Source organism: Patagioenas fasciata, chromosome 1 (genome assembly GCF_037038585.1).
Source record: "Patagioenas fasciata isolate bPatFas1 chromosome 1, bPatFas1.hap1, whole genome shotgun sequence".
In the NCBI taxonomy this organism is placed as follows: domain Eukaryota; kingdom Metazoa; phylum Chordata; class Aves; order Columbiformes; family Columbidae; genus Patagioenas; species Patagioenas fasciata.
The window spans coordinates 134,013,577-134,301,934 of NC_092520.1; the positions used below are offsets into that span (position 1 = coordinate 134,013,577).

The 288,358-nt window shown below is 40.4% G+C and overlaps 2 protein-coding genes across 9 annotated transcripts; one reads left to right on the plus strand and one right to left on the minus strand.

The window, feature by feature from the left end:
- The first annotated feature begins 9,210 nt into the window (after window positions 1-9,210).
- Window positions 9,211-223,620, plus strand: CALD1 (caldesmon 1). 8 transcript variants are annotated; one of them, XM_065847738.2, is made up of 16 exons: window positions 9,211-9,440; window positions 14,785-14,886; window positions 120,125-120,236; window positions 190,883-191,026; window positions 192,593-193,724; window positions 194,365-194,448; window positions 199,772-199,920; window positions 204,034-204,217; window positions 205,786-205,926; window positions 215,492-215,535; window positions 215,629-215,707; window positions 217,080-217,217; window positions 218,143-218,238; window positions 220,430-220,510; window positions 220,833-220,866; window positions 221,934-223,620. In XM_065847738.2, exons 3-16 carry the CDS (start codon window positions 120,166-120,168, stop codon window positions 221,963-221,965), a joined length of 2,409 nt encoding a protein of 802 aa, XP_065703810.2. In that variant the 5' UTR covers window positions 9,211-9,440; window positions 14,785-14,886; window positions 120,125-120,165; the 3' UTR covers window positions 221,966-223,620. The 8 variants fall into 8 exon arrangements, 7 of the variants coding, with proteins under 7 accessions (XP_065703810.2, XP_065703793.2, XP_065703819.2 ...); XM_065847721.2 differs by lacking the exon at window positions 14,785-14,886; XM_065847747.2 differs by lacking the exon at window positions 14,785-14,886 and having other exon boundaries at window positions 221,937-223,620.
- A 1,769-nt stretch (window positions 223,621-225,389) lies between these two features.
- On the minus strand, window positions 225,390-234,316 carry LOC136106955 (aldo-keto reductase family 1 member B1-like). Its single transcript, XM_065847697.2, is given in 11 exon segments — window positions 225,390-225,795; window positions 226,134-226,216; window positions 227,118-227,201; window positions 228,244-228,325; window positions 228,527-228,633; window positions 230,326-230,448; window positions 231,319-231,396; window positions 232,095-232,211; window positions 233,263-233,366; window positions 233,369-233,426; window positions 234,222-234,316. Coding segments are annotated over 11 exon segments (948 nt in total). The 5' UTR covers window positions 234,291-234,316; the 3' UTR covers window positions 225,390-225,752.
- Window positions 234,317-288,358: the final 54,042 nt, after the last annotated feature.

Below are 288,358 nucleotides of genomic sequence, written 5' to 3' on the forward strand. Positions count from 1 at the left end.
GACCCCTGCCTAGAGAATTAAACCAAGCACTTTCAGTTTCACCATCTGATCAAAGGGCAGGCCAAAGTAGATCTGATATGATGTGCTAAAAGCAGAAAGCTACATTCTACACCAACTTCAATTTTGCCGTAAAGTACGGCTACGCCACATGCACAGCAAAGCACAGCAATTTAATCTCTTGCAAGCACAGTCATTTTGAAGTGCAGAGGAACTGGAGACTGGAACTGTAAGAAACATATGAGCTGTTATTCCTCTTTCCTGTACACTTCTGTAGTTACCTCATCATGTGTTATGCTAGTGATTTAGCTTATATAGACAAATAGCATAGCTGTCTGCAGTTAAAAGCCCCAGCTGCCCCCTGATAATTTCCCCTTGGGAAATTCTGCCATGCTACTTTGTCAATACAGATGATTGAGACATACTGGGAATATTGGAGGATAAGAAATGTAATTTCAAAACACATAGCATGGAGGCTTCTGTACTGGTCCTATTTAAAAAAAAAAAATAATTATTATTATTTTTTAATTTAAATGAAGCTGCTGCAGGAAACTGCCTGTCAGAGGACATTATCCAAAGCTCTTAAGAGGAAGTTGGGTGTGTCTAGATTAGGAGAGGAGCAAATGTTATGCTGGTTAGTCAGCAAAAAAACCGCTATCCCTCTCTTTCCATGCGAGAGGGGGCAGGGAAAGACATCCCACTATGTCTGCTATTGCACTAAACGCTGCACCTTTCAGAGAAACTTCTGCTGGGATTCATGTTTTCCTAGGATTGCTGGTGTGAAGTCCTGCCTGTGCATGACTGTAGTGTACCTGGAGATCCCAACCAGCACAGATCTCTCCCACAACCTGTCACTGTGGAGTAAGCAGAAGGACCACCTCATGGGGACCCAAATCCTGACTAAGATTATTGTGCAATGTTGCAATAAAAATGGTCATCCTTTCAGTGATGTTTCAACTTTGGGACAAGATGGCTTGCCAGAATGTGCTGTTAGATGAATGTTAGGGACTTTGTGCACTCCCTGTATCCAGTTCTCAGATTTGTGCCACGATATTATGTAAGTCATATAGCTAATGTTTCTTCATTTGCTTCCTCTTCTGCTTCTTAATTCTTCAATTTCTTTTGAGGCAGATATTGCAGTTCCTCTTTGCTCTACTGGATAAACCGAAGGTGGAGGGTTTGGCTTAGCAAAATGCCTGGGACTGCCAACAAGGCTCTGTCTGCCATGCCTGCTCCTCTTTCATGTAGATTGTCACTGGCGATGATAGAAATTTGGCTTTTCCAAGGAAGTGGTAAAGGCTTGTTCTGTCCAGAGGGACTGCATGGCCGGAAGACTGAGGAAGGGATGTATTCTGACTGACTTATAGCTCCTTCCACAGAACCATCATGTCACTCTACTACAGCCACAGTTTGCTCTAGTGGGCTTCTGACTCTGCTATTGCATCGCACAAGCTGACAGGGTGTCACACAGGGCACTAGAGATCTCATTTTAAACAACTTTGCTCACTAGTGATAGCATCACTGGCACAGAACACTTGTGCTAAGAGCATGGCAAAAAGATGCGCCTCTGTGTTTAAGAGTATGAAAATGGGGACTTCCTTCATCTGCTTAGTGCTGTGTCAGCTGAGGTATCAAACAAGTCTTCCAGACTTTTGCCATGCACCCTGCTGCCTTTGGTCTCTTTCACCTACAGTGCCATAGCTTCTTGCCTGACAAACATAGTTCTTCCTCACCTTCTTTCAGCTCTCCAACTTGCCCTGCTCTTTTGCTGTGAGTGAAGCTACATACTGGTAGCCTCATGTGAGCTGCCTAGCACAGCCAGTCTTTCAGTGGGAGGTCTCTTCTCTTGATAGGGCTTGGACCAAGATGGGGAGCTTCTAGGCTCCTTTATTGGCTCTGCCAGACATGGCCTGCATGATGTTATACAAGTCACTAAGAACCAGGTCTACGTTGGACTGAAGTGCTTAAAAAGTAGGGTACTTATTTGTGTAAATATGAACTGAATGTGGGGATCTAAGTTGGATCTACATGGATCTCTCTGTACCATTTGTCCCATCTTTAAAAAGGGAGCAGTACTCCTTGCTTTCTGTCCTTCTGTTTTTTACTTGTTTGGAACTGAAGCTCATTACCACACAAAAACAAACCCTGGGGTTCTCTCTATGAACTGTGCATGCACTGTGGCCTGAACTGGTTAGAGCTTCTTGTGTCTGGGGGAGATATAAGGATATATATGACAATGAGATATAGCATGAGTAGGCTGGAAAATGGTGACTGTATTCAAGCTCTTCCCCTTAAGCATGTGCTGTATGGATAAAATGGGGACAGTAACAGACATACTGTTAAAAGAAGATAAAAGTGGAATCACGTATCCTTGACAGCAGCCTACCAACTATCTTCCTTTAGTTGGTTTTGTTGAGCAAGCACATCCTTCATTTGCCTGAGGTGTCTTTCTCCATGCCTTGTCATCCCTAGGTACACGGCCATGGAGAAGCAGCTGCAAGGGTTGAATTCTGTTACAAACAGTCAGAGCTGCACAGGAGACCTAAGTGAAGGCCAAAGATATTGTTTGCAAACGTGGACATGTGTGGGACTCAAATGGACTTCACCCACTGAAGTTCTGTTTTTCACCTGAGTCCAAGTTAATGACTGAGACTGAACATTTGCTCATTGCTTTAGCCAAACTGCTGAAGCTGAATAGTTTACTAGCATCAGAGCACAAAGGAGTCTGGTTCTCACGTTGCCATAACAATAGTATGCATCAGAGAATAGTGATTTGATTAGGCTGACGCTTGGTTTACCCTAGTCTAAGTGAGAGGAAAATCAAGGCCAAGGAATATGCCTCACCCTCAAAATGCTCGTATCAAAAACTGTGCAATTTGTATCTTGGTTGCAAAAGTAATGATGGCACCATCTTTTCTACCTGGAACACAATACTCAAAAGAAGGCCAAATTTACAAGGAAGGAGCATGTACACTATAATAGTTTTGAGCAAATGCACTGATTTTTCTCAACCCAAGGCAGATTGAAAATGTGCACAGTTTTTCTGAGCTCTACTAATCTCATTGTGCGTATTTTTCTATGACAGAAAATTGACAACAAAGCTGTTTGGAAAAAGATATACAGCAGCTGTTCATATTTTGTACTCTGTGTGAGAGAAGTGGGTATGTCCTTTGGGAGAAGGGGTGTCCCTGAAGACAGAGTTCCTTATCATGTGTTAGCCTGCAGAAAAAGTCCTACTTTCCAAAGCAATCCAAAAGAGCTCTTTTTTTCTTTTCTGCTAATGAGTAAAGGTGTTGTGAAGTCTCTGTTCTTCGGGGGGCACTGTGTACTTGTAGCTAGGCTTAGTTTTGTAGTGGAAAAATGCAGGTATTCTGTTTTCTTTGGAATATGGACTGCTATAGTGTTTGGTTTTGCTTTTAGTAAGGTAAAGTCACTGGGTGCATGATTTATTCTTTCTTACTATGGGTAAAGTGTCTCTTTTCCAGCAGGTGTGGGATCCCTTTTTTGTTTCAGTTATCCTTTTCAGCATGTAAATGTGCTTTGCATGTACTTAACTGACTAAACCAAGACAAAATAAAGTACAACATGTAGCAGAAGTGGGCAGATATTTTTACACCAAAATGAATGGCAATGATACATAATTATACATCTACTTTTAAATTTCTTTAATCTGAGGTGAGGGAAACACTGGCCTGATCCCTACCATCAGGGTGCTAGGTAATCTCTCTTCCCAACAGCAGGGGAATATTTTCCTTCCCAGTATATACTTGCAAACTGAAACCAGTATCATCTTATGCCCTGCATTCCTTGCTTGGTTATTGTGGTGTGGACTGATGCATGGCATGCTTCTTGATTTCTTTTTTTCATTTGTGGCTTTTGTTAGCATCCAGAAGACCTACCGTGCCTTTCAGGAATGAAAGGGAACACCATCCTTGCCATTCATGGGGGATTTGTGGTACTCTGAGAGGCAGGCTTGGTGCCTTGAGTTTCCTACTTGTCAGTGCAGCTCTTCCGGATGTGCTAAACATCCATTATGTGAACAGCCTGTTGGAGGGCTCTACCTCTTCCACTGAATATGCACGAGACCTAGGGAGACAGAGGCTGGCATCTGTGTTAAAACAGACATACATTCCTCCAGGTAACTGCTTTTTAGTCCTTGTTACTCTGTCTAAGCAGCACTAGCTTTTTATTTCCAGCTGACTGACATTGTACTGCACACAGCCCTGCATTCAAAGAGATGCTTGTATTCCTCTGCTCTCTTTTGTGGTAGCTTTTACACCCTATTTGAGTGCACTGACAGCTTTGAAATCCTACAGATTGTGCTGTTCCAGGCCAAAACATATTGCCTCAAGTAACGTGTAAAATTTTCCTAAGAAGTTACCTCTGCCTCTCTTATATAGAAGAAGTTTGTCTGTACCCAGGAGGTAATCATAAGGATGACCAAATCTGCTCATGCTGTGTGGGCATCTCCCTCATGCACTTCGATGCAATCCCCCAGACAGACCTGCCAGCTGGGTGGCTTGCTCACAAATCTCAGCTTACTCACCTTTATGTCAGACATGCATGTCTGTGAGCACCTCCCAACTGGGCTGTATCCTCTGTATATAAGATTAGTCTGATTTCAGATGAGCTGTGGAAATGGCATAGCCATCACATCAATTAGAAATCATCTGCTGGGGCAGGGGTAACCCACACTGTGCTCTGTTTGTTGTGAGGAGGTATGAGAAAATGTGCAGAGCTAAACCATGCTTTCCACTCTATCCTGGAGCAAGAGAGGAGATATGAGCTAGCAGAGGGTCCATGGCACATTTCCTGCCTGCTAGTCTCTTCTACTAAGAGAGGAAAAAAGCGAAGTCTGCTGGAGAGGATGCCCCTACCTATTGTCCTGCATCTGACCAGGGTACAGAGGGCAGTGAGTGTAAGTGTAAGCTGGTGTCCTGTTCCCTCAGCAGCTCCTAGTGCTGACTTTTCTATGGGTGTGCTTTTCATCCAACCCAGTTCCTCAGCCAGTTGTGTCCTCTGGGAAGCAACGAAGGCTTAGTCCTTCTTCCTTCCTGTTCATGCAAACAACACAGGTCTTACCCTCCCTGGTATATGTAACAGGACTTCCAAGAACAGTTCCTCTCATCTTCCTCTCTTCCACTTAGAGAGTACTTATATTCTGGAGGGGCTGAAAGTGAAGAATGATACAGTTGTGACTGATATTTCAGGGGTCCTTCAAGATATTAAACGATGCATTGAATATGTGAGGAGCAGAAGTCTGTTTAATGTTGCCAGGGAAAGGATCCCTACTTCTCTTCTCAAGACCTAGTCTTTTGATCTCCTTTAGCTCCGTAGAGGATTTACAGAGTAGGACCAAGACTCTGCCCCTGCCATATGCAGCCACGTGACCCTCCAGGGATATATTTTGTCATTGGGAGTGTTAAAGCTCCCTTCCCTCCCTGTCCTTCTCAGAGACAAAGAATGTCAAACAACAAAGAGTTGCACTACATAGCTGTGAAGAGTCCTGTGAAGAGAACCCAAACATGATGTATAAAAGTGCTACTGGTTGGGTCCAAGGGCATTCGCTAGTGTGAGAGCGATGATCAGCTGTAGCTGTGGTTGCCAGGATGGTGACCCTTGCTGCTGACAGGATTATAACCCTTTGTATCTGTGACCCATGCCAGCACTCCAGCATGTCACACCTTTGTTACTAGTACCAGGATTGGAAATAGAGACCTATTTCTTGCCAGCAAGGCTGAGTGACACACCTTTATAACCCTGGTGCAGGAGGAAGCCTGCCTCTCTGTGTCTGTCTCTGCCTAGGGAGTAGGATTGGTTACTACTAGCACAGACCTTGCCACTGTGATCATCGTAAGCAGAGCATCCCATGTTAGCTACATGACGGGAGCTCTTTTCTGAAGATTTCTATATTTATGCTGTGAGCACTAGAACAAGTTGACCCAGTTAGCTGCCCAGACCACCAAAAAATTAGGTACTGGGGATGTGAGGCAATGACCAAATTGGTTTGGTACAGATGGGAAGAATGGTCCTCCCGATCGCGTATTTGATATTCTGTATGCATCTTGGTATACTGTGGGAATGTGCAGGGGTGGGGAACATATTTTCTCTTTGTTTCTGAAATGACAGCTGAAGATATTGCAGTGACAGTGGTGACTAGTTCAGTGACAGTAGCTCAGTGTAACTCAGTAATTGCCACGTGCACCATGTCAAATAAAGAGGAGAAAAATAATTTCAGGAAGCTCAGTAATAAAAAGCTACTTAATTTTGAAAAGAAAAAAGTTATTCCTTCCCAAATACCCAAAAGACTCTTTCCAGGCAGGGAACACAGCTCTGCTATTGCAGCTGCTTTGGGAAGGAAGCACTTGGAGAACTGGAAAAGCAATAATCAAAGTGGTCCCTTTGGCCACTGCTGCCTGCTGAATCTTGAGGGCTTTATGGTGACAAAATGCAAGTTATTCAGAGTGGCTGTACACAGCAACCAGACCTGTCTCCCAGGGAATGATTTATAGTGCACTTTCTAGACCGCAGACTTACCTCAGCTTTAGATTGTAAATTTTGTAGGAAAAATTGATAAACTTTCAAGAGCCACAGTCTAAACAGAGATTTCCAGGTACTTCTAACGTGATTCTTCTGAGGGAGTGACTGTAGGCTTAGGTATCCCAGAACACACTAACAACCGAGCACGTACAAGAACTTTGGCTCTTATCACAAGCAGACCCACCCTTGCCCTTAGTTATTGAGCTCAAGAGCTTAGCAATGAGCACTTGCAGGGCCCTTACTTACCTTGATAATGAATCAATATTGAAATTGTGCTTGGGTTTGGGCTTCAATTTCTGCATATACTATTTTTTCTGTCTTATATGTGCAATCATAAACCAGGATTTGGGTTATTCAGCTCCCAAAAAGGTTTTTAGCTCTGTGCTACAACACAAAGAGTCTCTGAAGCTGTGGCGATAGTGGCAGCCCTACTGATGAGGGTAATGACTACCATGATAGTTCCTAAATTCCTACTATTTTGGATTTAGTAATAACTATGTATTTACAGCAAGCCTTTACAGATGGTTCTTAGTCATAGGATGCAAAGGGGCACCCACTAAAAAAATTAACTCTGCATTTTTCATATCTCCAGGAAAACTATGGTATCTGTGCCAGTTCATTGTCTTCAAAGCTTCAGGTCATAGAATTAAAAAGTTTCTCTAAGTGAAATTCAGCTCAGCAAGAAGGACATTATTTCCCAGAAGAAAAATAGGTCTCTCTTTTTTTTTTTTTTTTTCCAGAATTTTAATAGAAAAGTGACTTGGAACACAAAGATTTGGATGCTTTGACAAGGGAGCATCAAACTCATGGTTTCTTTCAAAAAAATCAGTTGCTTTCAGCTTTACGTATTGTATACCTGCCAGTTCCCTCTTGCAGTGGACACTGAGATTACAGGGGTCGATGGCTGAGCTGGAACAAGAACCTCAGGGTAATTCTAACATTCAGTTCTTCTGATCCAACCATCTCTTAATCCTGTTTACTCCTCAGTCTGGATTATTCGATATTTTACATTCTGAAAATCTAGGAGGTGGTATGATCCAGTACAGATTTGTCATTTATTTCTAAATATTGTCATTAATGCTTTTTATTTGTTCATTGATAGATAGGATAATATTTTCTATAGTTAATGGGATGACTGAGAACAAAAATATTGTTCTGCCTTGTCTAAGAAATACTGCAAAACAAAGTTACATATATGCTGTATGTATTAGTTTTGATACTTAAAACCAGCACAGCCATATCACAGGAGACGTCTAGCATTAGATGAAGTTCCCAAAAGGTTGTTAAAATAAACAAAGGTGCTTTCCAAAAACAAATCACCACTTTTTTACTTCATCTAGTTAAGTTGAGAAATTTAAAATGACACTAGAATAATTATGATTGCTTGCTGTAAATCTGCATAGATTTGGATCAATTAGAATTTTTGTGTGTGTGTTATAAAATTAGTTTACTGTCTGTGGACCCAATCCTTCTTGCATTACACATGTGACTAAATCTGTGGGGCCCAGTGACCAGAAAAAAGACGCAGAAAGGCATTAAAATAGTTTACCCATTCTGCTGCAAAGTTATCTTACACATATTTTCCCCCTAACTGGTTTTGTGTATCTTATTGTCAAATGTGAATCTGCATAATATCTTCTGGTCTGCAATCCTGTCCTCTTAGAGCAGTCACCAGTTCTTCTACAGCCTTGCTTAGTGGCTGGTATATGGATGTGTTAGCATCTAGGTACTGCTCTGTTTTCCAAAGCAATAATTTTCATATTTATTTTCAAATTTTCTTAATTAGTTTATATGGCTCATTTTTTTCTAGCATGTCTGTGTCCTTTTGTTTTTGTAAGCTGTGTGCATAATTTCGAAAGCTATCAATAGTGTGCGATCACTAAAGCAAAATAAAAACGCAAGCAAAAATTATAAAAATTAATCTACATTTACTTTATGGTATTGAAGTGCAGTGAAAGGTATTGGTCACAATATGTACTCATAAGGCTATGCTTACAGTAAATGAACTAGTTTTAATGTCTAGATAAACAACTATATACCTACAAACTAAACCTATCTACCCAAATATTCAAACTTGTCAAGGATCTTTGTCAAAGTTTTGAATCCCTTTCAAAAATTACTTTTCAGAACACAGATATTCTGTATGTAATTCCTGTTCTACTATTTGAAATGGGCTGCAAAGCCTGCCAACTCATTTTTCATGTGCGTTTCCCACTGGTGTCTCTCTGCAGAATCAAGCTTGCACAGCAGAGTGTTTGTGTTCCCTTTTACATGTGGTCCTCGTTAAAAAAAATACAGTGAAGTTTAGCTATGGTGAAATCATTTATTTGATTTTTTTTTTTCTTAGCTGGTGTAAAAAGTAAATATGTTTACTGTGTCGCTTTCCGTTCAGTGTATTTCCTTTTTTAAGCTCCATTTGTGTTCAATAGGACAGCCTCTTTCTCCAAGATTAACATTTCTTATGATTGTTCCTGACAGAGGATTTACTTTCAGAGGCCCTGCTAAGGATAACCAAAAAAGGGCATGTAGCAAGACAGTTTTGGCAGCTTGCACAAATTTTCGGAGCTTTTTAGGTCTTGGTTTTCTGATGAGTGGCTTCCTGAGCATGCCTAGGGAATGACAGGCATCTCTGCAGGCAGGCTGAACCCACCTTGGCTTGTGCGTAGTCATTGGCTGTCTATTAGAATAAATTGAGGACAATGCATACTGCTGCCTGCCAATTGTAAACATAAGGGATATGTATTCACTTAGCATTGACTTTTGGGAGGGGCCAAGGAAAAGCTGTAGTTTTATTGAATAGGGCTGTGTGTGAGGCTGCTGGTGTGCCTTTCTTGCTGCGCTCCTGCCCAAGCAGCCAGTTACTCATTTCCTTCCTACTAGTTGAAAACTTTTCAGCTGCAGAGGTAAGAGTTTAAGATATGTATTTGTTTGGGAGTGAGCTGGTCTGACTGCGTTTGCATTATGACTAGAGGTTAAGCAGCACGCGAAATCTAACAAGCCATGGAAATAGTGTGAAAGTGTCGGATGCTGTTTTTCCTCCCCTCCTGTCTCTATGACACACCCAATCCCCCCCCGTCTCCTTTCCAGATGCTTGCAGTGAACTAAGGGAGATTTCTCTGCTGGGTGGGTGGAGGGGATGCATGCTCACCCATCCCAGTGGACCCTAATGTGGAGGCGCAGGGACAAGGCTCTGGTTGAAGGGTAGGATCTGTGCCGGTCCCACTCTGTGTGAGATCCCGCAGCACGCTTGTTCATGGAGCAATAACCCATCTGTCCTTTTGTTTTGTTTTGTTTTTCTTTTTTTCTTTTTTTTTTTTTTAAGGAAAAAAAAAGAACAAAAAGGAAAAGGAATTACAATGAAAATGGTTTTAGTGTGGTAATGGCTAGCGAATTGCTTTTAATTTTGCAACTTAATACTTGGACTTTCAGGGCAGCCTGACAGTAAAGGCAGTCTCCCAGCATAACTGATACAGATACAGTAAAGCTCTGGTTAATGTCACTGATCTGATGCTTGCTGAAGCAGATGTCTGTCATGGAAGCCTTTCATAGAAGTATTGTTGATGATAGAAGGCATCCGTTTTTGTCTTCAGCCTTCAACATGGGCAGCAGCATATTGCCAGAATGTTTTTTTGTTTGTTTTTTTTTTTTTTTTGTGAAGTTGTCTTTCCTGTTAAAAGCAGGAGAAAAATGCACTTGGGTGGGACTGCAGCTCTTAAAAAGTCTGGGTCTGTGTTTGTGTCAGTCAGGGCGCTGCTGGGCAGACCCAGCAAGCAGATTCCCCTTCCCAGCTCCTTTGACATGCTCGGACAGTTTGAAAGCATTGTGCAAGGCTGGCTGCTGATAGTATGATCTCCTGCATAGCAGGGAATTTCTCAGAGAAAGAGCTGAGAAAAAGAAGGGAAGGATGAAGTTAGCTGCAGATGGATACTTGGGAGCAGCAGTCACAGATCTAACTAGTAACCTCTGGCCAGACTTTCAGCAATAGAATTCATTTTTCTTAGGCATCATACATTGTTCAGAAGAATGGTCAAGATAATTGTTTTAAAAATACTTTTTTGTGAAGTATTTGTTTTCAGAGGAGTATTTATTTTCAGAAAATGCATTTTTAATGCAATTCCACCTAGGTGAGGAGGCTTCCCTTGCTAAAAGGCATACAGGAGAATAATTTGTGAAAATAACACATTCCCTCCTTGGCAGCAGCTCAAAGAAAATAAGGAGACAGAGTGTTCCTTTTGTGAGAACTATCCATTTATTATAATTTGTCTATTTTAGGTACCATACTGTGAATTATTGTGCCTGTATGGTTTGCTGTCAAAGAGCCTTGGGACCCTGCATCCATTCTTTCTCTGTGTCATTAAATGTAGCAGTAGGTTCTCTGTGAGCACATGCATCTGCAAAAAAGTTTTATACATTTTTCTCCTGTGATGGAGAGAGAGAATGGAGTCCTAAAACTGCATACGCCAAAACCAATGAAATGGACTGCTTTAACATAAATTACAAATGGAGTGATGTTTCAAGGAAGTAAGTGGTCCATTTGCTTAATTAATTTGCCTTTAAGGTAAAGTGTGTTTTAACTATTCTCAACACATTTGGGAGGCTTTCTGACAGGCAGGTGTCTTAGTCAATAAAACCTATACACATGAATGTAATACCTAAATCATGATGGCAGAGGAGAAACGCCACATAAGATGCCTGTGAACAACAGGCTAAATTGAAATAACTTCTGTTTCCTGAAAACTCCTCTTTGTTGCAGCATGCAATGACAAGAAGATCAATTCCACAGCCTTCATTGACAGGACTAGTCTTGGTGAAATTAATACCATCATTAGCAGATGCAGAATCTGACATAAGGGGAGTCCTGTGTATTCTGAATATGCTTTGACAGTGAGTGAGGTAAGCATGAGTTAGGAGAATAAGGGATTTTCCACAATTGCTACTTCCTATGCTCACAGCATTGTTCTGACACAGAGCAGCCTGAGAAAGGGATAACTTCCCTTGTGCTTTTGTTTCTGGCCCAACACAGATACACAATGCAATAATGACACTGAAAGCTAGGTGATTTGAAAGGAAAAGGGGGCTGTATGTTGCTCTGGCTGATGTTGGAGGGAAAATAGGAGTGCATTAAGATGAGAAAATTTATTGTTCCTCAAAGTCACATGGGGTCACACATGGCATGGAGGTGTGCTGGTCAGCATCTGTCTGGATGCACACAAGTTTAGGGCACCATGCTACTGATTCCAGGTGGTGAGGCTAGAAAGACAGAGCAATCCTTTTTTTGCTGGGTGCCAGCTCAGAGGTAGTTTCTGTCATACAAAGAGAAAGATGCCAGGGAGAGTCTATCAAGAAGTACTCCTTGTTTCACCCTTCTCTGCCTGCAGCTGGAGTGCCCCTGCCTATGGGGGTGATCTTTTCACTGCAGAAAAGTGTGAGCCTATGGGTCTTCCTTCCTGCAGGACAAATAGCACTTCAATGTCCTCGGGCTGTTTAAGATACTCTCAGTTGCCTGCATGAATCTCACACACACACAGAATCACAGAATGGTAGGGATTGGAAGGGACCTGGAAAGAGACCTATTCTGTTGGATACAAAGTTAAAATTTGTATAAAAGTTCAGTGGAGTTGTTAACCCCTATCTGCCAAGGGTACAGCTTGGTGCATCTGGTTGCTTCGTGTGAACAAAGAGGGACAGGGAACCCTACGTGTATAAGAAAGAGAGGTCCAAGAGAGCAGCATCAGCTGTCCATCTGCAGTGCTTGTCTGGACTCTTCTGGGTATCAGAGAAAGCACCAAAAAAGGTAACAGGGCAGAATGGGAAGTGCAATCTTGTGAACCTTTCATTGCCTTTCAGAGGAGCTTTATACAGAGTTTGCAGGATTGGGCTCCAGGTGTACAAAGCCTGAGGCAGACAGTCCTGTGACTGCAAAGAGTGGGAGTCTATCTTCAAAGCAAGTTTTCATTCTTCAAAAATTGTCTCTTCTTAGTAACTACCCCCTGGCAGCTTATAGCAAGAAAGCTGCTTCCCTGCTAGAATGCTCACCCTCAGAAATGTGCATGTGCAGAGGCCAGCTTGCTGGTTTTATTCATAGCTCCTGGGTGGTTTAAAGCCCCATGACCTGGTAAGAATGGGTTTTGGGGACATCTATACTGGTATCAAGACATCTACCTACATGGTGACACTTTACTCTTTTGGCACTGGTGTTTGCTGGGAAGCTGTAGCTGTTGCATGTCTCCAAATGGTTTGTCAAGGATTTGACTAGAACTGAAATTTGACTCAGAGACATCTGAAGATCAGACTAGATCTGACCTTTCTGGATGAAACACTGAGGTCACAAGACAGTTTAACTATGTAACAATTTCTTTTTGCCTTTCCTGATGCTTTTGTATGGTTCAGCTAACCCAGCAGGAAAGGATGTTCAGTGCACCGTAATTTGGTATCCCTCCCACCTCCAGGGGAACTTACTCCTATTTTTCTTGAAATTTATTTAAGCAAAAAGTTTAGGGTACATAACACTGTTGCGTAACTGCTAGCCCTGGTTAGCGGTATGCTTTACATCCTGCATAACAAAGTGTTTATTTTCATGTGTTTTATTTCTTTGGAACTGTGCTTAGTGCTGACAAATGGTACGGGGCTGGCAGCCTGCCTGCCAAGCAGATACCAGCACTAGCAAGAGGGTGCCTACTGCATCCTCTCCCCAAGCATCACTAGCTGGCCCTGTGGGGAAGGCAGCCTTTCCTGTGGTCCTAAGTACCTGGTGAGTCATTTGTTGACTGTGTGTCTGTTTCTGTATCTTCAAGTGAAAGATAACCTGTACCTTTTCATGTTTAGTCCATGGGACTGCTGAGGCTTAATTCATTAGTGTTTATAAAGAATTTGTAATACCAAAATGGCAAGTTTAAGCACTGGCTAAACTCTTGGTTTTGACTGATTTCCAAGCACCATTCTTTCTTTGTTCACACAGACATGTATTCCATGAGAAAGTAAGTTTTTCTAGACTGTGAGTATAAAACCACTGAAGCCCAGTGACAGAGGCGGAAGATGGGCCAAGCTCAGCAGTGACACTGAGGTGACATATCTGGAGGGAATTTCTTGGGTGCTTGCAGATTTAACAGCTCTTTCTTGCACCCGAGACAGAGCCTTCCTGTGAAGCTGTTGTACCAAAGATGTGGGATGACAGCTTTTACTTACAGATTTGCCATAGTGTCATCAGCTTGGAAGACAAACTACTAAGCAAGCTGCTAAACCTTATTTACTTGTCCAGTTTCATGTTGATGAGAGCATTTTAAATTGTAATGCCTGGGGCCAGCCCAGGCTGCAGTGGGGGAAATATTACGGAAAGATTTCAGGCAATGGAAACAACATTACATGTTTCCACACCCTCTTGTGTACAGAATACAAATAAAGAGCATTTCCCACGAGACTTACTGTGGAGGGTGTGAAGCAAAATGGAACCCACCCGTTTGCACATTTTCTGGTTTATGTCCTTAAATGGCAAAAAAAATCTTTGGAATTTAGCTCATAGAAGGCTTATAAATAGATCTGTGGAGATAAAGTTTTGCTGTAAATGCTCTGGTTTTGGATCTATTCAGAAGAGTAACTCTGTAGGCCAGCAAATATGAAAAGGGGGGGGTTACTGGGGGTATTGCTAAATGCACAAAGACTATTTCATTGCACATAGGCATGCACATACGTATGTGTGTGTGTGTCCATGCTCCTCTTCACCTGCACTGACCCTCCCATTCTCCCTGCAACTATGTGGAGATCTGAGAGGCCTGGAAATCACTGTGTGCACTTTTAAAATTTAAGTAACTTAGGATGAGGGAGAACTAGTGTTCAAGATTAATCAAATTGTTAAGGGAGCCTGAACCTATGACAGCTCTGTAAACAAAGGTCCTGTGATTTGCTGGCAGCTTGTTTTATGTCCTTCTCTGAAGCAGCTGGCTCTGTCTAGGAAGAAGCTGTGCAGGGCTGGATGAACCCTTGCTGAGCGATCACAGGAGCAGTGGTTCCTGTGCTCCTTCAGAAGTCAAGGTTCAGTCCTGCAGACTTGTGCCAGTTAGATTCCAGTCATCATCAAAGGGAGCTCTGCCCAAGTGAAGGAGTCTCCCTCTGATCAGGCCCTTGTTTGTTTCTCATTTGCAAGGCTTTGATGTTCCCTGTTCTCTTTCTGACTGCCACAGGGCATGTTACTACCCTTCCCCCCCCCGCCTCCCCCCCCCCCCCCCCCAGCTTCATTCTTTTCTTTGACAGTGTGCTCCCTAATGGTGAAATGGTCCTCCTCCCTGCCCCTACTGTTTTTTGGAACCACAGTGTTCACACTGGTAAAGTCTCTCTCTCATCCCAGGAGCAAAGGTAGGACTTTTTTTTAAATTCCTCATCGTTATACTGCTTATTTGATAGTTCAGATAGATAATCACCTTCTAATACCTGCAATTGTTCCAAGGACAATTTTCTGCTCAGCCTTCTGGGATCGGCTGCAGATGGAGCAAAGGCTGAGGACTTTCTGTCTGCATCTTCCTAATGACCTAGTGATAATCTACTTTCTCTGGAAGCCATTGAGCCAGGGGAAAATTCGGCTTTTTTCAGACCTAGTTAAAGCTTGTAGGTTTGGAAACGAAAGTCCTAGAACTTGGCTGCTATGTGTAGAAATGGGAGTGGGCTGGATTAGCTCTGAGATTTGGAAAAGAGTTTGGTCAGCTCTCATTTACCTGCATCGGTTAACGTAGTGGTGCTGCTGGAGGCCTCTAGTCAGCATCCTTCATGGGAGGCTTTGGACTGCTGCACCCCTGAGTCTTCAGATAGGAGAGAATTTGTTTCATTTTATGGCTTTGGAAACAGCTTACTCCCATATGCAGAGCCACACCCCTGCTATGAAAATGAGGGGTTTCATTCAGATGTCTGATAAGCCACAGCTGTTCCTTTGCCACTTCAAACTAAACCTGGATTATAAAGACTGAAGTGCAGCATTTTAATTGCTGTAAATATGAATAAGAGTGTTTAGGCAATCCAGATGATACTGAGCCAAGCATTTCTGTGTCTAATGTATATTACACAGAAAAAAAGTTGGCCAGCTGAGAATTTTGCTACCACTATCCCCAGTAACTTAAAACATAATTTGTTTTCTGCTGCATTGGTGAAAATGAGGGACAACTTTTAACCTGGGCATCAGCTGGCCTGAATCTGATCTTGTTTTCAGCAGCTGTACAGTGATGTAAACTTAAACTATATTGTTAGTTTAAAAAAAAAATATTTGGTCTGATCTCAGTTGTCTTAGTGCATATCTGTTTGATTTTCTTGAGTTGCTCAGAATTCACAGTGAGCTGCTTGCTGTCAGAAGTCGTCCCTTTTTCTTTGGCTTTCTGCACATCTCCTAAAGAATGACGGCAGCAGGAAATTGGATCAAAATCCCAGTAATGAACATTCACTGGGTAATGATATTTCATACAAGAGAGGGCAGTGCAAACCCAGAAAGCCACTGCTCATTTTCTCCTTGGTGATTAAAAGGCCCTGCCATATATGGGAAAGGTCTGAGCTTCATTCACTCCAACCACAATAGTAAATGGCTTATTCACTGGACACAGTGTGCATTCAAAGAGCAATGCCTTATGACAATAAAAAGGAAAAGTAACAACTTTGGCTTGCAGTTTGTTTGCAGTTTTCTACACTGTGTGTTATTAAAAGCTCTGTAACTATCTTTTTTTTTATTCCTTTATTTAGATCCATGTGAACTGCAGTAAGTTTCGTTTGCAACTTAACCCTCCCCCATAAAACCAGACACGCCAGCCTATTTCCTCTCCTCCTCCCTACACAACCCAAACAAGAAAAAGACGTTTCCTCTACCAGTATATATAAATGTACCTCCTCTGTCTTCAGTGCATCTATTGTGGATTTATATGCCTAAAGGCCGGGACTAGCAGCAAAATCTTATTCTCAACAGGTATAAAGCACTATCTTTAACAAAAGCAATGATTTAATGCCAGTATTTCAGACACAGTGGTAGGACCACATGAGTAAAACAAATAGGAAATGCATGTGTGCATGTATGGATAGGGACGAATTTTGGAGGAGGAGCGGAGCAATGTGCTTTGGAGTTGCAGAAGGGGTCCCCAGTGCTCCATGCACCTTTCAGGGTTTTTCTTTCCACCGCATCAGTTTCTTCAGTGAATTCCTACACAGACAACATTAGTCATAGGAGCACAGTTGTGTTTACATTCTTGCTTTTCAGTGTATTTTCTTTAGGGATTAGTACTCTCTCTGCCATTAAAATGATGTCGATAGTCAGTCTAGTTCCATTTTATTTCATAAGGAAACAGACAGTTAAGTGACTGCAGCAATGGATCTACATAGGATTCTCTCTCTGGAGGCTTTCTGGAGTTTTTATTGTTTGATTTTTTTTTTTTTTTACATTGACTACCTTAGAAATATGATGTTTGTGTCATATTGGTAGGTTTGGAGATTATGTCTGGGGTCCTATCCCTATATAATTTTGATGAAAACCCCCATTTTTGGGGCCAGAAGGGATGATTGATCAGTCTGATCTGCCAAACTACATGCTTCATTGCACACCATCCAGTCACTCATGCTTGGAGGCCACTTGTGCTGATATGGTTAAAATTGACGTTGTAGCCAGCCACAGGACAGACTGGCTGGATTTGAAGCAAGTATTCTGCTTCTCCAAAATGTTGTTGTGCCTCCCAGGAAGGACCACAGCTCTGTGACAGAGGCGTGGTTCCGCTTCTACTCTCACATACATCTAGGTATCTCTGCAGTTTTCAACAAGTGTAACTGGTAATATGAATTTTTGCCCATGTCAAGGAAGTAGAGGTTCTTGCAGGTGACCTGCCATGGGGTGATAAGAGATTCACCTGGCAGTTTAGGCTAGCTGTTAACTGGCGGCATTCAAGTGGCTTGGCTTCTCAATACCAGAAAGTTGCTTTTTGACACATAGTGCTGCTTCTGTTTCTAGTGTTAAGGAAAACTGACCTTTCTGTTGGATAGTCCTTTATGTCTGATACCTCTCTTCAGTAAGAAGAGGCATGTTTGGGGGTTTTTAATTATTATTTTTGCTAAAGGTGAAACTGCCTCACTTAACTGCATCTGAAAGGTCAGAACCTTTTAAGTCAAAGAGAGGCAAGATGTAAGTTAGGCCTATTTTGAGATACTGCTGTTTTTCATCTCTGGACAGTAGTACTTCTGAGGAGATGTCATTTGACAGTTATCATGAAGTGATGCTAAGACATGCCCAAAAGCAACACTGTCATGTTGTGACAGCTGGATAATGCAATAGTAACGTGAATATTTCCATTTTCTAGCTCTCAGAAGGATCAGGGATAGTCAATTGGGAGACCAAAACAACTGGATATCTAAACTTCTTCATATTTCTTCATTCAGGATTTAAATTGTGAGAAACCTTGTACTATATCAGCTGCTTAAATAACATCTGTATCCTCTGGAAAAAGTCCTTGAATAATAAGCACATTGAATGCAATAAGTATTATTGAATGGTTGAAAAATAATTTCATTTCTTCTGTTTCTACCATCTTCAGTCTTCCTGAGCCCAAATGGAAGACATGAGACTGCTTTGTTTTTCTTTTTCCTCTTAAAAGAGGAAAGTGTAAATGATGCATGCTTTGGAGTAGTTTTTCCACCGCTTTTCGCTCCTTTAAGTGATTTGTGGCCAGTCTTGGTGTTTGTGCAATTTTATTCTGGCTACCTGTAAAGAAGCTTTGCAGAAGTTCATGTTGTTTAACTCCCCTTCTCTGTACTGGCCACAGCTGGAAGTTCCCCTTCCCTTTGTTTGTTGGGGTTCTTCAGTAAAGGCTGTCAAAATTCATCATTTTACAAGATAAGTTTTGTGATTTGTGTTAAAGTTTTTTAGAACAACACCCTTCCTTGTGCCGCTTGTGTCAGTAAAGATGTTTATTGCTTCACCTGTGAGACGAAAAAATTGGTTGTCATTCTTGGGCCATCTGCTCTAACAACCTAATTGTTTTTCCAAAACAGGCAGCATTTTTTTTCCTGTTCACTACCTTCTATAATAGATGTGAGCTCCTTTCTTGGAGTTAATATATAGCAAAAGTAATATTAACGAGAGTGGAGGGAGTAGTGGTCTATTTGCCTTCTGTATCATAGCATCTGATAAAGATCAGGTCATCTCTGGAATTCGCTATATGTGTAGGAAATATGTTTAGTTATAAATGAACAGATTGAAGTAGTGACAAACTATGAATCTGACTGATGTGACAAAATACAGTTATACTGTTCTGAAAGCCTGGACTCTGGTGTGATGAACTGGAAAAAATGTCATAATCCAAGTATGTTATTTCTGTCTGCCCTGTCACTCTTCAGGGCAATGGAAAGGCACTGATGGAAAGGCTGTTGGCATCAGCAGGCATGGAACTGGTTTCATCGATCTTTGTTCAGTGCTTCCAGGTCACTGAGGCTGAATATAAACATTTACATTCAAGGCTTTTCCCTGATTTAGAATTAAATACCAGAAGCTATAAGCCTAAAAAAACCTGAACCAACAAAACACAACAAAACAAAACAAAAAACAACAAAAAGCCCCTCCCAAAACTAAAAATGAAAAACTAGAAAAGACATATTAGGTCATCTTGTCTCTTTCCTCTAGGCAGTGCGTGATGATTCCCTAAAGTGTATTCACACATGTTTTGTCCATAAACACCTCTGTTTATTAGCAAAATAAAATAAGCTGAAGTTTTTCAGTGAGGATTGGGATAATTTGCTGCACTTTCTAGTTTTTAGCAAGGGGAAATAGCTATCATTCTAAAATGTGTTTCTTGGCCCATGGATATTGCTCATGTGAATTCAAGTAAAAAAACTCTAATGAATGGAAACTTGTAGAAAAGTTAGTGGCAGCTGGTTTTATTATGCACCCATGGCTTGGACATGATCTCATGTCAGTTTAATACCGGTGTTACCTCACTGATTTTGATGGATCTGCTTTCCATTTGCAGAGGAGTAAATGGAGCCAAAGTCAGACAGAGACCTAGGGACACTCTCTGGGTGAGGATTTTAATTTAGGGAATGTGCTTTACATACACATAAAATATATGGGCATATCTGTATGTTGCAGTAAATGTGTCAGGCCATCTAGGAGAAGGGGCCAAATTCTGCGTTGAATAGCACCAGTGTAAATCCAAAATGAACTGTAGGGGTAACATGCCAGGGAGAGCCAAAAAAGTATATCGTTTTTCTAAGTGCTGGGGTGAGTTTTTTTCATATTGGACTTTCGATGTTTCCTTGATGAGATGGTTTGGAAATATGACAGAAGAAGAGTGGTCTGCAGGGAGCTTCAGGGTATTTTTAGTTCTGAATTTCAACCATATCAAATTAAAAGAGAGGTGGTGTTGACTATTGTGAAGCCAGCTCAGACAAAAGCATCACATGTGCAGTTATTCTCCCTTGAAACTATCGAAGCAAGCAATGAAATCAGAACCATGTATTTCTGGAATCAAACCTCTCCTCAGAATTTTGCAGTATTACATCCTCCTTCAAGCTTAGTCTTCAGCTTCACTGAATCTTGCAAAATTGTAGGAAGGCTGCTGTACTCTTGTGAAAATGTAGCTTTGGTCTCAATAAGGGAGAAGAGCTTTAAAAGTTCTTAAAGTTTAGCAGAGATGTTACTTTACAAGTAGGATTTTTGAGTACTACAGCAACAGCCTGCAACTGTGAGGTAGATAGGCTTTGCCATTGCTCTGTGTATGAGGAAACACAGTTAAGACGTGGCAGGTATTAATAGTGAAGAAAGGCCAGGGAGACAGGTTTTGTCATCTTGGTTTCTTGCTTCTTGCATTTTGGTGGTCCCGCTCACTGCTTTCCTGTACGGCAGCTTCTGAGGTACAGGCATGTCTGGAATCAAGGTCTGCAGCCTGCGCAGTGTGAGCTTTGAAATGTTGTGATCTACTGTTAGATTTTAACACAACTCCCTTGATTTTAGCAGGACTTCCCACCAATGTAAAGGCTGGTTTAGGATGCTTTTTGCTTTGCTCAGTCTTTGAAGTGGTGATATTTACAGATGCATGGCATAAAGGTTCAATGTAATGTAGTTTGCAGTGGGATGCTGTGCACTCCCAGGGATGGAGGGAAAACATTTTAAGACTGCATAGTTATGTAGTGTTAACCTTCATTTTTACTTGAGGTCTTGAAGGAAAGCAGAATGATGGTAATTAAGCTTGATCTGTAGGCCAAAATTGAGGGAGAGAAGGCAGTGAGTTAAGGGGAATGTTTTAAATGGCCCTATCTTGTTGAAAGGGAGGTCTTATGGAGAAGGGTTACAAGTCTCTTCTCAGTCTGTTATAGGGTTCTTACTGTTCACTGTCATCCGAGCCAAAGCTAATTATATTGTCCACAGAGAAAGTGCAGCAGAAGAAGGTGTCCCTGTGGTTCATACAGCTGCTAATTGTTCCCAGCGGTGATGCAGAAATGTGTTCTTACAGAACTGGTTTGAGATCACCAACTTGCTTCACATACGATAATATTCTGCCATCAGACAGAAATTACTTCTGCTACCTGTAATGCTTTGCCAGATTCACAGTGGTTAGCATGAATTAGAGGCCCTTTTTCTCAGATGATTTGTGATGAGATTTTTAATTCTCTCTGGATCTTCCTCCTAAGCAAATTAAGTGCTGCTGAGAGAGAGAAACTCCAGTGGGAAAGCTCTTGTTTGAATGCAGCACTGAAAAGTTTTCTCCTGTTTGCTTCCAGCATGTTTCTGTCCTAAAAAAACCTCAATCATATTCCTACTTTAATGCTTTTTTTAGCTAAACATAGCTTACCAAATTCAACCTGACCTATATATGCTAAATAATATTGTGCACATTGTAGGTCCATTAACAGATAAAAATGGCCAAGGTCATGTGGAGAGTCAGTGAAAGAGGCAGGGGCAGAAACAAGGATGTCTGTCTCCTACAGCAAGATGCACAGGTCTAAACTACGCTGTCATTCCAGGGCATAATATTCATAGGCCTATTATTTACTTTTTTTCGCATAGCTCCTGGAACTACCATATTGACTGCAAAGGAAGAGATAAGTAAGCAGGGCAAATTTTGCATTTGAAGAACTATTAAAATGTGAATGCAGTTCAAATACACTTAGAGGTGTGAGAGGAGAAAAAAAAAAAAGCCCAAGATATTAAATACAGTGTTATCAGCTGAGCATTCTTCTATATGATGTGGACCTAAATAGATGTTGTCTAGTGACCTGAATGTTATAGGATGTGACGCCTTTTAATATATGCTGAATTTCTCCATTGCTATTTAGTTAAGTATAAGGTAATTATGGAGTGTTATGGTATGTTCAAAGAAGCCTGGCCACCCTAAGTCAGTTTTACTTTTGATCAGTAAAAGTACACGGTAAGAGATGCTCAGCCAGTTTTCTCTTGCTGGATACTTGCTGGTGCTGGGAATACTAAGATGGTCTACTCCATGGATTTACATTAGTATCACACTTATTGCATTGGACTGCTTTTAAGAAATTAAATTATTTATAATTTCCTGAAGGTATTCTCAGCAAATAGGCAATAGACTCTGTAGGCAGTGCATCTGTCATGCTAGTTTTAGAAAACAGAGGTGGCACAAAGTTATTTGGTGCTACTATCTCTCTGAAGTATCAGAAAGAAAAGCTTTATGTACCACATGTGACTTTGCATTTATACAGGTGCAACTGGCTTCAACTGAAGGGCCATTTTGATGGGACATGGAATGTCTCATTTATATCATTGCTATAAATTACATTTTGACATTTACATGACTTGTAGAAAACAGACACACTCCACTTGTGTTGGCGTTCTTGTTGTGTGCATAAAAGAAGACCTGTCCTCCTTACACATATGCATTTGCTGTAAGAACATAATGCCCCTATTCAGTATTTATAAAGAAGGTGCTACACAGCTTGGCTGTTTGATGAAGAGAGGCAGTTGCAGAATTCCACGCAGCTGAAATCATTGATTTTTGCAAATGGAATCGTTTATACATTTTTTCTTCATTAAAAAGAAATGCAATTAGTGTTTCACAATGTTTATATGGATAGCATCAGCTGAATCTTGTTCCAGTCTGTTGCATGCTGTTGTAACGTGACCTACAATGTACCTTATGCAAAAAATTGGACTTGGGATGCCCACTGTTAAGTGCAAATTCCCAATGCAAGTATGAAGGTTTGTCAAGCTCAATTAAGCTCCTTAGGTGATATCAGAAACGGTTTTGCTGGTTTGTTTATTTTTTGCGAGGGATAGGGATGGAGGAGACTGAATAGAAGATGGTACACTGCAAATCTGAAGGACTAGATCTTGAATTAGGCTGTTGTATTAAGTCTACAGACCTAAGTCAAGTCACTGCCCAATTTTCACTTTTCAATTTAGTGATCCTTAGAAACTCTTCTGGCTGTGTTCTCAGCAGATTTCTTCTTAACAAGGCAAGGGCATCAATTCAAAACTTTCCAGTGTGCCAGCAGTACCAAGAATGCTATTCCACATGGTTTCCTCTTTTACCCTTCTGCTTTGTTTTGTATGTGTTTTGCTTCACCTTAGCTTTCTTGATCAGATATTACTTCTGGTTTAATAGTATCACAGCTTTATAAAACCTCAGGACAATTTACTTAAGTAGCTTGGAAGTAGTTGTACTGTAGCATTTTACTGATTATTGCATTTGAAACCTGTGCAATCTCAGGCCAGATTTACCTCTCTTGAAGCTTATTTCATTTCTAACCGCTTGTCATACTACAGAATGCATTTCTGGAAGTGATGCAAAAAGACCAATTGTTTCCATTGTCCCTTGAGATTAAAAGAAGCTATTGTGATAACTAGAGTACTAGAGAAAGAGTTTACTAGATAAAAATGCATGTTCTGAAAATCCCCAGCACATTACTCAGCGATGATCCATACAGCCAGTGAAATACATTATTGGAGGTGATGCACATCAGAAGTGGTAGATACTCTCCTATTTATGCTCTGAGGCATGGTATTTCCAACAGCTTTTGGAAGCAGTCATTCCTATTTTGGGGTATCCCATACACATGCATAATCTGAATTGCTCCAATGCAGTGCTTTTAGAACTTCTAGTTGCCATAGCTTGGACTGGGAATTACTCTCCTAAAAGAGCAATTCTTCGGTTGTTGGGGGGGTTTTCATCAATGCCTATTCAATTCTGTTTCATAATTTCTTCTCGTATTAATAGCTGTTACAGACCCTGCAAAGAAACATATACCTTGTTTTGGCTTTTTCTCATCTGAATGTGGTCAGTGATTTTACAGTGTCTGATTTACAGTTGTGCTTGTCACTGATGACTGAGGGACACAGGACCTGAAATTTCATTTTGAATGCTGCTTTGCCATTAAGCAAAGAGTTCAGTCACTGCTGTATTGCCATAAGTACCAGATTTTGTAGGAACCTCAGGTGTTGACTCAGAATGTCATGGCTTGTACATAAAATCATGTGGATTGAAAAAAGCTTCATTTAAGGGAGCCCAGGGATTTAGACATTTAGGTAATTGCTGTCTATCGTAGCCTTGTTAATGTGAAGAGGAAAGACAGAAGGGAATATGAAGTCCTTTGAGCTAGCAGATAAAAAATACAGATCCTGTAGTACGTACAATCTTTTATTTTTAAAAATGTATGTGTGGTTAACAGCTTTAAGCACTGGATGCTGTCTTTGATTATATCAGTGCTGAACTTTATCTTCAAAATTGAAACCTCTGATTTTCTAGTACATCAGTAAGTGAAACCTAAGTACCTGTAATCTGTGAAAATAAATGTAATTACTTTAGCAAATGTATTACAGCTGGCCAGGTTTAATGTTAAGATACCTGTTTCTCATAGCTGACTAGTGTCAGAAGACAGAGGTGACGGCTTGATCTGTGCTATGTCGACAGAGTGGAGGAGAAAAATTATTGCCTTACATTCTTCTGTGTGCACATTAAAATGAATTAAACTGAGTTGCAATTCTGACCTTCGACACTTCTTCCCACTATTTTCCTCTGTTTAAAGCGTCTTGGTGAGAGTAGTTTTTTTAAATATCAAAAGTTCTGGTAAAACTGTAGCTAAGTGGACTGCTTCAAAATTGAACACTTGATAAAATCTTCAAGAACACCGAAGACATCTGAAAGCTGTCACTGATCTATTTCAAGGAGGTAGTGTGCTGGAGCTAGGACTCTGTTGTGGTCCATTTCTGTTACTGGTTTGGTTGTGCTTTAGCAGACTTTTTGACCTTGTCTTTTTTATTTGTCTCTAAAACCAGTATTTCACATTTCTGTAGTAGCACAGGGATAAAGGGCTGACTGCAGCAAAGCACTTTGGTGTCCATCAGTGATTGCTATGGTGGTCATGATAAGCTCATGAAAGACTGTGGAAGATCTCTCTCTGGTCAGACCACTGGCATGAAGTGCTGCTTGTATGGGTATAGCTCTCTTCATTATTCTCCAGATTCTCCTCAACAAACTTTGGTGTTATTTCTTATTGTGGGTAGGACTTTATTCATCTGTTACAAAAGTGTGCTTCTTTCCTGATCCTTTGGAAATGTCAACAGCTAGAAATCCTGTTTCTCACAGGAATGTTGTGATTTGACACTTTGTTAGTGTCTACAAAGTGTTTAGAGGTCCTTTCATTAAAGGTGCCCTGGAAGTGATAGGTGCATTGTGATATTGTTAACTAAAGTGACGCACAGAAGAACTAGTGGCTAGATAAGGCTATCATCAACTGCTAAGCCTTCTGTTCCTGCTCTTTGATCTTGCAGGTTTCTAATTCCTCCTGCAGGTTTTAAATTCCCCTTTGCAAAGAATGTGTGTTGCTGAAGTGAAGTGGTCCAACTGATTTTGGATCACCAATCCAAACCATTATTAGGTTTACAATTTCAGTCTTAACCTAGAGCACTGGGTTTTTTTGAATTGCACTCTGGGAGGCTTAACAACATTTAGAAATTACTGCTTTGAGTACAGGACATGACTACTAATAAAAGAACTAGTAGCTAGTCCATCAGTCAAAGTACTCCCCCACACCTCAGAAAAACAATGTCAGATTTGAAACAGTCAGGCATCTTGGTGTTGCGGCCAGCCCAGCTGAGGTGTGATGGCCACAGAAAGAGAAGGCTCAGGGAGGCTTCAGCTGTAATCACAGCATTTGTACTCCTGTGGACAGATATGTAAGCATCCCTCAGCATTGCCTCAGGAGGAGGACGCATCATTCCTCGTGTGTGCTCCGTATTGAGACGTGGGTGCAAGAGTAGCAACCAGTTCATCTCCTACCCCTGTGGTTCTGCTCCCTGAGGAGGCTTTTTGTGGCAGTGGCATAAGGAATGACACTCTGTAGGGGTGTCCAAGCTTGTCCTGAAGCCACATGGGCTCCTCTGTCTCTGTTTCAGTGGTGCATAAGTTGCTACCTCTCTGTCTTTGTTCCAGTGTTGTCTCTGGGACCAGATGAACTTGGCTTCTGGTGCATTTGAAATGAGGCATATGGCTTGTCCCTCTTTGGGCTACTTGGTTGGGAGTTAGCAGAAGGAAAGTACACATGGGACCTTTGAGAGGTGGCCTCATTCTTGTACTCACATATCTTGGTCTTTCCAAGATTTGTTTTCCTCCTATGAGATGTTACTGGGAGTGTTTTGTGCAGCTAGTAGCAACTCTGTATTTTGATCTTAACCCCCTTGCCTCTGATACAGCCTCTGGAAAGAAAAGCTGTAGTGAAGGGCTAAGCTTTGTGGTTGTGTTTCTTAGGTTTGCTTTGGATTGTCTATTTTTTTAATAGAAAAATTGTAGTTTTTGAATGACCTGCAGACATTATGTGGGCAAAATTCCTACTTTGAATGGTTTCCAAGATGCTCTGCATTGTATATGGCTCCTAATGCCAAGCTGATATTTCTTTTGTTTGCTTGCAAAAGAAAATGAATACATCATGATGGGCAATGCATGGCACATAAGTGAAGCTACACAAACAACTGAGGATTTTTGTGTTCTTGTATCTGTCCATGAATAATATTTAGAAAACAAGTCCTTCGAAAACCTTAAGGAATTTTGGCTGCCTTTCAGAAATGGTAGAGTTAAGTCAATAAAATGCTCAGTAGAGATTGTATGTCCCCAAACATATTTTATCTTGACAGGTTATATACTACTGAGAACTGGAGCCATGACTTGAAGCCAAGTTAGGAAAAGAACACTTCTGTTACAGCACTGAATTTGAAGGGAATCTGAGGAGGGGAAGGGAGGGAATAATGTATGCTCTGAGAACATGAAATGCAGAAAGCTTCTCTAAGTTGAGTTCCTGTGTTGTATAAATCATTGTAACTCCACTGGCATCAGTAGGTCTTTACTCTTGGGCATCTGGTTTGTTTTTTATTTTACACAAACCGAATTGGTCTGATGCATGAAAGAATGGGGTTTGATACTGGTTATACTGATGGGTAGTAGCTTGGAGTCTAAGTATTAAAGTTTTTCTAATTGGTATCATTTGCCTTAAAAAAAAAAAAATTAAAAAATGGGCAAACAAGGTAATGTCTAGACTCCAAGACCTCTGCCTGAACCAAATGCATACACTTTTTTTTTTTTTTTTTCTCTGCACTGATGTGGCTTTATTGCAGTTTGCTCACCAAATAGCTTGCTTTTATGGAAGAATATGACTGGAAAAATAAGCATTCTGGGTAGGAGGCAGGGAGTTATTAGAGTTATGTGGCATTAGAACAGATATTTTATTACCCCTTCGGTGCTTCCATCTGAAAGGAACATGAAGAATTAATTCAAATACGAGGGAGGGCAGAATCTACCTTTTGGTAATGCCTGTTGAATTAAACTCAGTATGTCAAGTCACACTACTGAATGATTATAACTCTTTCGGTGTATAGAGACAGAGCAAATTTGTAATTTGAAGGCCAGCTCTTCTTTCCCAGCGAGAGATGTAATGTAAAGGGTGTAGTCTGACACTAGGTGTTGTGTTCATTGATAGGAAGGTGTTCACTCATCTCTTTTTTCAGGATGTGGAATTCCCTTTACAGGTACTACAGGGAAATTATATGCAGGCAGGACAGAATGTGTTTGGGCTACAACAGCTTACTGTCAAGGGCAGGGAAGAGTAACTCTGAAGTGAATTTGGTCCTTTTACCCACCTAGCAGAAAATTAAATGTTTTTGTGTTAAAATATTGAAAGAATTAGAGGGGATTTAAATTCACATCCTAGTCATCCTATATGAACATTAGTAAGACTTCTTAAGAAGGGAGTTTAAAAATTCTGACTTTAAGAGACGTTATTCTCATGGAACTGTTTGGTGCTTTGGGAAATTTTTAGCGTTTTAGATCTTTTAAGAAGACACAGTGGACCACTAGTGGCCGGTGACTTAGCCTTTTGCCTGTCCTCTCAGAAGCCTGACTTCTAAAAGGCCTTGAGCACATTTACTACAAGTAGAAGCTGTGCTGTGAATGTTTATCAAACTGAATATCTTAAAAATAAGTATGACCATAACTCACACAGCAGCATGTACTGGCTCAAAATCTTCTAGGGTTACATGGAAAAGTTTTTATTCAAAAATTAATTAAATGGTCTTTATACATGTAGATTGAATTTGTTTTCCTTCATAGAAATACCTTGAGAAGATGTGGGTTTGTGCTGCTACTATTAAACCAGATAATTTTTACTGTTATACTTCTTTGATCATAAAAATAAGTTGAAGGCATGTTTATTTTTTCCTCCTTAGATGTTATCTCCTTGAGGTACTGAACAGTGGTTTGAAGCTGATAAGGGATGCAGTTGAAAATGTGGCTGTTCGCTGTAGCATGGAGGCAGCTGTTAAGAATTAAAAACCTTTGAGGCCAGCACTTCAGCTGGTATAAGATGCCAACAGATTTTGGTGGCTTTGCAATTTAAGTTCAGTGTTTGGTAAAAATCCCTGTGTTTTCAGTTCTCTCATGTTTTCGTTTAAAGTTGTCTGATCATCTACATTTTTGAAGGAACTTGGTCGCTTAGGAAATCCACTGGGAAAAAGGCCATAGGTTAGAAGTGCCTTCTCTTGCATAGCTGCAAGTTTCCCATCAAGTGACCTGAAGAATTGTTAAAGTGCATGTCTTTTCAGCTTTCCCTAAAAGTCTTCCTTTATTCACTTAGGTTCAGTCAAATATATGACGGGGTGTGTGTTGGGGGGAAGTTTGCACATAAAATGAGACTGACCACTGTTAAATTACTTTTCCCCTATGCAAGAAGAGAAAGCAACACGTATGACTTGGAAATGTATCTGAATTAAGTATCACACATACCCATTTGTTTTGGTGGGATGGGAAGGCATCCAAAGCTAGTGCTATCATTACTTACAGGGAGATTGTAACAGGATGCAAAGCTGTTAGCTTCCACCATCCTTCCTAAACTCAGCTGGTGCTGTGTGGCATGTTGCACACTCTCTGTGTCATGAGGTAAGTACCAGACTTGCTGCTAGTTACATGATTGTAGAAACTTCAGCTAAAGCAGGATCAATCCCTTAAGTTCCAGTAGTGCCAGTTATAAAGCACAGCATGTTCAGTAAAGTGGAAGTTATTTTTTTGCTTTATGGAGAAGTTCTAAGTTTGAAATAAAAGAGCTCTCAATACCCAAAGACCTTATTGAATCTTTTTTTTTTTTCCCCCCACCTTCTTCTGATGACTCTGGATCTTGAAAAATATGTCATAATTAATGCATCAAATATTTAATAACTAACATATATTAAAACATACCAGGAGCTTGCAACTACATACTCCTTTTGTATTGTGTTCCTGACCCCTACTTGTGTGGCTCATTTTTAGAGAGGTATCTTCTGAATGAGAATACATGATCTGGGGGACTGAATGGCACGGTATGATGCAGAATCGAAAGGTCAGATCCAGCTGATGTCAGAGAAATTACCAAAAGTTGTTACCATCTGACAGCTCCACAGTGCTTTGAGGCATGCAAAGCAATATATTCCAGCAATGTTCAGGAAATGCTTTTCAATTAAGTTCTTGGGACACATTCTTCCACTACACCCATTTATAGTCATTCAAATCACTAGTAAATTGTAGCTCAGAATTTAGTTTTGTTCAGGGAAGCGTAATGAAATCTGCATTGTTTAGCCTCTGGCATAACTTTTTCTAAATAGATGACTTCACCTTCAGGTCCATCTATCCAGCACCTTTCATCAGCACTGAATTCACTCAGTTTTCATGCTGCAGTAACCTCTGAAGCATGCATGTTCAATGAGGTTATTTTCGACATTGTTCTGAAAGAGTGAAACCTGTAGTGCTATGAAACAGTAATATAAAGTCAGGCAGGTCCCCCAGAGAGAAAATAGTTAATTATAATACATGTACTTAAACAGACATGGCTATGGTTGCATGGGACATGACTGGCTGCTTTTCTTTTGAAGCAACTTCCTGTTTTTTCTTTTCACAATGTCATTTGGAGTAATTCCTCTAAAAGCAGAACTGTCCATTGTTGGACTAAATTTTGCACTCAACTAAAGCGTCAAAATAACATGTGAGGCTTTAATTCCTTCACATTTTTTCTTCTCCCTAGTTCTTGAGAAATTGCATGATGGTGACTGGCAAGGTAAAAAAAATCTAAAGTAAAAAGTCTGCAGTGAATTATTGATATATGATTGCCACAGATTTTTAAAAATTAAAACTGCCACTATGAACCAGCTGAATGTAGTGCTATTATTCCTGAAAGTATGACTAAAATAATGAACTAGTTAAATTGAAGTGGCATTTTGGGTGTGGAGTCAGAAGTTACACCTCAGCAAAAGCAGACATTATTTTTTTGCTTTCACTGGTAGAAATCCAGGTGCATGTTTTGAAACTCAGGTTACTTTGGACCTGTACTTAAATAAGCAATGGCAGAATATTGGTCCAGATGGTGATGATTAAATCGCCCGTCTCTTCATTTCTCTTATATTCGTCCAGTTTATCCTGCCTTTGAAATCTTGGCCACCCAAGAAAGTTTCTGAATGCTGTGATCTGACATATTCTCTTAAAACAATACCTGCAAAGTTATTTTAGATTGCTGATTCCTTGCCACTCTTCCTAGGGTTTTTAGGTTTTCATTTTTTCTGCAACGTTTCTTGATGTTGGCAAGCCCAAGGCAGTAATAAGAAGAAGCAGCTAGTCTTTTGTTCAGTACTTGGTTGTCCTGTATTCTTAGATTTCCCACATGGCAGAACATGCTAGAGTTAAGGTGCTCTGATGCTCAGCATAATCATTCATATCCTATTTATTAAAAAATATAATTTAATGGAAGCTTGTAAGAAATGCTGGATGTGCTATGGTGAAATGAAATTCATTTCTGTCTAGAAGAAGATAGTCTAAACAGAAGCTTTTATTAGACTGCCCTCCTGCATGGAAAGAACCCAACTACAAGGAAGAATGAAGGGATGTGTTCAGACTTCATACTACTGCAATGATTGACCTTTTCTATGCAGCCTGTCAGTAGGGCTGCTCTTCTATAACAAAAGTAGTTGTTTTCCTGGTCAAGTAGAAAACTCAGGATCGTGTCTAAGGAAATCGTGTTCCATCAGTGTAAAGCATCAGCAGATGTCAGGAGGTAGATTAGAAAAAATAAATTTGGAAGCCTTTCCAGCTATTTAGCCATTGACTGTTATTGTAAAAAGGCTAGAGATACTCAAAATACACATTCTGTTGGGTTCTCTTTCCAAATCCGAAAAAAAAAACAGTCTGTCTAAAGCCTCTTTAATGTAAAATGATTCCCAAGGGAATAGAGAGCTTCTGGTTCTTTTTCATTAACTAACAAGTTAGCATTGAAATGGGAAGTACCTATAAATATCTACTCAGCAAATATGCTGCACATTTATATAGTGAAGAGTGTAGAGGTTAAGAGTATCCAGTTGGCACTGGGAATGCTCCAAGTTCTCCAGGCTTACAGTTTCATTATTGAATTTGAAAACTTAGGGAAAAAATATAAGTACTTATCAAATATTTGCATTTATCCACCCTCCTGCAAAGCCCTTGCAAGAATGATAATGGTGGTGGTAATGGAAATTCTGTGGTCTGCCCTGTCTCAAACCTACAAGTTTGGGGGTTTGCTTAGTTGTTACTTATTAGATTTCCAAAATAATGCATCAGAAAAAGAAAAATAGTTAACACATTGGAACTAGGAGAGAGGCAATTTCCTTACCATGTCCCCTACTGAAAAGGGTTTCTACAGAGTGGGGGGAAAGTGGGCCTTGGAAGCTTTGTACATAAAATCAATGGTGGGATATATTCCAAGGTAAACAAAATATACTGGGGATCTACTTCTGTAACCCGTAACTCCCATAAACACTCTTTTCTGATATGAAAAGTACCACAGCTCCAGTGGGATTATTCAAGTGAAATAGGTTAGCAGGGGAGGTTTGGCTCTTTCTGACAGTAGTTCTGTTTGGTAATCTTAAAACAGGTTGTCCCTCTGGAATTCAGATGTGATTTTGGGGAACATGTATCAGACATGCTAGTCTTTCTTGAACAGTTATTATGATAGCACTCCAGATCTGGAAACCTCAGGAAAAAGCAAAATGAGGAGCAAAAGTTAAGGAGAACTACTACTGGGAGATACTACAGCTGCTACTGCTTAATATTTAGACAAAAAACACAGATGATACCAGGATTGGGATGGTGGGGGGGATAGTGAACAGTGATGAAGATAAGGCAGCTGTACAGTGCAATCTGTATCACTCAGTAAAGTGGGTCTATTCAGATGAATTGTTGTAATGCAGCCAAAAGCAAAATTATATAACCAGGAACCAAAAAAAACAGAATGAGGGATTGCATCTTCCATGTGTGAACAATACAGAAGACTCTAATAAAAATAAAATCTTGGTACCTCCTTGGGGAGAGATATTGGCTACTAACAGGCTCTATGATTATAACAGAGAAAATCCTGTCTAATAACTGTAATCTGAAGCCAGACATGTAAATTAGATATGTATTTTTACACTCAGGGTGATGAACCACTGAAAGAATAAGGTGTGGCTGATTCTTCATCTATTGCTGCCATTAACAAAACATGACATCTGCTTTGTGCTGCAGTGCCCCACATTTTTTTGTCTTCTTTCAGTTCAGTAGCCCCCTCAAGTGTGCTATTTAAAAACTGATTTTGGCCCTATGTGTGCGCTGGGGTCATGAGTCTTAACAGTCAAGTTAAAATCTTTCTGATCATGCCTGGAGTGTGAACGTGCTGTAACAAGATTGTTGAAAGACAACAAACACACAAAATACAGTGCATGGAAGATATATATATATATATATTTATATATTTGTTCTTACAGAAGAAACATGAAGCCTGATATTGTTCTGTTGCAAAATGCTTAGAGGTCCTGTGCGTTAAAGAACCAGAGACTGGGAGTGACAGCAAAGTATTCATTAGAAGTACCTACGGAATGAGTGCTTTCATGAAAATTTTTAGACTGGAATTTGTTGTAGGTTTAACTGTCACATTAAAGACTCACTAATGTAAATTAGAGAAAGATAACATGATGTGAGATGTGCTGCTCTGCTGCATCTCTGCAATGAGAGTAAGCCATTTTAATGACTAACAACAATCTAATCTCTAATTATGAAATGCTTCAGTAGACAGTAGGTACCTCAGTGACATGATAGAAAAAGAAAGCGTTATTTACTACTAACTTTTAATCTATAGCTTATACAGAATTAATTCACTTTGAGCCATCCGTGCCTTTCATATTAATTTTGCTTTTTAGAATTTTAGGAATAAAGTATGCACTTGCAAAATTGTATGCATTTTGCACTATAGACTCAATTATTGACTGCTGATTAAGAGCATAATGTGGGCATGACTTAAAAAACAGAAAACCAAAACCCTTTCCTTTTAGAATCTTTATGGACTGCCTAACTTTTCTGCAGAAATCAGGGCAGATACATTTTTTGGTAGTTTTTTTCATGTGTTATATGGTCAGAAAATGGGGGGTGGGTGGAAGGAAGGCTAATTGTGCTGTTAGGTATATAATCCCAAGTAAATGGGAAGTTTGCAGAGCAAAGCAGCTATTGGGGAGGATCAACAAAGTTTCTGGTGTGTATTTTTTTCATTTTGCATACATAAGCCTGAGGAGGGCTGAGAGAAATGTGAGACATGGCAGTGGAATTTTGCAAGAGACTGTTGAATTTGGGAGAGGAAAGTTGAGGAAAGAATGAAGATAGCATTAGATCTGCAAGTTCGAGAGAGAGGAAGAAGGGCAAAGACGACAGCAGTGATAGAAAAGATGGGCAGAAACAAAACAGATGGGTGCAGTTTTAAAAGAATCAGTCCGAAAAGATTCTGTGTGAAAGAGGATAGAAAGGAACAAACAGAAGCTGAGCAGGTGATTGAAATGATACAGTCATGGAGCTGAGATCAATGCCAGCTCTGGGCACTACTGGAGGTGACAAACTGTAAAGCTGTTGTATTTCTCTTTAGGGGTGATGTTATTTAGTATGTTGCAGCCTAGCAGTAGTAATTTTGTTAGCTGTGGCACTGTTGCATCTGGTGTAAAATGTATTTTTCATGTTTAGTATGGATATTTCACATATCTGATAGTAAAAATTATTCTGAGTGGAAAAAAAAAAAAAAAAGCCCACCATATTTTAACAGACAAAAAGAAAGTCATAACATTTTCCAGAACTGGGGAAAAAATAGTGCAAGACACTTACATGGTGTCAGAGGTGTGTTTTTATATAAATTCCTCTCCCTCTACTACATAAGTTTTTGGTGATTATACACACTATCTTCCAATTAATCATCAGTCTTTTGGTAATTGAAGTTTCTCTCCTATACTATTCTGCAATCTCCAGTTGATTGCCAGAATGTTATGCCTACATACTTTGGCAGGAGTGGAGTCAATCAGATTTTTTTAAGTCCAGGACAGCCTTTCCCAGTGGAGTGAGTCAATATTTGAATGTCAGGACTCCCTTTGGTATCAGCTATTCAATTATAACTTCAGTGTGGCATAGCGGGCTTGCATTAAAATTTCGTCTCCAGTTCCTTGCACACACAAGAAGTTGGAACAGTTAGGCTTTGAGTGAGAGAAGCTGGATATCATCAGTCTTGTCCTTTTGTGTCCTTAGCATAACAGAGCTGATCCACTGTTCAGTGTTATCTGTTGCTGCATGCTTGGTGGATGTAGGTAGCATTAAGACTTACTATTATCTTCGACAGCTCTGGATGTAGTTCTAGTGTTTGTGCAAGCTCAGAAAAAAATGTTAATGATAACATTCTTTCTACAAAATGATAGGTATTCCAGCTTTTTCTTTCCTTGAAAAGCACTAAAAGACGAACAGGATAAAATGTTTAATCTCTGTGAATCTGGCCCAGATCAGAATGTGGATCTGCCATCACATCAGACTTTGTCAGTTTTCATCAAAGTGGTTTTTGGTTACATTGAGGCAGATGATCCCACGTGTAATGTAGAATTTGTCATCTTCTTTGTACCTTCAGAATTTTTGCTTCTATTCTTTGCCCAAGAGTTCGAGGCTTGACTTCTTGATCGGACTTCGCAACGTATTTTTAAATTGTTCTCTTGTGACTTGAAGCTATACTTTTAAATGAGTGTCTGTGTAGGCTTCTCTGTTGCATCTTTCATCACCTTTTCTTGATGTCTTCCTGTAAATGTCAAACGCTTCATCAGTTTTCTGACTTCTTGTACCTGCATGCAGGTCTGGTGACCTGGGGTGTTCTACAAGTCTGCATAATTCCTTGTCAACACCAGTTGTGCTTTAGACTGGGCCTGTTCCTATGTAACACAGACAGGCTAGGAGTGATTTTAACAGGCTCCTTATTCCATGGAATCCCTCTGCCCAAATGCGTCTTGTGTGTTTCACCTGCTGTTGGATCTGACAGTACCAGTGTTCCAGGAAAAAAGGAAAGGGGAATACTAGCCCTTTGTGACTGTTAGTTGGATAACATTTCCAAATAAGTTTCTGGCAGCTTCAAGTGTGATATTGTCTTGACATCTTTGCAAGATCTATTGCTCTGTTGAAACTTGCAATGCATTCAGGTTTGTTTTGCCATCTTGCTGTGAAATGTCTTTTAATAAGCATTTTTTTCAAGATGATTCATCTTGAATTCATTGTGTTTGTCCTCCTCCACATTCTTTCAGTAGGCCATCGCACAATGATTGGCAGGACTACCTGAGCAGTAGCAGTGTGATAAGATCTACCTGATCAGCACTGCTTGGGCTTATGTGGCCACTCTTGGCATTTAATGCAAAGTGTCACTGTCTGTGTGCTCTTTTTGAATCTTAGGTAGCTGCAAACTTTAACTAGATATTACTCTGTGGTACTCTGTCAAATTCTCATTCTCGTCATATATTGTCAAGTAATATATACATTTTTGTTGCCATATTTCAGGTTACGTGTCTGGGTCTATGTGTTATATTGCATTATAGTATATCTTACAGATAGATTGTATCATGTATATCTTTCCAAGATTTGTAGTCTGGTGGAAACAGTATCACAATGTGAATTGGTTGGTGGTTTGTTAGGTTGCATGTAATGAATTTAGACTGGTCATGTGAGGTAGTGTTCTTCTCTATAGATTTTCAGTCAGGTTTGGCAGTGTTATCTCAAGTTGAAGTAGTGGGCAAATATTTGTTGGACATGTGGTAAGTGACTGATGCTGTGGTATCTCCCATTTTTAATGTACATTTAACTATAAGGGATGAAATGGACAGAGTATTAAATGTAAAAGACATGATTTCCCTCCACAGTGGTGGTTTTCAGTTCACATTGGAACTCTACTTGATGTGAACTGGAGTTAAGCCTGGATTAAAATTTAGACGCTAACTGCAGTCCACATGTGTGGAAAAAAATAGAGAAATAAATTCCTTCTTGATAGCTGTTTTTTGCAGAAATGCTTTTTTTTTTGTTGTTGTTGAAGTGCTGCATGCATTTTACAAAGTTCATGTACCTCTGCAGTTTATTTTAAGAGATCTGAATTTATTTGGTGTGGATTTATTTCAATTATCTAATCAGAAGCACACACTTAACTTCTTAGGCTGTCAAAGGTATTCAGGAATGTATGACAAACTTCAAAGGAATGCATAAGATCTTGCTACACATCTTACCATACATTTTTATAGAAAAGAGTTAATTAAATTTTCTCTTTCTGCCCAGAAATTACTTTTGGGCTAAATTAAGTATGTGGGGTTTTAAGGCTTTTGAGTGTTCTCTTTTTCTGCTTTAGCTTTGTGACTGATTAAAGAGCCAAATGCTTATCTGGATCAAAGAACTAATAAGCAAAGGGGCACCCTTAGGCCAGTTATCAGCTGAAAACTATCTTAACCGTCACATATCCAAGTTTTAAAGCACATTTTCAACTGAGTTGATGAAGCAACAGCAACTATGTGTAATACTGTTTACTTGCAAAGAAACTTCGACGGGGAGAGAAGTACTGTTTCCTAGTGCATGTTTCTACAGATATGGGTTTGTTGGGGAACAAAACGATTGTAGCACCCTTGCGAGTCCTGCATGGTGTGGCATGTGGTCCCAGTCAGATGAGACACCAGTTTCCTTGTTACAGAACAGCCTTCTTCTCTGCCTCCAAATTGGGAATGCAGCTTATTCTTGAGTTAACTCCTGTGGACACTTAATTTATGTTCACTCTCCAGGAGGGAAGAAGAAAAAGAGCTCTAGTTATCTAAATATACAACATTCAAGTATGTTTGCAGGGGTAATATTTCAAGTTATTAGCCTCAGCAATTTAGATAAGAACATGTACTTTCCTACAAAAGACAAGGCACATGTCTTAATACCTGACACAGAGTAACTCTGTGTGATAAAGTACCTAGATAGCTCACCAAAGGGGTGAATTAGAAACGCCTGGGAAGATATATGGTATCATTAGTAAAACATACAGATTTTATGTGTGATATTAAAATCTCTAAGGTGGCAGCAGCAGAATTGTACTACTAAAGCTGCATAAATGTTTTGCTTCCCTCCAGATGCAACAACAAAGAAATCTCAGAGAAAGTGTTATCTAATGTTATCTATCTACCTGCGATTTGGCAAACCTACCACTCCCTTCAAGTTTTCCTGTGTATCCTCTGGCGAATGACCGGGATTCAAATTTTTGAAATCTGTGGCTGACGACCATAATGATTGTGGCATTTGGGGTGTGACTGAATACAAGAATTGGGCTGCCCTTTCTTGACAGTTAGGGATCTCAGTACCTGAGAATGTTAACACTGTGCTAGGTGGCTTTGTGGAACACTTCATCTCCAATGGCTGCATGATCAGGGGAATGAGAGTGCTGCTGCATCGTCTCTGGCTGAGTTCTTTGCTGTTTTATAGTGAATACTGCTGCTGTGGATTACTCATGTTCTTTTTGTCATGCCTGGTCACGTTCTCTCTTGTAACCACATAGTGTAGGTCAGCAGTGGTGCATCCTCGTTGAGCCATGACCCAATCCTGTACCTCCTGCCAACAACTTATTTTTGAAAAGATATATTTTCTACAATGTAGAGAAGGAGTTAGTGGTCTGTGACTGTAGTTCCCATTTGTTGAGAGCCAACGTGAAAGTCAGCAGCCAGTCTGTACTGTCTTTAAAGCAGAGAACTAAGAAAAACTGTCATGATGCCTTGAATATGGAAACTTTGAGGAATAGCTTAGTTGCCAAGTAGAGAAAGGAGGTTTCTCTTGAGCAGATCATCAGTGTGTAGTAAACTGAGATGCAATTATCTATTGAAATTGTTTTTTTTTTTCCCTCTTTTAATCAACAGTTAGCATTTATATAGAAATAGGGTTTTGTTGTTTTCAAGGTAAGGCAGTTTAAATACAACATACTGGTCATTTGGGGAAAGTAGGTGCTACAGTGGGTGTGCAGCATATTGCAGAGCTTTGTTGAAACAGCTGGTAAATGCACCCAGAAAACTGGAGATCAGAAGTTACAGCTGACCAGTCCCTTTCAAGCAAATGGTTAGTTTGCTGAGGGTAAAAAACCTAAAAATAATAATAAAATGCTACTTATAATAAGAAAGAATAATCTTCTGGCATTCAAACACTGAGTTATTTTACATTTGGTGAAATGTCATTAATAATACATTACCTGTAAAAGCGTTTGTCATCTAAAATGCCTCAAAGATCTTTACAAAAGTGAGTTTTGTACCAAACCTCATTGAAAGTGTCATTCAGATTACACAGAAGAGACTGAGACATAGTTAGTCTGAGGATATTGTCTTAATTTAGACACAAAATGGAAAAGGAAAAGCTAGAAACCTAATTTAGGACTAGTAGGCTGGTTAAATGACAACCTTTTTTTTTTTTTTTTAGCTGGGGAAAAAAAACCCACAACACTCTAATATAGGCATCTTTTGCATACAGAAGGGATACAGAGAAATTGACAAATATCAGAAATGCTGACTTTGCACAATTCTGATGTGTTTTTCATTTTTTATGAGGAAAGTTGACCAGAAACAGCTCCATGGTACACAACCCTTTTTTGCTTAGGGATTTGTAAGTTCCATTTTGTTGTTTATGGCATTTTTTTTTTTTAATCTTATAGTCTAAAATGGAACGAAACCTCACTTTTATGATGTGTAAGCTTATATTTTACATTTATTTTCTTAACTTCCAATGTAAAGAATCCCTCCAAGGAGCTGTAGCTGGGTTAACAGAGCAGGAGTCTGAGGCTCCATGGAGTATGGAAGACCTTTATCTGCGTTCCATAGCATGGATGGTCCTGGTTTCTTTACAGAAACAAAAATGTAAGGGTGTAATTTGGCAGCACTTGCTCTCAGTAGTCGCAAGATGAAGGGTCTGATGGAAGGTCTTCAGTGAGTTTTGGATGAGATTGTGAAATAGTTTACCTATGAAATATTACAGAATTTAAATTTAAAAAACAGATTTTATTTGAGACCAAGCCTTTTATGTAAAAAAAACCATCACCACCTTCCAAAATGTGGTTGAAATAAATGTTCATGATTACTTTAAAAGCAAGAAATGAAACTATTCTAGTCATTTCTTAGAAAAGTGAAAGTTAGCATGTAAGAAAGAAATGCTGAGTTTTTAGCCCTGTTGAAATTGATGATGAAGCTTCTCTCCTATCCAGTCTCCTAGTCCATTCTCAGATTTGGCAGTCTCACTGATTTTTGGTTGTTGACTGTTTTTAGCAATGATCTCTGACCGTAATATGCTAACTTACTGTATGTCTCGTACCCTAGGCTACTAGAAGTCTGTAAATCCTTTACAAATGTTTAGTGCATAAAGACAGAACATTTCATTTCACATCCTAGTATGTCTATTGCACTTCAGATTTATTCCAATTGAATGCAGTGTCAATCAGTGCATCAGACAGTAATTCTAGTACATAACCATTTCAGACCTACTTATTCTGCCTTGTCACTATTGGCAGATTTGGGAAATTGTGATGATTTAATAAAAATCAAAAAGTGTGTCCTTTAAACATCTAAAGATGAGGTCTATTGTGTTCTCCTTTCTGTTGTCCTCACATCCATGCACCTTTTTCTAGATCAGAAATTTGTTTCTGTGCTTGGGTTGTTTCCTCTTTTATATGTATTTATAACAAACCAAATAACAAAACACTGTGTACTATACTTATCTGACATTCAGAGAAGATAGGAATTGAATTCCGTGGGAGCTTGAGCAGCAGGATTTAGTGCACCATTTAGTGCACAGCAAACTTGGCTGTGTGATTCCCCCACTGCCCAGTAATGAGGAGTATTTCCACTGGGTGGAAGCATCTTATTTGGTCTAAATTTCATCAGCATTATCAGGGCCCTAATGAACTCACTCACTGGAGAGAGTTTAGAGAAGGGCAGCAAAGCTGGTGAGGGGCCTGGAGCACAAGTTTGATGAGGAGCGGCTGAGGGAACTGGGGCTGTTTGGCCTGGAGAAAAGGAGACCTTATTGCTGTCTGCAACTACCTGAAAGGAGGTTGTAGCATGGAGGGTGTTGGTCTCTTCTCCCAAGTAGCAAGTGATAGGACAACAGGAAATGGCCTCAACTTGTGCCAGGGGAGGTTTAGATTAGATATTAGGAAAAATTTCTTCATGGAAAGGGTTGTTGGGCATTGGAATAGGCTGCCCAGGGAAGTGGTTGAGTGACCATCCCTGGAGGGGTTTAAAAGATCCATAGATGAGTTTCTTAGGGACATGGTTTAGTGACAGTGTTAGGTTAATAATTGGGCTCAAGGATCTTCAGGGTCTCTTCCGACCAAAATCTTTCTACGAAAGAAGGTGCTGTGAGCTCAGGTCTGTCTGATGCTAGCAATCTGGATCACTGGATGACCCATGAGCAACATCATTCTATTCAATGGAGGAGACTCTCAGCAGCTCATTCGTTGTTTGTTTTTTGTTTTTTTTTTTAATGCTGGTTCTCAAAGGTCAGGCTTGGATTATTTATTATTTGACACAGATCTGACAACATAGTCTCTTCCTGCATTTTAAAGCAGAAGTGTTTCTTTGAATACATTGCAGAAATACTGAGAAAAAATGTTTTTGGAACAATGTTTTGCTTTCTTTTTCTGGTCTTGGCATAAAAATATGAAACTGAACAACTTTAATTACAATTATTTGTTGGGGAACTGACAAAACAGCAATTTGTTTGAGATATTATGTCAAACTGTCTTTCAGTCTCAAAGCAAGTGTTGTTATGATGAATGTCTTTGGGTTTAGAGAATTTCCTGTAGACTGATGCCAATTTATCTCACTTTGGACTCTGGTAGGTCATCTTTCCTGGACTCGGGTTGTCTACCTGCAGAGAATAAACCATTATTCTCAATAACTTTCAACCCTGTGTAGCCATAAGATGTTGAATAGCTTTCTTATTATTTATTTATAAAGACATCTTTTAAGGATACTTTCCTTCTATAGTGTGAAATAGCATTAAGATCAAGCTGTCAGGCATTGCTTTTTCTGTGTTGATCTCGAAGTTCTTCGTGAAGTAGCTTGGCACTGTTTTCCCTTTTGTCAGTCTGAGAAACTGAAGCCCAAAAAAGGAAAGTGACTCCTGCAACAGCACCAGGTCTGGAGGTGATGCCAGCCAAGTATTTTGTCCACTATGTCATGCTGTGCTCTAAAGGAAACTAATCTTGCAGGCTAACTGTTGGAACGATAAAGGACTCAGCACTCCGATTCAATGTGAATCACGCCAAAGCCATTTATTACAGAAACATGTCTCCTTATATACGCAACTATTCTCTAATCACGAATCCACGCTCCAAGCATGGATTCGCTAAAGGAGTATCATGGGCAGTCCACACGCTGGAGCCCCACCGATGATAGGTCCGACGACTCACGCCATGCTGAGGCCCCGTTAATGAAGAAACGCCCCTCTTTTTCACAGCAGATTCTGTTCTCAGCTTCTTGAAGTGGCCTTGAGATTCCTTTGGGCCTGACTAATTCAACAACATATCTCCTTCTAACGAAACCCCTTCACAATTCCCCCTTTTTGTTCTTGAACTAGTCAGGCCCCTTAAACAGCATGCTGAATCGTCTTTGAAATACACTGCAACATAGGACACGTGATTAAAAACATAATTACAATTACATATAATGTAGCTAAACCTTACTTAATAAGATTAAACAACTATCTGCTTATACTCAAACCTTCATATCATATATAAAACCTTAATTCTACTTATGACAACCTTACCAACGCACTATTTTAGAATAGTCAGACAACTTAATACAATATATTCTCTTAAATTCTTAAAAGATCTATAACTGCGCAGTTTATAGAGTAACGTACTTAATACCATCAGCATATGCTAATTATTGACTTAATATCTTAAAACTTATATTAACCTATTCATATGCTAATTATTGAATTAATATCTTAAAACTTATATTAACCTATTTAAAAGATCTATAGCTTAATCTTAATATCTCTTTTAAAACCTTACCAGTTGCTAAATTAGGTTACCATGGTAGAAATATCTTATACTTTTACCTTATCTATGCATAGATTATCTAATTGTAATATCACCCTTTTGGAACTCTTACTATCTGTTCAAATTAGCATTCTCTATGGAAGGTACCTTATCTGTTTACTAATAAGCTTTTAGACCACTGGATCTAAGAGCATCTATAACACTGAATAAGAATTCATGGTTTACATTTGAGACAATTCTCACAACTTATCTCCCTCCTGTCCTTCTGCATCTGTTGAATCTTTGTTGTCTTTATTCAGCCATGGCTTGATCCATTTCGCAGGAATCCATTTTGATCCTTGGTCTGTAATGACACAAGCATAACCCTTTCCCCAAGTTATTAATTGGAAAGGACCCTCCCATTCACCAGTAACTCCATTGCGTATTTTGACCTGACACTGATTTTCTCTAAGGTCTGTCAAGTGTCCTTTTAAGCTTGTTCCATGACGAATCATAGGTGGAATGTCGAACCCTTGCGGAAGGCGTAAAAAGTTCAAGACATATAATGCTTTGCTTAGTCTGTCATGTGGAGTAGTACAGTCAGTTCCCCCTTTTTGTTTGTCAAGCTGATGCTTGAGAGTTCGATTCATCCTTTCTACCAAGGCCTGACCAGTAGGAGAATTTGGTATCCCTGTAATGTGCTTAACACCCCACAATTGAAAAAAGGTGGCAGTAGCTTTGGCGATATAACCAGGTGCGTTGTCTGTCTTGACCTGTGCAGGAACTCCCAAAGCTGCAAAAGCAGAACGTAAATGTCGTTGCACATGTGAACTAGTTTCACCAGTCTGAGCAGTGGCCCATATGGCGAAAGAATATGTATCAATAGACATATGCACATACTTCAGCCTGCCAAATTCAGGGACATGTGTGACGTCCATTTGCCACAATTCCAAGGCTCCTAATCCTCTTGGATTGACTCCTGCACCCAGCCCTACTGAGATGCGCTGACAATCTGCACAACTTTTAACAGTACCTCGGGCTTCACTTTCGGACAATGAAAATTGCCGCTGTAAGACCTGAGCAGACTGATGGAGGAAACTATGAGAGTGTACTGCTTGCCCAAACCTATCTATTGGAGGTGGAACCGAGGCAGGAGATACAAGAAAATCAGCTCGGCGGTTTCCTTCAGCTAAATCGTCTTGAATTGTCAGATGACTACGGATATGTGTTATGAAGTATCGGTGTTGTCTCTCTTCGACCAACAACCATAGTTGCTTGAACAAAGACATCAGTTGTGCATCCTGAACCTCTTTGAGCAATGATCTTTCAATGCGAGCTACCACACCTACCACATACAAAGAATCACAAACAATATTCACTGGGCTATGAGCAAATCTGATAAACACTTCTATTACAGCCCTGAGTTCCAAATGCTGAGTTGATCCTTTCAGGTCAGTTAGTATCACATTGTGCCATTTTCCATCTGTTTTCCATGTAATTGCTGCTTTCTGCATTTTACCCCCTGCGTCAGTGAACACTGTGGGTCCTTTAACAGGAAATTCTGAGAGAAGAGGGGGACCCTCCTCCATTGATCCCATATTCAAAACTGACATTAACTTGTGTGGAGGGGAAAATGTCTTAATTAAAACTTGAGAATTTAATAATGCAATCTGAAAAGGTAAGGAGTTCTGCAAAGCCCACTGTAAATATTCTGAAACGAGGGGAACAATGATATATGCAGGCTCAGCCCCTGAAATTTCGACTATTCTCTGCCTACCTTTCATTATAAGCTGAGCAAAGACCTCAACCCTGGTTGTAATGGTTTGTTTGAGTTGAAAATGCAAAAACACCCAGTCTAAGATCTTTAACGGCTCCTTACCAGTTGTCCATTGCATTATGAGAGCAAAAGGATAGTTAGTATTGTTTACAATTAGTAGTCCAATTACATAATCTGGGTTCCACCTATGGCTGAAAGCTTTTACAAGTTTGGACATAATCTTTTTCAGAGCAGCATCCGCCTCAGCAGTAAGCATTCTAGGAGAGCTAATGTCACTATCCCCTTTTAGCAGTTTTACAATTGGAGCTAAATCCTCATTAGTGATCCCACAAATGCTCCGGACCCAATTCAGATCACCCACTAGTTTCTGCACATCATTTAAGGATTGAATGACAGGCCGACATACTATTTTCTGAGGTTTCACTGTGGACTGAGAAATTTCCCAACCAAGATATTTCCACGCTGGTTGAATTTGTACCTTTTCTGGAGCAATTAGCAATGCTCTATGCTGCAATGTATCAGATACTTCATTTATCAACAAATCAGTCGAAAAAGTTTCCCCAGCTATTAATATGTCATCCATGTAGTGGTAAATCACTAACTCAGGATGAGATTTTCTGACTGATTGCAAGGCCCAAGCTACATAAATTTGACACATAGTTGGGGAATTTTTCATTCCCTGTGGCAAAACTACCCATTGATACCTTTTCGCAGGTTCAGCCTTATTTACAGAATTTATGGAAAATGCAAAACGTTTACAGTCATCAGGATGCAAAGCAATGGTGAAAAAACAATCTTTCAAGTCAATTATTAAGATCTGCCAGTTTTCTGGAATCATGACAGGGGATGGTAATCCCGGCTGTAATGCTCCCATGTCTTCCATGGTATCATTAATTTTTCGAAGATCATGTAACAACCTCCATTTCTTTGATTTTTTCTGAATAGTAAACACAGGAGTATTCCAGGGACTTGTAGACGTCTCTAAATGCCCTTTTTCAAGCTGTTCCTGTACTAGCTCTTCGACATGGGCGAGTTTTTCTTTACTGAGTGGCCATTGATTTACCCATACTGGATCATCATTTTTCCACTGTAATTTAAGTACTGGTCGCCCATCATCAATGGCCGCTTCTAGAAATGCTGTTGTTTTGTCACCAGAGTTGCTCCTAGTTGTCCTAACACATCCCGTCCTAATAGAGAAACAGGGATAGACATCACATTCATGCAGTAAAGAACTAAATTACTCATGTTCTTCTGTATTATCACAAAATGCACATTTTGAGTCAACGGAATCTCATGATTTAACAGACTGTGAACTTATCGTACCATGTAACAAAGACCTATCAAAATTGCAACATTCTTAAACAGATACCCACAAAGAAAACAGGTTAATAAGGAAAGCATCTTGCAGACTTTAACAAGTTTTCTGACCTGTGTGTTATCAGTTAAGTCTCTCTCAGCTTGTTGAAGTTCAAATCGCCCTGCCTGTAAAACTGTCTGAAAAGATTTAATGATTTCTTGTCCGAGTGCTTTTCTATGTTTTAAAACACCTCCCAATACCGATTTTTCAGGAACACAACTGAAAACAATCATTCCTGACCCCATCTTGCAAGTAAAAACCTTGGCGGGGGGGGGGGGGGGGGCGGGGGGGAAGCACAGGGCTGCTTGCAGCCTGAGTGGGAAGAGCAGGCAGAAGGTTTTATGGCGCACTTAAAAACAACTAGTGAAACTATTAACTCACATTCCTGACAAGCTGCTTGATTTTCAGAGAGACGGTACACAGGAACACATAATATGTACTGTAAAACTCGCAAATAACATGCTGATAGCAAACATTAGCATTTTCTACTGCTAATTTCAACACCAGTGCTTCCTTAACTTCTAAGTTTTCAATCTGCTTATTGATGGTCTCTTGAAGGTGGTCAATAAATTGCATGTAATTCTCATTGGGACCCTGATTAACAGTTGCAAATGATTTGGCTGCTTTGTTGGTTTCAGGCACCTCTCTCATAGCTTGATATTGCTGACTGTTGGATTCACTCGCTAATAGCTGATCTGATCTTTCACACAGTTCTTTTGCCCAGTTCTTATCCGGCGGCTCCTTCTGTTCTCTTGTAGGAGTTAGAAGGATAGAAAGCGGTGAAGGCGGACACAAATCAGTAAAAGAATTGATATTACACTTATTTACGACTTTAGCATTCTCAACTTTCACCAGTCATTTTGACAAATTATCTGACTCCAGTTCTTTGGACTTCTTGGTCTCTCCAGGGTCGTGTGATGGTACAGGAGGCCATCCACTCGGTAATTTTCCTCCCTCCGCCCCAGACTGTTGTATCATTGGGGGTGCCGAAGGCACAACAGGGGATGGAGTAAAGAGGGTATTGAAAACACGAACTGGGTAAACTTCACAGTTATTTTTAGAGTTCTTATCAGGCTGTAACGCCGCAAAAATTCCAGTAACCGCAGCCCGCTCAGCCTTAAATTCTTTTAAGGTGGAAATTATAAGCTTCCATGTAGTCGCTAATGATTTAGCTTCTTTATCTCCGTCGCTAACCTTATCCCATAATTTCTGCCCTATATCGTCCCAAAGTTCAATTTTAAAAGCTTTCTCAGCTTCTGTCGGGTAGCCGTTAGTTCTACAGCAAACCAACAGTCTACGTATGTTACTTTCTTCATATTTAAGTCCTCTCATAGAGAGAATATGCAGGAGGATCTTAACTATAGCTTCTTCCTCTGAGGATATATTCTGCCCCATAACTTCACTCTTCCCTCCTCCTGCTCCCAGCCGCTCACCTTTCCCGGGGCCTTCTTCAACAAAATTTATCCGCGGAACGTCCGTACGTCTCCGCCCGGCTCTCAGTCCAGCTGAGCCGCCTCCGGCTGGGCCGCTCCAGGCCTTTCCCCGACCTTAGTGAGACGCCGTTCGGAGTATCACGTCGGGGTCACCATTTGTTGGAACGATAAAGGACTCAGCACTCCGATTCAATGTGAATCACGCCAAAGCCATTTATTACAGAAACATGTCTCCTTATATACGCAACTATTCTCTAATCACGAATCCACGCTCCAAGCATGGATTCGCTAAAGGAGTATCATGGGCAGTCCACACGCTGGAGCCCCACCGATGCTAGGTCCGACGACTCACACCATGCTGAGGCCCTGTTAAAGAAGAAACGCCCCTCTTTCTCACAGCAGATTCTGTTCTCAGCTTCTTGAAGTGGCCTTGAGATTCCTTTGGGCCTGACTAATTCAACAACATATCTCCTTCTAACGAAACCCCTTCACAGCTAACTACTAGCAAACATGTTACTAAAACTGTTAAAATATTATTTATCAAGGAGATGGACATGATATGAAAACAGGAAAGGTACTTTTTACAATAGTCCATGACATCACAGAGCCATAGCAAATGACATAAATTCTGAAAAATCCAGCAAATGGCGGAATTAGATTAACTTTTTATGGGGTTGGAGTAATAGCATAACTGATGTTCTGTCACATGACATTGCAGTATGCATAAGTGAGCCAGACAACTATGCTGTTTTAACCCACATTTGACATTCCTGTCAGTAAATCTGCACAAAGGGCTCCATATCCATATCTTCTGTGGTACTATCATTAAAACTCCTTTTTTTTTCCTTTTTTTTTTTTTTGTTTTGTTTTGTTACTGCCTTAGAATTTCATTATGAACCATTAGTGAAGTGATGTAATACTAGACCTATGGAATCTTAAAAGTGTCTTAAAATCCGTGAAATAGACTTCTACCAAATAAAAAAGGCAGTACCAGGAAAAAAAAAAAAAGGCACTGCATCTTTTTCAAATGGCTCATTCATTTTTTCCCCAAACATGTTATTTTTTCCCCAAACATGTTTCAACTAAAATGTCTCAGAATAAACGTGCTTTAGTAGATCTGTTTGCCAATAAATGTTGTCTCTCTTTTCTTCGCTCCCCTATTCCAAAGACACTATTTGCTGGTTCATTTAAATACAAAATATCTGTTATATGCTGCCTTCTTTTGCATGAAGAGTGTTTGAGCTGCTTCTCGTTGCTGTAGGAGCCTGCCTTTGGATTTTTCCTGGAATTGTGGGATTCTGTGCGACAGACTTTCTCACCTTTAGATTGTGAGAGCTCCCAATGTTTTGTTAATAAGTTATGTGAACTGTACCAGTCTGAAACAAACACAGTGAAATTTGCATCTTTGAGAATCTCCCCAGTTCATAAAGGAGGGTATGATTTACATTGTAGCCACTGGTAAAAATCAATAAAAGCCTTAAACTCTCAAAATGTACCTTTAACTATATGGGAAGTGATTCAGGGAGGTTCTAGATCCTTTGTGAAACATATAGCTGGCACAGAATCATGCTTCCATCATAAATTGAAGGCTGTGCTTCAAAAGCAGCAGACCTTCAGCAGCTGAACAGGAAAAGAATTGCCTGCTTTTCATTTTTAGTCTATAGAAAGGCATGTGCCTGTGTTTTCTGGAAGTGCTACAGAAGCTATCCTGCTGGAGTTGGTGTTTAGCATTAGTGTTTTAGCTCACTAGAGGTTGAAAAGCAAGATGGGGGATACTCCCAGGAGTGCAGGATGCTTGGTGGGATGTCACAGGGTGTCATCTCCCTGTAGGGAGATGCTGGCCCACAGTCCTTCCTGTGCAAGGATGTGCCAAAGAATGGACCATTGAGCAAAGGAGTGTGTCCCGAATGCCGATTCTTGGCTGTTAGGATTGACCAGGAGCTATGCTTAGGAAAAATTACTCATTGCTGGCTCCCCCACTGCAATGTGTGGTCATGAGTTGAGGGCCACAGTGGTCTCAGCCAGACTGTGAGTTAATACTCTGTCTTCAGTATGCTCATTGCCATATCTTCTTGTCTAGCTGTTCTCCTCATCCTGGAGCAACAAGTTGCAAGGCTTTGCCATCAGTTTGCTGCCTTATCTTGGGATGCGCTTTTATCTTTAGACGTGTGGCTTTGACAGCTTTGTGACAGTGTTATGCCTTTATATTGCTGACACAGCCTTTAGTCCCATCCAGCTCTTAGCCTGTCCTAAAGCTATGCTGTCAACACAACACTTCTTAATTTTAAGTATTTGATGCTCAGTGCATTCCCCATTTGTAGAACTATAATTGTCCTACTGATGCCTGTAAGACGACCTTTGTTTCAAAAGCCTTGCATTTTTATGAACAAAGGTTAAATTTCAGCACTGTAGCAAAGTCTCAGACTAGGCAAAATGTTGTTTGTATTTTATTCCTTACATCAGACAAATCGAAACTCCAGAGAATTAAGTAAAGAAAATGAAGGGTGAAGTAACAACTATGAGTTTTATAATATAGACTACCAATGGTCAGTTTAAATGTACAGGGAGCACTCATTTGGTCTGCCAGTGTGTACCAAAGCAGGAATAACCCCAGGAGGTGAGCTGGAGTATGGGTGGGGTGTCCAGCATGGTGCGTCTGGGTGTTAGAGACCCTTCAGAGCAGATGATGCTTTAGATTCCACTCTTCCTTCTTGAGCCTGATGACAAGCTTGTCAAATACAGCTTTGCACATCTAAATAACAGAACCAAACAAAACCTCCCTCCCACAAACCCTTGTCTCTTTGCAGTTTTCTTTGAGCTGTAAATTCACTGCTGATATTGGCTTAGGAATTGGTTGGCTGCCAAATACAGTTGTCCCACAAAGATGAACAGAATCTCTCTTTCAGTCTCCTATAAAGAAAAACATGAAACAACAATGTCAGGAGAAAAAATGTGTAGAATAGGACATGAACTTCTTCAGAGTAAATACATGCAAGACTTAGAGGATTCTCAAAAAAAGCCATTTTTTTCTAAAATGTCATTGTTTCTGTTGATGATTGATACCAGAATTGACAGAGTCAGAAGGATAGAAGGGTGGGTAGTGGGAGTTTTAACCAAAAATGTCTGATCAGAGGTTTTAAAACAGGGTTCTACCTACACATGCAGTATTTGTGCATATGCTGTATGCTGTGTTTTTGTAGGTTGACAAGAAAACAACACATAACCTGTCAGAAATTCAGCTTCAGAAAAAAAAAAAAAAAAAAAGAAAAAACTGTACTTTGAGCAAGGTTATGACTAACTGCACTTTTTCACATCAGTGGTGAAAATATTGGGAAAATACTGTGCTACTCTAGTACAAGTAACAGGCAAAACTGCTCTAGGTCTCTGCTGTTAGAGGAGAAATTAAAGGACTTATTTTAACAGGCAAGATAAAAGGATAAAAGTGTAAAAGAAGTTACCTTGTTGTGGCAGGCAGAATTATTGTTTTGCTGTTTTAACTGTATCCCTTTAACCAGTCTCATATATATATACATATATATAATTATTTTTTATATATATATAAAACTTATTCTTTTACGTATATATATAATGCTTGTGAAAAGTGACATCTTAAGAGAGATTTTCAAAAGCACCTGAGAAGTCTATAAGCTGCAACCTATTCCACATTTCTGTCACATTTCTGTCTTCAGCCTGGTCATCTGGTGGATTTGGGAATTTTCATGTGAAGATGACTAGCCTATTAAGCATTTCAGATATGGTTGTGTGTATGTGTGATTTTGGACTGTGGGTTGCTTCCTGTTAGGACTGTCTGTGACTGGTGGTAGTTTTCATGTTGTCTCTTGAGGTGATCATAGGTGGAAGATGGTGTTGCTGGTTGCACTGAAAGGTATTTCTGCCATTTGTCTCCTCTAAAATGTCTACAGCCCAGATCCACTTGGGTTGTAATGTCTTTTGATCTCAGTAGTTGAATTAAACCAGGCCAAGTAATCCCTGGGAACTTCTGCAGCCAGAATTGTTGGAAAGCAGGGTAATTCAGCATATATAATGCTTTCCTTTGAATCAGTGCCATGCCTGATATGGCTTCAATGAGTTGCTTGGCTGTTGTTCACACCTCCTGCTTTGATAGCCCTCAGCCACGGCTCCAAAAATGTTCAGAAATCAAAGTTTGATTTCTATAAGTATTTAAATGTTTGTGCCATGTTGGGGGGAGTTGTCCTCAGCATTTTGACCAAACAAAACTTCAAAGGGTATGGAATTTTATGTGTGTGGTAATGAAGTAAGGCATTTGCCTTCCTTATTTGATTTATAGGAAAGAGAATCAAGCCCCCTCCAGGAGAATGGAAGTAGGTGGCCCTTGGTGCCGTTGTTTTTGTTTGTTAATGCAGGCTCTACCATCGAAGTGTTTCCACATTTAATATCACAGAACATACCCACTAGAATGACCCTGCTATGAGAGACTGCTGTGCCTCAACCCAATTTCCAGTCGATGTGTAACATCCTGACACTATTACTTATTGATGCGGGAAGAGACCAGTGCATATGCCCCCATCTTTGTGAAACACGATGTGTGCAAAGACCACCAAAGACCACCAAGCTCATCATCCTCGGAGCTCAAGTCTGATTCTACAGCTTTTGTGCTCACATCACCTGAGTTGACCTCATATCAAATAAGCAGCAGCATAACTGTAAATGAGATCTCATGTTCATTCATATTACCGAAATGACCTAAACCATTAAAAAGTTGTGCTCTAAGGTGGTCTGGACTTCAGGTTTTAAAGACTAGCTCAGAAAACTAAGAAACTTTTTGTAGTATACCATTACTTTTAATTTGAGGAAGGGGAGAGATAGACAATGTGTACTTGGTTGTTTTCTTGACCTGCAAAGAATCATGGTGCTATACCATGTTTACATAAAGCTTGCTCCAGTATGCAAGAGTAACCCATAGAATCCAGCTTGTTTATTGTAGTGGTAAAGCTAAATTGAAGGGAAACTATTTATCCAGAATATTAGACTGATGCCTTGTGATCTAAACTGTAATTACTTTCTTTTCCAAAAATGATCATTTTCCCCTTCCTACAGAGAACAGAATTTCATCTTGGAAAAGAGAAATGGAAAAACATGCTGTAGTTTGCTTATAAAAATGTAAATTATCTGATTCTCTGTTTAAAAGTAGTTATCTCTAGCTATTAAAATTCTGAAAGAAATATAGTACTGACAACTTGAAGAGGAAGAGAAAGCTTATATTTCCACAACTCTTTGGATTTGGTACCCATACCTCCATTTCCCCAACCTGGCAATCAATATATATTCATCAGAAAATATAATGATGAGATGATCTATAGGAAAGACAAAAGAAATAAAAACATATATCCATTTGTATAACACTTTGGTCTCCTTTATGAAAGTGCAAGATAATTAAGTCTCAGCTTTTCTTTACGTGTAGCATCCGGAGATTGCTTGAGTATGAACAAAACAGATCAGTTTTCTACAGTCTTCTTAGTTGTTAATGTCCCTTGATTTTGGTATTTTGCAAGCCATATGACATAAAACAATATAAAACCATATCAACAGAGGATAAAACACTCCTCTGGCTCAAATCCTGCCAAGTCATTCACATTCATTCATTTCCTAGTCACATTCCGTATATGTTTCATTATTGCTTTCTCTTAGGAGAGAATTCAGGTTTTGATAGCTTTGAGGACACAAATGCACACTTTGTACATTGAAAATGTCATTGCAACTAGGAAATAAATGTTGTAAAATATGCTAATGAATTTTGTTTCACTGAGGAATTCTTGAAGACGTGTGGCATAATGGATTTTTTTTTTTTTTCCTTTGGTACTGTGCTTTGGACTATAGTATAAAACTAGTCCATAAAAGAAAAACATGTCCTTTGTCAGGTATATGTGTGTGCATGTATGTTTTGGCTCTGCCTCAACAAATGTGTGCCTAGCTTCAAGTATGTGCATAATCTTGTTTGGTTAGTGAGGAGCATGCTTAAGTACCTTGGGAATGAAGAATTACTTAAGAATTACTTCATGTTAAGGTATCACAGGAAACAAGGCTAAACGAAAGCCTTTAGAATGGAAATGAGATGTTCTTCTGATTAAGACTGATGTCCACCTTTGATGGAGCTTTATCTCTGAAATGTCTCAGCAGTTAGGAAGTTACAGAATTTAATGCTGTTTATTATAATGCACCTTTGAATTTTTGTTTTTGTGCTGGTTTGACTAAAAATGGGTTAATTTTCTTCATGGAGTTAGAAACCTTTCTTTTCCATAGCTAGCATGCTCGTTATTTGGACTTGTTTGCAAACAAGAAGATAACACCCCAGCACAGAGCTAATGTTTTAATTGCTCTGCCCACAGGTGTGAGGCAGCGAGGCAGAGGATGAGGCAGAGCTTGACTGACATCCAGACTGATGAATTAGAGTACTCCATCCCATTAGCATCATGCTTCGTATTTCAGAGTTGACAGTTGGGACCTTAATTTTTTTCTTTCCTCTTCCTCTTCCTCTTCCTCTTCCTCTTCCTCTTCCTCTTCCTCTTCCTCTTCCTCTTCCTCTTCCTCTTCCTCTTCCTCTTCCTCTTCCTCTTCCTCTTCCTCTTCCTCTTCCTCTTCCTCTTCCTCTTCCTCTTCCTCTCTTGCTCTGGGGCACAGCCAGGAGAGTTTAGATTGGGAGTTTTAGTCTGGCTTTTTACCATTTTGCAGTAGCCTCTGAGCCTTTCTGTCTTTCTTCTCTTTTCTCTCTCTGGGATCGGCTGTGGGACCAGGTGCCATTTCCTGGGACTGGCTGCTCAGCGTGTTCATGAGGAGTTGCCTTGAGTATCTTTTTTTTCTATTATCTTTATATATATATATACACACTAGTAGTGTATCAGTATTTTGTTATTTTATTGAACTGTGTTTATCTTGATCCAAGTTTATCCCTTCCCTTATTCTCTCCCCTGGTGGGGGGGGGGGGGGGGGGTAATGTAGGGGAGAGGGTGAGTTAGTGGCTATTGTGGTTGTTTGCTAGCTCAGGTTAAACCACGACAGTTTTCCTCATCATATATAAATGATTTTTTTTCATGGCTACAGTAAGGTATGTAGAGTGAACAGTGTAAAAGCTGAACTCCTACTTGAAAGAACTGGATCACCTCATGTAGCTACATGACTCCTGCATGACACGTTAGTAACTGGATTTTATTAATGACTGGAGTAGTTTTGCGTTTTATTGATGTAAGGATAGATCTAGATTTTTTTTCTCTGGATTAGAACATTCAACTGCTGTTGACTTTACTGGGAGTTTTACTGAGGCTGAGATAGTCTGGAAACCTGGCCTCTGCAATGCTCAGAGGGAATCTGTATTCCTTGCACCAGATCTCCTGGATTTGGCACACTTCAGAAAAAGTGGATCTCTTCAGCACTTATTGCAATGAAGTCTTATGAAGGTCAAGAGTAGAGTTTCCTGTAGGAACTACCACTTTGGATGGACACAGCTGCGATTTTTCATCTTGGTAGTTCATAAGTAAACAAAGATGCGTCTTGGTTTTGTAAAACAACAGGGTACAAGTTGTGTTTAGCCATGGTGGAGCACAACACTGTGTGTTTTGTGGAGAGTTTGACTCCTCCATCATCCCATCACATGCTCTCCTTATAAGACCTCGTTTGGCAGGCAGTATAAAATTAAAACAAATCCTTCCAAATTCCCTAACATAAGGAACTCCTTTCCGCTAAACTGCTGCCTAGGAATTTACAAGAATGGTGGAAAAATATAGTGTCATTTGCAAAAGCATGATCTATTTTCTTCCAGAGCTTTGTCAAATCTCCTGCTCAAGATAGTCTAATGGATACTCGTAAACACATCTGTCAATTGTGTTGTTTAGGTGGAGAATAGGGAAGGTAAATTGTGTATTTGTCTAATTAAAGGCTGATTGTGAAGCCAGTTCATTTTTGAGAGGTCTTTCTTCACCTGGTTTAACAGATAAATATAATGTCTCTGGACTTTGTGATAATAACCTTTTGTCTTTTGAGTATACAGACATTTGAAAGTTTTGTCTTTTTGCTGACTCTGTAGACAAATGGGGATGGGATCCCCCAGAGCAATTTCCCAGCTGGATTACATCATTCCAAGGGGGATAACTGAGTCTATTCCCCAAGGAAGTTCTTCCAGTTCTCCTGCTGAGACATTGCTTGGAGGCAGTTTCCTGTCTCACGGACACTACTCAAGCTGTTATAATTTATCCTGGCTATTACTTGGAGGTGGCTGTTCTATCACCGTAACAATCACAAAATGGCTAAGTACACACAAAAGCAGATGAACAACCTGCCACCAAAAACTGTGCAAATGCACTTTTAGCTATGTTGAAATAGCCAAACAATTTTGCATCTTTGACTGGAGGCAGCCAGCAATCAAGGAACTGTGCTGATCTACAGCCAAAACAAACAGCGAATTCCCTTAGATATTTTTTGTGAAGTGAATCATGGGGGCATAATCAGGTTTGGCTCCATATTAATCATTGCAGTTTGACTATTAAAATCCTCTGCTCTGTGGCTGATGCTTCCCAGTCTGTTCTCAGGATTGCATTACACTGTGACTGGGTTACGGTCATGGCAGGAGGATCAGGTGAATGGAGCAGCTTCCCCTGCAAGTAGGAACAATTCTTTTTCCTTAATGGGACTTCAGATGTGTAGTGTAGATTCTGCCACAATTGCCATTTCTTGCTTGGGATTTTCTTCTTCACAAAGGAGTTACTAGAAAAAGGAACTGTAAGTTAGCTTAGTCAGTGGCGCAACAGTACCTGGTAATTGCAGCAATGATCAAGATCTGGTCTTCTGCTTTCTAGATCGTCTTTACTATAAAGCTCTTCTGCCTTTGTTGCCCTCTTTCTTCCCATGCATAAACAAATCTGTCTTTCCAGTGCCTGTGATAACCCTTTGGTTACTCAAAGAAACCCTTGGGTCCTGAAGAGGCAGCATCTTCCAGGCTCAGGGGCATCATAACTGGCGAGATATGCTATTAATGTATATATAATTTTTTTTTATTATTTTTTTTTTAAGTAATTTTATGTTCAGCTGCGACAATTGCTATCATGAGCAGCACTTTAGTATTGGCTTAGTTTTCTTGGAATTCAAGGTCTGTAATGGAAAGAGGCCATTCTGTGCTGATTAGTATTGAGTGTAATTTAACATGTTGGAAATATACTTTCCTTGGATGAACTGATTGTCAGAAATTCGTTGTGTATTTGGGAGTCTTCTATCTTGATGTTTCCTTTTGTTATCATTTTATGTGCTAAGCATAGCAAGTATGTGCATACTTATCTAGTTTTCTGAAACACCAGAGAAGTTCTTCCGTATTGTGACTCACATGCTCCCTGGATGCTACCTGAATGGGAAAGGAGCATTTCTGCCCTTTACAAGGCCGAACTCCCATTTGTCTTTATCGTTAAACCTGCACGTGGTCATTTTTGCACATGCACACAGGCACATGCACACATACACACATACATCAGCTGTACATACAGGTTACAGACTGAGGTGATTATTTCAGCTTGAGAGCCATACTAGTCTTTCTACTAGTAAAAGTGTATGAATATGGAGACTATTATATGTCATTAAGATAATAATGTTGCTGATTCTGTTAGCAAAGTCAGTGACTCTCTATTCCCTCGGTGTTCTGGTTTTAGTTTGATAGGGACATGTAAAACAATTCTGCTTGCCAGATGGGTGGAAATTTGCCTTTCAAAAGATTGTTGCTTCAGCACTTGATAGGAGTCTTGCTAAGCAATGGTAATACTAAGTGTTCCCAGGCACTTGTTTTACTATTGATATTTAGCAAAATTGTTCCAAGTGAGGGAACTCCATCATTCTGACTACACAAGTGGAAGCTATGATGGGACATATAAAATAGTAATACAACGAAGAGTAATAATAGTGAAGACTAAGGAAAACAATTAAAAGGGACTTAAAACTTCAGTGAAGAAGCCAACCTCGATGAAGTGGTGAGGAAGGGACTTGCTTTGAATGGTTACCCTGTTTGTTGAATGCCTCTCTGAAATGACTGCTATCAAGGGCTGTGTCTCAAACGGGGGATACTACAGATCTGATCTTGACTTTTCCCATGAGGGTAATGTTTTGTAAGCATTCCAAGAAATTGTGGTCATATACACGGCAGAACTGTTGGATGTGTGTTTGTGCTAAGTTTAGGGAAAAGCAGAGGAAGCCTTGCCTTTGAGTTATGTTGCCTGTCTCATGCCATTTTTCTAGTCAGCCTTTTGTGATGACTGGTGTTCATCATGCAAATGCAAGAGTCCCAAGCAGGGCAGAGACCTGAAAGCATGCTGAATTTGTGTGGTCAGCTGTAGCTTGTCTGCTTTTCTGGACTCTGAGTATCACAGCTTCTGTCACAAGATGAGGGAGAGGCAGGGCTGGGCTAAAGCCAGGAGAAATAAAACAAGAGTAATAGTTGGTTGGACAGTATTGGCTTCCAAACACTTTTTAATTTGCACATAGACATGTCAAGGCTCCAGTTTCAGTCCTTGGGTATAATTAATCCTTAAACAGTGGAAAACAATGCAATATGCAACTGATGAGCTGTCCTGACAAAGGCATGTCAGAGTGGAATTATTTTTTGAGGCTGTTAACTATGCTGATTAACAGAGTTGGTTAATCCTGTAAGGATAATGTTTTGGGTAAGTTCCCAGCCTCCAAATGCCTGCAGGCAGACTTGTCCATATTTGTGGTATATTTGAGGTCTATCATTCCTCCTTTGGACCATATATCTTAAGAGGAAATTTTAATGGAATGAAACATTGTTGCAGAGTAACATCCTTCTCTGAAGAACTTTCCAAATAAATGTTAAAGCCAAAGGTCTTGTTTTTTCAGGGCAAAATATGTGAATCCTCTAATATTTACTCAGTTATAAATAGCAATGGACAAAGTTCTAAGGATGGGTTCCTGGGAGATTGTATCAGAGGCTTTTATTCCCCAAACTGTGCAAAGGCAATGATTGTCTAATTGTTGCATCCTTTTTGACACAGAGCACAGTGCTCTGCTCAAGTGTATCTTATTTCTATTCAATCCAAACAAGAACACAAATGCATCTTATTTCTAATAACAGATGAGAATTTGGTTCTAAGGAAATCTTAATTCCAGATGGTTTTAGTTCTCCAGCCACAGCAGCAGTGATACAGATTATATTAGCATTAGAACTGTGCAGGTGATGGGAGAAAGTGCAATCCAGTAGGAGGAAGCACTTGACCGGGATGCTGTGGAATGAACAGCTGGGCTTGAACAGGTAACTGCACTAATTTATTATTTTCTTACCCCATCCGTAAACAGAAGGAAAGATGACAGTGGCTGTTTGAAAATATTGTTGTGTTACTTTCAGTTAAACCCAAAATCTGGCAACGTCATTGCTAATTAATAGATTAATATAAGCTAATTCCATTAGTAGATTTGTTTGCCTCCTGCAGTGAAATCCATCCTCTTCCAGTGCAGGTCTTATAAAGCTCAGCGTGCATTTTATGCATTGCCAAAAAGCTAACGTAAAACTTGAGTGATTCATGAGCCTTGCTAAAGAGGCTGAAGAGCAGATCCTTTTATTGCCTTGATGCTTCCGAACAGAGCTACAGTATTTGAGGTACATTTATGTCCTTATGGTTCTTCCCGGAAACACAGGTCAGTCCTGATGCATGTGAGGCATCTGCCTTGTTCATGTATATCACTAGGATAATAACACTTAGGTATAAAATTCAAAAAAATAAGAAAACACACAGCATAAATTCTTAGAAGAGGAGTGCAATTGCTGATTTGTGTTCTAATTTTCTGTATCAAGAATGAATGTATGGTAACTAAACTGACTGGGAAATGTGTTTGATAGTAAATGCATTAGGTAAGACCTCAAATAGCAAAAATATAGTATATTTCAAGCACTGATGTGGTTTTGTATGGATGTATGTTTTTCTGTTAGTACTTACTGGAGAGCAAAAATCAAAATTGGCCTCTAATGGTTATTAATTCCAAAATCTTGCAATGTAGCATTTTTTTTTTCTATCCAAGACTTTAACTACCCTACTTTAACTAACATATATCCCATTATAAACTGTTGTGTGCTATCCACACTCAGAAAACTACAATTAATACCCAGTTTTTTTTTTTTTTTTTTTTTTTTTTTTGTTTCTTTTTAAGTCACAAGGATTAAAGGACAAAATTGCTACTTTTTTTGGTGGTTGTTAGTACTATCATACGTGCGACAGTGATTCCAACCAAGGGCATGTGACAGTAATGGAATTTGATGTACAATCAGTTTTAGGGAACAGCCTGTGCCTTGTAAATATAATCCGTAAAAGGCTTCCAAACTTCCTGAAACCAGTCCCTTCTGTTTCCAAGTCTGCATATGGTCTCATGGGAAATGACCTGGGAGAGGCTGGCTAATCCTTTTTGCATAATAAAGGTAACATTGTTTTTTTAATGCCTACAGTAACTTGTTTCACTGATATAAGCTCAACAATCCACTTTTCCTCTGTTGCCAAATCCCTGTTATCAGACTTTTCAATTATTATTTCAGTGGTGTTAAAGAGTAAGTGAAAGGACTGAAGAGTGACTTAAAAGACTGGCCTTGATAATGTCATTAGTTTGTTTTGTCACTCTTTCTTGTCTTAATTATTTTAAAAATCTTAAACCACTTGCTGCTCAGTGAAGTTTAGAAGGTGGAAATACAAATACAAAACATAAGTAATCTGCACCTTGCCAGTTTTCATAAATGGCAGCAGTAGCAAGGCAGTGAACAAAATACCTGTCCTGCATATGGATTTGATGTTGTAAAACATCTCATATGTACATTAGCAGTAGATACAAAAAGTGTGTTCTTGTATTGGGACCTTTTAAAACCTTCTCTTTCTGGGATGTTTACATAAATGCAGAGTGCCTCATATACTACATGTTCTTTTATATCCTCGGGATACCCAGGGTTTCCTCAATATGTCTGGCCCAAGAAGGGAAACACTCCAAGGGGTGTCTATCTCCGAAAGCCTTGTATGGCAGCTAGTGTTAATCTCCTTTGGCAGGGAACAGAGAACAAAAATATCTGGGTTTTGTAACTGTGCAGAAGTACAATTATGGTCTAGTTCATGTGAATAGGTAGTAACTGCACCAATCTGAAATTACAGTGAGCCTACGCAGAGGGTTCTGTGGCACTCAGCTTACTGCGGAGTTGTTAAGTTTGGCACTCAACTCTGTGCTCCAACCAAACATTTTCTTAACCATATTAGGTCATATGGAAATTGGCCAACCAGCAGTAGGCTTTTGATGTACTTATTGTTTGTTCAGATACTTTATGGAGCAGACAGCCACTGCTTCTCTTAAGAACTAGCAGGTTTAATAAAATAAGACAAATAGAACCCTTTAAAAATTGCCATTAAAGTTTGGCAGGAAAAAGAGAGCATTTCCTAAGACAAAGAAACCCAAAGTTGACATTCATATGGCACAAGTTTGTGGTTCCCTTGTTGCTTGGTCGTTCTATAGATGGGATCCCAGTAAAAGCCCAGTAGTTAAATATTATGCTGTTATTCAGGTGGAGAAGAGGAGTACAATGAACCTGACTGTCTAAGGCACGAGCATACTCATTCCCCTTGGCAAACTCATCCAAGGCGTGGGAGACCCCAGCAGCAGGGCAGGGTGAACATGTGGATCGGTAACTCTCTAAACTGTTGCAACAGGGTTTGATTGAGTTTGACAGACGGAGCCTTCTGTGCCTTGATGAACTGTCAACAGGGTCTGCTTATGTATCTGTCCTGTTTCCTGGAGAAAACAAAGAGGAGAAGCTGAAAATACTGAATATTGAGTTGTTTAGTTTCTATTGGAAATTATCCCAAAGCCAAATAGAATAGGATCTGGCATTTATTTTCATGATTTTTCTTCAGGATGGTTAGATGAGAAACAGGAGCCACTGGTGAATGCCCCATTTTGGACATTGTTCATCAGTACATGCGGGCTGATCTCCTTGTTTCAGGGAGTTCCTAGTCAGAGCCGTAGTTTATGCCTGGGGTAGTGCCAAAGCAATGGGCCTGACGTCTCTGTTTCTTCAGGGTTAAAGAGGTCTGAACTTTCCCCAACCAAGGATAGAATATTCCACTAGGAAAATTTCAAATGTTGTTTTCAATGTAAAATTTCAGAATAGAGTGTTTTCAGGATGTAGCTGACAATTTGTGTTCCTTAAGGATGAAAAGTTGAGAAACAGTAGTGTTGGTTAAGTACATTGTCAAGTCTACCACATACTCTAGTAGATTTTGCTACTAAAATTACTTTTTTGATCAATACATTTTTTCATAATTTTTAATTTACTGCTACTCCCTGCAGCTGTAAACCTGTTTCACTAAAATGACTATTTGCCCTTGCTAATGCTTTTTTAATATTTGGAGACAGTTGTCACATCAACTTCTTAGGATTCAGTCAGTCAATGCATCCTTAGTTCTTTTAATCTCTCTTTGTAAATCAATCCCTCTCTGTTTGCTTAACATTTTTATGGCTCTCTCATGATCTTCCTCTGGGTTGCTGTTGTCATTCAGGAAATGAGTTCTCCAGAGCTAAGTAAAGTATGCCAGGTGTGATCACCACAGAGCTGTGTTATGACTATTACCTTTCTGCCCTGTGAGGTTATCTTTGTATTTCCTTTAATATCGCTTGGACTCTTACTGCTACCACATCATGCATTATTTGGTGTGTACTCCTGAGAAATGGGATTAAACAAGACCAACTTTAAACCCTTTGAGCCTTTTGATTACAAATTTTGAAATCATGCTTGTGGTTTGTAGCTAAAGGCAGCACTGGAGCCAGGGATCTGGAATCATCTTGTGAGTTCTGACCCTGCTTTTTGCTGATGATGCGTATGAAGTCATGTGACTTCTTGACCACTGTGTCTGTATGTGTTAGAGGACGATAACACCATAGTAACTGCATTTGGTAAGGTTGCTGTAAGGGTTGGTTGAAGTCTGTACTTGATCTGAAAAAATATAAAGAGGTGGAAATGTAAAATACTTGGTCAAAAGGTTGCAGCAAACCACATTACATGACCTGCAAGCTTATGTTGTCCAGGTTTGTGGAAACTGAGGAGGACCATCATTAAACATTCTGTTTGTTCACAGTCATTTGTCAATAATCATTTGTCACCTTGTTTCCTAAAAGAAGAGGGGAACTAAATGAAATGAAAAGAGTGAATTTTATCTTAAGTGTAACCTCTGCAAAGTTCACTAGAGACCTATTGAGAATACGGTTTTAGAATGTCAAAATTTCCTTTGTTGTTTTGCCCAACTGTTGTTTTTTATTTTGAGAGACCTGCACAAGCAAGCACACAATCAGCTGAAAATGCTGGAGAAGGAGGTGAGCCTGTCTTTTGTTTAGGTGTGTTGATATCAGTGCAAAATGAATTATGAAAATCATAAAAAATCATCAAAATTCTAAAAACAATGTAGCAGAGCTAAGGGTTGAGCATGGAGAGAATAAAATATTATTTTTATGTGTACTCTGAACTCGTGCAAATGACAACACATCACAAATGCTTCTCAACCCAAGGCTGGTAATCCACTCCCTGGAACAGCAAATGGATTTATCCATATTAAAAGAAAACTGTGTCATATCCTGCTGCATGAACTTGATGCAGCTGGAAGCAGGTTTGTCCATCTCTCCTCTGCCCATCATCTTTGTGAGATAGAAAGCTGATGAAGTTTTCGCTGTAGAAACATCCAGTTGATGTTAATTTGTGAGGAGCTGGTGTTCATTTGCAGTATGTACCTGGTGAAGGGTTCCTGGAGTAGTCTAACAAACCTGAGAGCCAGGCTGACTCATGGGCAGTCTTCTTAATCAGGACTAGCACTGCTTACATGAGTTGAGAAATTCATAGTAATGTTCCCTGAGGTTTATAAATGCATCCATGATGTATAGTTTTTAGTAAGCTAAGTTTATATTTGGAAGTGAATGCTCTGAGGTGGCTGAAGATAAACAAAGTTGACAAAATGTTTTCTTAGCAATAGTCGATGTTTTCACTGTATGTAGCTGCTTATAGAGTTTGGTGATTGCAAGGCTACAAAACCAGTTGTGTGAAAGTTACTGCCCAAATGAAGGCTTTTGCCATAGACTGAAGTCATGGATGAGGACTGAAAGGTGCACAAAGGGTTTGAAAAGTGCAAGGAGGATGTGCAAAGGCACATGAGCTCTTGGGGCAGGAGGGAGGAGGTTCTAGGTGACTACTTGTGTTCTGCATTCCCAAAACACATCAGACTAAGACAAAATTGATGGAAATGCAGCCTGAGTGCTAAATTCACTCAAGGGAAATGGGGAAAGAGTAGACAGAAAAACACTTCCATTGGTTCCCATTTTAGGTTCAGTAGAGAAAAGAGCTCTGCTGTGGGGTGTAGTTCCGTTCTTGCAAGAAGAATTTCTATGGAATTTTGGCCTTAGGTAGACTTCCCAAGAACAGCTACTGTCCAGAAGATATTCTAGCTAAAATCTTCTGAGAGCTGTTTGAAAATGTTGGCACTGTTTCATCTGAACTGTGATCCAACTTTAACTATGAGAGGAAAATAAGAGGGTTCTGATTTGGATCTAAATGATTCCTCTCTACACTATCCAACTTGCACATAAAATGAACAGAGGAACAACCCAACCAATCAACTTCCCAAATGACCACTTATAAAGAATAAGAAAGCAAAAAACTTGCACAGAATTTATATTTTACTAGACTAAGGCATAATTTTAACCACAGAAAATTATGAGCAGAGGACTACGCATCTCCTTAGCAGTGAGAGGGGAGACTGGGGCAGGGTAACATGACACAGAAATGAAAGTGACCTACACTACACTTGCTGAAAACGTAGCCTGTGTTTTGGCTGGCTTCTAGCAGCCTTAGCAGAAAGTGTTCCTGCCATAGTATTGTTGTTGTCGGCATCACAACTAATTCAGTTATTACTGGCATCTATATGCAGACCTTTCCTTGGTTTAATCCTAACCCACCAGGACTGATCTAGTGGACTGATCTGTGAGCAGGGACAGGAATTCCCCAAGATGTCTTGCTTTTTTGTATCTTAGTTTTCCTGTTGAGAATAACCTGACATGGCAAAACCAGATTAGGCAACAGATGCTTGATGAAGAGGAATATTTGTATGTCAGTGATGATATACAGCTCTGTTCATTTGAGTATTTTGTGAAGAGCAACTCCTGCCTGAGGTTTTTCCAACATTAAGTAGACAAAAATAAGCATGTGCAGAGAGGGAGCAGAAATGCAGACAGACTTGTCATAGAGTCTGTTTAGAAGAAGGCTGGGTTTGGAGCCTGTTCCCCAAAAAGGTCTTCTGACAGCAGGCTCAGTAAACCCACTTTGGCCTAAATATTAACTATCTGGATATAGGCAGTTTTGATTCAAGCTGGGCCCTTTAAAGCCAAATGTCTTTGGGAAACAATTCAGCTCTATGAAATGAATATGCCTACAACAGCAGGAGGGTGAGGTGGCTGGGCTCACCGAGAATTCAGGTCTTTCCCAAGCCTGAGCATGACTCTGGATGAGCCAGCTACAGCCTGGACCCAAGCTTCAAAGTCTTCAATGAACTTCTAAATAACCTAGTAGGAGATTTTTGGATTTGATTTGTTTTCCTAAAGGTGAGCCAGCAGTTATGAAGCTGAGATGCAAATTTGTTCTGTAACCAGCTTCCAGTTTTATGAGTATAAAAGGCAGCTGGTTTTAAACACTGATTGATTGTGGCCCACCTGTGTTCTTCTTGGGACAGAATTATGATGTTCCTTTGAATGATTTTGTTTTGTATGCCTCCTTCCATATGCCTGCGTTATGTAACAGAGTGAGCTGAACAGTTACAACTAAATTGAGTTGTCGTTTGGGGACAAAAGTCTTCCTATTGCTGGTTTTTTTCCTCCCCTCTCCTATCTGTTTCAGAATTCTAGTTAATATCTTGCCAAGATTTTGATGAAGTGGCTTGGATATAAAGGAAGGTTTTGTTTTATGGTTCTTAATAAAGTGTGTAGATGTGCCTGTGAAGTTAAAGATAAGGAGATCTCATGCTCCAGAGTGTAAGCTGAATGCTGAGGAATTCAGAAAAAGAATTCACCTGTCTTATCCTGCTTGTTATTTCATGATTTCATAGGTGAATTGTGGATTTGTTTCATCTTATTCCAAATATCTCATAGCCACCGTTGGAGGCAGACTGCTGATCTTGGTGGAGTAGGAGCTACAGCTGGTATCACTGATGTTATGCTTATTCTCCGAACAAAAATAACAGATTGGAGGTCTATAATAATAGGAAAAGGAATTTTATAAACAAATTAAATATGTGGGGAAATTCAAGTGAAAATAATAGTGGTTAGGGAGCGAGTTTCAAGAACTGGAAATACACAGTGAAAGGTAAAGCTCGTAACTGTCCATTGTATCACATTAAAATCTATCTTTATATGTTCAGGTTTAGATTTCTTTGCTTTAAGGAAAAGAAATTGAATGAATGGATTGTAAAACTGTATGCTTGGCAAAAAAAAAAAAATTCTTCATCTTGAGTTCATTATACTTATACAACCATCCCAATATGCCTTTAGATTGGGGGGTTGTATGTTGATTAGATTGTTATGTATGGTTAATGGTGTGTCCATAGTTAGAGCATCTTGGGTTCTGGTTTTGTTACATCTGTCCTCAATTTTTCATATCTTTTGGCTACGAAGATGTACTGACTTGCCAGTTGAATCCTTAGAAATCTTTCTCTGAAAGTGCTTCTGTGAAGAAGGTAATGACTTCCTCCTTCCCATGCTCTTTTGATGTGCTCCAGCTTACTGCTGTTCTCGTTCAAGACTCACATATAGCATTTATGTTAAAACTGGCAGGTGGTATTACAAAATATAGAAGATAGACTGAAAAAAATGTTGGCAAGTAATCCAGTCTGTTCTCTTGGCCCAAACCAGAGGTTGCTACTTGAATAATTTGAGTGGTGTATTCTGTTCTGTAAGTGTCCTGTGTCAAGATGAGCAGTTTGCCTCAGTTGATCTGTAACAGTGCTTAATTATCCTTTTCTTTATGTTATTCTCCCTAGTGTCTTAATTGGTAGGGAAATCGTTACTGTCAACACAGAAAGTCAGTCTCCATTTCTCTGTCTTAAGCACATTATATCTTGCCCTGCCCTCAGTGGACATGAAGAGTTTATACTTCTTTTCTCCTTCAATAGGTGTAAGGAAAGCTACCATGCCTTTTAGGCCCAGCAGACCTCAATCCTTCCAACCTCTTCATGGAGGCCACTTTTCCTAGATCTCTGAAAGCTTTTGTTGCCCTCTTCTGGACCCTTTTCCAATTGGTCTACATCTTTCCTGAAGTGATGTATACCTGCAGATAGACTTACAGCTCCAGCCAGGAACTGACCAGTACTCAAGAGGAAAGCAATGATGTTTATAATCACTGTGTTTCCAACAATATGACATTGTTCCTGGAGTGTGATTCACTATCAGCCCTGGGGGTTGAGATTATTTTAAGAATTGAGGATTGCTGCCTCAGTTAGTAAATCACTATCTAGTGTTTGTGAAAGCAGTTAGTAAATCACTGTCATGATTTTTTGAGATATTTAGTCTGCAAGTTTAGTATTCTCAAAGCTGAAAATTACCTAGTTTTACACGTTCTGATACTAGTCAATAGTGCCTTCAGTTGCTATCCCCAACTTTTATCTAAATTTTTAAGCTATTATTATCAAAAATACATGTCAATGAAGAATCTTGATCTTTTTGATCAATGGCTTGGGCTGCCTAATGTATTCAGGCATATCATGACCAAATAGTTTCACATGATAGGTCAGGCTGAGAGAACAAAATAGGATGAAATAGAGAGGCAAGCCCCAGAGTAATGAGGAAAATGGAAATGCATGCATGAAATGCTTCAATGGGTGATTAGGACAGCAATTAGAGAAACAATTTACGATGGCTCTGGAGCCAAGTTTCTTTAGCACCTATGGGTGTGCTTCATATTAATTTTTAATATCTCGTTTGAGGAATAGTGAGAAAGAGACAATGCAATGACAAAAGAGAAAACATGTTTTGTTGAAAGTGGAGCCCTGTGGAAGATGTCGTGTTATGTGGAAGCCATGCTCCTTTCATACAAGATGAACAGCTTAAGGCAAGGTGGTTGCTCCTCTCATCCTCTTTGCTACCCTATGACTGGAAGATTTTGGTGTCTTTGAATTGAATTTACCATAGCAGTGGGAGAAGCATCCAGGTCTCCTCAAGCTTGGCCTCCTGGAGGTTTCCTAGACACTCAGATGATTGATAATGAAGACGACAGCTCTTATACATCTACCCTTCAAGCACTGTAAACACCCATTAAATTATTGCTGTATGGCATCAATAGTATATTTTAATGTTATTTTTCTTTATATAGTGTATGTCTACTCTTTAATCTGGTTCAGATGACTAAAACATACACATAAAAATGGAAAAAGGGAGAATCATATTAGAGATCTTATGAATGATAATAATGAGACCTTAGATATCAGTGTCCCTGTTTTGTAACAGGGTCTTGAACTTTTTAGGTATATCTGTTAGATCAGGACCTCACAGTGTTAACACAAGTGATTGCTTTTGTCATACCAGAAGTGTTGTCTCTGCTCTGCAATAATAATGATGCTAGGAAAAACAAGATAAGTTGTTTAATGATATTTAGGTAAGGTTGACATTAGATTTGAATGTCATGGCTCCTGTAGATGTGCCTCAGCCACAGGATTTTCCTGTCTCTAAATACAAATAAAGTGAGGTCAGCTAAAACACATAACCAGTTAAAAAACCTCTGCAGTGGAGTACAGCTTGGCAAATAGAGCTGAATTACATCTGAGAGGACCAAGTTTCTCCTCTCGCTGTTTTGGACCTTTTCCATTTTGCATGAGGGAGGGCTTGAATAGGTTGTGTTAATTACCTGGGATTTGAAGCCATAATGTGTCTCAAAGAGAAGCAGCTTGAAGCTGGTTTTGGCATGTTGTGTTACTGAGCTCTTCATTTCTAGGTGTATTGTACAGTGCTGGTGTGATTTATCCTGAAGTTTATGTTACAGTCAGGCAATCTTTTGGTTAGTATGTTGGATGCTGCATATTTCATGGCTGATTTAGCTGGATTTGCAGAGCTTTCCATAAACTATGCAGTTCTAGAAAGAAATTTATGGGTTTGAATGAGTAACCAGTTACATAGGGCAAATGGTACTGTCTCCAATTACTGTATGAAAGGAAGTTAGGGTTTACCACTAATTGCAGATTAAAATTAATATTTGCAAAGGAGACATGTATGATTTATTTATAAGTGTTTTCTGTTTCCATAATGAAATTTCCTTTGGGTTTAAGTACAGTCATTTGGAGGAAAAAGCAGAGGTCTGTGGCTCATTAGTTTCTGGTGGCTGTCAGAAGTCATTAATCAATTGCCCCTTTTACCAACATAGGTCCTAATTGAGCAAAGCATTTAGGCACATGCTTAACTGTAAGCATGTGTTTCAAAGCACGTCACCTAAATCAGGGCTTTAATGTGGTTCAGACTTGCTGCATTTCTTTCCAAGTCTAAGGTTACCCTGAAATGACAGGAGTAGCTAATGCATCAGTTAAGGTGCTGTATACCTTCCTCACCTGTCTTTCTAAGAAGTGACATGCAAGGAGAAGAAATGGGTCAATATTTACCTCTGCCCCCTTTCCCTCATTATCTTGAAATCCTACCTCAAGTGGAGGCTTCCGTACTGAATAGTAGGGCATACGAAATTGTAGGAAGTCAGGAGAAAGGAGAGTGAAATGAAGAGAAGGCAGTTTCCATTTGATTGTTTTGAACTCTGATCTCTGTTTTTGATAAATCCCACTTGACTGTGTGGAGGAAAGCAGAAAGCAGCAGAGCTGTGTTCTGATGTGGTCAGATGAATCCTGGTATGATGGATCTCGTAAGTCTAGGTAGAAGTGTACCCATACTTCTTAATCTACAGAGGAGATGTAGAGTGAAAGGAACTTGAATTTAATTCTTCCAAGCATTTCTACTATTGTGAAAACTACAGTGGGACTTTGAGCAGTGATGAAAGATCAAGACTGAGGGTTATGTTTTCAGTCCCAGTCTTGTCCACTTTGATGCAAAAATGATCTAATCTGACCGCAACTGTCCTGCAGAGAAATTCCCTGGCCAAAAAGCAGCATCCCAACTGGCACATAACTGGCCCTTCTGTCTCCCTTTCCCATTTTTACTCCACCAAGAGAATCCAAGGGACCTGAGGGTGGTTTTTTTCCTTACATTTATTCATACATGACTCATAATTTCACAAAGATGATTGAGAGCTTTCAAATTACTGCAGCTACTAGAACAATATGATTTTTATGTATCAACAGGAGGTTGGATGCCTTGAGAGTAAGGGTAACTAGTCTTGCAGTTTCATCAGTTTGGTTTTTTTTTTTGGTATGGGAGAAAGTGTAGCACTTATGCACTTCTTTTCCCCATGTTCTATGAAAGTCAAAGGTCCCCTGCAGTAACAGCCATGTGTCACACAAAGACCTCAATTCATTACAAACTTTGCAGTAGGGATGCTGCCTGTCGAATCATCAGCATCACTTTTTGATCAACTTAGGTTTCCTTTGGATTTCCTCCTCTCAAATGTTGCAGCCACTCAAACCTGTTTTGTTTCTGAAATTTGACATCATCTCAGCCTGGAGTTGTATGTGGGAAAGAAAATTACGTACTTGATTCATGTTTCCATTTTCTTTCCTTTCTGTATTTGACAGCAACAAGAATGCATTATACAACATTGCACATGAATCTCTGCTATGTATCTTACACAGATGGAAATGACAACTGAGCTTTGCCTTTCAGACTGAAGGAAAGCATCTATTGCTCATAATGGACCTTGAGACTGCAACATGCAGGTGGTAGATTAGTGTGGAAAATTTTGCATGCTTCCTTTGACTTTCTATCAGTATTTCCTATATCCCAGAGAAAAGAAACCAAAACAGGAGTTAGCATGTGATGCCTCTGCTCTGTGGTTTAATGAGCACTGTGCATTTGGTTATTGCAGATCTGTCAGGAGGAGAAGCTGTGGGCTCAGTACAAAACTGTGCACAGGGCAAGTCAGTCCTTTAGTCTACATGTGTGTACAACTTTGAAGCAGTCACTTTTAGCTACTTGAGAATCTTTGCTCTGAAGAAAACTGCACATCTGAGGAAAGGGATCATTAATATTAAACTGATTAATTATTTGTCAAGATAAATGATCCAGTCCTGACAGATGGTGAGCAACTATAGGTGGCCCTGGAAAGTGTGAATCCTTAGCCATCCATAGCAGACACTCAGCAACAGAAGAGATGTGATCTCAGATAATTAAATAAAATGCCTGTATTTGCTTGGAAGCCATGAAGTTTAACAACACCAACAACAAAGGAAGACATGGACAGGAAACAAAAGGAAAAATAGTAGGATATGTGTGATTAATACAGATTTAACTTTGCTGTCTGTGATGATGGTATGCAGTGATGAAGTGAATGTGTTCTGTGATTTATTTTCTTCTACTCTAAAGTCATGGAGCTCTAAAAATGACTAATGAACCTCCTTCCAAGGTTCATATCTATGACCTAATTCGTATGTCCAGGAATCTTGTCTTCCCCTTAGCTGCAGCAGAAAGTTAAGGGTTGCTCATCCAAAGAGTGTTGCAAGCCAAAGCAGAGACCCTGGACAAGATCCAGCACAAATAGCTGCATTCCAGTGAAAACAGGAATCAGATGTATAGTGCAGATGATAGTCTAATTGGCGGATGCTATTTACCATATGTTAATTGCAAGATGTATTTTAAATTATGCTGTTGATTAAAGCAATAATTAGAGCAGTTCCACGTAAGATGCTGAGTTGTTAAAAATAATTGTCTGATAGAAGTATTTCTATCAGGTTACAATTGAAACATGTTCTTTAGAATAAAACTTTGTTAATGTGCATTGTTCAAAACCTAACTGATATGAACTGGAATACATAAGACTAGTTTCCACAGATAAGTTATTATGTAAGGAATTGGCCTGTTGTACTTTTTATACTATGGAAGATAGTATGACTTGAACATTTGCGCACTGCATTTTTGTGCTACATATGTTGTAAGATATATCAGTGTACAGTTATGATGAAACTCTACTGTAACTACAGAATCGCAGAACAGCTGAGGTTGCAAGGGACCTCTGGAGATTTTGTAATCCATCCCTTCTCTGCTCAAAGCAGGGTCAGCTATAGTAGGTTCCCCATCCAGTTGGGTTTCAAATACCTCTGAGGATGGAGACTCCATGACCTCCCTTTGTCGAACTTCATAAGGTTCTTGTTGAACCTTTTCTTCAGCTTGTCGAGGTCCCTCTGAATTAGCAGCACAACCATCTCATGTATCAGCCACTTCTTCCAGTTTTATATGACCTGTAAATTTGCTGAGGGTGGACTCTTCCACCATCCATGTGATTAATGATAATGTTACACAGTATTGGTCCCAGTGTTGGTGCTGGTGTACACCACTAGTGGTTGGTCTCGCATCAGGTTTCATAACACTGATCTCAAACCTCTGGGCCTGACAATTCTTCCAGTTTTCAATCCATTTCTTTGTGTGTCCATGTGGATGTTATACGCGATGAGACAAGTGTCAAAAGCCTCACTAAATTTGAGATAAACAACACCACTGCTGTCCTGATCTCAAAATAATTTTATAAGAATAGACTAATTTGACCATGCTTTGAATGCTATGTAAACTTTAAATGTAAATTAGTGTAATTTGGAGTAAAAATTAGGTTATCTAAACCTGATTCTTTGTTCAAGGTGATACTTTTTTCAAAGAAATTTTCAAAAATACAAGGTTCATGAATCCTACTAAAACTTATGAGGACTTTGGGACTCAACTGTGTTATATGCCTTCAGAAATCCGTATTCCGTGTCTCTCTAGAAACATGCATGTTGGCCAAGCCAAGTACTTGTCTGGCAGAACTCATTTTGGAGCTTGAGAGCAAGGCAAGGTTGGCTGCAACCTTGAAAAATCTCCTCCATGGCTCTGTGATCAAAGCTTCTCCATTAAGACCACTATATTTCCAGGTTTATTTTATAAAGGGCTGGTAAGTTATCACTGGAAGCTACAGTCAAGTTACTGATCTGAACAATGTGTCTTACAGATACCAGTGGGAAATAGCATTGCTTATTATTTGTGGTGACTAAAAACCCCACTAACATGCTGATTTCTGTTTAAAAATATATTCTATTCCATTATAACCTGCTAATGACTAGAATCCTGATAATTCCTAGTAGCTTGTTTATTCATGTTTAATATTAGCACTATCTGTGTTTTGCTTTCTGTGACATTACCATGCATCCAGAACAAAACTCTTGACATTGAGAGTTTGTCTCTATTTACTCTGGTACAGTAGGTTGGACTTGATCTTAAAGGTCTTTTCCAACTGGAATGATTCTATGATTCTTTGAATGGTTACCCTGGTTTTGGTTTCCTTTAAAATGTCTAATTACATGTTGCAGCCATCTGTAGGCATAAACAGGGACAGTTCTCTTAGTTACTAGGAGTGAATATTATAACACATAGAGCACCATCATACCCTCCCGTGGGGGTGCTAGTATATAAATGGAGTTTGGGTTATGTCTTGTAGATAAATTTGACTTACAATTTGGAGGCTGAAAATCAGTCTTTGGACTCTGCAAAGAGTGTGACAAGGATGGAGCCCCTTAAGTTGTTCTGTCTGCGTGGTGTTGGATATTTCATAGTAGAGGAAAGAACGGGGGAAAACGGTTGCAAGGAAAGGATCGAAATGGTGTGCTCACTCTTCAGAGCAATACAGCGGGCACATTGCTGCAGTTCCTTTCTGGTACAGAGTGGTCCCAATATTTCTTCTTCTGGGAGATCAGGTGCAGCTATGGCCACAGTAGTTTGTATAGTTGAGGCTGAGCTGTGCATCAGCTGTGTCTCACTGCTCACAGTTTTGAAATTACTTCTGTTCATGTAGCTGGGGGCATATAAAGATATCCCAAAGGTAACAGAGCTAATAATCTGATTGCAGTAATGAGTATGACGGGGAGGTAGCAGAAAGTGCAAAGGCAGAAATTTCACATTACTTTTCTTTAAGCATATAGCCTTACTTTCAAAAATGTACTGAAAACCCTACTGTTGGCACATGCTTGTGGATATGAGTGTTTGTCACGTGTCACTATACTTCCCTTGTACCACAGTTCTGAGGTTTCCAATTGCATTTACACTTGAATGAAGATGACTTTCTGTCTATGTTCTACAGTCCAGTAGTCACCCAGTCCCATGTCATTATAACAAGTTTTTAAGTTGTACCAGCAAACATGAAGAAAAAAAAAGCTCCTTTTTCTCAAAAACAAACAAACAGACCAACAAAAAAACCAAAACCAACTCCCCGCCCCCCCAACCCACGAAACAAACAAAGCAAAACCACAACCAAATCCAAAACATCACCCAAAAAACAACAAACAGTACTTCCCACAATCTAGTGAACAGTGTTTTGCTTTGAGACATTGACTTATATCCATTCTCTCAAAGTGAAAGGAACTTCAGGTAGGGGAAATCACCATATTGAAGGAGAGGCTACTTTGACATAATTTTCAAAGTGTTCAGTCTTCCAGTCACACTCTAAGCTCTCAAACTAAAATAACTATGTCTACCCAGGGATTTGCAAGAGCTTAGCTGCATCTGTTCAGAATTGTACTTCTCATTGAAGTCGTGCAGCTTTCTTTTCCTGGAAGAAGCTGTTTTCATGTCAACCAAGGGCTGCAGTTGTAAAGACAAGATTGAACTGACAGATTTTTATGAGGTTGTTTTTGTTTGTTTGTTTGTTTGTTTGTTTTGTTGTTGTTTTGTTTTTGCGTTTTGTTTTGGTTTGGTTTTTTTCCTGCTCTAGCAATAAAATTTACTTTACGTGGTCAATAATTACTTGGCTGTGGACATATGTCCTGGTTTTGGCTGGGATAGAGGTAATTTTCTTCCTAGTGGCTGGTACAGTGCTGTGTTTTAGATTTAGAATGAGAATAAAGTTGATAATTCACTGATCATTTAGCTATTGTTAAGCAGTCAAGGACTTAGGAGCTTCTCACACCATACCAGGTGCACAAGAAGCTGGGAGGGGGCACAACCAGGACAGCTGACTCAAACTAGCCAAAGGGATATTCCGTACCATATGACATCATACTCAGTATGTATTTCGGGGAAAGCTGGCCAGGGCAACCACTGATCAGAGACAGGCTGAGCATTGATCAGCAGGTGATGAGCAATTGCATTGTGCATCACTCATTTTATACATTAATATTAATACCAATATTAGTAGTAATAATAATATTGTTATAATTTTTGTTCTTATGATTATTATTATTTTCCTTTCTGTGTTATTAAACTGTCTTTATGTTAACCCATCTTTCCTTTTTTTTTTTCTGGATTCTCTCCCCCATCCCACTGAGAGTGGGGAGCAAGTGAACAGCTGTGTGCGGTGTTTAGCTGCCTGACAGGTTAAAATACAACATGTTACCAGGGAGGTGATGTGCAGGGCACCAGAAGAGAGAAAAAAAATGCTATAACTGCTATGTTAGACCAAACAGTCTTTGCATTGTGTCAGGTATTCAAAAATGATGACAAATCAATCCACTGACAAATGTGCACCTCTGAGACTGGAGTAATTTTTATGAGTGTTTGTCCCAAAGCTGGGAGAGATTGGTTTGTAGTTGGTTGGTCTGCTCATGAGTCCTAGGCCATGGACACTTCATGGAAGAAGTGCAAATAGCTCAAGAAGACTTGAGATTTCATGACAGAGTGTAGATGTATGTGTTACATACCACTTCTGAATGCACTCGGGAAATATTTCCTCCTTGAAAGAATGAAAAATAGATAAGTAGATAATTTTAATATTTGTGTCCTGATCTCAAGTATCCCAGAGAGGCAAGAACCCTCAAGACTGTTGCACATAAGTAGAAACTTTGATTATAGCCAGTCTTTCTGCTTGTTCATGAATGTCCATCTGAAATTGTATTAGATCTATCTTGACATAAGAATGTTGCACTGTTCGGGGGCTGATAAATCACAGTCTGTACATTAACTATATAGAGACATATATGTTCTTGACACATGTTCGGTCAATTACCAAGCACAGATGATCCTACTTGCAGTTCTATTAGGGCACTAAAGATATTGATGCTGTTTTGTATACACTAGAACAAGGCAGAACTTGGGGCTTGTCTGAAGCTTTCTCTCTTTTCTCCTTCCTCCTTCTCCCATTATTTTGAGTGGTTTGGATGTCATTTATGGATGTACAAAGAGGCCCTTTAATCTGTGTAAAGTTTGTGCTTTAGTTCTGGCTCAAACAAGGAAGCTGACAGAAGCAGAATGGCTATTTCTAGAGAAGACAGCAGTTTATCATTTCTGCCACATTTGCCACTTCCCTCTCTCCCTTTTCAGAGCATACCACTGAAAGAATTTGACAGAAACCAGGTTTGTGTTTCTAGGAAATGAAGCACTTGTTTCTTTCAGAGGAAGTTGCTTTTTTTTTTTTTCTGTATAGAAAACCTAATGAATAAAAGAAAAGTTGGTCCACTGTTTGACACACTGGAAGGCCTTCATGTAAGGTTCTCATTCACAAAACATGTCTGTAACTGTACAAGTTATTTATTTTCCCTTTGTTACAATCAGTCTATTGTAAAATGAAAACAGAAATTACTTCTTTCTTCATAGGTTTGTTGTGAGATTGAAAACTCTGAATCACTCAGTATTGCAGTGGAAATAATACGTACACCATAGACTGAAACAAAAACTTTACTGCTGTTGATGTTGACTAAAACTGATTAGAGATAACATTTGTGCTTGTGTATTGCAAGAAACCATACAAACTTAGCCAGGGGAAGAGATAATGTGTTACCTGAAGCCTTCTCTGTGTGGAGTTTCAACAATCTTCCTCTCATGCTGGGATGCAACTCTTTTGATTTCCCATAGATATGCAGGGGGCCATGTTGTGTATGGAATCTGTGATTTGCTACTAGAAGGATCACTAAAGCTACTGTCCCACTATGGCACCCTGGTTGGAAAATGCAAAGTATCCAAATATTAACTGGGAGTCAGTTTGTGCCTAACTGGGCTGACACAGCTGTCACTGCCTCCACAGGCGCTCTGTCAGCTTTGTAGAACAGTGAAAGACTTAATTCTATGAGACTGATAATCCAACATCACTTAGAAAAGCTCATAATTACTTATCTGGTTGCCCTCCTCCCCTTCAAATTCAGCCTAGAAACAAGTTATTGGTCAAATACAGAAGTGGAAGCATAGTTTTCATAGTCTTGCTGCCAAATGATTGAATTTGACACTGTTGCACAGTAGGCTAATTTCTACCGCATGGAACTGGCATTCCAGGCATTGCACTGCAATAGTGAGGTCTATGGGAAAAAGTTGAGGAGCACTGTCTGGACAAATTATGTCGGCTAGTCCAAATTCCAGCTGAGGAATCCCTAGATGATAGTTATTTAGAGGTTTCTGCTCTCTAGTGGGTGGAAGTCAAAATTAGAAAAATATCTGAGATGATGAATGGCTTGGAGGAAAGCAATCTAAGTGTTTTGATGAATGCTGTTTTGAATATCAAACTCAGAGCTACAACACTAGCCATCTAACTTCTCAAAGCCTCATACTATTTTATTATTATTATTATTATTATTATTATTATTATTATCTATTTTTCATTTGTTTCTGGAAAGACAGGTAGAATGAGCCACTCCGCATGAAGTATTTTTTATCATATGTCTTTTTGTGCAAGTCCTCCTATCCAAGAGTAAATCAAGACAGATTCCTTCTCTGATGACGTGTGGGCCTCTTTTCTAGATGCAAAATCAAGCAGTTCAGACCATGTCTTTTTGGTGTTTGTAGAGGGGACGAGCACCACTGAGTATGCCATAAATTGTGAAAGAATGTGATAATGTCTTGAATGTGACACCATGCAGCTGCAGCAAGCCTCAAACTGAAGCTGGAGGAGCCATAAGAGTTGCTTTGGGCATCTAATGTAATGGACCTAGCTCAAGCCTGCTGCTAATCTTGCACCTCCTAACCAGTTCTTAGGTTGATCTCATTCCCTCTGTGCCAACCGTTCTCCCTATCTTTATCTTCTTTTATGCTTTTGTATCACTGTCACTCTTCCTATGTTTTTAACATCCTCTTTCCCATTGCTTTAATTTCTACATCCCCTTTTGTTCCCTGTGTTGTAATTTTTTAATTTAAAGTCCAGGGCAGATTTATTTTGATAGCAACTCCTTCTGTCAGCTTCTTTCACCTGTCCAGCAGTGGTAATGTTATTTCTAGTCTGTGTAAAGTAGATGCAAATTGTGATAGGTAGCGTGGTCTAATAGGTTTAAAAACATTGAGACTGTAGAGACCAAAGACAGTCTCTGTGGTCCTAACTTCATATGATTGTCATTTATTCTGATGGTGTAGGCCTCTGCCATTTCAGCTAAAATAGTTGCTCTCTGAACTGAGAGAAGTCATAACTTGGTATCCATTGAATGGGTGAAACTAGGCATCATATCACATATGAATTACTTCATTCCTAGATTTTCAACAAAACCAGGAAAGGAAGAGAGAGCATATTCAAAGGGGAATGTTCTTTGAACTGTGGTTCTGTGTATTACATGGTAGGAGAACTTAGTGGAGTGGGAAACTATTTTTTAGTTTTGTATATTTTTACAACTTAAAGATCAAGGAAATCCTGAGGCTAACAAGAGGGTTGTGTTTTAAAATAAGAGATACACAAAATTTAAGTGTCAATCTTTTTGAATTTCACGTAGGGAATGAATCCTGATGTCTGTATGATACTTCGCTCTTTATTAGTTTAATGTGACTCTTATAGAAAGGTTGCTTTGGACAAATGGTGTCAAGACATAAAATCAGTAAACTCTCCCTGAGTGTTGTTAACAATGGGAGCTGACAATAGACAAGAGCAACTAGTTTCCCATGAGAAACAAAGAAATATCAAAGGACTGTAAGTAGCATTCCATTTTCTGTTTGCCAGATGAAGATGGGACATGTGGATAGTCTGAAATATTTTGCCTGTTTTTTTTTTCAGTGTCCTAGCTTCTTCGTCTGAGATTTAGAAGACAAAACAGTGCTATTATTATATGACAAGAGGCTTCCAGCCTTTTAAGACACAGCAGAATCCTCAAATTATTCTTGACTGATACGACTGCTCTTCTGAATAAAGGGCTGATGGCATTTCTAAACTCTTTCCTGCTAGAGAGGATCTCTTATCTTCCATTTATACTTTTGAGTTTCGCTCTGGCTTCCCTGTCCTCAGTATTTGTGTGACTGTGTGTACCTCCTTGCCACTATACAGGCAATGGAACAAACCTCCCTAAGTTTTGCTTTGTTTTGGTCTTTAGACGAAGCTGATGCAGATCTTGAAGAAAAGCAAAAATAACATGGGAAGGATAGTAGAATCCTCTTCAGTAGTCAGAATTAGAAAGTTCGTATTTTGTTAGTCAAATAGTCACTCTATCTAGAAAAAAGAATTTAACTGTGGAAGCCTCTCTGATTTCTGTGTTTTTATGTAACCCTTAGACTCAAGCAGCAACTGACCATCTGAAAGATAAAACCATCCATCTAATCATGTTTAATTCAACTAACTTCTATTCTTAAATGGAAATTGGTGTCGCATGTTTAGGTTCTTCCAGTGCAAAGCTATTCTCCACCCCTGCCCGCTCCGCCCCCTTTATTTTCTAATGCTGAATCCAATTTTGTGTTTCCACAAAAGAGAATTAATGTTCATAGAATTAGTTGCAGCTCTGCTTCAATGCTTAATTACCCAGAAAAGTAAGTATCTGTTGTGTACTGTTGGTCACTAAGCTGTTGAATTATTTACATATGGCTGGGATGAGGAATAACTTTGAATTCCAACGGCTTTTTAATAATTTTTTTTTTTTTAATATGGTTGGAGCAACAATGACTTGAACTCTCACTAACTGCAGCAACATTTCTTTGTGAGCCAATGTCCATGAGACAAAACAAATACATTACTTTGCTTATTGTGGTTTTCTTTCCTCTTCCAAAAAATATGCAGAGCATAAATTAAAACGTTTTGCAACCGAGTATCCCTTTTTTCCTGTGCTTACTGTTGCATTGCAAATAATATGCATTCTGCTATTCAGTTAGCTAACCTTATATTCTATGGTCGACCACAGATTTTCTCTGGAGTCAATGGAAGATTCAGATACTGGAGGAATCTGAATGTGAGTCAGCAGATACTGACCAGAACTGGGTTAAAAATTATTTCTGTCCTTATGTTTTCTTGAATTCAGAATCTTTCTTCAAATGCAATTGGATGCATAGAAAGACCTCATAAGGTAGAAAAGCAGACAGAGAGACACTTTCAGTCTAATCCATTCACTACATCTCCTTGCAAGATTGAAGGTTTAAATACCACTCTGTGGAGTTGGGATGGAGGTTGCGTCTGTCTCTTGTGAAAATGTGTGTACATTGATCATCCAACAGGGCACCATTCCTGTTCAGGACTCTGCTTTTAGAGCTGCAGATAGCAGAAAGCTACTCTGAAGTCAGGTCTAATAAAAGCACACAGAAATGTATAAGAGAGATGAATGAAAAACATAGGGGAGAGAGGCTATTGAGGTAGTCAGCCTTTAAAAGTAGTTAACCTCTGAGTCCTTGGAATGTATGAAAAGCCTGAACAGAGTCTTTGGATTTTTTGGTTTTTCTCTCCTAGTGACTTCATGCTCCTGTTTGTGAAGTGAGGACTGCAAAGGAACAGTGTAAGAAAGACTTTAGAAGGGTCTTGGACACAAACAAATTCCATAAAAAACAGGACAAACTCCTATCTAGACATAAATGAAAGCTGTTCTTGTATTTAATTAAACTTCAAGGATTAATGTGGGCCTGCTGAAACCTTCATTAAAAGGGCTGTCTAAAGAAGGCCTTTATCATTTACACACGTGCAGTCTCAGGCAGTATGACTATCCATGAGGTGAGCAGTGAAGATGAAATAATTAACCATATTGAAATGACAGCCTCTGACTATTTTTAATCAAGGAGGTATTCATGTGAGAGAAAGAGAATGCTTTAAAAATGGGTGGTTTTTTGTGGTACTGCATACTGACCTGAATTTTATGACCATGGTTTTTGTGCAAAATCTATAAATACTTTTTGTTTGGGGGGACAATGAGGGGAAGAGAGGGGAGGGAGGTTAGGAGGGAAATGAGAAATAAGTAAAACAAAATTCCTTTTTTTTTCTCTTTTTAAATGGAATGTTAACCAATCCTTTGGCAACAAAGCCCATGCTTATTTTTAATTAAAAAATAACATAGCTGGGTTGACTTCAGTTTTCCCAGCTGCTATTCTTCCATCACAACAGCTCTCTGACCTCTTTTCCCTTGCTGATTTCTTTCATCATTTGCACTTAGCTTGTATGTGTTACATGGGTTTTATGTAGTATTTCCTACCATTGCAAGGAAGGCTAACAGTCTAAACAAGTAGCTGGGGCTCAGTCATCTAGACTCTCATCTATATTACCTGATCATGCCCTCTTCTTTTTTGGAAAAGTAATAGGTGTGACCAGGATAACTTTTTAATGTGCATATTCCTTGCTGTTTATATGGCTGCCAGGTGAGGAGAGATTTAAACTGCATATTGAATTTATGAGTTGTAGTTCACTAAAATAAATGGAGTGGATTTGGCAAAGCTCAGGTATCACTGAGCACACAGGTAGTGTTTGAAGGTTGACAAGCGGCCTTGGTGGTTTTTCTTTAGAGGATCTATTGCAAACGGTCAGTTTTTGTGTTTGCACATTAGGTGAAAAGTTAGAAAATAGATATGCTTGCCATGCCTTCTCCAGCAACTTAATTTTCTCTGTTCATGGGGTAGAAAAGGAAGAACTCAGGGTGATGATCCATTTCTCAGCATGTCATGACAGAGCTGATTACTTATGTAGTGGAGAAGATGGTGTCCATCTGTAACAATCCATTTGGTTTCTTGAGTAGATTAAAATTTAAATTATGTGGACATTTAGAGGTCCTTGAGTATATGGGAGTATCCGTACTTTCTGCAGGCATTTTTAAGATAATTAAAGTTGAGATAGTAATGCTGTAGCATTAAAGGTTCACGTAGCAGTCATCCGTACCATACATTGCCAGCAGCAGTGGAGCTGACACCATCAAAGCTACAACTATTCCCAGACAGAAAGGTAGTAACTAGAATAAAAGTAGTGGTTTGTTGGGTCACTGGAACCAGACCACGGAAGAAGATATAACTATATGTATTAATCACCAATAATGTTACTACTGGTACAGTCTTTGCAATGCATGATTTGAAAGCTTTCCATATATAAGACAGCCACTTTAAAACACAGTTATTTGTACTGGTTATTCCTGAATAAGTGGCAGCATTCTGCTGTACTATGATATTTTTCCTCCATGCAAGTTTAGCTCTGCTCACCTCGCCTCAGTTAGAAGCTAGGAAGGCAAGGACAAATGCATATGAACTATTACAGTATGAATAAATAGCATTATCCAAGTATTTTTAAGGTCCAAGAAGGATTTGAGAGATATTTGAGATTTCTGAAAAAATTTCTATGATGACTCTTATTTTATCTTGACTAGTTTGCTCTTTCTTTGTTGTATACTTCTTGAGAAATGCATAAAGAGGTAAAATATTAATAGGATAGTATATGCCAGCCTGGGCTAAGGTAGACCTATTGTAATACATGGAATGGTTGACATCTGTTTTGATATTACTGTGAGCCTTATGATGTTTATTCTGAGAGTTCTTAAGAAACTATTCAAGACTTTCCATTAATATATGATTTCTGTCTCATAGTGTTTGTAAATATTTTCCTTTCACAGGTGACACAATTTGCTTTTATGATGAACTATGGGATCAGGACAACGAACTAAGAGGCAGTGGGTGTCAGGAGGCTAGCAATAAGGAGAAAGAGGAAGCAGGGCAATAGGATCTGAGGCAAGAAATCGTTGAAGTCTAGTGTAGAAAGAATGTAACCAAGAGCGAGAATAAAAGAAGCTCAAGAACAGTACAATGGAGGAGGCACGATGGATATGAAAGCGGAAGAGAGGGGGAAATACGGGACAAGACAGTGAAGATACGATGCAAATAAACTGCCTGAAAATTACTGGGAAAAAATAACTGTATCTGAATTATTTAGTTATCCTGTCTGAGGGAGGCGATTGAAAGGGATGGAGTAAGCCGGAAGAATCACCTTTTTTCTTTTCTTCTTCCATTTCACAGTTTCTGGGAAATGGTTCAGCAAACTAGTGGGTGCTTTCTGTGTGAATTTGGATGCTGTAGTCCTCTCCTTGCTTTTGCAATGGAGCAACATTTTCTTATCCCCAGTTTCTTGTTTTGGCATGTGATGCTTTACCCCTTCTAAAAGATCGTACTTAAAGACTGACAATAATCAAATAAAATGCAATGCTTGTCGTTAATTTAATCATTTTTCCTAAATCCTTACAAGAGATTAGAGCAGTGAAATTCTGTTTTGGGCTGAGAATCATTAGGAGAATACTAGAAGATTATCTTAGTCAGAAAGTGGTATGAATTGGAAAACTTAAAGGTATTCAGTACAAACCTCAAGTAAATCCCAAAGCAAAGAAAGTGAAATTAAATGTTCCCCTACATGAAGTTTGGAAGCATTTATTCTTAGAGTCTCATTTTGGCTCATTACAGAAACATTCTCCAAGGACTAACCTAGACAATTTGAATCAAAACTTCTATACCCATGGGAGGTTGCACTCCAGGGACTTTCAGCTATCCCATCTACATGGAAAAATACATTTGAAGGAAAGCCACAGAAGAGGTTCACATGAACCTTCCCTACTGAGGGAATGCCTTCATTTGCACAGAAATCTTTTCTAAATGGCTTTATTTTTATGTGAGCTGTGAGCTCTAGGATCCACTTTTAGTGCTGGCACTAATCCTGTCAATCAGAATTCTTCTCAGAAACACCATTAATTAAACTTCTCTGGAAAGGACATGGCTCACAGAATTTTCCCTGCAGCTCTCTCTCTCCTGAAACCCATCTCAGCAGTGTGTTTATGTTCAATAACTAAAGAAGACATAGCAGAGCAGAAAATCAGAACTTTCACAAGAGACAACACATTTGTCATTACAGACTTAGCTTAGCTTCCCTACTCTGCTTGTTTTGAGCAAATTCTTTCATTTGTCATGTTGAACGATGCTAGCAGCTGTCCAAATATGCTTTAAAGCATGGAATTTCCATTTGCTGTCTGTTGCAAGGGACTATTTTCTGAATTATTATGCAGTATTCTTTAAGGATTACTAATAATTTGGATTAGAGCGCTAAGCTTTCTGTAGCCCTTTTCATTGCAAGGCATTTTGGACTTCTTATTAGCAGTAGTTTTCCTCAGTAGCACATTCTGCAGCAGACATGCCTGTGTCCACTGCCAGTGGTAGAGGGGAGCTTATGTTCAATCTCCAGATGGTCAAAAAGGGATATGACAGGCTTTGGTTTTTTAAATTTTGTAATATTTACTCTTCTAAATCAGAATTTAAAATGGAAAAATCCTCCTTCAATCATCTTTTTGTTGCTGTGCCTGTTGCTGCTCTATTGGGGAGATTTACATTGAGAACACATGGCTATTCTGGAACAGGCTTGGCCTCTTCCTACTGCCACTGATGTCCATGTGAGAACAGAAGACCCTGCAGGGAGCAAGTGAAGAATACAACGCTCTGTTTATTCCTGTGGGCAGTAACTGCTGATCAAAGCAGGAAGAGATGAGGAATCTGGTTTTCTGCTAATGTGAGTGCCACTACTGTGTGGTTAGCAAATGGTTTCTTCTTAGTAACATGAAAATGGCCAAAGAAGGAAGCAAGTGCTATATTTGTGTGGCTGAAGATGATGTTCCAGCCCACATCTGCTCAGATGCACACATGGTTTTCTTATTTTTTAGCCTCTGCTTTCAAGAATAACCACAGAAATGCCTTGCAATCTACTTCCAGTCAGTATGAGCTGTATCTAGTACTCATTTTGGATGTGTTTAGCCTCAGGAAGCAGTTCTCTTTCTTCCTGTCTCATGCTAAGACACTCAGAATGAAAGCCTGTACGTAGGCCAGTCATATCCAAAACTTGTTCACTTCTATTGAGGCAGTATTATTATGTGTGTGAGAGAAGTGACTACTCTCCAAAATATGAGGGTGCTCTACTTCTGAGTTTAGTGTAAGGATAACTGGCATTTTAAGGTGGTGTAGAAGAAAAATGCAATTTTCTGAAGCATTGTTGGTCAGATGAGTTGCTGTTTAAAAGGATATTAGCAGCTTAGCTGAAGGGAAAATACAGATCTTTCTCCTTCACAGACTTTCTCCCCTAATGTGCATGGTTGTTGCATTATTTTAAAGACTAATCATGATTATAAGATCTGATTCAAATTTGTAATTAAGAACATCCATTGAGCAGCTTAGTCTAGGGGATGGTGTGTACTCAGGGTGCCCCTGAGTCCCGCTCTGGAAAACCATTCTGTCTACTGGCACACCCATGGCATTTGGAGTTGATTGAAAGTGAGGTCCAGTGGGCCTCCAAGAAGTTAAACTTCAAAGAATAGGTGGATGTCGGAGAAGGATTTCACAGAATCACAGAATGTTAGGGACTGGAAGGGACCTCAAAAGATCATCTAGTCCAATCCCCACATTGGAGCAGGAACACCCAGATGAGGTTACACAGAAATGTATCCAGGCAGGTTTTGAATGTCTCCGGAGAAGGAGACTCCATAACCCCACTGGGCAGCCTGTTCCAGTGTTCTGTCACCCTCACTGAGAAGAAGTTTCTTCTCAAATTTAAGTGGAACCTCTTGTGTTCCAGTTTGAATCCATTACCCCTTGTCTTACCATTGGTTGTCACTGAAAAGACCCTGACTCCATCCTCGTGACACTCACCCTTTATATATTGATAAACATTAATGAGGTCACCCCTCAGTCTCCTCTTCTGCAAGCTCGAGAGCCCCAGCTCCCTCAGTCTTTCCTCATAAGGGAGGTGCTCCACTCCCTTAATCATCTTGTTTGCCCTGCGCTGGACTCTCTCCAACAGTTCCCTGTCCTTGAATTGAGGGGCCCAGAACTGGATACAATATTCCAGGTGTGGTCTCACCAGGGCAGAGTAGAGGAGAAGGAGAACCCCTCTCAACCTACTAACCACCCTCTTCTAATCCACCCCAGCATACCATTGGCCCTTTTGGCCACAAAGGCACAGTGCTGGCTCATGGTCATCTTGCAGTCCACCAGGACCCCAAGGTCCCTTTCCCCTACACTGCTAACAGGTTGTTCCCCAACTTATACTGGAACCTGGGGTTGTTCCTACCCAGATGTAAGACTCTACACTTGCCCTTGTTATATTTCATTAAATTTTTCCCCATCCAACTCTCCAGCCTGTCCAGGTCTTGCTGGATGGCAGCACAGCCTTCTGGCCTATCAGCCACTCCTCCCAGCTTTGTGTCATCAGCAGACTTGCTGACAGTCACTGTATTCCCTCATCCAAGTCATTGATGAACACATTGAGTAATACTGGTCCCAGTACTGACCCTGGAGGGACTCCACTAGATACAGGCCTCCAACTAGACTCTGCCCCATTGATCCTTTCCTCCCTGTTCCTCACATCTCCAAGATATCATGCAGCTGGGCTGGATGAGGCACTGCTGATGGCATGATTTTCCTTTCCCTGAGTCTTTAATTCCAGACCCTGAATACCTCTGGAGAGTCAGCCATGTGTGTATTGCAGTCTGTGTGGTTCAACCAGAAAATATGATGAAGTGGGAAACTTCTTCCTACAGCTCACATTCTCCCTATGGATCTGTGCTCACTGATACTTCTCTGCATCACTGAAATCCCCTTCAGATGAGGCCACAGAAAGATGAAGCTATAATGATATGAGTGCTTCATAACCTTTGAAAAAATAATGATGGCATGTAGCTACACATTTGAAAGATGAGAGTATTTCCTTGAAGACCTGTGGGATGTGCCTTAATGGTGATTTTTCAGCTGAGATTAAGATGGCTCTTCAACTCTCAACCCTTTATTTAATAATATATTAGCACGTATAATGTTATACTAAGGTTATTGAGAGCAGCTATTAGATTAGAAATTTCTAATGTGTAGCTTCAACTCTCTTGTACAAGGGTAATAAACTCTTTGAGAGTAAGAACTACCTTTTTGTCCTACTGTTTGTATAGCCACAGAAAGCTGGGCTTGGTGATACTACTGCTCTGACAGTCCTAATATTGGCAGAAACATTGATAACTATGAGATGACTGCAGCCCTCTGGGAAGACCTCAGCTACATCAAACTGCCTATGTTCAGCAGAGCACATAAATGTGTGCTTAGCCTGAAGTCAAAGGGTTTTGTCTATGGTTTTAAAATTAAATTCTAACTTAAGTGTATTGCTGTGTGAGAGGTGATACTTTACTTCGAATGCTGATGTTTTGTACTGATAAGCTGCTTGTAAGTGGCTACGCAAGCAGTTCACAGGAGACAATAGACCTCCCCTTTTTAGGTCATCCTTGAAAACAAATTCCTTGGGTACCTGTTTAGATAGCAAAGGATGAGTTTGAGGCTTCCTGTTCCTCTCTTCTGCTGACAGCACTTATTTGCCAAATCAAACACTAATGAAAAGCCTTCTTTGTGTATATAGCACATCTGAGGAAAAGTTGAAGTTTTGTTTAAGTGCTGCCTCTGGAATGTTTTAATAAATAAATAAACTATATGGCAGCCCTGGCAACATAAAAATCAAAAGGAGGAAAGGAGATATGGAAGGAAAAGGTAAACAAAGAAATACTTCACCTGGAGTGTTTTTTAAAAAGGTGGTTTCCCATTCTCATTTTCATGACTCAAGGGGAAAAAATAATTTGCACGAGAGCCAATATTGAAATCTATGGGTAAAAAGTCCTAGCTGTAATTGGAATTAGATTTAAATTTAACAGCCACTCTATGTGTATAGCCATGCTGTGACTGTGATAAAGAGGAGAGATGATGACAAAAAAGGTGGAACCCAGCTCTTCTTAATGATATCCAGTGGAAGGACATGAGGAAAGGGACACAAACTGAAATACAGAAAATTCCATCTAAATGCAGGGAAAAAAAATACATATATATATATGTAAGTGATCAGCACTAAAACAGATTTCCCAGGGAGGTTGTGGAGTGTCCATCCTTGGAGACAGCCAAACCCCAACTGGACATGATCCTGGGCAGCCTGCTTTGAGCAGGGAATTGGACTAGATGATATCCAGATTTGCCTTTCAACCTGAACTGTTCTGTGATACTGTGAAATGATTTGCTGTTTTTAAAGACTGGAGGAGGAATTATTTTATCTATTACATTATTAACTCTGAACCCAGTAGGTAGACTAGGTTACCTCCTTTGTGCAAAAGAACTGTAAAGTACACTTTCAAACTATTCTTTGTGGTGTTTACACTCTCTCCTACTGATGTTATGTCACTTTCCTAAATGATTAAATATGTAATTGGGACTGAAACCCAGGTGTGCTATTTCCAAAACAGCTTTTTAACCACCTTACTTTTGGATAATGTGGGATTGCTCCATTATATATGATGCAACAAGGAATACTTCCTATGTGCATACCACACCTAACTGTGCATTAGCTGAGTGAGCCTTAAGATGGGAAGAGACATAGCTGGGTCCTTGTGTCAGTATGAAGATTTAATTATTTGTCCAAAGTGAATTATATCTTCACATAGGATATAATTAAGTTGTGGGACTCTGTTATGGGATTTTGCTGAATGTTGGCAGCTATTGGAAATAATAATGGAAAAAAGATGCCATGGAGATCAGTGAATACACAGATTCCACCTTTGACTCAGGCATTCTGACAGTCACAAGTTGTTGTCAAGTATTTGTGGGAAGCATCATTATGTGCTTTCCCCTTTCTTACGTTCTGCTCTAAACATCTGCTATTGGGCACTGCCAGAGATAGTATACAGAGCTAGTCAGACCTTTAGTCTTGTTCTCTTTATACTCTTAGCACCAGCACTGCTAGGAAAGAATGTGGAAGAACATCCTACCACTATAGAGTCCTTTGGAAGATATAGGCTGAAACCCCTGCAAGAAGAGATGGGATTTGAATCCTGTCACAATCCCAGCTGTTGAGGCATTGAATAAAATGGAGCACCTGCAGCACATAGTTTGGTAACTGTGCTTCATAACTTTATTTCTATTCAAAGCTACCTGATATAATGGAACCAAAGTCATTAACAGAGTAGAGAGGAACAAAACCGTGCTTTTCTTTGTCTGTGCATGCACATAATTTTAATCAAAAAAACACATCTAAATGTCACAGGTCAACTTCTGAATGACCTTGGATGTGATTTGGTTTCCCCTGTTTCCGTAATCAAGGTAGTAACAACTTCCTAATTTCTTAAGCCAAAAAGTACTTTGATAAACACACTTTCAAGAACTTCTGATAAAAGTATTCCTGTTATTAAAATTGACCTGTGCCAGCCGAGAATCTAGTACTGATGTTAGCTGGAAATTGGGTTCCTCTCTGTGCTTGAATGTGCAGTGCTGGGTCTGTGCCTAGGTCTGAAATGCTGCTAATGTCATTGTGTGAATGAGAGCAGAACATGAACCCAGTGTTTATGGTCAGGGAAATCTGAAGGACTGAAGAATCGGGAAAAGTTATGCCAAGTTTACCACTGAAGATTACAGTCCAAAATGTGTCCAAACCCTAGTGATGTTTCTTGGATTGGAGGGTTTAGATTTATGGAGTCTGGTTTTCGACCTGGACCTGAACTTCCTTCATGCTTAAGTTGCATGTAAATTTCCTGTTAAATTATTCTTAGCCCTTCTTATTCAGCTCACAACGGAATTGTGGTGTGATAGATGTTCTCTTGGCTGGCAAATAGTTAGAGAGCATATTTCAGTCATTTTGTTGATATTATACAAATTATGCTGAGTTCAGTTCAGAAAAATGTTGATTTAGGACAGAGCAAATACAAGGAGGATGGCAGAAAGAGAGCTTCATAACTGTGAGAAAGAAAAGGCAAATCATTTGGAGGTTGTCTCCACTTAAAGAAAACAAAAAACAAACAAACAAACAAACAAAAAACTTGAAGAGTTTGAAAGAGGTCTGAAGCAGAAAAAGACTTTTAGTCTCAGGATCTTCCTTATGCACGATCTGAATGTCATGAAGTTATGCCTACTGAAAGTCAAGTGGTATACACTAAACAGTAGAAGGGGCAAAGTCAGTTTTCAAGATAGTGGAAAAAGTTTGAATGAATTCAGTGACATGGAAGGACTTGCATGCTATTCGTGAGTTGGAGCTCTGTGGAAGTGATAGAGCCCAGTCTGCTCTCACTGTAAGCAGGAGTAACCAGTGAGAGGAAGACGACTTGAAGCTCTTCATTGCTTGTTTCAGACCTAGATGATTAGAGTTGTCCTCTTAAATTGCTTTTTTCCTGCTCTGTGATATGCAAATGCATAGTAATGCTATGCATCAATAAGGCACTGAGATCTCTTTTGAATCTAATGCTGAAGCTTCTAACGGAATGAATCAAAATCTGGGCTTTGGCCACCCCAAAGTTTTCAGTAACATAAATCACTGGCAGGTGTCTATAAAACCTAGATACTAGATTGTAAAACTGTTTTTGAAATTGCTGAATAGTCATTTACATCAAAAGTCCTCAAAAGTCTGTGAGTTTCCAGAGAAAAAAAACAGAAATTAATACAAGTAATGGACCCACATTATGATCTTAAATTGCAGAAAATAAGCTTCAGTGATTCTTAAATAATCCATTTCCTCTGTTGGCACCAGAATGTTCTGTATGGATGTCTTTGGGTCTAAAGAGACCATGTAAACCTCTCTGAAGAAAGTTACCATTTTTATTTTTACTCTGGTTGGTCTGTATGCTATCAAGTGGTAGCTGAATGCAGGCTGAGTGTTCAGGGAAAGAATATCCCATTTCAGTTAAGCTTGTTCTTACTGTATTACCTGGTATCCATTATGAGTTTCTACGAGATCACCCATAAATTGTCGTACTGTCTTTGTACAAGGGTGGCAGCTCATTGTTCTGCTCTCTGAATTGGCGTTTATAGAATTGTTGTCATGCTGGGTCAGAGCAAGGTTCATCTAGGTTAGTAACCTATCTCTGACTGAGGTAGTCACAGTAAAGCAAGAGAAAGCAGGTGAGTGTGGAGTGGCTCTTGCTTTTATGTGCTCTCCCAGAGTCTGGCAATCTTTGCTCTGGGACTTTCTAAACTAGAGGTCACATCCAGACTATCATATCTCATAGCTGATGAAACTGTCCTCCATGATTTTTTTTGATTCCTTCTTGAATCACAGTTCTTATACAACAATAAACAACGTTTACTGTTTAAAAATCATTTAAGACCTTTCTCACATCCTGCGTTAGTCACCTCTTTTCAAATGGAAGAGTCATACTCTAGATAGGCTCCTAGATGGGAACTGTGCCATATCTCTTATTATTGGTTTCCCTTCCTGGAGATCTTCTTGAGAAAGGGTAACCAGAACTTTGTGCAAAACTCAAACCATAGATATGCTATGTATTCATATGTGTGATCTAGGTAGAGCCTAGAATTTTCCCTAATGATTCTTAATTTGGCTTTTAACAACTGCTGGCTTGTCAGCTAATATTTTAAAAGAGCTTTTCCTCAGACTCCAGGATGTCTTTGCTGAGTTTAATTGGCTCATTCAGAGTTGATCACTGTGTGTCTGCAGAGATAAGTTGTTGTTTGTGTTTGGTTTTTTCCCCCTCTACCTTTTACTGAATTCAATCTGCCCATAGAAATGAAAAAAAAAAAAACCACACCCAACAACTTTGTTAAAGAAGTTAAAGAATACTTTACCAAATAAAAATGAAAAGTGCACAATAATTATGCCAGTACTAAACAATGTTCTTTGTTTTCTATTTCTGTACAATGATCACCTCTAATTTCTGGAGTCATAATTTTAAATTAATCAGCAGCGGGTTTGTTACTGAAAAGCTCAGAATACTTCCTCCGATTGCCTTCCTGTGAGTATCATCAAAGTAATTACCTCAGATTTCCTTGCCTGTGATATTCAGAAGCTTTTTTTTTTTTTTAATTGATGCTTTTATATTGGATTTTTTTTTTCTCCCTGTGAGCTTGCTTTCTGCTTTGGGAGCTGATCCAGATCCTTCTGAAAATCAGTGGACAGCTCTGTAGTCAAACCCTTGAGTCCTGTTCCTTTGGGGCCACTGTCTCCAGAAATTATTTTCTGCAGAACTGATAGTAGATTTAAAGGATTTTTGTCTTGAATTCTATCATCAAATAAAAATCCTTAAATTTTACAGTAATCATTTTTGTGGTTGTGTAGCCATTCTTTTAATAGCTCTATTTATTTCTCTGCTGGATTTGAGCGAGTTTTTTGCTTGCAATGGGGTCTTAATACATACTTGTTTGTCTTAAGATCATGTTTTGGTGTCTGTTGCATTCTCGTTAGAGCAAGCAGGTGCTGAGGAGTCTGTGAGAATCACAATAACCATGTTTACTGACTATTTATGATGTGTAAGACCCAGAGATATTTTTACAAACATTTTACAAACATGTCACTACTAGAACAAATGAGGGCTCACAAACCATTTAAAGAAAATATTTATAATGTGTGTAAAATTCAGCCCCTCAATATACAGAAATTCCAGACTGGACACAAATCGGCTCTGAGTTTAAGCAATATCTATGACAGCAGACTGATGGGATCAGAAATACTGCATCAGTGTCAAGACAACTCCTTTAGATACCCTCATCTTCAGTTAGTAGAGGGTACAGTGAAGTGCTTATTCTCACTAATTGAGTGATCATGTTCTCTGTGTGCCTGGACCTTCTCTGTACCTCTGCTCCGTTCTGCCTCTTTTTGGCAAGAGCAGTATGGAGGAGAAGAGAGACATGGCAGCAGGCTGAACACTGGTTGCATTCCTTTTCTTCTCCAGCAGCCTTCCCCCCCATTAGAAATGCTGTATCTGGGCCCAGTTTAGCTGTTTTTGTCATTGTCCTTGGGGAAGCAAATTTAACTTTGCCTACACTGCTGAGAAGGTTTGAAGTGCTGAATGGGTTGATAATTGTTGCAGGCTGTTCTCTGCTTTGGTTGCTGTTTCAGAGTTCTGCATTACTTTTTTGAGTCTTTGTGGGGGGAGTATTTGAGACTGAAGCCAGATACAATCTGGGATTTCCAGTTTGTAGGAAATATTGATATTGCAAAATTGGGATTTAATTCTGATTCAGAACAAGCCTAAATGTTCTAGAATTTCCCATTAAACACTCCAGCGATATAACTGAATTTAAGTTCCTACTTGCTTCCTTGGGTGGTGCATTTATGAGGTACCTAAATTCCTTAAAGATTTGACCCAAAGAGAAGGGAAGCCATACTGTCCAAAAGCAAAGGGGATCTGAAATACAAGTGCTCTCCCCCTGTGGTTAAGACAGGACATTCAAAGAGAGCAGTGAATGCCCTCCAGAGTTTTTCTGGCAGTTCAGTGACTGGAGTTTTATTTATAGATATGTCTGAGCATGCAGACTCAGGTGTTAAAAGAAAGCACTTCAGTCCCTCAAAACTGAGACTGTGCTTCAGTGTATTTCTGTGCTGGTGCCTTATTTTCATGTGTAAAATGCACGTGAAAATCTGTTCTTCAGAGATTTGTTCATCTATTCCAAGTGTAGGTTGCAGGGCGACTGTCATCTGTCTCATGCTGAAGTCCCCATGGTGCTTGCACAGTGCTGGCCAAAGTAGTGTTGAAGAATTCTGTCACGAAGAAGGAAAGGCAAAATATGATAATACTTTCCACACTTAACTTCCTCTTTCATATTATAAAGCTGGCTGAATAGAAGGATGGTCTTTAGGGGACATGATTGAAAATACCATGAAAAAGGCTATTAGTTGTCGTCAGAAAATCATTAAAGGAAATGGTGTGGACCAATACACTCATTTGGAAAGGAAATAAAAACCCACATTATTTCCATAAAGTACTGGAAAAAAGGCTCTTTAAGTATAAAAAGCAGTAGTGTAGTTTAGTTTTGTCATGACAGTCCTGTAACTCTTCCATTAGTTAATACAGCCAAATCTGACTTTGGAAGACAATCTGAGGCATACTTACATAAATCACTTTCTCAAATAAGCGATACCCTATAAAGTTAAGTTTCAAAGTCACTGGTTAGTGATGATTGTTTCTTATCTTCCTTGGAAAGATACATTTTTGTTAAAAGGCAAGATGTTTGTGATTAGGAAACATGTAAGAAAGGTTTTGGTCAGCTTTTCTCTTCAGTATTCAAGACTGAAAGCTTTTCTGTAGAGTCTCTGAAGACATTTTTTTCTATGGCTTTATTGTGATGAGTTAAACTGAGATGAAAGTAGGGTCTTCCTTCTCACATTTTTCCTCTCTGCTGCTTGGAGGAGGAGGTACAGCACTCAATGTTGACTGAGTTTCCCTGTAACTTCTGGGACTTCAGGTGACTCCTGTGTGCAGCTGGAGCATTTTTTGGTAAAAACTCTTTTGTGAGAGATTAGAACCTGGTGGGTTTTGTGCTGCATTGCATTGCTGAAGAGGTGTTAAAGATGACTGTTTGGAGTTTGGTTTAGTTTAATACCAGCGGATCAAGCTTGGGAAGCAGTAGTGTTTTTCTTCTGGATGCAATTAACAGTTCCATGAAAGTGTCATGGCTGCCTTTGGCTGCTGAGCCCAATTTCTGGGTATCATTTCCTAGACAAATCTTATTGCTTGTAAAGAAATTTGGAGCTAACAGGCAGCTGAAACAAAGAAAACCAGAACATCTTTTAGATATAGAAAGTTACGCTTCATTTAAGGGTGAACCAAAATGAGTAAACATGCTGTGACTCACCCCAAATTTTGGACGAAGAACTTTTTTTATTTTCCAGGAATTACACCACCTAGGAATTGTAAAACTGACACACTGAGCAGTTGAAGACAAATCTGCTTCTAATAAACCATGCCTTGCCAGACAGAGGTTTAAGAAGATTAAAAAAAAAAAAAATCTGAACAAGCACAAGGATCATATGTAGGGGCAAGAGTAACTGCTGTGCTGAGAGTGAAGGGAGTGGAGTTGATTATCTGCATCCTCCCAGTAGGTAGGGAGCAGATATAGCTCGCTGGAGAGGATGTGGCAGAAGCATGCTGTGCTTTGGCTCTGTTCGCTGGCAAGGAGTCCATTGGAGAGCAGTACCAAGCACAGCTTAGGCACAGCAGAAGCTGTATCTTACTGTCTTCTGTGCAATATTAACCTTCTGAGGCAGGAAATGCATGTGCTGAGGGAAAGACAGGCTGGGAACTGGGATTCTTCAGTCTTCATTGACAACTGGTTTTCAGTGCAGCCACTTGAGGAATTGGGGGAAATGGGTGACCACCCCACCCTCCCAGGTTCCCTTGCAAAACAGGTGTGAGGCCTTGCAAGCAAAACCAAACAACAACATTGAGGGGATTGTTTCTACTAAGTTGGAGATGCCACAGAGGCTAAGTCACCCAGCATCCCCCATCAAAACAGCTCCCACAAAGAAATAAAGTCAGGTTGTGGTCGTAGGAGACTCCCTTCTAAAGGGAATAGGCCCTGTATGCACGCCAGACCCACTTCTTAGGGAAGTCTGCTGCCTCCCTGGGGCCAGAGTTAAAGATGTAAAAAGAAATCTTCCTGCCCTGGTTAGACCCCCAACTAACAATTTTTCAGGTAGGCAGTGATGAAACTAAAAAGGGAAAACTAAAGACAAGGAAGACTTCAGGGCCTTGGGACACATGGGCAAGGGATCGGGAGCACAAGTAGTATTCTCTGTCCCCACAGTTGCAGGGCACAATGAGGAAAGATGCAAAATGACACACCAGATCTATACCTGGCTGCAGGACTGATGTCACTAGCAGAATTTTGGATTTTTTGATTGTGGGTGGGCTTGCATGGCAGCTGTTAGGAAATGTTTAGATTGTCTGGAACTTGATGAGGGTGATGATAGGGTTGAGTGTTTATGGGTGAGGATCAAGGGGAAGGGCAACAAGGCAGACATCCTGGTGGGGCTCTGTTACAGACCACCCAACCAGGATGAAGAGGCAGATGAAATATTTTGCAGGCAGCTGGGAGAAGTCTCCCAATCACCAGCCATTGTTCTTATGGGGGACTTCAACCTACCAGATGTCTGCTGGAAATACAATACAGCAGAGAGGAAGCAATCTAGGGGATTCCTGGAGTGCATGGAAGACAACTTCCTAACACAGCTGGTTAGTGAGCCTACCAGGGAAGGAGCCCCACTGGATCTGTTGTTTGTAAATAGATAAGAACTCATGAGCAACGTGTCAGTTGGAGGTTGCCTGGGGCATGGTGATAATGAAATGATTCCATTTTCTATCCTTGGGGAAGTCAGAAGGGTTGTCAGCAGAACTGCTACTTTGGACTTCCGAAGGGCAGACTTTGACCTGTTTAGAAGGTCGTTTGGTAGAGTCGCTTGGGTGGCAGTCCTGAAGGACAAAGGAGTCCAGGAAGGCTGGTCTCTCTTCAAGAAGGTAATCTTAGAGGTGCAGGAACAGGCTCTCCCCGTGTGCCAGAACATGAGCTGGTGGGGAAGAAGGCCAGAGTGGCTGAATAGAGAGCTGAGGTTGGAACTTGGGAATAAAAAGAGAATGTATAATCTTTGGAAGGAGGGGCAGGCTACTCAAGAGGAATAAAAACATTCTGTGAGGTTATGCAGGGAGAAAATTAGAAGGGCCAAAGCTCAACTAGTGCTGAACCTGTCTACCACTGTAAAAGGCAACAAGAAATGTTTCTGTAAATACATCAGAAACAAAAGGAGGGCTAAGGAGAATCTCCATCCCCTGATGGATGCAGAGGAAGACATAGTGACAGAAGATGAGAGAAATCTGAGGTACTAAATGCCACCTTTGCCTCAGTCTTTAATAGTCAGAACAGCTGGGCTACAGGAACTCAGCACCCTGAGCCAGAAAACATGGATGGGAAGCAGAATGAAGCCCAAATAATCTAAGGGGGAATGGTTAGTGACCTGCTACACCACTTGAACACCCACAGGCCTATGGGCCAGATGGGATACATCCAAAGGTGCAGAGGGAGCTGATGGAGGTGATCAGGAAACCACTTCCCATTATCTATCATCAATCTTGGCTAACTGGGGAGGTTCCAGTTGACTGGAAGTTAGCTAATGTGATGCCCATCTACAAGAAGGGACAGAAGGAGAATCCAGGGAACTACAGACCTGTCAGTCTGACCTCGGTGCCAGGGAAGGTCATGGAGCAGATTATCCTGAGTCATATCACATGGCACATACAAGAAAACCATACAATCAGGCCCAGTTAACAGGAGTTTGTAAAAAGCAGATGCTGTTTGACCCACCTGATCTCCTTCTACAAGGTGACTCACCTAGTAAATAAGGGAAATAAATCCATGGGTCCAGATGGGATGCATCCGCGGGTGCTGAGGGAGCTGGCTGAAGTCATTGCTAGACCGCTATCCATCATTTTTGCCAAGTCTTGGGAAACGGGAGAGGTGCCCGAGGATTGGAGGAAAGCAAATGTCACTCCAGTCTTTAAAAAGGGCAAGAAGGTGGACCCGGGTAATTATAGACTGGTCAGCCTCACCTCTGTCCCTGGGAAAGTAATGGAACAGTTTATCCTTGGTGTCATCTCAAGGCACATCAGGGATAAGAGGGTCATTAGGGGCAGTCAGCATGGCTTTACCAAGGGTAAGTCATGCTTGACCAACCTCATAGCCTTTTATGAGAATGTAACAAGGTGGATGGATGATGGCAGAGCAGTGGATGTGGTCTACCTTGACTTCAGTAAAGCCTTTGACACAGTCCCTCACAGCATCCTCACAGCTAAATTGAGGAGGTGTGGTCTAGACAATAGAGTAGTGAGGTGGGTTGCAAACTGGCTTAAAGAGAGAAGCCAGAGAGTGGTGGTCAATGGTGCGGAGTCCAGTTGGAGGCCAGTATCTAGTGGAGTGCCTCAGGGGTCAGTACTGGGGCCAATATTATTCAATATATTCATTAATGATTTAGACGAGGGAATTGAGTGTACCATCAGCAAGTTTGCTGATGACACTAAGCTGGGAGGAGTGGCTGACACGCCAGAAAGCTGTGCTGCCATCCAGCGGGACCTGGACAGGCTGGAGAGTTGGGCGGGGGATAACCTGATGGAATTTAACAACGGAAAGTGTAGAGTCCTGCATCTGGGCAGGAACAATCCCAAGTTCCAGTATAGGTTGGGGCATGACCTATTAGAGAGCAGTGTAGGGGAAAGGGACCTGGGGGTCCTGGTGGACAACAGGATGACCATGAGCCAGCACTGTGCCCTTGTGGCCAGGAAGGCTAATGGCATCCTGGGGTGTATTACAAGGGGGGTGGTCAGTAGATCGAGAGAGGTCCTCCTTCCCCTCTACTCCGCCCTGGTGAGACCCCATCTGGAATATTGTGTCCAGTTCTGGGCCCCTCAGTTCAAGAAGGACAGGGAACTGCTGGAGAGGGTCCAGCGTAGGGCAACAAAGATGATTAAGGGAGTGGAGCATCTCCCTTATGAAGAAAGGCTGAGGGAGCTGGGGCTCTTTAGTTTGGAGAAGAGGAGACTGAGGGGTGACCTTATTAATGTTTATAAATATATAAAGGGTGAGTGCCACGAGGATGGAGTCAGGCTCTTCTCAGTGGCAAACAATGATAAGACAAGGGGCAATGGGATCAAGCTGGACCACAAGAGGTTCCACTTAAATTTGAGAAAGAACTTCTTCTCAGTGAGGGTAACAGAGCACTGGAACAGGCTACCCAGGGAGGTTGTGGAGTCTCCTTCCCTGGAGACATTCAAAGCCCGCCTGGACACATTCCTGTGCGACCTCACCTAGGCGTTCCTGCTCCAGCAGGGGGATTGGACTAGATGATCTTTTGAGGTCCCTTCCAATCCCAAACATACTGTGATACTGTGATACTGTGATGTTGTGTACTTAGACTTCAATAAAGCCTTTGACACTGTATCCCACAGCATTCTCCTGGAGAAGCTGGCAGCTCAGGCCCTGGATGGGTGTACTCTTCAATGGATAAAGAACTTGCTGGAGGGCCAGGCCCAGAGAGTTGTGGTGAATAAAGTCAAACCCAGTTGGCAACCAGTCATGAGTGGTGTTCCCAAGGGCTCAGTATTTGGGCCAGTTTTGTTTAATCTCTTTATCAATCATCTGGAAGAGGGGATTGAGTGCACCTTTAGTAAGTTTGCAGATGACACCAAATTGGCTGGGAGTGTTATCTGCTGCAGGGTAGAAAAGCCATACAGAGGGATCTGGACCAGCTGGATGATTGGGCTGAGGCCAATCGTATGACGTTTAACACGGCCAAGTGATGGGTCCTGCACTTGGGTCACAACAAGCCCAGGCAGCGCTACAGGCTTGGGGAAGAGTGGCTGGAAGAAAGGGATCTGTGGGTGTTGATTGACAGCCAGCTGAACATGAGCCAGCAGTGTGCCCAGTTGACCGAAAAGGGCAACATCCTGGCTTGCATCAGGAATAGTATGACCAGCAGGACTAGAGAAGTGATTGTGCCCCTATACTTGGTACTGGTGAGGCCACACCTTGAATACTGTGTTTACTTTTGGGCCCCTCATCATAAGAAAGACTTAGAGGTACTGGAGAGAGTGCAGAGGTGACGAAGCTGGTGAGGGGTCTGGAGCACAAGTCTGATGAGGAGCAGCTGAGGGAACTGGGGCTGTTCAGCCTGGAGAAAAGGAGGCTGAGGGAAGGCCTTATTGCTGTCTACAACTACCTGAAAGGAGGTTGTAGCATGGAGGGTGTCAGTCTCTTCTCCCAAGTAGCAAGTGATAGGACAAGAGGAAACAACCTCAAATTGTGCCAGGAGAGATTTAGCTTGGATATTAGGAAAAAATTCTTCACAGAAAGGCTTGTCAGGCATTGGAACACGTTGCCCAGGGCAGTGGTGGAGTCACCATCCCTGGAGGTGTTTAAAAGGCATTTAGATGAGGTTCTTGGGGACAGGATTTAGTGCTGGAGTTAGGCTATGGTTGGACATGATGATCTTGAGGGTCTCTTCCAACTGACATTATTCTATGATTCTCATCTCCGTCACAATAAGCTCTCCTGTCACTTCAAAATGGCATTACTGGTACTGTCGCTTTGAACTTCCCAGGGACATTTTTCACTTTGAGTACGTAAGTTTAGGGAACAGACTGATCTCTTTATGATAAATGGGGCCAATTGTTCAGAACCCTGATAACCATTATTCTGTGCAACATTAAAAAAAAAAAAATATTCCCTACTTCCCAGCATGTTGTGTGATTTTCCTTGCCTACATTTCAGTGATACTTTCTGACCATGGGATGAAAGAGCCTTGATCGTATACTTCTGGATCATCTGGAAGTGGGAAGCAGCTGAAATCTCAAAAGAATATCTTGTCTTCAGCTAATGTTGTAGACTCAGGTGCTGTGGAGGTTGGCCTCAGAAGTGCACCAGCCCTGTTAGATGTTTATCTGAACTGAGCTTGAACTCCCAATCTCTGGTAGTTCCCACATTCCTGTTTTCCAAGAACCTGATCTTTGCAGCTATTTCTCACATGAGCGCTGCGGGTTTGGAACTGTTAAGTCTTTGACATGACTCTCATTTTCACTAAAGTCCCTTTACACAGTTCAGGCATTCAGGGATCTTAAAATGAGAGCAGATAACATTTAATAGCATAAATGAGAAACAGTTCCCTTTTTCCTTCCCTAAACTGGTGAGTGCTGACCTTGAAAAAGCCTTTAAAGTCTCTGCAGTGAGACAAATTTTTGTTGGAGAACAGACACTCCAAACTGCAAGAGATTACCTGAGGAAAATAAGTGTGGGACTTTTTTTTTCCTTTTTGTGAGAAAATTATTTTCTTTTACTTGGTACCAACATGTCCATCGTCAAGAAGTATTTCTGTCACAGAAATTCAGAACTGCTTTTTCTCACCTTTCTTTAGGATTTTCTTTTTTAAATTTACTCTTTTTACACATATTCATATGTTCTGGCTATGTGAAAGATATTCAAGATTCCATTTGTATTTTGAATATTGTTTCCTTTTTTTAATGTGGAGGGCAATGTTTAAATATGTTTTGAGAAGGAGGAGGCAAGAAAAGCTGTCATCCATCAACTGATATTAAGTCCAACTTTGTAAGTTTGATACAAACTGAGTCTGACTGTTAGTGCAGACATGATACAAATTAGCTGTGACTTCATGATAACAGCTGTTTCTCTGACAGGCTAAAAGGGCACATAACTAGAATAGCATCTCTTGTTGAAAGTTATGTTTCCCTTTGTTAAATGTGGGAGCCTCAGGCAAAAACTTGTAGTCCTTAGTTATGTGACACGTGCAGTCTGCTACATGTTCTTGGAGATTGGGGGGCTTTTTACTGATGTTTTTCAAAGACAGGGTTATCTTTAGTATTCTCTTTTCACTAGTTTTATCACTGAAACTGTCATGTTTTTGCCTTGTGCTAAAATTGAGGATAAGCTAAGCACTTTCTTCCTTACAAGTAAAAAAAAAAATACTGAACAGCAAAACCTGAGAAAATTCTGCAAAAATGAAATTGCAAACCTCAAAGTAAAATTTAATTTCATGGATTATCTTTATTAGTTGATTCCCTCCAGTTATTTTTTTTTCTTACCAGAATTTTCATGTGTTTTTATTCCATACAAACTAGGTTTACATAGTCTTTAACAAACTAACAATCAGTGTTAACCGAGTATAGATTATTCTGGCAGCAGATGAGTTCTGCCACAGATGCAGGAACACCAGAGCCAGCTCTCTGCAGTCACATCTTGGGTCTTGATGCATTTCTGGTGCTAGGTGGCTGTGTAGAGCTTCCTTACTGCACCAAGCATCTGAGCAAGGAGGGTGCCAGAAGTCTAGGAGATGGAAAGGCAGAGTTGATGCACCTGAGGAGCTTTGTGTGGAAGCAGCTGAAGGTGTTCCCTTGTTACTAGAGCTTATAAAGCCTACTCATAAACTGAAATGGCTCTGAGCAAATGGTAAAACAACACCAAGGTGGTAGATGCCCCATCCCTGGAGACGTTCAAGGCCAGGCTGGAAGGGGCTCTGAGCAACCTGATCTAGTTGAAGATGCCCCTGCTTATTGCAAAGGGATTGGACTAGATGACCTTTGAAGGTTCCTTCCAACCCAAACTATTCTATGATTCTGTGATTTGGGTGACTTAACATTACTGTACATCTGCATCCCCACCGTGTATCTGTATGACCTTAACATTTCTACTGACCAACTCAGGAAACATGAGGTTGGCTGTAGTACATAACTATACTGAAACAATGTGATTTATTAATCAACCAAATTATTCTTATTTCTGACACTTGACTAAAAGCCAGTAATATTTCAAAATTTATTACTACAGATAACAGGCATACTCCAATTGAATCAGTCAGGAAAGGGGCAATACCAAGAATGGAGTTACATTACTATTGTCTCACCTCAAAAGAGGTACTTTTCACAACTGGATTTGTTGTTTTAAGGGGCCATGCAGTAACTTTAGGACTATGAGCAGTGTGAATGGCATTGCTCCTTCCAGATTTTAAGTGGTACTCCACAAAGGAAGGATGCCATTGCTAAGGTGAAAGTGGGAAACTTCTCTGCAGAGCATAACTTCTGTTTCAGACAGGTGCAAGTTAGAATGACTTGATGATATTTTGGCCATGGCAGAAATTACCACATGAGTCCTGCATGTCTTTCTACATGGAGTAGAGAAGCATCTATTTAAGCCATTATATGAGATGATAGTGCAAACAAACCCAAATCCTACAGAAGATGCAGAAAAGAAAAAATACGCATGGATGTAAAACTGTAGCAGGCATAAGAGTGAAAGGGCAGAGTTAAGATTGTTGAAAACACTAACTTCTATTCATAAATTTATTGCAGTAAATAAAAAAAATACATCTCAAGATGAACGTTTAGTATGTTCTGGTATTTATGCATTGCTGATGTTAATGTAAAACACTAAATAGAAATTTTCAAGCACTAATAAATAGGTCTTGGCCATTTCTGTTGCTAACATGCAACTTTACTATCTAGCATCTGTTTCTGAAATTATGTGAAGTATTTATTTATAATTTTTTACCACCATAGTTTAAGTGACTAGAGAACATCTTGTTTTTATTAATGTGTAGAGTGGTATGTCAAAACACAAAGATCCATACATGACATTTGAAGAACAAAACCCAACCACAAGAAGTTCTACATTCTTAATAGATTTTTTTTTGGGGGGTGATGTAAAAATCCCATTGGCCAGTTTTTTGATAATGGTTATATCCCTGCAAACTTGGAGTATCTCCAAAGAGATCTTAATGCTTCCCTTCCACTCGTGCTGTCAGGTGGAATATGAAAGCAAAGGGCTAGTTATTGATGCAATCTAAGTAAAAATTCACAGGAGATGCTAGAGACTGTATTAATTGCTAATGTGCAGTAACTGTCAAGAGGAAAAAGTTCATATGGAAAACTTAAACCAGTAGCACTGTAGCAAGCAAATGATGTGCTATCAAATGTATGATAGCTGCAGAATCCATCATCACAGTTGAATTTTACAGCCATAATGTCAGACCATCATTGCCTCTTGCAGTATCTTATTCAGAACATCTCATAAGAACTTCAATAAGAGAAGGGATGCTAGCCCTCAAATCCTAGAATTTTAATTAATCTTTTTATTCTCTGAAAGTACATTACTTGTAATGAAAATGACATTTTTTTTCTCATTTTGTATACTAAACTGTTGAGTTGTATTGTTAAGAACTTCAATCAAGCTGCCATATTTCTCTCCAAGATGGTTACATTCAGTGTTGAAATGATATTGGCTCCTTTGGGTATTTGGGAGAGAGCAGACAATATATATCGTCCTCTGCTGGGCCTCCTGCTTCACATCCTCTGTGGAGAGAGGAGTTTGCACAGTGACTGAGTGACAGTCAAATACTTGAGTACCATTTCAAGAACTCGAGTAGGCCTGGGACCACTGGAGAACTCTCTTCATCCAGGTGGCAGATAAGAGGGTATTCCTGATCTTGAGTTGCTCTGGGATTTATGGTTTAGGATAAGGCAAGTCCCTTTACCTTAAGTAACCACTGTTTTGTAGATGCTACGTGTTTCATACTCTTGCCCCTCTGGCTGGCTAACCTCTTATTCCTTTGTGTTTCAACTTGATTACCTCACAAGGGTCAGTAGTCATTTACTTTTTATGTTTATTTAGTATGACACTCTGAGACTTGTTTCTTTTGAAGACTCTGAATGCAAAAATTCTATTCTGTGTGAGTAAAAGGGGCAAAATCTGACCTTGAAAGTGACGAAAAATTAAGGACTTGCTTCTGCCAGTGGCACACTGAACATAAGGTTAATCCTTACATAGTTGTGTTGATGAAACAGGTTATTTTCTTTTTCTCTCTTTTCCTTTCTTTCCTCTCTTCCTTTCAGTTTCCTTTCTTCTTTCTTCCTTCCATCCAGCCCAAAGCAAAGGTCTATAAGCAATGGTCTTTTTCGAAGTGCAGAAACCTTGCTTGAGTGAGCCAGAATCTCTTTACTTAACTGACTTAATTTTCGAGCAGTATGAATCATGCCGCACCTTCACAAGCTCTGGCTAGAATATATTGTACATATGTTTGTTCTTTAGGCAGTTAGAAGAGAATAGAGAACTGGAGGCCATTTGAGTTACAACTACTTTGGGGGATTCTTTTTTAAAAACATTCCTTCTAACAAATGCAGCTTAAATCAGTTTGTTTATATGGCATGGAATTGGAAAGGCTCAAGCTAACCAGGCTTTACACAATGTGACCTTCTTCCAAATTAATCTAAAATATTTTAATCCCTCTGGAGTTTCTTTATCCTGTGCATCTGTGCTATAGTAGTGACATATTTTCAACATTTCTTTGAGGAAAATTACCTTTCTTTCCCTCCAACTGTACTCAGTAAGGTCAGTGGAGCACTGTTATATGCTATTTAAACATCTGAGATTCATCATATATCTGCACACCAGAAAGAATCATCATAAAAGGTCTAATGAATCCTGACTGCTAGCCAAGAAAGGGAGTCCCCTTACAGATACCGAGTATTAGAAACAAAGATTACATGAAAAATACAGTTTTTACACTTTAGCTTTATAAAATTAAGAATGAAACTGCCCCTGAAGAAGGGGCCAGGGAATGTTTGTGACGCCCAGAACAATTTTGGCAAATCAAAGTCTGTTTGAGTCAAATTCTGAAGTCATTGCATGGGCCAAGATAGTTGCTGTGTCTGCCTGGGAATTAGGGGCTCAGGCTCCCTATGGGATCAGACATGGCCTGAGTGGGACCCTAGAGGGGCCTCTTGCTCCTGGGGAAGAAGACGCTTTGAGTCACAGTCAAGCTTCAGAGCTGGCTATCTCAGCCTCTGGCTGTGTGCCTATACTTGATTTTAAGGACTTTTTGTTTGCTAGTTCAGTAGCAAGTTTATGGGACTAAACTCATTTTACTACCAAGGAACTGAACTACTGAGGAAGGCTTAGGTGATAGTTTTTTTCTATTTCATTTTTAATAAAATTATTTTCCAGGCATTTCAAAAACTAGTGCTCCTCCTTCAGCTGCCAGTAGTTCCAGTCAGTCTGAAAAAGCTACATGGAGAAGACACAACTCTGATCTTTTGGAGATTTTATCTGGAAACTTCTTATAGGAGGCATTCTTATCTGAAATACTGTTATATAACTGTTATACTGTTAGAGATGGCACCAGCTCTGGTTTAATAACTGAGTTTATTTTAAACTAATTCTTCCTTTGAATACTGCTAGGTCATGAAGTTCAAATAGCTTTAACAAAATTCAAATAAGCATTTGAACCTCTGAAGGAAAAACGATATGCTGAAGGCCTCTGTTCTGTGAAGGCACAGGGTTTTACCACAGTAGTGTGGTTTGGTTTGATTTGGTTTGGTTTGATCTGGTTTGGTGTGGTTTTTTTTTCAATCACTGAAGTCCTGCAGGAACTGCAGAGAAATTAGCTTCTCTGCCAGCCTGCTCCAGGCTGGTGTTGTCTTTGTTCTTAATCCCAGTGTGCTCTGTTTTTCCCAACTATAACATGCAGGGAACAGTGCTGGTCTACTGCACAAGGGGCTTCAGGGCATGGGTTGTGGAGTGGCATGCTGGGATAATGATGATCTGAATGAAAACATCCAATAAGATCAATCAACCCAGATTGTCCTTGCTTTTGAATGAAGAACCATATCTACCCAAAACATGCTTTCCTCATCTTTTCATATAGTCAGAAGTATTTTGGGACCATTGAAAGCCATACAGTAATGGAAAAAATTCCAAGTGCAGCAGGAGACCACATTGGAAGAAAAACTCATTAAGTGCCAAGTGCATTTCTTTTACTTTTCTTACTGGGACTGGAAAATATTCCCTAAATAATATATCTGGATGTAGAGGAGTAGAGAGGGAAAAGATGAAAAACAATCCTTTAAATTCAGTAGGAGCCTATTTTAATGGCTTGTTTAATCTGCCAGCTGGCACAGCATTGACTTCTTGCTACACATACTTTAGGGAGACCTATGTAGTTCTTGGAACGATGTTCATATTAAGTTGTAGAATCTCAAAATATTAATAAATTGGCAGGACTGCTTTTTGGTACTGAATAGAAATCAAGAAACTGCTTAGTCATCTCTAAAGATATTTCTGTCTCCTTTTAATGTAAATTCCAAAATAATATGGGCTTAGAGCAGTAGCAAAGATAGTAAAAATTCAGATCTGTTCCCATTATGTACCCTCTTTGAAGTATGTGCACATCCTTCAGAATTTGCAATAATGTGTATTCCCTATATGACACTTTACATTGGGCAGGGTTTTTCTAAGGTCATTTGTGACACCATATAAGTACATTATGAGTTTGTGTCTTTGCCAATGCTCTTTGGCCAGGAGAAAAACTGGTGCCATCTTTATGTGGATTTTTGTTTGGGGTGTCTTGCAAGTGGTGTGACTTAATAGGTGCTCTGGAGTATATAGCACATGTATTTTATATATCTGTAAGTGTTCATGTTTTTTTTTTTTTTTACTTGGCTTTTTATGAACGTACATGAGTGCAAGCAAGTGCAAACTTGAAGTGCAGTGTCAGTTATATAACATTTATACTTTCTGTTTCTAAAAAGTTAGGCTACATCAAGAAGCATGTCTTCTGTTTTCAATTACTTTCAGCATTGGAAAAGCAAAGGAGAAAACATTTAACTACAGACCAACCTGTCTTTTATAGTTAGGGAATCTTTTAATAATATCTGAAGTGATACTTGCCAGTATTTACAAGGTTTTTGTAAAGGTTTTATTTGGTCCAGGTAACCACTGAAAAAAATGGATATTTTACTAATATTTATTTATGAATTTCAGATCTGGCTTTCATTTTCTTTGTTCACCTTAAGGGTGCAAGCTATTTTCAGGATTTTTATCTGCGGTGTGGATTGTAAAAAAATCCTCCAAGTTTGCAAGCCTTATGAACTGGGATTTTAGTTTGATCCTTCTCTGTACATCTTTTCCAGACTCTAGGTCTTTTTTCAGACCTCTTTCCCATTGTTGCCCCCTCAACATGTTTTTCTACATATTTAATAGGGTACTCCTGCAGAGGTTGTTGCTCTAGTTGTATTCTACTCCTGTAGAGCCATCAGATCTGGTAAGTTGTGAAGCATCCCCCATCAGGAGGCCTCAGTACATACATGTCAGTCATAAGTCCAGTTATTTCTGCTTTCATCATTTTGAAGAATGCATAAGATTTGAAGGCTGAGTTCAATTTTTTTTCCCAGCTAGCCTATAGCTAAAGATGAGGTGACAGTTATGAAAAACAATTTGCTTAGTAAATATAGACTGCTTTCCTATTCATAGAGTATTTGCAAACAGATTGGAAGTTATCCTCCCGTTTCTCCCCTTCCACCTTTGTATTTTTGGTTTTGACCAACACTTTGTTCACATACAAACCTACTCTGCAGACTGACTGTGAAAAATGCGTTTCATTTGCCTTCGTCGCCCAAAACTTAGATTGTGACCAGCCGTATGCACTCTCTGTCACATTCTGAGCTGAATTGACCTACCATGACATCAAAGGAGGCTGGAGGAGATGCCATAGGGCTTTTGGATCCTTAGGGAAGAGGACATAGGGAAAGGCAGCAGATAATAAGTGGTACAGAGATATTTCATTTATTTTTCGAAGGAAAATGGAATATTTTGTTTTCTGGACCACACGGACATTGTCTGAGGCATTGTTCCTAACAAAATGAACAACTGTAAGATTTATTGGCCTGATGCAGTGGCCAAGTGTGACTTCCCTTTGTCACATTAATACCAGGTAAGTAGGTATGTCTCTGTGCTCTCAGCATTAAGTGCACAGGACTGACAGATGTGTCAGGCCTCGTCTGTCTTGTTTAACTGACTCTGAGCCAGGCTCTGTTGAAAGTTTTGGTGATGCTCTACCTGTGCAGGGCAAAGCTGTGCACTGTCACATACAACATTACTGATGAAACAATGCATTGCTGTCATGGTGTTTTCTGGCAAGAAGTGTTTGTGCCTGAATGTCTAGATACCAGTCAGATTGCTGTCAGGACTATTTAACAGCTTCTCTATGAGAGTCTCATGACGGGAGCTGGCAGTATCGTAATCTTGCTGTGTTGGTTTTTATGCTGGCTCATGCACACCATGCAAGTGTGTCATCTTGCCTATCTTTTGTTGCTGTTATTGTAACAAAGCCTCACCGCTGGTGGGTCTTCTGGTTTGGCCACGTTGTGTTAGTGTTTCCTTGCTTTCAGATAAACTCAGGCTAAAGTGAGGTCTATGGTGTAAACTTCAAATATCACAAATAGCTTGAGGGGCATCTATTTTGAAGTACCTTGTTGGAGTTGTCTTGTCAAAAAGCTTTGCATTTTTGTTGCCCTGCTTTACCTCTTTGAAGCTGGCACTGACCTCATGCTTCAGTTTTCAACTGAAATGATGCAGAATTGCTGATCATTAGAGGTAAATTGATATAACTACTTGGCAGGAAGCAATCTGTATTTCGTTTGTAAGGATGACTTTAAAAGTGTGAGCTGGAAAAGCCTGGTAGAAAAAATGTCTGCCACTGGTTCCATTACTGGTAGAATTCCACAGATTTCTATGGTGCTCTGCTGTTCAGTACCTAGACGTTCAGCTGCAATGTATCTATCATGGTGACATGCATTACATCTGTGCAAAGTAAGTGTACAGGTACTGGGAGGGTAGATGAATTAATTAAAAGTTCAAGAGCAACTGGCAAGACCTTGAAAATTTATCATTCATTTCTTCCGAGGAACTATTTGGATTCAAAATACTTAGTGTCTCTTACAGCACAACTAGTAAGATCAGCAAGCCAAAGAACTTTAGGGGCCTTTTTTGTAGTATTTTTTCTTTAAAAATGAAGGGATAATGACTAAAACTTGATATTGTTGCTTTTTGCTGGCTCAATAGACCAAGCAACAGAGACCTCTCAATGCTTGTTAGAGATTATGATGGTCAGCACTAGACAGAGCTGGATCATAGGGCTGCATGTTTTAACAGGAAAAGAGGAAGGACTGAAAATACAAGAACAAAGCCACAGTAAGCTGGCTACTGTATCTTCTTATTATTTTCTATTACTTTTTATGACTGCCTATGTAGCTCAATATATCATTGTTTTGTATTTTGAAATGCATTCCTGAAAACATGTGGAGTTTGAAGTCTGGCTGAGTGAACGTTGCTGTTGGAACCTTACCTTAGACTTGCTCAAACATTATTTTTAACGGTGTTACCTTAGCTTTTTAATTTGTGACCTGAGAGATGCAGAGAAAGAGTGTGAAAAGAGTGCTAAAACGTTCATAAAACCTACTTGGAAACAAAAAACTTCAGACAGTGTATTGTTGAAATATTGTACGAAGGTCAGCAAGGGTGGTGCAAAGGTAGGACAAGAGGGAGCATCACATATAAGAGGGGTGGGAGCAGAGTAGCAGAATCAGGGAGGCAGATGCTTCCCATCCTTACTGGTTATTGACCCTGATGAAGTCCTTGCCTGGACAGGGAAACTCTTCTCTCCAGTGGAGAGGCAACTGCGGAGAGATGCACTGCTACTGCTGGCTTCCTTGCCAGTTCTTGTCTCCTTCTCTGGAGACCTTCAAAACCTGTCTGGATGCCTTCCTGTGTAACCTTGTCTAGGTGTTCCTGCTCTGGTGGGGGGATTGGACTAGATGATTGTGACAGAATGCAAGCCCCCCTCTCTCTCCCCCCGCCTCCTTCAGTATGGAGGGAGCAGGCACATCTCCCTCTCTCTGCTACTTGAGGCTAACAGCTTCTTTGTTTGGCCCAGGGCACCCTGGCCAGGGCCATTAGGAGAAGGGATTGCCGAGGCGCCAGTGAGCTGCTGGGCACCTGTGACCAGTGTGGGGGATGTTTGGAGGCTTCAGGGGCACCCCACACACGGTGTGGGGGTGCAGAGAAGCTTCTAGATTGCCTACAGTCAGGTCTGATCAGCCAGTATAAAAACGGGACTCTCGTCGAGACTGGGCCCATTGTCGCCAGTCTCTCGGAGCACGAGTTGAAGATACTGCTGCCGAGACCCCCCCGGGATGGAGACCCCGCTTGCCTTGCCGCCACGTGTGTGAGTAAAACCCCTCGCAGGATTGCGAGTATATTTATCCTTTCCGTGCACATATGCACGTGTAATTTCCCGTGCTTAATACAAGCACGTATAAAATTATTTCCTCGCACAATCACGAGTGTAACTTTATTCCGTGCACATTTGCACGCGTACTTTAAATGATTTTCTCGCACAATCGCAAGCGTATTTTCCTCCCGTGCTTCCACATAAGCACGTGTAGTATTCCGTGCACATTCGCATGTACAAGTAAATTAACCCTCGCAGAATTGCGAGTGTATTATAAATTTACCCTCGCGGAATCGTGAGCGTACACTTTACCTTTATCTCTTTAAGAATAATCCCGCACCGTGTTCAGGCAAGCGTGTACTCCTCTGGGACTCGGGGGTGGTTCCGGCATTGTTTTGGGTGAAGCCACGTGCATGCACTCTGTGGACCGCCTGTTGTACTAGCTGCTGCCCCTTAATAATTTTCCTCAACTGATACCCCAACCTATATTTAAGTCACTTTTGGAGTGCTAAAACCCTGTTTCTCACCGGTTTAATAGAAGTTGTTTTGGACCCTGTTGTCCCTTAAATTAGCCTCGGGGTGCCTCCGTGACAATGATCTTTTGAGGTCCCTTCCAATCCCTAACATTCTGTGATTATGTGAAAATAAATGTTACTGCACTTGGACAGAGCAACATCTTCCCTGGCTGATGCCTGTCCTGCACCTAACCCAGACCCTCTGTAGTGCCAGAGCTGTGACTGCTTCTCTCAGTGTGTGTCTGCTTGCCACGATGGACACCAGACTGCCCTGTCTTTTGTCACTCCTGCCTGCATCATTGGGTGACTAACTTCACTAGGCAAGAGCCCTCAGCAAGCTTTTTGCTCTCATGTGGTGGTACGTCATCACATGGGCTGGTTGTGGCTTTGCACACCAAGAAGGAACTAACAGCATCATGGTGACTAGCACCCCGTGCATGGTCACCAGCTCCCGCAGACATTTCTGTTCCCAGCTGCATTGCCACTGCACCTAGTCCCAGTTTGGGGTCAGGCTCTGCCACTCCCAGACAGTTGCTGTCCTGAATGGGAGTTGTGTCACTACTTGTCTGTCCTGGCGAACAGCAGGGGCAGTGTCACAATTTTCAACAGTCATGGCACAGATTTGCAACGAAGCATGCAAGAGGACTAAAATGCATGATGCGGGCATTCTTGTGATTAGATTAACATGATGAAGATGAAGATCTTTGCTGGTAGAAGCAGATAAAAGACAAAGGTACCTAGTGAATTATATCCCATGATGATATGCCAGTGTTGGAATGCAAGTCAGAGCTCATTTTAGAACTAAGCACTTTTACAAATTGTTTCATGGACTCCAAAATCCCTTTGATTTCAGTGTGCTTTGTTCTTTGAGATAGGGGCCTGTCCTGGTTTTGGCTGAAATAGAATTCATTTTTTTCCTAGTAGGTGGTAGAGTGGTGTGGTTTGGATTTAGTATGAGAATAATGTTGATAACACACCATTTTGGTTGTTGCTAAGCATCCAGGGACTTTTCAGCTTCTCATAGTGCTCATAGTGGTCAGCCAATGAGAATGTGGGGAGTGCACACAATATTGGGAGGAGACACAGACAGGAAAGCTGACCTGAACTGGCCAAAAGGATATGCCATACCATGTGGCATCATGCTCATTATGTAAACTGGGGCAAGAAGAAGGAAGGGGGGATGTTTGGAGTGATGGCATTTGTCTTCCCAAGTAATGGTTATGCATGATGGAGCCCTGCTGTCCTGGAGATGGCTAAACACCTGCCTGCCCGTGGGAAGTAGTGAGCAAATTCCTTGTTTCACTTTGCTTCTGTGCACAGCTTTTGCTTTACTTATTAAACTGCATTTATCTCAGCCCATGAGTTTTCTCGCTTTTACTCTCTCCCACCCTACCAGGGTGGAGTGAGGGACTGTTCGGTGTTTTATTGCTGGCTGGGGTTAAACCATGGCAGGGCCTCATTGTCATTACCTGTGATATCTTCAGTTATGATTAAACAGTAGTAAAGGGCAATGCAATTTTCAGCTGCCCTTTGTATCTTCAGCAAAAGCGAAGTATTTCCTCAGTGATAATGATACAAGTAAAAACAATTTGTTTTCCACAAGTAGACATTGCAAGACTAAAATAAATTCTGCCCTTACATGTGTATGCTTAAAGGTATGAGAGGACAAAGTAACCTATATTGGCATAATCTGAGATCACACCAGTTTCTGACATGCAGGGTAAGCTCACTGATCTTTTGTAGTGTATATTAGATGAATTTGGCCTGCAAGGGTGGAATCCAGTCCTGATTGAAGTCTCTGGGAAGTTTGCCAGGGATTCCAACAGGACCAGAGTTTCAACTCTAGTCTATATACGAGTAATATTTCAGTATCTTCTGATCTTTGGGGACAGCATATTTGAAATACTTCAGAGGGCACTCGAAGGGGAGAGTCAAGGGTCAGTCCTTCTAACATGAGAACCAGTGGCTGTGCCGGCAGCTTCCAGCTATGTCTTTCTTCTTCCTTTGTCTGCTAATGGGAAATGATAGACAAATGTCAGCCAGATCAGGGGTGTGGCCAATATGTGCAAATCCAAATGTCAATAGAAAGCTCTGCCTGGCCCTTGTGTCGATGTGCAGTAGGAGAAAGATGAGGAAGGAAGTGGGAGGAGTGGAAATGGCATACCCGTGCTCAGCCTGCCCAAGGGAATAAAGGCAAATGGGGACTTTCCATTGCAACTGGCTGGCTCTGAGATGGTAGGTCCTACCACTGCCTGATTAGAAGTGTATTGCAGTGTTAGCATCAACACGCTACATGTTTGCTAACACCTCTGGAATGGTGTGGCCCTCTAATGCTCCTTCCCCAGTGCTGAATTAGATCGTAGATGCGAAAGATGGACCTGAACAGGTATTTAAAGGCGTGGATCTTTTAGTTGCAGACCCAATGAGTGAGCTCTGTGGTAGGGACATCCTGTGAAGAGCTCCCTGTCAACACTTTCATATTGGTCAACCTACAGCAGCAGGAGCTGACACAGGGCTTGGCACCTGCAAGGACCACTCACTGTGGTAACCTATGCTGTAGCCCACCTGAGTGAAACCTCTTCAGCACTTATTTGAATCAAGAGCCTGGATCATGGTGCGCTTCTGTGGGCCATCAGTAGTCTGCAGAGCACCACCTGAGAAGCCCTGTTCTACGTAATCACAACGTAGTTCTGCCCAGGATGCCACAGAGGTGTTAATTAATATGTTAATTGGGTTTAAAAATGCCCCACCAGTGTACATAAGCTTTTTTTACTCCTGTGGAAGACGAAATGGAAAATGTACCTTATGCCACAAGCAGACATTTTAATAGGTAGGTTTTTTTACTTGCTTGTTGAAATTCTAGTTAATTCTCTGTCTCCTTATAGTCAGTGATTTGGACATACGCATGTACATGAAAGTGAAATGTTCTGGCAACAGAAATTAGGACTTTGAGAAACCTCTTCTGATGTTAAGTAGGAACTACACTTGGTTGGTTTGCCATTGATTAATTTTCCTTGCAGGTTCTAAGAAGCATGGTCAGATGAAACAAGGCACAGGCTAGATTGGAATAAAACTGTGTGTTGACATGACCCAATATGTTTATTTTGCATTGAGTCCCAAATGAGCTATTTTGTTCAGGAAGGAAAAAAGCTGCTTGATAGGAGTATGTGTGTGTACATATACGTACAAGAGTTCATTATCTGCAGTGAGCAGGAATGCTTGGACAGGTTTACAGTAGCAATTACAGATGTGGTTTTACATGAAAGGAACATTAAAAATAATATACATAGGAAAGAAGAGCTTCTTTAAACGTAAGCTTTACTATTGTTAATTTATGATTGCCAGTGATATCCAACATCTCAGATTAAAGAAAGAGCATTCATAAGGCGTGACAAAGGACAAATATATCCGTTGAATTTGACCTTTTGACTTAAATGAACCTGCACTTGTTTCTGAAAGATCTGAATGGCACCAAATGCTTCCAATGAAGGATTAAAGGAGAGCAGGAAAACTATTTCCAAACATTTTCTGACAGGATTTCATGGAAAAAAAGATTTATTTGTTTTGACTGAAGACAGATTTAGATCTGTAATTTTCCCAGATATTGCAGTAGAATGCTTGTCATACCTGTATTTCATGGATGCCAGATTAAACAAGCCACAGTTAGACAATGAGTGCTGCTTGCTGAGTTCCTGTCATCTCCAAAAGGGGAAATGAAGAGGTTCTATTTTCACTTCTGAGGTAGATGAGGTAGAAAAAACAGGCAATGGTAGTCCTAGGGATAGAGTGGTGTCATAGTATGTAGCCAACTGAAGCAAAATATTCTTCATGCTTCTCACTAACCAGTCCTTTACTGACATTTGAAAGGTCCGCACCTCCAAATCAGGGCTTTGTGAAAACTGAAGTGGAGACAGATGGGAATATAGGACATTGGGATTGAATGTGGTACAGCTCACAAAGCTGCTTGCAGTCTCAGTTTATGTCAAGCTTTAATGAGACATTTGATCCTTTTTGTGGGAGTATTGAAAATATAAGAAAAAAATGAGAGTGACACTATAACTAGGTCTTGCGTTACTACCTGATCCTGCAATGAGGACAGATCAAAAGTCAGAGGTCCAGCTGCACGCATGTAGAAAACATTTGTAGTAGGACATGGAAACCTTCCCTTTACTACTCCTCTGTAGGAAAGGTTCAGAAAGAATTTTCCTTTACCACCTTCGTTCAGATCTTCTCTGCAGCAGCTATTTCTATTTGTAGGATATGTTGTTTCTTGGTGTGGTTTTTTTTGTTTGTTTGTTTGTTTTTATTTATTTTTTTTTAATATTGATGTTACAGTTGCAACCTAGGCCTAGTTGTGCTTTAACCTTCTGCAAATTCCCATTGAGAACAATTTATAATTGGTGAAGTTAACATAAAGATTAAGAGGCACAAAATTGACTAAGGCTCACAAAGAAAATCGGATAGAATGAAGCAGGAGCATGTCCAGTAACTGGGTTCACCCTGAATGCTAGACAATGGGCTGTGATTTCTCATTGACCACCTTGTTCTGCATTGATTTTGTTACTTGAATTCTCTTAGAAATCATAAAATCATAGAATGTTCTGAGTTGGAAGTGATCCACAAGGATCATCATGTCCAACTCCTGTCCCTGCATACGACAACCCCACAGTTCACATCACATGTGTGAGGGCGTTGTCCAGCCTCTTCTTGAATGCTCTGGGGCTTGGGGTCATGACTACCTCCCTGGGGAGCCTGTTCCAGTGCTGCACCACCTTCTGAGTGAAGAACCTTTTCCTAATGCCCAACCTAGTTCTCTCCTGGGACATCTTCCTGCCATTTCCTCAGGTTCTATCACTGGTAATCAGAAGAGACCAGTGCATGCCTGTCCTCCTCCCCTTGTGAGGAAGCTGTAGCAGCCATGAGGTCTCCCCTCAGTTTCCTCCAGGCTGAACAAACCAAGTGACTTTAGTGGCTTCTCATATGGCTTTACCTCCAAACACTTCGCCAGTTTTGTGGCCCTCTTCTGGACACTCTACAGTAGCTTTATATCCTTTTTATCCTGTGGCACCCAGAACTGCACACAGTGCTCCAGGTGAGGCCACACCAGTGCAGAGCAGAGCAGGACAATCAGCCCCCTCACCCATCTGGCATGCTGTGCAAAATCCAACACTTATATTGTTAAACTTCATGTGGTTGGTGATTGCCCAGTTCTCCAATTTGTTCAGATGCCTCTGCAGGGCCTCTCTGACCTCAAGAGTGTCAACGGCTCCTCCCAGTTTAGTGTAATCTGCGAAATTGCTTACCTCATATCCAGCATTGAGGTCTTGCTGTCAGTTTTCCTCCTGTTAGCATAGATTTTAAGCCTGACTAGTATGTGGTCACTGTGGCCAAGGCAGCCACCAATCACTCGTGAGACCCTTTCTGTTAGGGAGTAGCAAGCTTAGGAAGGCACCTTTCCTGGTAAGTTCTCTTAGTACCTGTACAAAGAACTTATTGTTCAGATGGTTTAGGAATATTCTGGACCTGTTTATACCAGCTGTATGATATTCCTGGTTGACATCTCACAAATTGAAGCGCCCATAAGGACAAGGGCAGATGACAAGGATGGCTGAGCACCAGATGAGCTAGTTCCCACGGCTGAGCGCTAGACTGGGCGGACAGTAGGCTTCCTGGAGCCAGAGCGGGAGGTTATTTTGCTCTCCATACTGGAATTATAAAGATACAGGGTTGTGTGTCTATTTCTACCTAGCCAATTTATTATTTGCTTTCAAAGAGCATATTCTTGTTAATTGGTATTAAAATATTTTGTCTTATATTTACAATTACTGTACATTCTTCTGATATTCCACCTTGATGAAAGGTGAAAGAAGACAAAATTTTAAACTCGCTCAAGGGGTGAGACATAAAGGGGAGTGGGATTTGCATGTGTGGGTGTTGTACCAGGAGGGATTAAATGTGGCTGTTCTTGAAGGAAGCACTTTTTAGCAAGACAATGAAAAACTTATAAAATTTTAGCCATAAACCATAGTCGAATGAAGATCAAAGTCATTATGTGATGTACAGAGATTAAAGGCAGAGGGGGAGACTGGTGCTACTTCTGAAATGAAGAGTGTTTTTGCAGGGAGGTGGTATTTGCAAGGCACATAATTTGCCATGATTCTGATTCAAGTAACGTCGCAATGATAGTTAATGTAGGAAAGTTACTTTGCTTATCCATCTTAGTCTTTCTCAGCATGTCATCAGGAAGACCTCGGGGTTCATCAGACATCCTGTGATCTAGAGGTTGAATTTCAGCATTGAAAGTGATAGGAACCCTGAGAAGACCCTTATATAAGTGTCTGTTGGAAATCTGAGGTCCTGAGCAAGAATTATCTTCAGTAGTTTCTGAGAGGTATTAAAAAAACCCCAACCAAACAGACAAAAAACCACCCAAAACCAACCAGCCAAAGAAAACACACAACAAAAACACAAACAAAACAAACAGAACCCCCAAACAAACAAAACCCTAAACAAAACCAAAAAGGTCAAAGATATTTTTAGCAGTATTTCATAGGTACGTCTTTTGAGCCTGATGGTGAAAAACTTACAAGACTTCACTTTAGATTCTTTTAGTATTATTTCTGAGGGTTTTGCTTTCAGGTAGGAGCAGTAAAATGATAACTTTTATTGTGTACCCTTTCACAGTGTAAGAGTAGTCTGTATTCCAGTAATTTGCATATGTGTGTGGATGTCAGGGGAATACAACTAGCCAAATAGTTTCAGACATCTCCTTCTATTTGCTAGAAATAAACATATTTCTGCTTTAAAATTTATTGATGGCTTCCGGTTGAATTAGGTGAAAAATACACCTGGAAATAATTCTGAGGTAAAAATAGAGATACCAAAACATTTTCCAGCATATTTTGAAAACAACAACAACAACAAAAATCCTCTTTTGAGATTAAATGAAACATTATTTTTTATTTGAAACAGTTTTCTTCTTTGCAGAAGAATGAAACTTTTTTAGTCTGACACTAAGTTATTAGAAATCTGTAACAGGAAAAAAAGGTTGTAGTCAAAGAGTAAAAAAAATAATTGCTTTGCACACCTGGGAAGGTCACACAGAGAGATGTTTTTGCATTTGGCTCTGAAGGCAGGCCCTGGAGTGTAGCTGGGTAGAGTGATAGTTCTGGCCCAGGATGTTTTCTCTCATTAATGATTTTTATTTTAAAAAAAGAAGCACAGAATTGTACATGCTCCCAAAAATGGTTTGTAGAAAGTACTTATAATAATTGGTACCTTAATCTATAAACAAAGCAATTTTTTAATCTACTGAGAGGCAAGCACACTCCAAGAAATTCTGATTTTATAGTTTCTTTTTGTGGAAATAGGAAACATTTTGAGAGAGACCAATGAAGTTATTGTCTAGTAGATTTTAGAGGCCAGAAGATAACAAAACAAGAAGACAGTGAACAGCACTGAATAATTGACTTCTTCAAATGGAACTTTTCCCAGGTGTCCACCTTATTTTTGAAAAAAGGATTTGTCTTGCAAGTCATCTGAATACCATGAAGTGGCTGGACCTCAGTCCTTTGAGAGGAGGCACTGTACTCTAATAAACCCTAGACAGCCTCCCAAGATGTCCATCCATCTGAACTTCATTGAACAACAGGAAAGCAGCCTTGTAGATGGAGAAATTTTGTTGCATTAGGAAACTTCTCCCAGTTCCTGCGCAATTTCTCCTGGGAAGGAAAGAGGGGAGGAAGAACAAATCGTTCTGGGTTGTTACTATTATCCTCCCCAGCTTTCCTCATGAGGAAGGGAGCTTGAGCTTTTGGAGATGAGAGAGGGTGTTGAGAACCATGTAGGAAGAGAAGGAGTGGAGATATTAGCTGGGACATTTGGAAAAGGGGTGGGGGGAATGTGGGTGCACAGAACCTGGGGCTGCAGGAAGAGGAGAGTACCTTAGTCAGGAGAGGTGATGAAAGGGGTGTACCTGGCTGGGTAAGAGGTAATGAAGGTTCAAATAAATCAGACATCAAAGCACGTCTGCTTTTGGGAAGTACAGTGGGGAAAAAAACTTTGTGATTCTCAGTTCTATCACTAGAGGTGTCAGTCAGCTCTTTATATTTTATATCCCTGATGGTGACTATACTCCACAGACTAAATGCTGCTGCCTGGTGCAGTCTTAGTTCCTGCAGACACCACCATCTGCCCTCTGTGCACAGAAGCCCAGCACGCTGCTTCAAACTCCTGCTCCTTGTCTCTCAGCTGGGGCAGAGGGAACCACATCAGTCCAGCAACTCACAGGCCCTCTAGCAAAGCAACTGAGGCAGGATCTAGCTGTACATGTAGACTGAGATGAAAACAGTTCTTGGGAGAAAATGCCAAATTTGCTGTTCTGTGTTCTTCGAGGGGTACATGGTTGTAAGAGTAAACAAACACTAGATATGATAAAATGTCTTGTTACAACTTGCTTTTTATATATAACATCTAATTGTGGGTGAAAAAAAAAAAAAAGCAGCAATTGTAATGTCACTATCAGATTTGCAAAATTAACATTCCCTTTGAACCTCCACAAAAAACCCCAGCCAGCCAAACATGAAGAAAGTCGAAACAACAAAATTTTAAATCCCCCAATCTGGGAACAAGTCAGAAAGAAAAACACCCCCGGAAAAATTAAACTAATAAAATAAACTTCACGAAACCCCTGTCCTCAGCAGTGTTTTAATCCAAAAAAGGGGACAGAAAAAGCCACAGCTTCTTTTCAGTCATGGCAGGCTTTGCTATTGCCAGTGAATTTATGGGGAGGGTGCTTGGATGCTGCACCGATGGGCAGGAATATAAAGCCACAAGACAGATCTACATCTGCAAACAGAGCACTTGAAAAATTTACAAATGCACCTTGGCTTTGTTTCCCTTTAAACTGCAAAGTGGTTCATGAGCCATTTTTGAAGTTTAGTCTGCCTCTGCGTGCTGGCTTTCTCTGCAGTGTAAATGGCAGGTCTTGTACTAATGGGCTGGAAAATGTTTTCGGGGGGGGGGGGGGTGGCGCATAGGGGGTGGGAATCCTCTGAGTGCAGTGCCTATGCTAGGATTGCAGAGGAAGCTGAGGCCTCCAGCCCTGCACAGGAAACAATCTTAGAGCAGGCCTTAAATGCCAGATTCCAGGCAGAGTTTAACTAACCACTGACAGCTCTGTAAACAAAGCAGGGACAAAAAGAGAACAGCTTTCCCTTTTCTGGTAGTCATTTTTGGTTTGGGGGCTGCAGGGGAATTCTGTAATACTCAGCTTGATGGGATATAAACCAAGGCTGGAAAGGCTTTGTATATGAAGAACTGTAAAGGGGAAAATATTTCATGGACTAAATCATAAAGAAGAAGGTAGGGCACGGGGAAAACGCGTGGATTAAGCTACAAAAAAAAATATTGCTACTTCTGTTTCTTTGAGCAGGATTTATACATAGCTTGGCTCCTCCTGGGTGGTATTTAAAAGCTCCAGCTTATTTTCCTTCTCCTATTTTCTGTTTTACTTTTCTCTTCTTTTCTCTTTTTCTTTTCTTTAGTTTTCTCCTATTTTTTTTTCTTTTTCCTTTTCTCTTATTTTCTCCTCTTTTTTCTTCTCTTTCCTTTTTTGAAGGGGGAGGTGGGGATGAACAGATGGAGATTGATTTTTGCAAAGCTTTTAATTATCTGCAACTAAAGACAATAAGAAATCTCTTGTGCCGCATTTTTACTGCTTCCAGTAAAAATTGGAAGCTTTAAGTTCAAATCCTGCTAAATTGTTGCTTTTATTTGTAGAAAAGACCTGTAGCATTTCAAATAGCTAGTCTGTGGCTAGCAGATGTATACAGACCTTACTTAAAGCATGTTGATTTAATTTTAACTAGGAAACTAAATGCAGGCATGGGATATGTTTATCCTGCAAGGTATTTCATTAATCTTGTTTATCTCAACAATACTGAGGAAGTTAATTTTTTTGGTGGAAAAATAAAATAGTTACAGTGAAGTTAAGAAAGCAAAACAAAACTAAACTAAGTTGGTTAAACGCATCCATTGTGTTTTCTCTCTCTTCTAAGTGTTCATCTCCTTTTTTAGATTTGGGTCTTTCCAGAGCTCTGAGCACTTGAACACTCACCATGGATGACTTCGAACGCCGCAGAGAGCTCAGGAGGCAAAAGCGTGAGGAAATGCGCCTTGAAGCAGAGAGGTGAGGTGTTATGTATGGAAAATGGTGCCGATGGCTTGCCTTTGATTAGCAATGGCTTTGAGGATTTCTTTCTTAAATTCCAAAGTATGTTATAGCTAAACAAAGAGTCCTTGCTAATCATATGTGCTGTAAAATAGATTTAGTTAATAGGAATTAGATTTGGTTATTGTAGGAGGCTGGAAGTTAGGAGTGTCTAGTGCCTTATTCCCTCTAGGCTGTTGTAAATGTCCTGGTTTCTAGTTATTTTGTTATATGGATGAATATAAACAGTGAAGGTAGACTATGGCCATGTGAAATTATTGATAGGAAGACCCATGCTCAGATGTCGTATGACTGAGTGTTGTACAGAAGAGATTGTGTTGTCTTTTCACAGAGTTAAAATTGTAAGACAACAATTGAAAGCTGAGATACCCTTGGTACCATTGCTGTTGAATTTGTAGTGGCTGTCATTTTTTATTCACTTGCAACCTCTTTATGTGGGCAGCAAGGGCAGCGTTTACTATCATTTATTACAGATTGCATGTTTACTTTGGTGCAAATGAGAACAGAACTTGACCTGGATATGATGATGTCAATTTATGAAAGAATCAGCATGGAAATACTGGGAAAAACATTTAATTAACTAACCTCATTTTACACCTGTACAATTCCATTTGCTTTAATGGAATTTCTCATGATTTACACTGGAAGGAGGAAGAAAGTCAGGCTTGCTTTATTTTCGTAACACCTTCTTTGATATAAAGATTTGATTCAGTTCATTAACACTGCAGTGATTAAAAAAGGTAGAACTTAGTTTTAAGCACATTTTGTTCTCATTTTTGTATTTAATTTTGAATATGGACTTAATTTTTGTTTCTGGTCTTTCCCATGCACTGACAAAACCATGATGTTTCAGGTTCTGAATGCTGTAGGAGGAAATACATTTTCAGAGTAGTTTTAAATAGAAGTCAGCAGAATGCAATACCAAATGTATTTTGAATGCCTGGTTTCAGGTTTTTAATAAGGCCTCGCTTATGTAGCAGGGCTCTCTGGTAGACTTTGATAATATCTGGTGGGGAATCCCAGGTAGATGAGATGTAATGGCTGCTTTTCTTTCTGAAAAAAGTGTTGCCATGTGGAACTGGGTATGTGAGCTCTCATCAGGCTATAAACTGAACCTGTGAGCTCTGGGAAGAAGAAGCAACGTTGCCTGCAGATAAATAAACTTACATGAAGTGTGGTGGCCAAAGGGAAATGAGGTGGCAGAACTCCCTTTGCAAATCACAGACGTCACCTGGTTGGTTGGTGACCTTCCCGAAAGGCAGAGGAGCAAATGTGCCATGGCACTAAGCAGCCTTCTAGTTGCAGGCCTGGGGCAATATGTTCTTGTTGGGCAGCATGGGAGGGACTGCAGAGCCTGTGCCAGTGCACAGTATAGCACATATTTATATACTTCTAGTGTATTTCTGCTTTAAGAAAATCTTTTGAAGGAAAGGCTGAGACTTTAGGGTTTGGTGCTAATAGAGGTCCTGCGTGGCCTGTGAAGGGTGCTTGGGGATGTAGTCCAGGAGGTGTTTTCTACTAAGGAAAAACGTCACGTGAACTTGCCTATGAACACATGTACAATCTTATGTGAGTGTGCAGAGGCTGTGGGGAGATCTGGGCATCAGCAGTATGGTGTGGCTGGCTTTCAGAGGCAATGACAGCCTCAAGGGGCTAGGGAGAAGGGGCTCTGCCCTCTCACTGCCACGGAAGATTGAAATCCATGACTTCAGGTATATCCATAAGTCACTGTGTGGACTGCAATTTCACGCATGCCTCAACTCTAGTCCCTGATCACACACAGGGAAACTCGCGTCCCAGGGAGGCAAAAGCTGCAGCCAGCAGCTCACTGGTGTGCCTCAAATGAGCCATCCCCAGGCAGCCCTTGCCTTGGCGTGATGGGGAAGCCAAATGTCTGGGCTGGAGAGTGATGGCTGCTGACACAGAAAACAGTCTCCTCCCCATCTACCCATGTCTACTTTTGGGAAACGTTTTTTTTTTGCTGTGTGTGGGGCGGCTTTGCTGGGACTTTGTGTGGTAAGCTTTGTGGAAAAGACGAGCTTGATGGCAGCTCAGCCAGAGGAGAGGGGCTTGGGCCTGTGTCCCTGTTTACTGCCAAATTGCTGCAGAAGTGCTCTGTGCCCTTTCCCACACATTTGAAGGCTTTTAGCAATAAATTGCTGTACGCTAAATCTTGCTGTACTCCCTCCACTGCTGCCAGCTTCATGCATTCAAGTATCATGAGTCAGACTCCTTAAAAGTCACAAGACTGCTTTAAAAATCTTGAGAACTTAAAAATAATTTAGTCTGGCTTTTTTATATTTGGTTTACCTTGACAATAACAGAACTTGATTCTCAAGTTCAGATGTGACTCTGGGAGCTGGGACCTCCCAAAACCTGCGCCAGCAGGGGCAATGTCAGGGACGAGCTGAGCATCTGCCTCCGTTGCATTGCACTGCTTACTTCCAGCCCATGACAGCAGCATTTGGGCAGCTATTAACGAATGAGTGTGTCACACTGGATTGTTTTTGGTCAGTTCAGATTTTTAGGGATTTGACGACCATCTTCACCTCTAAATATATATTACAACTGCCACGTGTTTGTGTACATATCTTAAGCCACACAGTATTCTGCTTGGCAGACCTCCCTCTGTCTGAACACTTTCAGGTGCTTTATCAAGTGAATTGTGTGGTCTAAAGAGCAGCATGGGGGCTGAAAATGCTCCGTCAGGTCTGAGCACTGGTACCTGCTGCTTGGGCGTGGGGCATTTCACTGCATGCTCCCATCAGTGGGCTGTAGCCTTGCTGTGCAGAAACTGCTGCTGGTCATAAGCACTTCTGCTGGCAGAGGTGGACAGACAGAAGATTATGTGTAGGCTATAACATGTTTGCTAGGTCTCCCAGACACTGTTTAGGCTTCTTTGAGTCGAACACTAAATCCAGAAGTGCAAGCAGCCATATCAAACAGCAGTATTTGTTATTCAGCCACCTGCAGTGACTCATTTTTCCATTTCCTGGGATAAAGGCACACGGAAAGCCCATCTTCTCAACCTGATACCTGTGTCCAAGAGAGATGGAGGGGCAAAGATGCCTTGTGGTACTACAGACTTGTGCACCACATGCCGAAAAGAGAGTGACTTGACCTTATTGTGTCTTTCCCAGGTGCTAGAGGCCATGTGAGGACTGGTCAGGACACAAGTGCTGTCAGCTTCCCAAATGTCCTTTATGCTGTAGCCACTGATGTTGAGCCACTTATGTCTAATCTTTGGAGATGCTTAGTGCAAGTTCAGTCCTTGAGGGCTGATGTTAGGCTTTGTGTTTGTTAGGGGTTTTTTTTGGTTGGTTGATTGTTTTTGGTGAGCGTGTGTTTGTTTTTGTTTTCCAATAGAAAATGGTTGGAAATCATACTTTGTTGTGCTGTGTAGCCCTGCCATTCTGTGTTGATAAGCTTAGGACTGATCCTGAGGAGAGGATGGCTTTGTCATTTCATAGAATCATAGAATAGTTTGGGTTGGAAGGGACCTAGTCCAACCCTCCTGCAATGAGCAGGGACATCTTCAACTAGATAAGGTTGCTCAGAGTCCTATCCAGCCTGGCCTTGAATGTTTCCAGGGATCCCACTGTCTATGTAATTGATGAAGATGTTAAAGAGTACTGGTTCCAGTATGGACCCTGAGGGACACCACTTGTCACCAGTGTCCATCCAGACATTATGCCTTTAACCACTGCTATCTAGGTGTGACCATCCAGCTAGTTCCTCATCCACTAAACAGTCCACCAATCAAATCCATACCTCTCCAATTTAGAGGGAAGGATGTTGGGAGGGACTATGCCAAAGGCTTCACAGAAGTCCAGATAGACAACATCCATAGCCCTTCTTTTGTCCACAGATGTAGTTACTCTACCATAGAAGGCCACTAAGTTGGTCAGGCAGACTTGCTCTTGGTGAAGTTGTGCTGGCTGTGTCAAATCACCTCCCTGTCCTCCCTGTGCCTTAGCATAGATTGTAGGAGGATCTGTTCCGTGATCTTCCCAGCCACGGAGGTGAGGCTGGCAGGTTGGTAGCTCCTGTGGTTCTCCTTTCTACCCTTTTTTAAAATGGGTGCAATGTTTCCCTTTTTCCAGACACCAGGAACTTCACCTGACTGCCAGGACTTCTCAAATATCATGAAGAGTGGTACACCAACACCAACAGTGCAGTTTCCCCCGGCACGTGCTTTGGCTTGCATTGCGTACTGTAGCAATTCAGATATAGACGGTCACCAACTTATAAAGTGTATTTTAGTGTTTTAGTGGGTTTTTTTTGGCATTTTAGGCTCTTATCATTTCAGGGTATCCCACACATCCTGGATTCCCCATATAGGCTTGCAGTACCCGTCCAGAAATTTTGTCCAGCCAGAATTTTTTACTCTTCATATTTGTCTAGGATCTTTTGAGACCTGTCAGCATGTCTGGAGTAACAGTGCAGACCAGTCTAGGGGGCATGTGGCCAACATAGAATCATAGAACGTCCTGAATTGGAAGGGACCCACAAGAATCATTGAGTCCAAATCCTGTCCCTGCATATGACAACTCTACAGTTCACATAATGAGTCTGAGGGTGTTGTCCAGTTTTTTCTTGAATACTTTTGGGCTTGGGACCATGACTACCTCCCTGAGGAGCCTGTTCCAGTACTCCAGCACCCTTTGGGTGAAGAACCTTTTCCTAATGTCCAGCCTGCTTCTCTCCTGTCACATCTTCCTGACATTTCCTTGGGTTTTTTCATAAGTTACCAGAGAGATGAGCTTGGCACCTGCCGCTCCTCCTCCCCTTGAGAGGAAACTGTAGACCTTGATGAGGTCTCCCCTCAGTCTCCTCTTCTCCAGGCTCAACAAACCAAGTGACTTTAGCCGCTTCTCATATGGATTCCCCTCCAAACACTTCACTAACTTTGTAGTCCTCTTCTGGACACTCTCCAGTAGCTTTATACCCTTTTTATCCAGTGTTGCCCAGAACTGCACACAGTGCTCCAGGTGAGGCCGCACCAGTGCAGAGCAGAGCGGGACAATCACCTGCCTCGCCCATCTGGCAGTGCTGTGCTTGATGCACCCCAGGACATGGTTGGCCCTCTTGGCTGCCAGGGCACACTGTTGGCTCATCATCAACTTGCCATCGACCAGAACCCACAGATCTCTCTCTGCAGAGCTGCCTTGCAGCATCTCGTTCCCCAGTATGTATGTACAGCCAGGTTTGTAATGAAGAGCAGGCATATGGGGCTTTGTTCAGTTTTCCCCCAGGCTGTCAGATGTACTGCACATGCTCAGACTGTTGGGGGCCCAGCAGCTCTTCAACCGTACAGGAGAACAAGCCTCTCCTGTCATAGAAAACCCAGGACAAAGTATGTCAGTGTTAACTGTGTCCATATACTAACATTTTGCATGTGGTTTGTACTGATCAGATGCAAGGTCAGGGAAAATAGGACCCTACCAGCCATTTGGTGATGGGATGTGTTACATCTCTAATTGGTCTGTGGCAAAGCCAAGGCTTTATCCTGATCCTCGGAGACAGAGAGTCCTGCACCTGAGGTAGTGGTTGTATAAAGCCCCAAGGCCCTGGTCCACAGCTGGCTGAAATCAGTGGGAAGCTTTCCAGTATTTTCAACAGGCTTTGGATTAAGCCGTACCTGAGTTATTACAGCCGGATTATTTATGAGACAGTCTCAGTGGCAGCCTTGAAGAAGCTGGATGAATGCTTTGCCTTCCCAACCACAGGGTACATACCGTGCTGGAGTACTGAGGCCGTCACAGAAATTGGTTGCACTTAACTGACAGGAAGAATCCTATATGTACTTGAAGCATAGGGAACTGACTTCTTTCAATACGAGAAGAAACAAATGCCACCTGCTGCTTTGTGCCTCTTCTTGGGCAGTAAAAGATATTCTCTTAACAAAAGTGTCAGATTTTGCCATTTTGATGTTATAACTGACACTGGAAGAATTTAGCCTGGGGCCGCGTAAAGGGCGTCTAGAGGGGTGGTGCTTTGTGAATATCTTGCTGATGCACTTTGGCCTGTCACAGCTGCATGTAGCTGCAGTGAAAAACTGAGGTGACAATAGACCTACTTTCTTTACTTCAGCATGATTAAGAGCAAAAATTGGCCCCTCAAACTCCCTAAAGAACAACCCTCAGGTTAATCTATTTAGCACTTAAGCCACAATTTTATGACTGCATGACTTGCCATTGCCCCAGCAGTGTATTTTCACCTCTGCCTGGGGTTTGGGCTCTTTTAAAAAGTATATTTAGGAAGCTGATCCAATTTACTTCATTGCCATACCATCACTACTGCAGACTTCAGGACTTAAGGTCATTGTTAGACTGGTCTCCATTTAGCTGAAGCTTGGCTTTGAATCTGAACCACAGCTTTGCCCTGCATAGTGCTTTTCCCTAAGGAATTCCAGGTCATTTCACAGGGAAGGAGGGGTGTTGATCATCCTGTCGTAAAATTACAGCAAAGAGAAGTAGCTATCTAGCATCAAGTCACTAAAAAGACCTCTGAAACTACCATATTACTTTGTTGGCTGTGTAGGATCTCCTGACAGGGGCCGCAGCTGTCCTGACTAAAGGGCTTATCTCCTTAGAGACCAATAAGGTATAAATAAACACACCCTAGAAAGGTACATTGGTAGCATTTACAGAAAAACACTGTCATTGAGCATTATGGCTACTAATAGCAGTAATTACCAAAGGCAGTAGGTAAAGATTTTTTTTTTAGAGTGTCTAGCAGTTTGATCACAAATTCTCTCTAGCCTCTCATTTTAATAGGTTTATAAAGCAGTGTGGTTCGTATTCATGGACACAGGTTGGGGAATGCTCATAGAAATAACCCAGTTTGCAGGTTGGGGATGACAACAGCCTGCAGTAGTCTGAAAGTCTCCTGGGGTTGTAACTTAATGCAACTTCAGTTAAAAGAGGACACATGGTTAATCCCAAAATTTATCTTGATACAAATGGAAAAGAAGTCAATTAAATTTCAGTCCATACCTGTGAAGATAAGTACAGAACCAGCAAGCCATTTAACATACTGTTCTAGTGCTCCTGTTGAGGCTGATATAGCTCGGGTGAACATACAAAGGGCTGATTGATGAAGTTAAGAAGGTAAAACTAGCAGGATCATACAGGATACATCTTTGCAGGCCTTAATGAGAACCATGTTGCTTATCTTCTTGATGAGTAGAACAGGACACCTTTGTTGCCACAGCATCTTAATGTTTCCACAGAACAAGGAAAGGTCACCCTTGTCAGCCACAGAAAGTGGACAATTTCCATTCTCCTGTCCAGGACAGCGAGGATAAGTGAGGATTCATATGAGATCAGCGTTGACTGGCCACAAATAGCTTTTGAAACTGCTGCTCATTCCTGCAATGGAGTTATCTCTGGTATAGAGTGTACATTAGTGACAAATGTTAAACAGGGTTGAGAGTTTAGAAATGAACATAGATGGTTCCTTTTTAATTATCATCTACTTCTTGAAACATTAGGACTTGCCCATGTCTTGTTCACAAACATCTGGTTGCATTTTTATTAAGAGTTTTCAGAGACTATGCTTCAATTCAGGCTTGTGTGATGGAGTGAAGAACATGATCTTAATACAAATTTTCAAGGAGTGTGTATTTAAACGTAAGAGAAGCTGGCTGCATATATCTAACATGTTGTTTCCCAATGTGCATGATTTATTTCAGAACAGTACTTCCAAAAATTTTCAGCCTCTGTCTTATTGAGCGCTGTGCCCTTGTCTGGTCCAAGACTCTTTTGCTACTAAAAGAACAACTACAGTCGTTTTATCTCTCCATGAACTTCATATGTCCTGAAGTTCCAAATACTTTGAGGGTTTCTGCTTGTCTTTCCATAAAATACTCACCTTCTGGTAGAGCTGAGACATGACATCTTCTGCCCAGGAGTTACATATTAAGACAATTAATAAATAAGATTAGAAGTGCCTGAGGGTTGAGAACAAATTGAGGCAAAGTGCTCCAGCTGTTAACCTGTCTTCACAGATACCTTGAATTCCAGGACTGACAGGACATATTTGGATTGTTGAGGTGAGTTTGTCTTTCCACATTGCATTGATCACTGTTCTGCAGTTATTGGAGCTCATTCTTAACCCAGGATGAAAAGCATGACACAGTGGTTCATAAAAGTGCGCTCTACTGCTGTCACTCTTAGGGTGGATACTACACAAATATTTGCTATTGTAGCATTTCAGATGCTCTGGAGGAAATAACCAAACACGTGCAAAACTGAGTAAAATGCTACCACTTAATTTTACAGTCATTGTGTGTTTTGCAGATTATATTTCCTTTAAAGTTCTTATGGAGAGATGTTTTATAAAAGCAGCTTTGTTCTTCCAAATAGCTAGACGTGCACAATGCAAACTTTACTGAGCTAATCCCACTGCAATTCCTAAGCAGACAACAAAATCAGCTCCTTAGTATTTCAGATATTAATCCCACATGTACATTAAGATCATTCTGTAATCTCTGTACTACATCTACTATATCAGCCAAGCTTCTAGGAGGAGAGCCCAAATCCAGTACCCCATCAGCTGGCAAAATGCCCCATCTTTCACCTCTTTCAACAGAGTAGCAGGAAGGAATGCAGCCAGTATAGTGCAAATAAGTGTCAATGGCCATCCTGTAAATTTTATGTTGAAAAATAACCTCTTTAATATCTTATGTGCAAATTGGCAGTATGCAGCTAATTAAGCTAGGGTAGCCTGCAGCATTATTGCAGCTCTTTGCATCTGTAATTGTACCTTCAAAGGGTGTAAGTAATTTGTGCCATCAGAATTTTCTTATACAAAAGAAATTTGAAATGAAAAAAGCTGCATTAGTTGAACATCGGCCTAAGGTTTGTAAAGGCACAGAACCTTAAAATTTCCTGTACCAGCCACAGCGGAGCAGTCTAGTGCCTGTGACTATAGATATGTGTGTCCCTTGAAAGCAGACACGGTACCTTGGTTTCCCCAGCAGCGTTTTCTGTCCCTTGGCAAGGAGTACATCAGCCCTTCATGTAGATTATCTTAACTCAGTATGGCAGACATCAAAGACGCTGTCCTAAAACAACCCAGAATAAGGGAGGTTCAGTTCTTGGTCCCTGGGTCTACTTTTATCAGGCTTTTTGTTAGCAGGATGATACCCCATGTTTATAGATCTGGACAGCCAGTGTCAGTTGTCAGAAAGACCTGCATGAACCGTTGCTAAGTCTTATTAGATTCTTACCCCAGTTTCTCATCATGAATAAAACCAGTTGATCCATATTTCATTCTAGAGCATAAGTATATGATTGAGTTCTCAGCTTCTTAGTCAATTTCCACGTAACTGATATCCACAACTAGCATAAAAGGCAGGGTTTATTTAGTTTATTGTATAAAGCCTTCCCAGGCCATAGGATTGGGCGTACCTTATCACACAAATGTATGTGCTTACAAATGAGTTGGCCGAAAATTCTACATTAACAATTCTTCTCTTGATTGAAAAAAGCCTTATTATTAATAGTAATGCTCTGCAACAAATCTCATTTAGCTTAAAGAAAAGCAAAAGGAATACTAAGTTGTTTCCATAACAAAAGAAGCTGATAGTTTGATACCCCTGTATCTTAAAAAAAATGTTCCAAAAATATCAGGGAAATACATTGTACGTTGATATATTCACCTTGAATAATATATTCTATAGCCTGTGTGTGCTTGTAGCAAGTGGTTGATGGCATACATCATGGCGGTCCCCCTTGCCCACTGAGGTGGGCCATATGGGGTTTTAGTACTCTTTTTCAGGTAGGGGGTCATCAAGCTACTCAGACAGCTGGTTACTTCTCACAGCCCCTGCCACGCAGTTTGGTTGCTAGTGCAGATCTCCTTGCTGTTGCCTGAGAGAGAAGGCAGGCGCAAAGTGAGCAGGGCTGCCTTGCATTGCCTCCTTACCATGGCACCTGTACCCTGGCCACAGAGGCTGAACAGCTACTTATGGGTGGTACCTCTGGGGCTGGGCTTGGGCTGGGGGTCCTAGAGCCCAGCTGCTGAAGAGTGAATTGCCCTGTGTGTGTGGTGATGCAATGTTGTATCCGGAAGAGCTGTTGAGTAGAGGCTGCTGCAGATGGAGAGCCTTGTTGGTGTTTAATTTGCTCTTTCACTGTAAAAAGAAGAGTGTAACTAAAATAAGCCTCTGAAACTGCAATTTTCTAGACTTGGAGGGGTATGATCTCTTAGCTGTTAAATTGCAATGCCTTCTTGTCAGTGAATAAGAACATTGCTGAAATTGCTGATTAATTGTGCCACTATTCTTCAGGCATTCTGGGATCAGAATGGTAAGTTATTAGGCATAATAGAAACTGCAGTTTTACCCAACTGTGAGACTCTTTAAAGAAAATTAATTTAAGCCAGTGGATTTCTAGGAGCTTCTGCTTCTCAGTGTGAGTTTGCATTTTATTAACATCTTTATGATCTAATATCTGAAATTAAACCAGATAATCAGATTAGATTTCCCTTCAAAAAGCTGAGGCCAGTTTGTTTACAGGGTTAATAGATTAACTGAAGTCAAATGCTAACAAGTTTTACACATAAATAAGCATAGTATGTAAACGTTATGAAATTGTTGGAAGCCTTGGCAAAGTTACCCTTTCACAGCTCAGTTCAAAGAAATATAGAGGAAAAATGTGATTTGCAAATGAAACTCCAAACTACTTTCAACTTGCAGAAGCATCTTATTTGGCCAGTTAGCTCCTGCGTTTTGGCTTTGTGTCTTTAAACAAAGTTTTGATCACTGAAGATAAATGTTTATAAGCAGCTTTATTTATCTCATCATAACCTACTTACTAGCTTGCACTAAACAAAGAAAATCCTCCTTGCCAGCAGATTGTCCTTATATGATCAAGATCTTTCATAGAATGAAGGGAAACATCAGGTGGCTGTGCTTCTTGGGCAACTTAATTCATCAGCTCGCAGCTCAAGAAATACTTCTGTCCAGAAATAAGGTCAGTGGGCAACAGAAGTGATACCACTACATGTTAGAAAGAAGAGCAGCAGTTGTGTCAGCCTTGTAGCTGGGCCTTTCTCATCCTGGGGAGCAGCAAGGGTGATGAGAAGTGAAAAAGTAAGCAGGATGCTTTTCTTCTCGTTTATTGGAAAGCATAAACCAGTGGGTAGTATATTTGACAGTCAAAGGTTAGCCACATCCTGGCTGACATGAAGAAAATGTAAATAGATGTTGTTTTCTTCCCCTTTATGCCAAAACCTGTTGACTGGACTAAATAAACTTGCTTATTAAAAGTCTTTGCTGGATAGTACATTAAAAAAAGGCCAGCAAGTTTGTCATGCTGAAACAGAAAATCAAGGGAAGGCTATAACTCAGCTAGTTGTGAGTGGGGTTTTTTTTGTGTGTATGTTTCTTTTTTTGTTTTCTTTTTTTTTGTTTGTTTGTTTTGTTTTGTTAAATATCTATTCAGGTTTGTTTGTTCATTATTTTTTACCTCACATTTGCTGAAAACATGTCTTGGTTACTTTTAGGGTAGCTTGTGAACACTATTTAAGCCAATAACAGGGGCTGCTCTAGCAAAGGGTTATCTATCTTCCAGGCAGGCTCTGGTGTTCTTCTGCTGAGGTTATAAGAGAGGTGCTGAAAATTGGTGCTCAAAAGCAGGGCTTCTTCAAAGGATTTGTTAAGTTACTTCACCATACTAGCACTTGCATCTTCCACAAGCACAAGACATCTTGTCTACTAGTGTTTAAACTGATTCATCTGAAAAAACATTCCCTTCTTTGTAAGCCCTCTTTGTATGATTTAAACCTGATGTTCGTCATAGTAAATTTTTAAGTCAATTAAGTGCACACAGTTGGGAAGTAACCAAATTACCATGACTCGATTTACTACTTGTATCTGAGCCTCTTGCAGGGGAGGTATCTTATTGTGAACCCATGTGCAAGCATAAGTCCATTTGTGTTTGGACTGGGAGGTTTGCATAGATTTAACACACTTGGTTTCAAACCAGGCTTGAAACAAACTTCTGCAACTCCTGTGTATAGGCAAAGCCTTTGTGAATGTGGTAAGGTGCACTGGTGCTGGATTCCTGGGTGAGGAATTTCTGTTGATCTTCATTTTCCATACAATTCCTGCCTCAACTTACAGCTGCTCGTTTCTGTGCTTAATGTGACACAGGTGATGATAAACAGGGAAGCTCAGACACTGACCTACCTCCGATCCCCTCATGTTGCCGTGTTGTGTGAGGTCAGGTACAGATCGAGGGAAGAATGGTATTAGGTTCATGAATCGGACATTACACACATCCATCAACTGCTACTGGCCACATGTCAAGAACTGGAGACCTCAGGGACTCGCTGCAAGCCACTGTGGAGTCAGCAAATGGCCACAGCTATTCCTGGTCCTGGCAGGTGGATTTCTGCAATAGCTTGTATTATTATAGCTAGCTGTTTCTAAGGGATATCCTGCAAAGACAAATATAGAGAGGCACTAGAAAGACAAATCTGAGCAACATCACTTTTTAAGTGAGAAAAGCACTGCAGGAGTAACTGGGAACATAAATACTGTTCACAAGACATAGAGTTTCTTACCACATGAAGGGCTTCTCTATGTAGTAGCTTAATTCTCAAAAATATGTAGTTTTGTGATGGCAGAGTGTGTGTGTTTAAGCAAATTTCTGACTTCAGCAAGCAGACAGTGCTTGCAGGAGCAAGCAAGCAAAATTACCAGACCTTTAGTGATAAGAAAAAAGTCAGATACTCTGTGTATCAATCCTGGGTATTTCTGAAATGCATTGTTATATCACAGAGGTGAGAAAGATCCAGAGGTAAAGTTGGCCCCAGGGCAGAATGCCTCCTTAATATAAAGAATAAAACTTTTTCCATCTGTACTTTTGAACAGAGAAAAGGAAGGAGGTGGTATTAACGACTTTTAGCAAACTGGACTTGACGGTGGGGGAAAAGAAAAAAAAAAGAAACCTCATAAATTTGTTTGTGGCCTTCATGTAAATTCAAAAAATTTCAACACAAGCTGGCTAGCAGATTTTGACAAAAAATGCTTACAGTTAGAAAGCCAGTGACCACAAAAGACTGTTTCCGCTCCTCCCACTTAGTGTATATCGTCTTGTGAGAGGACCAGAGCACAGTGGAGACTGGAGAGGGGAAAGGACTTCTGTTTATCCATATAAAGAAAATTTTTGTCCTTATATCCCCTCACAAGATGATTGTACTATTGCATTCATAAGGCACATCACGCCATCCCTCGAGAGGAAGTTCTCAACATTGGGTCTGGTTTTCTACTTTTTTTTCATGCAGAAAACTTTTATGACTGATTGAAAAGAAAATAACAAGAAATCATGTATATTTCCACAGGAATGGCATGACTGTAGTTTCCTTAGAATAGGTTTCATTTACTACCCTCTAACTACTAAGCTGAACAGCCCTCACAGCTTTTTTCAAGTTCATCTTCAGTCCATACAAAATGACAAGCTTTTTCTGGGTACTGTTGCTCAGAACATTCCCGAGATTTTCCAGGAGCTATTACTTCAGTGTCTTAATAAGGAAGCACCATAGCTGGGAGAGACAAGGAGGTGGCTTTTCTAAACACTGGCCACACGTGGATTCCTTTTATGGTCCAGCTTGCACAGCGGGGTATTCCTCTGAAGGTCAGCAACATGGATAACAAAGAGCTTTCCACTGCAGCTTACTTTTTGAGGCCAGGCATCATGTGTCTGTTGCCACATGTTCAGCCTGCTCTGAGAAGGAGGAGAAAGAAATAGCTGGGTAGGGAAATGCAGAAAGGGGGAAAAAAGCAGAGTCTGAAGTGCTGTGTATTTTGTATTGGTGCTATTGCTGTGCTCCTTGTGGCTGCAGGATGTAATTGTGAATACCACATACAGAATATGTATGAACATACTGGGCTGATATTTTGAAAAAGAAGCCCCAGGAAACTCGTCAGTAGGGCTTTGGGGTTCAGGTCATCACACAGAGATACCAAAGGCAAATTTTTATGTCATGCCCACAAATTTGGCTTTTTATTCTCTCAACAGAATGTGATAGAGTGCTAATGACCTTTTCAAAACAGTGAGTTATGCTGGCTGGAGGGGTCGTCTATACTGGAATGCCACAAGATGAATTTGTTTAAGCAAAAGGTTAAATTTTTTCCCTCCCTTTCTCTCTTGTACAAGCTATTGAGTCTCTCATCAGCATATAATCCTCTTCTTATACTCGAGGGTCTTCAGGACTATTGTCTTATTTCTCACCATTGTTTTTCATTGAATGCATGAGTCATTTCAATAATGTAAAAAGGAGGAAGATATTGGTGATTAATTTAATATGAAAAAAAAACCTACTAAGTAATGCAAATCTCATAATGTTTTGTCAGGGCTGAATATATGTACAGGATATACATAAACTGAATGAAGAAAATACATCTTCAAGGCAAACCAGAAATGTTTAGGCATATTCAATGGCTCTGTAATCTAATTTTTCATTTACTGATTACTGTCAGATGGACTAACAGATTACCTAATAAACGATGAAGACAATGAAAAACCCTAACTGTGTCACCAGCTCTGACACTGTTTGAGGAAAGAGAAGCCCTTGAAGGAGCTGTTTTGGTGACTCACATCTTAAAAGTTTAACTTTCTTAATCTGTTTCACTGTGGCTTCACTGGCTCCATCCTGATTTCACCTATCATGCTCACATCATACTTAAAATGAGATCCTGATGTACCAACTTTGATATCGTTTTAGGTCTTTCATGCTTGTGGTTACGCTGCATTTGGAGGGAATGTGATTTCCCAGTCTGTTGGCTGCATTGTTTTGCTGGGTATAATATTTTGCTTTGAGGAGATAAAGGCAAAAATGCACAAAAGTGGAACAAAGATCACAAAACAAGCAGTTTGGTTCCTGTTCTCAGCAGTTGTGCACATTTAGCAATTACTCTGGATTTAAGGAATTGGTATAACTGAGAGCAGAGATCATCTACCTGTCCTCATTATACTTCTGGAAGAAAACAGTGGTAAGATGTCTTGGTGACTACGAATGACTTTTCCATCACCAACTCATCTTCCTTTATTTATTGGTTGTTCTTCCCTCAACTTGGGCTGTATCCTGTCATCAGTTTTTAAGCCAAATTCTTTATGGAAGTCAATAGGGAGTCCTGCGCAAAGGGAAATGACATAATGTTGCCCTTTAGTCCTACCTACAGAGAAGCAGACTTGGGAAACGTTCACATTTTCCTAATTACCAAGCACTGAATTTATAGCATGTGTTCATTTTCTATCAACATCCGTCAGCTACCCAACATATTGTAAATTGGGCCGTTTGCATTCAAGGCAATTGTTTTTAATAAAAATATTCTGAATGTTCTCTTTATTTGGATTACATATGGTAAATGTTGAGGTCTTCAATGCTCTGAGGTGAAGAATGTGCCATTTTTATGGGCAACATTGACTGTTCTTAGCCAAAACATCTCCTTGTCCTGCTGGACTGAATTATTTTGTATGCTGCCAGCTTTTAGTCAAACAGTAACTCCATTTTGCTAGAGATGTGTCTCTATAGTTTGTAAAGCATTTTTATATGAAAGATGCTACTATAAATGTAAGCTACTGTCATCTAACCTGTCAGCTCTTACAGGGGATGTGTTGCAGGTTCATGGCCCACTTCTACAGTGCCTTCAAGTCGTTCTTCTGCAGGGCAGAAGGGGTCTAAAATGAAGACTTTTAAAGTAGGGTAATCTCCTTGCTAGTTAGAATTCAGACTTTTTAATCATTAAGTACTTAATGACATGAAGGAAATATGTAATCATAAGCAAATAAACATAAAGAAATTTTCCAGAGGAGACTGCTTGAAAGGCAGCTGAAAGTTATTTCTTCTGAGAACAGTAATGCCATTTTAACTGCTTCCTTTAGCACTGGAGTGCCTCTCTCATAATACAAGCTGCTTTTTACATCTATATAACTAGAGTAACAAAGAGCTTGTCAATTATTTGCTAAGTGTATATATCCCTTCATCATCTTTGTAACATGCTTAGTGCTGTTTCTTAACTTTGCTAATAGGGATTGAAGAGGGACTCTGTGACACAGCCAAAAAGAGATCAGAGGGGATGTATGAATCCTTTTTGCTTCCGTATTTGTTTATTAGATCTTTTCCAAGCTGCAGCCACAGAATTTGGAGAATGATGTAGAAATCACCCAGGCATACATTTTTTAGCATAATCATTTTGGTAACGGCCATTTTTAGAAGAAGCCATGGAGAGCAGCTTTGGCAATAGACTTCAAGAATCCTTCTCCATAAGTCTTAAGGTCTTTAGACTGGCAGTTGGCCCACCTCTGTTGATTATGTTTAATAAGGCCTTTGTTTATCTCTGCCACTTAATGTGGACTCTTGGATGTTGATATGGGCATATTGCAGTGTGTGTGCTGACAATTTCTCCTGGCAAGGGACCATGATTAGGGTGACAAGCTGATGATATTATACTTGTTAGCTGTTGGATGGCTGGCACTGAGATGGCATGAGATGATTTGCATAGGCTAAAGGGTTTCTGCAGAGCAGCTCTGTTCTTAATTCAATAAACTCTTCCAGAAGCTGGCAAGGAGTAATGGCACCTCCCTGTAGGCCTTTTCCACTGCATTTTATGAGATTCGACCTGGTATAGCTTTTGTTTAAAGGTAGACTGAAGAGTCTTTCAAATGCCTGTGCAAGCTTTGGAGTCACATCTAGAATGGTCAGTGGACAAGGCACTTTATGTGTTGCTGAGTGTCAGTGTGAGAGAAGGACTTGGAAGATATCTGGAGACTTGCTCTGGCCAAAACTAACAAACATGATGCTGATTTTTTGGGAAAGTGATCAGAAAATAGGGCAGGAGCAATACCAGACCTTTTGACTGAAGATACTTTTCTGCCATTTGTGAACTAGATTCATTATCTGGGTTAGCAGCTATGGTCATATAATTTTTTTTTTCCTCTGATTTTGTCTTTTTATTTATTTTATTTCCCCTTCCCCGCTCCCTTCCCTCCCGCCCCCCCCAACCAGAAACAAGTCCCTGTTTCTTGTAAATGTGCCTTTGTCATCATGATTTTAGGCTGTCATAACACAAGCTGCATCTTTAATCACTTAGTGGCAGACCTGGGAATAGAAGCTATGTCTCATCCGCAGGATCACATCATCTCTCTAAGGCAGACAACAGCTGTGAGCTTTAGTCTAGAGCAGCCTGCTCTGCAGTTTGCTTGCAGACTGTATTTTGGGCATCGCAAAACCTCAGGCAAGTGCAACTTCACTTCAAGAGCAGGATGATTCTCAAAAGGCACAGAGCTGCCTTCAGCCTTGTTTACGCAGAGGAAGGGAATGGGGCAGTTGAGCCTGTACATTTAGTAAACATTGTGAAGAGATAATACATAAAGACTTTCGAGGAAAAGAAAAGAAGTTGCTTATGCAACTGAATGCTCTTTGCTGGATTTCCTCCTCCCTAGCTCTACTCCCCATTATTTATCCAATTAAATATGCTAGAAGTAGTGAGCTGCTGACCACAGAATTGGGGAGGGGATGGGATAGTAGTTACTATCCTCTTCCAAAAGCCATAATATTGGATACCAGGAAGAATAGAAGTTGCCATTGGTAGAATAGAATGTACTGTGTACTATCGATCTATGGTCATTACTGTGTCTAAAACCATATACTATGACTGAAATGTGGATGTCAGTCTGTAGCACTTGTGTGGTTTATGGGTTCCTCCTTATGTTGCTGAACTGTGTGCAATAGATTAAACTACCATTAAAATTTCTTGTCTCTAAACAGTCTGTTTTGCTGCGCTAACTTTCCACTGCTTCCATGGAGAGCTGCATGCAAGTAAAGAGTCGTCTTATTCAGGCAGTCAAAGTTTCCTGACTGCTATTCAGTCTGTGGGCAGAATTCTTATTGATTTCATCCCTACAAAAATGGATAAAATTCATGTATGCTTATTTTTCATGAAAACCTGTATTGATAGAAGACTTTCAGTGATGGGAACTAGAAAAGAATGATGAAAACTGGAAAAGTTTGTCCCAAATCCTTTTTCACAAATGAAATAGGGGAGAAGGGGTAGGAGGGAAAGTTCTACATTTCCTGCAGGCAACAATGAGCAGCTCTGGCTTTCTCCAGATGGAGATAACTCTCTGAAGTGGTAAATTGTTCTATTAAGAAACAAAGGTAGAGGCCTTGCATCCTGGTACTGAGCTGCCAACAGCGTGTCCTGAGAGGGCTGGGGGAGCAGGGAAAAATGCTCCCTGTTTCTGCTGGAGGGGACAGCAGTCAATGTTATCACTGTGAAACATGCGCTGGTGCAATATGAACTGCTTTGCCACTTGGTTTCTCTCCTCTGAACTAACTCAATTATCCCTAGCAACACCTCTTGTGCTGCTAGGTGTACTTAAAAATCAGTGGTGTTTCAGTACTATCTGGTGTGGCAAATTAGAAACCAGCACCAAACATTTAAACTGAATGTCTACTCAAAACTAGTTTAAGCTGTTATTCTTTTTTTTGAACTGCAACTCAGTCCAAATCATTACTTTAAAAAGTCTCTTTTTTAAATTCAAATCTTAACTTGAAGGAAGCAAACTGAAGTTTGCCACAGAATTGGGGCAAAGTTGAGCTTCGTGAACTTCGTGATCAGAACTGTACTGCAAAGTCCTTTACACACATGCAGTGAAGAGAAAGGCCTCTGCTCCAAAATTCTTAGTCTTAATTAACACAGGCTGTGCATGGCTGATTGACAGAGAAGTGGCAGAACATACACTGGATTAGCAAATGTGACCCGGGCGCAGTGATTACACTGAAAGACAAGCTTTATAAGGAGATCTGAAAAAAGTAGCACCTCTCTCACCTACCCTTTTGCTCACCTGAGACCAGGAAGTAGAAAGAAAGGATATGTTTCCTGAGGGGAGTTAAAGTGAGCTGTTCGTCACTCATCTAATGGGACACATCTACTTGATCATGTACAGGTGGAGGGGTACAGGCCCTGTCTCTCATTCATACGACAGGTGTATCCTGTCCTAAAAAAAACCCATATCAGCAGTACCTGCAATCTGATATCATGAGGTATTTCTGAAAAGCCTTCCATGGATTTCAAAAGTATATTCACAAACAAATTGCCTTTTTTTTTTTTCCTTCTCCTGGTTCAAAGCTGAAGGCAACCCATACAATAAGAATACATGCTGGTGACTACTGGGAGTGATCAGCCCCCTCTTTCTTTCAACCTCTACATGTGATCCCTATCCTTCCCTTCTTCTCTGTTCCCATTCTGCTCTGAAGGTCTGTAACACTCGGGACTCCCAGGTCTAGAATCAAAACCCTACACGCAAGCCAGCAACTGCTTACTTTTACATGGCCATTTTCACCTTTCTGAGGATGTGCAGTGCTCTGGCATCTGTTTTCTTCTAAATCAAACATGTTCCACATATTTCTCTATCCCCTACCCCAAAGAGCAACAACAGAGAAAAGATATAGAAGTGGAAGAACAGACTGGGAGAAAAAACAGTTTTTAAAAGCATCTCCTGTGAGATGCATTGCTGGCAAACCGTGCCCCATGTCTATGCCTCGGGTGGCTTCCCAGCAGTGCAGGACTGAACCCACAGTGCTTGGCTCACATGGGGGCCCCAGCACAGTCCCTCCCGGGTTGTCCTGGGCAATCCCAGCTCTGGGATGCTGCTGTGCAGGAGCCCCTGGGCAACCACGGAGGTGCTGAGCAACTTGCACACTCTTTATTTTAGCTTAGGACCTAGCCTTGCAGGTGCTCGGGTGTTGGCCTTTATGACAATGGGTATTTGGCTTGTGATAAATGTACCAAGCTTTTTTTTTTTCTTCCCTCCCTTTAGTATTTAATGCTCAATTGTCAGCATCCAGGAAAGTGGTGTTTAGACTGCATTGGAAACAGGTACCAATATGGCTAGCTGATGCAAGAGTGGCTTATTTTCCATTTTAATAGCTCTTTAAACAGGTCCTGCATTCGTATACAGCTCCTTTGTTGGAATAAAAATCTTTGCCGTAGGCTACCAGGCAGCTATAAATAGCCATCATGAGTATTTATGCTGAGGATAATCTCAGGAGAAAGTATTTTTAACTTTGCACATTGTTTAGAATAGGAAATTCTTTTAATGCCCACATTTTCCATTGCTGGTGCCATTAGCTTTTCCCCACCCCCTCTTATGATATGTGCCTTGTTCTTTTTTTCTCCTTGTCATTTCCTTTAAGGTTCAAGGTTACAGCCAATCTGCTCCACAGGCAGACTTGAGTTTATTATTTTTTTTTAAGGAAAATGCTAATTTGGGCCTTTTGTGACTGTGTGAGAATTCAGTTCATTTCATGGGGCTATCAGAATGTAAACTAGATACCTCACTAGGCTGTCACTGCAATTTGGGTAATGAATGAGCACTTTATTTCTCTTGCACATGGAACTAATGCATTTGTTAGAATAACAGTGGCCAATCTATTTTATACTCCCACAGAAGGTATTCCACTTTTTTTGGCAAGTTTATAAGAGCTGCTACTTGTACCAATACTCAAGCTCATGTCGGCCAAAATAAAAAAGTGTAATGCTGAGCCACACTTGTAACTTAAAAATATGGTCCCCAGCAAAGCCTGTTCTCACACAAGTCAATATGTCAATAAATAATTGCAATCTACCAACCTGTCAAATATTGTGTAACTTGAGAGAAAGTGCTGTGTGGACTAGGGACCAGATTCAAAACAGGTTATAAGCTCACACAACTTCAAGTACAGCCTTTAAGAGAAGTTCACAGTTGACCTGTGAACAGCTCTGTAATCTAGTCGGGCTTTTTGTTTTGGTTTTAAACTTACAAGATACTGAAACATTCAAAGCCTCGCAGTTAATAGGAAGTAGGTAGCTTCTAGACAGGGAAAACCTAGATCATCAGTATGAAGTTTTAGCTAATTATTTGACAGCTAATATTACGCGAGGTATGTCCTGTCCAGAGAGTGAGATTTTAAAAGGTATTTCAATACCTTGTGAGATTGTCTTTGAAATCCCTGTTGATCTGTAATGTAGCTCCACAAAAGCCAATCTGTGCACGCTCTTGAAAATGTCACTCAAGCTCCCTGCTACTGCCAGCAACCCCAGAGCATCATCTATCCCAACTCCTATGAAAGGGGCTGGTGCTTTTGGAGGTGAAAAACAGATGTTTCAAGCCTCACTTTCTCTGCGCAGTTGACAAGGATAGGATCTCCGGCCTGTAACCCACCCACCCTGTTTGTAAAACAGTACTGTTAACTTAGTGAGAGTTGTTTGTGTTTTTGCCAGTTTATGTTACTGCTCATTTGCCTATTATATTTGCCTATTACAATGTTTGTTACATAAATATGTAGGTAGGTGTGTACACATACCCTGCAGTCTTGAAATGCTGGTCTGTCTAAAGCAAGGGCTGGTGACCACATGTCCAATGCCATGCTTATAATGAGAGAGAAGAAATTGGGAGGACAGGAAAACTCACACAAAACCTTTTCAGTGCAGACCGCACCTTGATTTGACCTGCCAAATGAGCAATGCACTGTGCAAAAAGATCAGGGCTCCATTTCCCATTTGTAATGTTGTTTGCCTGAAGATCACAGGTTATTAAACATTACTATTAAACAGAAAATTTGACTTTTAAGACTATGTATATTTTAGGGAGACATGATTGCTGGAGAAACCACAGTATATGTCAAGTAGACAGGCAAAAGGGCTGGGGTCTTCCGCCCAAAGGCAGCTGACAATCTTCTCCAGGCAGATTTTTATCGTCTTGAAAAGTCTTTGCTGAAAGCCATCAATGATCTCCATGGGGAAGAGCCATGGGAAATACAATAATGAGTATGCCGTAAGCTCATCTACCCTGGGGGGGGACTCCTACCCTGGGTGGACAAAACCCACATGAAACAGTAGCAAACAGATGGATGCACAAGATTAGAGTTAAGTTTTAGTCTGTTCAGCCTGTTTTGAGAAAACAGGCAGTATTTAATTCCACTGCTGAAAATATGGGGAGTATATAATTTCTGGCACTGCATAGGTGTGCTAGAAGAGGCGTAAGGCATGGGGAATCTTCTCCCCCATAATACAGCAAGGCAACAGCGTACTATGAAGTGGATGGAAATTGCTAGAGAATAGAAACACTGCCAGAACAAAAGAAATTTTGCTGACTGGTCTGTGTTGAAGGGACGCCTGCCTATGCCATCTTAGTGCAAGGGTGAGACATTGCAAATTTCTTAAAATACTGGATTAAATTCTGAAAATCCAATCTTGGTGACTGCATTTGTTTATAATGTTCTGCGTAATTTGATGTCAATTTAAAAATTATTTTAAAAACCATGTTTGACATCAGTAAAAATGCTTGGTTTTATTCTCGCTTTGAAACTTATTGGTAGCTTAACTTTAAAATAAATTGCAGGATCTTGTAAATATGGACAAAGGTATCACAGTAACAGACTCAAGACCATGCCAAGAGTGGTTAATTTCAAAGGAAGCATTAATTTCCTTTTTTTCTGTTTTTCAAGTATTTTTATGTGTAGGAGAAATGCCTCTCCTGCATAAAAATTTTTTAAAATAATTGCTTTAAAGGGCATGAACAAGAGCCTGAATCGAAATGTTTTGCTCGTACACGAAGAATCTTTGTTTAACTCTTGCTTCCAATTTTTTATTCATGCTATAGTACATTTGGAGCCAAGATCAGTATAGGGTAGATGTGAGCAAAACCTAGTGATGAAATAATAATATCTGGCTGTCCATCATAACTTGTTCTCTTTGTCTGACTAGTACTTAAGCCAGGAAAAAAAAAAAAAAGGCCAAAGCAGCAAGAGGAAGGATGATTTTTCTCTTGTAGATACAAAAAAGCAAATGAACACATCAGCAATTTGAGATCTTAGGTTTGGGTGCACTTCTGGGAACATTTGTCATCCAGCTTCAGGAGGAATTGAGACACCAAGCCATGTTTGTTTCTGAGAATACCATTTGGAGGTAGCAATCGTGTGCTGGGCATGTGGACTGTATCTTGTTGCCTGGATAGACAGAGGGTCGCAGTTGGTATAAACTAGGGCTAAAACAGACCCATAGCAAAGACCTGGAGCACCTGATTACTGCAAGGTGATTTGATACCACTGGTTGTGGAATATAGACCAAACTGGAGTAACTTCATTCACTGTTGCTCTTCACTGTCAATAACACCTTCTCAAAACAGACCGAGAGACATTTGCTGCATTTGGTGGAATAAAAGGAATTTAAAGAATTAATAAAATCCTTTGCATGCTCTTTCAGGTGAGCTCTTGGAAATGTGATAAAACATATCACCCAGATCAGAAGAACTTGATCCACCTGGGACTGCTCTCAGCCTAACCATTGCTGGCAGCATTTGAGCTGATGTGCAGATTCGTGGGTGACGAGGCCATCCCTCTGCTACCTTCTGCCTCAGCTGGCAGCATTGTTCTTCCTGCCATGAGTGCAAAGAGTCAAAGAAACCTAGTTGCTATTTTTAGGTCTCAGTCTGAGTCTGCAGAGTGGGTAGTGGGTTCTAAACATGAGCTCTTGGACTGGCTGGGACAAAATCTGTGTGAAGGTATCCTAACCTTTTAGTTTCATAAATGTATTCAGGTGGAAAATAGTCCAAACAAGTACTGTGTGCCAAGTTGTGAGATGTATCAGTTGTTTTCTTTTTACCTGCACTAGGTATGTTGTTCTTGAAGGAGGCTATTGTCAGACACAGCAGTGCACACATGTAGAAATAAGGGATGGCGTCTGAGAGGTTACTATCACTTTGTGGAGCAGTCAGTTACAGATGCCGTTATCTAGCTACCTTTTAGGGAAGAGCCATACCACTTGGAAGGGGATAGCTGGTAATTTGTTTTGATTTAGTTAAGGAGTATCTCTTTTCCAGCTTGTGTTTCTGAGTAAGCTGTTTACAAATTAAAGCAGAATATAGAGAAATTAAATGTTTAATCTCATTTTAAATAATGGGCATTTTCTGAATTTATATTAAATGTCTGAACCTCTTATAAGAAAGCAGATGGAGTGATTCTTAACATAACATAGCAAAGATTATGCTTATTGTTGACATCTTGGTCCTATCTTCTTTAATCCTCCTTCAGTGGCACAATTCCCACAATGAGGACAGTTAAATAATGAATGATTAAGCAACCTTCTCATCACAGGCAGTTCACTCAGAGTCCTGTGCTTAGCTGTGACCGTATGCAGCCAAGATCTTCGGGTTTAGATGTGTTCAAAAGACGGGAACAAATGAATTTTTTTTTTCTGTGCAGAATTCCTAGTTTCCTTACAAGAAGTTTAACTACATTGCTAAAGACCTCGATGACCTTTCCCCATTTACTTTGAAGACCTCTAGCTGCCACTGTTTACAGTGCATTATTTTCTGATCCCAGTGTTTTCTTACAGTCTATAAGAAAAAAAAGCTGTTGCTTTGGGGTAGCTTCTGTCAAAGAACTGCCCTAAATGACGCTACCATAGAAAGGCAATAGATAGAGGAACTATGTTTGAAGCTGTGACTTTCACTTATCACTAATTCTTCCTATCCATCACGTAGCATATATCTGGGTTTATCAGGTAGTGAAGGACTGTCATGCATAGGCCCAAGACCGCAGAATTAAGGATACTCTGGGAATCTGATTTTGGAATGTTGAAGATATATTCTTACCGTAACAAGTTTTTCTCCTTTTCTCTGTGCTTGATTTTTGTAGACAGGCATATGCAGTGACATGTTCCAGACTGACACAAAATAATATGGATTGTATGTGCAGGGGCTACTATTATAAGCATGGACAGTGTATATGTACATGAAAAAAGGCAGCCACAGCGTACAACTATTTATGATCTGTCTGATAGTTGAATGTGCAAATTGTACTAGAGCTTTGTGTCTTTTACTTCTGGATGAAAGACTACCTTTCTTTATTCAGTAATAGCAGGCTTGAAATTACTAGCCTGTGCTTGTTTTGGTTTTGGTTGTTTTGTTGGGCAGGGACCAGATGTACTTTAAAACTTTCAGAATTTGTGCCTATAGAAATTCTTGGACAGAAAATCTTTTTATAAGGTTCTAGCTCCTACTTTTGTAACAGTCTTGCATTTTTAAGTGAGTTAAGTGCTTTTGGAGAATTTCACATAAGTAATTATCCTATTATATATTAAAGATAATAGGAGTAAAAGCTGGAAGTAACTTGTTGGAAGTGGTGTAGGTAGTATATGCTATAGTGGTCTCTCTAGGTCCTTCAACTGCTATGTAATTTTTAATAACATTTACTCTTCCTTTCATTGTGATATTTGGGCACATCACACTAATGAGAACCACAATAATTACAACTTAATTTAGCAGGTTTAGATTATAAACTGTAGCTTATAAGGTGATAGAGTAGAAAAAGTAGCCCTTTGGCTCTCTCTTCACTGAGGCAGGGAACTCCTCAGAATAAAGGAAGAGACCACTGCTTGTTTCATGCCCAGCATATGGCTGGGGTGCTGCCTGGTCTTCACATAGACTATGCAAGATCGGGCAAGGCTCTGTACGCCCACTCCTTTAACTGTGCTTTCAAGGAAGGATCGTGAAGCATCTGGCCCTCAGCTAGAAAGTCAGAATGCAGGAAATGCCTTCTCAAGTAGCATTTGCCATTTGTGGTTTCTGGTATGTTGGTGGGTGTGTTCTGAACATGGCCATCTTGATAAGAAAATGCCTAAAGCCAAACGCTGTTCATCAAAGGATAATTTTCTTTATCTCTTGGTTCAATCAAATGTAGAGGTTCTAAACACAAAAATGCAGTACTTCTTTCAGAACCACATTTAACCTCTTAAGCCTTGTCATGTGCAGCAGGAATATCCAGGTCACAGTTAAGGATCAGGCTTGTCTTCCCAGTTGACTCAATTTCCTTTGACTTTCTCCAAAGAACTTTCTATCCCCTGACATTGTGCATGTTATGTCTTATCATAGATGAGATTTTTTTCGGGGAAAATTTTAGAGAAAAAAATCACAAGAAAGGTTCTAGTGTTTCAAAAAGTGTCTGTATTTTGATTTTGTAAATCATAAAAATGTAAATATTGAAATACTTTCCTATCTAGGTATTATTTGGATTCATATTTTTCCTCCTTAGGAGGAATGGAGAAAGAAAACATCCCATAATTTGATTGGGTTATTTGAGAGGTATATTGTCTAGGTTTTTGGTTTTTTTGAGAAGTACACTTTAAAAAATGTATTTGGAATTGAAATACAAGGGTGTGGCCAAAGCTGGGTTTTGGAAAGGGGTTCTATTTAAGGGGAATGCATGTTTGAGTAATACAGATAGGAATAAAATACCAGTGAAGGATCACACTATGCTTGTTTATTTTCTGTGGAGTTTCCTACGCTCCCAAAATATCTGCTATCTCCTATTCTTTGAGTTCAGAACTGGCCAAGGCTGGTTATTTTTGTATAAGATTGCAAGTGTTGCAGATGTTCATTTAAATCCCATCAAGTGATACAGCAGGAGTCTTTCTCCATGATGGTGTTTGGAGAGGTGGCAGGGCCTACTGTTGGTCCTTTCCCCATTGTTGAGTGGTGTCTCCACTGGGGCTTGCTCAAGGCTGGTGGGGTTGTAGTGCAGAGGGAGAAGCCTACGCAGGCAGCAATGTTTCTCCCAGATGCCTTGGTCGCATGAATGCCCTAGCTCCCACCATGTGGGGTCAGGGTGCTGTTTTGCTGCCCACACCCCACCGTCAGGTCCTCCTTGCATGTGAGGAAGGGTGGCTGGGACACATTGGCAAGGAGGAAGGGAACAGAGTGTTCTGTGGGCAGCATAGCCCTGGGATCATCCCCTCAGTTAGACCATCGCCCTTGGACAGGCTACCCAACCTGGCTGTGAGGAAAGAGCCTGTTTGCCCTTTACAAATCCCAGATGCCAGAGATTAATCCATTAAGTACTCACCCAAAATAAGTTTGGCTTTGATTACACAGTGTACTTTCCACGAGTATTGGTGTCGTTGATGGTTTTAATGAGCATATCAGAATTATGTATCCTGGCTCCCTTTCCTATTTCTAAACATACTGGGAAAACCCCAAAGATCCTTGGTTGATTTCAGAGCTCTTTGGAGGCTTTAGAAACCCTCGCTGAGATAGCATCTGGCTTATCAGAGCCTGAAACAGCCCTTTCAAGAGCTTCAACACTAAAAATAAGAGCTAAGTTTTACTGCCGAACATCTCATCAATAGTTGGTTAGCTCACTTGTTGGCAGACTGAGACAAATTCACTTTAATGCTTGCATTCTGCTTTCAGAATCTACCTTGATATTTGAAGCTGATGGGATTTTTCTGCTTTCCACAGGGCCAAATCCTGGGGTCCTTGCTTAATTTTAAGCTCCGAATTTCACAGCAGTTTTCAGTATAAATCACAGGATCACATAATGGTTAGGGTTGGAAGAGACCTCTGGAGATCATCTAGTCCAATCCACCTGCTAAAGCAGGTATGCCTAGCATAGATTGCACAGGAATGTGTCCAGGGAGGTATTCAGTGTCTCCAGAGAAGGAAACTCCACAACCTCCCTGGGGAGCCTGTTCTAGTGCTCTGTCACCCTCAAAGTAAATAAGGTTTTCCTCATATTCAGACAGAACCTCCTATGCTTCAGTCTGTGCCCATTGCCTCTCATCCTATTGTTGGGCACAACTCAAAGGAGTCTGGTCCCATCCTCTTGACACCCACCCTTGAGATATTTATAAACATTGATAAGATCCCCTTTCAGCCTTCTCTTCTCCAGGCTGAAGAGAGACAGCACTCTGTCTCTCCTCATAAAAAAGGTGCTCTAGGCCCCTAATCATCTTCGTAGCCTGACACTGGACTCCCTCCATCATTCCTTGTCCTTCTTTAACTGGGGAGCCCAAAACTGGAGGCAGTACTCTAGATGCAGCCTCACCAGGGCAGAGTAGAGGGGGAGGAAAACCTCTCTCGACTTGCTGGTCACACTCTTCTTAATGCACCCCAGGATACCATTGGTCTTCTTGACCACAAAGACACATTGTTGACTCATGGTCAACCTGTTGTTGACCAGAACTCCCAAGTCCTTCTCTGCAGTGCTGCTTTCCAGCAGGTCAACCCCTAAACTGTACCAGCACTTGGGGTTATTCCTCCACAGGTGCAGGACCCTACATTTGCCCTTGTTACACTTCATTAGGTTCTTCTCTGCCCAGTCCTCCAGCCTGTGCAGTTCTCGCTGAACGGCAGCACGGCCTTCTGGTGTGTCAGCCCTTTCTCCCACCTCGGTATCATCAGCAAATTTGGTGAGGGTTCACTCAGTCTCTTTATCCAGGTCATTGATGAAGAGGTTGAACAGGACTGGACCTAGTACTGACCCCTGGGGCACCCCACTAACTACAGGTCCCCAACCAGACTCTGCACCATTGATCACAACCCTCTGAGCTCTGCCATCCAGCCAGTTCTTGATCCATCTCACTGTGCATTCATCCAGCCCAGACTTCCTGAGCTTGGCTATGAGGATGTTGTGAGAGATGGTGTCAAAAGCCTTTCTGAAGTCAAGGTAGACAAGGTCCACTGCTCTTCCCTTGTCAACCCAGCCAGTCAGATTGGTCAAACATGATTTCCTGTTGGTGAACCCATGCTGACTACTCCTGATAACCTTTTCCTCCACATGCTTGGAGATGACATCCAGAATGATGTCACCTTTCCAGGGATGGAGGTAAGGCTGACTGGCCTGTAGTTTCCTGGGTCATCCTTCTTGCCGTTTTTGAAGACGAGTGACATTGGCTTTCTTCCAGTCCTCAGGCACATCTCCTGTTCTCCAAGACCTTTCAAAGATGATGGAAAATGGCTTTGCAATAACATCTGCCAACTCTCTCAGCACTTGTGGGTGCATCCCCTTGGGGCCCATGGATTTGTGGATGTCCAGTTTGTGTAAACGATCTCTAACCTTATCTTCTTCAACTACGGGAAAGTCTTCCTATTGCCACACTTTCTCTCGTGTCTCTAGGGTCTGGGATACTTGAGGGTTGGTCTTAGCAATAAAGATGGAAGTGAAGAAGGCATTCAGTAACTCTGCCTTCTCTGTATCATCCATCACCCTCCTCATTCGGCAGTGGACTCACATTTTCCCAAACCTTCCTTTCACTGCTGATGTACTTGAAGAAGCCCTTGTTTTTCTCTTTGACATCCCTGGCCAGACTTGCTTCCAAGCAGAGCTTGGCCTTCCTCACCACATCCCTGCATACTCTAACAGCCTCTTTATGTTCCTTCCAGGTGATCTGTCCCTTTTCTACATTACATAAACATCCTTCTTCCACCTGAGTTTTGACTGGAGTTGCTTACTTGTCCATGCTGGCCTCTTACTCCCTTTACTTGATTTCTTCCTTATAGGGATGGATCAGTCTTGAGCTTGGAGGAAGTGATGTTTGAATATTAGCCAGCTCTCTTGGACCCTTGTGCCTTCTAGAGCCCTATCCCATGGGATTCTTCCAAGCAGGACCTTGAAGAGGCCAAAGTTCACCCTGCTGAAGTCCATGGTTTCAGTCGTGCTTATTGTCTGCTTCCTCTATGCAGGATCCTGAACTCTTATCATCTCATGGTCACTGCAGCTGAGGCTGCCCCCAGCCATGACATCTCCAACCAGTTCTTCTTGGTTTGTTAGGACAAGGTCCAGCAGTATGTTTCTTCTTATTGGCTCATCCACCATCTTTGTTAAAAAGTTTTCATCAATGATCTGCAGGAACCTCCTGGACTGTGTGTGTTTAGCTGTGTTGCCCACCCAGCAGACCTCAGGATGACTGAAATCTCCCATGAGAACCAGGGTATGTGATCGTGCAGCTACTTGCAGCTGTCTGTATAAAACCTCATCAACTTCCTCTTGGTGACCAGGTCACCTGTAGCAAACATCCACAACAGTATCCCCCTTGTTAGCTTGTCCCTTAATTTTTACGCATCAGGACTCAACTTGTTCATCATCCCCTCCTAGGCAGAGTTCAAGACATTCAACTTGCTCTCACATGAAGTGCAACTCCTCCACCTCGCCTTGCTGGCCTGTCTTTCCTAAAAAGTACGTAGCCTTCCATGACAACATTCCAGTCATGTGAGCTGTCCCACGTCTCCATAATAGCAATGAGATCATGACCCTGTGAACGCACATAGATCTCTAATTCTTCCTGTTTATTTCCCATGCTATGCACATTGGTGTACAGACACTTCAGGGAAGTACTCAAGCATGCAGGTTTCTTATGAGGATTGCAGAAAGATCTACCGCAGCCATGCGTACCCTTGAGGTGGTTGGCCTTCTGGTTCTCATCTTGGGAGGCACCTAAGGAATATTTGTCACTGCTCTGGTTGGTCCAGCACATTCGTCAGTTGGATGTCATTGCATGAGCATCACCACTTTGGACCCAGCCCCAAAACCTCATCAGCTTAGAGCCTGCTTTACCTCACCCCTCTATGCTTGCTGTCTCCTCCCACAGCATGTCACAGGTCAGCCTGATTACATCCCCCTCCCCCATCATATCTAGTTTAAAACCCTCTCAATAAACCCTGCTACCTTGTGTGCAAAGACCCTCTTCCCCTTATGTGTAAGGTGAACTCCATCTGACACCAGCAAACCCAGTGTTGTGTTGGCCATCCTGTTACCAAAAAAATCCATAATTGTGGCAGTGACACCAGCCACAGAGCCATATGTTAATAGAGTGCACCTGTCTGTTTCTTCTAATGTCACTGCTCATGACTGGAAAAGAGGAGAAAATAACCTGTGCTCCTGATTCCCTCACCGACTGTCCCGAGGCCCTGAAGTCTCTTTTAATTGCTCTTGGATTATGGGTTGCAACCTCATCGCCACCCGCATGAAGAACCAGTGATGGGTAATAGTCCAAGGGCTGTACCAGGCTGGAAGTTTCCTGGTGATGTCCTTAACCCGGGCGCCAGGAAGGCAGCAAACCTCCCTAAGAAGAGGGTCCTTCTGGCATGTTTGACCCTCCATACTCCCCAGAAGAGAGTCACCTACAACAACAACCCTCCTTTTCTTTCTTGCGGAGGTGGTCTTAATAAAGGGTGTAGGCCTTTCAGATCGTGTGAGCAACTGTTGTGTAGATGGTCCTTTCACTTTCATCGGCCATAGACTGGCCTTCCACTTCCAGGGCCTTGTACCTGTTGAATGGAGGTACCTGGGAGGGTGGGGTGGGCAAGAGGATGTTTCACCTGCTACCTCGGGTGTGGACTTGTTTCCATTCATCCCTTTCCCTTGACCTACTGTCTTCAGTCAGGTGGGAGGAGGATAATGGACATTCTTGGTCTTGATGAAAAAGCTGCTAACCTTTTTTGCAAGAGAAAAAAAAGTGTTCCAAAGTATTAAAAGTATTTGAAACTCTGCCAAGTTTCTGAAAATCCTTCCTAATTTCTCTCTTTCGTACATTTCTGAAATGTTTATTGGAAACACAATTTTAATAGTTTTGGAGAGTTTTAGTTAATTAAAATTTATAGTGCCCATTTTAGTGAGATGTTGTTAATTATTACTATGAAAACCTTGAAGTGTTGGTAAGAAGCTGTGTAAGTGCAAAGATGGTGCTCTAAGAACGGGTTTGTCTCCAGTTGCCTCCTCTTTGGAGTGATAGAAAATGCTTACTTTCAGAACACAAGTTGTTTAGAAGAACAAAACAGACCTAGAAAAATAACAAAAATGCCCATATATAGTAAAAGGACTGCCTCTCTTCTTCCTTCCCACAGATCTCCCTCCCAAGTGGCTCATGATTTTCTGCTGACAGGGGGGACCCAAGGCTGCACACACATTCTGGGGGCTTGAGCCTGCTCAGCAGGAAGTCAGACCCAAGAGGCTTTCCTCACATGCTCCTACCTGGCTGCTAAACAGTTCAGATATTGAAGTATTTAGGCCTGTTGTCCAGGGCTTCCCATCTGTGGTACCTGCTGCCAGCTGGCCCTGACATGCTGGGCTGTGCTCAGGAAGTGCTGAGCTGGGGCGACCATTTGCATCGTGCTTACATGTCCTCCTCGGGCTGTCTGCGTAGTGTGGATGAGGTCTGGGCCCTGTCCTGCAACCCTGAGCACATGGGTGTGTCCTTTTGCAGACATGTTGAGCCCCTTAACATGAGTGTGAGCGTGTACAGTGCATTTGGGAAGAAATCATGGTCTTCGGAATTTGCTCAAACCTGGACTATCCTGATAGTGTTAGGTGTGGCCTGAGAGCAACATGTTGCAGGAGAAACTGGGAAACACATACAGGGTGCCTTAAGGAGTTGTTCATGTGCAGTTGTTTCTAAATTACAATAGATTTCAGGTACTGCAGTGCAGAAATGTGTATTAGCGCTTAAGTAATCAGAGAAATAACAAAGAAAAAATATATTTGAGTCTGTTACTACATTGGAATAATTTAAGTCCCCAGAATATTAGATGCACACACAGCAATGCGAATGCTAAATATTTATGTTGATTTCATTTTGACTCTTGATACCCTTTTATGTGTGTAACCCTGCAATAAATTACTTTTTTTTAAAGACTCTACAGTGCAGACAGCAATGCCTGTACGTGGCAGACCCCAAGCTGCCTGCCTGCAGGGGGCAAAGAGGAATTTTGCTCCACAGGAAGAGCTTTGCACAATAAGGCCAGGTGCAGTGTGGTTTGCCTTTTTTCTTTTCCCATTGCTTTCCTCTAAAATATTAGGCGTGAGCCATGGCTGGAGGCAAGAATCTGGCCTTAACAAAGTGCCCTCCTGATCTGATATGACAGGCCTTGTGGAAGCGTTCAGCCTTGACCCTTTGTTGTTTTCAAGAGGAAGATCCCATTAGATAACAAGTGTACCGATGAGACTGAAAGATTTTGTGTTTACATTTGCCTAAGACCTGAAGAAAGTGAAGAAAAAACTTCTTTTGTTTGGGCTTTTTTTTTTTTGTTTCCTTCAAAAAAGGTGAATTATTGGAAAAATAGATGTTGGATGTATCCTGTTTCTTGAATAGTCCACAAAGTGTTACACTTCTAACAGTTTAATTTCCTCCCTGTGAGACGTTGGAAAGGCTTGCTGCACAGGGAGAATAAGTTTCATGGGTTGCTAGGTCATCATGGAAAGTGAAAATGGATTGGGACAGGAGTGCTAAGGAGATTTATCAGACAGCTGTGACTCTAAAAGTTAGGACAGAGATCAGCATGCTGAAGAAACCTCTGTTGTGAACTACAGAAGTGAAGGAATAACAGGGATGGGGCACACCCTCTCCTTGCATGTTTGCTAAAGTGTATTTGAATGAAACTGGATGTATAACTAGCCCATAATTTCCAAAGCATTTTTGTGTGGATTTAGCAATCTGAGTGCTGTCAAACCCAATGACTGTCATATTGACGCAAATACCAGGCAACATTTAGAAAATTTGGGAAAGGTATTTTGCCAAGAAAACAAGGCAAAACAAACCACCAAGCCTCTCTTTTAACGTGCATTCCTATAGGAATCAGAAATATGGAAGACAGGGGGAAAAACATACCAACATGTTGACCATTCTAACAAAAATCATGCTCTACTTGTCTTTTTTTGGAATGTTTTTTGAAGTTTTCCCCTGGCTAGAGGCTTTTGAAGGAAAGAAAAGACTCATCTTCTGTCTTCAATTAACTTTGTTAATGATTAACAGAGCAGTGCAGTATGTGTGGTGCGTTTTAATTACATCAGAGGAGACATGATTTGGACAAGATTTTAGTTTCACTTTGAAAGTTATTAAATAAACTGACACTATTTGCTCTCTGAAAGTTCCTGGAAGCATCCGGTTAGTCAGTAATCCCTCTGCAGCTAGTGAAATAAAGCCCCTTCCAAAACACCTAAGGGCCATTAACAGATCTTAAAAATGAGCGGTCGAGTCAGACATCCTGCCTTGTGCAGGGTCCTGTTCTAAGGCTCCAATTTCATGTTTTTAAGCAAAGTTCAGGGATAAGAACAGCCCAAACTGAGTGTTTCTAGTCAAGGTTTGCATTTTGGATACCTCTGAGCTGTTCAAGTGGCATAAGCTGTTGAACAGTTGCTGCCTTTGATGGAATTTGGATGGCTTTTGCTAGCTGAGTTTATTGGGTTGTTTGTGAAGTCAAGTTCCTGACCAGGGCTTGGATGTTGTTCACCAGTAAAATTCAGAGTATCATAAGATAGGAGCTTTTGGGACAGGAATGTCTCCATAAATTGGCCCAGCAGGAAATGCTCTTCCCTTTCCAGAGCTCTGTGTGTGTGCCTGTGCACACATTTAGATAAACCCTTCCAGCAGGAAAGGATCAAGCCTAAAGGCTGGACTCGGACCATGGCTTCAGACTGACATGAGATAGTGGATGCACTTGCTGGTATTTGATGGCACACAGGGGCGAATAGATCTCACGCTTCACACTTCATGAGTTTACTGTTGTTCATGGGAGTGTCTGTTAAGGAGTTTTGGTTGAAGTTTCCACTCATGCCTGCTCAGTAGTAAAATCAAGGCATAACCTGTTGTGGCTAGAGATGCACCTATCCTCTATGTTTGTATCACACCTACTGCATTGTGGCTCTTTCAGGGTTTTTTTGGCTAAGTTTGCAGTGAATAATGATGTTTGGAGCATGCCTGTTAATATATTAAAAATAACATTAATAATTTGGTATAAAACCTGTTGTTGAAAGTGTTACTGAAATTAACTATTGCCAGAAACAGTTGGGTGGAGACAACTTGCACCAACATCATTGGCAGCTTATTCAGCCTTCTGTTTTGTGGACTCTGCAAGTACTATCCTATGTGGCCGTAAGCAGAAGTCCTACAAACCAAACCACAGATTTCTTTCTCACTGCTAAGGGTGAAATTTATTTATAACAGTTATTACTCCAAGCAAGCTACGGTTCAGGTATAAATGAGAGATAGTAAATTTTAAAATTTGCCAGCAAAAATAATAGATTGCTTTTTATTGCTGTGAGAATTGGCATCTGTCCCTGAAATGCATGCAGCACAAAAACATGGGTGCAGAAGTGAATGAGGAAACGCTGGCCCCTCCCTCTGCGGCTGCTGGTGGTTGGAGAGAAACAGTTTGCTGCTCAGAGGGCGAGGGGACCCGAGTCTGCCACTCATTGGTGACAATGCTGGGCCATAGGGAAAGGAAGTAAAGATGGCCTTTATGAGTGCTGCCCTCATTATGGTTTCCTCTGTTTTAGTTGTTCAAGTGACCAGAAGGTAACTGTATCCTGGCTGTTATATGAAGGCTATTGTTTGGATCTTAGTTTTTATTTGAAAGCAGTGAAAACCTGACATAAAACAAAAGCTATGCCTTGGTGGAAATATTCTATCACGACTTTGAAATATTATGCTTCTTTATTTCTGGATTGTGCATTGCCCCATAAGTAACTGATAGAGAATGCAAACACCAGCAAATATGTTTTTCTAATCAAGTTTCAATTTACAGTTGAAGTTCTCCTTGGAATATCATTTTAACACTTGTCTTGGAGTTTGTTTTGTTTACTGCTACAGCTATACATGCAGTCAGTAACTTTTCCATGTGAGAAGCAGGGTGATATTAATGCCTCGAGAACTCTGCAGAGGACCAAACTGCCACCTGTGCTTTCCAAGACTGGTGTGTCCCAGAAAAGCAGGCATCAGATAAGATTGAGTGCTGCATGGGCTCTGTGTGGGTCTTCCCTATCTGGAAGTACATTGTCGCAAGTGTCTACAATTTCAGGCTTCAGACTCTTGCGTTTTGATGTACAGGGTTGTGTTCTCAGTCCTGCAGAACTTGTCTATGCAGGTAGTTCTATCATTTGCTAAGGCATTCACTACGTGATAATGTGTCCATGTGAGCAAGCAAACTGTTTGCATGTGCCTCTATGATTTGCACAGGCATACGTCCAATCCCAAAACTACATATTCCAAACTGACAGAGTGTACTATCAGCAAGTTTGCTGATGACACCAAGCTGGGAGGAGTGGCTGACATGCCAGAAGGCTGTGCTGCCATCCAGCGGGACCTGGACAGGCTAGAGAGCTGGGCGGGGAAAAATTTAATGAAATACAACAAGGGTAAGTGTAGAGTATCGCATCTGGGTAGGAACAACCCCAGGTTCCAGTATAAGTTGGGGAATGATCCATTAGAGAGCAGTGTAGGGGAGAGGGACCTGGGGATCCTGGTGGACAGCAGGATGACCATGAGCCAGCACTGTGCCCTTGTGGCCAAAAGGGCCAATGGCATGCTGGGGTGTATTAGAATGGGGGTAGTTAGTGGGTCGAGAGAGGTTCTCCTTCCTCTCTACTCTGCCCTGGTGAGACCACACCTGGAATATTGTGCCCAGCTCTGAGCCCCTCAGTTCAAGAAGGACAGGGAACTGCTGGAGAGGGTCCAGCGTAGGGCAACCAAGATGGTTAAGGGAGTGGAGCACCTCCCTTATGAAGAAAGACTGAGGGAGCTGGGTCTCTTTAGCTTGGAGGAGACTGAGGGGTGACCTTATTAATGTTTGCAAATATACAAAGGGTGAGTGTCACAAGGATGGAGCCAGGCTCTTCTTGGTGACAAACAATGGTAGGACAAGGGGTAATGGGTTTAAGCTGGAACATAAGAGGTTCCACTTAAACTTGAGAAGAAACTTATTCTCAGTGAGGGTAACAGAGTACTGGAACAGGCTGCCCAGTGGGGTTGTGGAGTCTCCTACTCTGGATACATTCAAAACCCGCCTGGACGTGTTCCTGTGTAGCCTCATCTAGGTGTTCCTGCTCCGGCAAGGGGATTGGACTAGATGATCTTTTGAGGTCCCTTCCAATCCCTAGCATTCTATGATTCTATGAACTGAGGATGTATTTTAATACATATATTCACTTAAATGGTTGGGTAAGTATTATTACTCACAGCCTTGTTTTGATGAGTACTCAAAAGATTTACTCCAAAACTTTACATATGGGTTGCCAGACTCTACCTACTGAATATGATTTAATACACCAAGTGTTGTTCATCTGTGAAATTAAGTCCCTGCTCACATGCCAGTGTCCTAGAGTGAAATCTCACAGGAGGGTGAATGCAGATCCTTTTTACTTTGAGAGATGCATACACAGAGTTCCCTGCAGCTAACTGTATTGGGGCATTTCAGAACAGACCTTAAAAATACCAACAGTTGGTCTGCTCCGTGAGAACATGAAAGAGACTGTGGCATCTTTCATTTTCTCAGAGAAGGAACAGTTAAAAATATTCTTCAAACAAGAAGCAGATGTTAATGTCATTAGAATGGATTTTCATAAAAAACAGAGTTCTGTTTCTCTTGCAAAATGCCAGTAGCTTTGCAAAGTTCTCTAAAAGTCTGCCTACTTACTTCAGAGTAGTGGCACATTGGAGAGGTGGTGCAGGGTCTCTGAAACAAATCAGATATGTTTCTGTAATTTATTTGCCTGCCCATTTTGAAACTGCCTTAGCTTGGAAAAGGGCTAAACAGAAAGCTGAAGAAACAAGAAGTTATTTAAATGACAGGACAAGACCAGTGAGCAGCACAGCAAATCCACTGTTCACAGAAGGGTGCAGAAAGGAATAGGCTAAATTTATAAAGGCATGGTCTGGATGGTGTGTGTGCCTCTGTCAGGTTCTAAATTCACTGTAATCTCAAAAGAAAAAGGATTCATGGACTATTGTGATCACTTCACCAAAAACTCTGCCTTACATGCAGGAATGTTTAAAGTAAAAATAACAAACAAAATATTAAGTGGCTCTCTGGATGACCTCTGGACATTCCTATTGTTAATATGAGTAGACGTTGGAACCTCCCAGTAATAATTTCCTTTTTGAAAGCTCTCGCCTCTCCTTCCTCCTCCTCACTTTGCTGCTTTAAATGTTGAGAAGCTAAGAAAAGCCCTGTAGTTCCTTTAATTGTTGTAATAGATGAGCCTACACTCTTATAGAGCCATCTCACTTAATTTCATTGGTGTGATTGACACCTCTTTAGTGCCTTAGTTCATTTAGCACTTGTTTACTTAGTTTTTTTCTCTTTCTAGTGTCTTCCTTAGGGTTCTTGGTGTCTTAGCGCCAGGTGATAATTTCTGAAGCATCAGAATATACAATGAAAACAGGTTGAGACATACGGCTCCTGCCCCCAACATTTTTCATGCTTTAGATGGCCATGTGAATTTTTGAAATTACTTAGGAGAAGGTGATTTGCCTCTTGCTGGTCCATATGCAAGATCTTCACCTCTGGGCCACAGTGTAGTGAGAGCATCTCTGTCAGTTAAGTTACTATAGAAAGTAAACAACAAACATTTGGCTTTGAAATAAGTTCAATGACCTATGACTGCGTCAGATCCTCTTCCCAGTTTTTTTTGAAGCAGTTGCAAGCATGGTGAAGTCCTGTCCTCTTTCAGGAGAACCAGTTCTGCATTGCTGTAAACTTAGGGAGCTGTTGGGTCTGCACTCAACTGCATGAGAATGTTTGGCATTGCACACATTTGCCTTGTCAGAGCCCTCTTTTGTGTTGCAAACTGAATCACCAAATGTCCCAGTAGCTCTTGTTCCTCAGCTGAATGGGCTTTATGGCTTAAATTATGGGCACAGATCTGAGGTGAAGCCTCCAGGGCACATCCCAGTGCAACAGTGCTGCTGTTAGTCCAAGTCCACTTGGCCATATATTCGTGTCCTGCACACAGTGGATTAACATGCCTGTATCCAGAATTGCATATTTGATTTTGCAGCTTTACAAGCATAACAAATCATGGTTGTAGCAATTTCTGGATGGAAAAAAAAAAATCAATGCTAGTGCTGTCAAATTAAAAATTAATATGTGGATACCATCCTGCAGAGCATTTTGAGCAGCTGTGGAGAAGGACGCCTCTCACAGATTAATGATATAGATTGTTGGACAGAGAGACTTATACTGTTTGGAAGTGGGATTTGCTCACCCTATTTATCTTCAGTTCCTCATTTACAGGCAAAGGTGGCACATGATTTTAGGATAGACTTACGTGGTCTTATTGTTTATTGCTCAATAAACAGGCAATTGACATATATTCTCAGTAGTGTTGTAGAGATATGGGCAAGAAGATGCTATTTGGTGTTAGAAATCTTGCTTCAAATAAAGAATAGGCTGACCATGTGAATAATTGTGTTTCATCCAGAGTGAAGTTCTCCTCCAGAATTTTATAATTCATTATTTGGAAAAACAAAGAAAAAAGACAGGGATTTTTCTGACGGATGGGAGAGATTTTTAAACAGTTCTGGGGTTTACTACAAATGCAAGAGGTTTCCCCTATTCCTAATGATGCAACAAACAGGTCAAAGTTTTTGTCTAGAGCTAGAATCTGCATGAGAGTAGGGTCAGATTTTTGAAAAATCTGGAACTATTCTTCGAAGACGTAGAATGTAGTGTTTCATAGGATAGTCAATTTGCTTTTATTGTTATCCTGCATGGAAACAGTTTTGTTTGTGAACACTGCAATAATCTAACTATTCAAGAATGGATTAAAAAGGGTGTAGAAGTCACTCATCTGGAAAAAAGAAATATTTCTGTGACACAGTAGTAAATACAGACCTGTATGATAAATCTGTAGGGCTGCCTGGGAACCTAGTTTATAGTTTCATAAACATCAACTCTTACATCTGGCATCTGATTAAAATGTATATTTTGGCAGAACAATGATATGATCTCTGTTTAACTAATGGTCTTCCAGAGGGAAGAATTCTGCTTCTGTAATTCCCCAATAGGAGAAATGCCTTTTTCAGCGAAAGTAGATATAACTCCCTTCTTACCGTCATTTTTAAGGGACTCTGTGCATTCACAATGCCTTACATGCCTCCTTTTCCTGGAGGTCAGAGTAAAAGAAGTGGAGATGGCCTACTTTCTGCACTCTCATCTCATTTGCAGATCTCTCTGCAATCACAGAAATTGAATCCATATTTTCTCCCTTTGCAATCAGTACTATTGGCCTTTCCTTGCTCCAGAGCAGAATTCCAGTATATTTTGTACACTAAAAGATTGGATTTTTAGATGGACTTTAGAACAAGAGGCTGGATCTGCAGGAATTGTATGTGGGAAAAATATCAAAATCTTGGGGTATTGCAGACCCATTTCTGAGTGTGCAAAAACCCCTGAGCTTGTACATTCTTCCACAGGAATCATTCACCTATTTATAAAGCACAGAATTGTTAACTTTTCACAAAAATATATCTCCTTGAAACAGCAGAGGGAGTTTTGAGGAGGAAAAAGGGTGATTATTGACTGCAGGATTTGAGCAGAATGTAAAGGAGTATCAGCGCCCAAGCAAAGTGCAGCCATCAGTTTCTTGCAAGCTCTAAGAAAAAACAAACTGTCAAGGCTGATGCCTTCTTGGACATCCAGCATCCTCCATGGCTTGGTGCAGAGAGGATTGCTTTGGTGTTCACTCCAAGGTAAGAGTGCCACCTACTGAACCCGCATGCTCCTTCCCACAGAAGGGCGAGCTTGCATTAGAGGTTTCCCTTTGGACTACTAATCTATCCACACCCATGCTTGTAATTTATGAGATGTAACAAGTTCAGACCCTGGGGTGGAATGGCTGCAGGTCTGCACAGTAAGCTGTTTCAGTTTATTCACAGATACAGGCTTAAAAGGGATATGAGAGCCAAGCATGTGAAATCATGATGGTACCTCCATTTGAATCTCTGGTTTTGCATTTCTGTTTCCTGTCTCATTCACTGGGTTAGGTGGAATAACATTGAGGAGAGTCTATTAGGTTTGATTTAGCTCCAGTTCTGTTTTTAATCCCTTTGCTAAACACAAGATGGTCTTACCTTGTCTGCAGTTGAGATTGTAGCTACTTCTCACCTCCCTGGATTTGTTCCTGTTTGGCAACCACCCTCCAGTCTTTTGAGCTATCTAATCCATCTTGATCTTTCACAAGTTAGACTGGATACAAGTGCCTGCAAAATGCTTAGGCAATGATTTATGATCAAAAGTGAAGACTGTTTCCTGGACCTATATTTAGGTCCTTTCCCCTCATCATCTCTTGGTAGGCTGGAATGTGACTTTCCTACAAGAAAACACTTGTGAAGGCACCTCTGTGCTGTTCTCAGGCTGCTCGGTGCTCAGACAAGCTTGTTAAACAGAAGCACTCCTTTTGAAAGCTAAATGGGATGCAAGCGTTGGTCAGTCAAGTTGAGCAGCTGAGAAATCTGTACGAATTTCTGCAGCTATGGGCCCAGACATAATGAAGAGGTTCTATTAGAGAGAATACAGTAAAAAAAAGAAAAAAAAAACAAAACACATACGACATACGATCACAGAGCAGAGGGGGGTGAAGTGAGGGGAGGAGGATACAGGATAGATAATGAGCTTGACAAGAGGCAAACAGAGTGTGTCATTACCGGAGCTACAGGAACGACCAAATGGTTAACCTGTGGGGTGGAAAGAGCATCCAATGCGTCTCGCATGCCTGAAAGGATAATGACATTTTTATTATCTCATTCCATGCCCTGATCATCCATCCACTTGCTCCCTGAAGCTGCCAGCAGTTCGAATTGATTCATATGCTGCAGACATGATCAGCAGATCATACTGCAGGCAGAACCTGACAAACCTTTCCAAGTGAGTTGCCGATTTATTATATCTGTATGGATTTAGCTTTTTGGTGTTGTGTAGGAAGTGCTGGATAGTGTGATGAGAAGGGGGAACAAAATGCTGTAACAAGCTGGGAACCTGGTTGAACTGGGAATTAAGCATCGGACGTAGACTATGTTATTTTGCTCCTCTTTTCCTGTGTTGTGCTCTATTGTCTAAAGGGAAAGTATTTACATTTATGCATGTCTCTTACCTGAATTGCAGAGTTTAAATTGCATTGTTCAGTAGCAGAAGAATATGTTGGAAAGGGTTGTTGCTGATTGGAGTTCTGTTTCATAGTTTGTTTGAAAGCTTTCTCATAACCCAGATTGCTTAACTTACTGAGTAAATAAAGTCCTTATGGCACGTTCATCCCTGAATGTGGGAGGGAAGCAAGAGAAGAAAATGAACTAGCCTGTGTAATGTCGCCAAAGAAATCACCTGCTTTATTCGGGTCCTGTGATGTTGTTTTGTCTGCTTATATGTTGAGGGGTGGGAAACAGGACACTATTATGTTTCGAAAATACTGTGATTTATATCAGGGTTTTGTTTTGAATTTGAGAGAGGTTATGAAAAGCAACTGGGATTTCTGGGTGCCTGTTTCTGGAGTTTCCAGCACAAAATCCTGTGCTTTTGCGGGGAGGGAGGTCCGGAGTTTCTGAAACTCAGTACCTCCAAGAAGTCCCTTCCAGGAATCCCAAACCCTTCATCGTGATTTCAGAAATTGGGCAACAAATAATAATTTAACGAAGAGTTTGTCAAATGGGTTTGTTTTATATTGATCCATAGTGGAATACAGCCACAAGCCACAGCAGCCAGTCCCCCTGTACTGCTGTATGGGAATGGGGAGCCGCCATGGCAGAGCACCAGTTTCTCTGCAGCCTGTGTGAAGGGAAAACAAGGGAAGGGAAAGGGAGCCGTGGGTGAGATTCAGGCACATTAGTGCTGCTATAAAAGGTAGAAACCCTGACTCTTGATACCTACTATGGGGATCTGGTCCTGAGTGCAGTGACCCGTGCTCAAGCCTCCGAGGCAACCTTCAGACCCTTTTTACCAGTCTGCGTTGGGGCCAGTTTATCTATATGTCAGAGTCTGTCTGTTTTGCCTAAAAAAACCAGAAATAATTTGATATCCTTGATGAGAGAGATTCTTCTCTGCTCTCCTTTGGGTGAGGAGAGAGAACCAGCAATTTGCTAACTTTATGCCTGGCGTATCTCCGAAGCGTTGGGCGAATGCTGAGAGGAATGCCCTAGCTTGTGTATTCCTTAGCACCCGCAATTATATGATCTGGAATGAGTTGACTGAAGTCAGTGAAATTATATACGGGTGAAAACAATCCTATCCCTTTCTCTTGAAGCATGGTTGGCTACTATACTGTTGATTTCCTCTGTCTTGGGAGATTTGAGTCCTGTAGCAGCTTCTAAACAAGAGCAGACACACCTCGACAACCAGACGGGTTTTCTTTCATCAAGAATCACAGTAGCATATTTGTGGAAGATAAGCAAAGCACTGTTTGTTGAGAACACTTAAGAGAAATCAAATGTGTGGCCAAATGTGGAAACCAATTTATACCCTTTTAACAAACACCTCTGTGACCTCAGGCCAAAAGCGAGGAAGGCACCTTTAGCGTTACCCACAAATGCTTCTTCAAAGCATTGCTCAGTGAAATACATGATGAAATACTGCCCTTCCCAAGCTAAGGCATAACGTAATCATTCCAAGTGCTCATGTTTTCTCAGGAGATTGTAATGGAAAAGAAAAGGAGTATTAAAATCCTTATAAGTTAACTCTCTGGAGACTCTCCAGGGAAAAGGAGGTGGCTGTTTTTGCACTGTTTTGAATGAGGTACAATGTGATTTTTAACTTCTTGCAAATGTCCTCTAATAGCCCCTCTATATGATCATTTCAGCTATGCCATTTAAAGGTCTTCTCCATGCTCTCAGTGTACTTGTAGTATTTGTAGAAAATTTTTAAATTGCTAAATAGCTGAAGATAACACTGTTCACATTTGTTACACTAGAAATTAAAAACAGAAGCTCTCATCATAGTCAAGAAATAATTCTGCTTGGCCTGAAAATATCAAGACTGCTTGGTAAGTGTATAGGGATGCAATTGGCTTACTTTGCTGGACACTGAAGTGTTTGCTGTGCAAGTTCCTATGGAAAGCAGAAGTCATTTTGCCAACAGGTAGAATATTTTCTTTCAGCAAATTATAGCTTTTATTCAGACTTCGCAGATCATTCATGGGTAGTTTGGTTGTTAGAAGTTCAGTCTTTCACAGGATTGTCTTCATATTGTACGTATTTTTTGTTTCTTGGCTGTGTGTTCAAGACAGATAATTAGCTAGGTGTTTTTTTAGGATAAGAGAAAGGTTGAAGAAGACATTTGTCCATAGACAGCAGCAGTGTTGGTGGCACTATATTATCTGTTAATTCTGCTCCAAAAATTGATGCTGTTAATTTTCACTTGAAGCCATCTCTTTCCTTCATTCTGTCCTTCTGTGTCAGCCATGCTTTTCATTCCTGTTCCCCAGCGGTTAAGGGCCTGAACCCTTAATTTATAAAAGCATTTCTACATTACTCACTTAAAGTAAGATGGACATAATGTGACTAAAGACCACATGCACAAAGATGTTAGCCTGCAGAGAGCCCATTAGTGTCCATGTTGAAAGCTAAAAATCCCAGTCAATTTCTGGAAGTGGCTCTTCCCCAACAGTGACAAGAGTACCATGGGCAAAGAAATAGGCAGTGTTCTTATAGTGTCCTGTCCATTTATGAGCAGCACTATTTATATCCAAGTGAAACTTCAGTGACTGATATCTAGGAATGAATACCAAAACACTTGGGATGGCGAGTGTTTTTGATGCAAATATGTTTTTCTGTGGGTGGACCCACATAATTATGTTGCACACTGTGGTAACAATACTCCATGTATATGAAGCATTCTTGATCTATTAGAATTAAATACATGTGATCTGGTGTCTGATTTACATACAACAGAGACAGTAGGTATTGAAGACTGAATGTTCAGTTCAAGATTTTGTTGCTAGATTTGGGAACTTTCCTCATAGTGGGTCAGAAGAAATTTACTGGAAGAGCTAAAACATTTTTGAATGAAATTATACTTGGTGGAAGAAAAATTACAGCAGAGAAAGGACAAGTCGATAAGGAAACATATCTGAGATTTCATAGCCTTCTTGCCTTAGTGAAAGATGCTTTTATTTTTCCAGCAAAAGCAAGGCAGCATTGGGAGGATGAAACTGCATTAATCTGTGTGGAGTTTTGGGAATCCATGTGAATAAGAAGTCATGATGCTGCGAGAACCAAATTTCTAAGATTTTGCCAGAGAAAAGTGACCCTGGAGAATTTTATGAAAACTCTGAGCTGAATTCCTTATCATTTCCAAGTCTTAGTTCAAGCCAGGAGAGTGGTGAGAGATGTTAGACTCAACTTAGTACTGCTGTCTGGGAATCCAAATGCCTGAAATGAGCTGTGAGGATTGTTTCTGATGAAAGGTAAATCTAGGAAAAGCAAGAAAAATTGGGAGAGTGCTTGGTGGAGCAGGACTGGTCGGGAGTTCATGTCGGGTTTCTGAGATCAGTTTTGTCTAAATGAAAATGAGGAAATACTTTTTTTAAATTAAAATGCCCCTTTTTTTGACACTTCCTAAATAAGATATTACTGAGCTGCATATTTGTGATATTTTTTTGAAATAAAACATTCTGATATTTTTAAATTTTTTTTTCATTTAGGTGAACAATTTGTGTTCTTGTTTCAGGCTGAATTCAAACAGCCCCGAACATTTTCCATATCACTTCACTCTGACAAGAGTTTTTTCTTCTGCTTCAGCAAAACTGGAAAATTCATTGTTAGTGCAGATCTTAATTCCAGATAGCTCCTCCACAGCTATACTGTCGGCATAGGTGTTTAACCAGTGTGGGATGGGGGTGGCAGAACTTAATCTTCTTCATACCCCTGCCTTTTCCTTTTCCTTTTCCTTTTCCTTTTCCTTTTCCTTTTCCTTTTCCTTTTCCTTTTCCTTTTCCTTTTCCTTTCCCTTTCCCTTTCCCTTTCCCTTTTCCTTTCCCTTTCCCTTTCCCTTTCCCTTTCCCTTTCCCTTTCCCTTTCCCTTTCCTGCCAAATCTGCAGTCCCAGGCCTCCCCACCCACCCTGTTCCTGATTCAGAGTAAAACAAGAAGGTTCGAAAGGACCAAGGAAGTTGTCCGGTGATTTAGCCCTTTGCCCTCTTCAGTCCATACATATACATATGTATGCAGATATGTCCATCTAATGCAGATGTAGTAAACTAGATAATCCAAAACTGTAAGCTTAAAAATCCAACTAAGTGAAACATCAGTCTTTGAAATAATTGAAACATAGAGACCTAACAGACTTTGTAAACAACAATGGTATTTAAAAACCCCTTTCTTTGCAGCGTTTTCATGTACTGGCATTTGATTAATTTTTTGAGCTATGTAAGCACTTAAGTGTAGCAAAAAAAGTCTCCTTGACTTCAGTAAGACCGCTTACATGTATAAGTAGCTGCAAGGCCAAGTTTATAATTATATATGTGTATAATGTTAGCCTTCATACATTTGTCTATTCCAACATTAATTCTCCATTTCTTAAAGTCTATGATCAAATTTTGGAGCCTGAACTAAGCTGATGTTGTCCCTTTTAATTTATGACTCAGCCCTTTTATTCTCCTCCTGTGTTTTATTTTTATTAGTTGCTTTATTTTTGTGCTGATGTGCAGCACATATTGTTAAAGCCACTTATTAGAGCCAGAGTTTTACAGCATGGAGACTGTCCTAATAAGGGAATAAACCCTAGCCCTTTATTGGTGAGGTAAGAGAAATCAGGCAGTGGATAATTTTTTTGCTGATTGAGAAGGATAAGGTGCGGTTTGGCAGGTATCGCATTGGTTTGGCAGTTGCTGACATGGCTCCTCTTTTCTGCTGTTGAAATCCTTTGCAGAGCTGACAGTCAGGGAGGGCTTCCCCCATGCCCCCCTTTGCTTTTCCCTACCCTTTCTTCTCTTTTTCACAAGTGTTCAGGGTTGCTCTGAAATCTCACTCTGACACACGAACTGGATGTGATAACGAGAAGTGTCTGCAAATACAACAGGGCCACACTGTAATCACCTTTTTAGGGAACAGTGGGCACGTTGGAACACAGTTTTCCATGGAGGTTGTTATTGACCTAAAGCATTTGAACAGTTTTTGAAGTTGTCAGAAAAATCACACTTTAGTGCAAGGTATTACAGTCCCATTTCTCTCTTCCCAAAAATCTGTTGTTGAAGAAAAGTACTAACTATAAGGTATAGTTGATGGTTTAAATTGTTCAATTGCTTTTCTTTCAAATTGCTTTGAAGGCTTGTATTGAATTCCAGAGATGAGTAATGTATCCCAGGCTTAAATACAGGCTTCAGATCTTAAGTCAATATAGTTCCTCGGGTTTTAAACTGAGTTACGATGAGCAAAGATTCAAGTGAGGGCAGAAGCTGACATTTAAATTCTTTCCTTCCTCAGCCTCTGTCTCTTGGTAACTGGAATATCAGGCCAAGTATTGACTCTGCTTACATTCACCCTGTGCTGCACCAGGAGACCAAAAGTGATGTAAAGTGGCTGCCTTCTTCTCACCCCGTGCTCTGGTGCGGATCTTTGACTATAGGAGTAATGGTTAACCTGGTCACTAAGTGCTCAGTTTTGTCCGCCACTTGCTTACTTATTTTCTATCGAGTATTGTAAATTTTATTGTTTCACTTACGAAGCAATTTTTTCCTCTTTCTCCCATCCTGCCCCCTCACAGTAATTCTAGAGTACCTATCCTGTTATTGTTGAGGTTAGCTTACTGTAGGCAAAGAACATGAAAGAGAAACTTGGATGATAATAAAGAGAAAAGAAAAATAAACAGCATTAGTAGCAGGGACTGGGTGTACCAGTTTGCATTAAACAAAGCCTACAGATTCTCCTTTAAGAGTAGACTACTCCCAAAGGCTTGCTGCACAACCACTTTTTGGGGGTTTAGTAGGGTTTTTTGTCTGATGACTATTTGTATTCAGACCCTTCTTCCCCACTCATAATCCCTCTTGAAGATCAGGGACTTGGCTAACTCCATTGTGTTCTTTAAAAAAAATATCTATCCAGGACTTTTTCACATACCTTGACTAAGCAACAGTGAGAAATATTCAGATTTGTGTGAGCAAGAGTGACTTCAGCAGAACCTGGCATGCCAACCAGGGAAGGTTAACTCTGTGCTAGCAGTTTTGATTCTGAACTCTGAAACTCTTTCAGATGACTTTTGTTCTGCTTTATGCTTCTACTTAGGAGGATCTGGTCTTGCTGTGAGTCCTCCAGGTAAAAGTTGCAGTATTAGAGAACCAAAAAAAAAGATGATTCTTGTTCCAGACAGCTTAAAATCTTATTCAGAAAACATCTCCTACCTGTTGTGCTGTGCATTTCAAAAATTTGAGAAAGCAGCCCATGCAGAAGCAGTCCATGTGCACTTGTTGTCCTTCTCCCCATACTCTAAGAAATGTGGAGGCTTGTCCTAGCAGTGTGTCCTTGAGATCAATGCACTTGTCACTACAGGATGTGAGATTTTGGTTTCAGTTTGGTTTGTCGTAGCCAAATTGCCTGCAGGTTTTCTACCCATGAAAATATATTACATGTTTCTGAACAGGAGATTTTTGGCTTGCCAAAGTCCATCTGCAGTATGTTCAGCACTCGAGTTGCTCCATTGTAATTACAGAAGTACCTTCTAGCATCTCCACTTTTGTTGTTGTCTTGGCAGAATCCTTAGCACAGGTTTTTGTTGTTTGGGGACTTTGTGTGTGGTGGGTTTGTTTTGGTTTGGTTTGGTTGTTTTAAATTTATTTTATTTACTTATTTGTTTTATTGGAGTTCATAACTCAGCAGTAGGATGGCGGGATGAGTGAGCCTCATAAGGCTCCATACACTGCAGGTTTCAGCATCCACAAATGATGTGGACCGTCACCACACATGGACATGGCCATGGTGGAACCTTTGTAGTCTCTTTGTTCATCTTCAGGTTGTTCCTGGCTTTCCAGCTCCACTGAGCTACAGTGATCTCTCCTTTGCCATTACTTCCTTTCCCTCTTTCTTTTGTTCTTGCCTTTTAGCTCCTGCTGCTGTGTCACACAATATTTTGCGAAGCTGAAATGAAATGCTATCCAACCACATGGTATGTTCTCACATACTAATTGCTTGAAAAGTAGCTTCCTATTTTTAAAGTAGTGTTGAATTATTGCCTCATGTAATTTGTGTAACACCCATCTTTCCTATGTAAAGCAGATTTTTAGGATTGTGGGTTTGTCTGCAGGAGGGAAGCCACTGGCATGGATTCTGCACAATGGTGGTGTGCATCTTTGGCCTTAGTCATCTGCCTCCTCCTGGAACAGGAGTGGTCAAATACATTGTGTGAGCAGCTTGCTTTCTTGGGATTTAAACAGCCCTAGAGCCTAATCAGCAGAGGTCACATCTGCTTCTAAAGCTACATAAACTTTTACTTTAGTTAGAAAGATTAGGGCTGAGGACTAACTTTATTCAAGTTCCTGTGTTTCATTTGCCATAAAGATTGTAGCAAAGGAGTTTTGAAGTTCTCTGCAGATGTGGCTTTTCCTCAAGACTTACCAACAGGCTAGGAATCTCTCAACACTACCAATACTGTCTTGATATTCTCACTAGTCCTTATCTATATGGCTGTGAAGCCTTTCCACTCACAGCATGTGCATTAGCAGTAATTTACAGCCCATCCAATTGAGGACAATTATTCCTGTCTTGTGTGTATCTGAGAGCTGCATTTGGTCCTTTGTCATTTTGGAACAGCCATGGGATTAGTTCCTTACTTGATTTCCTGGATTCTCTCTCTTTCAAACTCACCCAATAACCTGTGGAGTGATTGGGTAGGAGACCAAGTCTTGACTTGGTACCTTCCATCCAGTCCTATGCTTATAACACCCAAACTTAGAAAGCTGAATGATCTGAACCTATGAAATGTTTCTGTCACATTCTCTGTGTGCTAGTTGCTGCTTGTGCTGTTCTGCCCTGGCAGTAATACCAAGTTGTTTTCTTTCCCCTAAAAGGATATAATTAGGGTTTTCACAAGATTATAGCAAGCAGAGACTTTGCTGTTTATTGCCTAGTACCTGGCTTTCAGTGCCTTGCAGCACTTCTCAAGATGCATGACATCATTTCAGTGAGGGCCTAAGTCCTGAAAAGGCTGATGGTGTTGCATCAGTAGGCAGCAGAGAAGTTCAGGCTTGGGAGAATTTAAAGTGCAGGACTCACAGGTGTGGAGGAAGAAGGTGGAGACACACATTAAAATGCAATTAGGCGAGAAGTGACAGGGGCTGCCTGGAATGTGGGAAGAAATTGGAGAATTAACTGGAAGAACTTCTGGGGAGCCAAAATAGAGGGGAAAACCATTTGGAAGTTTTCTCTGTAAGATAGGAAAGTAGGCAGTGAGGCCTTCCCTGGAGCTTCCCAAATATTTTGTAATTTTGTGGGAATATTTTGAGCAAACTTTGGGCAAGGGTCCAGAAAAACTGTTTGTGTATTCTTCTAGCTATGCACTAATGCTGACAGTTACTCTGTCTCAAATTCATCTTGAGCTGGCAGAACCACCCATAAGTACATCCAAGATCACCTCTTTGGCAGAGGACTGCTAGTGCTTAATTTTTATGCCTGAATTTGCATTAGACCAACTGGTCTTATAATACTTTATTGATGTAGGTAATACCCTTCGTGCTAGCCTCTGAATCCCCCAAACGGATGATTTTTTGACTGAACAATCCTGTGCGTTACTCGGAGCACAAAGGAGTTTAAGCATCTCATGCAGGAACTTGTAGCAGAGAGAGGCCAAATTAAGCCTTCTAAATCCCATATTTAGCATCTTAACTAGCAGCATGTTAACTTGAGTTAAAAGCAGGCTTAATTTATTTTTCCAGTTTGGAGGATTGCTGATCTCCAGACCCTTTTGCTAACTCATAACTGCTGAAGTATATCTTCTTGAGAGAGATCATTACCATTGTCACGGAGGCACCCCGAGGCTAGTTTAAGGGACAACAGGGTCCAAAACAACTTCTATTAAACCGGTGAGAAACAGGGTTTTAGCACTCCAAAAGTGACTTAAATATAGGTTGGGGTATCAGTTGAGGAAAATTATTAAGGGGCAGCAGCTAGTACAACAGGCGGTCCACAGAGTGCATGCACGTGGCTTCACCCAAAACAATGCCGGAACCACCTCTGAGTCCCAGAGGAGTACACGCTTGCCTGAACACGGTGCGGGATTATTCTTAAAGAGATACAGGTAAAGCGTACGCTCGCGATTCCGCGAGGGTAAATTTATAATACACTCACGATTCTACGAGGGTTAATTTACTTACACGTGCGAATGTGCACGGAATACTACATGTGCTTATGTGGAAGCACGGGAGGAAAATACACTCGCAATTGTGCGAGGATAAATTTATAATACACTCGCAATTGTGCGAGGAAATAAAGTTACACTCGCAATTGTGCGAGGAAATAATTTAAAGTACGCGTGCAAATGTGCACGGAATATAAATACACTCACAACTGTGCGAGGAAATAAAGTTATATGTGCTTGTATTAAGCACGGGAGGAAAATACACTCGCGATTGTGCGAGGATAAATTTATAATACACTCGCAATTGTGCGAGGAAATAAAGTTACACTCGCGATTGTGAGAGGAAATAATTTAAAGTACGCGTGCAAATGTGCACAGAATATAAATACACTCGCGATTGTGCGAGGAAATAAAGTTATATGTGCTTGTATTAAGCACGGGAAGTTACACGTGCATATGTGCACGGAAAGGATAAATATACTCGCAATCTTGAGAGAAGTTTTACTCACACCCGTGGCGGCAAGGCAAGCAGAGTCTCCATCCCGGGGAGGGGGGCTCTCGGCGGCAGCATCTTCAGCACGCTGCTCCAAGAGACTGGCGACAATGGGCCCAGTCTCGACGCGAGAGTCCCGTTTTTATACTGGCTGATCAGACCTGACTGTAGGCATTCTAGAAGCTTCTCTGCACCCCCACACTGTGTGTGGGGTGCCCCTGAAGCCTCCAAACATCCCCCACACTGGTCACAGGTGCCCAGCGGCTCACTGGCCCTTGGCAATCCCTTCTCCTAATGGCCCTGGCCAGGGTGCTCTGGGCCAAACAAAAGAAGCTGTTAGCCTCACATAGAGAGAGAGGGGGATGTGCCTACTCCTTCCATGATGAAGGAGGGAGGGGGAGAAAGGGGGGTTTGCATTCTGCCACAACCATATTCTTATTTACTCAGTAATTGCAGTCAATTGAGTTGTGGCAACAGGTTGAACCATGCTCTTTGTGATCAGGAATTACAATTCTCTTATGCTTGTCCTAATCCTTTATTGTACCAAATATTCTGCAATTTACAAAATCCTTGCTTGCCAAATGTCAGGTATTTTTGCAGAAGTTTATTAAACATCGATTTGCTGTCCAGTGCTTGTTTTTTTGCCTCCTGCCCTCCTCTTACCTTTAAGGATGCATGATTTAAATTAAGTGACAACTTTCATGAAAGGGTAAATTGAATTGCATCTCCCTTGCAATGGACTTGGTGTGCATATATGAATAGTTACTATGAATTGCTAGGAAGAGGATACTTGAATGAACCATAGCATATTTGGATCAAGTCTAACGTCTGTTCTCTGGTGTTATTATCTTTAATGATCCATCTGCTGTGTAAATGCCTTGTTATAGGAGTTTCACTGGCTTCATAAAATACTCTTCTGTCTTGCAAAGAAGGTGAGACAGGAAATGTTTTGTCTTTGAATCAACACGAAGTCCTGCAATAGCTACTGCTGGAAGGGTGAGCTGATGTTCAGGTCAGTCCCATCTACACTGTGGGACTGAAGAGGGTACAGTGAGAGCCACAGTGCACAGAAACCTTCCCATGTAATGTCTTCTGCACCTTCTGTAAGACTAAAATCTCTCTGGTGTAGAGATGCTACTTTCTGATTCAGTCACATTTTGGGAGTCCTACCTCACCAAGATGGCTTTTTGCACCTGTTGAAGCTTGAGAAGCAAAAGGACAGCAAACTAACTCCTTGTTTCCCAGTGGTAGGTTGAGGACCATATACCTCATTTTCCATATTTCCAGGTGCTTAGGTGTATCTTAGTTCACAACACAGTGCTTCAAAAAGGTACCAGACTGTATAGAGGCATGCTGAGCCCTCCGCAAAGCCTGAGGTACTTTCGCAGTGACATGGCCACAGAATTCCCCGAGCTAAACTAGATTTTCACCCTTCCTCTCCCATTTCCCAGCAGGCACAACTCTTTTTAAAATGCAAACTACTGATTTGGAAGTACCTAGCAAGAGAAGGCATTACACAGGGGACAGGCAGGCTTTCATTTGCTCAGAGAGAGCTCAGGGGAGGATGTATTTTTGTTCAGTATGCCAGCAAAAAAATGTCCCAGAATAATCAATTCAGCCAGTGGCTTTCACAGACTTTCAGACATAATTATGGAAGTCAGCATGGTGCAGCTGTTAGAGATGGCCCTGGGAGGAAGAAGTACATGTACCTGCAACAACTCCCTTTGGAAGTTGCTGGAAAAAACTCATGGTAGCTTCAACAGATTTTGGAGCAGGCTGGATGTAGTGCAGCCAAAGCGTAGTTTAGGCTAAAAGAAGTATGTTTGCCTATGTCTCTATTTTTCCATTCCATGAATTGGCATTATAGTAGTAATAATACCCACCAGGCAGAAAGGGGTTGTAAGGATTAATTAACATTTGTAGAGCATGTTGAGATCTTCTGATGCAAAGAAGTTAGCAAGTGCAAAGTAATAAAATCTGCATTCACTCCTGGAATATAATGTACTTTTTCAGAAACCTTGGCTTAAACATTTGTGTGTGTTAAGTGATTATTTTTTTCATTTACCTTTTCTTTATCAGTTGAATCTGAAAAAAGGCTTTGCTTCTTGGTGATGGAAACTTATAATCTCTTACCTCCCCCCACATTTGGAATTAAACTCTCTTTTGACTGCACTTGCAGTCTGTTCCTGTTAGCTGTATCACTTTCTTACCTCAATAGACCTTCGCTCTTCTTCCTTACCTTGTTGCCCACCTTCTCTCACTTTCCACTGTTGGTCACACTTCTCTCTCCTATGGTCTCATCTTCTTTGCTCCTTCACCTTTGCTGCCCTGGAATCACCTGCCATTTCCTTTAACAGTATGATGAAATTGAGATACAAGAAAATATATGTAATGTGGCATCAAACAGATGCTTTGTGAACCAGTGCTTTGGTCGTGGTATGAAGAAGCAAGGACAGTCACAACATGAAGTAATGCTGTGCCCTCCAAAAAGGGCACACTCATTGCTATCTGGAAAGAATCCAGAGCTTGTAGCTTCAGCCTGAGTTTGTGCTGCTCACTCTCTCCTGCAACCCACATGCCACCGTGGAAGCAATGTGAGTGTGTTTTGCCTGTTGGAGACATTGGAGCTGGGACGAGGACTTGGGCTCAGGGTTTGTATCTAATGAACATGAAGCACAGAAGGGGCTGGAGGGGAGGTTGACCAGTTAGGGCAGAGGATGACTGTTTGACAGTGGAAGATTTGCCAAAGAACGAACAGGATGTGATCAGTAACTTGTGAACGCACAACTGGCAGTACCATTCAGCTCCCTGTGTCCACACAGAGCTCATATGTGAGGGGATGCTACAGTATAAAGTATTTTGCAACAGCTATTACAGACTGATTCCCTATGTGGAACTGCTGTTTCAAAATGAAATCAGAAAAAAAAAAAAAAAAGCGCCTACTGTGATTAATTGCTGTGAAATTGCTGTGATTTGAAAATGTGCTGTGTATTGCAGAAAAGCTCTTTCCTCTAGCACAGTGCCTCTACAGGGCAGTTTCTCCGTGTTAAATGCCGTATGCCTCTAGCAGCTGTGTATGTCGCATTATAAATCCACAGCCTGTGGATACTTCTGGGGCAAGCAAATTGTTGTTTTCTTCCATGTCTTAATTTTTATCTGGATATTTTTTGTGGATAACTCATGACTTGTAGATAGCTTGTTAGTGAACATTTGAAATGAGAGAGGTTTTAGTTGAATATGAGAGTTCTGTGATAAGTTTTTTAACCCTTTTTAAAGAACTGTAGATTTTAGATTTATATTTCCACCATGACTGATCAGCTGTCATGAACTCAAAGTCAGTTTTCCACAGACTTTCTCCAATAGTTTATACGGAGTTGTTTGGTAGTTTCTTATGAGTAAATTCTCCTGGAATAAGGATCACAGCAGAGCAATGTAGGAGGAACCAGCACATCTAAGGGAAAGCTAACTGAAAGGATAAAGCCAGAATATCTTATTGTGTTTATGGGGGTGCAGTTGCAATGGCTGCATTTCAAGCTTCCAGCTGTTTAAATTGTGCAGTGCTGTTATATGATGTCTGCTAATCATTGTAATGTTAGTGTGCTGTTCAAAGTGCTGTACGTGACCTTACGTATCTGTATAGGCCTGTTTTATGAAAGGGTTTTTTACCTTCCGTGAAGGTGAAAGACACATTGGCATTAGCTTTCAGAGGGATGCATGGAATGTATCTGCCCCTAATCCTGTTAACAAATGACAGGATCTGCACTCATAATTCCTCTGCTGTCTCACTGAAAATGCCTTCTAATCACCTTGCCTGTTGACAGTAGGTTTCTTAAACACCTGAAAAAGAGACAGATGCTTGTCCATTTTAAGAGTGAATAGCCATGAATTCTCCTTGAAACCAAATCTGCACCTGCACTGATCTGTGAGTTGTGTGCATGGGAAATTGGTACTAGAAAACTTTGAGACATATGATTTTCATTTTTTTTTTCCCGTTTACCATATGTTGTAGCACTGAACATATTTGTAATGCTGTATCCCCCTAAAGTGGTTTATTTCAGTTAGCATAATGCTTCACAGTCCACTCTGTTTTGGTACTCATTCTGCTCTTACCTTTGAGATGTTTTCCTGCTTGCAGTATTTATTTCAATATATAGTATGTTGTGGTATGTTAAGGATGCGTCCTCTTCTTGTATATTTTCTGTCAGGAAGAGTGGCTGAAATAAAGATTATTCTATTATTATCTGAATGATTCTCTGGTAAAATTATTTTTCCAGGCTCCCTGTGTGCAAATACATGCCTTGTACTTTGTTCCTGCAATGCAGACTTTGCTGTGTTTCTGAAAGCTCCGGCAGACATCTTCAGGGACCTGTCTGACTCTGAGCAATAGTCATTTAGTTACAATCTCTAATCCCCTGGGAAATACAGAGGGGTTTTGACACTTCACAGAGCCCAGGCTACTGCTAACACCCATACTTTTTATGAATCAAGCAGTAAAAATAGCAGGTTCTGACTGTAGGCATTTCAGATCATGTAACGTTTCAGGCAAAGTCAAAGGAGTTACCAAGGGATGTGTAGTCTGAGTAATCACGACCTGCTATCTTACAGTTTCCATTCTGTTAGTCATAGTTGATTTTTGCTTTCCAAGCCCCGGACAGCTGTGTGAACCTGGACCAATGCTGGATGTCAATGCCAGAGCCACATACCCAGTCCTAGTGCTCTCGCACTCTGACATACCATTTTTCTCTTCTCTGTCCTCCACGTATTTTCTCATCAACCTTTCTCCATTTCCCATATCATGCCCTGCAGGGACAGAGGCTCTTCATCTGTCATTGCTGTTTGTCTCTCTCATTTCTCCCCTTTCCCAGCCCAGGGAGATGTCTTGTTCCAGGCCACTTCCTACAGCCCAGTCTGTTTTATCCTTTCTTCTTCCTTCCTGCTCCACTGGTTCTTCTTCAAATCCATAATCAATTTCCATCTTAAATCATCAACTGATGTTACAGTTACGGAGCTGTAGCTGTAGCCTACATCCTGATCCCCTCTAGGTGCAGCTCTATTTCAGTAATACATGAAATAACTCCTCTCAAGATGGGTCCAACATTATAGGTGGGTGTTGTCCCTGATACTGATTAATGTAATGCCATGAACTTTCTTCCCTTCATGAATCACCCACGGTACAGTCCTAGACCCTGGTTCCTTATGACACTCTGCAAAACCTGACAGGCAAGTGAAGAAGAAACATGAATGCAAAAAAGGATTCTGCTCATAGAGAAGATTTGTCATCTTAGAAAACCAAAGCCAACTTTCATCTCAAATTTCACATGGCAGGGTGGATAGCAAGTGGGTATGTGCTGGAAATTGATTGTGAGTAGGTTCGGCATGGTGATGCAGGATTAGAGGGTGTGTGCCTGAGATTGGTTTGGATGTTAATTAATCCAGTGATTGAGTTAGCTTTTTTTAGTGTTTATCCTTACATGGCGTTCAATGGAGCTAATACAGGTTGAAACTAAAGAAGTTTCCCATGTATGAGACCTATCCTCATGGTCCTGCTCTTCCTCTTAAAATGCAGCCCTCTTAAAATGCAGTAGTTGAATTACTCTTTGTGGAGGGAATGACATGCAAGCATCAGTTTGTTAAGAGGCTCTCTACTTTGTGGTGTGCTGCATTAAACAAGCCCTCAAAGCAGGTAACCAGGGTGAAAGCAGAGAAGCAGATGAAATTGCAAGGCCAGAGACTGGGTTTCCAGGTTTCTAGTGATATATACATAATTTATAATAATTCAGTTTGTATTTACCCAAAATGGTAGATTTGTTCTTGTTTGCCCATTTGGGAGACATGCTGTTTTGGAATAAAAAAAAAAAAGAACAGCAGAAATAATCTGTGTTTTTTTAGAAACTTCTTTTTTTTTTTTTTTTTTTTTTTTTTTTTTTTTTTTGTTGCAAAACATTACCTGCTGCAGTTACAGGGCTAAACTGGACACAGAGAAGAGTGAAAGCCATTTCTCCTTGCATCCAGTCTCCTTGCCTTTGTTTCTACAGTGAAGCTTTGCTAAAATATCCCTTGTTCCTGTCAGCACTGTAGCAACACTAGGATGTAGGCAGCCTATATGCTGAGCATCATGTTCTGTAAATCTGATTTTACCTCACCTAGCCAAGGTGGGCTTACAATTGCAAGACTTGTCGGAAAGTAGAATTGAACCATTAGGAACAAACACTAGGATGCTGTAAAAAACCTGGCATAAAAAATGTTGAGGTTGCTATTCTACTTTAATCCCATGTGTAAGAAACCCAAATGTGTGATTCAGCTGCAAAGTACTTGTATCAATCTAATAAATAAGCCGAATCTTTTGTATTTTACCCCCTCTTTATTCATCAGTTTACAGCTCTCAAAGTATGTCTTCTGGGTACAAGACTAAGACAGATCCTGTTCTGCTTAATCCACAGTTTTGTTTGAGTTAAATTTTGGGAGTCCAAGCTGGAGGAGCTACAGCTTCCTTCAGTAATAGCACTTTCTTGCATTTAAAGGGTTACATCAGAAAAGTTGGCAAAAACAGACCATTGCTATAGGTTTAGGGGAACTAAACAATAGTAATTGGGAATCCTCTTGAAATGAATTATAACTATTGTGCTTGAATAAAAGAAAGAACTCCACTTCCGAATGACAACACAATTTCTGCTACAGCCTCTGCTGGAAAAATACATTGCATGTGATGTGAGTTTTTTATTTTTAAGTAGAAAGTGCTGTTTCTCATACTAATTTCTGAGAAAATATGTATATATTTTATCTATGTATATGTGTATATATATATAAAATAGAAGAATTGCCATTGGACCATGAAAAATGGTCCTGTGCTCTTGGTCAGGTTCCTCCCCATAAGGCTGTGGAGTTTTTTAAGTGCTTTTGCTCCAGATTCCCCACAATCTGTCAGATGGGACATTCATCCCTGCCTACATCTACCTCAGGGTCATAGTTTAATGATATGGCTACTCAGGAAGAGAAAATGGCCCAGTAACAACAATCCTCCTTCTGCCTTTCTTCCCTCCCTTACCTTCCTTTAATGATCTCTGATAGATATCATAGATGATGACATGAATTTTGTATAAATTAAAAATATATTTGAAGGCAATACACATTGAAGACACCAGTTTGGCTGAAGTTTCTTGTAAGAAAATGTAGGTTTCATTCCTCATATCTTTTGCGTATTTTCTAGAAAGACTACATTTCTCAAAATGCAGGGGAACTTTTTAAAGTTACAAATGTTCATGTCTGTCTTCAGTTTTAATTCCTTCTGTATTGAGTAAGTCTGTCAGTCATGTCGGTTGGAGTTTTATTTGAAATAAAATATAAAGGAGGAGGAGTTGGATCTTAACTTTGTATACATTAAGTAAGTTAGCAATTTGAGGTATGAAAGTGCCTTGAATGCCATATTGAATACAGGGGCCCAAAAATGCAAGAAAGAAAATTTATTATTTGGTTTTGTAGCAGTTGTGGATTGTATATTCTGGGGCAAATCCTCTAAGTCCTTACTTATGCCTTAGCTAGGCAAAATGCCCATTATTCTCAAGTCATATGCCTGAAATATTACTGGGCAAAGCTGTGGCATAAATTATTTCGGATTTTATATGCAATAAAGCACTAGAAACTGGAGGTAGTGGCAGCAAGCAGAAAGGAATTCGCTACAGAGTCATCAAATTCCACATCATCCACAGTGGTATAAAGAGCAATTGGGTTTTGCTCCCACTTTTTAAAGTGTGAAAAAGTAAGCTTGTTTTTTGTACACTTTTTGCATGTTTGTCATCTGCCAAGGAAACCAATTTCTGGGTGAATTCCCCTAAACCTCAGGGAAGGCAGTAAAAAAGTAATAGTTAGACTAGAAGGCACTTGGACAATTACAGTTTTCTGTCCAGTTACTTTTTTTTTTTTCTTTTCATCTGAAAGTTCTGAATTAAAACAGGTTGAACATGCCACACTGCTTACTGACAGGTCAATTCAAGTCTATTGTGGATGAAGTAAAGCTGCAGAGCATTACAGATTTCACATATTGAGAGAATTACATGCTTTTCCCTGGGACACATCCAACAAGCCCTTTTATCCAAGTATAATATATGCTGGAGGCAAATCTGACATTGTTTCAGTAGCTGAAGGTTTTTACCCTTCATGTTAGCAGTCCTGTGTGCAATTTATGCTGGGGTACTCGGAGCCGATTTACCAGAGTTATCTGAATGTGGCTGGAGAATCTGCTTGCCTTTCATATTATGAAACAGATCATCAGCTTTCAGCCATGAGGAAAAAAAAAATAAATGCATGGATGAGTTGTTCTACCTTTGTGCGGAATGATCCAGTGATGTTACAGACTGACTCCAACTATGAGGCCCAGGTTTTAGAACTTGAATTTAAAACCAAAGCAACAGTGTCATGAAGAGCAGAAAACTGCAAGAAATGAGACAAGGCACATTGAAAATCCAGGGTATCTATGCAACTGAAACTTATATTTTCAACATAAGCCAGTAATTTGAGAAGCCAGGATCTGTACTAGAAGATTCAGTGTCATCTTCAGCAATGAAATAACATCACTGCCTACTTTTGGCATGAATTACTTGGTAGTCACCAGGTATTTTTGTCATTATATGGAGTCATTTTTCCTTATGATTATTGGCTTATCACTTTTTATACTTCCCTCTTCCATGTGGATTGCTTGCACATTAGTTTTTAAAAGTCAAAATGTTAAAGCAATGAGAGTACTTACTGTTTCCTTACTGATGAGAAAAACTAAATGTCAAAAACATCAAAAGGCAAGAAACCATAGCGAAGAATGTACACAAGCTGGACCTCTCAGGAGACCTTTTCTTTCCCATACTTAAGTGTTTTGTCATGCAAACAAAATAACATCTCACAGCCAGATCTTTAACCAATGTAAATAATCTGAAGGCTTTGCTCAGATGAAACAAAAAGAGAGTTGTTAAAATGCACATTGTTTTATCTTCTAGGTATTTTAGATCGAGATTAAAAGTAAGAGAAAGGCTTCTAAAGGGATGGTAGGAAATTAAGGATGCCAGATCTGACAGAAAGAATGTTCTTCTGCTAACCCATTGAATAAGTGGTTACCTAGCAGAAAAATAATAATCCCTGAACTCTTTGGAGAGAAGAAAAATAAGAAAATAGTATTAGTAACACACAGTATGAAAATTATGTAAATGAGAAGGAAACATATCGAAAAATGTGTCGGTCTCCATTTTTCCCAGGCAACTATGTGGATATCTGGGTAATATGCCCGCTCAGGAATATAAGCTGTCTAGCCTTGGAGAATGTGTGGGTGAAAAGAGTAAAAAATATTTGTGAGACAGAGATAAATTATAAGCAGAATGAGAAGGCATGTACCTTCTGCAAATGGAAGACTGTAGTTTTTAAGTCCAGTATGTACCACCATATAATCTGGTTTAATTTTCCATGCCTAAGAGATAATGGAATTTCACCAAGTTCTGTCTATAATGAGCTCAAGAATTGATATTCTACTGTAGTATAACTTCCAAAAAGACATCCATGTTAATGTGGAGATGCAAGACATGGATGTTCCATCATTCCTAGTATATGTAATCACCCTCACTGTTAAAAACGTATGCTTCATTTCCAGTTTTAATTTGGGTTTGATTTCCAGCCATTTGTTAATTTCATTCACTTATATCTGCTATGTTCAATGTGAAAAAAAGATGGTGCATGTCAAATTAAGAAATATGTGAAAAATATGGATGTTAATAACATCATTCATGCACAACATTGGATTGAGAACTGTGGTGGCATGTCTGCATGTCTCCAGCATAATCCTGTTTTCACTCACTCCATGTTTTTGGAACATGAGCATTTTGGACTGGAGGTCTGCTCGTTTCCTCATAAAAATGAATTTTCTTGAGCAGGTCTGAGCAGAATGCTGGCAGTTCTCATTGAATTATGGAGGAATGATTAGAAAAAACAGTTTTCCCGACACCTGCCACCCACTGTTCACCACATTTTTAGATATGACTTGAGCAAAATACAGCTGACATTTGAGATGCAAAGCTTGACAGAGGCATAATCCTCTGGAAGCATGTGCTTTTGTTATGTTTGGTTTTTTGGGGGTTTGTTTGTTTTATTTGAAGATTGATCAGTTGTTTATATCCACATTTTGAAGCATGTCCATCATAACACAAATTAAATGAACAGTAAAAAACCTAAAAACAGATGCAGTCATAAATCAAACAGGACTAAATATCGACAGTGATACGAAGAGCACTCCCCAGTGGATATCATAACAGAGTCCATCTTCACTCCACCCATCCTTTCAGAAGAGTCTGGGTAAATATAAAGGCTTTATAAGAGCACAGAAGGCCAACAAATGCAGCTTCTATAAACTGAATCTGGTGATGAAAATTTGTCATCAAAGGCGTTTTACTGACGTCCTCCATCTGCCATCAATTTGGAGATATACAAGTCAACAGATGTTACTTCAGCTGTGGTGGCAGTAAGTAATGAACGTCTTAGAAGCAGGTTAGTGTTCAAGCGAAGGTACAGCAGTTTTGCACAGGATGAATGATCGCATTTCTTGGGGTGCACCACAGAGAAAATCAATCTGTAATAGATGTAAAGGCTTCTAGATAACCAAGTTATGTGGGAAAGAGCTTACTGAATAGGTGTGGTTGCATCTAATTGAGGTACATGTTGGGAGGGCCGTGCTATGAATGCAAGACAGTTTTGCAGGCAGGAGAAAGGGAAGACACAGTGGCATTGAGTGAACCATGGGGGAAAGAAAAGGTGGATCTGGGCTGCCTGATTAAATTAAAAAAGTAGTCTTAAAAGCTTTTGTTCATGTATTTCTGACACTCTCAAAGTGGAGACATAGTTCAGATCCACGGCTCTTCTTTCTCCCTGCATCCTCTAGAACGGAGTAGTGTGATCCACCTTAAATTAGGCATTGTTTTTGTTGTTTTGTTTTTTTTCTAGCCATGTGAAAAATGAAAAAGAATTTAGATTCATTAGGTTTAGCTTATGACTCACTCAGGACAGGTATTGCTACAAACTATTTTCTCTTTAATGAGAATACATGCTTTTTAGAACAGGGACCATATCTTCCCCTGTCTTTATAAAATGCCTACTCTAGCAAACCTCTGAGCTTCATCAGAAAATGTCATGATTAAAATAACAATAATAATGTAGTAGTACTGGGCAAAAAACTCTAAAACCAAAGTGACTCAGATAAAGTTTGAACGGATTTATGGTTTCGCGTGGCAACCAGTTGAAGCTGGATCATATGAAGCAGTTTTAGCTACACAATCATCCCGGCTATTACCGAGTTTCTTACTCGGTTACAACTTTATTGAAGTTCAGTGCTCAATGTAAAATAGAGAGTGTGCAGAATCTCTTTAAAGAAGTTCTGAGACAGGTGATCTCATCACCTATATTCCCAATCCAGCAGAGTTATTTTCTACTCTAGCCTGTAGAGTCCACCCGTTCAGTTTGAGGGTAACATTTTAGACTTACTCAAACAATCAGGAGATTTGTTGTTGACTTCAGCAGGCTTGGGATTTTAGTCCAGGAGACCTAAATCTGTTCTACCTGCTCAACAGGGCAGAACATCTGTTGTTATTCCTAGCTACTGCCATCAGAAATGTCCTGTCACATAGATGAAATGCTTAGTCTGCTGTATTTGAGTTGTGCTTTGTGGGAAGTTTGATAGATTCAGCAATAACTCTTTACCAGGACAACTTAACCAATAATGCACAAGGTTAGACTGCTTTTTCTTACGTCAGAAAAACAGAGAACGTAACAGGAGAAGGAGCCAACATGCTGTTTTTGATGGTTTGCTGTTGCTGTTTTTTCTTTCACTTGACATTTAGACCAAGAGTAACAAGGTGTAGAATGGTTTCAAAGTCATTCTCTTCTGAATATTTAATAAGAGGTGTTGCGTATCAGAAGGCTTGGCATACCTTTTTGAGATCATGTTGTGCTGTGCTCTCATTGCCTGAGATAGCTAGAACGACTAACTGTAGAGAGAGCCTTACCTGCAAAGACTTTGAACAGTTATGCAGAAGGTGACAAATGGATATAAGGTGAGTTTAATTAGTTGTGTGGTGTGTGCATGCTGGACAGCAAGGCTGTTCTCCAAGGGTGGAGAAACAACACAGGCCAGTGTGGATCATCAGATTTCCATCTATCTGATATACAGAGCTGAAATCCTGGAGTCATACATTTTATTATTTTTTGACCCTTGATCTAAAGAATGTCAAAAGGTGTAGGCAATTAGAAGATAAGCTCTGAAGACCTCCAAGTTGATTTAGCTTGTAACGGCTAGCTAGGGAGACCTGTAATGGTGGTAGAGTGCAGGTCAGTCATCCCACTCCCAGTGGAGGGTACATGAATTCATGTGTCTGCCTGTGGTTTACTTTCTATGTAAAATGTGTTTGACAGTCCAGGCAGCAGAGGAGGAGGAGGCTGCTTAGATATCTAAGGAAAACGGAGTGATGTGCCGACCAAGTTAGGGTGAATGAACTTGGTGCATGAGGACTGAGAGATTCATAGAATCATTTCACAAAATAACAGAATCACAGAATGTTAGGGATTGGAAGGGACCTCGAAAGATCATCTAGTCCAATCCTCCTGCTGGAGCAGGAACACCTAGATGAGGTTACACAGGAATGTGTACAGGCAGGTTTTGAATGTCTACAGAGGAGACACCAGAACACCCCTGGGCAGCCTGTTCCAGTGCTCTGGCACCCTCCCTGTGAAGAAGTTTCTTCTCATTATATAAATGAAACCTCCTGTGTTCCAGTTTGTACCCATTACCCCTTGTCCTATCATTGCTTGTCACCGAGAAGAGCCTGGCTCCATCCTCATGACACTCACCATTTATGTATTTGTAAACATTAATGAGGTCACCCCTCAGTCTCCTCTTCTCCAAGCTAAAGAGACCCAGCTCCCTCAGTCTTTCCTCATAAGGGAGATGCTCCACTCCCTTAATCATCTTCATGGCTCTGTGGCAGACTCTCTCCAGCAGTTTCCCTGTCCTTCTTGAACTGAGGGGCCCAGAACTGGACACAATATTCCAGGTGTGGTCTCACCAGGGCAGAGTAGAGAGGAAGGAGAACCTCTCTCGACCTATTAACCACCCCCCTTGTAATACACCCGAGGATGCCATTGGCCTTCCTGGCCACAAGGGCACAGTGCTGGCTCATGGTCATCCTGCTGTCCACCAGGACCCCCAAGTCCCTTTCCCCTACCCTGCTCTCTGACAGGTTGTTCCCCAACTTACACTGAAACCTGGGGTTGTTCCTACCCAGATGCAAGTCTCTACACTTGCCCTTGTTATATTTCATCAATTTTTTCCCCACCCAACTCTCCAGACTGTCCAGGTCTCACTGGATGGCAGCACAGCCTTCTGGTGTGTCAGCCACTCCTCCCAATTTGGTGTCATCAGCAAACTTGGTGACAGTTGCTCTATTCCCTCATCCAAGTCATTGATGAATATACTGAATAATACTGGTCCCAGTACTGACCCTTGAGGCACTCCACTAGATACAGGCCTCCAACTAGACTGTGTCCCATTGACCACGACTCTCTGGCTTCTTTCCTTCAGACATTTCACAGTCCACCTCACTACTCGAACATCCAGTCCACGCTTCCTCAGTTTAGCAGCGAGGATGCTGTGGGAGACTGTGTCAAATGCTTTACTAAAATCAAGATAGACCACATCCACTGCTTTACCATAATCTATCCACCTGGTTATGTCCTCATAAAAGCCTATGGGGTTGGTTAAGCATGACTTCCCCTTGGTGAAGCCATGTTGACTGCCTCTAATGACCCTCTTATCCTTGATACGCCTTGAGATGCCACCAAGGATAAGATATTCCATCACCTTTCCAGCAATAGAGGTGAGGCTGATTGGTCTGTAGTTACCCAGGTCCTCCTTTTTGCCCGTTTTGAAGACTGGAATGACATTTCCCTTCCTCCAGTCCTCAGGTACCTCTCCTGTTCCTCACGAGTTAACAAAGATGATGGAGAGTGGCCTAGCAATGACTTCAGCCAGCTCCTTCAGCGCCTGAGAGTGCATCACATCTGCACCCATGGATTTATGGATGTCCAGATTGCCTAATTGCTCCCTAACCCAGTCCTCATCAACTGAGGCAAACTCCTCCATTGTCCTGACTTCCTCTGGGGCCTCAGGAGTATGGCGCCCCTCAGGACAGTCTCTCACAGTGTAGACAGAGACAAAGAAAACATTCAGTAACTCTGCCTTCTCTGTATCTTCTGTGACCAGAGCACCCACTCCATTCATCAGTGGACCTACATTGCCTCTAGTGTTATTTTTATCTGCCATGTATTTGAAGAAGCTCTTTCTCTTGTCCTTGGCCCCTCTCGCAAGGTTTAATTCTAAGGAGGCCTTAGCTTTCCTAGTTGCCTCCCTACATCCTTATATTCTTCCCAAGTGGCCAGCCCCTTCTTCCATGATCTCTAAACTCTCCTCTTCCACTTGAGTTTGCCCAGCAGTTCCCTGTTTAACCACGCAGGTCTCCTGGCTCCCTTCCTTGACTTCCTAAGTGTCGGGATGCTCTGATTATGAGCTTGGAAGAAGCAGTCCCTGAATGCTAACCCACTATCTCGGGCCCCTTACCGTCAAGTACCCTTGCCCTTGGGATTTCCCCTAGCAATTGCCTGAAAAGGCCAAACTTGGTGATACTGAAGTCCTGGGTTTCAATTCTGCTTGGTATTTTGTTCCTGCCACATAGGATACTAAACTCCACCATCTCACGGTCACTGTAGCCAAGGCATCGCTTCACCTTTACCACTTCAACCAGACCCTCCTTGTTAGTGAGAATGAGATCTAGCAGCGCTCCTCTTCTAGTTGGCTCTTCCACCATTTGCATCAGGAAGTTATTATCATCAATGCACTGGAGGAACCTCCTGGACTGTGGATGGCTGGCTGAGTAGTCCTTCCAGCAAACATCCCAGTAGTTAAAATCCCCCACGACATCCAGGGTCTGTAATTGTGAGGCTGCTCTCAGCTGTCTGTAGAAGGCCTCATCAACTTCCTCACCCTTATCTGGTGGCCTGTAATAGACACCCACAACAGTATCACCCCTGCCAGCCTGCCCCTTAATTCTCACCCACAGACTCTCAACTTGCTCCTCATCTGCCCCTGGACAGTACTCAATACATTGTAGTTGCTCTCTCACACAAAGAGCAACTCCACCACCTCGCCTTGCTGGCCTGTCTTTCCTGAGAAGGACATAGCCATCCATGACCACATTCCAGTCATGTGAGCTGTCTCACCATGTCTCTGTAGTTGCCTCCAGATCATAATCTCCTGACTGTACACTGCTTTCTGACTCCTCCTGCTTATTCCTCATGCTGCACGCAATCGTGTACAGGTACTTCAGGGAGCGAGCTGAGCACACCAATTACACCCTAGGGGGATGGGAGGCCTCCCGGTCTTCATCAATTCTAGAGTGCTCTGCCCCACTGGTGCAAGCCCAGCTACAACCCCATCCTCCTTCAAATCTAGTTCGGAGCTCTCCAAATGAGCCCTGCTAATTCCTGTCCCAGCATCCTTTTGCTCCTGTGAGATAAACCTTTCCCACATATCACTGTCCGGACTGGTGTCTTATAAAACCAGTCACTATCAAAGAATCCAAAGCCCTGCCTGTAGCACCAGTCTTGTAGCCAATAATTTATGGACTGAATTCTTCTATTCCATCCCACATTGGAAAGAGGGAAATGAAAATAACTTGCACCCCAGACTCTTCCACCAACCATCACAAGGTCTTGAAATCTTTCTTCAGACTACAGGATGCAGCTTCCTCCCCACCTGTCTGGAAGATCAGTAGTGGGTAATAGTTGGTCGAGTGCACCAGGCTGGGGAGTGCCCTGGTGATTTCCCTGATCCGTGCTCCAGGTAGACTACTTGGTTCCCTATGATGAGGGTCAGCTCTGTATGTTGGGCCCTCTGTCTCTCTCAGAAGCAAATTGTCTACTACAATTACCCTTCTTTATTTCTTATCAAAGGCAGTCTTGAGGTGTGGAGTCAACCGCCTCTTCCTATGTGACCTTGTAGGCGGGCCTTGCACCACATCCTCACCTATCTCTTCTTCAAGATCGAGGGCCACGCCACATCAGCCGCAAGACCCTCAAGATCATCAAGTCCAACCATGACCTAACTCTAGCACTAAACCATGTCCCTAAGAACCTTGTCTAAACACTTCCACAGATTATGAGTCCACCACTTCTCTGGGCAGCCTGTTCCAACATCTGACAACCCTTTCTGTGAAGCATTTTTTCCTAATATCCAATCTTAACCTTCCTTGTTGTGACACAATATCCCATCTAAACCTCCACTGGTGCAACTTGAGGCCATTTCCTCTTGTCCTATCCCTTGCTGCTTGGGAGAAGAGACCAACACCCTCCATGCTACAACCTCCTTTCAGGTAGTTGTAGGCAGCAAGAAGGTCTCCCCTCAACCTCCTTTTCTTCGGGCTGAACAGCCCGAGTTAATGGTAAGATGTTAATGGTCAGAAAAGCATATTTTTATGGGCAGAAATGGCATTGATCTAACTTACACCATCTTTCCTATGACAGGACTTCTCATGGAAAGTCAATGATAGTTAGGGTGACTGTTGAATCATTTCAGAAACAATCCTGCTGTCAGTTTGGTCACAGCATGAGCATTAGCCCATTAATTAACATAGCCAACCTGAACCTGCATTTTCAGCCTGCTCTACTGTCAGTCTGTGGTGGCTACTCAGATCCACTCCAGCAAAGCTTGTATTTCCAAGGCAAGCGAAACAGCCTGTAGAAGTACAATTTGGGAAGTAGTGTTAAAGTAGTTGTAAAGAAAATATAATACAGATCTATAAAATACTGCTGTTAATTCTTGATATGACTGTTTCCAGATTAGTGGGGATGTTTCATGTATCCATGCTGTTGATTGAATTGAATTGAATTGAATTGAATTGAATTGAATTGAATTGAATTGAATTGAATTGAATTTTTAAAGGTGGAACCCTTGTCTGGTGTACTTGTTTGGTGTGGGAAACCTCTGTGATATGCAGTGAGGCAGTGGATATACATAAAAGGATATTGAGAGAGATTGTCACCTTTCTTAACGGATGATCTATGTTATAAGTTTCCAAGGACAGGAAATACATATCTGTTTTAATTTGACTTATTTAATGCGTACCATTTGCTGGGAGTTTTGTGCTTAGGGTATTTTTTCTTCCCTTTTTTATTTTTTTTAAGAAACTGATGGTTTTAAAAAACAAAAGATATTTTAAAGAGGCTTTCAAAAGTGGTTGTTCTCTTCGCTGTGTAGGAGTGTTCTGTGTGGGTACAGAGAGTATAATAAACTACTTCATCCTCCTGTGGTCTCACTGCTAAGACAAATCCTGAACCATAGGCACTGGGAATCAGCTCAGTCATGGCCATTATCCAGTTGCCACAGGCTAAGAGCAGCATGCTGTCTCCTGTGCCCATACATTTGGAGTTCAGAGCTAAAAAGATCATAGGCTTCTTGCAACCAGAATATCTTACTAACAAGTGGGCTTTCTGTGGTCAGTTTGCTAGTGCAGTTTTATTCCAGAGAGAGTCTCTCTCTTTTGCAGATTAAAGACTCTATTGCTTTATTATTGTATTCATATGCCTTCTAGACCTAAATTAAATGTTGATCCCCTTTTAAATTTCTTACTAATGACAGGAAGTGTTTTTCCTTGCCTTCCCTAAATCACCTCTAGTGCTTTTAATTCATCTCCTTCCCTTCTTCCACTTCCCTCTATCGTAATCCTTCATGACCATTCTGCTAATGGTTTTCACCCTCTTTGAGAGGAGCTGTTTCTACAATGGAAACATTGCAAGTTCTTGAAGCAAAGCATGAAAGTAGCAAATCAAATCCCTCATGTACTGAGGTCAAGAAAAGTTATAAGGGATGAAAATGCTGTTGCAGATCTGGCAAGTGGCTCAGCTGTGTTGAGCTTTTAGCTTCCATTTTGAATTTTTAAAGGAAAATTGTAATGATTCTATGTCTGATGAACGTCTTCTTTCATCCTTCTTGAAGAACAAGGTGGTGGGAGAGGCTGAGACCCAGAGAGTCTAATTCGTGACTAAATCAAAATGTTTTAGTTGCTTTTAATGTTAAAATATTCCTTGAAACATAAGCTTTAACTGTGCTCGTTTTTACGCTGTGCAGAGGTTTTGTTGTTGTTGCTGTTTGGTTGGTTGGTTGGTTTTGGTTTGGTTTGGTTTGGTTTTGGTTTTGCTTTTTTTTTTTTTTTTTTTCCCCCCCTCTATGTGCATTGCTGTACAGCTAACTTAAATGGGTGACTACATAAGGAATGCTGACTTCTCAACTATCACATATCAGACCATTGCTGGAAGTGAAGTAAATGAATATCCTGACTGGTTCTGGCACATATTAGCTTCCTATTTCACTATCTCTGCACAAAAAGATAAGAGGAATGCAGACCTTTCCCTTTATTTCATGCAGTAATAATACACCCCAGCAAATACTTGAATGGGTTGCAGGATTATTAGGATTGTAACGTCTTGCTTTCCTTTTCAAGTAGGATGAAGCTAAATGTAATGATCTGTTGAGTTAGTTGAACACAATGGGTTCTCAGCTGTAGGCTTTCATCACAGCAGTGATGATTTGGCCTGGCAGGGCTCCGGCCTCACAAAAAATTTTGTAGGTGTCAGATGTTTCTCACTCAGAACCAAGAGCTGAGAGCTGTTGTCATATTTGTGTTTCCCTGCTTTGTAGTCTTTCACTTTTAGAATACTGTTGCATTTTAAGCATGTTATATTTAAAGGAGGCTAATGAAAAGCTGCTTGGCCAAGTCCAGCTTCAGTTACATGGCTCTGAGCAACAGTCTGCTCTAACACTGTTGTGTGCATTCTGGCAGGACCATAGTGTAGTCTAATAGGATGTCTGCTCAGCTACAGAGCTGGGCTTTTATGGTCTTGGTATTTTCTAAGAGCAAACTGACAGTGTGGTGCTGGTTTTGCTATGACTATTTTGTCTAGTTCGCTTCGGAAAAAAAAAAAAAAAACAAAAAAAAGATTTGAAATTATGCATCTCGACAGCTTATTTTCTAAACAGCATATGGAGCAGCGCCTGCATCAATGCTTACTGTGCTCTGATCAACTGCTTTTTGTAATTTTTTAGTCACAGTGTCCTATATCATGCTATAACCCCTTTTTTTCTCTATCCCTAATTCCCTGTTGCAGGCTGTCTTACCAGAGAAACGATGATGATGAGGAAGAAGCTGCCAGAGAACGTCGCCGACGGGCTCGACAGGAGAGGCTGCGGCAAAAGGAAGAAGGGGATCTATCAGGAGAAGTAACAGAGAAATCAGAAAATGCGCAAAACAGGTAAACATCTGATGTTATTTACTGACAAGTCAACAGTAATTTTTGTTCAGGATAGAGAAGTATCCTGAAGAGGTCTGTTTTGCTACCCAGAAGTCCCAGGTTTGGCTGTCTTTGCACTGAAGAGAATCTAACACTGTGAGGAGCACTGCTGTCTGTTCCTACATATTGGGGTAGGAGCATCACTGAACCTGGGCTTGAAGCTCATGAAGTTCATGACCTATTGCCAGGGTGTCCACAGGGCCATCTATGTGGTAACTCAGCTGAGGCTCGTCAAGGAGAATACCTCTGATGCATCCTGCTGTCAGATTCCCTCAGACATGACTGCCTCTGGCCTCACAAAGCTCCACATCTTTTGTCCTGCTTATAGGGGCTATGGTGTCATGGGACCAAGACACATGGTATTGGTGGGCAGCCAGACTTCAAGCTGCAGCTGAAACACCCCTGCAAAGCACTGGATGTGAGTGCTAGACCTCAGCTCTTATCTAGAATTTTCAGGGTCATGTAGCTATAAACAGCAGAAAAGCTTATGGAATGAGCTGCCACTTGTCACAAGCTAGATGAGGAGAGCTGGTCTTCCAGTCTCTCTATCATTTATTCAGTTTCACATAGTCACAAGTGTTATATCCAGATTTCCAGTAGCCATAACAGTTGAGAGACCAGAAATTAGTGTGGTATCAGGCTAATAGATACTGAACACAAGTAGCATTCTGTTAAAGACAAGGAGAATGGATATAGACAGGAAAACAGCAGCATTTCTCATTGTAGATTATAATCTTTTCCCACACCAGAGAAAGAAAAAAGCTAGAAAGAGGAAAGAAACCTGCACACAGGAGAATTAAACAGATGAATATTGAAGGAGTCGAAAAACCTCCAGGAGCTGAGAGATCCAGTCCTGATACCTACAAGTGTTGAATAGTATGTCTTAAATTAGGTGCTCTGCTCACTCCATCTTCTAACAGATTATTGTTCCTGTACAGACAGTCACAGCCTCATTGCATCCTTAATTGCCATGCTGTCCCATTGGGGACTGTACCTGTGCATGTTGTTGCTGAACAAGAGTACCTTCTGTTGTTAGAGAACTTCACTGAAGTCAGTGTAGCATCTTCAAAAATTTGCCTGGTTGGAAGACTGTACACAAGACATGTATACCTCAGGCCAGTCTTCAGGGACCTTAAAGCAAGCTAAGGTTTTCCAAGTATTCTGCTGCTGTGTGCAGAAGTGGGGGTGAATTTTTCAGGGCCATTCATTTTTCTGCTACTCCAGGCTTCAGGGACCGTTCTAGTACTTACTGAGGCCAGTAAGACTCCCAGGGACTTTAGGGGCTGTTGGAGTTCGCCTGGAAGGGAATCTTACCAGGGTCTCGCATTGTGAAACACCCCATTCCTGTACATGTAGAAATGCCAAAATTAATCCTTGGAACCATTTTGCTAAATTTTGAAGTATGCAACCTTTGTGTTTTCAAGCCCTAGAATGATGTTACGGGAAGCTTTTTTTTTCTAGAAACAGCTAAGGACATATGTTGTCGGAAAAATTCTTTTTTAATGCAGAATTGTCACTTTTATGTAGTGTGGCAGAAGAGGAAACCAAGCGTACAACCACCACAGCAGGAACAGATGACGAAGCTGCATTGTTGGAGAGACTGGCAAGACGGGAAGAGAGACGCCAAAAACGTCTACAGGAAGCCCTGGAACGTCAAAAGGAATTTGACCCCACAATCACAGACGGGAGCTTGTCACTGCCCAGCAGGAGAGAAGTAAACAATGTGGAAGAAAATGAGACCACAGGGAAAGAGGAAAAAGCTGAAACACGCCGAGGACGCTATGAGATTGAGGAAACAGAAACGGTTACCAAATCATACCAAAGGAACAACTGGAGGCAAGATGGGGAAGAAGAGGAAAAAAAAGAAGGAAAAGACAAGGAAGAGGTACAGGAGGAGAAGCCAAAGGAGGTCCCCATAGAGGAAAATCAGGTAGATGTGACAGCAGAAAAATCCATAGATAAAGAAGAGGTAGTAGAAACAAAAAATTTAGCTATAAACGCAGAGGAACGCAAAGCAGAGAATGATATAAATGCTGTGCCAGAAGGGGACAAGAGTGTAACTGATGATGAGACAAAGGCTGAGGAAGAAAGGAAGAAAGCAGAAGAAAGGGAGAAAATTGAGGCAGAAGAAAGGGAGAGGTTAAAAGCAGAGGAAGAAAAGAGGGCAGCTGAAGAAAAACAGAAAGCAGAGGAGGAGAGGAGGGCAGCTGAGGAAAGGGAGAGGGCTAAGGCAGAAGAGGAGAAGAGGGCAGCTGAGGAAGGAGAGAGGGCAAAGGCAGAAGAGGAGAAGAGGGCAGCTGAGGAAAGAGAGAAAGCAAAGGCAGAAGAGGAGAAGAGGGCAGCTGAGGAAAGAGAGAAAGCAAAGGCAGAAGAGGAAAAGAGGGCAGCTGAGGAAAGAGCGAGGGCAAAGGCAGAAGAGGAAAAGAGGGCAGCTGAGGAAAGAGCGAGGGCAAAGGCAGAAGAGGAAAAGAGGGCAGCTGAGGAAAGAGCGAGGGCAAAGGCAGAAGAGGAAAAAAGGGCAGCTGAAGAAAAGGCTAAGCTAGAAGCAGAGAAATTAAAGGAAAAACAAAAGATGGAAGAAAAGAAAATAGAAGATAAACAGGTAAAAGAGAAGAAAGTACAAGAGGAAAAATCTCAACCAGCTTTCCTAAGAAAACAGGTACAGTAAACATTTTGCACCAGAATAAGACACCTGTGGTTTGTGAGAAATGTAATGCAAGAAAAAAAAGTTTGAATTGGAATTTCCCCACAGATCTGTTCCTGCATTGAAATGACTAATACTAATACTTGCTTTCTTGCTCTCTCTTTTTGAAAATATGGCTCCTTAATTCTTCTTACCAATAATGCAGTGCACCTGACCTCACTCCAGCATTCCAAGAAAACCTTGCATATTCAGACCTCTGCATGATTTTTTGCTGCCTTTTTTTCTCACCTGCTATAAACTGGCCTAAAGCAGTAACGCATGAGGTGGAAGCAGACCCATCTTGGCACAAAATATCATGAGCACTTGGTAAACTGTGTGAAGAATGCGTGTGCTAAATGCAATCACGAGAGAGGGTTCTCTGCTGGGACATGGGAGCATGATGCCACGCAAGATAGGAAGGCCCACATAGGGGAATGGGAGCATTTGGAGAGGGTGGAGGGAGCACAACAGCACACACAGATGTGGACACAGAAGCATATGGTGGAGATGTGGCTGCACACAGGATTGGTACATCAACACAGTGTGGAGAAAAAATGTGCAAACAGATGTGATATTTTCATATTAAAAAAAAAATCTTAAAAACCCAAAAACAAAGGGGGAAGAAAAAGAGGTTAAAGTGGAAGCTAATAAGGAAAAGTTACCAGATGAGAAGCTCCGACCTACCTCCAAAAAAGATCAGGTAACTTTTAAACCATTGATTTAGATGTTGTAGGGAAACTCAAGATAAGAAAATAAATAAGGGCTCCATAACTGCAAGTTGCTTGTTCAGCAAAGTACTTAAACGTGTGCTTCATTTCAAGAACATGGGTAATCCTGCTGAAATAAATAGTGATGAAGCTACTTATGTGCTTAAAATGAAGTAAATGCATAAGTATTTTGGTTTTTGGGGGCTTTAGAACCAAATCCTGTTTGTCTTAGTACAGATACTTCAGGAAACTCACTTTGGTCAATAAGGCAAGGGTGGTTTGCACCCTAGGAATGAATTTTTCAGGACTGTATCAACTAATCATCGTTCCCTGGTTTCCTCCCACTCTACTGTGAACTTTTTCCCTATGAATGAGACCTACTCTTAAAATATAATAATAATAATAATAATAATAATCATCATCATCATCATCATCATCATCATCATCATCTAAGCCCTTTGGCCACCTGACTGTCTTAACTAATGATTTCCCACAAGCTGCAATGCCCCCTGATATAAACCATGCATACCCAAGATTCTTCTTTTGTTTTAAAGAGAAAATCTACAAAATTTACTGCATTGCATTTCCACTGTAAACACAGGAACTGGTGCCATGGTGTTTTACTGTATGGTAAGTAAATAAGATTTGGGGACCATTTAATTTTCATGTTACAGCTGGACACAGGGAGCCACATTCAATGTTGTGTAGCAACTGTGGTTTTGGTTCAATGCAACAGGTGTCAAAATATCCCCTGATTCTAATCAGACATGAAGACTGATCCAGGCATTGGAATTTTGGACCCATTTGGGTTCAGCCAAGTCTGTGCAGCTTAAGGGAGCCACAGCACAGAGATCTATTAATAGTGATGTGCAGCTTGCTGCCTGTCCAGTTCCTTGGGAGCATCGAGGGTTGCAGAGGGGTCTGGTCCAGGATCCTGAGTTGTTGGATTAATTCAGAACATGCTGTAGATGCTTAGCTCACCCTCAGAGAGTGATGAAGGCAAATCACGTCATAAGGTTTTATATCCATTTGCCTGGCTTGATCATCTGACGCATCATATTTTGAGTAAGGTACATGTAGGATTGAAAAGGCAAATAAAGTGATGAAGATGGTTAGAAGAAAGGTTCCTAATGAACAGGGAGAGAGAGCAGCAATACTAGAATAATTTACTCTAGAAAGCGGAAGTATTAAAGGAGAACTAATGGAGGTGCTTCAGAATAGTGTGTTAGAAAAACTAAACAACTATTCTAAATTTAACCAATTGCCATACAAAAATAAGGGACGGATTATATTCTTCATAAGACAGAATCAGCTTGTAATACTCACTGTTGCACACAATCTTTGAATATTACAAATAAATGTAAAAAGGAGGCTGTAACTGAACACAAATACTGATTTTGTGGGGAACTTGAGACACAATCGTCCTGCTTGTGTTTATATGGAGCTCAGTCAAGTCTCACTGGAGGTTTCATTATGCTTTTGAATGGTAGCCACATAGCTAAATTATTCCAGGTATTGGTAAGACATTTAAAAATGACTCGTGATTTTAGTGCTTCCAGTTTTGGATGCTCAAGGTGAGACAATCTAAGATAGTTTAGTGCAATGCCGTGTACTCATCCACCAAAAGGTAAATCTTTTGCAAGTGTATTAAGCTGAACATAAAAAATGCTCAGCTTTGAAAATTGTTGCTTCTTGGTTTCTGAAGAAAAATTGATAATCTCAGACTCCAGACCAAGTCAAGATCAGTCTCCCATCTCTACTCCTCCCCTGCCCCATACAAATTTTAAAAGGCCTGTTTCTGAACCATATATGCAGTTAAGAGGATGGGAGCATATAATTTAAAAGATCCTGAAGGAATATGGTGTATCTTACATAATCAGATTTTGCTTTTCCAGTTGTACAATACAAGCACATGTCCTTTCTTAATGTGACCAAAATCTGACCTACAAAGTTCAGGTTTTGATCAAATCATCAAGAAAATCTGTCTCCTTTTCTGAACGGCCCCACAATTTTTGGTTCTCAAAAGTGGCCTGAAAAGTTCACAAGAACAAACTTTCTCATGATGTGAGACTCTTGGTATTTCCTGCTTCCAGTTTGGCTAGACATGCTGAAACGGTTGCTTTTCTCATGGTGTTTGGGTATGGTAGTTGGCTCTCTATGGAAGCCCTAGACCCAGATGTACACAGCTTTTAAGTCACAAAGTAATTGAGCCCAAATAAGGAATTAAATTTGCCAAATGGCCCAGATCTCAGTAACTGAATCACTTTGGTCTGAATGTGTTCAAACTCTAGATTTAGAAAAGAAGAAAAAGAAAAAAAAATGGAAAGGAAAGGGAAATGGAAAGGGAAAGGGAAGGAAAGGGAAGGAAAGGGAAGGGAAGGGAAGGGAAGGAAAGGAAAGGGAAGGGAAGGGAAGGGAAGGGAAGGGAAGGGAAGGGAAGGGAAGGGAAGGGAAGGGAAGGGAAGGAAAGGAAAGGAAAGGAAAGGAAAGGAAAGGAAAGGAAAGGAAAGGAAAGGAAAGGAAAGGAAAGGAAAGGAAAGGAAAGGAAAGGAAAGGAAAGGAAAGGAAAGGAAAGGAAAGGAAAGGAAAGGAAAGGAAAGGAAAGGAAAGGAAAGGAAAGGAAAGGAAAGGAAAGGAAAGGAAAGGAAAGGAAAAAGAAGAGGCAGTCTAGAGAAGGATCAAAATATAAATAAAACCAGAAAATAGCTACATGTTTTTGGTTGTGTTCTTTCTTCACTTGATGGTCAAGACTTCTGAGAGCATGTGAACTATTTTCCGTTCAGGTAATACTACCTGTCTACTCCAACTGGAGTCAGTGTAGGCCTTTTTACTGAATTTAGCAGGGGCTGAATTAGCCTGTAATTTTGGGAAGCACTGAGACAACAGAAAATGCTTTTTCCATTCCCTGCCTTTGGAATGGGACAGAATAGTTTCTGCTTCTGTGTTAATCAATCTCTCTTTTGGCATTAAAACTAGTAAGAGAAGGATTGGGCCCAAAAGCTGTGAAATGTTTCTGTAATATCTTGTTTTATTATCCTTTTGAATAAAGAGACCAAGCTGTATTAATGCGTTTCTCAAATGCAGACACATTGCCAGAAATCCTACTGGCTTCTGAAATGCTATTTTCTAACCTATTTATTTTTAAACTATATTATTTTAATATTAGTTTTTCAGCAAATTCAATTAACACACGAGACATGGCCCTCCCCAGTGGAGTTCAGTACATCAGGCAGCTGGAAGTATTGGCTTTTTAATGACACTTTAAAAAGTCTTGATGAAAATCTTAGCAAAAGAAATCCTATGCTCTCAAAATCCCAACACAGACATCCTGGCCTGTGAAATCTTCCAGCAGTCAGCATCGCTGGTTTCAGTATCACCCTGACTGTGACTGAAGGATCAGGAGATTGCTAACAGGCAGATGAGATTTTTGCTGTGAACATGATCACTAGCTACAATCTTGCTCAGATTTGGGAGCACCTACAAGATGTTCCTGTGTGATAGCATTCATTAAGCTCAATGAATATCCCTGTTTGTCTCAGCCCAGCCCCTCAACAACAGAAAAGCATTCCTTTAGGCTGCTAGCAATAATGGTTTTCTTTGCTGGCAGTCACAGCATAATGGCCAAAGAATGCATGGTCATGGAAACTGAGCTCCCCTCTTGTCCACCAGGGCACTTCTTGCCAGGTTGTGGCTAAAGCCCATTGGCAGCAGAAGGTGGTGCTGCCACCTGCTCTCAGGACAGAGCGAATGCCTCTGTGGGTTGTGTTCAACATCTCTTGCCAGTGGCAAATTTGCTAGAGTAGATTAACCACTCAATACTCATTTGTAGTGTGTGCCACCTTGGCATTGTCCCTCCTATCAGTTTCTGTGGACAAGCAAACTGGCCTCAGGTGGATGTCAAGAGACTAACTTTGGGACTTCACTCAGAAGCTTCAAACAAAACCTTAGGGAGGATCTTGACTTTGAAGACTCTGAATTTGCCCCTTATTGGTAAAGATAATACATCTCCAGAACTTCTTCTTTGATGAGGAAGGATAGAAGTTTGATTTGATTCGGAAGTAGTTCATTTCAAGGTGCATCTTGGAATGCCATAAAAGCAGTCATGTTGCAAACAGGACTGTTATGGAAGATCTTTATCTTTCTAGTTAGCACATGGAATGGCAACAGACTTCCAAGGGACAAAAGCATTTTTTTTCTAAAGGTCTTCATATGAATTTTTCACTCCAGGCATTTCTTGCTTGCCAGCTAGAACTGTCCTCCAACATGGTAGAGCCAGAAAAAAAAATACAAAACTCCAAAATTTTGGAGGGAAATGTTTCTTCTGCTGCTGTTGAAAGTTTACTTAAGATTGTAGTCTAACTATCTGAGTAGGAATAATTCTACCTAAGGATAAAGAACTTAAATCAGACCATATCCCCCTCCTCTTTATCAGCATCTAGCTCTGACTCAGCATACTGAGATTAGGTCATCTGCAGTTCTGATGAGTTCTTCAAGCTCATAACTCTGAGGGAATACTGGAGAATGAAATACACGCACTAAATATACTCTATTACTATTAAGAAATATAGGTCAAAGCTTTGTAAGGATGAAGGGAATTTTTGCTCTAGTGTTTCTCGAGAGAATGTTTGCTTCTTCAGAGGATTAAATACTCATGTCTGATAACACCGCCCATGACTAGACTGTGAAAGAATTGTGCTTTTTATCAAAGTAAGTTTTACTCTGACATAAAGATAACTTCGTGTTTTGTCCATTATTCTTGCAATACTGAAGTATTCATCTGCTATGACACTGGAACGAGCATGAACTCTGTTGAGCAAATTTGACAATTGGTGAAGGTTATGTGTTATTTTTACTGCTCCAATGTCCTAAACCTTCTACCAAGAATGTATTAATTAGCCTAGTCCCAAACATTTTGCAACAGAGAATCTTAATAGGCAACAAGTAAATGATATTGCAGCAGGAGGGAAGAGGGTTGAGGTGCCTCAGTGGGGTGCAGTTGCAGAATGAAGCAATGTGGTAGCATAGCCCCATGGCCACAACATTCACAGAAGACTGATAATTCTACTTCAATGTTTTCATCTTGAATTCAGATTAGGACAGCATAGTGGTGATCAGTTGCAGTTTAGAGATTTTCAGAGTACTTCTGTCATAAAGCACATAAACATTTTGAAGACAGTTGCTTAGTTAATCATTATTACGAAGGAATCTGTGTTCCTTAGCTGTTATTTAGAATGCCTTACTGTAACTTCCTTTTTTTTTTTTTCTGTTTATTTGTTTCTTGTTTTTCTTCTACGATTTATGGTGTCTCCTGAGCAGGTAAAAGATGACAAGGATAAAGGAAAAGCACCCAAAGATGAAATGAAAAGTATCTGGGATCGTAAGAAGGGAATTCCTGAACAAAAGGCACAGAACGGAGAACGTGAACTTGCTGCCCCAAAACTTAAATCTACTGAGAATGCTTTTGGGTAAGATCCAAGTGAGCATTGCACTTATTTGTGTTATAGCAGAACAGGGGGCCATCTCTGGGTATCTGCTTAATAGCCTTGTAGCATCTGAGTAAAAGACTTGGGTTGGCCATGTCAGGAGAGGTTCTGGCATTCATTGGGTTGTAGGTATGAATTAAGGTTCTTGGCTTCTTTTCTAACAAACTACCCCTCATGTTGCAGTAACAAAATCAAGTACATAAAGCAGATGTAAATAGCCTTGCTGCCTCAGTAGAGACAAGTGGCTTATTTTTACTCTATTGAGGCTTTCCTTCCTTGAAGGACATTTATTTCTAATATCTGCACAAAGGCCAATAATGACTACAGCCCAGATTTTGCTTTTTGCTTTTGCTTTTTCTTATTTTTAAAGTCAGATCTCAACCATAACTGAAGTAACCTATTTCCAGTTATGTACCTACTTTTAATCAGACTCTGCATATTGGTATGGAGCACAATCCAGTTGGTAACTCTTAAAAGGGCTTCTCTCTTGATTTCAAGACAAACTTATGGCTTATCTATAAAAGTGATATTTCAGTTAGGTGAAAACCTCTCTTAGATAAAATGTGGTGGGGCTTTTTGTCTTTTGATAAGCTATATCACAGTTTGTTTGTTTGAAGGAAATATTGTCATAATGGCTATATTGGGAAATTCAGTGGTGACAAATTTATAGTGAAAAGTTCATTAAAAAAGGATTCTGACTGTAAATAGGAGGAAATACACGAAGCAGAGCCAAGGTTCTGGAAGGAATGGATAGGTTAGAAATCTAAATTTTTTTCTTCATGCACCCTTCTTCCTCTGTTACATTGACCCAGGCAAAGAAAAGGTTAAGCTCTTCAGGCACTTTGAGAAATCTGTGCATGGCAGTTGGGATTTGCTATTGTATCTCAGCATTCCCCTTGTGATTCTTCCGGGAAAAACAAACTTTCTCAAAATAAAATGTAGTTCAAAAGTCCCTGGAGACACCCTGACCTAAGGCCAAAAGACAGACAGAGATGGAGATGGAATAGCAGGAAACCAGCATTGCTCAGAACTGTCCTGCTTCATGGCTTGGGTCACATCATCAATAACATGAGAATGGTTTTCTAAAAATATTTTTCTTGTGTTTTCATTTGGTTTACTTCCTGTGGGAGACAGGCCTTAGTAGCAACATGTAGATTTGAGTTTCCACTCTTTGTGTGTGCGTGTGCGCGCGTGTGCGTGCGTGTGCATGTGCGCGTGTGCGTGTGTGTGTTTTTCTTCTACTAATTCCCAAATATGGGAAGAAGCCTGTTGAATAGCATTTTATCAGCTGAGTAGAAGACTTGGGTTGGCAACATCAGCAAAGACTCTAATCTTCATTGGGTTGTTAGGAATGAATTAAGGCTCTTGGCCTATTTTCTAACCAGCTACCTGCACATTATTGAGCTTTGTTTGGAACTATCTTTCTTCTTGTTTTTACACCAACATATCAGATATTGGTTAGGAGGTATGTAACTTGACTAACTCTCAGTGGTGAGGACTGAGAATAAAATAGGGTAGTGGAGGCTAGAGAAAAAATCTTATCTGTGTCTTGTTTTTCTACATCAGTGAGTAAGAGAAATACAAGATAAAACCCCATTTTATTTCTTCCCCTTCCCATCTCCCCTCCCACCTGTCTTCCTTCATGTTCTCATATAGAACTGCAGAAGTCCTAAATATGATGTAACATGTTGTTTCACATTGTTCTAACATTTTTGGCTCCCACAAACCACTTCTTTTCAGCCTTGTCTGAAAGCTGGCAATGAACTTTATTTCTTAACACTAAAGTGGTGCTTACGAAACTCTTCCTCCACCCAGCATCTCAATACTAATTTCCAAATGCCAACAGTAGGCAACAAAGATTCCCAGAACCTACTGAAAACAGAGGAGTTTGGGAGGTGGAGGAAAATAAGGACAATTACTGCTGGTTTATTTTTTGCTCTTCTGGATTATGCAGAGCCAGAAGGGGAAGTCCTGTAAACTGCATGAGAATAAAATAAGCTAGAAACTTTAAATGTTCTTCTTTGTAAGGAGGATAAAACAGTCACCTGAGGTCTCCGAACAAAAATGTTAAGACTAGATTCTACCCTTGGCTTTTTCAGTTGAAAGCCGAGAGTAGCTGTTATTTTCGTTGGAGCTATCTGCACTGAAGGCTCTGAGGACTAACCTTTCTTCTGTGCAGATGTAAAACAGAGTGTCTATGTTTTAAAAGAATCTTGGCAAATGTTGTGTTCTTAGTTCTCTTAATTCTGAGGGATAAGTATTTGCCCTTGCCACAGATATCATTATGTCTAGCAGAAGTGACCCCTTGTATCTTCTTTGGCCCTGAAGCTTGCAGGTCTGAGTGGGCTGGCAACACAGACTTCAGAGACTGATAGGTGAAAAAAAAGAAAAAAAAGATAGTGAGGGTGCTGGGATGTTTGCTATAGAGGCTATAATCTTGCAATGAAGCAAGAAAGCCTCAAAATAGCCAGGGATTTCTCATGGCCCGTGCAAGATAGGTGCACTGGATCCTTAGAAATATTTAGTGCCTTAACAGAAGCTTGTGGAATATATGGTGTTCTCAGTAGCTCTGCAAACTGTATCATAGGTATTTCAGGCTGGACACCCAAAACCATACCTCACACCTCAGGTACTGGTCCTCACTTTGTTTTTGAATAGGCTAAATTAAATTTCAAATAAAGTTTCCAGTGTTTTCCCCCAATGGTTTTATTAATTGTTTAAGTATTTTTCAGTAATAAAGCATGAGTTCCTATCTTCAATTAGATATCACTACCTGAGGGAAGTTCTTATTCATGACCACTAACATTAACTGGACACTTGTGGTGGAGGGTGGTCTTGTGGTTCTACTTTCATGGTTTACGTGATTCCACTCTGTTTGTATTAATGAAGTCATTAGCATCCAGCTTTTTTAAATGCCAAGAAAACAGAGCAGAAAGTTTTCTTAAAAAAATCCGTAAGTACATTCCTTTTCTGTCTCTTGTGTGTAGCACACTGATACCTCTTAGGTACCTATCTCCATGCCAGCAGGAATATTAAATGCACTCAGGGAGCAGACATTTGTCTAAATACTGGAGTGGTAATCGTTTAACTAGGTGATGCTGTCTGAGTGCTGAAAATGTGCACTTCACCTATGCAAACTGCAAATTCTTCAGGGTGCCTCTTTTTTTTGGTATTCTTTCTTTCTGTCTCATGTATTACAGTTGGTTGGAAAACTACTGTTTTTCTCCTGTGGAGAAATAATTTCCATTTCCTTAATAAAAACCCATACTTTCCCTGTAAAATTCAGTAAAAGATCTGATGAACATACAGGTTAGGAGACTTCAAGTGATAGGTGTTATAGATGAGATATGAACCTTTTTAGGTTTTTAAAACACCATTGAAGCGGTAAGATTCTCTCCCTTCTCCCTGCTCTTGTGTCCTTCTGTTTTCCCCAAGTCAAGTAATTTGTTCTGTCCCCAGAGATTCTTGTCTTTTTCTAAAGGGTTTATGAAAAACACTTGCCTTTGAAAGCAAGGAATTAGTGCATCATTTATTACACAGAACAAAGCATAATATTTTTGCTATAAGCTTTTAATATGCAAATTTATCTAATTTAAAATCAACAGAGAGTTACGGCTTTCTATTGCTTTGTTTTCTGTTTGAACTGTAGTATGCTTTTGGAAGTGTTTTGTCTGTACACAAACTGCAAAGCAGAGTTGTGAAAGTGTAACTGTCTACTGTATACCAGAGAGATGGTGGCGGTATATAATACCTCTCCCTGAAGTTACATGAGATGGTAAATTTTTCAAGCTCAGTTACTGAAGTCTCTTAAAACTGGAGCTGGTCTGAGTTCTCAGGCAGGGTGGTGCAGCTCCTGGGCACACAAGCACATGAGAGACTCCTTCCTCACTGGCAGCAAATGGGAAAGGTGCTCCTTGTAGTATCCTGCTGAAAATGTTTTGGGTCTGTCATAGTTTGCAAGGAGCAAAAGGTCTTATAAGGCAATATCTCTGAGTGCCAGGCTCTCATGTTGATGGTGAGCGCATGGCAGTGGGCAGCTCTGACCAGGAAGGGAAATCCCGTAGTGTATCACCTTCCTTTGCATTTCTTTCCCAGCCGCTCCAATTTGAAAGGGACCGCAAATGCCGAAGAAGCAAAGCTGGGGTCCAAGGAGAAGCAGCAGGAGGCAGCGGCAGAGCTGGACGAACTGAAGAAAAGGCGGGAAGAGCGCCGGAAAATCATGGAGGAAGAGGAGCAGAAGAAGAAGCAGGAGGAGGCTGAGAGAAAAGCTAGAGAGGAGGTAAGTGTGAAATATGAAGTATTGGACTCCAGCTTTATTATTTTGTTGCTACTACTTTACTTCCAGTGGCCTTGCATTAGCTGATAACTCTTTACAGCAGTGTCTGCACAGACACTTTCAGCAAAGAAGTTAGTGTGGCTGGAGGTTGATGGGTCGGTATTTAACAAAAGGGTAGATTGAGGCCATGGGAAACTGGCTTATAGGTGAGGAAGGAGCATGCAACAAGGAAGGCAAGACTAAACCCAAGTATGCAGGCCAGCGTGCTTCTCCTTGGATCTGATAATGCTGTCTGGGGAACTGCCGCAGTGACTTCACTTGAAATCACACCACTCATCTGGGCCTTTTGGGTTTTGTGCTTTTCCGAGCATTTCTGTTTCTTAGCATCTCTCAGGAGATTGTCTGCTGCAACAGAACTTGATTTCAAATATCCTACCCAACATTAAAATCACCTCGTTTTCCAACCTTCAGATTTAACTGCAAGCGTACCATATTTCATATCAAGTAACCACATCCCACGGATGCTCTAAGGGACGACCCAAGGTAAAACATGCAGTTGTCCAGAGTAGAAAGAACCATTACAGTTCTAGCCTCAGGAAAGACAGGACTCTAATAAACGAGTCTTCATGAGTCAGGGATGCAAAACGTTGGGGGCAGTGTTATAGCCACAAAGTTCTTAATTTATTCAAGGTGTCCTTTTGACATTACACAAGTTGAATTGTAAAGTGCATGTCAAAATTTGTCTGCTGCAGATGAGCTGGAATGCTAATGCTATATATAGTTATGATGGGGTAGATCTCATTAGGAAGATATTCTTGTCTATTTCAGTATCGAGTACCCAAGCACATCTCTTTCTTTGTATTTCCTCTGCCGAGGGACACTATAAATAGGATTTCCAAATCTCTGGTATTTCGTTTAGGAATCTTTGTTGTTTGGAAAGCAAATGGTAGATGAATAATTAGAATGTTTGGCAGCTGCATGCTAATTTCTTTAATATACTAAGCTCTTTACAGTAGAACTCAGTAGATGCTGAGATTGAGCAATAACTTGCTGGTCAGACCTTGCTGACCCATGCTCACAATGGTTGTATTTCAAAGTTTTCTGGTTTGACTTGTAGCTTATGAAGTAAAAACTCATATCTTTGAAGGGAAAACTTCACTTTTTGGTGCCTATTGATTTTTCCTTGTGAAGTATTAACCTTGGCACAAGTGCCAGATTAGATGGACACAAGAACAGTACAAAGATGACACATGAAGACACAGGTAAACTGAATTGGAGTATTTCTAGAAATGTCCTTTTTTCTCTTTTTAAGTGACAGTAAATCTGGCAATACATCTGGTGACCTCACTGCAAGAAGACACTAAAGCAGCACAGACTAGCTGTCTTCCCTGATTCCTCAGCACTATGATGGATTAACAGCAATATGTTGTTAGATTTCAGATAGCTCACTGAACTGTTTTGACTGGCATAAAAATATTTACTTAGAAAATCTGGTAAATGTTTGCAGGACTGCAAAGCCCTCTAATGGTGATACCTTCTGAAAGAATAAGTCACCTTTCATATTTTTTAAGGAGGAAAAGAAGAGGATGAAGGAAGAAATTGAAAGGAGAAGGGCTGAAGCTGCTGAGAAACGTCAAAAAGTGCCAGAAGATGGTGTAGCTGAAGACAAGAAGCCATTTAAATGTTTCAGTCCTAAAGGTTCATCTCTGAAGGTAACCTCTCAACCAACAACTACATAATACCTAAAAAGTAATGGGGGTTGCAGTCCAAACCAACAGCCAAACACCAAAGTAGTCCAGAAATACTTGAAATCTGACACGGGACAATGTTCTGAAATAGACCTTAGTCTGAAGCCTTTAGCTGAAAGACTTTGTTCATTAGGTTGATTGAAAAATAGAGATCCTTTCTAAAAATAGAGTCTAGTCTGGGAGTTACCTGTTCTTTTTGGTGAAAAATGTCTAAAAAGGATCTTCACCTTAAAGAGAAAATTATTTTTGAAACTTAGAGCTGTATTACTGTGTTGATTTGCAGTGTTAATTTATTATAGGAATGCTTTGTGAACTAGAGTAGATCAAGATCACCAAATGTTCTTTCTCTCCTTCCACATTCACAATTACTTTCTGCCTTGCTAGATTACTTTGTCTTTAAGCATATTCAGGCTGATCATCGTTAATTGAAACTGCCCCTTATGGGAGTTCTATCTTATGTATAATCTCCCTGAAAAGTTCTGGACTGGATTTCTTTTTCTTATATAACAGGAAAAAAAAATCTATTGCTGCAGGAATTTCTAAGTCGTGTTCTGTGGACTGTATTATATTGGAAGCCAGATAAATCAATTAAATGGCCTTTCAGCATGGAAAAGGAATCCTGGCCACACTGAAATTATTGGGAACTTTGTTTTGGTATTCAATCCTATTGCTTTCTCAGCTCAAGCTCAAATTACACCTCTATTAATAGTTTTCAGCTATCTCTTCCTTTTCTCATATTGTGTCATTAGTCATTTAAGAACCCAAAATCTTTGTCAAAAAAAAGCCCCTTAGTGGGTACTAAGAGAAAAAGAACCAAGCAGGAGGTTATCAGGTGAGAGCTCATTGGACCATAAAGTTGTTCTCCATGAGATTAAGAACTGTATTTGTTGAATGACAAACTGCATTTGGTCAAAATTACTTTTCTGCTCAGAGAAAGCTACATTTCAAACTGATCTGGAGCTTCAGCCCTATATATTGTTTTGGGTCCAGCTCTTGCAAATACAGTGTCCAAATGCTTTTGACTGGACATGCCTTTGACTTCTCAGACACATCTGAACCTGAAATACAAGGAAAGAATATATATGGCTGTAAACAAAGATTGCCAAGCTTCACGACTTGCTAATGTTAGATAAACCTGGTCTTGCCAATTTCAGTTGCAAAAGACCATGTCAATAACAGACACTGTAAATGTACAGCTTCTCCTCAGCCCTCCTAGGAGAGCTTCTTTTCCTACTTTCTATTTATTGAGATGCCTTTCATGACATACATTTGGAGCTTTAGTTCACAGATGACTCAGAAGAGAGGAAATTATACTTGAAAAAACATCATATAAAGATATAGATAATAATTTTGGGGAGAGTGGAAAAAACACTGGATTTGACACAAGGCTAGTAGCTTTCGGAGAACTTTTGGATTGATGCTATGCTATTCTACTGTGTTGTATTTTTAGAGAAAAGCTGGAATTTTCCAAGTGTCATTAAGTATCCAAGGTTCAACTTTTTTATGGTGATAATAGCTGCTGGTTTTTATGTCTTGTTAGGTAGAAGTTGTTGGTTACAAAAACTGATACATACAACTCTGTGCACATTTTTTCTCTTTCTCTCTCTGAGAAATTTGTGGTACTGTACATATTCCACTCTGGTGTCTGCAGGTGGCCAGAGTAGATATGTAGTGCTATTGACCTTCACACCCTAAACTGTTGCTTGACCTTCTGCAGTCAATAGTAGAGGAGAGAATAATCTCATTTTAAAACCTAATGTCCAACTCCAGTTTCTAGAAGACAATATATTTTGTTACCTTTCATTTGGACAGACTTCTCAGACTGGTCTAACGTGGTTGGTACACAGCTCTCTCATTGCCTGCTATGTGCTGCCCAAGTTATCTTTTGACTTGTAAAGAATCTGTCACATATTTTTTTCCTTGATTAACGTGTCATCTGGTTAGGTGTGTCATGAGTCGTGTGAGAACCCTAAGTGCACAACTGTGGATGGGCAGGTTGGAATTTATAGTGAAAAGGAGGAGGCTCAGAATTATAATACTGAATGATGCATGTGCACATCCTGACTTCTAGATTACAATGTGGTAAAGCATCTTGTTCTCCTTCCTTGTCCTTTCTGATGTGAGAAGTTTAGGGGAAGAAAAAGAAGTTCCTGTGAGTGACTTAGAGAAGGAAAGTATGGCATGCTGTTTACCAAGTGAACTACAAGAACAAAGGAAAGAAGGGAACTATACTAAAAAGGACTGTGGCATATTAACATCTTATGGGCAATGCATTTATCCATTAGGCAGGGCATGGACTAGCATGACATGCAGACTCAGAATTGAGAGAACAAGATGTGCAACTCATCTCCATGTATTACGTGGCTCAGGGATACACATACATAAATGTATGTATACAAACATGGACAAAATATACATACATGTTTACATGTAGAAAGAACTACTGTGATTATCTGGTGTTGCCTCTAATATATCACAGACTACAAATTGTTGACAACTCTTGTTGTTTTAACTGTTAAATACAGTATTTCCCTAAAACCTGAAACACTGCTTAAGCAGATATACTACTTCAGCATGGAGTCCTCACAGTGACAGCACCAGGATTGGTGCTTTCTGAGGGGACAGTGAAACGGAAGCATGCAAAGTAAATACAGGCCAAGTCTACCCGTAGCTCAGGGGCAGAAGCAGATTGGATTATTCAGTGCTGGTGGAGTTCCTGTGGATATTTGCAGCAGTATCAAACCTTTGTTCAGCCTCTGCCCTCTCTTTTTGTTTGTTTAGGTTTTGTTTGATTGATTGTTTTGGTTTTGATTGGGTTTTATTGTTGTTTTTTATAAGGACAAAGACTGGAACAAGCTCTGCTGCTCTCCCATCCCACTCTGTCTCATGATTTCCCTAGTTTAGTGCACACAAATGCCTCTGAAGTAGAAGAATGAGATTTCCTGAGCAATCTTCGTTCATTTTCCTTTCTAGACAAGTTCTCATTCCTCATGTTTTCTTTGGGAATGACTATTATTGATTTCTTGTATAACTAATCTCTAGGTTAATCAGGAGAGAACAGGATATTTCAATACTAAGACTCCTCTTGGGGGTGAGCTCCACCACTATAGAAATGCGAAAGTCATTAGGCATTGAGGGGCAGAAGCAATGGCAGGAGACTGGGAGCCTGGGATTCCTCCTGTCTTTGCAGAAAATGTTCCTTGGGAAACACAGACTGATGTGGCAACCTGCACTCCCTGCAAGGCAATGCTGACAGGTAAGCCAAAAGCTAGGACTTCTCAGGGCCTGAGATTTTTTTTCTTTCCTTAAAGACTTGTCACAGAATCACAGAATGTTAGGGATTGGAAGGGACCTTGAAAGATCATCTAGTCCAGTCCCCCCCACCAAAGCAGGAGCACCTAGATGAGGCTACACAGGAACGTGTCCAGGTGGGTTTTGAATGTCTCCAGAGAAGGAGACTCCACAACGTCCCTGGGCAGCCTGTTCCAGTGTTCTGTCACCCTCACTGTGAAAAAAGTTTCTTCTCATATATAAATGGAGCCTCCTGTGTTCCAGTTTGTACCCATTGCCCCTTGTCCTAGCAATACTTGTCACAGAGAAGAGCCTGGCTACATCCTCGTGACACTCACCCTTTACATATTTATAAACATTAATGAGGTCACCCCTCAGTCTCCTCTTCTCCAGGCTAAAGAGACCCAGCTCCCTCAGTCTTTCCTCATAAGGGAGATGCTCCACTCCCTTAATCATCTTTGTGGCTCTATGCTGGACTTTCTCCAGCAGTTCCCTCTCCTTTAACTGAGAGGCCCAGAACTGGACACAATATTCCAGGTGTGGTCTCACCAGGGCAGAGTAGAGAGGAAGGAGAACCTCCCTCAACCTATAAACCACCCTCCTTATAATATACCCCAGCATACCATTGGCTTTCTTGGCCACAAGGGCACAGTGCTGGCTCATGGTCATCCTGCTGTCCACCAGGACCCCCAAGTCCCTTTCCCCTACCCTGATCTCTAACAGGTTGTTCCCCAGCTTACACTGAAACCTGGGGTTGTTCCTACCCAGATGCAAGTCTCTACACTTGCCCTTGTTATATTTCATCAATTTTTTCCCCACCCAACTCTCCAGACTGTCCAGGTCTCACTGGATGGCAGCACAGCCTTCTGGTGTGTCAGCCACTCCTCCCAGTTTGGTATCATCAGCAAACTTGGTGACAGTCGCTCTATTCCCTCATCCAAGTCATTGATGAATATACTGAATAATACTGGTCCCAGTACTGACCCTTGAGGCACTCCACTAGATACAGGCCTCCAACTAGACTGTGTCCCATTGACCACGACTCTCTGGCTTCTTTCCTTCAGACATTTCACAGTCCACCTCACTACTCGAACATCCAGTCCACGCTTCCTCAGTTTAGCAGCGAGGATGCTGTGTGAGACTGTGTCAAATGCTTTACTAAAATCAAGATAGACCATATCCACTGCTTTACCATAATCTATCCACCTGGTTATGTCCTCATAAAAGCCTATGGGGTTGGTTAAGCATGACTTCCCCTTGGTGAAACCATGTTGACTGCCTCTAATGACAGTCTTATCCTTGATATGCCTTGAGATGCCACCAAGGATAAGATGTTCCATCACCTTTCCAGCAATAGAGGTGAGGCTGATTGGTCTGTAGTTACCCAGGTCCTCCTTCTTGCTCTTTTTGAAGACTGGAGTGACATTTCCTTTCCTCCAGTCCTCAGGCACCATTCCCATTCCCTACGACTTAGCAAAGATGATGGAGAGTGGCCTAGCAATGACCTCAGCCAGCTCCTTCAGCACCCGTAAGTACATCCCATCTGCACCCATGGATTTATGGATGTCCAGATTGCCTAATTGCTCCCTAACCCAGTCCTCATCAACCGAGGCAAACTCCTCCATTGTCCTGACTTCCTCTGGGGCCTCAGGAGTATGGGACTCCTCAGGAGAGCTTCTGACAGCGTAGACAGAGACAAAGGAGACATTCAGTAACTCTGCCTTCTCTGTATCTTCTGTCACCAGGGGACCCACCTCATTCATCAGTGGACCTGCATTGCCTCTAGTGTTAGTTTTATCTGCAATGTGTTTGAAGAAGTTCTTTCTGTTGTCCTTGACCCCTCTCGCAAGGTTTAATTCTAAGGAGGCCTTAGCTTTCCTAGTTGCCTCCCTACATCCTTTGACAACAGCCTTATATTCTTCCCAAGTGGCCAGCCCCTTCTTCCATGATCTCTAAACTCTCCTCTTCCACTTGAGTTTGCCCAGCAGTTCCCTGTTTAACCACGCAGGTCTCCTGGCTCCCTTCCTTGACTTCCTACGTGTCGGGATGCTCTGATCTTGAACTTGGAAGAAGCAGTCCCTGAATGCTAACCCACTATCTCAGGCCTCTTTACATTCAAGTACTCTTTCCTACAGGATTTCCCCTAGCAATTGCCTGAAAAGGCCAAAGTTGGCCCTACTGAAGTCCAGGATTGCGATCCTGCTTGGTATTCTTTTCCTGCCACATGAGATCCTGTCTCATTATTGCTCTCAATACATGACAGCTGGAGCAGTGACTGGAAAGAATTAAACTCCACACAATCAGTTCTTCCTAGATGAACAACTCTAGTAGCAGAGGAAAGATAGAGTGGTAAAAAACAGTATTTGTGATGCTTGTTTTTCTGCTACCTTTGATGCTGATGGCAGCATTTTAGTCTGGCAGGTAAACTGGGATAATTTCGGGCACTCTCTACAGATCCTGATGACAGTAGGGAAAAAAATCTAACTGTGTTTAATGAAGCAAAAGAGTGGGTGAGATTCTCAGGAATGAAAAGGAGAAACCACTTCACTCCCAGGGACTAGCACTCAACATGAATTTGCACTACGTCCTTCCACTTGTTGGACATGAGGCAGAATTATAATACAGGGATGTCTATTTTTTGCATGCACTACTTATTTCCCTTCTGCCTTGACCCATTTTTGGAGAAGAATTTTTCTATGTATCAGTTTACAACACTTTCTGTTGCATTATAACTAATACACAGTTCAAAATTCCTAAGAATCATTTAATATTGTATGAAAAATGTTTTACTGGGAATATCTAGATGTTTTTTGCCTCCCAAGTCATTGGCTCAAATAGTGTGTTAGCTGATTTCTCTTCCATTCTGTTTCTGTTCTTGGAGAACGTGCAGACAGAAGACTGTGTACTGCATTTTTTAACTGCGTTTTTAATAGGCAAGACATTTATTGCACAATCAGCAAACAAAACATGTCTGTGTAATATTGAATATGAAAAAATGCATACATATATCTCTATATAACATTTTACTTGGATTATGCCTTGCCACTTTTATGTTCTGACCCTTTTGAATAAGGCCTTGGTCAGGTGTGAGACTCTGCATGGCTTCAATTTATGTCATTTGTTTCATTTCACCTGACTTTACCAGCAAAAGTGTAGGTATCCATCTGAGCATTTTGTTGTCTAATGTAAGCTTCTTTGGCAGTTAATAGGGAGAATAAAAGCCACCCTCAGTGGACAAGAAATCCCACCTTTCCTAGGGTGAGGTGAGCTCTTCTGCCTCTTCACTGATTATAGAAGGCATAAAAATGAGTAATTTTGACAAAATGCTTAACGTTTAAGCATCTGAGGTTAGGTGGCAGAAATGCAGGCTGAGATCACTTGTTCATTCTCTCTGGTCATAATTTAATTAGAGGACAGCCAGCTGAATTTTTGGACTATGTGTATGTTCTGTGTCAGAGGGCTTGATGAGTGTTCTATGGTGACAAAACATAGTCCAAGCTATTTAACAAGATCCTGTTAAAATGAATGCAGCAAAAAGATTATTCTTGTTTCCTGGTCTCAAATTGAGGAATTGTGTTGCATTTTGTGCTAACCACCTTGTTTTGTTTATTTCTCTTACAGATCTATTTTGTAATACTGTTTACTGTATGTGCCAAATATTTGAAATTATTTGCATGGTGTTTATGTAGTGTGCAGTGAATAAATGACCTTTAGATGTTGCTGTGCAGTGGAAATGTATATGTTGAATACATGCATGTATACAGGTGTGTTTGCCTAAGTGTATTTAATGTATGCTTCTGTTCCATACATACTGTGTTTTGAGGAAGATGCTCTAGAACATATAAATGTGCAGAAAATGTGTTAGCCATCTACATAAGGCACTTGCTTTTTTGGGAAGAGGACAATGTTCAGCTCTGAGGGTTGCTTCCTAACTCAGCTTTCCTGGTTACCTTATTTTCTGGTTTGTTTCCTCACCCTTCTGCTCTGAACAATGCCTGACTTATTTGTGATACCACAGCAGGTGTTCTGAGAAACGCTGTTTCCAGCAGGTAACAAACCACCCCACGTCTTTTTACTATAACCCCAGGAATACATATGTGTTCCTTTTCCCTCCAACCTGTCCCCCTCTTACACCAGTGCCTCCTGAATGAGGTTTTCCTGCTGTGCAGAAACATCTCTCCTTTTTGAATGCAGGAATCACAGAATCACAGAATGTTAGGGACTGGAAGGGACCTCAAAAGATCATCTAGTCCAATCCCCCCTGCCGGAGCAGGAACATCTGGATGAGGTTACACAGGAAGGTGTCCAGGCAGGTTTTGAATGTCTCCAGAGGAGACTCCACGACCTCCTTGCGCAGCCTGGTCCAGACCATACATAGTCTACTAAGATCTAACCCTTTTGTAAGATTTTAAGTGGAAGCTCAGTTCATCTGAACTAGAAGGTGCTGTAAATGCGCTATTAGATATTTACCTTGAGTCCTGGTTCTTTCAGATAGTTCACATTGTTCATCCTTGCTGCCAGCCACGGTTCCCTGCTTGCAGTCAGGAAATTATCTGTTTGTGCAGAGCATGGGAGAGACCAGCATCTCTTGTTAGCGTAACTCATCCTTTTGGTGCATTGCTGGTTATCACTCAGAAATCAGTGTTGCGGGAAACTTTTCCTAACGTACCACAATTGAGGAGGCATGACGTGTTTTAAGTCACCATCGTAGATCTGTTTAGTCGCTTTTAACTAAATAATTTACTTCCTTATTTTTTTCGCGATGCCGACTGTATTTCCTCCGGGTGAAGCCAAACTTCAAAGTTGTTTGGTCTGATAGAGGCAGAAGCGGTGGCTCTGGACCCGGGAGCCTGTGCGCGACCCTTCGGCTCTTGCCCGGTGTGTTGCTGCCACCTTCTGACAACAATGCCTTGAAACAGTCGGTACATACCCGAGCAACGCCCAGTCTTTCCACTCTGGACTGTATTTAGATCACATACTGGCAACTAAAACTTTTAATGTAAATTGCTCTGTAAATTGCATATATACATATAAATTTAGAGCTTTAGAAGTGCCCTTGAGCTAGACTGATGCTAGCTGGAGTTCCTCCAGTGAGCCCGTTTGTCAAATTATGCCTCAAAGTCAAGTGCCTAAGTTTTCACTTGTATGGGCTTGAGATATAAAACATACATGCCCTCTGATGGGATTGCTGTGGGATTTCGTATGCTGGTACAGCCTGGATGCCAAGGGCACTGAGGAGAACCATTTAAAGGAATGGCTGTCATCGCCTGTTTTGAAGACATGAATGCCAAAGCACTTGCTGTTAAAGTAACCTGAAAATGGACAACCCATGCTGAGACCAGGGAATCCCCAGGAATACAGCCAGGCTGATTAATAGTCATTTCTATCCCCTGGACCTGCTTATGTATATTTTACTCTTAACTGAAATTGTAAAGTCTGGGACAAGCAGCGGAACAATGCAATGTAGAAGAGACATGAAGAAGTTGATTGAAGTATTTCTTCACGTACCCATCATAAAATGTTTTAAAACTTTATTCAGGGAGAGAGTATTTTTGTTTTCAAATTACTGAGAGATTTGGCATAAGTCTTACGAGACCTTCATGATTCTTTTTCCCTGGAAACTTTACAGTATTTTCCTACATACAGAGTAGAAAATAATGATGAAATGTAATATACCAATTTGTATAGTTGATAGATATTGATTCAGCAATGACCCTGCTGAACATAAGCAGATCGGTTTTTTGGAACTCAAATTAAATTGCTAGCAAAAACATGCATGAGATACGGTATGTGACTGAGCTCCAAACCTGGTCTAGTCTGATGTTTCAACTCAGAAAAAAACTTTATTAAATTTGCTGTCTGTCTCAAGAGATACATGCTTGCTCTTATGTGGGAGATACGAGGAAATTTGACATTGATTTTGTGAATATCAACACCTTTCCAAAATAATCTTATTCCCTTTTCTCTTTTCTGTATTGGTGGTTTACTCTCTTTTTTACAAATGAGAAGTATGCTGGATGCAAACATTAATGCAGAAAATATATCCACCCTTATGAGTACAGCATAATAGGCTCCTAATAACTGTAAAACCTCTGTGTGTGTCTGTGGTGATTTCTGTTGGAATGCATATCTTTCAGATTGACCTTTTGACATTTAAAATGACATTTTAGCCTGGCCTTTTACAGGTTGCATCTTCATTAATTGTTAAACTTATACCTCTTGTTTTTCTCTTTTCTAGATAGAGGAGCGAGCAGAATTTTTGAACAAATCCGCTCAGAAGAGGTAAAGCAATAAAACGGTACTTTCAGTCAGAAAAGCAGTGTTTAATTGGAGGGAATACTAATTTATTTCTCTCTTTTTTCCTACTTCCTACAGTGGTATGAAACCCACCCACACAACAGGAGCTGTCTCAAAGATTGACAGTAGACTTGAGCAATACACTAGTGCAGTTGTGGTAAGTTAATTCCAGGTCATTATGGCTGTAGTTACTAATGGTTTTTAGGATTTTAACCAGCCTATGTCTTATTGCTCAAGAATTGCAGCGATTTTTGTTCACAAACTCTTTTTTTATTTGGGCTTCAACAACAAAATGCTTGATGAACACCTATAACCAACATCTAGATATATATCTAAACAAAATCTCAGATTTGTGTCTTCCCTTTCATGCTACAATTTACCCTGTCTGCTTTGTAAGCTTGGAGTAGCTCTTGAAGGACTCAGTCAACACCTCTTGAGTGACAGTCACATCCTCTTCTTGGCTGACGAGGCTACTACTAGCAGAGAGCTGATAGTCACCCTGAGCAAAGCTGACTTTGCAGCTTATTTAGGAGAGCAGTGAACTGGGCCTGTGTTGCTGGCTGACACTTCAGAGTGAAATTCCTTGGCAAAGAAAGACACATTAGTGAACTAGGGAGTTAAGTAGTGAGAAAGGAAAAACAAAATCAAAACAAAATGAAGAACTTGACTCCAGGTGATTTTGACAAGCAGTGGCTAATCATGTGCCTTGAAGCCAGAAGTGAGGGCTTTTACTTTTCATAGCCCAAAGAAAAACAAGTGTTTGATGTTTTGCTCTTTTTTTGGGGGGGAGGTGGAGTGGCTTCTGTTATTTTTTTGGGGGTGGGGGTTGTTTTTGTTTTGGCTTTGTTTTTCTTTGGCTTTGTTGTTGTTGTTGTTGTTCTGTATTAAAAATCAGTGAGCATAGGTAATGTGAAAGTTACTGGTTAATACAGCAGACCAAGTGGACAGGGTTGGTAGGTGTCATGGGAATAAAATAACATAAAAAGGGATATTATATTGATAGGTGTGACTAAGCTCTAGCACGTCTTAATTTTCTGTTGGATTTTTTTTTCTCCTCCTGTCCACACAGAGAGTCTAAGCATGGTACCCAATTAAGGTACTAATTGGTTAAGATTTGTTATCCTTTTAACTTAAAGGAAACTGTAGTAATTAAAGAACTATTGACAAAGGTGCTTTTTTAGTATTTTTTTTTTATATTTTTTTTATTTCCTGTGATTACCGTCTGTCTAACCTTTTTGCTAAGAAGCCTTTCAGTGCTGGAGATTTTAGAAGTGTAACAAATGCCAACAAATGCCAAAATCTAAGTGGCTGCAGTTTTCATAGCCTGTTGTGTCAAGGCTACAACTCCAGATCAACGCAGGGCAAGTCTCACTGGCATCTCTTGAGCTGGGTATTCCTCTCTGCCTTTATGCGATCATCACCAGAATCACTTACAACTTCCCACACTCCCCAGCACTGCCCCAGGGTCAAACCACCCTGCAACTCCAGCTCTTTATGCCAAATACCAACTGGCTGCAATTCTTCTGCAGGGCACAAAGGCTGCAAGACCAGCTAAGCCAGCAGCCTCAGACCTTCCTCTTCCAGCTGAGGGTGTCCGTAATATCAAGAGCATGTGGGAGAAGGGGAATGTTTTTTCATCACCCTCTGGGACAGGAACACCCAATAAGGTATGTGTTTAATTTTACATAGTGATTATAAAGAATTATGTTATGGACTTGACCTTGCTATTCATGTTGCTATGAGTAAGGATGACTGCTCCTCCTGACATCACTGGTGAAGAATATCCCAAAGGATACTGCAGTCCTCAGAAACCCACAAAATTATGTGGCTGCAATATCGAGTATAATAGAAGAATTTAGTGACATACTGAGCTAAGTTATGAGACATTCCAGAAGTACATCAGATATCTTAGACAAATATATCTGGGTAGATCACGCAGAGTACAAAGAAATTCTTTGCGTTGGGAAAGATTCTTTTGAGAGGCAGAGGAGGATTAAATAGGCAAGATAATGATAATATTTTATAGATCATACATGGAAACATTTGTGAAACTTTTATCTTTTCTACATTTCCTTTTTATAAATTGATGTGAGTTGATGAGCATTCATCACAGCTGAAAAACTGAGCCGTAGATTGAAGGAGGTTATTACAGATAACCATAAAATTTCAGTAATATGTTCTAATCTTTTAAAGGCTTATTTAAATGATCTAAATTTCAGGCCACTTAGCTCCTCTATTATGTGCTTTTTTAGAAAAAAACAAAAACAACCAAAACAAAACAAAAATCTAGACTAAGACTGGTGTCTTCTTTTAGGCTAAAGATTTATTCTCCTTGACTTCAGGGCTATGACATAAACAGCAGTTTTATGTCTAACATTTATTCTTGGGTTAGCACTAAAATGGAAATTATTATGTTAGCCCACATTTATCATTATTGAAAACTAGAGGGTGGTAGTGCTGTGTACTTCATAGGGACAATATCATCAGAGCACACAGGATAACTTAGGCAGTCATAGCCAGTGAGGGCCTCTATATTAAACCAAGGCAAAAGCTATTCTGAAAGTCTTCTGATTATGTTTTATTATTTCTTAGGAAACTGCTGGACTGAAGGTTGGTGTCTCCAGTCGTATCAATGAGTGGTTAACCAAGACCCCAGAAAGCAACAAATCACCTGCTCCAAAACCTTCTGTAAGTAAACCTGCAACAGCCATCTCTTCAGTAGGTACATTCTTGCTTGGGACAGAAGTGGTGCTGGTGCTTCCTCAACCAGCTGGTGGTTGCTGCTTGTCCTCTCTTACACTCTCACAGAGGCCCTGTTGGGACTTTATTAGAACTTCCTATATACTTATGTAGTATTTTTCTGCCAGTTCACTTGCCTTTTACAAAAGGTGCAGCCTGACATAGGCTTTCTCAATTCACACTCCTATTTGTTCCAAAGAAGAGCTGGAAATTTGAAATGTTGTCCCTAATACCAGGGACATATACTAAATACTAGAGAGAGTACAGAGGAGGACAGAGGTGACGAAGCTGGTGAGGGGTCTGGAGCACAAGTCTTATGAGGAGCAGCTGAGGGAACTGGGGCTGTTAGTCTGGAGAAAAGGAGGCCGAGGGGAGACCTTATTGCTGTCTACAACTCCCTGAAAGGAGGTTGTAGCATGGAGGGTGTTGGTCTCTTCTCCCAAGTAGCAAGTGATAGGACAAGAGGAAACAGCCTCAAATTGTGCCAGGATATTAGGAAAAAATTCTTCACAGAAAGGGTTGTCAGGCATTGGAACAGGTTGCCCAGGGCAGTGGTGGAGTCACCATCCCTGGAGATGTTTAAAAGGCATTTAGACGAGGTTCTTAGGGACATGGCTTAGTGCTAGAGTTAAGTTAGGTTATGGTTGGACTCAATGATCCTGAGGGTCTCTTCCAACTGAAATGCTTCTGTCATTCTATAATGTCAGTATTTACTGGTAGCTGCATGGAGGTTGTGTCTTAATGGAAATGAATATAGAAACTCTAATCACAAGCACTGAAAACCAGCACAGAATTTGCTTCCAGATTTTCTCCCCATTATCTTTCAGATAATGTAAAACTAAACTCATGATTTCCCCTGAGCCAACTGTTTCTATCTATGTCTTCATTTCCCTCTTTCTCAATAGATTGTTCTTTCTTCTTACAATATCTCTGCTTGAAGAAACCTGCCCTCCTATTCTTCTTTGGGGGTCTGTTTGCTAAGTTGGTCAGGTAAACCTATTTATAATTGACTATGAAGAATGATATACATCTGTATTGTGTGATTTTTACTTTTTTTTTTTTTTTTAACCAGGATAAATCAAAGGGAAACCTAGAATTTCTTAGTTAGCAAATAACTTCCTATCCTCATCATATTCCACAAAAATAAATAATTATTCAAACCTTTGACCATCAAGATTCCTGTGTGGTTTTGGAACAACAATTAGAAGCAGAGAGATCAAAGTTCTCAATTAGTTTTACAGTGAATGTAAAACACAGATCCCAAATTATTTCAGGTTATGGATAGCAAGAACAAGGCTCTGGAAGCTCTGCAGGACTCGAACACTTTCTGAAAAGGAGAGTGCTTATGCCCTAAATTGTTTCAAGAGTCTCTCAATTGCCAGCCACAGAGGCAGACACTAATCTGTTTGTCCTTAAGCAGGTACATTGCTACTAGCCTAGAGTATGTCTTCTTGATTTGTAGCCCTGCTTTTCCCCAAAGAGAAACTTGAAATTTGTATGGAGTTTTTTGTAGAGTCTCCATGTACACTCCTTTTCAAAGAGCATTATTATTTTTTAAATTACTTTACCTTACCTGATTTTTCTGTCAGGTTTTAAATGAAAGATGCAATGGATATGAAAGACAACAGTGTTAAATCCTGAAACCTATATTTAATGTAGAGGAGGATCTGCTCTTCTGTTGTGTTAGAAGTCCTATTTTTTTTACAGCTTTTTAGTGAAATATTTTGATTCTGATCTAAAATACCTGAGACAAGTTACTTTTGAATTCCTCCCTAATGGAAAGACTATTATTGATTTTTTTCTTCCTCAAAATTGATTTGTCTTACTTAAAACCCAATGGTGTAGTAACTTTTCACTGTACTCCGTAGGATGACCACAATAAGTTATGGCCAGTCTGTGAAATACTACATACATGCAACAGAGTTGGATTTTGTTGTAAATTATGTATTTGTGTGGAGTGATTATGTGACGTGTCATTCTGAATAGTTATATAATTGAGAGACAATGTAGTATTTACCGCTGGTGTATGCTCCTCAACTTTTCTTACAAGGAAGTCACATTCACGCATTTTGTCTACCAAATTAAAATAAACCTGAACTAATGTTGGTTTCTGTTCTCTGACATTATTCTAAAAATACAGGATTTAAAACCAGGAGATGTATCCAGCAAACGTAATCTCTGGGAGAAGCAGTCAGTTGACAAGCCAGCTGCTTCTTCTAAGGTAACACTTCAGAGCATTGTTAAAAGGTTAATATCTCTGGGAGGCTTTCTAGGGGGATGTGACATTTGCCTTCATACAGTCAGTCACTTGGAATTAGGCCTCTACATGCCTCTTGTTACTAACTTGCCTATTTATCTATAAAAGAAAGGACAATGAGGCACAGAAAGCCATGGGCAGCATGTAACTTTTATACTGCTATTTGTCAGAGTTCTGTCATGAGTAGAAGTCCATCTTTTGCATGGAGTTGACTTTTTTCCCTGTTAGAAATAGCTATATTTTCCCATATTCAACTTTAACAGTGGGTTATTACTTTTTCAAACAGGTATCAGCTATGGGGAAAAAATCAGAGACTAATGGTAAGTAATTCTAATAATACACCTGCGTATTAAATAGAAACTTTGCCATTTTTTCCTTTAAGAACAACTGAGTTTTAAAATTCCAGAGCTATTAATGTTGATACAAAAAATAACCCCTTTTTGCCTTTCAAAAGCTCCACTGTAGGACTGGGGACTAGCAGTTCCCCAGACAGGTTTGCAAAGCCTTGTTGGAGTGATACGCATAGCATGCTTGATATAGCTGGAGAATGTCATTTAACCGTGTGAGGTCTGAGGAGTGGGATGGTCATTTAACTAATTACAGCAAATGCAAGGCATCTGGGAAAGGCTCTTTTACAGGCTGCAGCAGGAATGGATATAGATTTCTATGAGTGAAGAGGGGTAACTGGAAAAGTGAGACTGTTGCAGCAGCATTATTTGAGCAGAAATGGAAGATTTCAGTACTACTGAGAACAAGCCCTGCATCTGGTTTTAAACTCTGCCACTGGGTAATGGCTAAGCCTGATGAAAATTCATCAGTGTTCATTTTAAAAATTAATTCCTCTGGTTGCAAGTCTCTTGTGCTCCTGCATTCCTACAGTGGACTGGAATTCAAATGCACTCAGCAGCAGCAAAGCTTTTGTTGGAGCTGTGCATTAGTGTCTTCTCAAGGCAAAAAGAATCTTACTACTGTCATTTTGAAACTAATAGTTCGGGAAACAAAACCAAGTTGTACAGAAAGAAATCAGGATAATTACCCTGACAGCTTTTAAATTTTTTTATTTTAATCTAAAACACTGCAAATAAAACCAATCAAAGGAATTATATGCCTAAGGACCAGTGGGGAACGGTGGAAATTCACTGACCAGTTTAATAGCTTTAAAGAGCTCTGCCTGAGCTGCTTCCCAGGGCTGTCAGCAGTGAGAGAGGTGGAATCCTGCCTGTCCTCTTGGAAACCACCTCTGAGTGATCCCAATATGCCAGCACAACAGAATCCAGCTTGTGTCCTACCTTCTTACATGCTGTGTGCAAATCTAGAGACATGACTTCTCTATTTTAGAGATGCATTCAGGTTATTTCAAGCCATCTTTAATCTTTACCTCTCTCAGCAGGTTTGAGACAATTTGAGAAAGAACCATAGAAGGCCACTAAAGACGCTGGACCAATCAGTTGGGGAAAAAAAAAAAAGGAAAAAGTGCTAAATTGTTCTTTTTATATTTATGTTTATTTACCAAAATGTCTCTTTTTTTTTGCATTATCCCAGTTAAAACCATGTATATTAGCACTGTATTTAATAATCAGTCTAGACATTCATCATAATAGTACTGCCTTTGCACAAGAAACCCATGCTGTGAAATATATAGACTCTCCTACTGATAGTCCTATCTATGTATCCAAACACTGATTTCAACTGGCATAAGAAGTCAACCCAAAATGCATGTAGAGCGAAGTTGTTTAAGAAAGGTGTGCAGTAAACCTATAAAAACAACGGTTACTTTTGGAATACAGAAGTCTTTCTTTCTGCACTTTAGACTAAGGCATGGAAGAAATATCTTTAGTTGACAATGTAATATTTTGTGTAAGTTGCCCAAGTCATGAGAAATACTGCATCAATAATGTGTTTTATTTTTTTTTACTTTATACTTTTTTTAAGTATCAACTTTTCCATTCTAGTTTAAGTTAATACCTAAATTTGGATGATTATGTTAGCTGACAGCGGTACTAATATTTTTTTTGTTAGTGACTAGTAATTGAATGCAATTTAGAATATTTACACACATAGCTTTACAAAGTTTAGCCTAAAGGCACTACTAATGGTAGAATGCTTTAATACGTGCTAGAGTATTATATTTAGTCATAAACATACATAATTAGCCAATATCACAGCTTAAAAAATTAAAGACAAAATCACACACTTTTCTATAGTAAGATTTCATAATTGCCATTAGAGGTATGGTGAGATAACTATTAAAAAAAAATAAATGTCAGTTGCCCAGTAATGGGTAATTAAAAATAAAGTTATAGTTTTTAAAGAGGAAAACATAAGGCTACAGAGGGTCAAAAATAGGTCACTTGTATAAAACATTGCAGTTTAATTTATATAAAACTATCATAATTCAAACAAGCAAACAAAAAAAGCCAAAACCAACCAACAAACCAAAACCCACCACAGTTGGAGCTCGTTTCAAATGACTGTACACTAAATCTTGCCATCCATCAGTGCCGTACACTAAGTTCACCTAAAATGAAGTAAACTTCTATCTTTATAGTGTTTCTTTTAACTCTCTCCTGAATATCCTATTTACAAATGTTTTGATTTGTATATAGTAAACACATGGCTATAAGACGTCAGCTTGGTTGGAATTTCATGACATACAGTTTCACATATACATCTTACAGTGTATGGGTGGCATAAACTGAGCAACTAAAGTCACCCCAGAGTATGGAGTTAATGGTTTGGTTGTGCATCAGAACTACCGGGATCTCCATTTTCACCACTTCCATCTCTTACAGCACCCTACTTCTTCCAGAAGAAAACTAATGTTATATTTCAACCCAAAGATGAGCTCCCCTGCTTGGCTGAAGCATCTTGCTTACACACAGAGATGCACATAGTTATCTGTAGGGGGTGAAACTATGCCTGCCGTTGTCTGTGAGTTGTCATGTTTTGTTTGGGGGTTTTGTAAACACTCCTTTGAGTCTTTCAAATACATTTGATAGCTGCAATAAAAATGATTTGTTCAAACAATGTATTCTGAAACTGCATCCACAATAAATTGAATATTTCCATCAGCAGCCCTCTGTTTGTTAATGAGTAGGAATAAGTCAGTTGTAACTGGGATGTGAATCGTGGTAGGGCTGTGTAAAATAAGGTATCATCATTGCAAAGCAGCTCCAAGGATTTTTCTCCTGCTGTGCAGGAGACAGCCAAGTCATCAAATGAGAAACCTTAACCTAAATATTATTGGAGGGGGAGGGGGAGTGGGGGTGGAAATCTTAATTGTCATGCCCAGCACAACAAAACAGGACTTATGCATCATCCAAAAGTCAGTATGCTAAACAAAGCAGGTTCTGACTTAGCAGTACAGCCGTCTGCTTCCCTGCTTTGAAAAAAGGTTTTCTGTGTGATAGCCATCATGTTTTTTCTGTCTGTCTCAGTGGGATGTGCTCCCAGGCTTGGTTGATCACAGGGACCAAGCCTGGGTAGTTGCTTGCTTTCCCGTTGTCCTCCTAGCCTCTTCATTTTTGCTGTAACAGCAGCACAGCACGTAACACCCTACTCTAAACAGGTCATGGCCATCCAAAAGAGGCCATCCCCCCAACCCCAAGCTGCTGCCAGCTCCACGGAAAGCAATGGGAAGGTTGCAGCAGGCACAGCGTTCTGAACTACTGGGGAAGAAATATTAATAATTGAATGATGCCTAATTTAACTTGAAAAGAGCTTGTATAATTAAAAGTGTGCCTGTTCTGCGTCACAATGACCGACTGTGTTGCTCCATTTCTCTGCAACCTTCACTGAAGTGACAATTTTCCTTATTATGTGGATAAGTATCTTTTGCTCCTGGTTAAGTGCCTTTTCTGAGAGTGCAGAAGCATGCTGGCCACAATCGTGTTTACTTCTAGGAAACAGTGTAATGGGGTGCAGTCATGGTTTGTTCCCACCAGCTGGCACCACCTCCTGGCAGAATTCACCAATGGCAAATCCCAGTGGCTAATTCGAAAGTTTTTTTGCCTTTTGATACCATAATGAGGTGATGATTTTTCAGATGATACCAGATTGCCACCTTAGTTTCTTATCATGCTTTCCTGCATCTCACTTGGCATTCTAGCCAGACCTCCTCTTGTCAGTGTGCAGACTGCCACAAAACAGCCTTTTTCAAGCCTGCCTTTGCTTTGGCCTAGCATTACCCCTTTGAAAATACTTTAAATTGATTGTGACCCTATCTCAGTTTTTTCTTTGGTGTTTTTAAATCAAAGTTTTTCTAGGTTTTCCTTAGATTAAGCCAATCCTTGTCTGGATATATTTTATTCGGAAAGTTACCAGCAGAGTTGCAAAGATCTGATTTTTCCTGTTTGAGACTTCCAGAGCAAGTTGCTCTGATTTTGCAGGTAGCCCTTATGTTTAGCTGGGCAGATTTTGATGTGTATTGTCACTGCATATGATGCTGTTTTCCTGTTTTCACCTCCGACCACACAAGAATTTGATTTCAATTTGTCTAGAGGGGGAGAGCTATGTGGAGTAATAGAAATAAGCTTCTGTGCTTCCTGTACAAAGACAATAGACAGAGACTGCTTTGTGGCCTACACATTAAACAGAATCATGTTCTAGCTAGAATGTAAAGAATAAACTTGTTTCTATCTGTATTAATAGTTAAAAAAAATAAAAAAGAAACAGACTTCAGGCACATTTTTATAATTAATTGTATGGAACAACTTAAGCATTCCACTAATTAAGTTCTGTTGTTATTCAAACTTTATTCATATAAAATTTTAGAAGTGTTAGGAATTCATACTCTTAAAAAAAATCACAAGTACATAAAAAGCAAAGTAATTTAAAAGGCATTCCTTGACAGCAACTCATGAACCAGTATGACAGACCTCACTGGAAATAACATACAAAAAGTTGTGTAAATAACTTGGGTTTTTTTTAAATATGTCTTTAATTATGGAAGACAAAGAAAAAAAAAGGAAATTAAGAAACACTGTCTTTTTACTCTTAATCAAAACCAGATTTCTGCTAACCATCTTTACAAAAGACACATCCTTGTTGATGCATTCTTATACCAGCTAGTGCTGGTCTCCTAAAAAAAGGAGGACAAATAACTACTCATAATGATTGTCAAATACAGAAGTGAATTCAAGACCAAGCTACACAGTACATCTCATCTGGAAGGAGTTATGTGGAGGTCTCACAGAAACAACTGGCATTAATATTCTGCTTTGAATGGGTAGTCCTTATGAATGACAGCACTGAAAAGAGAAAAAAATGGTTATTTAAGTATTGTAGAATGTATCTTCAGCAGCATGTCCCTAATACAATCTCTCCCCTCACACTGCCAAGGCATCTAAACTAATGAAAGCAGCAAAACTTGAGCATAGGCTTGTGAACAAGCACATGCAACATCAAAGCACTGAAGGGAATGCCCTGAATGAATCTGCCTCTTAACATCAGTTCCAGGACATGTCTCATTACCTGGGGTTAAGGGTTTAGGATATGAGCTCTCCCTGGTTTTGGTCATGCATGTTTTCAAGATATGGGGGATGAAAATATGGATAGAAATAGAACTAATGGATAATACAGAACATACTCAAGCACTGGAACAGCCCTCCAGTTCCTGTTGAAGCTGAGGATGACATCCATCTCCTTTTTAGACAGTTCAAAGTCAAATACCTAGCAGGGAGAGAAGGAGGAAAAAACAAAACAAAAAAAACCAAACCCTGCTTAATACCTAACCACTCATGAAGCTAAGTAAGTGTGCTTCATGCATTTATAACTTGAGGTAGGAACAGACTGCATTCACATTAAGCATAGTTAAGCAATCCTGTTATTTCTCAGCCAAATTCAAATTTACCCTTGAAGTAATCAAAATAATCATTTTCACTCCAAGATGTTGTTCATACCAATGTATTGTAGTTCTGGGTGGTTGAAGCCAAACACCACACTTTGTGTTGTAATGAACAGGCAGAAAACTCAAGGTACTAAGGATGGATTTTTGCGATTGGAACTAGCAATAAATATTGCTGCTGCAATAGAGGACTACTGGTAACAACTGCAAATAGTTGTCTCACAGTCAATCAATTATCTAACAATTCTTGCTGGTAGTTACAGGAGAAATAAGTGCAAAACGTAGCAGGATGAATTGAAGGTAACATGGAAATATCATCTAAGATGCCAGGCCTCATGAGCAAACATCCAGCTGAATCTCCCTGCCAAGGGGAACCACAGCCTCAAAGTGAGACATAAACCATAAAGGGTCTGGTGTTCACAGTTTGTTCCTTCACACCCTGAAAAGAGTTCACTAAGCATCTCCCAGAGGGCAAGCACAAAACTGGGATTCCCTTTCCAGGGCAGCAGAGCTCAGATCACAATGGTGTTAACCAATTTTCTCCTGGGAGGAACAAAATGCTTTTCACCAGAGGAAAACGCACAGATGGTTAGGTAGTGCTGAGCCCCAGGCTTTACATCTGTGCTCCCCTTCCAATGCCTTGGGTACTGCTTGGAAACACGGAGATACGGGTGTGTGTGCCTATCTTGTGTAAAGAGGTGACAGCAGTCTCAACATAGACTTCACCTTGATGTTTTCCTCAACACGCTGTGGTTTGTCAGACTTGGGAATGACAATCACATCTCTTTGGATAAGAAAACGGATCAGAACCTAGGAAAGAGCAGGGAGGAACATGAACACAGGGATACCAAGAAATCTGTTCAAATGTATTTTGTGACCTCTCTTTATCTTTCTACAACCATGTTCACTCTTTGTAAGACTCAAGCAGCTGGCACACTGGAGTCTGATGTGTCAGCATTTGCTTGCAGTGTACTGACAAACTACCAATGTTTCTGACCCATGTTTTTTTTTACACTGCAGCCTCTCCAGTATTTGTTTTGTTTCCATTTAGACTGGAGGGAGAGAGGAAAATGATGATTCTTTGGCTTGTGTTACATGGATGCACTGACCAAATAAGCATAAAGATACCACAGATTATTTAGAGCTCACAGGTAAGTACCTCATCTGGGTTAAGCTTTTTGAAGTCCTTAAAAGTAATTTTTATAGCTTTTGAAAGATTTCCCCCCTCAAAAGAGGACTGTTGCATACATTTTTTTGTCCTGCTCTGCCTGTCTTAAAATATGACTATGGTTGATTGCATGTGAACATGTGGAATCTTTTTTGAAGTGCAATTCCTGCACACTCTGGGCAGGAACTCATTTGTGTGACTAGCAACTAAAAGAAAAAAATTCATATTGAATAATCAAGTAGTTTTCGATGATTCTTTGTAAACACAAGCAAACAGAGCACTCAAATAAGTCTGCAAATTACAGGGCTTCTCTGAAGAATAACTTAGCTGGAGAAAGGAATAACAAGTTGGCTTGGCAATTTCTAAATAAACCTCAGAGGAAAGAGGTTCTCAAGGATCAAGCACCTCCCTATGAGCAGAAGAAATCTCCCTAGGAAGAGGGATACCGGAGGTAGCCACATATCACTGCTGATCATCCTCTACAAACTCGGCACTCAAGACCTCTTATAAAATACCTAATAATTCATATGAATGCTGGTAAAAACTGGGGCAGTATGAGGAGTCACGTATAGTTCAACCTCAATATACTGTACTTCTGGAGAAGGCAGTATCTGCTGAGTCTGGCTGTGAGCTTGTAAAATTGTCTGAAGAGGACGAATAGTTTGCCCTGACAACTCCATTTACCTGAGCAGGGGTCTTATGGTGTCTAACTGCAATCTCTTTAATCTTGGGATCGTCCAGCAATGTAGGTTCCCCTGGCTTGGCCCTATTAAAAACAAAAGCCAGGATATTGATAGTAAAAATGTACTAGCTTCCCTGCAGGAAGCCTGACATTTTGAGTGAAGTAAGCTGCAATAAAACTACAGCAGTTTTCTCATTATACTTACATTATTTACACCATTTGCCTCAAAGAATCAAGTTGAAAAATCAGTGATTTGTGTATGGAAAGGCTGCAGTGCTTTGTTACGATGGACGATTAGGAGAGCCAAGAGGGCTGTATGCAGTTACAACAATCCCTTTGGATTGACAGTACTTGATCAGCTTCTCCTGGGTTAAGTATGGGTGACATTCGATCTACAAGCACAGAAACACAGTGGTTAACAGACAGGCAGACTGCACTCGGTTCCAGAGCATAACATTTTAATTCCTCTTGTGTCACAGAAAATGTGAAGACTCCCAATGTCATGATTAAAATCTTATTAAAAAGTTACTCATGTCACAGAAATATCTATAGGCCTAGCACAGAGAATAGGGCTTCCTCATACTACATATTACACAAAGTGAGAAATTGATAAGAAGGTTGAAACTGACTTCTGTGTCAGGAATCGGGGAAATCAGTCTCTCTGGATTACTAGGGAGTAGGATTACATCTTCGGAGGGGCAGCTCAGAGTACCTGAAGTTTGTTTTCTGCTCTGAGTTGCCCAACTGGTTTGCCTCAAGGAGTCTCCCCAACTCCCGAAGAAGCCTGGGGAGATGGACTTCCCTAGGTTAGCTCAGATCATGTTGCAACCAGCCACTGGGGCAAGACATCCTTCAACTGGACAACAACAGAAGCCTATGTGGGGATGCTGCTCAGCTTTCCACAAGACATAGTATGATGACAGGGCTATGTCTATGCTGCATAACGTGGCACCATGCACATACCCAGCCATTTCTAAATGCTATAGCTTTGCTGCCAAGCATGGTGACAAGAAATCCACGTACAGTAATTTAGACCTGAGACAGATTAGGCAACTACTATAACAACAGTGTGTGGCACAGGTGCACCCACAGCAAAGCAAACTGAAGTCAAAGCCTGAAGTTCTTGAAACTGTTGAAGTTGGTGCAGCTTTTAACATGGGATAGTTGGGTCCATCCCCACCAAAACTTTTTAAGCCTCAGGAAGACCTTCCAAGTCCAATGTCTCACTTGTGCTAAGCCTGACTGGTGCACACAGTAGCCCCAAGCCTGGCATCACAGCACAGACAGTACCATGACAGGACCCAGAGTGGGGTTTTCCCTGGATATTCTCAAGCCAGCAGACATGGACATTCAGCAACCTCAGCCCAGTGAAAGAGGTCTCTTCTGGAAGAAAGTCAGAAGATCCTGACGCCCCTGCCATCCTGTGGTTTCATTCACAAGGTGCGTGGTGAGAATTTTTAACATAACTGTATATGCTTCAAGCCTCCTTTTTATAATGAAGTTCAGTGAAATGGTTTATTTTATGTTGAAAAATATTTAAGTCCAGCGAATGAGTTAGAGCAGTCCTGTACATTCCCCTGCGTGTGCAGTAGTGCACAGTGGGGATTGTACTGGTTATCCCAGGGCTGGCAGAAATGGGCCTGTGGCAACTTGGACTGTGACACTGGGAGTGTGAAAGAGGATGTGTAGCACAAAGTCACAAGGTCCTATACAAGGTAATGGGTATTTTCACTGTTTTCTAATGTCTGAACGTGAAATATTCTCACCTGTTTCGTATTACTGTGATATGAATAATCCATACTTTTTGTATGGTACCGCTTTCAAATCTACAAAAATTTTCTGTTGAGATCCCTGTCAACTAAAAATCATCAACACTGACACCATACCAAGGCATTGTATATTGCAGGCGGTAGTGACTTGAAGGGACTAGCAAAGCACTAGGTACTGCTGGTTGTTTGAAAGATCTTTCCATTCCAGCAAAACTATTTAAAGGTCATGAAGTGAGTTTTTGAGCTGAACTGTAACATGAAAATATTTAGGAATATTCTGAGGTTAGTTGCCATCAATGGAAATAAAAATCTTACCTGGTTATTCACCGGCTTGTGTTTCAGTCCCGGCTTGTTCAAGATTCTTTCAGTCTGCTCATGGTTAAAGTTGGAGATACCAATGGCTTTTACCAGACCACAGTCCACTAGCTCTTCCATGGCCTAAAGAGTAAGGACAACCAAAATATATTTATGAGGTGGTATTACTGTCAACTGCATTATTTTATTTCCCTAAAGCTAGTGACAAAACAATAAACAACCCAGACTTGTTTAAGTAACAGTATCTCAATTAAAAATATTTGCAACTTATATTATTTGTATGCTTTACATCCCATTGCAGATGGGAAATAAAAGCTTGGCCAACCTTTTTGTAATGGGAAATTAAATTATTTTGCTTTGGCTGCTGTGGAAGTCATTTTGCCAGAACTAAAAATGCAAGGGAGATCCCTCCACCTCCTCCCATGCCAGCACACTACCTCTGTGTTGGCAGAATACAGCAGGGAGAATGTTAGCTCACACTCAGTTGCCTGAAAATACTTTCTTGCAACTGTAGTCTGCTATTGTGGAGAAACTATTAACTGCCAGAGCTGCAGGATCACAGAGGTGCACGCAGCAGGAAGAGACCCTGAATCCTCTCAGTCTGTGAAGAAATGAGGATTAAAGGACAGCCTCAGGTGCTGAAACTCAACGTCGAAGTGTGAGAATACCCTACCTGGATGAAACACCCAGTAAATCAACAGCCGCACCTGGATTAATCTATGCTTCCATTCTGCCATTGTGCGTATTCAAATATTATTTTAGTGACAGCACTTACAGTGCTGATAGTTCCCTCCTTTTTAGTCTTCATAAAGACAGCCTCCTCTTGCTCCTCAAAACAAGAGGTAGCAGCAGCTCTGCTCATTCTGGTCATGAAATCCAGTTTTGTGTGACTATTCTCTGTACCCAAACCTACCCCTCAGTTTCATTGTGCACACAAATCTCTGCTTCATCTTTAGTGCTGACACCTGCTCAAAGAGGCAAACATCAACTTACCTCCCATGTGTCCAGAAAATTGGTGTCACTGGGGATAATCCTACCCTTCTCATCCACAGGCTGCAGTTCTTCACCAGCCTGTTATTTCAAGGCAGATAATGCACAGACTCTCAAAAGGGTTTAATCTCCTACTGTTCACTAGCACTTCTGACTGCATTTACAGGCAAAAAGTTAGCAGGTTATTTAAACATATGGCATAACTAAAATTACACATGTTCATTGGTATTCTCTTTTGGACGAGGACCATATTTCTATAAATCAATCCCTGCATATGAAGTGTGGGGATTAGTAGTAATTATGTAACTTAGGCAGATCTAGAGAGAAGGGAACAAACACACCCTATTTTTATTCTACAGTTTTGATTCGTTTTGTACAGGTGTAGACTGGGGCAACAAGAAGCATTCTTTCTGTGCTATGTTTCGTTTTTCACTCTCAGTTTCTCCAGATCAAGCCAACATCTCCAAAATCTGAGATGTTCACACTGTTCCAGCCAAGCAGAAGGCAACAATCCCAAACTGCGTCGTGTGTTGGTTACGGTTTCCCTGAAGACTCACGTGGTCATTAGCAGTGCTCATACCTATTGCTATCTTGCTCAAACAAACATGGAAAGGCAGACCCAGGCACTAAAACACACCATACAACACACCTGGTGGTGGCAAAGGAAGAGTCAAATGAATCATAGTATATTCCAGCTGCATAATGAAGATGGTCACAGCACAGATGAGAGAATGCACCACATTTCTAGCCATATAAGGAAGAGTACAGAGTGGGATTACCTTGAATCCCATAGGGAAGTGTATCAAGTAGAGGTCAAGGTACTCCAGTTGCAGTGCAGCGAGGCTCTTCTTGCATGCTACCTTAACCAGGGACCTCTCATGAAACGTGTTCCACAACTGTGGAAAGAAAGCAAGTGCAATCATGACTCTGCAGCTTCCACAGTCCAAACCAGAGGACAGAAGCTTCTCCCTTGGTGGTCTACGAGTATAACTCCCTCCCCACCTACCCCGTGCACACTGAATGGATGCAAATTCAGTGGATGCCAATGTTTTCATACTAAGATGGGACAAACATACCCCAAATAAGGGAGTGAGTAGTGAAGGCAGATAATCAGTCTTGCTACTTACAAAAAGAGATTCTCAGAATTGAACGTAACACTCTGCCAAGTGCATCTGACACAGTAAAGCTGTTAGAATTTTTTTTCAGCCCAAAATTTGAGTCTTGAGCAGCTCATAGCTACCCTCCATCTGTCCCTTTTAGATTGAGAACTGTTGTCAATTCTACCTCATTTTTGAAAAGAAAATTCAAGTTGTTTAAATAGAAGAACCCGCAAGTACTAGTCAAGTTAAAACACATTCTTTGATAAAAGCAAAGACTATGCAGAAAAGCTTAGTTATGCTCAGTGTTTTCTGGTTTTGTTGTTGAAAACCCCAAATCATAGCTGTTTCAGCTCAAGCGTTTTCACTTTTTGGCAAAGAAAGTATTCCCAAGACAAGTGGATGAGACAAAGAAGTAGAGTAAATACTTCAGACTGAAGTTCCATACTTTAATTTCTGTTCCCTTTCTGGTTTACGTTTTGTACATGACACCATTTTCGAATGTCTTGCAAACCAGTGAGTAGCACAGCACCTCTGAATTCAGACATCTGTCTCATCTTTTTTTTCTGATCTTTCTAGGGTGCATGCAAATGCACCTTCATTATAATTAATTGACTTAATAGATGCAAGGAAATTACTAGATCAGCAACAGTGACACTATCTTTTCAAAGCTGCCAATGGTTACTTAGGTCAAGCCAGGTTCACATTGCAAATAAAGGAAGAAATTCATAGCACACAAGAGGACAACCATGAAGTGAATACTGTAGGATCACTTAGGTTACTTTCCAGATGGAACTAGGGTTTCTCTTTGAGAAAAGCTAAATGCCCCAATAACGCTGCATCCTTGTACCTTAGTGACAATGAAGAGGTCTTCCCGTTTCACAGTCCCTTCCTTGATCTTCTGCTGGACTGCATTCCCTATTTCATTTTCGTTCTGGTAGAAAAAGGCACAAAGAGGCGGTAGCCTGCATCAATAGCAAACTTCACCACCTCTTCCACCTTTCCTGGAGGAGCCTGAAATTGAGAAAAACCAAACCATGAGCTTTCCACGGCCCTCTCCCAGTGCTCACTGATGCAATAGCTTTGCAAACTCTCCCTTTCCAGCTGCTGGTGGTGTTTCCTTGGCAGCTGAGTTTTAACTTTTTCAGGCAAACAGCATTTTTGTGAGGAAAAAAGAGAGCAGAAAGGAATTAGTTTCTTCAAGGCATTTTAACTCTACCATTTTCAGCAGCATAATGCCCAACATCGTTTCCCCTAATTTGCTCTCTAACGTTGCCTGAACAGTTTTGCCAGTTTACCTTCCCCAAACACTTCCTCATGAAAACAGCTTCATGGCATGAGGGCTCCCATCAGCCAGTGACCCTATCCCAGGACCACGAGCTTCAAGCACTGTGCCAGACAGCCTTTCACCATCCACATTCAGGGCTTTCTTGTTGCTTTTTTTTTTTGCCTTTTTTTTGTTGTTGTTGTTTTTTCCCCCTCCCCTCCTCTTTATTTTGCCTTCCTTCACCTTCTTCAGCTCCTCTTTAAGTTTTTGCCTTTTTTAAATTGCATTTTTGCTTCCCGAGGCCCTTTCTGCCCCCTGCCCCACGCTCCCGTGCCTCCCCCTGGCAGCCCACCAGCAGACACAAGCGGCCGCAATCGCTGCGCGCAGGTGGCAAGACCACCCCCCCCATCCCCACCACGCAGGCATGTGACTTCCACGGCAGCCCATGCCACACTGTGGGAGTCCCATTTTCCGTCGCAGTTTTTTGCTGTTGTATTTTTTTTTCCCCGATCTTCACAGCGTTTTTCTGCCTGCTCCAGTACCTGCCAAGTGCCAAGCCCCAGGACAGGCATCTTCATCTTGTTGCTCAGTTCCACGCAGGGGCTCGCCATGGTGTCTGCAGGCAAGTATCCGTCGGTCTGTCTCTACCCATCGAGGCGCGAAGGCCCGCCCCGCCCCGCCTCGGCCCACGCCCACTGTTCCCACCCCCCCCCCGCCTCCACCAGGGTTTCGTTAGATGGGAGGCACAAGATGCTCATGATTTTGAGATTATGGTTGGCTCCAGAAGCCTGATATGAAGAGGATTGTGTTTATTTGATTGTTTGTTGTGTGTGGTGTGTTTGTTTGTTTTTTTTTTTTGCATTGAACAAACTAAAAGCAAATGCCTGAGTGATGAACATGGCACTTTGCACGTGTTTTTCTGCAGTGGAGAGAGCCTGATGGATGTCGGGAGAATTGCTGTGTGAGGCAACGGGTGTCCAGGCCATTGAAGGACTTTCTCAGCTACTCACAAGTGGTGACAAATTGACCAAAATTTCTGTCTTTTATCCTGGAAAATATTAGGCTTACCTGTTGTTCACAGAGGAACTTACTAGAAGTGAACATGGTCTTACCTTTACATAAAATCTGTGTTCCCTGTCTTTTCAGAGGGGTGGGCTCCCATTGTGCTCCTCGCAGGATGGTTGCGTCACTCTGTGTGAAGGCATCGGTTCCCTGTGTTTAGTTAAAACATCAGCCATCTTCAGTAGTGTGCTGGAGGCTGCAAAAGGAATTTGTCTACAAGTAGTGCTTGAGTCTGAATGAACTTCCTGGTTTCTATATAGGGTCAAAATGCATTCAGAAGACTGACATTTAAAGGCTGCAAGAAACTTTCTGTGAGCAGGGTGCCTCAGAGATCTAGAGCTGGCACCTGGGAAGGCAGGGCTAATTAGATGACAGCTGTTTTGAGGAAGAAAAAGTTGCTTCAGATTAGGAAGATGAGGTGAAATCCAGGCAATCAAACTCAATGAGAGTTGCTACAGGAGTAAATAACAGGAGGGGTTCACCTTGACTCTCACTTTTATGACACCAGCTAGTTAGCCTTTCAGTACTCTGCTTGTTACTGTGGTGTCTGAACAGACACTATGAGTGCTGAGTTCTTCCAGGAGTGACATCATTTATTTATGTTCGTTAATATGGGTTCAGAGACCTGATGTTAAGCATCAAAGCTGTAGTCCCATTTTGCAGTGGGTTTTAGTCCCCCTGTGTGTGAGGGAGGTTCCTTAACTTCTGCACTGTAAAGGCTTTCAGTGCCCAGTTTAACTGTAACTTTAACTTCTTTCTCAAAACAGTTTTTCTGATTACCTTTGAAATTCCATGCATTTTTGATGTAGCTTCTAAACACTACCAGCCATAATTCTATGTTATATATTAAGCTCCTCCCACTTTCTCACGTTTTCATATGTTGGCGCAATAATAGAGACCAGCATCTCATCAATGTAATTTATTTCAACTCCTTTTTTTTTTTAAAAAAATAATAATCTCAGTTCAAACAGGGCCAAAACCAGACATGGATGCAGACACCAGACAAACATTTTATCTGCAAAAATATTCAGGGAAGTCTCCTGGGGCAAATAAAAAGGCAACTCATGTCTCAAGCATGGAGCACGAGACTTGCATGGATGATGCTGACTGTATATTCACAGGCACTGCCCCTCACTCAGCTCCTGCCTTGTTCTGTGATCCCCCAGGAGGGTGTCCGTGGTGCTCTGCATCTGTTCCCCAGACAGCATCACAGAGCTGCTGGAGAGACTGGGTAATCATGGCATTCTCCTCTCCAACCCCATTCCTTCCTAACCTTTCCTAGAGCCTGTCTCTTTAGATATTGACAGCTTTATCCATCTATTTAAGCTGGTCTTACTACACTGTGCTTTTTCACAATATTGTTTTTTTATTTGTACAGGAAACACATGGATCCCTGTGGAAAGTGCTAAAATGTTAATGTAATTTAAACACCCTACCTTAGGCATCTCACACTTCACAGAGCCTAAACTTTGTGTTTATCAGAGTAGGGATTCTCTGCTTCTTGTGTCTTCTTGTTTCTTTTGTTTATATTGCTATAAACACCTTCTTGTTCATTGTTGGTGCCTAACTACCAGTTTACATGTTGTACAAGTTCCACAGGTGTCTTCTTGTGAGTTGTACAGCATGAGGGAGAATCAAATATTTTATGCTTGGACTGATAGTTTGCCTACCAAAACATAGAGGCAACTGTGAATTATCATACCAGTAGTGCATTCTAACCAGAATGTCTGATGTGATTTGTTAAAATTTCTGTGCACTTGCACTATTTAAGCTGCTCTTACAGGACAGTATTTTCAGTTGACTGGCAGACTCATGTTCTGGGTTTACATTTAAACAAAATATCTTCCTGCTCTTCTCAGCCTGCTTTCCAAGTCATTTGCTTAAAAAAGTTTTTTTGCCATTTTTCTGCTACTTTGGATGTCATCACACTTTGCAGAATGAAAAGGATATCAATTGATATGAAGCAGGGACAGAGAAGTAAAATGTAGGCAGGGAAAAAAATTTCAAACTGACATGAGAACTTCAGCATGCTCAAATTAAGCAGTGGGAGGAGTGCTCTTCTTCTATTGAAAACAAATATGAAGAAAAGACAAATAAAACTCCTCAAGAAAAAAAAAAAAAAACTACTGCAAGACATATGACAAATTTGACAGAAAAGAAAGAGCAAGATCTACAGAAAAAAAGACAGAAACCAGTTTGTGGAGATTTTATAAAATCAATAGCAGTACATTGCTTTTAAGGCCAGAAAGGTCCACATTATTCTTTTGCAGTGACCTCTGATTACATTGCCAAACTTTTACATGAAGTGTGTGCTATACACCTATTCCTTAATTTATTATGAAAGACACTTGGGTCCTACAGCAATAGGAGGTGCTGAAGGGAGTTCGAAGGAGGACAATGAAACTGATGAGGGGCCTGGAGCACAAGGATTATGAGGAGCGGCAGGTAGACTGGGCAGTGTTAGGTTAACAGTTGAACTTAATCATCTTAAAGGTCTTTTCCAATGAAAACAGTTCTATGATTCTATGATTTTATGCCTTTCTTCCCTCTAAATCTGTCTTTTAAGACCTGAGGTTTCCAAATTTACACTCTTAAAATAAATTACTTCTGTAAAACCTGTAACTGGTGGGAAAAGGTAAGTGATTGCTGGTTTTGATCAATTAAAAATTATTTATAATTTGGATGCTTCACTTTATATTCAAGCCAGCCCCCTCTGTGCAAACGTGCTCCAAGCCTATATGCGCTTAGCCAGTCTGGCATTTTAGATCCGGTTAAACAGATGATGTCTGCATTTGTTTTATCTCTCATACTAAACTGTGCTTTCTCTTTTATCAAGTTTTTAGCTATATGATAACCAGCTCTCCTCAGAAAAGCTGGTCTGGAGAGGGCAGACATAGAAATCCCCACTCTTAGCCAAAGAATCACATTCCTGAGAGCATCAAAGACAGTTTGCAGTGGGGGGAGGAACTTAAAGTTGCTGAATAATGTAGCTATTAAACAACCAAAGAAAGGAGAAGAAAGAAGGAATTAAGATCATCCTGCATCCCAGGCCTTCAAAACAGAAAGGATCCAGCAGGGGGATGTGCTTGCAATGAACTTGTGTTCATTGAGACGTGCCATGTGGGTGAAACTGCCTTCGTGTGGTCATGAATCTTTCACCCCATTGGACACTCACAGTCAGTGGGACAAAGTTCAATTTGCTTCTCTCCTTAACTAATGCATTTCATCTTACCTCTTTATGCATTTTCTTCCTTTTTTTTTTTTCCTGGATGCAGTATGGGTGATGACCGAGGCTCGCTGTTTTAGCTGCATCACGATGTTTTTACACCCTGGAAAGCCTGGCTGCTCCCTGGAGCACCCTGCCACACCATTTAATGAATTGGAGTGTGCAGATGCAGGTGGTGACTTCTCCATAACCTTGTTAAGCATGGCCACAGTTTTCAAGGCATTGCTATCACATCACTGGATGATTACTAGTTTCTGATTTTGAGTTGTCCTTCCTTTAGTGTGACTCTTCCAGAGAGTAATGGTGCTCCTTCATGGTTAGCCTTTGCTAAAATACTGAAATGCAAAAAGCAAATCTCTTTTGTTGCTACTCTGATGTTGGGAATGTTTTTTTTCAGATGAAAGTACTTAGTTAGTAGACCCCAACATGGGTCAGCCTAGCTGTTAGTGTTTTTTGGGGAAGCAATGCACGTTATTTTGCTAACACTAAGGAGCTTATCACAAGTGTTTCCTCCTGCGGAGATGACAAGTGAGAAGACACATACAATAAGGGAAGGGGATAAGAAATGTGTTCAGGATGTGATTGGTTTTTTTTTTTTAATAAAGTCAACTGTATCATAGAGAAATCTAAAAGGTGGTGCAGCACTTTCCGTTGTGGTATATTGATTGCAACAATAATGAAATTACAAATATGAAATAATGAATAGTAGAAAAGTAAGTGTTGCCATTTATATTTTAATAAAACCTGAGTTTGGTTGGTTGCTTGTTTTGTTTGTGTTTTTTTTCTGCGAGTCTAAAAGCCTTCTGGGCATTTTTGCAGAATTCAATATAGATGAACATTGAAACATATCCACAGAATCATAGAAAGGCTGCGGTTGGAAGGGACCTCTAGAAGTTATCTTGTCCAACATCCCTGCTTAAGCAGGGCCACCTAGAGCTTGTTGCCCAGTACCACATCCAGACAGCTTTTGAATATCTCCAAGGATAGAGACTCCACAACCTCCTAGGGCAACCTGTGCCTGTGCTTGATCACTCTCACAGTAATAAAGTGTTTTCTGATGTTCAGTTTGTATCCATTGCCTCTTCTTCTCTCACTGGGCACCCGTGAAAAGACCCTGCCTCCATCCTCTTTGTACCTTCCATTCAAGTATATAAAGCCATGACAAGATGTCTCATGAACCTTCTCTTCTCCAGGATAAACAGCCCTGGCTCTCTCAGCCTCTCCTAATAGGAGAGGTGCTTGAGTGCCTAAATTCTCCCCTCGGTCTGTGCTTAACTAAGTCACAGCCCTGTCACACCATGGGCAGCCCAGCAGCCCTCCCAGGGTACCCAGCTCTGCTCACTCACAGGCTGCAGTGTGTGGGTGCAGGACCTGCAAATATAATGTTGATGTTCAAAGTATGGCTGTCACCTCACAGGGCGTTAACTGGTTTTGAGCTTGTTCTCCTGCAGAATGGCTGCCATAGTCTCTCAGGGCTGGCATTTCAGTTGTGAATTGAGCAGGCATGCACTCTGTGCTCATTTGGAAATAATGAGTATGTTTTGCTAAACTGACAAGAAGCAGCTGCTTGCAGATGATTTCTCCTGCAGTAAATCTCTTTCTCTGTTGCACGCAGAAAGCTGTCTCATCAGTAGTTCCTCATGGCCTTTGTGGGTGGGTGTAGACATGGCACTACATATCAAGTAACACTCCTCTGCCTGAGGCTGTTCTCCGGGTTGGGAATGTTTGATTAGACGTGTCAGGACACCTCTGTTTTTCAGAATGAAGCAGTCACTGGGAGATCTGCCAGTGTTTCTGGGTTTGTAACGAATCAGGGGGAGACTTTTTGATAAATGGCTTTTCTGCTGGTTTGGTGGGTTCTGAGAGACTTGCCCACTGCCTGGACTCATGGGCTGAGGTGCTTTGGGTTGCCAGGCTCCCTGGCTCTGCAGGTTTCTTTGCTCAGCTGAGGTTTCCAGGTGAGATGGGAGATCAGATAGCAAAAATGTTGCATGCCACTGTGGAGCTGGGAGCTTCTGAGTTCATGCTCAATTTTGCTTTTGGATGATGCCTCTTTTGCAACTATTTTACCCATCCTTTTTTCCTAAATCTGCTTCATGGGTGGCAGGGCTGATATTTCCCCTCACCCTTCACGATCTCAAACAAAGTCTTTTCAAGCATTTGAAAGGCCAAGTGCCAATCAGGATGGAGGTGTGAAGAAGTAGTCAAGGCTGTTGGTATTTTTCAAGTGTCTTTCATTCTCCTGTCCAATTTTTCAAGTGTTGGTTGGTGCCTATTTAATGGAGGCTCAGGTTAAGTCCATGCTAAGAAGCAGTGTTGTGTAACAGGAGCCTGTCTGCACAGGAGCCTGTCCGCAGCATTTAGCTTTGGGTTTCATTTCAGCTGAAGGGATCCAATTCATGCGTGGCAGGGCAGCTCCATGGCAGCAGGAGGTGAGGTGGTGCCTTCCTGATCTGAAAGTCAATGCTTGCGTGAGGTCCCTATAGAGGAGCCCTGCAAAAAGCATATTCCAAAGGAGCCTGGGGAGATGAGGAGGTTGAACCATTGGTTTCAGATCTATAAGGTAAATGAACTACAGGAGAGTCTCTCTGGGATATTGTTTATAGTGCAGGCTGCAACTGAGAGTTTGCTCAAGACAGAGGTGACCATTAGGAGCAACCCAGTTCCCAGGTCTTTGAAACAGAAAGGATTCAGGAGGTGGATGTGCTTGCAACAACTTGTGTTCATTGAGAGGGGCTAAATGGGTGAAACTGCCATCAACTCAGCATGGCCATGGACTTTTCATGCTATTGGACACCCACAGTCAGCAGGACAAAATTTGCTTCTTTCCTTAACTAATGCATTTCATCATATTTGCTTGTGCATTTTCTTCTTAAGATTAAGCTGTGCCCACAGATGCAGATGCTACAAGACAGAGTAACTCTCTCTCTTCCTCCTCAGTTGACAGTTGCACTAGTTGTGTCCTGCCCAAGAGTGGCCTCATTGGTACTGATGCAACAAGTGTGGGGAGCAGCAGCCATGGGCCTTGGAAGAGTGTTTTCTTCTGCTCTTCTCTGGTCATGCTACCTGCATAGGTGTTGTAACAGTGTGAAGCCCTGTGCTTGTTGGAGGCTAACTTTGAGCAGCTTTGTTATATAACCTGTGAGGTGTTTTGAGGTGTCTGGAGGATATCTAGAAAGCAATAACCAGTGAGCAGTTCTTTCTATCTTTTACCCATGTAAGATACATCTCTTTGTGGTGTTTGTTTAGGGAGTCCTGGGGGAGGTCAGTCTTTGACTGTAGTGGACATGGCAATGTATTTCTCTGTGTGGTTTATGGTATGTGTTGGATTGCTTTAAGAAGAGCCTGAGCTGGGGGGAGGCAGGTGGAACTGGTCTCTTTCTGATGGTGGTTTGGTGGTTGCTCAGCTGGGGCAGACTAAATGGGCTGCAGGGTGTGGTGCGGTAAGACACGTCTCTGGGGAGAAGCAGGGTCTGGTCAACAGCTGGACAGGCCTTGGAAGTGGTGGAAAGTGCTTCCTAGGGGTGAAGGTGCAAAGTCTAATGTAAATCAGAAAGATACAGAGATGGCAAGGAGTGACACAAACTTGTTTATAAAACCTTTACACTTCTGTTCTTCCTAATTAACTTATCTCTGTAGAACAAGATAAATCTTGTTGTAAATACTCTGATAAAACGTGGTTTTATGGGAATCTAAAAGCGCTTCCAGGGTTTTTGGCAATGTTGAGTACAGGTGAAGAGAGAGCACGTCTGCCTCTCTGGTTTAGCTGAGTCACAGTCCTGTCACACCCTGGGCAACCTGGCAGCCCTCCCAGGGCACCCAGCCCCACAATCTCCAAACCGCAGCAGTAAACATGGCAATGGTGTTCAAAGTGTGTCAGTGGGCTTACTGGAGGTGACTGTTTTTCAGGTGGACTTCCTGTAGGATGCCTGTGGCAATCAGTGAAGTCAAATTATTGCCCTTTTATGTTATTCTCTGACATTACCAGTCTTCAGTGTGGTTTTGAATTGTTGTATTCTCTCAGCCTTTCTTCAAAAACAGAAGTACGGAAACCCTAATAACTTATAGCAGGAATTGTCTGCTGTAACTGAGACAGAGCTACTTCCATCGGTCTTATTTGCACTATGTCACATTTATGGATCTGGTAATGTCAGTATCAAGTGGTAATTCAGCAGCAATGAAAGTTGGGTACATGAGACAGACATGTCTAAAATACTTTGACTGATTCTCATCTCCCTGAGTGCAATGGACAGTACAAAAATTTATTAGCACGTCATGGATTTTCAGTACTCATCGAAATCTTCTAACTGCAGCAGCTGCCTTTCAGTAGTTACAAGACATCAATTTTACCAACACTGAAATGAATCTTTTCACCAAAGCTCTAAGGTTAGAAATTCATTGGACCTGAATCACCAGAGCTCCAATGAATCCCAAGCCAAGTATGTTGTGTTTCTCCAGAAGCATGTGCTTTGACGATGTACATAAGAGCCTTGAGTTAAATCCTGTGAAGGCTGTCTTCTGTTCATCTGTCGTACAGTCTGATTGCTGTGTATTCCTTGCTTTTAAAGCCCTTCCTCACTTCCTTTCCTCCTTCAAATTTTGGAGGTCTTCCTTTGCAGTTCACTTCAGAAAAGAGCTGAGACAGTGTCATGGATCCACATAAGTACCTTGACAACTCTGATTGCCTGAGCTAAGCATTATGAAGGGAATGGCGGTGGCTGTTCACAGATAAAAATGCAGGAAAGTTGCAGTCTGTGAGGAAATGTGGCAGCGATCCAGCTCTTTGTGCTCTAAAGCATTCATAGTGATTATCATATACGTGTCAGATCAGCCTCATGCAGTTATTTCTGAATATGAATAATCAGATATGCCTGGGTGGCATGCAACAAATTACTTGAAGAGATATTTACATTTATTAACTGGAAATAATTGATTTTTAAATGGCTTGGGTGATGGCTCATTGCTGTCATTGCTACAGCAAGACAATTGACAGTCTTTTACTTAAAGGCCTTCTTAAGGTAGATGGATTTATGTCAAGAAGGGGGTATACTTAGAAATTATGAGTTACCCACACATTTGTAAAGGGAGTAGTTTGCTTTTATTACAGTGTTACACTCTTACTTTAATTTTTTGTTTTCCTGTTCACCTACAGACATTTTTTTAACATCAGTCTTTTCTAAAGTCTTAAACATTGTTGGTGTTTACAGGTAAAGAAAGGGTCCTGTGACTCTGCAGATCGGCTTCCAACTGCAATTTCACCTCATTTGGCAAGAGAAGACAACCATGTGCTGGAGTCAAGTCAGGGTAGGTATTATGACAATTTTTTTTTCTTTTATTCAATAAATCAAATTATTAACAAAGCTGGAATGTGCTAATGATCCAATTACAATCCACCTTTTAAGTACATATAGGAAGAAAAAAACTTCACCATGTTTTAAGTAAAGAGAGAAAAAGTTGGATTTTTTTAATAAGAAAACTATTTTACTTGATCACTTTGAGTGGCTTTACGCTTCCTTTCCATGTTCAAAGTATAAGAAAGCTTGAAAACTGTTGTTATGAAGGATTGAATATCTCAGACTCTACCTTTCTTTAGGTTGTTGGCAGGAGATTCTACCTTTCTTCCTTTAATTTTGCATAATTTGTTATTGATCTTAAATACATTTCTTCAGCTGTAGATATGTTCAAAGTTTCTTAATGTATTTAGTGGCCCCTATAGCATATTAGGATTATCTGGATGTCAGCTGTGAACTTTTAAAAATAAAGTATTATACTTCTATGTCTTTTGGTTGGGAAAATTAAATTGAAATGTGTATACATAGTCCATATTATCTTCTAAGTTTTCTGTATCTGAAATGCATAAATAATGAATTCTTCCCTAGCCTGATAATCTATAAAACCTAATAAAAATGTTAAAAGATAATTATTGCTGATCTTTACTAAATTGGGAAGAAAGTGGAAGTGTTACTGTTGGGGAAACCAGGGGAAGACTTAGGACTAGGTCCTGTGTAGGAGGTGCAGGACGTAACGAAGAGATTAGACATTCAATATGAGAGATGCAGAGAGAAAGGAGAGAGGCAGAGAAAGTAGGGTGGTCATACTCATAAATATGTTTTTCATCTGAGTCCCATTGAAAGCAACAAAGTTCTTTAAAAATAAATAATCAAACATGCAGTTGGTCTTAAAGCTCATCATATTTTATCGTAGATCTTTTCCTGACATTGTTTTCTTATTGACGTCAATGAGGGTTTCAAAATCAATTGAAAGCAGCTGTCTGTTTTAAATACATATTGAAGTCATCAGGAGAAGTGGTATACTGTCCTTCACTGCAATATACTTGATAGTAGTCCAACATGTCTTTTCATCACAATTTTTTATCATCAGTCAGTGACTTTCTTTATATTTGCTGCAATGTAACATGTAGTAGGACAGATGTATCAGATAAGGATGCACTGTAATATATAACTGGTTTTACCAAATCTATCAAACCTACTTTCATCTTAAATACAATATTATTTATTTTGCTCTTTTGTCAGCTGCTGTCAAGATTTTTCTCTTTTAACATTTTTGAGTATGACTCTTTTGAGGAAATAAAGTTCAAACCCCACTGATTTGATTTCTTGTATCTATTTATATTGATTTTTGTGCTAGTGTGTTAGGTTGAATGATCTTTACACAGTGAATTTTCATTGCATGGTTACATTGATGTATATGGTTACCTTTTGATCTTGACCCCTTTTTTTTAGAATAAGAATATATTTTTGTATTGAACTTGAAATCCTTTCCAAAGTGACATTGGTAAAAGGTTTGCTTTACCTGAAATCATCTCATCTCTTCAAGAAATTGTATGATTACTGCTGTTTTTTTCAGTCTTACTTTGCGTGGTCAAAAATGTGTTATGCACACAAGTACAAAGAATATGAACTAACACCTTGAGAAGACAGCCTGTCTAACTTACTGTATAGAGAGATACAAGTTGATTATATTTAGGTGAGGCTAAACGTGTTGTAGGATTTGGTCATTTCTTCCAATATTTCAATATTTCAGTGAACATAAGAACTTTGTCTAAAGAAGGCTTGTGGTCTCTGCCATATCTCCCAGGAAAGACAAGTGCCCTGAACCCAGCTAGCAGGATAGTGCTCTGTACTCTCTGATTGCAGAGTGTAAAGGGATGCTCAAAGTCTCTTTGTGAAATAAATTTCATGTATGGCTGGATTCTTGAAGGAAAGCACTCAGGAAGTTCTGAAAAGGGGAGAATAGCCACTTCCCCCTAAATACAACTCCTATAAATACTTCATTCAAAAACCCCACAAAACCTGCTGTTACTGGAAATTATGTCTATAGCTACTGTATTTTGTTACCAGATGGATGTATTTGTGGTTTCTTTATATCTTCATGGACCTGCAGAGGGTGCAAAATCTCCATGTAAGATGGCTTAGAAGAAGCTGAATTAGTACTGTATTTTCCATGAATGTTTTGTTTCTCTGATAACTTGTAGGAACACTTTACCAGCAGCAAGATCCTTGCCAGAAATTTAATGATAGAAAAAGTGGAGATAAAAGCATTTATTGTTGCAAACAGGGCTGTTGCCATTTCATTTGCAGAAGTGTTTTCTACTTTGATGTCTAAACCTTGTTCCTGAGCCATTCTTTCTAACCCAGTGCCTACCTATACTGCCTCTTGTAATCTTACCTGTTTCCTTAATAATATAATTTCCTCTGCATCATCTCTATTTTACGTTTTTCTCTCCAGCCTTTTATTTTAACCTCTATATTTCGTCTGTCTGCTTCTGTTTGAATGCTTGCTTCCATCTCTAAGCTGTCTGATTCACATCACGAACACAGTGGAGGTAAATGGTCAGCTACATGGCTTTGGCAACATATTTCATTTTAACATGATCTCAACAGTACACAGAATAGCAGAATAAAGTATCTGAGACATTATTGCAATTTTACATTGTTGATGTTCACTGATTTAGTAGAGGTATTCAACGTCAGAAAGTGTGAAGCTAATGATTAGGGGAAAGACTTAAAATATTAAAAATTTCTGGGACAAAGCTTAAAAAAACCCATTCTCTTCTGCAAACCAAACCACATGCTTACCTATCATTCAATTAGAGCAGTTTGTTAAGCAAAAAAAAAATCAAAATACCTGGCAAGGGAGATGCAGGCAAGTTGTTAGAATGTGGTGGTAAAACTCATCTCATGTCTAACTTTCCCTTTTCATAATAAAGTTTTTTTTTTGCTGTTTGCTTGGTTTGGGTTTTTACTTCATATTTGGCTCCATTCCAGCCTTGAAAGAGTTGTATTACAATATGTTTGGATATACAGCAGCCTTACAGATTGGTAAGATTTATGTTACGAGTCTTTGTGTAGGAATGAATCAGCATTTAAATTAGGTTCTCTGTATCTGGTCAAGGGCAGAATACTGTGGAGGCTTTTAATCAAGTCACATTAGTTTTCTGGTTGTAACAAAAACTTCTTTTGCAATGACCTGCTTATATGTCGTCTTTGGGTTGATGAAAATAAATCAACATGGATGGCAAGAGGCAAAATGGGTATCCTTTTCCTAAGGCCCGGTGTAATTGCTGATGTTCAGCATGGCTGTGGATGATGATGATACCAGGCAGAGTAGAAAGAGCTCCTTGAGGCTAGTCCTGATCCTGCTGGAGAAGAGAAGCTGAGCTATTGCATTTAAGAGGTGGAGGTGCACAAACTGATTTTAATAGCAAAATGTTGGGAGAAATTGATAGATTTTTGCGTGACTTATACAATATATTCTGTTAACAGTTGTTTGATGTCTCTGTTTGGCTTGTGCCCTGTCAAGGTATTTTAGTGCTTTACTGAATAAGGGTGATTATGTACTTGAGGAAGTGTGTGGACTCCTGTTTTAAGGAGCGGGAAAGAGTTTGTTACGTGCAAAGGATTATTTATCTGTCTGAGATCTAACAAAATTATTTCTTATAAAACTATGAGTTGGTGTGAAAGTATCAAACTAGAAGGAAAATTTCATCTTGCAGCTGATACTTATCCACTGCAAGACATTTTAGTCAGAAGTTTCAAAAGGAGTCTCTTAACATAGTATTTTTCATATTTGAAATTTTTTAATGACTGACTAAGTGCATACATGGAGTTTTCTAAGATTAAAATGATTAATTGTAAATAAAGTGTTTGATTTAAAGCTATTTTTAGGATAACATCATGATAGCTGTGTAACATCATAATGACAATATTGCTGTGTTCTTTGTATCCAAGAATGACAAGATTTAAATCTGCTAGAAAGAGCACAGACTCAGTGAAATATTGTGGTAAGGAAGAGGAATATTATTCTTCACAAATGACAGATTAAGGTCTTGGGGCCTATTAATTACCCACCTGCAGCTTTCTTATAAACCAGTGATATTTATATTTGAATAATTTAGAGAAAGATGTATGAGTAGCTGCCTACCCTTAGTGCAGTATGATGGCCTCTCCTAGGATTAGAAAGCTGAGGGGTCCCAGTTGTAATAATGTGCAATTACTCAAAGGGACAGGCAATGCAAGGCAATGTCACAGGGGAAACGCTAATAACATAGCTCATTGGGACCCAGGGCACATTAGGTAAGAGAGTCTTTAGAATGAGGAAATTATTTTTCAGAATTCCTTGTTCATCAATCACAGATAGAGGTGAGTACATAAGACAGCCTATATACAGCCCAGAACAAATCTACAGATGGTGAACAAAACAGTGTCTTTAGATTTATTTACGTGTTAGGCTGAAATTGTAGGAGAATCATCTCTCTGAGCAGCAAAGTGTTTCTTTTGGTTTGTGCCCCTAATGCAGGTGACAGGAATGGCTGGTCCAAAGGAACTGGTGCAGCACTGGAGCCTGGCATGGAACAGCTTACATTGATGGTGAGGCATGTGGGGGTGATGGGATGCCGATACCTGGGTACAGCTCCAGGACACGATTTTAAGGACAGCCTGGCCTGAGTGGAGAAATTTAATGTGTGATTATTTCAACAGTGTATTAACTAATACTTCATTAAGTTCAGAGTGGTAAGAAGGAAGCCATAAGGATTACCTTCTCCCTTGGGAAACTCTTCTCTGTATCATGGGCAATTTATTATTTCCAAGTATGATAATATTGTCCTTTATTATCAGCGGACATTTTAAAAAATCTGACTGCAGCTTTAGTTTTATTTTCCATGTATCCTAGGGCATGAGAATTGATGGAGAGCCTTGCCAGGAGAAAAAAAAAAAAAAAAAATCAAAACCACCACAACATGTTCATTTTTATCCTTTTTACTGATGTCTTTGATTCTTACATTTCTGTATTTAAAACTTATCATTTCAGTAAAGAGACTGATAGAGTTTTATATGAATTTGGCAACCTGACACCCATCAAATGTGGAATTAATAACAGGGATAAATAAGAACTTTTAAATAAAAACAGATAAATGAGGGATTGCTGAAGAAATGCAGAGGTAAATAAAGGTCTTAATTCACAATCCATTCCAAACATGCTGCCTCCAAGGGACTTAATTAGCTAAGCAACAAAGCTCTTATTACAAAAAATCCTTTATAAAAGCAGCAAGGTTTCTAGTACTTCAAGTGGTGCTCCTGCGATAAATTTACCATTTGAAAAAACAGCCAATGTTTCACTGTTACTTGTGTTTATGAAGGAGAATAGATGGGAAAGGGCCCTGCAAAGAGAACCTTAGGGTAAGACAGGTGCTGCTGCCACTGGAGCCCTGTATTATTAATTAATGGCAGCTTTAAGCACAGATGTGCAGCAGTGTGGATTGTTAAATTCATTCCATAAAAACCTATTGACTGAAAGAGGATTATGGAGGGGCTCCTTAGGTACAAGATTTTAAACAGATTTCTTGTCTGCATAGTTTATAATGATGCAGAGAAGCCCCCAAGCTGTCATCATCATGTCCAGAACCGGACCTGCACAAATTCTTTTGGACACATGGAGGGCAGTAGTGACTCTGGTAGGGCTAAAGCACAAGGTCTGCACAGGCTTTTAAATGCTGTATTTCTCTGATAACTGGCACTGCTAGGAACACTTCAACCTTTGTGTTTTCTATTCTCTACAATCTGCTTATCACTGAATATGTGCTGTTTTGTATAAGCAGGTAATGTCACTTCTTACACGGCAGTAAAATCCAGTGAAAAGCAATTTCCTTCCCATAGGTAGCTGCTGCCCGCAAACTGCTGGCTCTATAAAGAGAAGGTAGTTTCACACTGACTACACACTCAGGAATAGCTGGTTCAGGAAAAAAGCCAGTCAAGGAAGGGAGCCAGGAGACCTGCGTGGCTGAACAGGGAACTGCTGGGTAAGCTCAGGTGGAAGAGGAGAGTTTATAGATCATGGAAGGAGGGGCTGAACACTTGGGAAGAATATAAGGCAGTTGTCAGGGGATGTAGGGAGGCAACTAGGAAAGCTAAGGCCTCATTAGAATTAAAGCTGGCATGAGGGGTCAAGGACAAGAGAAAGAGCTTTTTCAAATACGTGGCAGATAAAACTAACACCAGAGGCAATGTAGGCCCACTGATGAATGAGCTGGGTGCCCTGGTCACAGAAGGTATAGAGAAGGCAGAGTTACTGAATGCCTTCTTTGTTTCGGTCTGCTCTGCCAGAGGCTGTCCTGAGGAGCCCCGTACCCCTGAGGACCCAGAGGAAGTCAGGACGGTGCAAGAATTTGCCTTGGTTGATGAGGACTGGATTAAGGAACAATTAGGCAATCTGGACATCCACAAATCCATGGGTGCAGATGGGATGCACCCACAGGTGCTGAGGGAGCTGGCTGACATCATTGCTGGGCCACTCTCCGTCATCTTTGGGAGACGGGAGAGGTGCCTGAGGACTGGGGGAAAGCTAACGTCACCCAAGTCTTCAAAAAGGGCAAGAAGGAAGACCTGGGTAATTATAGACCGGTCAGCCTCACTTCCATCCCTAGGAAACTGATGGAACGAATTCTCCTTGGTGCTATCTGAAGGCATATCAAGGATAAGAGAGTCATTAGGGGCAGTCAACATGGCTTCACCAAGGAGAAGTCATGCTCGACCAACCACATAGCCTTTTATGAAGATATAACGAGGTGGATAGATGACGGCAGGGCGGTGGATGTGATCTACCTTGACTTCAGTAAAGCATTTGACAGAGTCTCCCACAGCATTCTCATAGCTAAACTGAGCAAGTGTGGTCTGGATGATCGGGTAGTGAGGTGCACTGTGAACTGGCTGAAGGAAAGAAGCCAGAGAGTTGTGGTCAATGGGGCAGAGTCCAGCTGGAGGCCTGTATCTAGTGGAGTGCCTCAAGGGTCAGTGCTGGGGCCAGTACTGTTCAACATATTCATCAATGACTTGGATGAAGGACTAGAGCGTACTATTAGCAAGTTTGCTGATGACACCAAGCTGGGAGGAGTGGCTGACATGCCAGAGGGCTGTGCTGGACAGGCTAGAGAGCTGGGCAGGGAAAAATTTAATGAAATATAACAAGGGCAAATGTGGAGTATTGCATCTGGGCAGGAACAACCCCAGGTTCCAGTATAAGTTGGGGAATGATCCATTAGAGAGCAGTGTAGGGGAGAGGGACCTGATGGACAGCAGGATGACCATGAGCCAGCACTGTGCCCTTGTGGCCAAGAGGGCCAATGGCATCCTGGGATGTATTAAAAGGGGGGTAAGTCAAGAGAGATTCTCCTTCGTCTCTATTCTGCCCTGGTGAGACCACGCCTGGAATATTGTGTCTAGTTCTGGGCTCTAGTTCAAGAAGGACAGGGAACTGCTGGAGAGAGTCCAGCGTAGGGCAACCAAGATGATTAAGGGAGTGGAGCATCTCCCTTATGAGGAAAGGCTGAGGGAGCTGGATCTCTTTAGTTTGGAGAAGAGGAGACTGAGGGGTGACCTTATTAATGTTTACAAATATACAAAGGGTGAGTGTCACGAGGATGGAGCCAGGCTCTTCTTGGTGACAAATAATGGTAGGACAAGAGGTAATGGGTTTAAGCTGGAACATAAGAGGTTCCACTTAAACTTGAGAAGAAACTTCTTCTCAGTGAGGGTAACAGAGTACTGGAACAGGCTGCCCAGTGGGGTTGTGGAGTCTCCTTCTCTGGAGACATTCAAAACCTGCCTGGGCATGTTCCTGTGTAGCCTCATCCAGGTGTTCCTGCTCCAGCAGGGGGATTGGACTAGATGATCTTTCGAGGTCCCTTCCAATCACTATGATTCTATGATTCTCTGTAGCAAGAAGAGCCTATGTAATATGGCACGACTACTGGATAAACTGAAAGGATTAAATGACTGAGAGAATGCATTATGTTTCTCTGAATTAGAAGTGAAATAAGCTCTAATGTTTTATAATTAGGAAAAACCAGGCTAGATTCCAACCAGGACCCTGCATTCTGCAAAATCAATATATGGTCATAATGAGAGAAGATATCTATTTTTAAATGTCATTAGAGTCTCAATTTCTATTGGCGAACATGGACACTGTTAGAGTTTTAAACAGCAAGAACCAAATACTCCCCTCTTCTTTCTAGGCACCTGTCTTCCATATGACCATTAATTTTGTCAACCTTTTCTTTTCCTGTAACATTTTCCTACCTATTAGCTCAAGGGGCATAATATCAGTGATTGAACCTTTTATCGAAGAAGTTGTGACGTCTTTTCAAGATTTTTTGGTGCATGTACAATTTCAATATTAGAGAACAGAACAGGGGATCCTCCTTTCCAGGTTCTGACCACACACTCTGGAGGGCAGGTGCTCAGAGTGATCTTCATCTTGCAAAGCAGAAAGGTCTATGGAGAGCTGATAGGTCACCTTTGCCTGATCCATAGCACAGAGGTTTGATACAGCTCAAGTGTGTGAGGGAGCACAGTGCTGTGTTTCAGGATCTCCAGTTTCCTACTATGGACCTGGAGCTTCCTTCCTTCCTTCCTTCTGCCTGTCTGTCCTTCAACAGTCTTGTTATGCCACTGCTGTCTCCTCATGGTTTCACAAAGGAAAAGGAGATCAGATGATGTATTTTAGAGATGGAGTTCAATTCAAAGTAGGATTGCTTCTTCTCTTTGATGTAGCCGCTATGAGTAACTTCTGACTTTCAACTGGTACTATTAGTCACCATGTTTCTAGGAGCCTTTAGTTTCATTATCTTTTAACACAGAAAACCCAGAAGTCTGCTATATATTATTTATAATAATTTCTTTTAGTAAATACCTGTTATTATTTGTGGAAAAAATATGATGAAAGCTCTAGAAACCTAAAATCCTTTCATCAACGTCATATTAGATGCACCAAGTCACTGGCAGTGTGAGCTTCCAGTTCATTCTAGGATAAGATTCCTACAATGACTAAGCAGAGGTAAATGCATTCCCCAGCCTGGTTTTGTTTAGGAACTCAACACATATGGCAGAAAAATAGAGCATTTTGGGGGGGAGTTTTTATGCTGGTTTTGTGATAATAATTCCAGCTGCTATCTTTTTGCAATTCTTTGCATATACAGATGAGAGCTTTAGTCAAATTCACATTCAAGAAGGAATCATCTTAAATAATTTTTTTTTTTTCTTTCTGCAGAAAGGAACTGAGTGTAGAGAAGGACCAAACTGATTTATCCTTAAAGACAGACAGGAAGAGAAAGAAAGGAAAAGTTTTTCTTCTCTAAATGCAGAATGCCTGTCTGGCTGTGGTTTTAAGTGAACTAATAACTCTTTATAAAGAGAAGTTGAAATCCTTGTAAGGCGTTTCTTACACAAAACAAGCCTATGAATTTGAACAATATCACATTATACAAATCTTCACCAAATGAATAAAAGGACTTTAGCAGGGTTTCTCATCAGAGCTACAACAGTATTTTTCAAAACTTTCATTTTTGTTTAACCTTAGAATCCCGATGTTCTCTAAAATACTTATTGAAAAACATTCACAGGTATGAAGGAGCTGAAATGCAATAGCTTCTAAACACCTGTATTGCATTTGTTACAAGGCTTATCTGAGGTTGAATTATAGTTCTCTGTGGGCTTGATTGAAACCCTATGAAAATCAGGGCAAATGTTTCCACTATATTGAATATGCTTTGGATTAGGCCCAGAAATTTCACTTCCTTGTTGACTGTAGCATCAAAGACGACTCAAACCAGCCCAGTTTAGTGGTAATCAGGTCTTTTAAGCTTCTCCACCTGCACTTCTTAATGCACAAAAACACAGCACTTGTGAGTTACATCACAGTGTCAGTACTGATGCCCATAATGTGCCAAACCCCCTGGGTGCAATTTTACCTTTTGCTTTGGAGAGAATGGTCTCCAAAAAGGAAGACTGAATTATGCTCTCTACCTTTTCTCTAAATGTAAAAGTGCTTCGAAGAATTTTAATTTTCACTATCTCAAGTCTCTGCTAATTTGGAGACCCATTGCTGGCCTTCTGCTGTGTGGTCTATGTTCACTGATACACTTTGGCTTTAAATAAAAGTTGTGGTGTATTGGCCGATGTATATTCATTACAATTTGAGGGAGTATTAATGCCATTAAAAAGCACAGCAAACCCTTATCTGAAACATATGTGGAGTCCAAGTGGAATGAATTGGGAGTAGATATGGGTAGGCATCATTTGCATTACTTGAAGAGATGACAAGAGGCTGTCTTTTGAAAAAATGCAAAGAGAGAGAAATAAAATGGGGCAACATGCCAGTGAGGGAGAAAGAGCTATTAATTGCAAGTTGGGTTGAGGACAGCTTTTGAGCAAAGTAATTTGTTGTCTTCTTTCCACAGCTAGTTCAAAAGGGAAGTAGCCCAAAAGCAAGTAGATGTCGGTTCAGTTGCAATGATCAGCTGCACTAAAACATACACTCAGATGTACCAGCCATTAGCTGTTTGACAGACTTGGCAGAGAAGAAGTAAACCGGATTAGAGCAGAGAGAGAGACAAACCCTTTGGTAGTGGATTTGCTAATGAAAAAAATAACTTCAGAATGACTGGGTGGTAAAATTCTAATGCAGATCAGATGGTAGTTTTCATTTCAGTCAAGGAGTCAGTATAAACTCTCATGTCATTTATAGATTTTATGCTAAGTATCTCAATTCAAAACAACACAGGTTTTAATTTTCACTCAATTTTTACAATGAATTATCTATCTAGGATGAAAAGTATTGTATCTCTGTGAAGATAAACTCTTTGTAGTGCCTTCAATTAAAGACAAGAGATTTGGTGTGTGTATTTCTAACCATCACATATAGTACCTTTTTTTTTTTCTCCCCATATGAACTGAGATTTTTTCTAGGAAAAACAGTGAGAAAACTTTAACTATTGAAGGAAACTCCCATTACTTGTGCTGGTACTTCATGTCCTCTCTGAATAACAGAAGTTCATGGCTGTCAGGTTTTGAACATTGTCTAGGAATCCACTACATCTTAAAAATAGATTTCCGTTATTTCTCCCTTGTACTCTAGGAATTCCAAATGAAATTTCTTTTTATGAAAGATAAGCCATTTGCTTCACCACTTCATGTGTATCCTAAGGGAAATGAAAAATAAAAAAGCAAACAACCAACCAAAACTCCACCAAAATATAAGGAATGAGCAGAGTACATCTACTGCATGTGATCTGAATATTTAGACCTACTCATTGTCTTGCTGATCTCCCTGACACTCAGGAGACTCAACTAGATGGGAGATCTCAGTTGCGTGTTCTGGCAGGGCTGAGAAGAACTTGTCTCTACTGAGCTGCTGCCATAGGATACCACTACAGAGCTCTGTGATAGCTTTTCTTACATGATCTTGCCTTGGTAGTGGAGACTAACTACATCAGCACTATTATTAACGTATTTTACCAATTAAAAAAAAAACCAAACTCTTACAAGCCTCCTTACTATCAACTGCTGGAATTCTAATGACTTTTAAAAATGTTGCTGGTTTACACTCCAGCAAGCTGAAGGAAGTTTATTCTGTTCTTCACATTTCAGCAGAGCATTACAAATGCTGTTTTGCTTAATTCTTGTGAAGAAGCTTGTCCGTCTGCTCCATAAATAATTATTTTCCACAAATGCTGGATGCAGTTTCATTAGAACTTTGTCTCTTTTATTTCACACTAGTTGAGTTTATGTGTGGGATTAATTTCTTCTATGCTGCTGATTTGCAAAGAAAATGGATTGCTAATTGGACATGTACAACAAAACTGGAAACTTAGCTGACATAAAATACTTCACAGCTTCCAAGTGTTTTGTTGTACATGTTATGAAACATTCATACAGTAAGGTATGTTAATCAGAGACTGATGTGTAATTTTTGAAAAGGAGCCCCTTTAAGTATGATTCTGAAGTATCACAATGGTGCTTGTTATTCTGCTGCTGTAACTTTCCTATAGTATACATTATTACATTTTCCATTTCACTGACTTTCATAGCCAAGTTAGCTGATTCATACTTATAATCACATGAAAAAATACACACAAAGGAAGATTTACTGTTTTTGAATTCTTATTATGTCACTACAAATTGCAAATCTTCTCTCTTGGCTAATCTATGTGTTCTTTGATTCAATAGCATAAAGTATAGCTCTGTAATATTTATGTAGTCTGCCTTACAATATTCAGCCTCAGAATGATTCCTCTAATGCTAACATATCTCCCTTGAAAATCACGCCAGGTTTCTCCAGCACTCCTGTAAGAACTCAAAATATGTACTAGCATGTGATTATTACTTTTTTTTTTTTTTTTTTTTTTATGGTCTGGTCCAAATCTTTTCAGGCTGCAGTCAGATCCACAGTGGAAAAAACGTGTGCATTTTCATTTCTGATGATGGCAACTTTGATTTTGCTAGCTAACACAGCTATCATCTATTTGCAGAGATCACAACTATCGGTGTGGTAGATGGGTAAGGAAGATGAGAGTGAAAATGATTCTTAACTAGATGAAGTCAGTAACCGTCTTTCTTGACCTCTAGATTCATGATACTACATGATACTACAAGCTTAGCTTGTAGCTTCTGTTCCAAGCATTTCCCTTTTACACTGGAGGGCTCACCCAAACCTATTCAAAATTCATTTCAGGGTAGGCTTGATTCTAAATTATTTCTGTCATTAGGGTCCTACCTTGATGTGCTGCTAGGAATACAAGCCTTTTTCTTGCCACTTAAAGTAGGCTATTTTCATCCTGTTTATTAGCATTGTTTTTTCCTACTGAATTTTTTTTTTTTAATTTTATTTTTTAGTAATGCTTTTAATTACAGACTGTTGTGAAAATTGCATGACAAAGTAACATGGAATTAACAGATATCTGAGCTTTCTACTAAGTAACAGCAATCTGTGGGAGTTAGAGTCTGTAATTGTTATGAGGGAACTGTACCAAGCACTGAATTACGTATTAGTCTAGTTTGTTAATGACTAGGTATACAGTGTTTCTCTGTCTCATTGTCTTTGTCATTTCATATTAATACCGGACTAAAATCTGAAGACCCTTCTGTAGGGTATTGTCTGCAGGTGATGGCCTGCCCCACAGCTGTGCATAGCTCTTTCTGCTGTTTTGTGTTCCATGAGATACATGGCTTCCATGATGGGAGAAGCCTTTTTGAAAGCTTCTACAGCTACAACTGGAAAAAGTCTTCCAGCTGAAGGACCTTCATAAGTTGAGAATTTAACAAGGGGGCATCCAAACCAGTCATAAAGAGCTTTTCAGTTGGCTGGATTACATACTTAGCTTGGAATGAGACTCTCTTGCCTGCACTTGGAGGCTGTTCCTATGAGCAGTATCGCTTTCTCACCACGGCAGCCCTTTGCTATCCTCTGCCACTTGCTGCCTACTTCCTCGCACTTTCCTTCTCCTGTTAGTCATACTGGTCTCCTCTACAGTCTCATCCACTTTGCTCCTTCACCATTGCTGCCACGGACTTGCTCGCTGCTTCTTTTAGCTTTATAATGGAACACAGTTAAAAGAAAGTATATGTTACATGGCATGAAAAAGATGCTTTTATCATGGAGTTAGTCTTCTGTTCCTACCCACAATGGAAATCTGTCTGTTTCATATGCTTTTCCACTTGTTTAATTAAAAGCAGCAGTCCCAGAACTGGATGCCCCAGTTCTGTTTGTTTTGGTTTTGTCTTTCACCTGTTACTACTGTTTTCTCCTTTCCGTTTACAAGCTCTTAAGGACAGGTACACTGGCATATATAAATATGAAAAATAGCAGCAGGGAGGTGGCCATGTGTGTGCACATACGCAGGCACATCGCAAGAAGAGCCAGAGGCCACGGATGCATTTGCAAAGAGCAAGTTTTATTTTAGTTACCTCTCTACTGGGGGATCTCCAAAGCCACACCTGAGCTCCCAGGCAGAGGTGACACCAGCGGGGATGCAGGCGCTGGTCAGTTCAGCCCTGCTGGAAGATCACTGGGCCTGCTGAGCTCACCTGTATTTCAAGGCTTCAGGCAGGCGCAGCCTCCCACTCTTTCTCACAACAAAGCAGGAATCTCAGACATAGTGATAAGGTGCCTAGAATTTCTCACAGGCCAATGTTATCTAACACAGACGTTCTACTCATCAAGCACACAAGGTCAGTAAAACAATGAGTGTGATGTATGTGCTTTTTCTACAGACAGGTGCAAGTCACTTGAGCGTATTTACATTTAACTAACCTCCTCGCCAAATCTTCCACTCTATTCCCATACACTATGGTATGAGCCTGGCTGTGACAGAGTAGGTTCATGCTTGGAGGACTCAGGTCATGGGGAGATCAAGCCCTGTCTTGTTTTCCTTCTTAAATCAGCCGGTGACTTCTCTCTTGTAGCACATTCTTGTTCTCCTTTTGTCCCTGTACTTCTGCGAACACCTGAGAAGTTAGTCACTTTCTAGATTAAATTTACTTGAAATGCCAAGTATTTTCTAAAGATTAGTTACTGGTCTGCATCTCTGGTGGGTATCATTTTCATTTTGTTTGGCTGCTGTGGCTCTGAAGGTTCAAATCACCTCAGCATATGCGTCATTTTCAGTCCCTGTTGCTGTGAGTCACCAGAGCTGAAAAAGCAACTTAATGTGTATCATGGGTGTTTTTTTGCACAGCACAAGTAAAAATGTGTTCTTTTCTAACTGTGAAACTCAAGTAAAATCCTACATAAGGAGAACTCAGGGACTCCTCTGTTGTAATACAGAGTGGATTTTGTATTTCAGAAACACGAAACGCTACTTGTTCCTTTGCAGTCAGAATAAGCCAAACGATAAAGGAACTGGTCATTTGAGATATTTTGGTCAGGGCACTGTGGGCACACATAAGCCTCAATGGCTCCTACTCACCTCACCTGAGGCCTTTCCTAAACTCCTGCCAATTTAAGCACAGGGTTCCTGGGGGCTGAGATTGGTCAGGGACAGCAAGGTCTGCTAGTACCATCAGGATCCCAACAATGCATTTGAGTACCTTTTTTTTCTTATTATTTTTCACTCCAATAAATGTTTCTAAAGTATCTGTACCTCTCCTACACTGTGTACTGACTTCCTGCATTTGGAAAACTCCACACAAAACAAACATGCTCCCATCCATGAACTTGGTATTATGAACATCCTAGGTGGTGAGCTTTTGCAACTGTTGCTGCAGAAATACCATAATCAGAAACTAGACAAGACATTTCAGCTTATATTGGAAAGTAGATAAGTCTTATAATTAGTGCATAGCTCAGAGAAGACAGAATAGATAGGCAGCTATTTTTCTAGTTAAGGCTGGGGTTTTTTTCCACGTTGCTAAAGCCCCTATCTAATCTGAATTTTGTTATGTACAATCTGTTGCAATAACCTTATGGAAACATAGGTTAACATTAAGGGAACATTTCACATTAACATGCAGAGTTATCAGCAGCAAATGTAATACTCTGATTTCTTTGCATCGTATTTGAGTTTTAAAAATATAAGTAAGTTATATTTTCATACATGCAAATAGTTTTTTTTCTATACTTTTCATTGACTACGATTAATGAGGCTATTTATTACTGCATTTATATAATGATTGAATGATATCTTCTGGCCATAGCTTTTGTATTTTGATGCTTTTAATTTTCTTGTCTGTAATTTTACCTGTTGGTTTTTAAAGTGTAGACACTAAGGAGCCAGTGGCTCTTTTTGTTTTTTGAGTCTTCCATCCTGTTACCCAGTATTCTGAAGAGAACATCTCTTGCACTATTTCCATGATAGATGATGCAAGGTATCGAAAGACAGGATTAAGTCTGAGTTTGGAAAACAGTTCAGGTTGAAGAAGGAGAGCCTAATAAAAACTGTTCCATGCTTCCTATGCAGTTTTTATTATTTTGATTATCTGGTAGTAATGGTAAGACTGAGATCCAAGGGAGAAAGTGGGGAAGATGTGTTGTGACGTGTTATATGTCTGAGTATCAGCAATTTAAGTCAACTTAACTTTTCCAATGCCTTAATCAGGCTTTAAGAGTGATACCTCATCATTGGCTCCCATCTAGCTACAGGTTTTTATGTTACGTATCTCCATTCCATCTCCTGTCAGTTGCTATTTCTGTTTCATACCTACTCCCTGCCCTCCTAGACCTGTGACTTAGCCTTACAACAGAATCAGTCCTTCTCCTGGTAAATAATTGGTCTGGTCTATTCTTTAATTGGATGCATCCCAGAGCACTCAACTTTTAAATACATTTTTTATTGAAAGGCAATTAAATTCATAGTGCAAATCCCCACAAACTTGGAACTGCCTCCAACTTTTATTACAAATACTTGTTGGGAAAAAGTATTTCCACTGTTAATGGAGGTATATAGGAGGCAAACCAGTTGCCACAGCTCAACAGGCAGAGAAAATTGTTTGTTTATCTGTTTTTCTTACTGTTGTTGTTTTCATTGAAGCAATGCAATATCTAAGTAGCTCTAATGCTTGCCAAAGGGATGATATTTCTTTATTAAATCAACTCTGAGCACATTTTTGAGTACAAACAGAAATGAGATGCTTCAAAACAAACCCTAATGTAAATTCAATCTTCTAGTATTACCTTTTGAACAGAGTGTGTGTAGAAGGCATAAATGGCACCAAATTTTATTCCAGATTTCCTCTGTCTTGAAACCAGATTTGCTCCTCGTGCTGGAGATACCTGTGCCCAAGCTGCCTGAGCTGCTGGTAGGACACCAAGGAGGTGCTTCAAGATGCCACATCATGAAGGCTGATTTGGGGAATGGGAGGAGGGTAAGTCTGCCAGGATCATACAGAAGTTCGTTTTCTTGCTTTCGCAGACACCATGTTTTATAAAGCCTTTTATGAACTTCCTGTGAATTTATGAGTTTATGCAGATTTTATGAACTTGCAGAAATTGCAATTAGGTGTTCAGATCCCAAGGTTTCTCTGTCTAGTTGACTAGCTTAGTTCATTTTATTAAGTGGTGCTCCTAATTTATCAAATCTCCCCTTTTAACACAGAAACGTCTTGTTACCAGTATTAATATATTTTATTTATCCTTTACTTTGAAAAATTTTGAATAACTGGCTCCAAAATTATGCTTGTAATGATGTTCCTCTTAAAACATCCTAACTACTTCCTGCAAGTAAAGGTGTCAAATACTGTCACCTCTTGTAGACTGTGATTTTTGATTGGAAAAACCAACCAACCAACCAACCAACCAACCAACCAAACAAACAAACAAACATACACAACAAATAAAAACTTGCTGGAATGGAGCACATTCCCCCTCTTGCACCAGGATAGCAAATAGCTGGGATCTGTGTATGTGCTCTCCTGTGTTCCAACTGATATAATTAAAAACCTAATCATGGAGATTCAAGATGGAAAAGATATATTAGATAATATTGTTCACTGCCTTGGGGCCAGCACAAGATTGTTTCCTATAAAATAGTTCACTGACTTCAGGGGAAGTTGAGTCTATAAGCAACATGCAGGTTCAGGCTCTTATTGAACAGCTGAAGGCTTTATATATATCTTTAATAAAACTTTTATTAAAAATCAGAAAGGCATTTCCATGCCCACTTGTTCTGCAGATTTCAGCAGTGCTACCTTGTTTCACTGTGATAAGAACACATTTATTAGTTTTGTGTGCTCAAATGGAAGTAGAAAAGATATTTAAAAAAAAAATTGGAAATGAAGAAATACTTGGCCTTATTAAGTCAGAGGAGGCCTACAGGTGGCTTGGAGTTTCACCCAAAACCTCATCCTTTTTCCAGTTTATTTAACTGAGACATTGTGCTGGTTTTATTGAAAAAGAGTTAATTTTTTTCATGCACATAGAAACGACTCTTTTTCACAGGTAGTACAGGGATTTTTTGACTTAGTTTGAGAACAAGAAGAAAACACCATTAATGTTTTTCTCCAAGTAACTTTCCAGTGTCTTTGAGTGGGAACAAAAAGAATGTAAGATTTTACTGTTATCTTAGCTGTTGTCTGGGAGCCAAGGTCTTTCTGGGCTCTCTATCTGCATGTGTGAGGCAGCTGGGAAGGGGAGCATTCTGAGGAACTGTACTGAATATATATATTTTTTTTTTTTTTTTTTCCCATTTTCTAGATGTTAGTAGTAGTAGTATTGGTATATTAGTTTTGTGGGGTTTGTTTGTTCGTTTGTTTGTTGATTGTTTGTGGGGTTTGGTTTGTTTTGTCTTGTTTTGTTTTAATTAAAGTGTGTTTATCTCAGTCCACAGGTTTCTCCCTTCTCTTTTGATTCTTTCCCCCATTTGGGGCAGGGGCGGTGGAGGAGTGAGCAAGCATCTGTTGTGGTTTTGATTGCTAGCTCAGGTTATACCACAAGAGATGTAATAGTTCTAAAGGGTCTTACTTTGTCCATCTTATTTATAATTTTAAAGAGGTGTTATATAATCCGTAGATATCTCAGTTTTCATGGTAAATGAGTCTCTTCAGTCATGACCAACATGGAGTCCCAAGCTGTTTTAGTAGTAGCCATAGCAAGAAACAGTAGACACTGGCTGCTCTCTGAAAACCCTTAAAGCTAAGTTCACTAGATGATTTTTTCCTCTGTTTCCTTAAGTTACAAATCTTCAGGAAATATACCCCGACTCCCTTTTTGTCAACCATGCTGTAAACTGTGACTGTATATTGTGCTGTCTAGACAGTAAGTATTGCTGTGCAGGCTATCCTAGATCTTGCTGATGTTGAGTTGTGCGGCGGCTATGGTATTTTGTCGTACCAGACTGAAAACCATATTCAAATCCCTATTAAGTCCTGGCAGTCCCAGGTGCTTTTTTGACATCTTGCTTCCACATACACCCACTCCTGGGTAGTAGAGTTACCAGAAACTGCCACACCACCTTTGTATGCAGCAATGGTGTTAAGATTCCTATATAGCCATAGTCATCAGTTAATCTCTCGCCTAAAATAGTGAGATACTTGCCTTTCTCCAGATGGAAAAAGATCTCACAAGCGCATATAATTACCCAATGCAGACTGTAAGTCACATAATGAGATGCTGAAGTTTGATTGTTACTCAACTTTAAAAAAAGAAACTAAACCCAATAAAACACCTCTGCTGTAAGCAACCCCAAGGCACCTGATTGCAAAGACTGGATTAAATGGGTGCAGCCACAGAACACGTTAGGTAAGCTGCTGTTATCAAAGTGCCTTACTCCGTGGTTCTCCTGAGATGCTCTGAACAGCAGTGCTATGTAGTGGTGTGTTGCTATGAGGGCAAGAAGCCTGAAGACTTGATGAGGAGTAGATATAAGAAAGTCACAGCATGTGTGAAAATGAGGTGGATTCCTTCTCTCCTGAAGGAACCTGTAAAAATTAGCAACTTAAAGTATTCATCTTTCTATGCAGAGTGATGCAGGAGTATAATATTAATATGTTTAAAACTTTGTATACTTCTTACCTCACTGAAATTTAAGAATTATAAATTATTTGAGCCAAATTACTTCCATTCCACTACTAGACAAAGCCAGCACACTGAAAGTTTGTCTCTTCTAAAGTATTATTGTGCCTGGGGTGTTAAGTGCAAGGCCAGAGATTTCAGGTTAATTAATATTGTGGTCAAATGCTGCCTCTAGCTGCTTGCAATGAGATTTTAAAGTTAGCAACAGGCAGACCCAGTACTCGTATCCTTTCCAACTATGTATGATATAATTTGACATATATGGTCTCAGAAGCTCTGTCATACAGCAGGACCAAAGGAGAGCTGTGTCTCCCCTGTGTAGTACAAGTTGAACTTGATTTGTTTTCATGTTAAGTTAGAGGGCTTGACTGCCAGTGGAGAAAGTTAATCTGGATCATCAATCTGTAATTCATATACTAAGCAGCTTCCTCCCATAATCATCAAATTGTGATTGCTGTGGAAGTTCAAGTAAGCGCCTCTGCTGTGAGCAACAGCAAAACATGGCACCAGATTGTGTTGGCACTTGCTAATATGTAATCTACTACATGTCAAAGATGAGTTAAGGCTTAGAAATCAAGCCTATTAACTGAGCAAACATTACCTGGATCAGTTCAAGCAACCTGACAGACCGAAAGTATCACAATGAAGCAAGGATTCATGACCTTTATTAATTTCATGCGATGACAACAAATTATATCCTTGGTATACATACAGCACTGGAATTACAGAGAGAGTTTTGTTCCCTATTTCTTTCAATATCTTGAATCTCTAAACTCTTTAGAGTAACTTGATGATTCAAACCCATTTTCAGGTTGTGCACAAAAGTAGGGAATAGAAATTACTGCTGTTTAGCTTAACTTTAGCATAAGTGAAGTCTCTGTGTGGCGGTCTAAATAGTAATGGCCATGCAAGTGTGTTAAAGTCACTCTCAAAAACTTTTGAAAACACTGCTAGTATCTGGTGGAAATTTTCAGCTTGCTTCAGTGCTCTTGTAAAATGTAGCCTGAAAAAGTTATTTCTCTGTTCTGAGAAAACTGGAAACTCATAGAATAGTTAATATTATACTTTGCTTGTAAGGTTCTCGTCTGCAAATATGTTGAAGAAAAGTCTCCTCTCTGATGAGACAGTGGTATGATGAGTTATATCAGCTATAAGTCTGGCTGAAAGGCTCCTGACTACCTGCATAAGATGCCTTTACAGATGATGGTGATGACAAAGCAGAGCTTTGAGGTGCTACAGTACCAACAGAACCCAATTAGAAATGTTGAGCCATGTCTTAGTGACTCTGAAAATAACAGACCCAACATCTGTGTTTGTTCCAAGACAGAAAGATTCCAAAACTTTCTAATGAGTCTTACTGGGTTCAATCTTGCATAGTTTATAGTAAGTTTATGTATTGAGGTTGGCTTAAGACAGACACTAACTGAAGCTGTGAAGGAACTGCACTATTAAGCTTCACATTTTTATTAACTTCAGTAAAAGTATAAAATAGGAATAATCTTGGCCAAAAAAAAAAGACTGCAAATACATAGTTGTAAGCTCTGAGAAACAAAAAGTTCTCAAGCAAATTCAGCAGTGGTGTCTAGGATTAGACAGACATATGATTGAAGTTTACAGTTCCATTGTGAACCTTTTCTTCTCTATGAAATATCGTAGCTAGGAACACCGCTGTAATGGCTGTGTCAACCGAGAAAAGGTTGGATTGACTCTGATGTAGAGATGGGAAACTACAATGTTCTGAGAAGTCCTTGAGGCATCAGGTCTTCAAGTGCAATGAAGTTTCAACTCATTGTATTTGCTAGTTGTTGGTGTTAAACTTCATCAGGTGGTAATCAGCTGTAATCCCTGTGCATGCTAGCTGGAGCTTCAGACTGTACAACTCAAAGCAGGTACAAGTCTAACATTATCACTTAGGGTTTACCTGTGCTCTTGTAGTTTAACAGGAGAGCGGGACCAAAAATCAATTAGGCTAAGTTTTATTCCTGAAGTACTGTCTTCTGGATTGACCAAGTAATTATGTTTTCTGTGTCTGCCTCTATTTCCCTCATCTTTTCAAAAGACTCCCTTACCTGTTTTGGAGCTGACCTGACATCCACTGGGGTGAGGATGTGAGTCCACATGAGAAAATACAGTCCCAGGTGAGATGTGGGGGGAAGGGAGGAGAGAGATAGGCAGGCTTTGAAACCACACAACTGCATGACATAGCACTGAACAAATTGCCATTTGTTTTGGTCTGGGAACATGTGAATTTTTGATATGTGGGCATGTTGTCTCCACAATATGTGTTTGAGTCTAATGTGAGAGATTGTGTAGGTTCCTGCATAATCTGCAGCAAATCTATCATGTGTGTGCCTTGGCCATCCAGACACAACATGTGCAGGAGGTAATAAACAGTGTCTTGTTTGTGCATTCTCTATATAGAAGAATGCATGTGTGAGTAGCTTCTGGTTGTCTACCATCCCATTAAAGGTAGTATTTAGAGTGGCCAGACATTGAGGGAGGCAGGGAAAAGGCTTGGTCCCATCAAGGTGCTGGCTGTCCTGCCTTTGAGGTTCCTCTTAAATCTGTGCACACTATATCATTCCAGCCTGAGGAAAGGGCCCTCATGTTTTCAAGTATCTTATACTGGTTAGACCTTGTAAATCAAATCCTATGTTATTGGTGTTTCATCATTGGAAACTTTCCATGAAAAATACTTCCGCTTCTGTCACTTTACTGTTATTTTGTTTAAAGGACTTGCTATGATTTTTTTTTTTCCAAGACTAAAGAAAAAGTAGGAAGGAAATTAATTTTAGAAGGTCTAAGCAAGTTAAAATGATTGAAGAAGTTACACTTGGAAGAAATCAGAGTAGAGGCATTAGAGAAATTGCCTTAAAAATAATCTGTGAACCCTGCAGTAGCATGTATATTCTAGGTACTATAAACTGCCAAAATCCTGCCAACAGCTCAGCATGCTTCTGTTCCTTGCAGGGTCTGCACAGTCAGGAGGAAGACTGTTCTGGGGTTTTGCTGAACCCATGTGGCTCAGCCAGATTGTGGGTCGTGTCAAAAGCTAAGAGATAGATACCTTCAAAACTAATCACAGAATATTTCTGTCTATTACATACAATATTTTAAAGAAAAGGCTTGAGTCTGTAAGTGCTACTATAAAACCATTCAGTAACAATAATAATAAAAGCAAGTATTTTAGAAGCAATGAGTATGTAAGAGCAAGGAGTTAAAATAAATATCAGTAGGCAGACTCAACTACAACTGACTCTGCCAGATGCATGCTATAATTTACACTCTCTAGGATTTGTTTATGTATTTATCAGCTTACGTTAACACTTAGGTAAGTATATATACAAACAGAAACATGTACAAATATACACGTATTCATTTAGAACTATAAGCGGGACTTTTATTCTGTAGAATAGCCAAGAGAGTCACATGCTGGCAATAAAATTCTAAAACCTTGGCTACTGTAGAACTAGACAAGAAAATGAAATCTGTAGACTCATGACAATTTTGGACCTTTCTTCTGAGTAACTTCTGTAGACAAGCTGTGGACATGATGAGTCTAGTGTTGCAGAGGATCTAAAATCTTCACATCTGGGTTTCGTTGGTGTTGTTCTGAACTTAAATGATATTCAGAAATAAAATATATTTCTGGAAATCAAAAAAAACCAAACTTATTTTATGAAAGTCAAGGAGATCTTCTGCACTTCCAGGTTGTCAAAAGAGACAGTGAGCTTGCTGCATCCCCAGCTTGCTGGTTAACTAATAGTTTTTTGCCTTGACTGTGTTACACTGAGGATCTGCTGAAATGGAGAGTTAAGCAGGCTAAGGATGTGGGATGGTCACAGACCATGAGATGTGCAGCCAGGAAGCCAAAGGTTCTAGAAATAAGTATGTTTTTACCTTAAGCTATAAGCTGGTTTCTGTTACACAGATCTGGCAGGGTTAAGTTCAAGCTTGAATACTTTCATTCCTCTGTGCCCCCTGAAAAATGAAGAAATAATTGAATGGAAGTAGATTTGAATCTATTACCCTTCAAAGAGCACCAGATTTGTGCATGTCTTTGTTTCACAATGAGTTCATATCACTATCCAGCTTTCTTCCTGACCATAAATCTTTTTTAGAAGAAAGTATATTGCAGGATTTATTCTGACCCTGAAGATGCTGGCTATGAATAGACCATAACGATTTGGACCTGGCACCAAGACATCTTGCTTCTGCTACCTTCAATTTTTGGATCTTTGCATTTTCCATAATATCAGTGGTAAATATTTTATTGCACAATATTCCAATGAAGCATCATCATCATTTCCTCCAAAGGAAGAAGATATGTCATGCTACATATTTCTTTTATCTAGAGCTCTATGAAATCTGCTGCTTTATTCAGGGAAATAGTTATCTATTTCTCAATAGGTTGCATAAGCCATTTTACATTTTTGAGGGTTGATTACATGAGCCTTTGACCTTTGCCTTTTGAAATGTTGAGAGGAGAAAAAGTTTAAAAAACAATTTACATGGAGATCAGATAATGTGCCATAAGCACAACACGTTCACACTTAGAAGTACAAGGTGGTAAAATATATTAATAGTATCTTGGTTTTAGTTGGTACTGAAGGAAGAGGCACTATGCAGCTCCTAATGCATTGAAATTTTAGTTTCAGTTAAAGCCATTAGCTATTTCAGTGTTATGACTACTTTCATGCACTCATCTTCACACTCACTAGAGTCCAACTTTGGGAAACACACCAGTGTCACTTAACTGGCAAGTGTAGTCACAAACAGGCAGAATGACTGAGAATAAATTGTAGGAATTAAGGCAGGAAAAACATGAGAAAAATATCAGTTTCTCACCATCTCATCTGACCACCCCCACCCCTCTGCCAAGAATTAAAAAGCGTGGAGGAGGAAATTAACTTCTGAAATATTTGGAGTGAAATTATTCAAGGGAAGATGAGGACCCATGAACATATAGGCTCAAGAAAGAAACACTTTTTAATAACTAAAGGGACAATTATGATCACCTGCTTTACAGCTTAGAGGCTACTGGCCATAGTGTTTCATGGGACAGCTTCTGCACTGGCTCACTGTGTGAGATAACTGATTTTTGAAAAGCATTAAATCTTCCTATCAGATAAGCTTGTAACATCAGTAAATCCCAGATACTCTTGGTAAGCCCATTATGCCAATATTCTTCTCTAGTCTAATGTTATACCTATACTGGCCCTTACAGGTATTTCCAAATTAGCTCTATATTAGATACTATGTTTACCAAATGTGGATAGTCTATAGTAGTATGGAGCTTGGTGTGTGTTTGCACTCCGTAAGGAAGGAGAGTAAAGACTGCAGGAGACCTTTGCAATTGCCATCAATTGCCACAAGCATCTGGACCTTGATGACCTATGTTGATGTCACTGATCATTTGCCTCTTATTAGTAGACTTGGCATTTATGATTTAAAGATGCATTAAGCCAAATATCCCATATCACTATTCTAATTAACTTAGCAGCAAAATTGGCTAAGCAATAGGACATAATAACAAAGTTACATTTGTGATCAAATTTCTATGCCAACAGCATAAAATGTGAATAAAAATAATTGTAAAGAACTGTCTTTGTCAAAGGGTGGCCAAAGATTAGCTTTACAGCTAAAGTTACAGATGTGGAAATAATAGGCAGCTGGTTTCATTTGGGAGTCACACGATACAGTTCTTCTGCAGCCTTTTCCCTGCCACAAATTAAGGCAAACTTTGCATGAAATAGAAATAATACTTGTACTGTGATTTTGAAGAGATTGTGGGCCAAGCCAAGAGAGCCGGAGTGGAGCAAGAAAGCCAAAGAATAGCACAAACCAATAATGAAAGCAACATGGGATATCATCTGGCCAGAGAAAAACGAGAGCAGTAGTGGGATTTAATGATTCATTTTGAAATACCCCATGCAAGGAAAATAATGTATTCAGGGATCAGGACGGGATCCTAGCAATTAGGAAAATCGTGTTTTATTTCTGATATTGTCATGTCCTATCTGTGCGATCATCTATCTGTGCCTCAGTTTCCCAGACCATGTAAGCGCTCACTTAAAAGCTGCTCTGTGGGCTCTTCCATTGAAGTTTACTGCCTCTTTTGAGAACCCAGATGAAAAGCTGAATGAGAGGATGTCATTATTTTAGTTGTCTATTAAGTGTTTTGTATTTCAGATGAAACCCAAAGCTAAATAGAGTCCTGTACAAGCCCTTGAAGAAATGAGAAGAAAACAAACAAAAAAACCCAAACAACAAACCTCTTAGTGTTTTAAATAGATTCACCTTTCATTGGGCCCTTCCTGAGCATGTCTAGTTCAAACATCTCTGACAAGTGCTCTGTAAAGCTTGCTTTCTGCTAGCAAGTGTGCTGGGAGTGGATCCTTTCTGATCCATTAAATGCAGATAATGTAGTGTTTAAAGTGAGTACTGGCATGACTGCTGCACAGTCATGTCAGTGCTTTGCTGGTTTTAGAGCCTCTCGCGATACTGAGGCCTGGACCTTGGGTCCTAAGTGGGGAGGAAGAAGAAAGAGGAAAACCATTGAAAGATTTTTGCAGTGGTGTAGCAAAGAGACTCCTGTTCTGGATAATGAACTCTTTTTGTGAGAATGATTTCAAGGTAAGAAAGAGAGAAATTGTGAATGGCATCTGGCAAAGAAGCCATTGAGGCTTGACAGTATATACGAAAGTTTTTCCTTACTTATAATGAAAAGTGTGTATACTTCCCTCACCAGAGGATGGTGTCATTCTTTTGAAGTGAACCTGAGAAATATTTAGAAGACAGCTTAAGGAATGAAGTCCAAAATCATTTCTTCTGTGAGAAAATCAGATCTTAAAACCATCTTTATGGCTGCTTGTTATTGCAGCATGGTCAGATTGTGTTCAACAGCATTGAAACTTAATATGTGTCTTTCTATTAGGAAAGAAAATTCTCAAATTTCTTTTCCACTGGATGGAGAATGAGGTTGGGCACATCTTAAGAACCATAGACCCTGAAGATTTTGAGAGAAACTTTAGGAAACAGAAGGTAATTTGGTTACCAGGTTGAAACATTAAGAAATATTAGGTAAGGGCTTAGATTATCTCATCGCAAAGAACTGGAGGGCAAACGAAGTTATTTCTTCACATTTTAAAAGTCTATATTTGTCATCCCAAGGTGTCAGCTATACAAGAGCTTTTCTGGTAAGCTATTTCCCACCTTTGCTGTGAGAGAGAATGGGAGTCACAACTCGTTACACAATTTTTTGGTTCATAGCCATCTATTATAGTTCGCAACAGCTGGGAAAGAGAGAAATGTCCCATTCACAGCCACCACTAGAGGCCACCACAGACCTCAACAAAGAAATAAAAAAGCCTCCAATTTCCAGTATAGCACAAATTTACGAAGAGAAACCAGAAGCAGAGCCATAACCTGTGTCCCACATTAACATATGTTTCATGTCTTCTGTGCTGAAAGAACATGTTGCTGAGCTTACATCAAGCTCAGGTATCCATCAGCCTTTTAATTTTTTCTAAAGTGAAATTTTAACTGGAAAGGGGAATTAGGTGTAAGAACTATTTTTTGTCACTATAGTGATTTTTGTGAGGGTAATACACTTTATCTCTGTTTCACAGAGGGGAAATATTAGGTCCAGAGAGGTTAAGAGACTTGCATATATTATTAGATATTGTTATTAATTCTTCCTGTAAAAGCATAACCTGGTCTGCGTCAGAGATTCTTTATAGCAATTTTATCACTAGGCTCAGATATCATGTATGTTATAATGAAGAAAATGGAACACAACTCTCTTAAAATTCAGTCTTTATTTAAAACCATGAACAGCCTTGCACTGAAATGCTGTCTTTTCTAGAGCTGGCTATAGACATTGGTTTTCAATATTCCCTGAACAACTTATAAACCAAATTCACCTGTAAAACCACAGCTATACAATCAGGAAGCCTATTGTAGCATTTTCCATGGCCGAATACAGGAATTTGGCTCAGTCAGAATAAAGATCATAATTAAATAAAATCTAAGCTGGAAGGAGTACCCATTCTACCTTTCACTCCTTTTAGGAGTCTGCCCAATGCAACATATTTTGCTGTGTCCTAGATAAGTGTAAATAGATTATATTACACTTTGTGATGAATTATTTCATGCAAAATTGGCTTTTCTCCATAGAAGGCCTGTATTTATCACTTTCACCAATAAATATTGGCAGCAGCTACCTGAGACTGGCAATTCAACCTTTCATGTTATCTTGCATATTGCTTTGCAATGTATCCTAGGACACATTACCAGTGGAGTCTCCTACTGGTACCACATACAGCAGACACATCTGGCTGAGACATGACCAAGAGACCAACATCTCATTAGGTGGGCACCAGATTTTTATTTAAAAGTGAAAAATAGTGCTGATCTGAGTTGGTAATGCATATTTTAGACGTTACCAGGGACTGTTTATTTTTTTCTTTCTCACTCCCTCTCATTCTTCATGATATTTGACATTTCTGATGGGACATTTTGAATGTACAAATCCCTGGCTTGCAACTAAGATGACAAAGCCATGTTGAAGAATTGCTTTAGGAGGTACTTGTGCACTCAGAGAGGGCATGATGTGGTAGGAAATACCAAAAGGAGGCAATGAGAGAAGTACTAATGATAAGATAATTGTCCCTGATACCAAGATGGGTCAACTAGTGGACAAAGAAAGAAACTGTTGACTTCAATATATTTGTACTATATTGTCCATCCCCATTGCTGCTATTGTTGCTGACTCTTCCACCTCCTTCTTTGAGGTTGAAGGACCCTTCTTTAAGCAAAACAATATTGTCTTTCCATTGGAAAGAGGAACTGCTTGAACCTTGCCACGTCACTAGCTGCAAAAAAAATCCAGTAAGTGGCATAGGGAAGGCCTGTGGTTTGCATCAGGTATTATTATGTGCAAGAGGACTGTATTAATGTAAAACCTTCCAGTCTGTCAGCTGTGTCTGGAAGTGAAGAGTCTGACATTTGGAAACTGGGTATTTTAGAGCTGACAGGGAGATTATGTGGAGACATATTGGAAATTCACACCAATGGGGTAATATTTTTTTCCAAGTCAGTTACTAGAAAGGAACTGGGGTTGGTGCTGCAGATGTTTTCTTTTTTTCATGACAGAAGCAATGGGAAGCTAGATGTTCCTTACTAATTTTTTTTCTGCCTGTATTTCTCAGGTTTTTATATTATGCCTCTTATAATTGTGAAAATAGATATTAAAACCCAACTGACATATCACAGGTTTAAATGCTCCATCTCAGGAAAGAGAAAAGAATTGTAATTCTTCCTGTAAAATGTAGCAATGGAGATCTGCTAGATGCATTATGATGTGTTTGTTTTCTTCTCACTTATTACTTATGGGAGATTTCAGATCTGCTCTGGTAAATTCCTCAGCTCTCTTTGGATTTTTTTGCATGCTAAATAAAGCCAGCCAATTTCATGTGTATGTTCTCCTTTTCTCCTTTTGGCCTCTGTTTACATTTAACAAAGCTTTTGTTTGGACTGTAACAGATTCTTTTTGCCAAAATAAGGATCTTTTTATCTTGCAAATAAATACACAAGCCCTTACCAAACATGTTTTTGTAAAGGTTTAAAGTGATGCATATCATGGAGATAGAATGCATGCTGTCACTGCCTCGTACCCTTCTCTGTTCCCCCTGAAGAAGAACGCTGTCAGCTGTGGCATCTGCCTAGGGCTGCTGCTCATGGCTTCTTGACCCTCATAAATCATGTTAATCACATAAAGATTCTCCAGTGGCCTCTGAAGTGCTGGAAATATGAACAAGTTAACACAATTTTCTCTCTTCCCTAACTGTACCTCCCATAACTTGTTAGGTGTCCTCCTTAGGCATTGAGTTGCCCTGTTGCTGTGCACAGCCACCCAAAACACGTGACAAACAGAGGAAATGTTTTCAAAGTTGCTTGGGGAAAGGTCTTTTTAAAGTAGTTATTCACTGACTTGTAGTGAATTTAGTGGGAATTAGGTACCTAAAAATGTAACATGGGGTTTTAAAAGCCTTTTAAAAGAATGAGCTGTCCACAGAAGCACCTTAGGTGCACTGATTCTCTGTAAATGTCAGGCTCTGTAGGTCTGCATTCATCTTGCCTAACTTTAGGCACATAATTGATGCACTTCAGTTAGGAAACATAATTGTCCTAAGTCTCCCCTGTAGCAGCAGAAAGAAATAAGCTGCTTGTACCACAAAGATCTCAATTGCTATCAGTAGGTGCCTCGTTATCTCCTAGGATACTCAGGGTAACTCTAGTTAAGTGCCTAAAGTCAGTTAAAAGGGAGCTGTGGACTACCTGTCTGTCAATCACTTTTAAGACTGCAAAGTAGATGTTTCTGTAAAGTAACTTGTTAACTTGAAAAATATCTCATTCTGACAGAAGAACGCTAAAGAAAAGGCATCTGTGACTCTTCTTGTAGCAGATACTCAGCTCTGCACTACCAAACTAAAACAATAAAAAATGTTGGGTTTGGCTGTAGGTGGTCACTGATGCTGAATTAAGACTACAGTGCTTTGGAAAGGATGGGTTCCACGTCAAGGAGCTGTGGCACTATATGGTGTTCTTTCCATGGTTGTTCATGTTGCCTGCTTTTGCTTGCTCATCAGGTGTTACACCTCTGTGGAAAGGGTGCAAAGGAAGATGATCTTCTGGGTCAGAGATTCTTTTATTTCCCTTTCTGGTTCTCAATGTGCACCAAAATGTCTCTACTATTATTAGAGTCCTCTGCAGACATAAAAGCAGAGGTCCATTGGCAGTCACTACTGGCATTAAAAGATTTTTCTCAAGAAATATTCTGCTGATGTTGGAAAACAGATGGTAGATGGCAGAAATAAAAACAGTCAGATATGAATAATGTGGTTTCTTTCTTGATTTTCTTTTCTGCATATGATCTGCTTTCACACCAAGACATTAGTATTTGAGATTCAAGAAATGGTTGTACAATAACTTACATAATAAATCCTTAGTCTGCAGTACTGATGAACATATCTTCTAGGGGGCACAGGTTCGTTAAGCATAGCTCTTTCTTACCAGCTGCTGTTGTGGATTTTACAAACTGTGCTTAGTTAGATTGGAACTATTCTTGCTCTGAGTTAATGTTATGGAAATGTAAAGACATTTGAAATGGTTCCTCAAAGACTTGTTTTCAATTCATAAGAAGAGTGTGAACAAATTAGTGGCAAGATCATGAGGAACCCTAAACCCAAAGGTTAAGGTAATAAAACACTGGAACAGGTTGCACAGACAGTTGCCCCATCCCTGGAAACATTCAAGGCCAGGCTGGACGGGGCTCTGAGCAACGTGATCTAGTTGAAGATGTCCCTACTCATTGCACAGGGCTTGGGCTAGGTGACCTTTGAAGGTTCCTTCCAACCAAAACTACTCTATGATACCTCAGTTTCATATCTGGAAATTCACTACTAAAACTCAATGAGATGAATGGTGCCTGGTTTGAGCACTGAGCCGGACTGAGAGTGAGAGTATTTTAGCTAAGAATATTTAAGAGATCTTCTAGTGACAATCAATGCCAATGGCTTTTAACCCTCAGCTGACCTCTATTCTGTTTCCCACCTATCATATTAAGTATGTTGCTATGCAACTTGCCATTTAATGTCTGTTTCTCCAGTGTAGTCACCTTGTAGAGAGGTACGTCCTGAGTTTATTTCCTTTGTTCTGAAAAGTTTAAATGGTCATTCTGACTCTCATTTGAACCAGCTCTGCTTGGAGTTTGCTTATAACTAACTGTGAAAGTGTGTGCACATACGCAGGCAAGTCACAAGAAGAGCCAGAGACCACGAGCGCATGGCAAAGAGCAAGTTTTATTTTAGTTACCTCTCTACTGGGGGATCTTCAAAGTAGCACCTAAGCTCCCATGCAGAGGTGACACAGGCAGGGACACAGGCGGTGCAGCAGTTCAGCCCTGCTGGAAGATCACTGGACCTGCTGAGCTCGCCTGTATTTCAAGGCTTCAGGCAGGCGCAGCCTCCCACTCTTTCTCACAACAAAGCAGGAATCTCAGACATAAGGTGCCTAGAGTTTCTCACAGGCCTATGTTATCTAACACAGACGTTCTACTCATCAAGCACACAAGGTCAGTAAAACAATTAGTGTGATGTATGTGCTTTTTCTACAGACAGGTGCAAGTCACTTGAGCGTATTTACATTTAACTAACCTCCTCACCAAATCTTCTGCTATATTCCCATACAGAGAGCAAACACTGGAGGCAAGGATCACACCAAGTGGAGTGGTTCTGTGGACACAAACCAGTGGAATACAGTAGATCTACACCTGATGCTTTTTTTCTTCATTTTGTATGTATGTAGTTGAGAAAAAAAGAGTTCTTCTGACCTTCATAGTAGTAATCTGACATAGAATAAAAATTATAATAATATAATGTGTTCAAAGAGGGTGTTCAAAGGAGGCTTAAATTAACAGGGGCATTGTGCTGCCCTGCAGTGAGGAGAAGGACGTGTTCCTCTGAACTGCTTCCTACTGGAGCTTTTGTATGACCACAAATTAGAGATCAGCTGGAACCTGCTTGTTCTGCCAGTGGTGTTTTTAGCCAAGTGAAGGCAACACATCCTTACACCTTAAGGATTCAATGCAGTAGCAGCAGATTCATCCCTAGCATGATCTCAGTGACATCTGCAGAGCTACAATGAGTGCAAGGTCTGCCCTGGAGAGCAAGTAGAAAAGAAATGAATAAATCTTTCTTTCTTTCTTTCACTGGCTGAGAACCTTTGCAGACCACTAAAACTCTTCAGTTAAAACATGGCTTCAGGCTCAAAAAGATTGCCTTACATAGTAAGTTCAGTTGTTCCTGTATGAGATTCTGCTCTGTTACATGGAGCAGTACTGGGGTGGAAGAATTTGCAGGTAAAGATTGTCCTGCAGCACTGTGCACTTGGGCTTTTAATAAAGGACTCTATGAATGTATGTTCCTTATCATGTTTTTTAAAATCACAGTGTTATGAGGCAGGGTAGGCTGAATTCCTTATCTGTATAACATTTCAAGAAGCCACAGGTGGGATTCCAGTGTTATCCTCTAGCTGTTCCACATAGCAAGACTTATGTTACCAGTTTTGAAAAAAGCCCACATTTACAAACAGTGATGCACAAAACACTCTGCAGGATCAAGTTAGCTTTGAGTAGACCAGAATTAGAATTGTGTATGCTGCACATTACTGATTGCAAGATGTCAATGAGCTAATTAAATGTTAAGTTGTGAGTTCCTTAATCAGTGGTTAATCAGTGCATTAAAGTATGTAGGAGTGTTGCCTAACAACAACAGGAAACCTATGGGAGGGTTAGGAGATCTATTCTTTTCCTCTCACCCTCAGCAGCAGGCCCTGGAGCTGTGAGCAAGGAGAAAGGGGTCTTCGGTGTTCTCTTTCTGGCTTCTTGTCCTGTGTTATTGACATAAATTAGCTATTTTCTCCATACTTATCATTTAAACTTTGATTTTTAGTGTGCCTTTTTAATGTAAAGAAGGCAAAAAAAAGGCAAATTCCCTTTTCCAGGATTTGTGACCCTGTCTCAAGTGAACTGAGCGGGGCTTGAATTTCACATGGATCTCTCAGGATACAAACAGAAACGTGATTCTCCTTTTGATATCTATGGCTCTGTGTGATTTCTTTGATCCCTATTTCTCAGAGCAGCAGAGGCTTTAGCATCCTGATTACCTCTTATTTTCAATCTGAAATATCTTTTTGCTTATTTGCCTTCTGTATCACGTGGATTTCCAGCTCTTTGGGCTCTTGCCATTTAAAGGAGGAGATTTGTTGTGGTGGACCCTGTTTGCCCATCCAAGGTAGGATTTCTCTGAAGAAAATGTGCTGGCTACTCTTATTATTCATAAAGCAGGAACTGCTCAGGTTTCTCTCCTTGCTATCCTTTATGTAGTCCTTATGGCCATTATCTACTTTCAGTGTTTGACTCCTATCTTGTCTTAGTGGATAACAGAGTTCTGGACTACATTCTCTTACGAGCGTGACCTATTCTTCTGGCTTTATGCCCAACTTGTACAGAATGTTGCTTTCACTCACAGTAGTGGTTTCCTCAAAACATTTAAAACAGCAGAACACTAAAAATGCATTTGCTCTCCTACCTAAAAAAAAAAAAAAAAAAAAAAAAAAACCAACAAGCTACAATTCAGAAGTTACAATTCACATTTTTGTTACGATAATTTGCTTCAGTCCTTTAGTCTGACTCTTTTGTTGTTTCCTTTTTTCTCTACTCAAGAAGAGGTAGGGTAAAATTTTCTTTGAAAAATGTTGAAGGTTGCCAACATGTTCAGAATCTCAAAATTTTTATCAGCCATGCTAATGGAAATATTACAATGTCATGCAAATGTGAATTAGTTGGCAGAACATCTTGTTGCAGACAGGGGAAAAAAAACCCTGTGTACTGAGTGGCATATTTATACTTTTCAGGGGCCTACTTATTGGTTAAAATGGAACGCATGTAGCTGTACTTTGTAAAAATAATGAAGTCAAGGATATAAAATAAGTAGGCTTCTCCAGTTTTCAAACACTTTCCGATCAACAAATTGAAAAGGTTTTTTAGGATTCTCTTGTGGCTTTATGCACAAAAAATGAAATCATTCCAAGAACAAGGCATACAGATACCATCTGATATGTGGATCACAGTAATGTAGTGTATGCTAAGAAAATAAAACCAATACAGAAACAGTCTTGAATGAGGTTTAGCATCCATTGTTCACTATAAAATTGATTGACAATTCTTTTCCAGCTGTGTAATTTTTAAAAGAACTACAGGAATTTTTCAGCCCAACCTCATTTATATTATGAAATAAAGCTTTGTGTGCTTTTATTCATCATGGCAAGCATAGAAAAACTACCAGCACTTATCTGATCTTGGCTTTACACAATGCAGCATTAGTCAACAAAGTTTTACCTGCATTCCTCCTGTAGGTTGCTGGGTCAAATACTGAAAGTCATTGCCATTTCATGGCTGCTTGGTATCTTGTTTTAAAAGAAATTGGAGAATTCAGCTTATCTCCTGACAGGCCAGCAGAGCTGTATCAGAGATGTGTAGGCTGTTTTGGACAAAATGGTAACAAACTCAAAAAAAACTAACCTAAACTCCAGCTTTAGCCTGTGGTCCAGCAACGAGTTCCATTGATGTTTTCATGGAGCTCAGTGCAGGATCAGCCACAGTTTTAAGTATTCTCATGGGCTCATGGTGTTTCCCTTCTTGCTGGTAGCATGGGAGGAAAAACAGTAATTTTGTGTTATTTTGGCACATCTTCCATGCCTTTTAGTGGTGTACAGAATGGAGGCAGGAGGAAAAGGCAGATATATTGAAACATATTGATTATTTCTCTTATTCTTTTTTTTTTTTTTTTTTAATTAACCCAAAAGAAGTTCAGACTTGCAGTAAGTTGTGAAGAAAAGGTTGAAGCAATGGATTGAGATGTTTCTTTGGGGAAAGAATGCTTTGTCTCTGTTTCTTTTTTTCCTTCAAGAATTATAGATTAAAGATATCCCCAGACAGACATCTGGGTCAGAATAACCCTACGTGATGGATGCTGCTGCATGAACCTTGTTCTTGGTTAGCTCTGCAACTACCAATCAATATCTCAGATCTGAATATCCCCAGCTGTGGGAGCTATATCACACATTACTAATTTGATTTTAGCCGACATGGTTATCATGGCAGAAAGGAAGGACAGGCATCTTGAAAGAAGAGCTTGTCCTTATGCTTGCACCCAACCTAAAACATATTGTAAAACACTTCAAGAACTTCCACAACTCTGCTGCCCTTTCTCTCAAAAAAGCCTGGCAGAGCATTAAATAAATAAAACTGCATTCTGAAAGTTCATACAAATAGTCTTTGCTCTTTTCCCAAAGCTAGTAAACAGCTTTTGAGTGGGAAATGATGCTGCACCAGCTCCTGAGAGGAGGGGTGTTATTTTAAGCCAGATGTAATTCTGGGTTTCTGCAACTGGCAGCTACACTTACTGGCTGGGTTGGGAGCTGGCTCCTGTCCCCGAAAAGGAAAACAAAAGTTCCTGCATACACTGGCTTCTAACACTGCTGATGCCACTCAATTTCTGCACAAATTAATGGGACACAGTGGTGCAATTCCTCTTCCTCACTTTGAGACATCTGTATCAGGCATCTCACCTGCTCATACAGACTCCTCCAGCAGGCAAAGGAACCATGAGTACTGCCTCACAGTGATCCATCTCACCTTAGGATAAATGGCTGAGCTCTGTCCTGCAGATAAAACCCTGAGCAACCTGGTTCATTTCTGGTCTTCAAGTGGGGTGTAGTCAACTAAGTATACACAGCTGTAATTTGATGATCTTAATTCCCTTACTGTATCTGCATGCATCTCATTTAGCAAAGTGATAAATTCCTCAAAAAGTGTAGTGGGATATTGCATTTTTGTCAGAAAGATATCTGCAGTAAGAAGTTCAGAGTACTTCTGTTATTTGTTTGGTTCATAATGATTTCTCACCTTTTTGGGAGTCTGTTTTTCAGTTCCTCCATGCTCAGATTGCAACAGGGGTTGTTCACACAATTTGTTAAACTTCTTTCCCCATGTCCCTGGCATTGTACGGAATTTCAGGTACTCTGTAGGCATATGTAATTCAGACTAGCACTCCATTGTGACACTAGTGTTTAAGATTGCTTTCTTGCTTTCTTCAACTCAGATCTTTAATTCAGCATTGAATGTGCTCCCATTTCCTTTCTTGTGAGATACTCTATCTCCAATCTTGCCTACCCTGTAAAAGAATTAAACTTAATCAACAGTCTAAGCACCCTTGAATGCTTACCTGTAACATGAAATCTGAACCTAGAGCTGCTTTTTATTTCAAGGGCACTGAGCAAACTAAATAACCTGCTTAACGTTCAAGTTTGGTTAGTGCCATGTATACACAGAGAAACACCTTCACCTCTGATCTTCTGTGTTTCAACCTGCACTGTGTATCCTCCTTGCAGAGTTGCAGGTGTTATTAGATTCTTCTTTCAGTGAGCCAATGCCCAGCTGTGGAAAGTAAAAATGCAGATCTCATCTGAAGCATGTGATTTAGGTTTGACATAACAAGCGATACTTTAATAATGTATAATAAATAACTCAGAGCTGTTCATGTTGGAAATAGACCCATCAAAACAGATAAAATTAAAAAGTCAATAGTTGAAGGAGATATTTTTACTGTATAGTTTAGATTTACCCTTCAAGACATTTTCAGACGTTTCTGTGACTCGATATTTATCCCACTATGTTCATTAATTAGAAAAAACGTCTAAGAAAATTTAGCTCGCCTTTTTTTTTTTTAGCTTGTTGCACAAATGTCCTGTAGAATCTCAAAGGGCAAATAAAGTATCTTTGTTCCTTTGTTTAATACTTTTTTTTTTTCTCTCTCTCTCCCACCCCCACCAGATTCAAAGGACAGTTAATGTTTGCCTGGGTCTTTCTGTTTCAGTCAGGGAAAGGTAAAGAGCATAGAGAAAATAGGTAGTCATCTTAATGCCAGAGGCAGGAGAGATGCAGAGATGTCACAACTTCTGTGATGACTTGGTGAGTTATTTTGTTTGTGTTTTACTGAGAGGTGTGATTTTATCTTTTATCATAGTTCCTCTTGTGATGGTAATATATCTAAATAGCCTGTTAGATATATTAAGAGTGGCTGAATAGCAGATGTGGAAGGGCTTGCAGTCCTAAGGCAGCCAGAGCAGCTCTAGATCAATTCTACTGTCACACTACAAGTCGAGGGAGAGTAGTCTTCATTGCCAGAAAACCCTAGGCTGTTCCTGTTTACTTACCCTGTCTGTAGCATTTGACACCACAATATGCACAAGAGCCTGTAGTTTTCTTCTGACATATCATGATGCTAGGAAATAAATCCTGGATACTGCTGAGCTTCACCTCCTTTCATCAGCATGAATTATGTGTCTTTATGTCAGAGGAAGTTCCTTCACTCCTTCTGGGTCTCAGCAGCATCTACATCAGCTAACATTACTCTCCCTTTCTTCTGCAGCTGAGAGCCTGCCACAAGCTCTTCAGTTAAAATTCTCCACTGGTAAAATATTCCTAATAAAGCATTGTCACAGCAACCAAAGGAAGAGAGAATAAAATAGGAAAATCTTGTAGTTTTCCTTCAGTCTTCTGGCATCTGGTGTTTTTCTTCAGCTTGTAGTGTCTACTTGCAAGTAATTAAGTGAAAGAAAGCCAAATCCTTATAGTAATTGAGACCAAGAACTTTAATAACGTTAACAAAACTGTCTTACAAGATTTTAAGCTTCCTCCATCATTACAATTACAGTTCTATGTCATATTTCCAGACATGGTACAAAACTAAAGGTTCTTTAAGCAAGTGTTAGGACAATTTCCTGTTTTCCTAAAGGATGTGTTCATCCCCCAACTCCAAATATAGTTACTGATATTGTAAGTTGTTCAGTTTTCTGACAAGCTTAAGTTCTAAAAAAGTGACTAAAAATATAATTACTGAGAATATTCTAAAATCAGATGGTTCGGCTTCTGGAACAAAATCGGCTTGTTTCAAACCATATTTAGAAACTCAAGAAGCGCTTGTGTGAGACCTTGTTATCTCATGCTGCTACAGGACTCTGGAAGCATCTCCATGTTGAGGTGATGTCCTCTTGAAAAACTTTGCTGCAGTTGGAGCAAATCCCTAGAGTTCAGACCACTTGCCAAGGACACTGTAGTCTCCACCAAAGTAGTGCAGGCTGTGGGAAAAGGCAATCTCTCCTTGGCCACAAATCCCTCATATCCAAAAGGGCAGGAGATGAAAAGCAGAAATGGAGAACTGCAAATGGGAATAACATCTAAGACTTTACATCACTTTTCTCACGTTGACTTACGGTCTGTAACTGGACATACTGTTCTTGATGGCACTCCAGATCAGTTAAAATGAAGATACTACCACAGCTTCAGCTAAACTTAAAACTGGACCATTTTCACATAACTTACATAAAAAATGTACTGTGTGATTCACAGTATTATTCTTTTATATTATACTATTTATTTTATGTTGTTCCCACATTTCCTGGTACTTAAAATACTTTGGAATAACTGCCAGCACATAATTGCATGGCTGTGTTTGTCAAGAAGTGTAGTTGTGAGTTTGGCATTTAGTATTTTGGAAGTTGGGATACTACCAGAGAAGTTTTGGATTGCAAAAATGCTGAATAATAAAAAAATGAATAGTCATCTATAAATAATCTCAGTAGACTTCAGAATTCCACAATTGTGAGATAAATAAGGCAACAGCCTTCTTCAGTTTGGGTATGCTCCATGTTTAGGAAGTTATTCTGGTAAACACAGGCACTAGAAACTTCTCAGTGAAATCTTATGACTCTTATGACTTTTCAATGAAATCTTATGACTCAAAGGAACTTTGTGACAATGAGCATATCCCAGTTCTGTGCCCTTCTGATGGCGGGCATAGCCAACTAAAAGAAGTGTGATCAGAGATCAAATGCCACCATTTCATGTTCTCGGGTACACATAAATGTGCCGATTGCTGCAGCTCTGTGGTTGACTCTGCTTGTGGGCAGTCACACCAGATTTGACTCAAAACCATTTTCATCGAGCTTTCAAAGTGGCATGCTTATTCCCAAATGGGATTTTGTTTTAACTTTTCTATTGTTCACACAAGCACCTTGCAAGACTAAAAGCTGGTTGTTTCCTCAGTGAAACACAGTGGGCTTCTGTATTGCCGTGTGCCTCAGCTTGCCTCCCCGTCCTGCCCACCATTAAAAAGAAAAGCAGTTGTGAATTATGCTGAATTGACTTTCCTGAGTGAAATGATCTCGCTCGCTTTGCTGGTCAGGCTAACAGAGCCCACTGCCATGCAGAATGAAGGCCCCTGCATATCTCCTGCTATTATACATCTCTGGGAAAAACTGGTTTTATATAGCAGCAGGTACAGGGACTGTATGTGGTGTGCTAGAAATCCTCTGACAATGTTAAAAAAAGAACCATTCAGACAGGGCCAGGGTGGAGGAACTGAGGGAATAACAAATGAACTGACAGGCATGATGTCTGGAAACTGCATCACTGAACCCAAGATGTGCTTACCAGAGTTAAAGTAGCAGGCATGGTTTGTGGTTTTATAATACCTACAAGTAGTATAACCTGCTTTTGGCATAAACTTTCTGTATTCACTACTCCAGTGCTTTATCTCACAGCTATAGTTTAGAACAAAGCAGATGTGAAGATTAGGTTTCAAATGGTTTATTAATCTACCCTGTGTATTGAAATACATCTCATGCATTGTATCACAGAAAGACATTTGCAGATGTTTTTATCTTTGCTCATTTTATGATTTGTACTCTGTGTTAGTAGCTCTGTTATGACTTGTTTAAAGATAATGCAAATTTATTATTACATTTTGTGGGAATGACAACACTGCTCAAAAGTGTCCCATTTTACTAGTGTTTAAAACATTTTGCCAGTGGTGTGCAAGGGGCACACACATTTTTTTTTCTTTTTTTTCAAAGGATGATTGCATCAGTTTTATTTTTCTGGAATCTGTTGATCACAATTCCTTGTGTTTAATCTTATCTAAATTTTACTTGCTTACTTCTCTGTGGCTATTAAAGTGATCCATTTTTTCCTATAACACTGCTAACAGCTCCTTCCACTCATTAAAGACCATGCTGTTTAACAGATCCTCCTGTCTAGTGACTCTTTTGTTGTGACCGGTATCTGATCACTGCTGCAAAGGATTCAGCCAGTGCTCTGTGTGGCAGAGGCTAAGACAAAGAGATGAGGATTTAACACCAAAAAGATCTTATATAATCTGTCTTGCCTCATTCTGGAAGTCTTAACTATAATGTACAAGGAAAATGCAGAGAAGAAAAATCTGACATCCATAGGGGACACATTGAAAAGGCTATTTCTTCTGTTCACCTGTCCTGCTGTTTTGAAAAAGTACCCAAGCATTTTTACCTCACTTATATTCTGAAACCTTTTACTTCTATATTCAGCTTTCCCTTATGTCTTGCTACAGCTCAGAAAAAGTTGTCAGAGATATCTCCTTGAAGATGACACCCCTGAGTCATGGGAGTGAAGCTAATAGAACCTTCTTATTTATGTCAACAAACTGTTTCTCTTTCCTTGTGATCTACTTGGGATCATTGCAGATTTATGTTTTAATGCAGTACCTCACAGGAGAACAAATACAGCTTTATAGTTGCAGCTGCTACTGAAGGGAAAACTACAGAAGATTAATTTTACTTCTAAGTTTTTGTGTTTTCCTCTCTTTGAAATTTGCTTATCAAGGGGACACTAAGCAGTGGTGATAGTTTCTGTATTAAGGAATCTGATATGGCAATTTTAAAAAACATTTGTGATGTATGAAGAAAAGCATCTTTTAAATGAGTTGAGGAATTCCATAGGTGGAAACATATAGTAAATACCATCACAAAGACAAGGAAGCAGGTGAGGGAGCCCAAAATCAATGTGAGTATAAATAAGGATTTATAAGCCTTGCTTACTTTGCCTTTTGACTAAGAACTCTAAGCAGCTGTATAATTGTACTGGCCATTGGGTTGCTAGGTCTCTGGCAGCCTCTGGAACATGGAAACCCCACACTGAGAGACATCTCCGCTTTGGAGACATTGTGTTGGGTTCTGGTATGCCGGGGGCCAAAGGAGGTGATGGGCTCTCGTGGGCATTGCCTGTGCAGGAATAACTGAAGACACAGAGCTTAACTGTGTGACCTTCTGACTTACCAAAAATGAAGACTTCATAACATTTAAGGTAATAACTGAACTTGTGAATACATGTTGCTCTACTGTTGCAGATAATTGTGTAATGTTATTACAGAAGGCCTTCAAAGAATGAATGTCTATACTTTGCTATATGCATCTTTCAACTGCATTTGTTTGTTCATTTGTTTGGGTTTGTTGCTTTGTTTCGGTGGTAGTGTGGTTTTTTGTTTGTTTGTTTTGTTATTTTGGTTTTTTTTCAAAATATTCATTACAGTAAAGTCCTCCTCCTGTTGCTGTTAAACTCAATCTAGCTTTGAAACAGAACATATTTCTGCAAATTACAGTATTTCTCCTCTTTTATTTAAACATATCAATTAACTAACATAGAAGTCAAATATGTCACAACACTTGAAAGTAAGAATAATAAACTTGGAATGTAGCACTACACCTTGGTGAGATCACTTGTGATAAACCACCCAAAGTTCTGATAACTTAAATTTTCCAATAGGCAGAAAAAGTCCAGTGTCTTGGTTTTTTGTTTTGTTTTGGGGTTTTTTAATTTCATTTTTTCATTTTAAACTTAACCAAAACATTAAGATACTTCAGGAGATGAGATTCTACAATAACTTCAGGTAAATTAATAATATTGAGATCATAGAATCATGGAATCATTTTGGGCTGAAGAGAGATGTTTCCTTTCATTCTGTCAATGTCGTTTGTGTAAAATAAATTTTGAAGTTTTTAAAAAAATCATACTCCAACTAGTAAGGCAAAATCATTTGCTTCAAAAAACTTCATAACCAGATCATTTTCTTCCATTTCAAGGATGCTGAAAAAATTATTCCTCTTCCCTCTCTGTGGAAAAAAGCAGTGTCGATATAAATTTTTGTGCAATGTGACACTCTGAACAAATATGTTCCCAAGGGGAAATTTCTGACCAACATATGTTTATTTACAGCTAACTTTTCCCCAGTTAAAAAAAAAAAAAAAAAATATATATATATATATATATATATATATATAAACTTTCATGTATTTATTCTCATACTCACTGGAAGGCTCAACTTATACTGTCTTAGGATCTTCATCTACCTGCCAGTTTGGGCCACTGGTTAAATCAGGTTGGTATTACCAGTAATGTAAAACTAGTCTAAAATATGGAATAGCATGAACGGAATAAAGCTAGTGGAGAAAATGTGTTCCTCTGTGCATTCTTACATAGGTCTGAATGGTTTTCTTAGCTTTCCTTCCTTACCTAGTTATTGACAACTTGTGGGATTACCATGTTTTGTTTCACCACTTCCTCAGCCTTTTTCCTTTTCCAAATACATCATAGATGACTACCAAAGCCAGCTATGCAGATCGAACCACAAAAAGTTATGATGCCTTGGATGGATCACACTGATGCAGACATGGTGGACAGTTAATTCTTTGGAACTTATGGAACATGTCTACTGTGTGGATATCAAAACTAAGAGAGATGGCCTTGCTTTCAGGCTGTTCTTCCACAGGGTTCTAAAACACTTATTAAAACTGCTTTATAAGTAAAACAGTACAGCTTTTGGCATTTAAAGGTTTCAAGACATTTACATGAGTCATCTGCTGACTCTGCTGCTCCTTCTTAAGGTATAAACTTTTTGTAAGAGAAAACAAAAAAAGCATGATAATGGTTGTAATTAGACTCCACAATAGGTAGCAGATGCTGCTGTTTCATGCTGTTTGCATGCTTGTAACACCACACCTCTGTAACACAATACCATTTCATTTGTACAAGGGGGTGAAATGTAACCTTTTCTGTAACACGAATGAGACTTAAAATTGGTGCTTGTCCCAGAAAACACATATGAGCCCTGATTTGTACCCTAAGCCCTGTTTTGCTGGCTGCAAGAGAAAAGAGTCATTAATTGTTGGGAACAGAAGAACCTCTGCTCTCTCTGTTTACCTTTAGCATTACAGTAACAGGACTTGATTACCTCTAGGAGAAAACAGACAACTCCAAAACTTGGGATAGTAAGAAGGAGATGAAAGGGAAATAAATTTCCTTTAAATCATTTAGTGCATTTGCTTGTTTCATCTCCCACCTATTGTGAGCTGTGTATTTTTATTCCCTTCTAGGGGGATGTTGTGGCCATTAGTATCCCATGCCCCTTTATTGACTCTTGTTCCCAGTACTTTAATGGCACCTGCCTGCTTTGCAGTTGGTGTCAGCCTTATTGGTGTCTGTATTTCCAGTCTTAATGTCACCTGTAAAACCAATTGCACATGAATCATACTGAGAAAACACAGGCTGGTGCTTACTGCTGATTGAGGCACAGGACAGGGTTAATTAAGAAAAGACCCTGGAAACAGTGAAGAGACTTGTGAAGAGCCACAAATAACAGGAAGCCTCACAGCTTGAATATTGACTGTGACTGTTTGCAAGTATGATTTTCTTAAACACAGAGGTTGAACAATGTCAGAGGAGGAAAGAGTTCTTTGTAAATTGGAAGTTTCTGTATGCATAAACAATAGAACAGACTAGGTAAAAGAAGCTCTGCTTTAGCTTTAGCCCAAAAAAGCCAAAACTCAGAAGCACTACTAGCGTATCTCCAAGAATTAGCACCATCAGGTATGTTTTAAATAATGCAGTGGCAAATGATCTGATTATCATTAATTTCAGATCTGATGGCAAATTTTGTCCCTTTTTGTATTTCTAGTTGTATAGTTCAACCTTGTAACAGCTGTGTCGCCTCAGCCTTCATCTAATGACATAATAATTGTACACAGTGTACTTATTGGTGACATTTATTAAAATTTCTGTGGAAAAGGCCAGCTCTCTGTCTGTCATAAAGGTCATGACTTAATAAGTTTATTAGCATCATTTTTCAGATGGTTAGATATCCCAATCATTTCCAAACACATCAGCAAGAAGCTTTAGTTGTATAACATATGTGCCAGATTTGTGATATACTGCAGAAGAAAAATATTTGCTATTTAAAAACACACTTTTTGTTTCATAAAACAAAGTCCATAATTTAATGGAATCTTGAGCTGCCTTTGAGTAGAAGCCTTGTTTCTCCTTCTTGTTTTTTTCCTGAAGCATAAGGAAAAATTTCTTATTTTGACACAATTACAAAATTGTTCAAACCCATCAGGCTTTTTTTTTCAATAACTATGTGATCTCAAGATAACACAGAACTTGGAAAATCCAAGTTTAATGCTAGATTTAGGCTGGGGCTGACCAGAACTGTAGCACTTGAAATTCAGATTTTCCCAAGGCGCCAGAAGACTCAGATCAAAGATTTTTTTTTTTTTTTTCTCCCTAGAGGAAGCTCAGATACAGCAATTTTTTGTTTTGTTTTGTTGTTTTTTTTCTTCACATCGACAGCTACTGAATCCTCCAGATAAAATTAGGATACATAGCACTACAATCATCAAGCAGTTGCAGGTTCAGTGTTTTGCTGAAACATTGAACCAAACTCTGAGCTTTTCTTTGTAAGAGTATCAAACCTGGGTCTCTAGGAGGCCTCTAGGTCCTCCTTTCTTCTCCTCTGCCCTTCTGCCCTTCACACAGATACTGGGTTTTCAGTAAGCTTTTTACAGTAGCTGAGGCAGTGATTCCCCACGTGGTATTTTGGTGTGGGAGATAAAGGACTTAATCCCTCCTTTCCGTAGGATATTAGAAGCACTGTGGTTTGACAGGTCAGCATTGACAGATGGAAATCGCATGAGACATGCTGGATATTCAGCAGTAAACTAGCCATCAGACCCAGGGGAACACAGGGCTAGTTTTTCTATTACAGTAATAGTTTTGCAGTACTATGAACAGACTTCAGTTTCATGGCAGGGGACATAGTA

What these genes read in the sequence shown, in the direction of transcription:
- CALD1 (XM_065847738.2), top strand. Translation starts at nt 120,166, where the DNA reads ATGGATGACTTCGAACGCCGCAGAGAGCTCAGGAGGCAAAAGCGTGAG. An exon ending in ATGCGCCTTGAAGCAGAGAG is followed by an intron (nt 120,237 to 190,882) that starts GTGAGGTGTTAT and finishes TCCCTGTTGCAG; the next exon opens with GCTGTCTTACCAGAGAAACG. An exon ending in CACCTGCTCCAAAACCTTCT is followed by an intron (nt 218,239 to 220,429) that starts GTAAGTAAACCT and finishes CTAAAAATACAG; the next exon opens with GATTTAAAACCAGGAGATGT.